This window comes from Gymnogyps californianus, chromosome 16, assembly GCF_018139145.2.
Source record: "Gymnogyps californianus isolate 813 chromosome 16, ASM1813914v2, whole genome shotgun sequence".
NCBI lineage: Eukaryota > Metazoa > Chordata > Aves > Accipitriformes > Cathartidae > Gymnogyps > Gymnogyps californianus.
This window is the reverse complement of record NC_059486.1, coordinates 16,905,751-17,147,506: the sequence shown is the minus strand read 5'-3', so window position 1 is coordinate 17,147,506 and position 241,756 is coordinate 16,905,751. Positions and strand designations below refer to the sequence as shown.

Genomic DNA, 241,756 nt, shown 5'->3' with positions numbered 1-241,756 from the left:
ACAAAGAAAGGAAGCGCTCGGTTAGCATTATGCTGATGGGCTGAGGCACACGAGACCCTCGGTGTGGCTACCAATGTGCTCGCCTAACACAGAAGAACCCAATGGGAACAGCAAGACCTGAGTAACATAGGGTATAGCACACAGAAAACAAGCGACACAAACTACCTCCTCACCTACAAAGCCCCTTAGGGAATAACGGCGGCGGTCGGCCGATGGAAAGGCCACGATGGCGTGACATGGTGACTCAAAAATCTAAAATGGACACCTTACGACTACAGAAACCGGTGCTAAGCACAAGAGAACATAACTGCCATGACTGATACTAGAGCAAAACCTCATTGGACACTTAAGGAAAAAGGCAAAACTGGAATAACAGAAAAAGCTTGCGTGCCCGGGACTGTGATAAAAGACGACCCCTGGCTGCAGATTGTTACAAGCACAAATAATACACACCCTCGTCTCCAAGAAATTCCAGGGAAGATGGCGACACAAACCCACGCTGGAAATAAGTGCCTAGTCAATGCTTCTAAGTAACAATGCCTGTGACATCGGGACGGATGCAAAAATTAAGTCGGGGAACAAAGTAAGTAAAAGGCACGGAGAAGCGGAGACCTCAGAGTTCTGGGGGGTATATTTTTACATACCTAATGCCTTACGAGATGAGACTCATCTGACATTGAGCCCCGCATACTGAGATGCGGAGGCCCAGACTGTTTACGCCGCGTCTCTTGTGACTCTGTTGTACCTCCCGTCAGCTGTGGGGAAGACTAAAACAGAACAGACCTCATCGACGTCCAAATCCAACTGCAAAACCAACTGAGAAAGGCCAATGAACCCTCCTCCCTTTCCCAACCATCCCCAGTCTCAAAACTTTACAAACCCCTTCTCACCTCCTGAACTGTCCGGGAAGGAACCCCACTGCTTCCTGACAGCTCCTGCCCTGTATTTGCACCCCTGAACCCCCCGCATTGGCCACTCCTCAGGAGCTGTTCTGAGCTGCACCCTGCATTCTGCAGCCACCTCCTTCCCACAGATGCTGGGCTCTGCTACAAGCCCACAACACAAGTGAACTCCTGATGCTTATAATCTATGAGGGGCCTGCCGCAAGCTGCAAAGGTTCTAGGGACAACACGGTTCTCTGTGGGCAATGGGGAAAGGCGATGAGCCATCCCATACCCTGAAAGACACTATGCCTTAGGTCCCTGCTGCTTTCCTTGAAAAATGCCAAAACTCCATACACAGGCACATGCAAGATGCTCACCCTAAGCCCTGCTAGATGATCTCACCATCAGTCCTGTTAAGAGAGAGAATATCAGCAGCTCACACAGTATACAGCAAAACCAGGGAAGAAAACAAGGTTCCATCTTCAATAGAGTCAGGAATTCCAGAAAAACACAAGGCACCTAGAACAATAAAAAAAAAAATGCATACTATTAAACTATCTTGCCACCCCTGAACACTCAATACAAAACTACTGACCAGGGGAAAAAAAAAACACAAACCACACCTGCATACAAGCATACTTTCTACTATATATGCTGCTGAACTTTGACTGGTCCCAGTGCTCTTACCTCAAACAGACACCTCCACTTCTCTAAATGCCAACACACATCTGCCCAGACAGCTTAGACAACTCAAAAAACTACCATCAACTGAAGAAACAGCAGAGCACCAACACCAAAGAAACCCTGGAGCAGAATGAGCTCCCTGATGAGCGGCTGTGGCTCATATACCCGGGCCCCGCCCACACCCCCTTCCCACAATCCCCTGGGAAAGGGGAGGGGCCAACCACCAGAAGACATAAAGGCAGCCAGAGGAGCACAGGGAGTTTTCTCATCTGCCTTCAGTTTACAGCGTGCAAAGCGCTGAACAGAGAAAGCGACCCTTACTGGAAATGACGATACCTGCTCTTTTTCTACAACTACATCTACGCTGCATCAGCAACGTGACCGGGTAGGGAATTGAACTTAATTTTTCCGGGGCGTAGATAGACAAAGATAGATGTCCTGCTAAGTTATGTAAGAAAGTAATTTGTTAAACGCAATAACAATATTGTTATCAAAAACGACGTGCTTTACTTTCCTACAAAAATCCCAAAATGCCATGGGGTTACGCTTCATTTCTAGCAAGACCATACGTACTACCTAACTTCTACCAGAACTGCCTTCTGGATAGGACCGAATGACAAAGCAGAATTAGATCCCGTAAGAATCCCTTCCCAAAAATATCTCCGGTTGCAAAGCAAATTATTTATGGTAAATTGCCGATGATTCAGGGTCACCTTGGCGGTCTCTCTGAGCGACTCCCTTAACAGAACTAGATGAGTCCCAAAGAGCAGAAAACGCTAAAAAACCATGGAAATACAAGAAACGTATCAGACACTGTATGAAGCAGCCCAATTAACACCTAAAGAGCTAGAACAAAAATAAGGTGCAAAACAGAACAAAAAACACCACGGGAGATGCATCAATGGCAATAGGTGAAGGCTATTGCCTTGTCTGAAGAACTCAGGAGGAGATCTGAGGTGACGCTCGACACCTTTGGGGTACCAGATAGAAACATACTATAAGACAGAAAACAAAAAGATGGCTCTGGAGCACAAAGATGGCTTCGGAAAAGGTTCGAGGAACAAGAGGCATCGTCACGGGGATCAGAGAGATCCCGAAGGGGCCAGGGAGACCAAAGAAGTCTCGGGGATGCAACGAGCTCAAAAGGGAATCGAACAAAGTACAGGCGTCCTCAGGGGACTGGGGACCGAATGGAGGCGCACCAAACAGACGAGAGGACGGAAAGACCAACCGGCGTAACGGATAGGGTTCCGAGGGGAAGAGGGGGTGCAGAGCATCCTCCCGAGCTAAAACGGGGCTCTAGGGCGTAGGCGATGTCTCACAAGAGCTCGGCAAGGGAGCGGAGGAGTCGCCAGGGGCCCTGAGAGACCAAAGAAGCCTCAGAGGTAACAATGAGGAACTCCAAGGGGATTTCCAAAAGTACAGATGTCATCAGGGGCCGGGGGCTGAATGAAGGCATCCTAAATGGCAAAGAGTAAGATAAGAGCGCTCTGAAGAGCACAAAACAATAAAATCAAAAGGGAGCTAAAGCACTACGAGAGTGCTGTGGAGTACGAGAAAGGACTCGGAAGACATTGTTATAGAGAGGAGAGGAATTGGGAGGGGGCAGGGTAAGAAAAGAAGGCTTGGAGACACCACGAGGGCCTTGGAGTCTCAGGAGGGCATCTAGGCAAACTACGGACGGCCGAATGGGAGAGGAATGAACGGAGACACCCTCGATGGCAGAGAAAAAGATAAAGGAGCGCTGCGTAGCAAAGAAAGAAGGGAGGCTCTGCCGGAACAAGAGAGACAGAAAGGGAGATAAAGTGCTCCAAGGTGCTGTGGAGAACGAGGAAGGCCTCAGGAGGCGGCCTGACCGCGAGGAGAAGGTTGTCGAGGGGGGCCGACAGACAAAAGAAGGCTTAGGGACAACAGGGAGGAACTCGGTTGATCATCCAAGCAGAGTATGCACGGTCTCGGGTGGCCAGGGACTGAACACAGGAATCCTAGACAGCGTAGAGGAACAAATGAGTGTTGTGGCTCAAAGATGGCCCCACCTAAGTGCTACAAGATGGATGGAGCACGAGGAAGGTCTCGGGAGGCATCGTGACTGGGAAAAGAAGAGTCCCGAGGGAGGTAGAGACAGAAAAAGGATTGGAGACACAGCGATTAAATCCAGAAGGGATCTGAACCAAGTAAACATGTCATCGGAGGGCCAGGGAATGAATAGAGGCACAGCTAGAGGGAAGGAGGACAGAATGACTGGGCTGGGTCACAGATATGGACTCGGGAAGTCCTCTGAGGGAACAAGAGGGATGTGAGGTCTGCTACAAAGCTAAAAGTGTGCTAAGGGCAACCTCGAAGGCATCGACAGGCATCGTGACACCATTAGAGGGGTCCCGATTGGGCCAAAGACACCAAAGGCGGCTCAGGGACACAAGGAGGAAGTCCAGAGGGGTCTTGAACAGAGTACAGATGTCGTCGGAGGCCGGGGACCAAATGGAGGCACCCTAGATGCAGAGGGGACGCTCAGAGCGCTCCGAGGCACAAACAAATCTGAGGACGGGTTTCTGAGGGACGCGAGAGGATCAAAGTCCGCTATGGAGCTCAAATGGGGCTGTGGTACACAAAGAAGGCATCTGAGGAGGCACGGTGACTGGAGCAGAGGGGTCAAAGGCTCGGAGGGATAAGAGAGATTGAAAGGGAGGCAAAGCGCTACCAAAATGCTGTGGAGCGCAAGGAAGGTCTCGGGAGGCATCCTAGCTAGCATAGAGAAGAATAAGAATGGTCTTATTGGGAACGGAGATCTTGGGAGAGGCACGATTGCAACAAAACGAGTCCAAAGGGGGCTCACGGAGCCAAAGTGTGCTGCAGGGAACATCGAAGACCTCAGGAGACATCGTGACAGTAGCAGAGGGGTTCTGAGAGGGACAGACAAAGAAGGCTCGAGGACATGATGAAGAAGTCCAGAGGGGATTTGAACAGACTACCGATGTCCTCAGGGGACCAGGGACTGAACAGAGGTATCCTAGCTAGCATAGAGGACAACAAGAGCATCCTGGAGATGAAAGGTGGCATCAGGAAAGGTTCTCAGGGAGGGAGAAGGGCGCAAAGTGCGCTACAGAGCCAAAAGGGGCTGTGGGGCACAAGGATGGCCTCGGGAGGCACGATGATGGCAGCAGAGGGGTGCTGAGAGTGAAAGAGAGAGAGAAGGCGGCTGTGGGACACAATGCAAAACTGAAGAAGGTGTCCCCACAATGTACAGATGTCCTCAGGGGATGAGCGACTGAATGGAGACATCCTAGATGGCAGTGAACAAGGCAAGAGAGCTCTGGGGCACAGAGCAAGCCTGAGGAAGGGTTCTGGTCTGAATAAGAGAGATACAAAGAGGGCGCAGAGCTCCAAGGGTGCCGTGGGGCACAAGCATCAGTCCGAGGAGGCGTAGGTGATGGGAACGAGAGGGCCCCGGGGGGACAGAGACCAACAAAGTATTGGCTGACACAATGAGGTGCTCGGGAAGGGATCTGAACAGAGTACAGATGTCCTCAGGGGACCGGGGACGGGAATGGAGGCATCCGACATGGCAGAGGGGAAGGCAAGAGTGCTCTGGGGCACAATGAAGGCCCGAGGAAGAGTTGTGTCTGATAAGAAAGATACAAAGCCTGCTGCAGAACTAAAGGATGGTCGTGGAACGCAAGGACATTCACAGGAAGCATCGTGACAGAAATAGAGGGGTGCGCGAGGTGGCCGGAGAGACAGATGGTGGCTGGAGGACACAAAGGTACTCGGGAGGGGATTTGAACAGAGCACATGGTGTCGTGAGGGAGTCGCTGACCACTGGAGGCAAGCGAGATGGAGGAGAGGACAAAAAGACTGCTCTGAGGAAGAGGAGATGTTCTGACAAACCGAGAGGGGTACAAATTACGCTCCAGAGATAAAAGCGTGCCGAGGAGACCCTCTAAAGCCTCAGGATGAACCAAGAGAAAAGGAAAAAAAAAAAAAAAGATGTAAAGAAAACTTAAAAAGCAACAGGGTACGTGACAAACAAGAAAGAATTAAAAAAAATAGGGATAGACAGCTTGATAAAAGCCAACATGGAAAGAAAATTTAAAAAGTAAAAGGGTACAAGGCAGAGGAGAAAGAAATTAAAAAACAGGGACAGATAACTACATAAAAGTAGACATAGAAAAAAATTGAAAAATGAAGGCACTGAAGGAGAAAAAAAATTAAAAAATAGGGACAGCAAACTAAAATAAATGGAGACAAAAAGAAAATTGAAAAAATTGAGAGAGTACTCAAGAAGACAAGAAAGAATTAAAAAATAGGGACAGGAACTAGGTAAAAGCAAACATAGGAAAAAAAAAAAAGCAACAAGATTAAGGAAATAAATAAAAAAACCAGGAACATCAAACTCAATAAACAAAGACATAGAAACAAAATTTAAAAAGTGACAGGGTACAGCACAGGCTAGAAAGCAATAAAAAATAAAGGCAGCGAACTGGATAACAGTAGATAGAGAACAAAAATTTAAAAGCAACTTGACACAGGACAGAGGAAATATTAAAAAAATAGAGTTAGGCATCTTGATAAAAGTAGGCATAGAAAGAAAATTTTTCAAGTGACAATGTAGAGGACAGATAGGAAAAAAGTAAATTATAGGGACAGAAAAATACATAAAGTGAACATAGAAACATAAATTAAAAAATGAAGACGTTAAGATGCCTTAAATAATAAAAATTAAACAATAGCAAAAAAACCTAAATAGAGACATAGAAAGACAATTTTAAAAGTGGGTACAGGACAGACTAGAATGAATTAAAAAATAAAGATGGCAAACTGGATAAAAATAGACAAGGAAAGAAATTTAAAAGCAACAGGGTACAGGACAGACAGGAAGAAAAAACAGGGAGAGACATCGTGATAAAAGTAGACAGAAAAAAAATTAAAAGCAACGGGATACAGGAAACAGGAAAAAAATTAGAACACAGGGACAGAAAACAAGATAAAAGTACACCTAGAAAAAAATTTTCAAAATTTAAAAGAATTATGAGAGTAAAAAATTGAAAAATAGGGACAGTGAACTAGACAAAAGTAGACATAGAAAGAAAATTTAAAAAGCAATGCAGTTCATGACAGACAAGAAAGAATTAAAAAATAGAAACAGGAACTGGTTAAAAGAGCCATAGAACATTTTAAAAGCGACAGGATTAAGGAAATAAAGGAAAAAAATTAAAAATAGCAAACTAAAATGGAGATATATAAAGCCAATTTACAAACAAACAGGCTACACAACAGACAAAAAAGAATTAAAAAATAGGGATGGGATCTTGAGAAAAGTAGGCATAGAAAGAAAATCTAAAAAGCGATTCAACTAAGGAAAGGCAAACAATTAAAAACTAAAGACAGTGAATGGGAAAAAAGTAGACATAGAAAAGGCATTTTTAAAAAAAGATTAAAAAAAATAAAGGAAAAAAAAGAAAAATAAGGACAGCGAAATAAAACACAGACAAAGAAAGAAGATTTTAAAAGGTTTAAAGGAGAGATGTCCTGATTTTGGCTGGGTTAAGCCATGACAACAGACAAGAAAAAAATTTAGAAATACAGACAGTGAACTTGATAAAAGGAGACATAAAATATTACAAGCTACAGGGATTAGGAAAATGAACGAAAAAATAAAGAATAAGGACAGCGAACGAAAACATATAGAAAGGACATTTAAAAAGCGACACTAAATCGAAACACAAGAAATTAAAAGAAAAGACAGCGATATAAAGACAGTGAACAGGATAAAAGTGGAAAAATTTAGAAAGCAAGGGGGATTAGGGAAATAAAAGGAAAAACTAAAAAACAGGGACAGCAAAGTAAAACACATTTGGAAAAAAAATTTAAAACACGACGTCACTAAGGAAAGACAAGAGGTATTTAAAAGAAATAACAGCAAAATACAAAAAGTGAATGAGATAAATGTATAAAATTTAAAGACCAACAGTGATTAAGGAAATAAAGGGAAAAAAATAAAAAAATAGGGGCAGCAAACTAAGAGATGGAGAAAATGTTTGAAAAGCGAGGGGACTAAAGAAAGACAAGAAATAATTAAAAAACTAAAGATAGGGAAATAAAGCCAGCGAACGGGGTAAAAGCAGACAAAATTTTAACAGCACTGATGATTAAGGAAATAGGCAAAAATTAAAAACCAGTGACGGTGAACTAAAACAGAGACGTAGAAAGAGAATTTTAAATCGATGGCACTACGGAAAACCAAGTAATAATTCTAAAACAACAGCAAAGGGACTAAAAGCAGACATGGAAGGAACATTTGAAAAGTGATGAGTATTAGGGAAATAGAGGAAAAAATTATGAAAGAGGGTCAGCGAACTACAAGAGATGTAGAAAGAAAATTTAAAAACAGTGGCGGCACTAAGGAAAGCCAAGACAGAAATACAAAAAACCAGCAAAGGGAATCAAAGTCGGCATAGAAACAATCTTTTAAAAAGCAAAAGGCATTACAGAAATAAAGGAAAGAATTCCAAAATAGGGACAGCCAACTAAAACGGAGCCGTAGAAAACAATATCTAAAAAGCGAGGGCACTAAGGAGAGACAAAAAATAAGTCAAAACTAAAGGCAGACAAATAAAGACTGCAAACGTGATAAAAGTCGACGGAACATTTTAAAAGCAACGGTGATTAAGGAAATAAAGAAAAAATTACAAAATAGGGACCGTGAACTAAAACGGAGAGGTAGAAAGAAAACTTAAGCAGCAAGGGCACTACGGAAACACCAGGAATAGTTCTAAAAAAACAGCAAAGGGAATCAAAGTCGGCATAGAAAGAAGATTTTAAACGTGAGGGGGATCAGGGAAAGAAAGGAAGAAATAAAACGTAGGGACAGCCAACTATAACAGAGATGCAGAAAGAAAATTTAAAAAGTGAGGGCACTAAGGAAGCACCAGGAATAATTCTAAAAAAAACACCAAAGGTGATAAAAGTAGGCATAGAAAGAAAATTTTAAAAAGTGAGGGGGGTCAGGGAAAGAAAGGGAAAAATTAAAATGTAGGGACAGCAAACGGAAACAGAGACGTAGAAAGAAAATTTTCAAAACGAGGTCAGTAAGGAAAGACAAGAAATAATTTTTAAAAACAGCAAATGGAAAAAAAGCAGGCGTAGAAAGAAAACTAAACGAGGGAGGAGTTTTAGGGAAATAAAGGAAAACTTAAAATATAGGGACAGCAAACCAAGAGAGATGTACGCACAAAATTTGAAAAGCGAGGGGACTAAAGAAAGACCAGAAATAACTAAAAAAACTAAAGACAGTGAAATAAAGCCAGCGAACGGGGTAAAAAGCAGACAGAAAATCTTAAAAGCACCGATGATTCAGGAAATAGGGAAAAAATTAAAAAACCAGTGACGGTGAGTATTAGGGAAATAGAGGAAAAAATTGTGAAAGAGGGTCAGTGAACTACAAGAGACGTAGAAAGAAAATTTAAAACAGTGACAGCACTAAGGAAAGACAAGAAAGAATCACAAAAAAACAGCAAAGGGAATAAAAGTAGGCATAGAAAGAACATTTAATAAGTGAAGGGGATTAGGGATATAAAGGATGTCGTGGTTTAACCCCAGCCAGCAACTAAGCACCGCACAGCTGCTCACCCCTCCCTGCTCCCAGTGGGATGGGGAGGAGAACCGGAAATAAGTAAGACTCGTGGATTGAGGTAAGAACAGTTGAATATCTTAAGTAAAACAAAATATAATACCAACTAAGAATAATAAAAATATTATAGTAATTGTAACGAAAAGGAATATAACAAAAAAAGAGAGAAATGAAACCCAAGAAAAAAGACAAGTGATGCACAATGCAGTTGCTCACCACCTGCTGACTGATGCCTGAGCAGCAATCCGCCCCTCCCAGCCAACTCCCCCCTATTTATATACTGGGCATGACGTCCTATGGTATGGAATATCCCTTTGGCTAGTTCGGGTCAGCTGCCCCAGCCGTGCTCCCTCCCAGCTTCTTGTAGACCTCCTTGCTGGCAGAGCATAGGAAACTGAAATATCTTTAAGATAAGCGCTACTTAGCAACAACTAAACCATGAGCATGTTATCAACAGTATTCTCACACTAAATCCAAAACACAGCACTGTACCAGCTACTAAGAAGAGAGTTAACTGTGTCCCAGCAGACACCGGGACAATATCCACCCCTTTTTCTATACCATTTACACTTTCTTATACATTTCCAATTAATCACCACCACTTTTCCTGTCTTTTAATATATACACACGGATATCATTCCCGCACTCTATGGGCCATCTGTATCAAATGTCTGTTGAGTTCATTCAGTCCATGACTTTGGGCTCCATCTGTCATAACAGTCTGTCTGGGCAGGAGGGATGATGCAAAGTCCACTCGGTAGAACAGGATTGGGCTTTGGTGTGGTGTGGCAGGCAGGTGACATTGGGCGCAGCAGCAGGATGGTGTGTGGTGTTGGATTGTTGCACGCTGCAGTCAGTCCTGGTTCCATCACTACTGCACTTCACTTGGTTTTATCAAAGTTCATTCTTTATTAATCTAAGTAATTCTTACTGTAATACTATTAATAGCATATAACAATTATAATAATGACAACATACAGTAGCAGGATTATATAGCAATCAACATCATACAATTTAATCTATTGGCTGTTCTCACCTAAGATCAAATCCCCTTGAGGCACACATCAGACTTCCCCATCCTTCCGCATCACCCACCAAGTGCGCCCAGGTCCTTGATCAAAAGCAATCCCACGAATGGGTTTGCCTTTGCCTGAGGCAGGAGTAACCCAGACTGTTTTCCCTAGCATATTTTTTTTATGGGCACTACAGGAACTTTATCCCCTTCTACAGTACGTAAAAGTTCTGATTGGGCAGGGCCAGCTCGACTGGCAGATCCTCTAGTGTTGACTAACTGGGTGGCCTTTGCTAATGTCCTGGTTTCAGCTGGGACAGAGTTAATTTTCTTCTTAGTAGCTGGTACAGTGCTGTGTTTTGGATTTAGTGTGAGAATGATGTTGATAACACTCTGATGTTTTAGTTGTTGCTAAGTAGCGCTTATCTTCAGCCAAGGACTTTTCAGTTTCCCATGCTCTGCCAGCAAGCAGGTGTGCAAGAAGCTGGGAGGGAGCATAGCCGGGGCAGCTGACTTGAACTAGCCAAAGGGGTATTCCATACCATGGAACGTCATGCCCAGTATATAAACAGGGGGGAGTTGGCCGGGCAGCGCATATCGTGGCTCGGGAACTAACTGGGCATCGGTCAGCGGGTGGCGAGCAACTGCATTGTGCATCACTGGTGGGGGTATTTTTTGTTTGGTTGGTTTTTTCCCTTCCTCCCCCTCCTTTTTTGTTATATTCCTTTTCATTACTATTATTATTATATTTCATTATTACTATTGTTAGTATTATATTTTACTTTAGTTATTAAACTGTTCTTATCTCAACCCACGAGTTTTACTTTTTTTTTTTTTCCCCCCTCTTTCCTCCTCCTCACCCCACGGGGAGGGGGAAGGGGGAAGTGGCTGTGTGGTGCTTAGTTGCTGGCTGGGGTTAAACCACGACAGCTAAATGTGTATCCCGATGTTTGAAGGTCCCACCCCCCATTGCTCTCAATGTAGTCTTTAACAATCCACTGTATCACTCGATTTTCCCGGAGGCTGGTGCATGGTAGGGGATGTGATACACCCACTCAGTGCCATGCTCTTTGGCCCAGGTGTCTATGAGGTTGTTTCAGAAATGAGTCCCATTGTCTCACTCGATTCTTTCTGGGGTGCCATGACACCCTAAAATTTGTTTTTCAAGGCCCAGGATAGCATTCCAGGCAGTGGCATGGGGCACAGGATATGTTTCCAGCCAGCCGGTGGTTGCTTCCACCATTGCAAGCACATGCCGCTTGCCTTGGCGGGTTTGTGGGAGTGTGATATAGTCAATCTGCCAGGCCTCCCCATATTTATATTTCAGCCATCGTCCTCCATACCAAAGAGGCTTTAACCACTTGGCTTGCTTAATTGCGGCATGTTTCACATTCATGGATGACCTGTGCGATAGTGTCCATGGTCAGGCCCATCCCTTGATCACAAGCCCATCTATATGTTGCATCTCTTCCCTGATGGCCTGAGGTGTCATGGGCCCACCGAGCTAAAAATAATTCACCCTTATGTTGCCAGTCCAGATCCACCTGAGCTACTTCAATCCTAGCAGCTTTGTCTACCTGTTGATTGTTTTGATGTTCTTCAGTAGCCCAGCTCTTGGGTACGTGGGCGTCTACATGACGTACTTTCACAACCAAGTTCTCTAGTCAGGCAGCAATATCTTGCCACAATGCAGCAGCCCAGATGGGTTTACCTCTGCATTGCCAATTACTCCGCTTCCATTGCTGCAACCACCCCCACAGAGCATTTGCCACCATCCATGAGTCAGTATAGAGATAAAGAATTGGCCATTTTTCTCGTTCTGCAATGTCTAAAGCCAGCTGGATGGCTTTCACCTCTGCAAACTGACTTGATTCACCTTCTCCTTCTGCAGTTTCTGCAACTTGTTGTATAGGACTCCATACAGCCGCCTTCCACCTCCGATGCTTTCCTACAACGCGACAGGACCCATCAGCGAACAGGGCATATTGCCTCTCATTTTCTGGCAGTTTATTATACAGTGGGGCCTCTTCAGCACGCGTTACCTCCTCCTCTGGTGATATTCCAAAATCTTAGCCTTCTGGCCAGTCCGTGATCACTTCCAGAATTCCTGGCTGACTGGGTTTTCCTATTTGAGTTCGTTGTATCATCAGTGTGACCCACTTACTCAATGTAGCATCAGTTGCATGATGTGTAGAGGGGACCTTCCCTTTGAACATCCAGCCCAGCACCAGCAGTCGGGGTGCTAATAGGAGCTGTGTTTCAGTACCAACCACTTTGAGGCAGCTCGAACTCCTTCATATGCTGCTAATATCTCCTCTTCAGTTGGAGTATAGCGGGCCTCAGATCCTCGATATCCCCGACTCCAAAACCCTAGGGGTCGACCTCAGGTCTCCCCAGGTGCTTTCTGCCAGAGGCTCCAGGTAGGGCCATTCTCCCCGGCTGCGGTGTAGAGCACATTTTTAACATCTGGTCCTGCCCGGACCGGCCCAAGGGCTACTGCATGAACTATCTCCCGTTCAATCTGTTCAAAGGCTTGTTGTTGCTCAGGGCCCCATTTAAAATCGTTCCTCTTCCGGGTCACTTGATAAAGAGGGCTTACAATCAGACTATAATTTGGAATATGCATTCTCCAAAAACCTATAACACCTAAGAAAGCTTGCGTTTCCTGTTTACTAGTCGGTGGGGACATAGCTGCTATTTTGTTGATCACATCCATTGGGATATGACGACGTCCGTCTTGCCATTTTATTCCTAAAAACTGCATCTCCTGTGCGGGTCCCTTCACCTTACTTTGTTTTATGGCAAAACCAGCTTTCAGAAGGATTTGGATTATTTTCTCCCCTTTCTCTAAAACTTCTTCTGCTGTGTTGCCCCATACGATGATGTCATCAATGTCCTGCAGGTGTTCTGGAGCTCCCCCTTTTTCCAGTGCATTCTGGATTAGTCCATGGCAAATGGCGGGGCTGTGTTTCCACCCCTGGGGCAGTCGATTCCAGGTGTACTGGACGCCCCTCCAAGTGAAAGCAAACTGTGGCCGGCACTCTGCTGCCAAAGGGATTGAGAAAAATACATTAGCAGTATCAATTGTGGCGTACCACTTGGCTGCCTTTGACTCCAGTTCATATTGAAGTTCTAGCAGGTCTGGCACGGCAGCATTCAGCGGCAGTGTAACTTCATTCAGGCCACGATGGTCTACTGTTAGTCTCCACTCTCCATTACACTTTCGCACTGGCCATATGGGGCTGTTAAAGGGTGAGCGAGTCCTGCTGATCACTCCTTGGCTCTCCAGTCGATGAATCAGCATATGGATGGGAGTCAGGGAGTCTCGGTTGGTGCGATATTGCTGCTGGTGCGCTGCTGTGGTAGCGATTGGCACCTGTTGTTCTTCAACCCTCAGCAACCCCACAACCAAAGGGTCCTCAGAGAGACCGGGCAAGGTGGACAACTGTTCAGTTTCCTCTGTCTCCAAGGCAGCTATACCAAAGGCCCACCGATACCCCTTTGGGTCCTTGAAATACCCTCTCCTGAAATAATCTATGCCAAGGATGCATGGGGCCTCTGGGCCAGTCACAATGGGGTGTTTTTGCCACTCATTCCCAGTTAGGCTTATTTCAGCCTCCAATACAGTTAGCTGTTGAGATCCCCCTGTCACACCAGAGATACAGATGGGTTCTACCCCTTTATAGCTTGATGGCATTAGGGTACACTGTGCACCGGTGTCTACTAGCGCCTTATACTCCTGTGGGTGTGATGTGCCAGGCCATCGAATCCACACAGTCCAATAAACCCGGTTGTCCCTTTCCTCCACCTGGCTGGAGGCAGGGCCCCTCTAGTCCTGGTCATAGGATTCTCCACTAACTTTTTGTAAAAATGGATGAGAATTCCTTCTCATAGGATCAGGAGTAAGATCAGCCTTTCCTGGAAGAACCCTCATTTGTGATTGTTTTTCCTTGCAATTCATTTACCTGTGCATCTAGGACCGAGGTAGGTTTTCCATGCCACTTCATCATATCCTCTCCATGTTCACGCAGGTAAGACCACAGGGTACCCCGTGGTGTGTACCTTCTATCTCCTCTCTCTTGAGCAGAGGTACGCTTACTTCTAACAGCTGAGATATTGGTCCGTGCAGGTGGGAGGCAGAACTTATCTTCAAATCGCTGGAACTCTTGGGACCATTTCTCAGCTAGTAGGTCTGGCAGTTTCTCCACAGCTGAGACGAGGAAGGAAGAGAGATTTTCTTTGTATTGCCAGAGTCAGCCAGCCAATTCATCCACTGTTGGTCCCTCTTCATCTTTCCAGTCCGTTACTGCCAATGAGTTGGCATAGGATGATGATGCGCTCCGTGTAAACTTCTGCCACATGGGTCGTGTGCAGTGGACCATCTGGATCTGTGGGTAACTGCACATTGTCAGGGTCATAATAAACCATCTCCCGCACAGCTAATTCCCTCAGGTACTGGATACCTTTCTTCATGGTAGTCCACTCGCTTGGATAACATACAACATATTCCCTGAAGGGATACCTTGCCCTCACACCTGACAGAAGTTGCCTCTAGAGGCTGAGGGCTTGTGGGTTTTTTTCCAATCGCTTTGTCAATGCCCCCTTCCCTAGAAAGGGATGCCAGCTGCTTGGCTTCCCTACCTTCTAATTCCAAGCTACTGGCCCCATTATCCCAGCATCAGAGCAGCCAGGTGATAATGTGCTCGCCTGGATGACAGCTGAAGTCTTTTTGCATATATCACAGCTCACTCAAGGATAGGGATCAGGTGATTATCTCCAGTTCTGCCTCTTCCTCCTGTTCTCGTGATGACCCTGGTTCACCTTCATCCTTCGCTAAGCGAGCTGGGTTTTTTGAGTATTTCTTCTTTGTACAGGGGCAACTGATACCGGCATGGGTTTGTTCTCTGGTTCAGCTGCAGTGCCCATCACCAGGGTCCGAGTGGCAGTGCCTGTCGTTTTGTCATCAGATCCAGAGACCTTCTCTTCCCCTTGAGGGTACTGAATAGTGTTGAACAGGGCTCGGTAGGCATGGGCCAGGCCCCAGCACATCGCAGTGATTTGCATCTCCCTGGAATTGCCAGGGTGACAGCATACTTTTTCCAAATGTTCTACTAGTTTTTCAGGATTCTGCACTTGTTCAAGGGTGAAGTTCCAAAACACTGGAGGTGCCCACCGTCCTAGGCATTTGCCCATGCTACCCCACACACCCTGCCACTCATAACTCTTCAGCCTTGGGGCAGATCTCTGGGTGATCCTCTTAAATAGTTGTTTAACCCTGAACAAGACCTGAACCACATTCAGGAACATGCTAGTTCCTAGCAATACGACCAGGTTAGTTTCAACATTCCAAGGATATTCAAAATTTTCAAAATTCTCAAACACTACTGTAACTAGGCTGGAGGAGAAGAGGAAGATGGAGGAAGGTGTCTCCCCCATAGATTGGCTCTCTGAGGAGAAAAGGTAAAGGGTGTAATTGTTAATAGTTTCCACTAGATAGCTCTCAAAGTAGAGAGATAACAGCAATGCTGCATACAAATACCGGATTAGTCCCACAACCAATAATTTTATCGTACCATAAACCAGCATTACGTAGTACGGCAAAGCAAAAACCTTAATCCACTTCACTATATATGGACTATATATGGCAAGTGAGGTGAAACATAACACAAATCTACGAACAAGCGCCACAACTCTAAGAGCCAATAAATCAACAATGTGACCAGTGACTATAAAATTAATACAACGAATGCTTATAACAAATTTGTTTTAACACACTCTGGTCAGATCTGTCATTATCTCAACGCTTCATGCCCCACGTTGGGCACCAATAAGGACTGTCGTGGTTTAACCCTAGCCAGCAACTAAGCACCACACAGCCACTTACCCCCTCCCCCCTCCCAGTGGGATGGGGAGGAGAATCAAAAAATAAAACCCCCAACCTTATGGGTTGAGATAAAAACTGTTTAATAACTAAAGTAAAATAAAATATAACACTAAGAATAAAAATATTATAATAATAACTGTAATGAAAAGGAATATAACAAAAAGAGGAAAAAAACCCCAAGAAAAAGACAAGTGATGCACAATGCAGTTGCTCACCACCCGCTGACCGATGCCAGAGCAGCGATCCACCCCTCCCAGCCAACTCCCCCGTTTATATACTGAGCATGACGTTCCATGGTATGGAATAGCCCTTTGGCTAGTTCGGGTCAGCTGTCCTGGCTATGCTCCCTCCCAGCTTCTTGTGCACCTGCTTGCTGGCAGAGCATGGGAAACTGAAAAATCCTTAAGTGCTACTTAGCAACAACTAAAACATCAGGGTGTTATCAACAGTATTCTCACACTAAATCCAAAACACAGCACTGTACCAGCTACTAAGAAGAAAGTCAACTCTATCCCAGCCAAAACCAGGACAAGGGAAAAACTAAAAAAATAGAGAAAGCGAACTAAAACAGACACATAGAAAGAATATCTAAAAAGACAAAAAATAAGCAAAAAGTAAAGGTAGGCAAATAAAGACCACAAAAGGGCTAAAAGTAGACAGAACATTTCAAAAGCAACGGTGATTATGGAAATAAAGAAAAAATTAAAAAATAGAGACAGCGAACTAAAACGGAGACACAGAAAGAAAATTTTAAAAGTGATGGCAGTAAAAAAAACCCAAGACAACATAATTAAAAAATGAAGACAGCGAAAGTTATAAAAGTAGAAATTATTAAAAGCCAAGTGATTAAGAGAAGAAAGAGCTAAAAAATAGAGACAGCAAAATAAAGGGCAGACATCAATAGAAAATATTAAAAGCAACGGCACGAAGGAAAGAGAAGAAAAAATTTTAAAAAGACAAAGGGAAAAAAAGTAGGCATAGGAAGAACATTTAAAAAGCTATAGGCAGTAGAGAAATAAAGGAAATAGTTATAAAATAGGGACAGCAAAATAAGACAGATGCAGAAAGAAAATTAAAGACCAAGGGCACTGAGGAAAGATAAAAAATAATTAAAAAATAAAGACAGTGAAATGAAGACAGCAAATGGGATAAATGTAGACAGAAAATTTTAAAAGCACTGCGGATTAAGTAAATAAGGAAAAAAATTTAAAATAATGACAGTGAACTAAAAAGGGGACATAGAAAGAAAATTTAAATAGCAAGGGCACTAAAGACAAATAATTTAAAAAAAACAGCAAAACGAAATAAAAGCAGGCGTAGAAAAAAAATTTACAAATCAAGGGGGATTAGGGAAATAAAGGGAAAAATTAAAATATAGGGACAGCCAACTCCAAGACATGTAGAAAGAAAATTTAAAACGCAACATCACTAAGGAAAGACAAGAAATAATTAAAAAATTACACTGAAGAGAATTAAAGTAGCCATAGAAAGAACATTTAAATAGGAATAGGAAATATTTGAAATAATTTTTAAGAAATATTATATATATAATATATATAAATATATAATTCTATATATATTATATATATAGAATATGTATAAGAACTAATTTTTAAAAACCAGCAAAGGGAATAAAGAACATTTAAATAATAAAATAGGTGATAGAAAGAACATTTTAAAAGCGAGGGGGATTAAGGGAACAAAGGGGAAAATTATGAAACAGGGACAGTGAACTAGAAGAGACATAGAAAATTTAAAAAGAGAGGGCACTAAGAAAAGACAAGAAATGAAAGGAAAAATTAAAAAGTGATTGGGTACAGGACAGACAGGAGAAATTTAAAAAAGTAGTGACAGTGAACTAAAACTGAGAAATAGAAAGGAAATTTAGAAGCGATGGGGCACAGGACAGAGAGGAAAAAAAAAAAATAAAGACAGTGAACTAGATAAACACGGACATTACTCCCCACAGTAGGATGGGGGGAGAATCGGAAGGGTAAATGTGAGAAACAAACTCATGGGTTGATATAAAAACAGTTTAATAATTAAAAAGAAAATAAAAAAAAGTAAGGGGGGGAACAGACAACAAAGAGAGAGGAAAACAAAACTCAAGAAAAACAAGCGATGCAAATGAAAACAATTGCTCACCACCAACTGACCAATGCCCAGCCAGTCCCAGATAGCACCGCGCCCGCCCCCCCGCCAACCTCCACCCCCAGTTTTATTGCTGAGCATGACGTCCTACAGTCTGGGACATCCCTTTGGGCAGTTGGGGTCAGCTGTCCCAGCTGTGTCCCCTCCCAGCTCCTTGTGCACCCCCAGCCTGCTCACTGGCGGGGCAGAGTGAGGAGCAGAAAAGCCCTTGGCGCTGTGCAAGCGCTGCTCAGCAATAACTAACACATCCCTGCGTTATCAACACTGTTTTCAGCACAAATCCAAAACGTACTGTGAAGAAAACTAATTCTATCCCATCCAAAACCAGCACACACAGAAATAAAATTTTAAAAGTTGTGGTACAGGAAACACAGGAAAAAAAATAAAAAATGGGGACAGAAAACTAGATAAACAGAGACATAGAAAGAAAATTTTAAAAGTGACAGGGTACGGGAGAGACAGGAAAACAATAAAAAATAGGGACAGCAAACATAATAAATGTTGACATAGAAAGAAAATTGAATAAGCGATGGCATTAAGACAAGAAAAATTAAAAAATAAGGATAGTGTAAAAAACAGACACACACATGGAAATATAATTTAAAAAGTGACAGGGTACATGACAGGATGTCGTGGTTTAACCCCAGTCAGCAACTAAGCACCACGCAGCCGTTTCTCCCTCCCCCCTCCCAGTGGGGTGAGGAGGAGGAAAGGAAAAAAAAAGTAAAACTCGTGGGTTGAGATAAGAACAGTTTAATAACTAAAGTAAAATATAATACTAACAATAGTAATAATGAAATATAACAATAATAGTAATGAAAAGGAATACAACAAAAAAAGGGGGGGGGGGGGAACTAGTGATGCACAATGCAATTGCTCACCACCCGCTGACCGATGCCCAGTTAGTTCCCAAGCCATGATCCGCGCCTCCTGGCCAACTCCCCCGTTTGTATACTGGGTGTGACGTTCCATGGTATGGAACACCCCTTTGGCTAGTTGGGGTCAGCTGCCCCGGCTCTGCTCCCTCCCAGCTCCTTGCACACCTGCTTGCTAGCAGAGCATGGGAAACTGAAAAGTCCTTGGCTTAAGATAAGCGCTACTCAGCAACAACTAAACCATGAGCATGTTATCAACAGTATTCTCACACTAAATCCAAAACACAGCACCGTACCAGCTACTAAGAAGAGAGTTAACTTTATCCCAGCCGAAACCAGGACAAGGGAATAAACTAAAATATGGATAGGGAACTCGATAAAAGTAGACATAGAATGAAAACTGAAAAAGCAACAGGGTTCAGGACAGACAGGAAAAAAATTAAAAATATAGACAGTGAATTGGTTAAAGTAGACAGAAAATTTAAAAAGCAACTGGGTAAAGGGCAAGCACAAAAAAAAATTAAAAATGGGGACAGAAAACTGGATAAAAGTTGACAGAAAGAAAATTTAAAGAGCAAAGGCGTTAAGGAAAGACAAGAAAAACATTTGAAAGTAAGGGTAGAGTGATAGAGACATAGGAAGAAAATTATAAAAGCAGAGGCATTAAGGAAAGACAAGGAAAAGTTACAAAATAAGAATAGGGAGAAAAATACAGAGAGACATAGGAAGACAATTTCAAAAGCAAGGGGGTACAGGACAGACAAGAAACAAATAAAAAAGGCAGACAGTGAATTGGTCAAAGTAGACATGGACAGAAAGTTTTAAAAGCGATGAGGTACAGGATAAACAAGAGAACACAAAAAAGAGAGACAGCAAAGTGGATAAACTTTGACATAGAAAGAAAATTTAAAATGCATCAGCTTTGAGGAAAGACAAGAATAAATTAAAAAATAGTAATGGGGAAAAAAAAGACAAACACGTAAAAGTAAATTTTAAAAGCAATGGGGTACACGACACAGGAAAGCAAAAATACGGATAGGGAGCTTGATAAAAGTAGGCATAGAAAGAAAATTGAAGAAGCGACAGGGTAGAGGACAGACAGGAGAGAATTAGAAAATAAAGTCAGTGAACTGGATAAAAGTAGCCATAGAAACAAAATTTAAAATTGACAGGGTATAGTATAGACAGGAAAAAATTGAAAAAGAAGGACAGGAAACTAAAAAAATGGAGACATAGAAAGAAAATTTTTAAAGCAACTGGGTACAGGACAGAGAGAGGAAGTAATAAATAGGGACAGGGAATTGGATAGATGGAGACATAGAAAGAAATTTTAAAAAGGGACAGGCTACAATAAGCACAGGAAAATTAAAAAATAGGAACAGGGATGAGAATAAAAGGAAATACTGAAAGAAAATTTTTAAAGTGACAGGGTATATGGAAGAAAGGGAGGAATTAAAATCTAGGGAAAGGGAGCCACATAAAGGGAATTATTGAAAGAGAAATTAAATAGCGACGGGGTACAAGAAATATAGGGAAGAATTTAAAAAAAAAAAAAAATCAAGAAAGGGAGCCGGATAGAGGGAGACGTAGAAGGAATATTAAAAAGCAACTAAGTACAAGAAACATAGACAAGAATTAAAACACAGGGACAGGGAGGTAGATAGAGAACAGCGTAGAAAGAAAATCTGAACAGTGATTTGGTACAAGAAACACAGGAATATTAAAAAAACAGGGACAGGGAGGTGGATAGAAGGAACCATAATAAGAAAATTATGCAGGGACTGGCCATTCTTTGCTGGAGGCAGCTGCCTGTGGGACCCCCTTGGATTCCCTCCTCAGCCAGTGCCCCTTCCTCAGCTCCCTCAGGCAGGCGTGCCTGGGCAGACCCTTCCCCAGCTAAAGGGAGGAATTAAAAAACAGGGACAGGGAGCCAGATAGAGGGAGACATAGAAATAAAACTTAAAAAGTGAGAGGATACAGGCCAGATAGGAAAACTTTAAGAAATAAAGACAGGGAGATGAATAGGGGGATACATAGAAGGAGAAACTAGAAAGCGGCGGGGTACAAGAAACACAAGAAAGAAATTAAAAATAGGGACAGGGAGGAAGATACAGGAAGAAACAGAAAGAAAATTCAAAATGTAATGGAGTACAATTCACACAGGCAAGAATTAAAAAATAAGGCCAAGGAGATGGAGACATATATATAAAGGAAATTTTAAAACCAATGGGGTACAGGAAAGAGCGAGAAGAAGTAAAAAATAGGAAAGGGGAGCTAGATAGAGGGAGGCACAGAAAGTAATTTTGAAAAGCAATGGGGTACAGAGCAGAAGGAGGTATTAAAAAAATAGGCTCAGGGAGCCACACAGGGGGAGACATAGAAATGAAATTTTTAAAGTAATGGGGTACAAGGCAGTATGGGAAAACTAAAAAATAGGGAGAGGGAGCCAGTTAGAGAGAGACATAGAAAAAAATTAAAAGGCAATGGGGTACTGGGCAGAGTTGGCAGAAGAATAACAAGTTTTCGTGAGCCATACAGGTAGGTGGGCAGGCGGAGAGGGGGACAGAGGAAGGGAGGCAGGCAGACATCTGGAGAAGGGTGGCAGAGATGGGCCAGGACGCAGAGGAGAGGACGTGCAACTCACCGCAGCTCCTGGTGCTGGCAGACCTTCACCACCCCGACGCTTCTCTCTCTGCCTCTGCCCCTTCCTCTTCTGCAGTGCCGCCTGCCCGACCCTCACCCACTCAGCAGCACACAGTAGAGGCCTCAACGCTCCTCATCTGCAAGGCTTCCTCAATACATGGTGGCTCACGCGTGTAGCCGACAGAGGCCAGGCACAGCTCGGAGGGATCCTTCGTCACCACAGGGACTGCCTGTTCCTTGCTGGAGGCAGCTGCCTGTGCAGGACCCCCTTGGATTCCCTCCTCAGCCAGTTCCCCTTCCTCAGCTCCCTCAGGCAGCCATGCCTAGGCAGCCCCCTCTCCAGCTAGAGCCCCTTCCCACAGCAGGGCCAGCCCCATCCTCAGCCTCACTGGCCACACCTGGGGCTGCCCCAGCTCCAGCCCCAGCTGGGGCCCATCGGGGACAGGGGCCATTGCCAAAGCCCCACAGCACATCACCCCCTGCCCTGCTCCTGTCCACAGCCAGGAGCTCTGCACCCAGGGGCTGCAAACACAGCCAGGGGCACAGAGGAGGCAGGAAAAGTTTATGCCTTAAGGCACATAAGAAATCCCGGCAGTGAGCTGGCTACAAGGCTCAGTGCCCAAAGGCAGCAGGACAGAGGGAGAAAAGGGAAGAGAAAAGCAGGAGGAAGGACAGAGGGACATAGAGAAGAGGTATGGGACAGGGAGCCAGAAAACGGGATGCTGCAAACAAGAGAGGGACAGGGAGCAGGACAACAGTGTAGACAGAGGAGAGTGGAGACATTGTGCAAAAAAACAAGGACAGAGAGATGGAGGAATAAATAAGAGACAGGGAGCAGGAGAGGGAGGCAGAAGGGACCGGCAGGACAAGAAGATAGAGACAAGACAAGGGACGGGGAAAAATTCTACAGTGACAGGGGAAAAGAAACATAGGCAAGAAATAAAAGATAGAAACAGGGAGCCCAACAGAGGTAGACGTAGAAAGAAAATTTCAAAAGCAACAGGGTACAAGAAACATACACAAGAACTAACAAATAGGGACAGGGAGATAGAAAAAGGGAGATGGAGAAAGAAAATGTAAAAAGTGACGGGGTACAGGACAGAGAGGGAAGAATTAAGAATTAGAGACAGGGAGATGGATAGAGGGAGACGTGGGAAGAAAATTTTGAAAGTGACAGGATACAAGAATCATACACAACAATTAAAAAACAGGTACAAGGAGCTGCATAGAGGGAGATGTAGGAAGAAAATCTGAAAAGCGACTGGGTTCAAGAAACATATGCAAGAATTACAAAAATAGGGATGGAGAGGTAGAAAGAAAGTTTCAAGAGCAATGGGGTACAAGAAACATAGGCAATAATTAAAAAATAGGGACAGGGAGCCTGATAGAAGGAAACTGTGGTGGGTTAGGATAACAAGAAATAAGAACAAATTGAAAAAACACCTTCCCCCGACCCCTCTCTTTTTTCTGGGCTCATCTTCACTCCTGACTTCTCCACCTCCTCCCCCCGCACAGCGCAGGGGGACAGGGAGCGGGGGTTGCAGTCAGTTCATCACATTGTCTCTGCTGCACCTTCCTCCTCACGCTCTTCTGCTCCAGTGGGGGGTCCCTCCCATGGGGGCACAGGTCCTGCCAGCAAACCTGCTCCAGCATGGGCTCCTCTCCATGGGGCCACAGCTGCTGACGGGAGCCTGCTCCAGCATGGGCTCTCCATGGGGTCACAGCTTCCTTCAGGCACATCCCCCTGCTCCAGCATGGGGTCCTCCACAGGCTGCAGGTGGATGTCTGCTCTGTCATACACCTCCATGGGCTGCAGGGGGACAGCCTGCCTCACCATGGTCTTCACCACGGGCTGCAGGGGAATCTCCGCCTTGGTGCCTGGAGCACCTCATCCCCCCACCACCTTCTTCACTGACCTTGGTGTCTGCAGGGCTGTTTCACACTCCCATTTCCTTTGTCACAGCTTCTGCGCAGCATTTTTCAGCCCTTCTTAAATATGCCATCACAGAGGCGCTACCAGCATTGCTGATGGGCTCAGCTTTGAGCAGCAGCAGATCTGTCTTGGAGCTGGCTGGAACTGGCTGTGCCCAACATGGGGGCAACTCCTGGTGTCTTCTCACAGAAGCCACCCCTGCAGCCCCTGCCCCCCCGCCCCAGCTAACAAAACCTTGCTGCGTAAAGCTGATACAGCAGCGATCGGCTACAGGGCAGAGAGAGGCAGAGGGGAAAAAACCATAGCGATGGGCTACAGGCCAGAGAAGAGGAAGGGACAGGGAACCAGACAGAGAGATGGAGAAAAACAAAGAATAGCGATGGCCCACAGGGCAGAGAGGGAGGAATTAAAAAGGGGGACAGTGAGGTGGGCAGAGAGAGACTAAGGTTTCTGTTTGTTTTTAAATCGATGAGCTAAAGGGGAGAGACAGAGGAATTAAAGAATAGGGACAGGGAGCCAGACAGAGAGAGAACAATAAAGACAAAAATGGGCTATGGGACAGAGGGAAGAAATGAAAACATTGGGACAGGGACCTGGAACAAGAAAATATAAGCAAGAAAAAGCATATCTAGAATACAGGGCAGAGAGAGAGGAATTTAGAAATAGGGACATGGAGCCAGACAGAGAGAATTGGGGTTGAGAATTGTGAAGGGCTAAAGGGCAGACAGGGAGGAATTAAAAAGAATTGGGATAGGAAGACAGACAGATAGATGGAGAAAGACAGAAATAGTGATGGGCTGCAGGACAGAGACAGAGGATGAAAAAAAGAGGGACAGGGAACAGGACAGAAGCATGTAGAGAGAAAAAGAACGTGGAGAGGTACGATGACAGAGAAAGAGGGAGACTTGGGAGAATGAGAGAGGGAGAGGTACAGGGAAGTGAAAAAAAATGACAGCAATGAGAGAAACAGAATGGAGGGGACCGGGATGCTGAAGAGGGGCAACATGGCCCCAAGGGTCCAGGACTCGCCACAGCTGCCACTCCCAAGAGCTGCTGGGAGAATTTGACAGTTCGGATGCGTCTTTGTCTGTCTGTCTCTCTCCCCCACCCCCCTCCCTTCCTCCTCTGTAGCGCCAGTCACTTGACTGTCATCCACCCAAAAGAATAGATTGGTGTCTTTACAGCTCTTACAGTATGAGGCTTCCCAGATACATAGCCTCACGCGAGCACACACTACATGGCTGTAGTGTGCTTTTGGTTGCACATATAGACCCTGCAGTGCACACTGGTGATCGGATCTGCTGAGGACGATACTGAGAGGGATGCTTCCTCACCCGGAGAGGCAGGCTGTCTCCTGTCTGCATCTGGAGGCTGCTGCTGGCTGGATCCCCTTTATTTTAGTCTTCAGCTGCTTTCCTTTTTCTGGCCTCTCCAGCTTCAGCCCCGGCAGCTCCTGTCCACAGCCAGTAAGCGCTCGGAGAACGAGGCCAAAGGCAACCCACCCAAACCTGAGCCAGATGCAGTCCACAACATCCCCGGGAGGAACTGACAACCGAGTCCTCAGCGCTGCCTCTGGGAGAGGGAAAGAGCAAGCAATTGTTATCCACAGGGCTGACTGTAGCTCTCCTCAGGCAGGAACCCCTCCTTCCGCAGGAGCTTCTGGAGGCAGCGCTCTTTCCCCGGACTGATGCTAAAGGCACCTGTATGGATGGAGAATAAAGCCTATTGGAGGGGCAGCTTGCTGCCATGAGGACCGGGTTTGGGAGCAGCCTGTGGCTATGGGCCAGGCTTCAGGAGAGGTGCTGGAGCTGGGGGCAGCTGCATGGGGTGAGCGGGGCTGGAGGAGTTTTGTTGAGCTGGGGAGGCACCCGGCGCCTTTTCCAGGGGGTGGGAAGGCCTCCAGGTCCCCAGAGGGGTGGGGGCATCCATCTCCTGCCCCTCTTCCTGCTTCCTCTCCACCAGCTCTCAGAAAAATCCCTGGGAGCTGCCCTGATGGGGCCTGACTCCAACTGACCACCAGCCTCTCGGTTGGAAACATCCTTGCAGCTCGTTGGCACTCTCAGGCAGGCATGCCCCAGCAGCACCATCCCCTGGGGCTGCAGCCCTGTGATACAGAGGGGCCATCCCCATCAGCCCCACTGGCCCCCCCGGGGCTGTTCCAGCTCCAGCCCACAGCTGCAGCCATGGCCCCTTACACCCACTAGGTAACCTGCTCCCCTGGACTGGGTGACAGCCACTCACCAAGTACAAAGGGCTACAAACACAGCCATGAGTGCAAAGGAGACAACGCGTGTTTATTCGTTAATGTCAATAAGTCCCAGGAATGAGTCTGCTCTGGGGCTCGGTGCCTGTACACTCACCCTTCCTCTGGGACAACTCGGCAGTCGTTACTGGAGCAGCAGCTACAGAGAACGAAAATACAGCGATGGGGAGCAGGAGAAAGGAACAGAAAGAGAAAAATAAAATGAGGTAGAAGGACTGAGGAGCAAAGAAACAAACAGGTACAGGGAAAAGGACAGTGAGATGGAGAAATCAATAAAAAAAGGGATGAGGAGCCCTGCAGGGATATGGCTGAAGAAAAACAGGGTCAGGGAGGAGGACAGAGGGAAAGAGAGAGCAAGTGATGAGCAGGCAGCAGAACAGATGGATGAAGAGAGAAATTGAATGAGAGGAATAAAGAAGGTGGGAGGGAGAGAAAAAGACAGGGAAAAAGCCAGAGGGATTGAGGGGGGGGGGGAAAGAGACACACAGATGAGGACAAAGAGAGGGAGAAAGATTAAACAGTGATGGACTGCAGGATGAGAAAAAAGGCCAGGGAGCAGGACAGAGGGGAATAATGGGACAGCGAGCTGGGCAGGGGGATATAGTGAGAAATGGCGGGACAGGCAGTGGTATGGAGACATACAGACAAGAAGTTAGGGGGAGGATGGAGGACAGAAAAGCTAAGAGAAAATGGACAGGGAGCGGGGCAGAAATGGAGAAAGAAACATTAGAGACAGAGAGAGGAGGAGAGTGACAGGACCGAGGCAGAGAGGGGGAGAAAGAAAAAAAAAGATAGTGATGGGTAGCAGGCCAGAGGGACAAGGAAAGACAGGAGGAAGGACAGAGGGATATAGAAAACAGGTGAGGGACAGGGAGCCAGAAAGCAGGATACTGCAAAAGAGAGAGGGACAGGGAGCAGGATGCTGGGATAGAGACACAATGAGAGCAACAGAGAGAATTACAGAAAGATGGAGCACGAGAGAAAACAGAGACAGAAAGCGGGACAGACAGGTGAAGCAATAAATAATAGGGACAGGGAGCAAGACAGAGGGGGAGAGAGAGAGAGGGACAGGTAAGACAACAGATAATTGGAGAAAGAAAGGAAAGGGAACAGCACAGAGGGTCACAGCGAAAAAGAGAGGGATGGCAGAAAGAGAAAAATAAGACGAGGGAGAAGGACTGAGGGGCAGAGAGAAAAAGGTACAGGGAAAAGGACAGAGATGGAGAAAACAAAGAAAGACCGGAGGCAGAACAAAGGGAAAGATTGACAAGGACAGGGAGCAGGACAAAGGGGTGGAAAAGGAAAAAACAGTGATGGCAGCAGGATAGAGGAAGAGCGAAAAAGAGCAAGAAGAGCAAGAGAAGGAGAATGACAGAAGGATGTAGAGAGAAAGACTGGGACATGTAAAAGGGGGGGGTTGGGGGACACACACATCAGAAGGGCAGAAAGAAAAGAGAGGGATGGGGAGCAAGACAGTGTGACAGAGAGGGAGAAGAGGGAGTGGGTTGCAAGGATACAGAAAAGCAGAGGTACAGCGAAGAGGAAAGAATGACAGAGCGAGAAAGGGGAGGATGGGGAGCAGGAGAGAGAGATGGAGAACGAAAAAATAGCAATGGGCAGAAGAAGAGAAATACACAATAAAAAAAATACTTCTAGGGAGCACGACAGACGGATAGAGCAAGAGGAAAAAAATCAACAGGGAGAAGGACGGGTAACACACAGCAGGACACTGGGGGAGTGAGAGGGAGGGAACACAGAGCAGGACAGAGGGATGAAGAGAGGAAAAAAAATAGGGACAGGAAGAAAAGCAGAGTAACCAAGAGAGGGAAAAAAAAAAGAAAGGGAACTGGACAGAGATGGGCAGCAGGACAAAGAGATGGAGAAAGAAAAAACAGGGACAAGGACAGGGACAGAGGGGTAGAGAGGCAAAGAGAGGGACAGGGACAGGGACCAGGACAGCGGGATATAAACAGAGAGGGACAAGGAGCGGGACACAAGATTTCAGAGAGAGAGGTACAGGGAAGTGACAGAGAGAAAAAGAGCGGGGCAGGGAGCAGGTCAGAGAGCTGGAGAAAGAAAAAATACTGCTGGGGAGAAGGACAGGAGGATAGAGCCGAAAGAGATGAACGGGAAGCAGGCCAGTGGGATGCAGACAGCAAAAATAATGATAGGCAACAGGACAGAGGGACTGACAGAGAAGTAAGGGACAGGGAGCAAGACAGAGGAATGGAAGGAAAAAACACTGATGAGCAACAGGACAAAGGGACGCAGAGAAAAAGGAGGGAAAAGGAAGGAGGGGGAGAGAGAGAGAAAGATGGGGATAGAGCGTGGGAGATGGAGACACAAAAAGCGGGACAAGGAACAGGACTGAGGGACTGGGGGCAGGGCGGGGGAACCAGATGCAGATTAAGACAAAGAGACAGAGAAGGAAAAAAAAAATGACGATGGGCTGATGGACAGAGATGGAGCAAGAAAAAGTAGGGCCAGAGTAGGGAAGAGAGGAAGGAAAAAAGGGACAGCTGGCTGGACAGGGGGATATAACTAGAAACAATGAGACAGGCAGCAGGACAGAGGGATAAAGGCAGAATAACCAGAGAGAGGAAGCAGGACAGATGGACAGTGGGAGGAAAAAAGGGGCAGGGAGCAGGACTGAGAGATGGAGAAAGAAGCGTTAGGGGCAGAGGGATAGAGAGCGGAAAACACAGGTTGGAGGAAGGACAGAGGGACAGAGAGAGAACGAGAGGGACAGAACCCAGAGAGTGGGAGAAAGAAAAACCAGTGACAAGCAGCAGGCCAGAGGCAGGGGGAAGGAAGGACAGGAGGAAGGAAAGAGGAATACAGAAAACAAGTGAGGGACAGGGAGGAAGAAAATGGGATACAGAGAAAAAGAGAGGGATGGAGAGCAGGACACTGGGATAGAAACCAAGCGAAAGCAACAGGGAGAATGAGAGAGAGATGAGGTCAGAGGAAAAACAGGGACTGAAAGCAGGACAGAGAAATGGAAAAGGAAAATTAGGGATGGGGAGAGTGGAGAGACAATGAGGGATGCAAGGATAACGATAGAGAAAGAGGGAGGGAGAGAGGGAAGGAGGGATGGTGAGCAGCACAGCGGGATGGAGAAAGAAAGAGAGAGATGGGGAGCGGGGCAGAGAAATGGAGAAAGAAAATACAGTGATGGAGAGCAGGACAGAGGACTAGAAAGAGAAAAATAAGACAAGGGAGAAGACCAAGGAGCAGAGAGAGAAAGAAAGGTAGAAAGAAAAGGTACAAAAATCAAGAAAAACAGGAATGAGGAGCCCTGCAGGAGATGGAGCAAGAAAATGTAGGGTCAGTGAGCAGCAAAGAGGGATAGAGAGATGGCGGGGGGGAAGGAGAGGAAGAAGAAAGGAGGGTCAAAGACGGTGACAGGGCACAGGGCATACAGAGAGAGAAAAAGGACAGGAAACAGGACAAAGGGATTGAGAAATAAAGAATGGGTCAGATCTGTACAAAGAGACCAAGAAGGGGGGGGTGGGGAGGGGGAAACCAGCAATGGGCTAGAGGACAGAGACAGAGGCAGAGAAAAAAGGGCCAGGGAGCAAGACAGAGGAGGAGAGAAAGGAAAAAAGGGAGAGCCAGCTGGACAGGGAGGTATAGCAAGAAACGACTGGACAGGCAGCGGGACAGAGAAATAAAGACAGAAAAGATAGGACGGAAAGCAGGACAAAGAGACAGTGAGAGGAAACAAGGGGCAGGGAGCAGGACAGAGATCGACAAAGAAGCATTGAGGCAGAAGGATAGAAAGAGAAAAAAGGAAGACAGGAAGAAGCATGGGGGATGATAGAGAGGGGATAAAGATGGACAAGGAGCAGGGGACATTGTCAGAGAAAGACAGGGACAGGGAGCAGGAGAAGGTGATACAGAGAGAGAAAAAAGGGACAGGGAGGCAGGACAGGCAAAAATAAGAGACAGGGGGCAGGACAAAGATGGAGGGGAAAAAGCCTAGGATGGGCAGCAGGACAGATAGATAGAAAAGGAAAAAAAAAAGCACTGGGCTGCAGGACAGAGATGGAGTGAGAAAAAACAGTGACAGGGAGCAGGATGGAGTTACAGAGAACAAAAAAAAAAAAAGACGGAACAGGACAGAGATATGGGGGTAAAGACAAGGAGAAGGACAGAGAAACAGAGAGAGAGTGAGAAGGATAGGGAGCAGGATAGAGAGATGGAGCAAGAAAGGAAAAAAGGACGGGAGGCATAAAAAAGGGAAAGAGAGAAGGACTGGGAGCAGGACAAAGGGATGGAAGAGGAAAAAAACAGTGATGGGCTGCAGGACAGAGATGGAGGAATTAAAAAATAGACACAGGGAGCATGACAGAATGACAGAGAGAGAAAAAAGGGACAGAGAGCAGGACAGCACTGGAGGAAAAAAAAACAACTGCGATGGGCAGTGGGAGAGAGATATGGAGAAAGAAAAAAATACTGAGGAAGAGAGAAAGGAAAGAAGAGCCAGCTAGCTGGACAGGGGGGTACAGTTAGAAAGGATGGGTGAGGGAATGGGAGAGAGACAGACAGACAGAAAATATAGCGAGAGGAAGCAGGGCAGAGGGACAGCAAAAGGGAAAAAAAAAGGGACAGGGATCTGGACAGAGATAAAGAAAAAAGCAGCAGGGACAGAGAAAAGGAGACAGAAAGAGCGACAGGGAGCAGGGCAGAGAAAGAAAAATCAGGGCAGCGGCAGGATGGAGATGGAGAAAAAAACCTGGGATGGTCAACAGGACAGAGAGGAATAAGAATATGGGCAGGGAGCAGGACAAAAGGATATAGTGAGAAACAACGGGACAGGAAGCAAGAGAGTGACAGACAAGAATAATCACACGAAAGAGAGAGAAAGACAGAGACCGTGAGAAGCACAGGGGATTGGAGAAAGAAAGAAAGGTATTAGAAGCCCTGCAGAGAGATGGAGGTGAAAAAAAAAAAAGGGGCAGGCAGCAGCACAAAGGGTCAGAGAAAGTAAGAGATGAACAGGAAGGAGGATGGGGACAGTGAGATACAGAATGAAAAAAAAAAAACCAGTGACAGCGAGCAAGACAAAGGGATAGAGAGAGAAAGAGAAGGAGAGAGAGAGAAAGAGAAGGCAGGGACACAGAGTGGCACGTACAAGCACAGAGAGGAAAAGAACACCAGGGAACAGGCCAGAGAAATTGTGGGAAAAAAAGGAGATGGATGCAGCTCAGGACAAAGAGATGGAAAAGGAAAAAACAGCGATGGGCTGCAGGACAGAGACGAAGGATGACAAAAAGGAAGGAGAGAGAACAGGACAAAAACACAGGCAGAAAAAGAAAAGGGAGCGGTAGAACAAGAGAGAGAAAGGGAGAGAGGAAGAGGGAGCAGGACAGAAGAATACAGAGAAGAGGAGAAGTACAGGGAAGCAAAGAAAATCACAGCAGCGTGGGAAAGAGAGGGGGCCAGGGGAGGGACAGGGAGGGACCGGGACACAGAGGAGGGGCAACAGGGCCTCAAGGGCCCAGAATTCACCACAGCTCTTGCTCTCGGCGCTGCCAGAAGAATTTGTCAGTTCAGACCCTTCTTTCTCCTGCTCTCCTCCCTTCCTCTCCTGTAACTCTGGTCACTTGGCTGTCCTCCACCTAAGAGAATACGTGGGTGTCTCACAGCTCTTATGAGACGAAGCTTCCTAGACACGCAGCCTCGCTCGCTCGCGCACTACATGGCCGTACCACGCTTTGGGTTACGCATACAGACCCCACGGTGCACACTGGCGGTCTGGCCTGCTGTGGACTACGAAGAGGGATCCTTCCTCACCCGGAGAGGCAGGCTTTCTCTTGCCTGCAGCGGGAGGCAGCTGCCGGCCAGATGGCCTTTGATTTCTTCTTCTTTACCTTTCTCTGGCCTCTCCAGCTTCAGCCGCAGCAGCTCCTGTCCACAGCCAGTAAGTGCTCTGCCTGTCCCTTTTCACCCCCACGCCGCGAGGAGAGTGAGGCCAGGCAGAGACAATCCATGCAAGCCTGAGGTGGGTGCAGTCAACGGCATCCCCAGGGGAGGAACGGACAACTGCATCCTCGGTGTGGCCTCTAGGAGAGGGAAAAAAGAAGCAGCGACCGTTATTATCGTAGCTTGCCCCTGGCCAGAGCCCCTCCTTCCACAGGGGCTTCTGGAGACACATCGAGGGCCAGCTTGCCACTGTCATGACAGGGCTTGGGGGTGACTTGGGGCTACAGGACAGGCTTCAGGGGAGGTGCTGGAGCTGGGGGCAGCTGCATGGGGTGACCAGAGCAGGGGGAGGCTTGGGGGAGCTCTGGCAAGTTGGGGAGTGTCCTGGTTTAACCTGGCAGGCAGCTAAACACCACACAGCTGTTTGCTCGCTCTCTCCCCCGCCCCCAGTGGGATGGGGGAAGAGAACTGGAAAAAAAAAAAAAAATTTGTGGGTTGAGATAAAGACAGTTTAATAGGACAGAAAAGGAAGGGAAAATAATAATAATAATGATGATAAAAGAATTAGAGTATACAAAACAAGTGATGCACAATGCAATTGCTCACCACCCACTGACTGATGCCCAGCCAGTTCCCGAGCAGCAGCCCCCAGCCAGCTTTTCCCCTAGTTTATATGCTGAGCATGACGTCACATGGTATGGAATATCCCTTTGGCCAGTTTGGGTCAGGTATCCTGGCTGCGTCTCCTCCCAACTTCTCGTACCCCCCAGCCTACTCGCTGGCAAGGCAGTACGAGAAGCTGAAGAGTCCCTGACCACTGCTTAGCAACAACTAAAACATCAGCATGTTATCAACATTATTCTCATCCTAAATCCAAACACAGCACTATACCAGCTACTCGGATGCAAATTAACTCTGTCCCAGCCGAAACCAGGACAGGGAGGTGCCCAGCATCTGCGCCTGGGGAGTTGTCCTCCTCCTTCCCCGCTTCCCTTCTATCAGCTCCCGGGTAACTCCCTGGGGCTGCCCTGACCCGGCTCGCCTCCAGCACACCGGGAGCCTGCCGCAGCGGGCGGTTTGAAGCTCCCCCTCCCGCCACCCCCGGGCGGCCAGCGGGCAGGAGACACCCCCGCACCTGCCAAAGGGGCTCGCTCGCCTCACCGGTGGCCTCAGCCCTCACCGACTGTCGCTGCCGGGACCCGCGCCGGGCGCGGCGCCATGCTGCTCCCGGGGACCTCGCATGATGCACCGGCTGCCGACGGCGCGCCGGAGGGGCCAGACCCGGCGCGCGAACGCCGGGCTGCAGTACCGCGCTGCGGCCACCAGGCGGCAGCAGCAGCGAGCGCCCGGCGGGCGGCGCTCGCCCCGGGGCGGCACCGGCGCTGCAGTGCCGCGCTTTGCGCGCCGAGCGCCCGCCGGCACGGCGCACGTGGGGCGGCAGCGGCGTTTCCTTACCGGGAGGCAGCAACGAGCGCGGGGGCACCACCCGGCAGGCACCGCAGTATTGCATTGCCGTTACCGGCGGACGGCAGCGTGGAGGATGAGGCACCACCGTGCATGCGCGGCTCCAGAGCTGCAGTACCGAATTTCGGTCGCCTGGAGGCAGTAGCGAGAGCTGCAAAGCGCGCCACCGCGCATGCGCGACGCCTGAGCTGCAGTACCGACTTTTGGTCGCCGGGCGGCAGCAGCGAGCGCTGCAAAACGCTACACCACGCATGCGCGACGCCCGACCCGCAGTACCCAATTTTGGTCGCGTGGAGGCAGCAGCGAGCACGGCAAAGCGCTCCATTGCGCATGAGCAATTCCAGAGCTGCAGTATCCAAATTCGGTCATCGGGCGGCAGCAGCGAGCACGTCAAAGAGCGCCACCGCGCATGCGCGGCCCCCGAGCTGCAGTACCGACTTTTGGTCGCCGGGAGGCAGCAGCGAGCACGGCAGAGAGCGCCACCGCGCATGCGCGGCGCCCGAGCCGCAGTACCCGATTTCGGTCGCCTGGAGGCAGCAGCGAGCGCTGCAGAGAGCGCCACCGCGCATGCGCGGCTCCCGAGCTGCAGTACCCAATTTCGGTCGCCTGGAGGCAGTAGCGAGCGCTGCAGAGAGCGTCACCGCGCATGCGCGGCTCCCGAGCTGCAGTACCCAATTTCGGTCGCCTGGAGGCAGCAGCGAGCGCTGCAAAGAGCGCCACCGCGCACGCGCGGCGCCCGAGCTGCAGTACCGACTTTTGGTCGCCGGGCGGCAGCAGCGAGCGCTGCAGAGCGCACCACCGCGCACACGCGACGCCCGAGCCGCAGTACCCAATTTGGTCGCCGGGCGGCAGCATCAGCTTAACTTTCCTTTTCTGATTCTTCAGTAGGATGAGAAATGACCGCTGCCTCAGCCCAGTTTATACCGTCCAAAGACGGTATCTACTTACTGGGGTTTCAGGGCTTACATTTCTCTGCCCCTTTTCCCATTCGCAGCCCAGGCAGTAATATTCATTGCCTCTGTACCAAAAAGCATCCAAGTGGCTCAAGCATTTCAGTCCTTTGCATTTGACTGCTTTAAGAGTCCGGTGGTTGTTTCTGCCTATGCCCCCCACTCCATTACCTTATGGTGGAGAAGCAGCACAGCACACCTGTGGAACAGGTTTTTTTCCTCCGGCGTAAGCCCTAGGGATTGCTGTATAAGTCTGCATGTGGCATCAGGGTCGTGGGAGTGACAACAGCAAGTTAACAGATGCTGGCAAGAGATTTTAAAAAAAAAAATAAGGCAACACAGATGAGGCAGGTGAGAAGAGACTAAAAGCTGCTTTGTGTGAGAGGGGCAGCTATGTTTAGCAGGAAACAGTGCATCTGAGCAGACCATATGCAAGTGGCTGATCTGCAAATGAGTGATATGCTGGTGATCCTTGGGCTTTGTTGTGTTGTTTGCACCTTTCCTCACCACTGTGCTATCAGTAATCTGCTCTCCTAATCCTGCATGCACACAAGGCTTCCTGTGCAGGCCTTATCACTTAGATAAGAGACACTGCACAATATTACTTACCACCCTGCCCTCCAGCATGCAAAAGACATGAAGCAGAGAAAGCCAAGAGGCATGTTTGTATATTAGATGTCCTTAGCAGATGACCGTAGAGCCCTGGACAGGAGTGTAGCTCTGCACTCTTTGCCACTCCTGCCAGCAAGCATCACAGTTGCTCTTTGCTGCCTGCAACATGCAATACTTGGTAGGCTGGATGGGCTGTTCTGCCACTGTGTCAGGTGAGAAGCTCAGTCCCTTTAGCTGCCTAATTCATTTCCTTAAAACAAACACTTCAACACTTGCTTTCTTTAATTCAGACCCCTCTAAATATCTCCTGGCCTGCAAGCCATTTTCAACTAGCAATACAGCTGAAATACAGTGCTGGTAGAAATCTAGCCCTGACCTTGGATTGATGTCAAAAGGCTTTTGTATCTTGAACCTGATTGTTTTGGCATCAAAACTGCAAGGCAAGAAATATGCCTCCACTTGAGCAAGCAAGACACCTGCCAAATAGCTGTGCACAGTGATACATGGCTGCCTGTGACTGACACCTTCTTCTGCTAAAACCAGAGCACGGTTCCCTTGTGAAGAGCCTTTGGCAGTGCAGAATGTACCTCAGCTTTCCCTGCACCAGGTCCCCAGAGAACAGCGTCTTAGTCTGACTGCAGCGTGCAGCAGTCTGTTGCCATCCCAGCCCCCTGCCGTTGAGAAAGCAGCTGCCTGTAGCAGCAGCAGAACTGCTGCTGCCCAAAAGGAGAAAGAAATGACTTGGCATAAAGCTCTCCAGGCTGCCTGTGTCCCATGCCGAGTCGATGACCTTGGCAGCCTATACATAGGGCCAAGCTAACAACCTGAGAGGGAATCACAGAGTGTAGCAGTTCCTGCAACAACCATACTTTGCAGCCTAGCTAGACAGAGTAAGAGGCAAGAGAAGGGGGCCTGCTGGGTCCCTTGAGAGGCAGAATCGCTGTAGACTGTGCCATCGCTGTTCCGCTCTTCGTCTGTGGCAGAGTTACCAGTCTCCCAGCCTCTGGGAAGTATGTTTGCACAGCATGAGCACTGCTGCTTACAGAGCAAAAGACACTATAAAGCAGCAATGAAGAACAAGGATGGCCTATCAAGGTGGCAGGAATAACATTGAGAGCCTAAAGCATCAGCCAGGCAGGGCTTGCAACTAACCTTGCGTTGTGGTTTAACCCCAGCCGGCAACTAAGCACCACACAACCTCTCACTCACTCTTCCCCCCGGTGGGATGCGGGAGAGAATCAAAAAGGTAAAAGTGAGAAAACTCATGGGCTGAGATAAGAACAGTTTAATAATTAAAAAGAAACAACAGCAACAATAGTGTGGAAGGAAGAGAGGGGGAAAACAATAACAAAGAGAAAGAAAAAGAAAACCCAGAAGGACAAGTGATACAAATGAAAACAATTGCTCACCACCATCCAACCAACGCCCAGCCAGTCCCAAATAGTGCCCCACCACCACCAACCTCCACCCCCAGTTTTATTGCTAAGCATAACATCATATGGTCTGGAATAGCCATTTGGTCAGTTGGGGTCAGCTGTCCCAGCTGTGTCCCCTCCCAGCTCCTTGTGCACCTCCAGCACACTCACTGGTGGGGCAGTGCGAGGAGCAGAACAGCCCCCGATAGCGTGCAAGCGCTGCTCAGCAATAACACACACATCCCTGTGTCATCAACACTGTTTTCAGCACAAATCCAAAACGTAGGAGGAGGGAGAGTGGGGTGGGAGTGGGGTGCAGGGAGGTGGGAGGGGGGTGTCAGAGTTTGGGTGGGGGACACAGGCAGTGCCCCAGGGGTCCAGAGGCAGAGGGGTTGGGGGGGCAGTACAGAATGGGGGGGAGGGTGGAGAAGGGACACAAGATAGGAGGGCAGGGATTGTGGGGGGCATGTTGCGCGGGGGGGGATGGGACACAGATGCGCACACAGGGAAAAGAGACAGATACGGACCCAGGGGAGGGGGGACAAGGCAGGGAGGCAGACACAGGATGGGGGGAGGCAGGGAGGTGGGGAGGCAGGCTCCAGTCATCCCCTCTGCTTCCTCACCAGCTGCAGATACCTACTTGCTCCGAGATGGACTTGTACAGCCTTTGCCTACAAAGTCTAGGCATATCAACATAACCATAGACTCTTATTGCTATTCTTTGCCTGACTCTACCATTGCTATGCCCCCGGGCAGAGCAGCTCCAAACCTGACACACACATCCACAGACCAACACTGCACAAACAATACAAACAACAGAACCCAAAGATGTGAGAAAATTCTTGGCCAGAAGAATGACTCCCAGACTGGAGATGCCGTCAGGCGAGAAGACTTACAGGGCCACGAGAAAGAATCCACAGCAGCCTTGGAAAATTCAAATGCCATGGCCTGTAACAAAAAGATACGGCCCCAGCTGGGACGATGGATGCACCAGAAGCCTGTCTCTAAGACCTAAGAACATAAGGACACAGGGAAGAAGTCCCAGAAGAGGGCTCCATGAAAATGGATGGCTCGAGAGTGGAGATGCTGACACTGCCTGGAACACCACTGCAAAAAAGATGACCATCTGTAAACTTCTGGGAGGCAAGACACACAAGACAGATACATGCATTAAACTTTTAACACAAAAAAGGAAGAGCTCCATTAGCATAATGCCAATGAGTCAAGGCATGCAAGACCCTCTGTATGGCTGCTGATGTGCCTGTGTCATGGTTTAACCCCAGCCAGCAGCTAAGCACCACGCAGCTGCTCACTCACTGCCCCCCCCACCCCTGGGATGGGGGAGACAATCAGGAAAAAAAAAAAAAAAAAAAACTCGTGAGTTGAGATAAAGACAGTTTAATAGGACAGAAAGGAATGAAAAACAATGATAATATGACAATAATAATACTGAAAGAATTAAACTATACAAAGCAAGTGGTGCACAATGCAATTGCTCACTACTCGTTGACCGATGCCCAGTTAGTTCCCAAGCTGCAATCCCCCCGCCCAGCCAACTCCCCCAGTTTATATACTGGGCATGATGTCATATGGTCTGGAACAGCTCTTTGGCCAGTTTGGGTCAGCTGTCCTGGCGGTGTCCCCTCCCAGCTTCTTGTGCCCCTCCAGCCTTCTTGCTGGCTGGGCACGAGAAGCTGAAAAATCCTTGACTTGGTATAAACACTACTTAACACACTGATGTTTTTAGTTGTTGCTATCAACATTATTTCCCTACTAAATCCAAAACACAGCACTATACCAGCTGCTAGGAAGAAAATTAACTCTGTCCTAGCTGAAACCAGGACAGCCTGCCAGGCACAAAGATCAATGGGAACATCAAGACCCGAGTAAGGTATTGCATAGCACACAAAACTGACTACACAAACTACACAACACCACATAGATGGGCTGGAACTGCCCTGCCCAGCAGACGCTTGCATTTTGCACAAAGGAATCCGGACCCTCTCTCTGCCCAAACGTGTCCTATTCAGAACCGCCCTCTCTGCCACGCTGAATTTAAAACCCCTCTCTGCCACCCTGCGCAAAGATAGCATGGGCCCCTCAGCTTAGCTTTGAGAGGGCTGGGGGTCAGAATCCATCCTCAATGAAGACTGGCTAGGCTAACTAAGATGTTGCTGCGATCACCCAGTTCCTCTTCATCATCTGCAAGTGGAGTGCCATCAGTCAGTTTCACACCAGTCAACGCTGACCTCTTCTGCAATGATGGCCTCTTTGGAAGTGCCATGGCATTCTGCTCCGCTCCCAGTCTAACACCAGATGATGTGGCTGGCATCGCCTGTGGCACCTAGAAAACCAGAGAGGTAAAGGAACCATCGTGCCTGGAAGCAGTCACCTGCTCACAAACAACATCATGGCTCAAAAATAACCGCCACTATGTTTTGGTGTTGCACCTTGCCCAACACTCTCAGGGGCAGACATCCCACTTCACACATGGTTTCATGAGTTGTTTCACACCTTCAAAACAGAGCGTTAACCGGTCATATAGGCACTATTCCCTCCATCGTTGCATGCTGACTGACCTTCTTACGGCGCTCCGCTTGCCATCTCCCTTCACTGTCCAACTCCCTGCTCTGCATCTGCAGCAACAAAACAAGTCACCTGGATGCTGACAAACACCCTAACAAACAGAAAACTGTCCCTATTCTGACTTCTTTACTCCCCTAACCTTGTCAACCTGTGCTTTGCGCTCCAGTCCACCATGCTGAGAGTTACATCAGCAAGTCCAAGAAAAACAGTAGTACCCATGAAAAGTACACACCTTTCCCTCTTCTTTCCCCCACCCAGATAGCCACACCCCAGACTCACTCTTTCTACCCGCCTCCCATGCCATGCCTCTGGGGTCAGTCTCCATGTCAGGCACCTGGTTGTATAGTCAGTCCATCTCCAATGTCCCCAAAGTCCATCCAGAACCTTCAATGCCAGGCTTACCTCAGGAAAACGCAGAGGCATGCAGATGTTACATACTGCTTTCTGACAGAGAGAGCCTGCTGTGCAAAACAGACTAACAAATCCCACTGACTGACTTATGCACTCAGGCAATACAAAGAGACCTCAAATGCACAAAATCCAAACTATTGACCTCACGCCCCATGGTGCCACCTGCTCGCCTTCGCTGTCGTGCCTCACTCATCTGTCCTGCTTAGCCCAGACCTATACTTAAACTGCATGAATAAGTCAAACCACTCATCAACACACAAAAATGACAGTCACTGCCAGATGACTCAAATATGGGGGGAGACAGACAGAGCTGAAAAACTCAGGCCAGCAAATGCCAAAACAGGTATGTGTAGCTAGCGTCTGTGGCTGGCATAATGACGGACTTTTCCTTTATGGATAAATAACTCCTAAATGACTCCATAAAGTGCAGTAAGGAGAACCCCTTGCTAGACAGCATTCTCAAACAAGAGTGCCGACATAAATGGGACACGAGACTGGGCTGCCAGAAGCTACCCACATACAGAATGCTATTATTAGATAACACTGTGCTAAAAAGTCTTAGGCCACAACTGTATAGGAGTTAGAGGAGACCTGAGTACAGACAGATGCTGAATGTGACTCAATGGTCACAAAATCTAATGGAAACCAGCACCAAAAATCTAATGGAGATCCCTCAGACCCAAATGCTTGATAAGACCCACTTCTTGCCAAAATACAAGCTCAATGAGGAAGAGCTGAAGGTTATGCAGACTGAGCTATCAAAAACTCGGTACAGAAGTATGCATTACTTCAGATGGCAGGATGGTTCTGCCAGGTCGGTCTGACCCAAGCACCGGGTTCTAACGCCTGTCCAGTGGCGTCTGTGATATCCCTCGCAGCCTCAAATGTAATAGACAGCTCCCCCGTCCAGGACCATGTTTTGCCTGTCCAAGCCCCACCCTCCGGTCGTGACTGGGCCCCTCCATGATGAAAATCAAACAGAACAAAGACTCTGTTTCATCACCTTGGCCTCCAAAAGAAGCTTCCTTCCTCTGCTGATGGTCGACACGGATATCCTCATGCCATTCCTTGAATGCGGGCTGGCCCTTGGGTGCCTGTACTGCCAAAGGAAGAGAAAATTATTATGCTCTGATAACCTGCTCCATCATCCTCTTGTTCAAGAAATCTAAAGAAAGCTACCATCCCAATTGCTACATAACAGAAGAAGTTTGTGCAGGAGATGACTGAGCCCCTACCCGTAAATGGAAAACTCTGCTATGATCCTGCTTTGCCTTTCAGTGACAAAGCCTGCCATTGGGATGCCCCAAACCCCTTCATGAGTCCCTAGGAAAATCAGGTACACTTAGTTCAGAACATCTGGCAAATAAGATATTACCTAAAAAACATACGTGTACCCCACCTTATCCCACAAACAGTCAGATAGCTGGCTTCCTCCCACACAAACCTCACATCTTCAACAAATACACAAAACAGAACAACATTGCACCAAACAGAACAAAAACCTTACCCTCTGACACTCTGAAAGTCATTAGTGCACCCACATGATCAATCCATGTACCAGACTTCCTCAGGGTCAGCCCGGCAAAGACGAGAGGAAGCTCGACACTACCTCCCTGGATGCCCCGGCGCTCTGCTCCCTTCGTGGGAAAATGCTGGTGAGGATATCTGGGATGGGGGGGGGGGAGCAGGAAGGAAAGAGAGCCACAGGGACCTGGATGTCAAAAGAAGACCTGACTTTACCTGCAGGAATAGACAAAAGAAACCCTGCCAAAAAAAATTCTAACCAAAAAAACTGAAAATATGAAAAACTCAAAGCTCAAAAAGACAGTACACCATACCACGCGGCAACCAAGACTGCCTGACACATGAAGCTGGGAGGATGAGAGGTCTGCCGCAAAAGTGGCGCAAGACCCTTGAGTCCGCTTACCTATGAAGCCCCTTAGGGAATTACAGCAGCGGTCAGCCAATGGAAAAACCACAACAATGTGACATGGTGACTCAAAGATCTAAAATGGACACCTTACAACCACAAAAAGTGGTGCTAAAAACACAACAGATAAACAAGAACAAGAGAACATAACTGCCATGACTGATACTAGAGCAAACCTCAGTGGACACTTAAGGAAAAAGGCAAAACTGGAATAACGGGAAAAGCTTGTGTGCCCAGCACTGTGATAAAAGATAGACCCCTGGCTGCAGATTGTTACGAGCACAAATAATACACATCCTCTTCTCCAAGAAATTCCAGGGAAGCCACTGACACAAACCTGCACTGGAAATAAGTGCCTAGTCAATGCCTCTAAGTAATAATGACTGTGACATCCGGATGGACGGTGAAGGGATGGATACAAAAATTGAGTCAGGGAATGAAGTAAGTAAAAGGCACAGAGAAGCAGAGACCTCAGAGTTCTGGGGGGTATTTTTTCCATATAGCTAATGCTTCCCAAGATGAGACTTGTCTGACATGCAGCCCTGCATATTGAGATGCAGAGGCCCAGACGGTTTACGCTGCATCTCCTGTGACCTTGTCACACCTCCTGTCAGCTGGAGAGAGACTAAAACAGAACAGACCTCATCAACATCCAAATCCAACTGCAAAACCAATCTGGGAAAGGCTGACGAACCCTCCTCCCTTTCCCAACCATCCCCCAGTCTCAAAGCTTTACAAACCCCTTCTCACCTCCCGAACTGTCCGGGAAGGAACCCCGCTGCTTCCTGACAGCTCCTGCCCTGTATTTGCACCCCTGAACCCCCCCGCATTGGCCACTCCTCAGGAGCTGTTCTTCTGAGCCGCACCCTGCATTCTGCAGCCACCTCCTATCTTACACCTTCCCACAGACTCCGGGCTCTGCTACAGGCCCACAACATAAGTGAACTCCTGACACTTATAAACTACAAGGGGCCTGCCACAAGCTGCAAAGGTTCTAGGGACAAAAGGATTCTCTGCGGGCAATGGGGAAAGGCGATGAGCCGTCCCATACCCTAAAAGCCACTACGCCTTATGTCCCTGCCATTTTGTTGAGAAATGCCAAAACTCCATATACAGATGCATACAAGATGCTCACCCTAATCCCTGCTAGATAATCTCACCATCAGTCCTGTTAAGAGAGATGATATCAGCAACTCACACAGTATACAGCAAAACTGGTGAAGAAAACAAGGTTCCATCCCCAATAAAGTCAGGAATTCCAGGAAAATGCAATGCACCTAGAATAAAAGAAAAAAAAAGAAAAGCACACTTTTAAACCATCTTGCCACCCCGAACACTCAATACAAAGTTACTGACCTGAAAAAAAAAAAAGCTGCATAGAAGTGTACTTTCTACTATACATGCTGCTGAACCTTGACTGGTCCTGAAGCTCTTACCTCAGACAGACACCTCTGCTTCTCTAAATGTCAAAACACATCTGCCTAAATAGCTTAAACTGCTTGAGAGGTGGGCCCATGCGAGCCTCATGAAGTTCCACAAGGCCAAGTGCAAGGTCCTGCACATGGGTCGGGGCAATCCCAAGCACAAACACAGGCTGGGTGATGAGCAGATTGAGAGCAGCCCTGCAGAGAAGGACTTGGGGGTGTTGGTTGACCAGAAGCTCAACATGACCCAATAATGTGGGTTTGCAGCCCAGAAAGCCAACTGTATCCTGAGCTGCATCAAAAGAAGCATGACCAGCAGGTCGAGGGAGGGGATTCTCCCCCTCTACTCCGCTCTTGTGAGATCCCACCTGGAGTCCTGCATCCAGCTCTGGGGCCCCCAGCATAAGAAAGACATGGACCTGTTGGAGGGAGTCCAGAGGAGGGCCACGAAGACGATCAGGGGGCTGGAGCACCTGTCCTGTGAAGAAAGGCTGAGAGAGCTGGGGTTGTTCACCCTGGAGAAGAAAAGGCTCCGGGGAGACCTTACAGCAGCCTTCCAGGACCTAATGGGGGCCTGCAAGAAAGATGGAGAGGGACTTTTTACAAGGGCATGTAGTGATAGGACAAGGGGTAACGGCTTTAAACTGCAAGAGGGTAGGTTTAGATTGGATGTAAGGAAGAAGTTCTTCACTGTGAGGGTGGTGAGGCACTGGCACAGGTTGTGGATGCCCCATCCCTGGAAGTGTTCAAGGCCAGGCTGGATGGGGCTTTGAGCAACCTGGTCTAGTGGAAGGTGTCCCTGCCCATGGCAGGGGGGTTGGAACTAGATGACCTTTAAGGTCACTTCCAACCCAAACTGTTCTATGATTCTATGTTACTTTTTAAATCCTGACAAATAATGACCCCCCACAAAATAAAGTATAAACTATAACCCCCGAGTAAGAAACCCTCAGCAACAAATTCTCAACAGTAAGCCATAAGTGGAAGACTCTGAACCCGCAGTTTTAAGTAAGAAATACCAAAGCACATATGAGCAGGAAAACAGTAGAGAACCAGAGGAATTTTTGCCCACAGGTTTAAAAGCTGGCCCTGCATTTGGAAGTGCAGCAAAACAGGAAGACATACACCAGAATGCACTTCCGCTGAACCTACCTTCAACACCATAAGCACTAATTTGTCTGCATCAGTGCCAACTACCTTTTTGTTTGTTTGTTTTCTAAGCTCCACAAGCAAACATCCAGAGCCATTGACACTTATTATCACCAAGCACCCTTTCCTTAAGGAAAGCAGAACCTCCTGAGAGAGAGAGAAACATTTGTGATAACCGGTAATATTCCTCCTGCAGTCACTAACAGCACCTCTAAAACCTTTTCCTCTGGCCAGTAAATCCCACCCTGAAGACTAACCAGAAAATGCCTCACAGAACAAAGGTAAAATACTGCAGCTGGGGAAATGTTTCTTACAATGTAAACTAGACATTCTTTTAGTCTGTTACTCACATAATGAACATTTGTAGTTCAAGCTACTGAACCACGTGGCACATCACTCAAATTCCCACTGCTCAGCAAACACACATCCTGCCCAGTGCCCACAGTCATCTTCAGTCTCACAGAAACGAACTCCAGCTCCCTTCACACAGCAGCATGCAGACTGCCACACAGTCCTCCCATCCCCAACTAGGGCACAACCACCTTCCACCTGCCCAGCCTCCCCAGCACGCAGTGCAGCCCCAGGACTTAGCTCTGCCCAAGGTGCAAGTCCGAGCTCGTCCTCCGTGGCCAGCCTGAGCTCCCTGCAGAGCTCCCCGCTGTGACACTCCTTCAACTGCCGGGCTACACCTCAGCACCTGCAAAAGGTTGGAACAGTTGCCAAGCGGCCAGGCAACTGCACAACTCCCCCAGAACTATCCCCTAGTTCAACGACTGTAACTTTTCCTACAACGAAGACTGTCTCTACACTGCTTTGGTCCCCTTGTCCGGCTCTGTTTCATACCCGAAACCCCATCCCAGCCTAATGCTAACCCCTAACCCCGTGCCGAAAGACTACCACTCCCATCGTGCCCCGCAGGCCAACATGGCCGACCTGCAGCTCAGTGCCGGAAGACTACCGCTCCCGGCATGCCGCGCAGACGTGGTGTCGTGGTTTAACCCCAGCCAGCAGCCCAGCACCACGCAGCCGCTTCCCCCTCCCCCTCCCAGTGGGGTGAGGAGGAAAGGAAGGAAAAAAAAGTAAAACTCGTGGGTTGAGATAAGAACAGTTTAATAACTAAAGTAAAATATAATACTAACAATAGTAATAATGAAATATAACAATAATAGTAATGAAAAGGAATACAACAAAAAAGGAAGGGGGGGGGAACCAGTGATGCACAATGCAATTGCTCACCACCGGCTGACCGATGCCCAGTTAGTTCCCGAGCCGCGATCCGCCCTCCTGCCCAACTCCCCCCTGTTTATATACTGGGCATGACGTTCCATGCTATGGAATACCCCTTTGGCTAGTTCGGGTCAGCTCTCCTGGCCGTGCTCCCTCCCAGCTCCTTGCACACCTGCTTGCTGGCAGAGCATGGGAAGCTGAAAAGTCCTTGGCTTAAGATAAGTGCTACTTAGCAACAACTAAAACCTCAGAGTGTTATCAATCAACATTATTCTCACACGAAATCCAAAACACAGCACTGTACCAGCTACTAAAGAGAAAGTTAACTCTGTCCCAGCCGAAACCAGGACACGTGGCCAGCCAGCACCCTGGGGCCAGGAGCCTACAGCTCCCGGCACGCTTCGGCACAGAGGCATGTACGCTTATCGCGGTTGCGCGCCGAGGCGCTTCGTTCCCCCGTGCGGCACCGGAGAGCGGAGCTGCCGGGCCCTGAGCGCTGGCCGGGGCTGCCCAGTGCAGCCGTGATCTGACCCCGGTTCAGCTGCTACCCGCCGCCACCTCAGCTGCCCCTTCGGCTCCGTTTCTCATGGCCCGCCCGCGGCACCCCCACTCTCTCTCCCAGGTTGCCCAGGACGGTGCCGGGCACACAGACCGCTGCCTCAAGCGGGACACGCAGCTCCAAGCACAGACCCCCCTCTTCCACACCCCCCCCAAATTCCTCCACCCTCCCTCCCCTTACTTCCAGCTCACCTCCTCCACGCAGCCCTGTAGCCGCAATAGGCAGGGCTTGGCAGAAGCTCCGCTGTCCGTGCCCGGCCTCAGCTCGCAGTAGCTGCAGGTGGCATAATGTCCCACTCACGGCTTTTACGCAGCCCTAAGGTGGAGTAATGTCCTATAGCTGCAGCCCCTTAGCGAAAAAGGGGCCATTAGTACTAATGGAGCACGTGTGCTTGTTGGCTACACCCAGCCATCATCAGCCTCGTTACCCACAGCTGCAGCCCGTGCCTGCGGGAGTGGGGTGGGGTGGGCACCGCCATCAGACCGTAAGAGATAATTGGGGCCTGCAAGGGCAGCAGAGGTGCGCTCAAGTACTTGAGGGCAGCTTGCCGAAAGCTAACTGGAGAGCCCTGGGCTGCCCAAAAAGGAAGGAGTCGTCATGAGGGCACCAGAGGGCTCAGGGGCACCAAAAAGCAATTTGCGTGCCTTGGGGTAAAAGAGAACAAATGAAGGGGCTTGGGACACTGTTACCTCTGAGGTTTGATGCTCACACTTTTAGATGGGAGACTTAGGAACTAACTGATATAAACTGATTATGATATTTATTGATTAGTGAACACATTACGAGGAATTTGGGAAAGCAAAAAAGAAAATAATAATTAGCTAGATAAATAACACATACTAATTCATAATTACATGATTATGCGAACTATTCCATGCAACTATAAAGCTGTTAATTATTGGCCTTAAATCTAACAAATCACATACGTTGTTTGTGGGTTTTCCCAGGGGTCTTCCTCCACTGTCCCGGTGGACTTGGGATTCACTGATCAGCTTTACTATCACCTGTAGGCACCTTGCATTCCTACCATCATAGAGGTGCCCTCTGTTGTTTTACTAGACCTAGACAGGCTGCAGGAATGGGCCAGCAGGGACCTTAACAAATTCAACAAGGACAAATGTGCCCAAGAAGGAAAAAACCCTCACAACAATACAGACTGGGAACTGACTGAGTGGGGAGCAGCTCTGCAGAAAAGGACCTGAAGGTCCTGGCAGACAGCAGCCCGAACACGAGCCATCACTGTGCCCTGGCAGCAAAAAGGGCCAACAGCATCCTCGGCTGTATTATGAGGAGCACAGCCAGATGTTGAAGGAAGTGATTATCATCTTTATGCAGGACTCATTAGGCCACATCTAGACTACTCCATCCAGCACTGGGCCTCTGCAAATACAAGACCTTGATCAACTAGAGCGAGTTCAACAGAGCGCCACCAAGATGCTGAGAGGGCTGGAACACTTGTGGTGTGAGGAGAGGCTGAGGGAAGGGGAACAGGGCCTTCCCAGCCTGGAGAAAAGGTGGCAGGTGGGACGGGGAGGACGCTAATAGCAGCCTCCCGCTATCTGCATGGTGATTATTGAGAAGACAGAATGAGGCACAGTGGTGCACGGTGGGAGGACAAGGAGCAATGGGTGTAAACTGGAACAAGAGAGGCTCAGATTTGATATAAGAAGCAGCTTTTTCATGATAAGGAGAGCTAAGCATTGGAACAGAGGAACCAGAGAAGTCGTGCAGTCTTCATCTTCATCCTTGGAGGTTTTCAAGGCCAGACTGGATAAAACCCTGAGATACCTGGTCTGACCTCACAGCTACACCTGCTTTGAGCAGGAGGCTGGACAAGAACAACCTCCTGAAGTCCCTTCTGACCTGAATTATTCTGTGATCCTATACCTTATACTCCATTTTTTCTGAAGTTGGGCCCACTGCTACTATTGCACATCCTTTTCTTTACCTGAATGCCTTTCAAATAAACAAAATGTCCCTAACTATTTTTTGACTGCTGGTCCCAGTTTTGCCACATCTATACCAAAATTATAGGCAATTGCAGCTTTACATGATACTACTGACACAGTTATCTAGGTCTGAATAGCCTTGCTTCCCAAAACTCCCCTGTCATTATTCCGGACTCTACTCTGTCCTTGATTCTTCTACCCAGCTATAATCAAGTGCAAGGAAGTTCTTATCGTATGCACTGATGTTTTACATACCAGATCAGTGGAGAATGCCTTGCATTCTTTCAGTGTCCCCTAAAAACCCTCCATCATAAAGTTCCCGTTCTGCTATTGGAACAGACAGTTACACTGCAGCTGTTACCCCACGGCTCTGCCCTACTTCCTTGCCAGAATATCCTTGTGCTTCTGCAGTTCATTTCATTGCTCTAACACCATGCCACTGTTTTCAGTCACACCTTCCTCAGAATCTCTTTCTACCTCTCTCATTTACAACCCTCATGCCAGCACATACTGTGCAGTAAACATGCTTTCTCAATGTCTCATTATCTCCTGAACAAAACTGTACTGTCAGCATCTATTCTTTATCGTTCTTCTTACTGGTAACTGGTTTTAGTTCCTCCAATAAAATTAAAACATACACCGTGTGCCAATGACCCCGCGGTCTTGAACTTTGGAGCAGAAATGCTTGTAAAAACAACACACATCTTCCATTTCAGAAAAATGTAACTATTAAAATAATGTGTAGGAGTTCTACTGACTACCTCCCCCGCCCCCTCCATCTTTCCCTGAATCGGAGATGACCGCTGAAAAGGAGCATCTCCTTTGATTTGTTTTGCTTCAGTAATTTACAACAAACCTTTGAACAGTGAGAATCTTGTTTATTTCTGGGCACGTGTTTCTATAAAAGGCTTTTCCCGGACAGGCACAAAGGCTATCACAATCAGCCATCCTGAATCATCTGGACAAAATATGAAATTCGTTGGCATAGAAGTTTCTTTCTTCATTCTCTTCACCCTCACTGCTCTTTGGAATGCAGGTGAGTGAATTTCAAAAATTTTGCTGCTTTTAACTACAAACTTTTTTGACTTCTGAACTTCAGAATACACACCTCAGTAAGAAATTACTGATAGCATTTGTACAAGCTGAAGCAAAGGCACACAAGCTGGCTTTTGCCGGCACAGTGTCATTTTCAACCCCTTCCTCTGTAATTTCCAGTAGGACAGTGGATCTTTTCTGTAAGTAAACAGACAATCTGGAGAATGCAGTAAATATTTTTAAAGACACAGAACAACTTCCTAGCTCCCTATATTGAACAAACATTTCTACCTCCATCACAGGCAGGTTTTCTGGTATAGAATGAAGGCTGACTTTTACTTCTGACTCGCTACTGTTCCTGTTCTTTCCTGCCACACACCCAAATATTATCCCAGGATGAAGGAGGAAGGCCAGCAGAGAGAGAAAAATAGAGAGAGATTTTACGACCTTTTCCTTTTCTTGATCTCTCCATTCTACTAAAAAAAACAAACAGCCCTCTCTGTCCCCCCACCCCATACACAAAACAACACTCAGTAACATTTTCTCCTCATTTCAACAGAAGCTGACATACCTGGAACTGCAAGCAATTGCTCTTCAGCCCCACGAGGGGTAGCCATAAATTCTTTCTTCCTCTCCTAGTCTTGTTCATACATTGTTAATGACCTTTGAGGAGTAGGTGAATCCAGCAGCTTTTGGGATGCAGTAGATTTCTCCTTCCCAAACCATTAGAGTCAGATCTGCTGTACTCTCAGATTCAGGAAATTCCTCCTGTCTCAGTCCTACAGATGTGGATACTGCTGTTCCTGTTTGTAGGTCCAGCCAGCATGGAGGCTGAGCCTCTATTGCAAAGAAGCAGATACACATACTACACCCACCACATTACCACAGCCAGCCACACAGGCTAACACAGGGCAGTGCTTTTACTGGCATCCAAATAAACACAGACAGCACTCCCATAAACCTGCACACCACCCAGTTCTGTTCCTCCTCTCCAGCTGATCACAATCGAAGGTCACTAGCAAAAACACAAACATACCCTTTCTCTCCAGATTCACAGACCCACCACATTCACAGATACCTTGCATGCTAGCATAGGCTTTAAATTTGCCTATTAGCTAAGCCCACATCCCAAGTCCCCTACATGGTCAACAGCTCAGACCTCAGGTCTTCCCAAGTGTGGGTCTTCTTCTACTGACTGGCTAGTTCATCCTGAAGTTCACTTACGATTACAACATGTGCGCGTGCACGCACACACGAGAGAGCGAGGTGATGCAAAAAATAGCAACAGGATTTAATACAATGGCTATGGTGATCAGGTGCAGGGCTCAGTCAGAGAAATGTACTGACCAGTAGCTTTTTTATGTGTGACTGGCTCCTTTTATGTTCCCTCCTCTCCATTTTCCCATGCTTGTTCTTCACCACCCACCTTGACCCCTCCCTTTCTTTTTGCTTGTGTTCTCCCCAAAAAGCAACCCTCCCCTAATTACTTTTTCATCATTGGTCCCAATTTTGCTACATTCATGTCCAAATTTAGAATTTTGGATACTTACCTAGATCACCTCAGCATTGCATGGTATTATTGATATAGTTACCCAAGCAGTGTTGCCCTTGCAAGATTCCACTCCTCAAAAGGTCCTCAATGCTCCCAGTTGTCTGTGCAGCTTGTCCGTCTCACTTAACTCCCCCTTAACTGTTTGTGAAATGCAGCTGTTCCCCACAGTGTTACTGTAACGGCTGTCAACTTCTCACTGTTTTATTTGTGTTGAGCAATTTTTCATGTCATGTCCAGTAATTACTCATGGTCTGTTCAGCTAGACCTCAGCCAGACCTAAGCCAAGGGCCTAGTCATCTGTTTGTGTACCTAGTCATCTTAACAGCTTCCTTGTTAAGGTTAGACTCAAATAAAATGCACAGAAGAAAGACATTTCAGTAGCTTTTCATAATCTCATGTTGGAGCACACTTTGTCACTAATGTTAGCTTTCCATTCATCCAAGAGCACTAGCCTTCCATTCTCATTGATTCCCGTGTAGGGTTGACAGTGATGGGACCCCATTCTGGTTTGCTTAAGACCTGCTCTCAGAAATAAATACAATTAGTGACACCAAGGGGCTGCTCTGGAGATTTATCTTTCTATTAAATGTAACAATACCCATGGAACTGGTGAAATTATGTACTGGCTGGGAGGTAAATAAGTGTATTTTTCTATTCAAAATGGAGCAACCTTAATACGGAGGTGATTACAGCCTTCACCTAAATACATTCCTAAACTAACATAACCAGCCTACTTCATTTATTTACAGTAGTCTTTTAGATGATGTACTTCTGTTTCAGAGACCATCTAGAAGAGTTCAATAACATTCCTATGTTTTTTTCTTCCTTTAACAAGGAGGTCAAGACTCTTGCTCACACCGATGTGGGGAGCTGCTTGGTACCTGTTCTTGCCAGGTGACGTGCCAGTCCTTGGGGATTTGCTGTCCCGATTATAAAGAATTTTGTCTTCAAATTTCTCCATACTCAGGATCTCTGATGGGAGGCAAAGACTTTTTGATTGAAAATACAGCTTTTAATGCCTCTTCTGTTCTAACATGCAGGTGGGCCATGACTTTATATTCCTTTGCCAAAGGGAGGTGAACCTTCCTAATCTCACTTTCTGACAATAGGTAATTACCACAAAACAAGACTAGTCTATACAGGAGTGAAAACTTACTTTGTAAAGTTGTCAGAATCCTGAAACATGCCAAGGTTCTGCTAACCCTCACCCTCAAGGATACATATTGTCTGTATTTCTACATAGGATCATTTCGTTTAGGTCGAGTTATTGTGTGATACAATCATTACTCTGCTAGTTCTTCCCTTAACATATCAAAACAGTGACTTTCTCAAAAGAGCTTCCTTTCAGGGCTCTTTGTTGTCAATATTTTTTTAGCATTTCCATTTTGTGAAAAAGAAGTATTCACTTCTTAATCTGAATGAGAAAGCAATGAGAAAGAAATGTAGGTAGGACACCTTATCTTTTTCCTGTAAGACAAAGCTGTGGATCCTAAGCATGTCAGCATATATCACACTTAAGTACAAGTCACACATGCAATACATACAGTACACTGAATTTTACTGACCCCAGTGTCCTGACATTCTTTCCACAGAAGGTTCTGAGTGAGATTTTGGAGTCCTTCCCATCTGGATAGCAGCATCTGAAAAGGTTTTTAGTTCTTCATCAGGAAAACCTTTGACCCAGGCATTCATTCTGTAGAACACAACTGTGTACTTTGAATTACCTGCACAGTTGCATTATCATAGCCAATACAAACTTCAGTGCAGACAAGCAAAGGTACTACTTCCTGGCAGGCCCCAACTTCCTATGGTACTTGGAGTCGCTATGCAGTCACCATACATCAACCCTGAAGAGTCACAGGTGGGATTATACTTTAGCACACTGGGCAAGAGCTCTAACTGGAAGCAGATGGTTAAATAACGAGCAATGAGTTCTGAGTTAATCTTTGCAACAGAAATTCTAGAACAACATGAAATTACTTTTGTTGTATTCGCAGGACTTACCAGCAAAAAAACCCCCACAAAACCAGAAATTTGCAATGCCTGCGTATCATGGTCGATGTTAGCCACCCTGTAATCCTATTAATCCTATAACATCACCTTTGTCTTCCTGCTGTCCTTTTGTTATTTATTGCTAATTTATCATGTCCCCCTCCCCCAGTAATTAAATGGTAAGTCTAAGGCTTGCAGATTGCTGCGTATTTGTGCAGTGCACAGCAGAATCCACACTGGTGTAATAAGCACAAAGTACACACGAATTTTTCCAGTTTATATTCACTGCTACAAGCAAAACAGCCACGGGACTTGGAATGATCTACACATGACACAAGGTTGCTTAATGAAACACAACTGAGACATTCAGAATTTTCCTTCTCTCAATGGTGACACTGAAAAGTGTTTTCAACATCAACAGGTTCAAGCAGAAAATCAAAACCAGTGGCTATGTTGCTAAGGATGGAAAAGCCCACTGCATCTCCCCATTGCTTTATGAGACTGGTTTCATCCCTTTTGAAGTTTCTACAGATGACGGGCTGACGTTTCCGTACTCTGGAACTTGGCTGTCAGGTTACTTACTTAAATCTACAGTAGCCCTCTTCTTTCTATATTCTTGCTCCATGGATGCAAGATTATATAAGCCTTTCCCTTTTGATCACTTGTCTTCTTCTGTAACAGGCTGTTTGACCTCAGAAAAGTCATTCTTGCCGCCCTCGTGTTAATTCATATTTTGAGAGATGAACTTTCACAGCAATTGAGTTCTGCTGCTATACAGCAGCAGCAGCATTAACTCATAAAAAGTCCTGCTTAAAAATGAAGTTGACCAAAACAGTTCCCTTTTTGTAGCTACTTCTATCAGAAAATAACTGCATCATGGTGTTGTAATCTAAGGACTACAGACATTAGTAAGGGTTGCATTCTCTCAGCTTCAGCTTACCCTTTTTATATCATGCATCCTGTTAGAAAACATACACAGGGGAAATACTGCTAGATCTTAAATAATATAGTGGCACCTTTTCAGAGCCATGCAAACCAGAAATGTCATTCGTCCTTTTTTTCTGTTCTGTAATGCAGTACATCACAGCAAAGTTTCAGACGGAGAAAAATGCACATTGGTAAATGAGACAAAATGGCAATACTACGGCACCTCCAACACTGATGGAAACTTAACTCTTACCTGGGCACACCAGGCACTTGCAGCAACCCGCATCAACATAGAAGTCTGGGGATACCAGGAAACAGGTAAAATGACACTTTTCCTACCTGCACACAAGCAGTCATCGCATCTGTAACTTACATGCAGAGCTCTGCACAGCATGCGGTCACTTTCACTGAGGCCTCAAGAAAAGATCTGCAAGTATAAATAACTCATGACAATAATGTCAGCTCTTCCTCTTCATTTACGTGTGGGTGGAGACATCTAATTTCAATCTTGTGGTAATTGTTCTTTTCCAGTGTCCAAAATGGTTTTCTTCCTCTATGTGACAGGTGACAGTTACTCGGAAAACTGGGTGGCCGAATGGAGATATCTTTATACTTTGGCAAGAGAAATCCCTAATACTGGGAAATTTTCTTTCATTCCTGTACCTGCTAAAGGAAATTACAGTACGTGGGACTTTGGAATTTTGAGAATTACACCCAGCAGCTATTCTGATGGGCAGAGGCAAGTACATCACAACATTCATTTATCATAGGTACCTTATTATTGCTTCCTCTATTAAAGCTGCTGTCTCCTTTGACCTTTAAAATTGGGACTCAGGCTCCATTTCACATGAAAAAATGGGGAGAGAATTGGAAGGGCAAAAGTGAGAAAAACTCATGGGTCGAGATAAAGACAGTTTACTAAGTAAAGAGGGGCGAGGGCGCAGAGGAAGTACTGCAAAGGCAATTGTTCACCACCTGCCCCGAGCAGACCGATGCCCGGTCAATCACGCAGTAAGGGCTGCTTTGGAAAAGCTCCCCCGGAGTTTTATTGCTGAGCATGATGGTCTATGGCATGGAATATACCTTTGGTCAATTTGGGTCAGCTCTCATGGCTGTGTTCGCTCCTAGCCTCTTGCCAACCCCTATGCTACTCCCTGGGGGCCAGCGTGACAAACAGAGAAGGCCTTGACACTGTGCAAGCACTGTTCGGCAATAGCTAAAATGTTGGTGTGTTATCAGCACTGTTTTGGTCACAAATCTAAAACATGGCACCATACAGGCTGCTATGAAGAAAATTACTCCATCCCAGCCAAACCCAGTGCCCTCGGCAAACTAGGACCTGCTGATTTCTTTGTCACAACTGTGGAGGAGGCCCTAATTGTGGAATTTTTGTGACTGCAGCCACAGGCCTTCCTCTGAATTTAATTTTTTTCTATTTTGTATGCAGCCCTTTGCATTCCTGCAAATTTTATGCCCACTTCCTTTTATTTCATTGTATATTTCCCCATGACTTTTGGTGATTTACCTCTGTAAGTGCTCCATACATATTCTGAGATTGCACAGATGTTCCTTCATAATTCTTCCACGTCTGCAGCTTTTGATGTAGATGGTGTAGCCCCTGTGAATATATAAATGCCACCTCTTCAGTGTTAGAACATATTACTAATACATCAGAACCTTTTTTAGCATTTAGGAGTCACTACCTACAGCAGGGTAACCTTTTCTCTTTCTAGAAGGTTATTTTATTACACTTTGTGTATATTTTTTCATGCGTTGAGAGCAGAGTAGCCTTGGAACATTTCACGGATTCTGAGTGGTTTCTCCCCATCTATTGCCACCGGGCCTGATACTACTGGGGCACTGGGTTAGGTGTTGTTAGAGAATCCAGACATTCTTCACTCTGGCCTAAATGGAACTACGATGTGAAAAGGCATGAATAGAAAACTTGTCTCTAAAAAGATCCATGTAAGCCAGAATCACAAATGCTAAAATGTATTCTCATTATTGCATACTTGCTGCATGCTGTCATGTCACCTTCTAAATCAGGAAAATTTTGATTTGCTGTAACTTTTTGCAGGAAAAAGAAAGCAGTGGCCTTTGTAATGAAATTACAACTCGCAAGTTTAAAGATTCTTCATAATTATAGTTAGTGATTCAGACACAGTGTTACTGTCAAAACAGTGCTTGTTCAGCTATCAGATCTATTTTTTGGCTCTTTTTTTTTTTCCAGCAACATTCCATCAGTCTGGAGCAATGAGCATGCATTGGCTTGGCACCTTGGGAAAGACTTCAGAAATGACCCAAATGCATGGGCAACTGCGAAATGTATAGAATGGGACAGAAAGGAGGAGAAGCTTCCAAGCTTCATGGAAGAAATTATAGATTGCCCTTGCACCTTGGCACAGGCAAGAGCTGACACTGGCAGGTTCCATGTAAGTTATTAATCGATCCCTCTGGCTTATTATGGTTCCAAGTAGAAGCTTAGGGAATGCCATACTCCCCACATATCCCTGTTCCCTCTCTAAAAGTCATTACAAGGAAATGAAATTATATTTAAATTTGCACAAGTAGCATGTCAAATAGCAGAGGCAGATACAGCTTATCCAGGTAGTATGAATAAAAAAAGTGCCTGTGGGACAGCAGATGGAAATCACCTTCAAACAGGGAATTAAGACAGTAGTTCCAGTGGTAGACAAAAAATACTCAGGGAGGGCAGTGAGCTCTGTGGAGCTGGGAGCAGGGATGACTTCTTTGAGATCCTGCAAGATGGCAGCCCGTGTTTGTAGGTAATATCCCATGCCGGAAGAAGCAGGCCACATTTCTGCCTAGTATATCATAATTTGCTGCAAACCTTTCCGCCTTGTACTTCAGAGCTCAACTCCACAGCCGTAATCCATTATTTCCTGTCTCCTGCTTCCTTCCTCCTTCTCAGCTTCACTGTTAACAAGGAACTGAAAAAAGCTAAAAAATCAATTGCCATTGAGTCTATACTTCCACTTACAGCGCTGATCTGAGGACCAGATAGGGTAACTTCCTCTCCTATTTATGATACCAAATGGTGGCAGTGTGTTTATGCATATTAAAAAAAAAAAAGTTAGGTAATTTTTGTTACTATCTTTTCTTGGTTATGAAGCTCCAAACATAATGTGTATTTTAAATGATACAGTTAGAAGCATGTGAAGAAAAAAAATTACATCTACTGCACTGCCTCTGTCTAAGAACACAGGACAAAAGTTAAGTTTAGTCTGCTGTGATCTGTGTTTGTTATGCACTTACAGTTGAATTCCCCATCTAGCTGCATCTGTTCTTCAAGGTCTGTTGTAATAGACTGCAAAATGCTTAGGTTAGACTAACATGTTGCTCCAATCACTTCAGTATTAAATTCACTGTTTTTCCTACCATTCTGTGCTACTCAATACACAGCACAACCAGTTCATTTAGACTTTACACATATGTCAGAGACAAAGGGTGGGGAGAGGACATAAAAGTAGAAAGGACAATGGGGAAAGAACCCCATTAAGTGTGAGCATTGATCTTTTTCAGACAGATTATGGCTGTGACATTGAAAAGGGGAGCGTGTGTACTTACCACCCTGGAGCTGTGCATTGTGTAAGAGCCGTTCAAGCCAGGTAACGAAAATTTTTTAAAACTGCATTTCTTTTATGACTTGTTCCACCTCAGAGATAGCAGCATCACCGAAGTTACAAAGGTCTCTGGGCTCTCAACTCTCAGGTTCATAGCAACCATTGTTTCCCTCTTATTCATGTATTGCCCCTCATTGCTGAGATGAAGTTAAGGCCTTAGATTTAATAAAAAATTAATTGCACTGTGCTAAACCTTAGGATACCTAAACAAGCGCTAATGTCTAAAAGAGATTTCATTAGGTCTAATTCAGCCTTTCCTGTATTGGTCTACTGAAGTTCAACAAGTTATTCTTGGCACTCTTTCTATCAGCACCATTTAAAAAAGTGCTATGTTCGTGTAGCTATAAGGCCTACAGAACTTACTGCCTTCATTAAAAACCCCTCCCTCCCTATCCCTAATCTGGTCTAATTTATAAGAACAGAGCGGGGGCATGGGGGGAAGTCTAACTGGGAGGTGTCATCTCTGGACATCATATAAAGCTTGGCAACCAAAACATTTGGCTATATCCATAAAAAGGCAATAGGTAACCTCTAAATTCAAATGGACTTCACAGAGCTGAACAATTACTTTCTTCTCACTGCTTTTCTCAACTAGTCCCCAGTACGCAGCAGGACAGCAGTGTTGCTATGACTCCACAGGGACCCAAATCCTCACGCATGACTCCACAGGAGGCAGCACACCTGATCGAGGCCATGACTGGGGTTCACCACCTTTCATGAAGCCTCCCCGGATACCTGGCTTTTCCCATTGGCTTTATGATGTCATCAGCTTCTATTACTGCTGCCTGTGGTCTGATAATTGTCACTTCTATATGAAAAAGCGGCCCTCCAGCGACTGCAGGACGTATCGCCCACCTCGAGCTGGTAAGGGCTTCAGAATTCCATTATGGAGTGTAGCTTTTTGATACAGTGTTAGCTTTTAGAATATTTGTGTGTGTATGTATGTATGTCATTCGACAATGGTGAGGGTACAATGTCCTGTGGAAAATTTCCATGGAAGGTTTCTATTGATCTATCAGTGGCAAAATCTGTATGTGGTTTTTAATTGTCCTGCAAGATTTTCTGCTGTTGAGTATATCTCATTAACCCCTGGAACCTAAATAGTCAAAATTTAGTAGTCAATGTCCATGACTTCCTATCATCAGTGGGCACTTTCTCAGAAGATGGTTAGGGATGGTTAATGGCAGCTTGGCAGTAGTTAGAAAAGCTGTCATGCTGAAAAATGCTACTCATATCAAATATGGAAGTTTTACCATTTACAAGTGTGTCTATTGTTCCTGCCCCTTGCTTTTAAGTAGTCCTCAAGTCTTGCCATATCTCTATTGCTGCCACATGTCTTGCCACCTTCTCTGCTGCTGGGGTGCTGAGGTGTCCAGCAGCGTTGTGGCCTCCCGTAAAGAAAGAAAAAAAGTGCAAAGAGGTAGCGGTTTGCTTCAGGCAAAAAGGAGAAAACTACAGAGGGCACTGAAGCAGGTAGCTAGAACGCGATGTGACACAACACGAGACTCACCCAGGACTAGCAATAGCAGAGAGCGAAAGTCTTTCCTGATTTCCCCCATCAAATTTTCCTGTCTGGAAGCAACAACAGAATAGGGAGCTGGGAGCCAAGTGTGATAATAAGGTTGGAAGGGCAAGGTCCTTGCCAGCCCGTGGCCCAGTCCTGAGTGAGGCAAGCAGGGCGGACATGGTGATGGCAGCAGCAGTCAGCTGAGAGTCCAGATCTCCAGATGAGTTTGTGGTGATGAGGCAGGTCCGAAGGAAAGCTGAGAAGTCAGTCTGCCGGACAGGGTCAAAGATCTGGCCCAGTGATGGTAACCAGGGTGAGACACAGTCCAGCGATTGTCGGGCAAGTCCATAGTGACAAGGCATGTCCAAGGACAAGCCAGAAAGTCAGTCGCAGGTCTGTGTGCAGATCAGCAGGGTTCATGGCCAGGCGCAGGTAAGGCTGTGTTGGAGATGGAGACAGAGACACCTATGACATAGCTCAGACAGGGACTGAAGGCCCAGGCCTGAGCTTAGATAGAGCCTATGGACAGAGGGTATAGGTAGAGGGCCCGGTGAGACTGGTCAGTGCAATTAAGGGCTATGAGTGTGCTCAGGACCCTGACAGTTCTACTACGGGAAAGAAAGGCTACAACATGCCTCTCTTAAGCAAAGACATGTTGATGAGGGATGTGAAGCAACATGGTCTTGCAAAACAATTCCCAAACGTACTTATGCCATTACATCCATCTCTCAAACATGACAAAAATCCATCATGCAGCTCTCACTTAGCACTGCAGATGCTCGTCTTTCTCCTAGAAAGTATATGCCAAACCGCCTGTGCTACCGCACAGCCAGGAGAGTGTTCATTAACCTTGCGCAAGCCTAAGCATCTGAGAAAACTAACCCTCAAACGCCACAGAACCCTCTGCAAAGATCTTAATGCTGAAAACTTCTCAAAGCATGCCAAAGATGGATGTGGTGCAAAATCAGCTCAAACAAAAAAAGTCACCTACCTTGGTACTTACAGAACTCTCCTGGAACATGGGATGCTGGGCTTAAACATCTCATCTACCCAATGTGGAGAAATTACTTGAACCTATCACTCAGGGGCAAGCCTTCTTTACTGTGATTTTCTGTTGTAAGTGTTTGTTTGCTACGTGCATTTTGGTCTGAAAATCCCACGTGAATGCGCTAACTGCTGAGGAGGAAAAAAAATGGCCTTCTTTCCCTTGGTCTAATGAACTCCTAAAAGGGGACTCTTTCTCTAGGGAAAGATTGAGAGAGGCAACGATCCCAAATTACTTAACAATCAAGCAGTTAAGGACCTAGCTGTCACATGGATGTCCCTAGTCGTTGAGAGTCATACCTCAGATAAGATGACACAACTTCAACTTTTTTTGCTGGAGGGGAAAAGTGCCTTCTGACCCCTCACTGATCTAAAAGACAAAACCAAGGATATCTGCTGAACTCCAGAGAGGCTTTAGGGCTGAGGATCACTGCCATCTCTCTCTGTTCAGGCCAGATGAGACGTCAAAGCCCCATCCCATTTCTCTGACTGTCACTTCCAGCTACATTTGGAAGCACCCTGGTGAGCTGCTTCTGGAATAGCCCTGTGTTTGTGTCCAAATCTCCCCATACATCGTATGTGAACCAGGCTTCTAGCCTGACAGCAAGGATTCTGGTAGGGGGTCTACCAGGTAAGCATTGCTGCCCATAACAGCCTTTTAGAGTGCAGCCCTAAACGTTGGCTGATGAAGATGAGAGTAACTGGAATGACATTTCTCACTGTTCCCTCAGTGCTGTTCAAGGTTGTCATGGCTGTTCCTCACGTCACATTTACCATCGATCAGCCTTGCATTTTTTCCTTTGTTTAAATGCCGTTCTTTGGATCACCAGAATGAGATTTTTTTTTCTTGTGAACCTAAGGAGAGGCGTAATCGGTTGTGGCTTTTGCTTATTCTTATTTCTCTTTTTGCTTTTAAAAACAGCATCTGCTTTTGGGGATCCTCACTTCCTCACATTTGATGGTCTGAACTTCACCTTCAAAGGCCAAGGAGAATACACGTTGGTAGAGTCTGATCTCACATCCCTAAGAGTGCAAGGGAGGACACAGCAGGCACACTTTCCCAATGGTAAGTTGGTAAGAGAGGAAGCAGTGATGACAAATAATAGCTTCTGAGGTTGCTTGATTTGCACTTTACAGCATTCCTCCTGTCTTCTCCAGTCTTCTCCTTTTTTGGCCATTTGTGAAAGGTCAACGTTTTGAAGGTAATCAGAAGGCAGACAAAACGTTCAGGAAAAAAATAACTTCCTAATCAAAGATTATTTGCTAGTTTTATTGGGTATGAGTAATGGAAGTGTAAGGTTTTCTGTTGTGTTTAAGAGCTCAGGAAAACAATTCTCATTTCTCTCCATGCCCATTCCCATCTGTAAGGAAACATAAGGTCAGTTCTAGGAATCAGTCAACAGACGTAGCTCTCAGCTGATGCATTTTGATAGTATTGTAGCTGAAAATTAATAGAAAGCAGGTAAGTGTATGCCCTGCTTTATTTTCTTTCTGTGTTAGGTGTATATGCATGCATGAGTTGACAGAGCAAAAATGTCCCAGAAGGAGCTAAGAAAACATACTTTGGATGGGGAAAAAATTCCTTCTGAGCACCTCAAGCTAGCAGAAAAGTACAGAATGTCTGGTGAGAAGTCGGTTAAGGGGGTCATTTTTTTATTCAAAGGGCTTGATTGTCCTGTCTTTTGGCTTGTTTGTAAAATGAAACCTAGGGCAGAAGAAGCTTTCTGGAGGGACCTGCGGCCTTCATCATTTGAATGGGCAGATTGCAAACCAGCCTGTAAGAAGGAGATTGTCATATAACTGCATTTTAAAATGAGGGAAAAATAGACTATGAAACAGCAGAATGGGATCATGCTTCTCATGACAACCTGAAAAGCCTTACATCAGATATTTTTGTTTATGCTTTTCCTGTATCTAGTGCTATTTTACAGTGTGTAAAATAGCAGTCTTGCCTCAGGAAAGATTATTCCAGCTGGCCTCAGGGATGCACTTCAAGGATTTGGTACTTCTGGTAGAATTATAAGGATGGTCTAAAAACTGTCTGTGCGTTTCAGCACCCATGTACACATGAATGCTTATACTGAATATCACATTGGATAGGATGGAGATTATCAAGGAAATATTTTGCCCTTGATAGATTTTACTGTGTTTGTGGCAGAAGCAGCATGAGTCACTGAGCAGTTCATTCTGAAGATCAGTTTCTTAAATTTTTGTTCACTCTGTTTCCTTTTTCTGTCATGCCCTCCCTGAAATTATCTTCGATTTTCCCAGGCCTTACTCACAGGACTGAATGTGCAAGAAGGAGATCAACCAGTCTTCTTATATAGCTCAGCCACTGCCATTGGGATGAAGAATTTAGAATTTCCAGACTGTTTTAGCATTAAACATTGTGCTTTCAATATACTATACTAGCAGGAGACTTATACTGTGGGGTTTTATGTGACTTATATGCTTAGCAATTCCCTCAAATATAAATAATTGTATTTAATTATTTTTAGGAAATATCGGGGGGGGGGGTTGCCTGTATCATTATAACCTTCCATATTTATATCATGTTGGGTGTTTTGGGGGGTTGTTTTTTTATTTGGAAGGAACTAGGGCTCAGGTGACAGGCTTGTCTGCAGTGGCCATGCAGGAGAACAACTCTGATGTGATCGAAGTACGTTACTCGGAGGATTTGAATCTGGAGGTCCTGTTGAACCAGAAGGTCATCAGCTTCTCTGAGCAAAGTTGGATGGACCTGAAAGGTTAGTTACAAATATCAGCCTTGTAAGCTGCTGTATTCTGATGGAGCCCACGTGTAAAAATATCTCTAGATGCATGCATTTTGACTTTCTTTTCAGTGTCCTTTTGCGAAACAGGCTGCAGGTCACTCAAAAAATTATATAAGTAGCAAAACAAAGGACAGGCAATGTCCCAGCTCATTAGAATTTATTTTATTATTACATGACTTTCTTCAGTTCAGTTGCTGGCAGATTGAGGCAGAATCAGTGGTAGTGCACAGTTGGCATGGGCCTTGGTGAAAGAAACAAAATTGAGAGCACGGGGGAGAATGCCCTTTCCATCCAATTTGCCTACCTGGCCCTGTGTTTATACTAGCCCAGTGCATGGATTCCTCTGGCCTTTGAGACTGATGACAGCTACAATATGGGCAGGAATATAGCCACCAGAATTATGGGCTACATATCTCCTTCCAAATAGCCATGGATCAAGTGTGCTACAGAGAAGCACACCATCGCTATCTGCGTTCCCACGGAGAGGTGTAGCGGGGAGTCATGGTTCAGGTGAGCACATCAGAACCTGCAACCTTCCTGTTTCTCATCAGCATTACTGGCAGTTAGCCTAGCTGTAACTGGAAGCACCTACGCTATGCTGTGTCCAGGAAGAGGCAGTCATCTGTTTTGCCAGCAGGCGGGACCGTGGCACGTTCTCCGCTCCCAATATATCCAAATAACATAAATGACAACCTTTACCAACATCTAGTGCTTGCCTGAACCTTGGGATGTGAGAGGATTATGAAGGGATGGCACGCAATCCTTGCAATGACAGTGAAGTGTTTCAACAGGTGGCTTCAATGCCCACGTCTTCTATGTCCTCTTTCAGTGGCTTGTAGAGCAATGGTTTTCCTTCTCATCCCGTGGAGGGTGAATGGAATTAAAAACTCCTTACTCCACACTCCGCTTTGAGCTTATTGCATCTGATGCAATGAAACCTACCAAGCAAAATGAAATATAGTGAAATATAACCGAAATATATACTAAAATATAACTGAATTTCACATTCACCTATCGGAGCTCTCTTGATCAGTCAGATGTTATTCCTCTATTCTTCTGCTGAAAAGACTATGAAAAGTTGACTTTTTTTCCTCCAGGGGTGTGATCATTTGATTAGTCTTTATAACAATTTGACAAATACTCTAAACATTACTACAATTTTAACAGTAAGCCTCCTATTCAGCAGAGGAAGTTTTCTGTGGCTAGCAATTAGTATTCGTTGAATGGCTGGAAAATATAATGAAGAGCAGAGGGAAGGCTACATTGACAAGGAGCTGCAGAAGCAGAGAGATGCAGGAAGGAAAAAAATAATGGAAGAGACAGTGATGGGGCTTGGAAGAAGAAGCCATATTAGGGAGGTCTTGACAAGACAATCAAGAAGCGGAGGAAACCTGTGACCACTGAGCGCGGTGCTTCCAGCTCACAGCCACTCTCTGATGTAATCATCTCATATCTTAAAGCTTCTGCTCTGGGACACTGGCAGAAGGCAGTGCAGCTTATATCAGCTGTGGGCCTTTGTTTGCTACTACTCTGTAGTGGCCTCCCTTTAAATGCTTCTCAGAATGTAGCCCAGAGTGGAAGGGAGGAGAAGCTTTGTGAAAAATGGTTAAAACTGATGACACAACAATCTGTTCACTATGGATAATTAGCTGTTTTGTCCTCTTCCTCTCGTTGTTACAGGTCTCTTTCTCCATTCTACAGCTGATCAGAACATCACAGTGATGTTCTCTTCTGGGTCTGGAGTGGAAATAAGGGGAAGCGGAGGATTTCTGACCCTGACAGTTCTGCTCCCAGAGAAGTTTATGAATCACACACTTGGTCTCTTTGGGGTAATGAATGGCAATACAGAGGATGAGTATACCTTCAAGAATAAAACCACCGTGTCAGTTCATGCAAGTCCCCAGCAGTTGTTTGAGTTTGGAGCTAACTGTAAGTCATTTATCTGGTCTATTCTTACATTTTCTTTACCAATTCAAAACAGGGTGTGATTTACAGACTAGCAAATGAAGTCTGTGCTAAGCAATCTCTGCTGGGGGAAGAGGAGGGAGTAAGAGAAGTATGCCCTCCTCTACCCAAGTGGGTAACGTACCTAGCCAAATGATTGAAGCCAGAACCACGATGGAGCATCCTGCACTTTGTTCCATCAAGAGTCAGAGCTCATATTTCACAGCTTACACTTTCAGAATTCCATCTACTATGGTCAGCTGAACGCAGCATCACCAGACTGAAGTGTTACAGAAGTATAGCAATAGCCAGTCAGCTATCTTTTTCCAGAATATTAGCAATGTTCCATCAAGTACCATGCTGACAATTTAAAAAATCAATTATTAAATCACAATTTAATAATTGTCCCTTTAAAAAAGAGGGGGTGTGTGGGTGTGTGTAAAAGAATGGCTGCTTTCATTTAATGAAAGTGATTAGGCTGCTATATCCAGCCTGCAGCATTAGACTGGTCAGCATTCCTCCTGACATCAGGTTAGGAGATGGGGCAGAAACATGATGCAAAATACCCTCTGGCTACCAGTTGATCTCTGTATCAAGCACAGTGTAGCTGTACTCCAGGATTCAGATCATGCTGAAAAGTCTCACTGCTCCTACTTCAGGAAGTTTCTGATTTAACAGAGTGACAACAAAAAGCAGGGCCACGGCAGACATGATAAATATAGGGACACGCAGGATCAGGACTTGTGTTGCTTGTAATGTTTGGTTTAGCTACATCTGTCTGAAGAGCTTCTTTATCATCATTTTGCCAGCAGGCATCTAAAACGATCTTTATGTAAAATCATAGCTACATAATTACTTGGATCTAATTTTAAGTAATTGACCAAACACCAGGTTAACCAAACACTAACTTTAGTGCTAAGTTGAGATGCTGCACATGAAAAGGAAAATAATCTTGAGCTGTAAGGAAGCTGTAGGGCTTTGTAGATCTCTTCCAGCTCTAGCTACATTTACGTAAATAAGCACTTGGATTAGTAGCAGAAGGTGATATAGGTCTGTAGGCAATGTTACATATGAATCTCTCTCTCTTTCTCCATCTCCCAAGGGGCTGTTGAAAACGGAACTTCTCTCTTTACTTATGACACAGAGTTCTTACTGAACAATTTCTTTTATGGGGAAAAGCACAATGCTTCCTTTCTGCCCGTGTTCTTTCCTTATGAAGACCCTGCTGATCCCCTGGTGAAAGAGATGGTCTCGGTCTGTGACTCTGACCCGTTCTGCAGATTCGATGTCCTGACAACAAGAAGCCTTCAAGTGGGAAGTTCCACAAGACTATCTCATCAGAGTCACAAGCTGCTGGTAGAAAATCTAGAGCCAGGTGATACAACATTCCACAAAGCATCCATCACTACAGTTCTTCTACAGGGCATCTAAATAGTTAACACTGTTTGAGGAGGCTTTGCTCAACTGTAGGTTCACGCACCTTTAAATACTCTTATCGGGAGGAATTGTCCTTGTACCAGGAAAACTCTGCACTGGTAGGATACTTAGACAAACACAAAATAAATTTCTTTCCATTTCTTCCACTACTACACCACCGTGTAGAACTCTTATCTTCATTTTCTATGCCTTCACCTCTCTTCCTCAGACTTAAAAATAAAAAATTAAAAAAACCCCAGAAAGTATTGTCTTTCAGTTAGCCTAAAAATCTTTGTCTTTACATGCGTTGCCACTAAAATGCCATTTGAATCATTGTGATGGAGATTTGCTAGTCCAAATCAAAAATACTTTAACCAGATATGTCTCTTCTACTAGTGATCTCTTGTGGCTGGCTGGATCATCCAACCAACGGAAGAAAGAATGGAACTAACTACCTGCTGGGCTCAACCATCACTTTCATGTGCAATCAGGGCTATGAACTCACTGGGTCAAAGGAAAGAATTTGCCAAGTGACAGGGGCCTGGTCTGGAGACACACCCAGTTGCGTCCTGAGAACAGGTCTGTTTCCTTTTAAATGTTACAAATTGACATTAAAAAATCATTATCACAAACAAGGCTATCTCAGTATACAATGATGGCCCTTGACAAAAGCAACTTCTCTTACTTGGGAAGACATTGGACATGAGATCGCTGGGTTTCTAGAAAGACTAATATTCAAGTCTAAATAACAGGTGGTTTATGGTGGGGTTGGTTTTTTTTTTAATTTCATGTATCTACTCTTTCTAAGGGTTAAGGGCTACATGCTTCCCTTTCTCTAGGTTTAGCTGAAAGGAACTCGTAGGCATGCTTCCTGAGTGGGCAACCTAAAATGAATTTCAGACTCAGCCTTAGAAAAATAGGAAAGCATAGTACTTAGCTAAAAATGATTCCATAACACAAAAATACAAAAGCTACAAAAATAATCCTTATTTACAGCATTATTTTCATGTAATTTTCTTATGTAAATGTAATGTTCTTTTAGCAGCTTTATAAATACATAATCTATGCATACATGCATACACGTAGAGAACTAGAGATTATTGAAATCCTTTAGTATCCATATAATTTGAGCTATTTTTCAAGTATAAATGATGGCACGACCCCCAACCATTTGTTGTCATCCTTCATTCCGTCATCACTAATACAGTTTTAACTTTCTTTGCAACTAACTGGGGCAAACGTATGTCCAGTCTGAGCCATCTGAGGGGTGGGCTACGAAGTCACACTTGATAAAATAAGTGCCTTAAGAGAAACTTTGCAGAAAAGGACCTGGGGGTCCTGTGGACACCTAGTTGAACACAAGCCACCAGTGTGCCCTTGTGGCAAAGAAGGTTCATGGTGTCCCAGGCTGCATTAGGCAAAGTGTTACCAGCAGGTCAAGGGAGGTGATCCTTCCCCTCTGCTCAGCACTGGTGAGGCCACACCTGCAGTACTGTGTCCAGTGCTGCGTTCCTCAGCACCACAGAGATGTGGACATGCTGGAGAGGGTCCAACGAAGGGCCACAAAGATGATTAGGGGACCGGTGCATCTCTCCTATGAGGAAAGGCTGAGAGAGCTGGAAGCTGTTCAGCCTGGGGAAGAGAAGGTTGGGATGGGGGGGATCTTATCAATGTGTACAAATACCTGAAGGGAGGGTGCACAGAGGACGGAGCCAGGCTCTTTTCAGTGGTGCCCAGGAACAGGACCAGAGGCAATGGGCACAAACTGGCACACAGGAGGTTCCCTCTGAACATCAGGAAACACTTTTTCACTGTGAGTGTGATTGAGCACTGGCACAGGTTGCCAAGAGAGGTTGTAGAGTCTCTGTCCCTGGAGATACTCAAAAGCCATCAGGAGATGGTCCTGGGCAACTGACTCTGGGTGGCCCTGCTTGAACAGGGGAGTTGGACAAGATGACCTCCAGAGGTGCCTTCCCACCTCAACCATTCTGTGATTCTGTGATTCGAGAGCAGACACAGCCCACGCCTGTTGAAGGCTTCCACTCTTTTGTTCTAAAGGATTACGTTATCTCAAAACATAATGTATTATTCTATAGCAGTAAAATTATTGTGAATGATGTAATAGTATTTATATAAATAACATAAATTTATCACCCCTCTTTTGTCACTACTATTAGATTATCAATCCGCCTGGGATTGTTGAATTTAGTAGCAGTTAGGCTGTCTCTACAATTTACAGGAAACTGCCCAATATTTTCTAACAGTTTCAACTTTGTTTTATTCATATGCCACATACACTCCAAATGTCCTCAAGATGGCAATGTTTCAAAACACCAGGGTGATGCAAGACCACATGGCATGTTGAAGCCCTTTTAATGTTAATTGTTCCTGAAAGTACTCATCAAATAATTCATCTCAACAGATTCTCCATTCTAAGCACCTTCCAAAGAAATGTGGAAAGTGCACAACACATCAGCAATGAATTCTTGGCCAGCTGACACATTTCATCAGCCTCTGCAGGCCTGCACCAATTGCTTGTTCGTTTCCAACTCAGTTCTGCACGTTTAGTGATATTTGTGAGATGAACCACAGTGAGTTTGGGCAGCAACCTGTGCACTTCAGCATAAAAAATAATTATTGAACATTTGCACATCATACAAAACAGGGCATGTTTATGGAATGTTTTCTTCGACCAGCCATTGTTAGTAATCAATATGCAACTGATTGTGTTCACAGGGGCCAACCTCAGTAGTGATGCTATTTTGGAAAGAGTGAAACTAGAGGTATTTCAAAACATTTCTGTTTAATATGATAGGCCAGAGCATATGGAGTACTTTAGTTAACTGTTGAAAACAGAGATTCAGAAGTTTAGCAGATAATTAGCATGCTTCATAGTTCACAGTAATAATAGATCATCTGTCAAAAGTCTGAGAAGAATGAAATCTTTACAAAGTAAGGCCAGATCTTAAAAAGTCAGTGGCAAAACATTTGCCAAGCTGAAACTAAGAACATTTTTCCATTGCTGCCATCAACCACATACATACTGGATAGGAGCCAGTCAGTCTCAATAAGCAAACCGGATGCTGACATTTACACTAGAGAAAGGGGGGCAAAAAGCCAGCCCTGAGAGATCGGAGGGAAGGAGCTGGAAGATACGCAGAGATTAACTGCATTCAGAATGATGGAGACGTGCCGCAGCTTTATGGATAAGCAAACAAAAACCGCAGTGTTTTCCAGCACATGGTTTCCTGAAATATGACAAAGAACAACAAGGTGTGAAAGAATTTCATTGATCTGATTGTAACAAAGACCTTCCTTACTATTTGATATTTCGGGTTGTAGTTCATTTGTAATGTGAGCCAAAAATGATGATTTTTATCAGCCTCAGGAAGTTGGAGTATGGCAATGCTGCCCATAGCTGCAGGATACTGACAGTCCTGACAACTGATTGAGACAATATAAAGTACAAATTGCATACACCGTTCTTCATTCATTTTTTTTACTGCTGCGCCCTAATAGCGGCATTCATATCTAGCCTTGTTCCTCCTTTTGCATCATAAGATATGCTGCTGGATATCAGTCTCTGTCTGAGATGGTTATTTTATTGACAGGTCCAAGTCTCTCCAGAGAAGATAGGCAAAACAGTCCAAAGTTCCTCTCACTTCGACCTCTAAACGTCTAAACCTTTAGTATTTTTATAGCATGGTCAGCTAGTACTTGCTTTCCACTAAATACACTAAATACATTCCTGCCTCCGGTCTAAGACACAGTTGAAATCCAGTGCCAGTTTTCCTTGCGTTGATTCTGAATTCAGCCTAAGTACAGAAAAGGTCTTCATGTTGTCAAAATCTGTTGTTACTGAGGTCAGTTTTCTTCGCTGTTTTCCGTTGTTTCACCAGCATCCATTTTATCAAGCCCTGTGACAGAAGGCCTTCTTGATGCCAGGAAAATGCTAACAAAATTAATGGACAGCACTTCCAAATTTCTGGGCGCCTGAATGGGTGACCACTGACCTAGCCACTGTGATTAGTGGTCACATTTTTACTTCCAGCATGACATATTAAAACACACTTTTTCAAATGATTTCTTTCATGCTGGTCAAGAACACAGGGCCCAGCCCTCTATTAGCTTCCAGGGGTACTTCTTTACAGTGCTGTGCCCATTACACTTGCTCCAGTTTTGTGGCACATCAGATTCAAGCTCTGTATTGCAAATCATCAAGGTATTTTAGTTGCTATATGCTTCTGTTTTTCAAAAGGTAGAACAGTTAAAATAAAGGCATGAGGACTACGAAAACTGGATAGGAAGAGAGACGGAAACAAGAAAACTGAATGCCAGTTACTTTGCAAAATCCATTTCTGTATTTGAAATTTCAAATACAAATTATGCTGTTGGGCCTGCATATTGTTGCTTTTGAGTTCTACTTCCTTGAATTAAAGTTTCCATGGAAATCCTCTGCTAATAATTATTTTGCTATGCTTCTAATTACAATCCCGCTGCAAGTCTTGCCAGTACCACAGCAACCTCCCTTCACAGAATATCACATAGAGGAAGAAAAAGAAACCATTCAGCAAAAGCAAAAAGGAGAATCTAGTAAAATCAGAAGTAAAATGCAGCTAAAAATTATCAAATCTCAGCAATATATACACATATAGTCTGTTTGTGACAGACAATAATTTGGTGTTTTTAAGTGCAATCTGGTTTTGTCTGTCTTTGGTTTTTTTCTTTTTTTTTTTTTCCTCTCCTCTTCTCACTTTTAGGTTTCATTTTTCAGGCTCAGGCTCTGTGTAAATACAGTTCTTTTTGGAAAGTTGTCAGAAATCTCATTAGTCATCTGCGCTTTTTTTCAGATGAGGATGCCAAAAAACATTATGTCTTCTTATTATGGAATTGTCCATCTATTTTTTCCAGGAGACCGGCTGCAAAACATATTAAAATCAAGAAATATAACCTGAAATTATAAATTAAATACAAAGATTTTACAATAGAGGCAAATCACCACTGCACCAAACTATCGAGGCCAATGGTGGGTTCTCATCACTTGGCAGAGACAGGGTACCTGCCTGTAAGGTGTGTGTAAGCCAAACAGAAGTTTTTGAGCCTTGTACAGAAATTACTGGATGAAGGACCAATGCCTGTGAAACAGTTTATGTATCCCACTTCTCTCCTTAAACTTCAGTATAAACCAAAATAGAAACCAAATTATCTATTCTAGGATCATGGAAGCGTCTCTTACATCACTCTGCCATCACTGTGTGCCAGGCTGTAGTTGGGGCAGTTCTTCCTGCAGGCGTGACAAAGCAATGGAAGGAAGGGCTGACAAAAATGCAGCCCAGATGCATTAAAGCTCAGATGCACCACTGCTCACCTATCTCTAGCCTATGTGCTCCCTGATACATGCATATAGTGCTATCACCAGGTGCAGAAAAAGGGCACAGCATTGAATCTACTTTGATCTTAGGGCACCACAGTGTCTCAGAGCCGAGGAACTACACTTCTGTTTGACTCTCTGACACTGAGCCTGGGACAAAGATTGCTCACCCTGGGACTTGCAGTTTTGCAGCAGTGGTACTCCAGCAGGTATTTTCCTTAAAGGATACAAAATTCAGGACGCACTGTTTCTCCCAGACAGTTCACTCCAGATGCTGCTGCATCTCCTAAACTTTTACCAATCCTCTTATGTGTCATGAAAAATTTACCTGCGTGGTATCTTTAGCTTCCGTTGCTCACCACAGCCATACAGCATCCTGCTAACGCTGTCCTACATCAGTAGGAAAGTGACATAACTGGTAACCTGCAACTCTTTAGTAGAATAATAAGAAGAGATTTGTTGTTCAGAATTTGTTTCAGATCTGGTTTCTTTCTATCTTTCATGTCCTTATTATGCAGTCGCAGAATTAAATTGACACTTTTAGCATGTTCATACTGTCTGATGAAGTTCACTGTACCCACATCAGAACAGTCATTTTTGCTCTCTTTTACATAGACCATTAAGCAGCAGAGGCAGTTTCAGAATTTTAATGCCAAAATAGGGGCAATTTTTAAAGCAATCAAACCATATGGAAAAAGGATTGAAAAATTGTCAGCTGTTGGGATTGGCAGTTCTACATAAATACTGTACATTCATGATGTTGACTACATATTAACCACTAGCCATCCTTTCTTTGTGTTAGAACAGCTTTTGCAGCCACCTGCCCTAACTGTCAGATGTAAGAATTATGTGAGTTCCTACTCTTAACCAGTTTGTTCCACAAATACAAAGAACAGTGAAATTAACATTATATGTACAATTTAAAAAATTGTCACGTGACTACATTCAAACAGATATGAAGAAATGTATCAATGTCTTCCTGTTTTGTTGTGGTTGGTCTCTGTTTTTCAGATATCAAACAAGTAATTCTTCTTGGCTGTGTATTTGGAATAGTCGGTCTTGCAGTCCTGGGACGTTTGACTTTCTTATGTAGAAGGGAGAGGTAAGACTCAACTGAACTGAAAACACAAATGAACCTGCTAAAGAAATAGCAAGTGTTATGACCTTTTTAATCATTTTTCTCAATGACAAAGAAATCAAACATGGTATTTTCCTGCTACTATCTTTTATGAAAAACATCAAGTCTGGACAGTCCTTGTGTCCTGCTGGAAAACTATGAAGCAAAGTTGGAATTGTATTATCAGGACACACAAACATATGATTGATTGATTGATTGATTGATTAATTGAGAAGGAACAGGACTTTTTGGTCAAAATAATTTATTTGTTGAGTGATAAGGCTATCTGATTAAAAGTGTTCTGTTTCAGAACAGGTGTGCTCATGATACCAATAGGTAAATTTGATGTATCATCTAAGGAATGCATTGCCTGATACTGTAACTTTCCACACATCTTTGAACATATTCCCACTTTTAGGCATGCATGAATTTGCCTAAAGAATGCTTCTATGTCTCTTGTGCCAAAGAGGTGAACAGAATTTTAAGGATATGTCGGTTTGCTGCCCCTTCTTGGAAGCTTTCTACCACACAGAAATAAACTCGCTATAAAAACTATTACATTTTTTAAAGAAATCTCTACAAAATGTTATGTGGCTAGTAAATTACTTCTTTGAGGTTATAGTCCTTTGTTTTAACAGGTTGTTACGATTTCATACATTCTGTATATAATTCATTCTGTTAGCCAGTGCTAACAAGACACTTAAAAAAATATTTTTGGCTCCGTGCCTTTCTAACAGGTCCATCATTGCAGAGACTCCTGAAACAGAACCCAGTATGAGAGCCATGTCCATCACTGAAAATACAGCCCACTAATTCTGATCTCAATCATCAGTTAACTGTGTCTACCAGAGGGCCAGAGACACTGCCAAATTTTGCCCCTTCCCTTTACATCACATAAGCATTGTTTTCTAGACTTCACAGAGAACACTCATACCCAAAACACTTTTTCTTCCTCCCCTGTACAAAAAAAAAAAGGATACTCAACACAGGGTAGATAACTGCAGCAATTAATGTTTTTTGCATACATAAAAATGCATAGTCAAAGGACACCTCCTATATTTGCCAAATTTTACACACACCAGATTCCCACATATAAAACCAACTGTTTTAAAACACTACTATTACAGCTGCATAGACTTCTCACATTTGGGAGCAGCTTACAGAACTGCTACTCTTAAACTCATCATTGTACGTCAAAAACTAATTAAAAAAAATAGGGTGAAGCCATCAACCCTTCTAAACTCCTGTATATTTTGCAAATCTGTAGCTAATTTTCATATGTTACCAAAAGCTTATCATTTATGAAAAAAATTTTGAGAGAGTTTAATAAAGTCCATAGCACTCAGCAGGGCTGTATATTTGGATAGCAATAGAGGATGCAGTCCTTTGTATAGCAGTAACAAATCTTGATCAGATAAATTTTAACTAGGGAAGGCTTATTAGACAATTATTGAATCACGAAAGTCTGTCATCTACTGCATACTCTTCTGGATCTCAGGGTAAATATAACTCTATGACAAGTCATATGTTTTATATAAGAAGGGACAGAAGTAGTCCTGCACACTGTAGGTCTTTGAAAACTTCTGCCTCTGCACCCAACTCTGACAATCATCCAGAAAAGGAGCTGCTCTCGGTGTTCACAGCTAGGAGCATACTTACATAGTAAGACAGAGTGAAGTATCATAAAAAGCAGCAAGGCCAATAGAAATATACAAAAATCCCAATCATTGAATGCTATATGCTTTTAGATTTCTTTCTCCTTTAACAAACAAATAGAAAAACAAGCAGGGGCTATATTTTCAAGCTTTCCCCAGCCACCTTTCTATCCTAAAAGTGAAAGATAAGTTTCTCAGACAATCACATGATTCTATGAGCAAAGATGGCGGGGGGGGTGGGGGTGGGGGGTGCGGAAATCACAGCATTTAGAATAAAAATTGCGGGAAATCAAAATACCAAGGTGCTCAGTAAATTGGTTTATGCCTTTCCCTCTCAGTTAGTTGTGCGGGTTGCTAGGTAGTCACAAATGTACCTATTAATATTTTGGTGATATGTTTCTCTTAGCAAAAAAAAAAGCCAATGTAAGGTCCAGAATTTACCACTGAATCCTGAGTTCCCTGCTCACTCAGACTTTTTTCCTCTGTCTTTTCTGTCCTCAAAACGCAATCTTCTTTCTAGACCCTTCATTATCAGTGTTTTCAAATCAATGACATTTGCCCAGTTTCTCCTTTTGCTCCTACAATTTAGACCATCATACTAGAAAACAGAAATTGATTGTTCCACAGGGATAACAGCAAACCTTCAGTGTTCTCTAATTTCACCAAATGTTGCTGAAATAGAAGGAGTGCTACATATACTTCACTCACTACTTTTGGTAATTTAAATATTTTGAATCTTCAGTAGTGTATGACAGAGGAGGGATATTGTTCCTTGGGGGAGATATGCACTGGAATTACACAGAACTGGAACTTTAAAAATTGGTGCAACTTTAATATTCCACCTAACCCAATATTCTTCTCACCTTGATCTAAGCAATGACATTATGGTAACTACTTTAACAGTCATTTTGGTTTTTTTTTAAACTTGTTCTTTGTCTTTTCTTCCAAAGACACAAAGGCAACCAGAAACGTGTTTCAGAGGTTCCAGTTGCATCTGAACAAGAAACAATGAAATTCCAGAGGAGTTTTTAATGAAATACAGAAAAAGCATAGCAGAGGATTAAATCGTCCACAGCAACAAAGATAGACTTTCCAAACACAAACAATGGTTTTATATAGTATGCTATCATTTGATTTCTGCTTTCAATATAACGAGTGTTGAATTGTATGGGAAATGCTAACCAACTTCCTGGGATTGTATCATGGCAGGCTCAGCCTACCATCTATCACAAGCAAAGGATAATGCTTCTGAAAGCATCAGTCTCAAAGTTACAGGCATTAGTTTCTTCTAATAGTCACACCTCTGCCAGCAGAACCAGAGTTCTGACAAAATCAAAAGAGTTCATGATTTCTCTGCACTTTTCTTCTTTTACTTGAAAGCTGGTAAAATGAAAAGAATCCTAGCCTACTACGCTAGCCATTATCAGAGAAACATTTGCCTTCTCTGGGGCCATGTAAGGCTGATTTAGATTGATGCGAAAGTGGATGCACAGTCAGATGGACTACTGGCAAGCTGGGTTGACTTTGCAGATTGCTGGGGTTTTTTTAGTAGGGAGGGAGAGATATTGAAGATATTTAAACATTGCATTCTTACATTTTGGCAAGTCTCCAAATACAGACTCAAAGTGTATTTTTGTTTCAGTTCTGACCTAATTTTTAGAAGGCTACAGTTGGGGGGGAGGAAGGGGAAGTACTCAGAAAATGAAACCTTTCCTTCCAGGTTAACTTACAATGATTTTTTTAAAATACATCTTTATTCAACTGTCCAATTAGAGTCCACCTTCAAAACAAAAAAATCTGTTACCTGCACTGGAAATGTTTTGCAAAACTTGCAATGTTTTCCTTGAATAACTGCAACATGCATACTGTTTCTTTTTTAATACCTAGCTGTATTACAGTGTGTTTCATTATCTTCATTAAAAAGTGATTTCTGAACTACTACCTTGTACAGAATCCTTTTACCAAAAAACATCACCATTTGCTTTTGCCTACATCCCAAAGGGTTTGTGAAGTCAGTTCTGTATTGTGCAACTCTTTTCGATAGTGAAAGAATTACTAACTTTTGCAGGTCGTTTGGTCTGGTTTTCTAAGGTCTTTAATTCATAAACTACTGGAAAATCATGGTGGTTTCAAAAAGCAAGGACAAACTGTGTACCAAATGTACAGGAAAACTAAATGAGTGAAACAGTACAGATTTTACATTATAATGGGAACAAGACAAATTGAAATCAATGCCTCAGACCATGTATTATGAAGTATAAAATTATTCATTACTTATTAGCTGCTGTTGCTGTTGCCATTGTTTTTGTTTGTAAACAGAGACCACAAACCACAAGCAGAAAATTACAAAATGAAAATGAGTGATCTTGAATACAGTAAGTTGAAATACAAACAATTGTGTACAACAGAAAGAAAAAATCTTGTAAAAAAAGAACTTTGAAAGAAGACTGGGGAATGATCATTGACAACAAATAGGCTGTCCATTGCCAGTGTGCTACAGTTTAAAAAAAAAAAAAGTGCAACTGATGTACACACATATCAACTGTGTGTGCAACTGATTAGTGGAGAAAGCGGGCAGCAGAATGAACAAAGGTGATTTTGCCTAGGACTGCTGAAAGACTGAACTGGCCTTTTGGAGATATAGAAGGTTGATTTTGTTAACTTCGTTATCACGACAGTGTTAAAAATTTGTAAGACTTCTCTGTTCCAGTGTCCTTAAGGAACAGAATGCCAGATAAAATGTAATCAAAATTGGGTGAACAGGTAACACAGTGGGGTCCCAGTCCTTGGAGAGGAGAATTTTGTGGGTCATTAAATCACAAAGTAGTAATGCCTCATATGCTGTTTTAGACAGCATGTACCACAAGGAAGTGCTGGATGCACACACAATGTCTTGTAAAGGAATGCTAGCAGCACTTGATGTCAGCAGCTCAGACTGGGAAGGGAATATACGGAATGAATTGGAACTCCGGTCGTCCGGAAAAATCTGTATGTTAATCTGAGAACACAGTCGATTTCTATGAATCAGAATTTTTCGGCTTAGCCCATCATAAACAAAGCAGTGGTAAAAACAAACACCCACCACCACCACAAGCTGTTCCTTCTGGTCAGTCTTGGTAACTCTCACATCACAGCGATCTCTAATTCCCTAGTTTATACACACACACACATATACATACACAAACACATACATTCAGTGGCAACAAAATCATGTCTGCTTGCAGTGCTCTTGTGCCACCAAAGTTCAGGATCAGGAACTTTAGCAGAACTTGTGAGCCAATAACTGAACATACTCATATATTGTATGTGTGAGAAGGAACTAAATATTTCCACATTTACCATAAAAAAAAAAAAAGCATAACACCAAGCTAACAGAACACTGCTATTGTTTTTCAGTATTTCATCAGCTTAAAAATTCTACATTCACTAGGAATTCAGCCCAAAGAAATAAGAATGTGGCACATTATTATGCTCTGATATTAAAATATACATGTAAAGCCATGCTAGTACATAATCCTTTTTCTGCTTTATATATACATGTCAAAGGCCAAAAGAAATTTAAGCACATTTTTCTCCTCAAAATCAATTTTACAGCTTTATATGATGGGAGGTTGCTGCACGCTAAAAGTGAGACGTACCATCGTGTGTATTGATACAGTAGTTAAATCCTACAAACTACATTTTGTTGCTTCCTCTTTCAGAGTAGCAAAATTGCTCTCTTTCTTTTAGATGTTTGAAGGTGCCACTCCATTACATAGCAATGGTGTAAAGGTGTTACAAGGACAAGAACGTTTGCCCTCCTTCTGTTCCTGACAAAGCAAGTGTAACTTTCTGTATGTGTTTTTTGCTGCTGGGGGTTTTTTTTTTTCTGTTGGTTATTTTTTTAGCAAAGAACTGCCATTGCTAAAACGTCTCACAGGTCAGCTAATAAGCCTTTGTAGACGTTTAGACAATAGCTTTATAATGTACCACTTGACATTTTTTTTTGTCCTTTGCTGTCTGCATGTAGATGGAAAAAAACCCCAACCTATCTTTCTGCATGTGCATTCACCACTCTGAGAAAGCAACACTGCTCTTCCTTCGGTTCCACGGTCGGTTAGCTGCCGTTTCTGCGTTTGTCCCTTTGCATGCTTCTATCACTGTGGGTATGTCTGTCTCCTTGCGCCCGCCTGCGTGCCCATATGTTTGAATGTGTGCGCACGCGTGTGCTTGTGTACCTGCGTGTCCGTGTCCGTCCGCGAACGCCTTGCGTCTCCGGGTGTGCGTGGGCGCCCCTGCGTCTGCCTGCGTCCGTGCCTCTCCGTGGGCGGCTCCGTGCCGGTACCCGTGCCGCCGCCTGCGGGACGGCGCGAGGCGCGCCCGCCCGGCCGCCAGCTCCGCCCCGCGCCGGGCCGCAGCCCGCGCTGCGGGGGGCGAGGGCGGGTCTCCGCCGCGCGGCCGTGCCTGCGGTGCTTTCTGCCGGCGCGCTCTCTGCGCGGGCCGCCCCGTCCGGTCGCTTCTGTTGCGCGGGAGCTGCCTTCTTCACCGTTTTAGAACGACGCCCTAAACCGCAGCGTGCGGCGCTGGCACCTCGCCGACCGCGGAGCCGCTCACGGCAGCGTCCCTCAGAAAGGCGCTGCTGGGGCGCAGCCCTCCTGCGCGCGCCCGCGCAGAGTGGCCCTGCGCGGGCGGGAGCCGCACGGGACTAGTACCAAATCTGTAGCGTTCTTTTCCTGCTGTTCCTCTCCCCTCCCCGGCCCCCGGTTTAAGGGCTGAGAGACGTGCTGCACCTGCGCGCTCCCACCTGCTGGCAGACAACCCCCGCGGGACCCCCAGCCTGGCGGCGGGCGAGCGCGGGGCGGGGACGGCGGCGGGCTGCAGGCAGAGCCCGCGGCTAGGCCGCGGGGCTGAGGGGCTCCTGCCCGGCCTCTTCCGCGGCCGCGGCGGAGGACTGGGTGCGAGAGGGCAGCGGGGAGCGCCGAGAGCGAGACGTGGGGCGCTGCTGGGGCGGAGGGGGGCGGCGGGGGATCGCCGGGCCGCTGCCTCGCCGGCGGCGGGGCGGCCCTGCCTGCCAGGAGGGCTCCGCGGAGCCCCTGCGCTGGCTCCGGGGCGAGCACCAGCGGCCCAAACCTGTCAGTGTCAAACGTAAAAGCAGCCGTCCTGCGATCCCGCGCGGCAGCAGGTTGGGATGTTGGTCTCTATCCTTTCCTGTCACATGGCTGGTAATAGGATCCCTCATCTGCCACTCGGCACCTCGCCGGGGCGCAGTTACAGGACACATGCTGTAGGGCCTCCGCTTCCCGCACTTCGCGCTCTTCCCGGCCGTCCGCGACCACCTCTGCCCCCGGAGCGCTGGGGCTGCCGCCGGCGAGCGCGGTGCGGCCCGGCGGCCGCTGCCCATGGAGCCCCCCGCCCTCGCCGCCGTCCTGGCCTTCTCAGGGCTGGCGCTGAGCTGCTGCCGCGAGCCCCTTCTCCCCGGTGAGTGACGCGTCGCGGGGAGCCGGGAGGGGGGCGCGCTGGGGGCCGCTCCCCGATCTCCTCGCAGGGCTGAGCGGCGAGGGAGCCGGGCAGTCCTACCGCGCTCCGCAGGCTCGCAGCTGGCGCGCAGCCTCCCGCGGAAGGGCTCTGTCGCCCGGCAGCAGCTCTTCGAGGTCGCGACGACGTCCCTTCCTGCTCGCCAGGTCGGTGCACGGCTCGAAGCTGCTCCTGCAGACATGCAGGGGGTATTTTAGTGCGCTGCTTGCGCCGTGTGGGTGTTTGAGGATCTCCCTGTGCTCGCTGAGCTGGGAGCTCGGAACGCTGTGTGAAAGCGTGAGCTAAGAATAAGAAGAGCAGCACATTTCTCTATCAAGTGGTTCGGTAGCTAGATCTGCAGAACAGAGGCATCTGCAGGGAGAGGGGAGTGTGGGGCGTGGGTACACTTACTGGGAAGCGAAATAACCAGTGGCAGCAGGGCGGAATCGGGGCTGCAGAGCCAGAGGTTGGAGGGTGGCCATCTCGCCTGTCTGCAGCATGCTGCCCCAGCTCGCTGTCAAGCACGGACTCCTCTGGCCGTTCAGGTTCTCGTTCAGCCAAGGAATCTGGGAAGCCTGAAGCTTCGCTACCTGTTAGTGTGACTTTTTACTTAAAATTTCTCTGCACCCTTTTGTCCTCGTCTCGGTTGTTACTGACGATTTTAGGTACCATGGTTCTCCTCTGATAAATGTTGGCCCTGCTTCGCAACATCTGAAGTGGCTGTTCCAGATGATCACAGTGTCACAGCCATCAGATGCATGGTCCTCCTGGATACATTTTGCGTATTCTAATCGTTGTTATTCTTTATAATGTAGAATTTGCTCTACTTCCTTTTGCCATGAACAGATATTTGCTCATCAAGTTTTTGTAGATGCATTTAATTAGATTTGGAAAATACTTACATAGACTTTCTCAGGGAAATAAAAGCCTTTTACCAGAAAGAGAACTCAGAAGGTAAACTTTACAACTTCTCAGAAGTTACCTAAAGTGAGTAAAACGTGAGAGTATTTTCAGATAAGTGTGTAGAGAGCTGCCCAGACAGGGGCATATCTAGACCACGTCTAACAGTCTGTTCCCAGCACCATTAGGACATGCTTGGTGCACACAGTAGGTACTCCTTCGTTTGCTTAAGTTGAAGAATGTCTTCTTGTAAGGTTTCTGAGGAGAACTGCGACCAGAAGACTCCATATATGACCATGTCCCTCACAGCAGGCTGCATGACAGCAAGTGGAGGGTATCTCCCAGTGTGAATGTTTGGTTCACAGGCTATTGAGGGGATTCTACCTGTTTACGCACCTGCACTTCCATACTCTAGCCAACTTCTAACTGCATGCACTGGCAGCCACTAAAGGGGACAGATGCCTGAGCACAAGCAGCTGGGGCGGGGGGAAGAATATATAATGCCCCTGAGTGAAGGGGTAGCAAAGGAGAATGGATCTAGAAAGCACTGCCACCTATGTGTATTCTGCTAAAGAACCTGGAAACAGTGCAAATTACACTTCAACAAGGACCTGTAATTTGTATGGCATATACAAAATCCGCAGAGTTGCTAATCTGCACAAACCATACCTCAGGATCTTCTTCTTGACCCTTAATCCCACAGGACCGAAACGGGATCAGCTGGGTCAGGTTGCACTTGAAGCTAGCAGAATTCTGAAATGACAAACATTAATATTTCTTTTGTAAGGCAGTTTGTCATATGGTATGTTTTTAATGCCTATCCCTTTTTTATCAAATGCATGTCTTAAGTTTATTGTAAAATGCAGTCAAAATACAGACTGCGTCACACCATCGTTTACTAAAATAGGAGAGAAACTTTACCTTCTGGAATTGCTTTACAAAAAATGACTCGCATTGTCAGAAGTTAGATTGAGTTAGCAATTGTTTTTACACATAATACTGTGCTACTTTTCACAGAATGTTTCTGCTTTGCTGTGTGATGTCTAACAGTTTCTATTAATCCAAACACTGACATTTGCAGCATTCAAACTTCAGTCATACCACATTTCTCAAGTGAATCAGAAATAAGAGATGGGTGAATAGATTGCCTAACATTAAAGGACTGTCTAAATTTGGTGAGTTTTGTATTACAAGGCCAAAGAGGTGGAAATGCCTTCGGCAAATGTTCGTTTCAATGAACAAATGTTATTTTAGATACTCGGTGCAGTAAGTTCTCACTTGTAGTTTCTGTATTTATAGTGTTCGTTTAATTTCCCCATCAGAAATGTATATGATTATCAGTCTCTTTTTCCTTTCTCTGTTTTCTTTCCATTTAGCAATACTGGGTCACCATGTCCTCGGTTTCTTCCCAGCTGAGTCTTTCCTTTGCGCTGCTATTTCAGCCTTCTCTCACAGACCTTGTATCTCTTGTCATTGTTTTCTGCCTATGTCTTACTGATTCAGAGAAGCAGTTCTACTTGATATGCCTTGAGCAATCGTCATGGAAATACTCGAAAAAGCATTTCTAACCAGACAGATAGAAAATGAAATAGTTAGTCAGACACTTCAGCATATCATGCTTGTACATGCATAGAGCATAACTCAAAATCCAGAGTTATGTGAATGGATTTAGGCAGGATGGAGCCAAAGAAGTGGGAGGGAGGCAGGGATTACATGCTGCCAGCTGCAAAATTTGCATTCTTTGTCATATCACACCATAATGGTTGTGCAATTGACCACTCCCTCCATCCACACAGTGGCTATGGCCCATCCTGATAAAATTTCCAAAGGGATTCAGTCTGCCACGCTTGACAATGGAACAACAGTTTTAAAACTTCACGAAGAAAGAAAACAAATGGGTGTATTAAGGAACAGAAATTCTTATGGGGCCACATCACGCATTCTTACTTCCAGTGATAAAGAATCACAAGACAAGCAAGTGTGTTTGCATCTTGTGGCTGAGGACCAGCCAGCAGCTGCAAAGCTGTGGCTAATATAGCATGTTTGTATTGTATGAATAAAAAGAAAAAAAGGTACAAAATACATACTTTCAAGCATTAGAAATAATGGTAACTGCCTCTCATGCTCATATCCTAATTTGCCCGCTTCCAACATATTCCAGAAAGGGTCTGGCCAGTCAGATAGCATTTACCTTTTTTTTTTTTTTTTTAAAAGCAAAAAAGGAAAAGGGATGAAAAAGTGATTAGATTGAAGGTTAGTAATCAAAGTTTCACAAGAATAGCAAGTTGACATATATAACAACTCACACACTGCCAGGGAGCACAAGTATGGAACTCCACATGTCTGTACATTCCCAGGAAAGTACATTCTTACAGGACAGACAGATGCTTAAGTCAAGGTTTGATCAAATGTCAGGTGAGTATTCACTGTGGCTACTCTGGTTTGGACCAACGCTAAATAAGACTCTAGTTCTGACCACCAAAAATTATTGCATTTGAGGACTTTAAAAAATTACACGAGTATGTCTGTGTGTGTGTTTGTGTGTCTCTGTGGATATGTAGAATGAGAGAGAGATGATTTTTAAACTACCGGTAGAGTGCCCCTGCACTGCAAAGGAGAAATGATGTGCTAACCAAGTGTCCTCATAGCATCACATCAGAATTTAACTGGCTGATTTACCAAATGGGGAGTTATTTTCTAGCAATTTTTAAAATTGCAATTTAAAAAAAAGATTATTCTTTCCTGAGGTTTTTTCTTTAGCTCGTATCAACTGTTGCGTTGTGGGTTTTTTTACTGTTATGGTATAGGCACCCAAGCCAGATAGTTTTGCTAAGGGCTTTTGTTACATTAGTATTAATTGGAATAGTAAAGTATTTAAATGTAAAAATACTACACTATTTTTTCACTTGGGTAGGTCTAAGACAGCCTTATACTTCCCAAAAGCATTTATTTTGCATCATAACATAATACGGAATGAGATTACTTTTTTCCTGACCAATCATGTGACAGTATGCAAATGAACGCTTGGTTCAATCGATAAAACTGCGTCTTCAAAGAAAACCATTGCGCTGCTAAAAATATTTTTAATAATGACCACAGAAGCCATATTTGTCTCTTTGATCTCCTGAAGCTTCTTCTGGTTTTAATCAGTGTTCCCACATGAAGAACTGTGGCAACCTATGATAATAGAATCCCTATTCGCATCCGTAGGGAAACAAAAATGTTCTCATCTGAAGAAGGTAATTTGGTGTTCTGCCCCTTCCATCCGTGGGCCCCTGCCTCTGTTACTGCTGGGGTATCTTGGCATCAGTTAAGTGGTTTCTGTCCTTTCCTCTGTGCATTACTCTCTCATTGAAGTGTTTCTGCTGTCTAATTATACCCTTTCAATCAAATTAGAGACTGCAGCATCTGGTTAGTGCCTGTAACTGTTGCCATCTGCACCTAGATACAGTGCTTTCATTTAAGGAGGAGTGCTTAAATTGCAATCCCTAGCAAGAACTAGGAGAACAGTTTAGGTAGAATGGAAATGACTTAAAACTCTTCTTAGAACACTATGCAAGCACATGCATCAAGCAGCTGACACCTAGTCATTACCAGACCTGGCACCTTTGGTTCCATATCCTTATATTCTGCTTAAGGATTTTTCTGACTCTTCTGAAAGGCTGTAAGAAAAACAAGTGAGAACGGAGCAGGCAGCTATAGCATATAAATTCAAGGAACCTTTATTTCTTGCGCCAGCCTTACAGAACATTTAATGTTCTGGCTATCACACCACTGTAATGAAACCCAAGATTTAAATAGCAGCCACTTTCATTTACCTTTCATTAATCTGAAGATTTTTAAAAGAAAACCTTGCTTCTTGTTGGGCAGTAGCTGGTAGGATATTTTCTTGGCCTGGGTAGGCTAGTTTCTGGTTGATAATTGTTGTCAACCTTTAATCTCTCTGGCCACTAGTCAGCACTCCAAGTAGCTTCTAGAACTTAAAGCAAACAAATAAAGCAAGTAACTTTAATTTTTTTTGGTGAAAGAGTAACAAGTTTGTCATTCTGAATTCTCAGTCTCAAAAGCTAAGTACATGCCCCAAACTTAGAGAGTACTCTAAGAAGTCATTTAAGCCACCCTGAATCCTCCATCTCTTCAGTCTGCAATTTGTAATGTCACTAAATATATGTCTTTGAGAAAATACGGACTTTGAAGAATGCTCAGAAGATTTATAAGATTTCCCACTTGTCAGCCAGAAGAGTGTTTGAGAAGTAGATAGCTGTTTTCTTTGCTTTTCATCTCATTTGTAAAGAAAAGACTGCAGATGAAATTCAAATGTTTGTATTATTTCTGTCTGTGGTAATGTGGCATGAAATGAGAGTTTCTCAGGTAACTGGGCCTCTTGCCATTAAGGAGTTCAGAGATTAAAACCAGTATTTGGAAGTCCATCTTAGAAAATCATTGGAAGCCAATGCAGACTCTGAAATGCCAGTGTTTTATCATCAGTGCTTCATTCAGTAAAAAAGTCAGGCTGTTATATTCTGCACTACCTTAATTTTTCAAATGATGGTGAAGTGGCGCCCATGTGGAGTGCAGGCAGCCGTACAGTCCCAAAGTAACAAAGGCATAAATGATCATTGTAAGGTCCCTACATCGAAGAAGAAACTGAGACAGATGGAAAAAATTTCTACTACAGCTGCTGTTTGATCTTCCAAATGTTGATCTGGCTCTAATAAAACTAATTGTGAACCTGTATCACACACTGAGCATTCACTCAGTGGACAACCACCCCCAGGCTTATTTTCTGCTTTGTCTTTCTAGCAGTTGCCACTCAATACATACTTATCTAGTCTCAGTATTCATTTAAAAAAAGTTATTTTTCTGTCAACCATGGCACCTGATGTGTTGAAAACAAAACAGCCCTGACAACACACTGCTGTCCATGTTTTCTCACTAAGGCTCATAAGCATTATCCTGAACAGGACCTGTTGGAACCTTCCAGCTTTTCATGACTAGAACCACTGCAATGGTTCTATCTCTGATTAATTCTGTTTGGAGACATCCCCACAAAACAGTAGAAGCAGCAGGGTCATTAGGCAGTTAATAGACTGAAATCATCACAGACATTGATTTGACACAAGCCTCTACTTCAGACTATGTCTGAAACCCAGCTGACTAAGATCTTAGAAGTATGAGAAGGTTGGAGACTTCAAGATTTGAATGGTCACAGCTTTCTCCATGTCCTGTCTAAAACCCGAGTGATTTAATATAGGTTTATGGTTGACAGAATAGTTTACACTGAGCCTTGGGTGCATGAACAGAAACCATGTGACAAATCTATCAAGCACAGTGGCACTCTGATGCCTTCTAGGAAGCTGTCAGCTTTAGTCTCCAAAAAGTGCCTGTTCTTCCCTTGCTGTCTGTGCCACCCAGAGAGGACTTGGATACAGTGCAAGTTCTGTCATAGTATACCATAGTCTTACAAAACTTTAAGGAATAAGGCTTGCTGAAATAGAATGGTTTGGGTTGGAAGGGACCTTAAAGATCATCTCGTTCCAACCCCCCTGCCATGGGCAGGGACACCTTCCACTAGACCAGGTCGCTCAAAGTCTCATCCGACCTGGCCTTGAACACTTCCAGGGAGGGGGCATCCACAACCTGTTCCAGTGTCTCACCACCTTCACAGTAAAGAATTTCTAATCTAAATCTCCCCTCTTTCAGCTTAAAACCGTTACCCCTTGTCCTGTCACTACACTCCCTGATAAAAGAGTCCCTCCCCATCTTTCTTGCAGGCCCCCATTAGGTCCTGGAAGGCTGCTGTAAGGTCTCCCCGGAGCCTTCTCTTCTCCAGGGTGAACAACGCCAGCTCTCTCAGCCTTTCTTCACAGGACAGGTGCTCCAGCCCCCTGATCATCTTCGTGGCCCTCCTCTGGACTCCCTCCAACAGGTCCATGTCCTTCTTATGCTGGGGGCCCCAGAGCTGGATGCAGGACTCCAGGTGGGGTCTCACGAGAGCGGAGTAGAGGGGGAGAATCACCTCCCTTGACCTGCTGGCCACGCTTCTTTTGATGCAGCCCAGGATGCGATCGGCTTTGTGGGCTGCAAACGCACCTTGCCGGCTCATATTCGGTTTTTCATCCACCGGTACCCCCAAGTCCTTCTCTGCAGGGCTGCTCTCAGTCCACTCGTCACCCACCGATCCCAATGTTTGGGATTGCCCCGACCCATGTGCAGGACCTTGCACTTGGCCTTGTGGAACTTCATGAGGTTCGCACAGGCCCACCTCTCAAGCCTGTCAAGGTCCCTCTGGATGGCGTCCCTTCCCTCCAGCATGTCAGCCGCACCGCACAGCTTGGTGTTGTCAGCAGACTTGCTGAGGATACACTCGATCCCACTGTCCATGTCTCCGACAAAGATATTGAACAGCGCCGGTCCCCGTACCGACCCCTGAGGAACACCACTCGTCACTGGTCTCTACTTGCACATCGAGCCATTGACCACAACTCTTGGAGTGCGACCATCCAGCCAATTCCTTATCCACCAAGGGGTCCATCCGTGAAATCCATGTCTCTCCAATTTAGAGACAAGGATGTCATGTGGGACAGTGTCAAATGCTTTGCACAAGTCCAGGTAGATGACATTGGTTGCTCTCCCCTTATCCACCAACGCCGTCGTAGAAAGCCACCAAATTTGTCAGGCACGATTTGCCCTTAGTGAAGCCATGTTGGCTGTCACCAATCACCTCCTTATTTTCCATGTACCTTAGCGTAGTTTCCAGGAGGATCTCCTCCATGATCTTGCTGGGCACAGAGGTGAGACTGACCGGCCTGTAGTTCCCTGGGTCTTCCTTTTTTCCTTTTTTAAAAATGGGGGTTATGTTTCCCCTTTTCCAGTCAGTGGGAACTTCACTGGACTGCCACGACTTCTCAAATAAATTGATAGAACTGGTATTAATTTCCTTGAGTCACTGTTCTGATGTTAGTTAGATTCCAAGCGAAGGGCTTCATAGCCTAAAGTAACACGGAAGTATCAACCAACATAACGAACCAACAGCTGGATCCCATGGGTGCCAGAACAGTAAAGGAAAGGTGGTTGTTGTTGGTTGTTTTATTTTTTTTCCCCTCCCTTCTACATGATCATAATCTACCAAAGAGAAATCAGGTAATTTGAGTAAGCCCAAGAGTTTTACCAATAGTGTTCAGTTCACTCTTTTTTGACGGTTTTATTTAGATGACCTCTTCTGAATTAGTTTTGTGCAAATGAATCTGGCTGACCTTTTTTAAGCTCATCTTTTCACAGAATTATTGCACCAGTGGTGCAAGATGAAAAGAAGGATGGAGGTTCTAACCGCCTCTTCTCCAGAATCTCTTAGGACTTCTGTCTTTAAAGTGCAGCCTATGGATTTGAAATGGAGAGGACAGTGGTCTGTCTGCAGATGAAACATTCACTTTGCACCTTCAACACATTGGGAATATTAATTTCATAGTGAGATTGCTAAGGTAGCGTCTTGGCTGTTGTGCAGCAAAATATGGTGAAATCACTATGTGTGATAAATAGAAGAATTCAGCTGTTTACTGCCAAGATATTGAATATGCTGAGAGATCTGTATCCATGTTACTAGGAATTTTATAGAAAACTGTACAAAATATATCTCAGCAGATCTCAAAGCTGACTGTTCAAGGTAAAAGAATGTAGGACTGAGGACCTGATTTTTAAATGCCAATATTTACTTGAAAAGATTGCACTCCAATGGTATGGCAAAATTATTATAAATCATTAACAAAATGAAAGTTTCCTAGCAAATTCCCTGTAACACAAAAAGGTATGTATTTATTTGATAACAGCTGCTAAATTCCGTAACTTAAAGTTTTCATTTCAGTTTTTCTGGGACAATCAATGATTTTACATGGTATCTCACTGCCTCCCCCTTCCACATCTAGATGCTAACAAAGCCAGGGGAACTTCACTACAGCTCAGCTGGCACATTTTTCCCAAATCTTTTGGTAGTGCAAAAGAACACAGGAAGCACTGTTACAGCTACCTATTGTCTTGGGAACAAAAAACTACAGCTAAGAGGAACGAAGAGAGCTCTGACTTCCTTTCATGCAATGTCCTTAAAGTACTAGTGCAATGAAGTTTGAAGAAAATCTATTAAAAAAAAAGCTGACATGAAAATGGAAGGCAGTCACTACTGCAAGTTAAAGCACGGGCCAGTCTTAGCAGATCCTAAAATGGGCTGATGTTAACTTCAGTTTAGTCTGTGTGCCAGATTACATTCAGGTATTGTAGCATTCCTTGCATTTCTGAGTAGATGTTAGTACATACTGCTTCTCATTTAGAAGTGAGAAGCAAAAAAAGTAATAGCACTAAGCTGAAGTAGACATCTTTTCTGGATGTGTTTATCACTTCTCACAACTGCTTCTTTATACTGTACGTTATTTTGTTTATCCAGTTTGATTATGTTTTCCTCTCTTTTCTGCCAAATTCATCAGCTTATGTTTTTCAGCTATGACATAGAAAAACTTTTACATTAACTGCAAAGCAAGAGAGGTATTGAAGAAAGTTGCAACACTGTGGTGACTTTAAAGTGGTTTTTTTTTCATATGTTTATGCAAATATCTGTGGTGGCCCGAATACTGGAAACTCAGATTTGCATTTTCAAGTAAGTGTATGTAGCTCACCTGCATGGCTAGGCAGTCAGGTAAATTACAGTAAGGAGGAGTATTGACTTGAAGCTTGTTTTTGTTAAATTAGATAGCTTTCTGTCCACGGATGATAGCAGTATACATTAATAGTTGTGCAGACACCTCTTCTGTGTGCCTTCAGCAATAAAATTCCATTTAATAGAAACCCTAACTTGCCTAGGCATGAAAATACGCAGCGAAGGCACAAAAACATCACCTTTCATGTGCTCTGTAATACAACTGTGAAATAATCATTATAATTGCACCATTCTGATATTTGTGGGCCCTGACTAAACTAATTTCAAAGGCATGATTTTAATAATACATTTTCCCTTCTCCCACAGTATTTCTAAACACAAAAAAGGTACTGCTAAGATCAGGACTAAGCTGGGGGTGTTTTTTTTCCCTCTTCCAACTGCAGCCACACAGGTCTTTCTAGCCTTGCTTTGTAAGGTGTGTCTCATGAGGGACACCTGAGATCAGCATACTCCACTTCAGAGCACTCTCCCTTTCCCTCAGGGCAGTAGAACATCTCTGCAGCTGTTACATGGTTTCTACAGAGAATACTACCCGATAAAACAGAAGGCTTCACAACCTGCAGTTAGTAGGAAGCATTTGTGACTTTCCCCAGTAATGCTACTCAGTACAAAGAAATGTTTACAGCAGTGTAACGCAGCAGTTTTGATTCTGTCATGTACTGTTGTATTTTAATACTATTTTTAAATAAATGCATGGATGATAAATGTTACCAAGTATTAATTATAAACAGAGTGGGCTTATTTATCGTACACTAATTATAATGACTGTTTCTGGAAGATGATCACAGAATCACAGAATGGTTGAGGTTGGAAGTGACCTCTGGAGGTCATCTTGTTCAACCCCTCTGCTCAAGCACGGTCACCTAAAGCAGGTTGCCAAGGACCATGTCCAGATGGCTTTTGAATATCTCCAAGGATGGAGATTCTACAGCCTCTCTGGGCAAACTGTTCCTGTGCTCTGTCACCCTTACAGTGCATAATTTAATAAAAAATGTTTTGCATTTTTAGTAAAGGTAAAATTGTTCTTGCATATGAATATTTATTTGATCAGAAGATGTCATTAATAAGACACAGCAAAGCCAGGCAGCATGAGATTTGTAGTTCAGCTGAGAAGGGGACAGTGTATTTAATGACTAGAGAAATCATTCTCTGCTTTGATTTCTAACTTGCTGAGTATTAGGAAGCTAGGAAAACAAACATAAATGAGAGAAAATATGAGCGAGGCAGAAGAATACTAACCTGTAAGTTTTAATCTGAAAGCATAAATGCTTTAGTAGCAAATCACACTATCATGATTATACTCTGCCGAAGGAGGTCCCTTTCTGAGGCAATTCAGTCCAGAGGAAAAAATGCCTAAGAATTTTTCTAAATCAGGATGTAAATGTTTGCAAGATCCATGCCTACAAAATCTTTCACTTTATAAAGTACAGATACTCACAACTTTAGTTAAACTGGCATGAGATTTTGGGTAGTATGCTGATAAGTGGCAGACTGATAACATCATCTACTTTCATTTTTGGAAATTTAACAAGTTACAGATTCATCCTAATGAGTAAAACATGGGGAAAACAGTAAAAAATATAGTATGCTTATTCAGAAAATGCATGTTAATTGTATTAACCACTCTTCAGACCTAACTCTCTTATACATTGTTTAGTAAAGTAATGAAATACTAAAGTAATGAAATACTCTTCAATAGATGTTTGACTCTGAGAGAAAACTTAAATCCCAGACAGCATCTTCAGTTGCCTGAACAATACAGGAAACATGTTAGTGAAAGGAGACATGTTAGTGTCTTGGGGATGGGGTGGAGGGCAAGGGAAGAACAACCAAACACTAAACCTATATACATTCTTTCTCTTTTTCCATTTCCATTTCTTCCCAGAATGTTATACAGCAAATGGGGCTGACTATCGTGGCACTCAGAACCAGACCTCCCAATATGCAGGGAAACCTTGTCTTTTTTGGAATGAGACCTTTGAGCATCCTTATAATACTTTGAAATATCCCAATGGGGAGGGAGGGCTTGGAGAGCATAACTACTGCAGGTAAGAAATATCTCATTGCTACTAACATTGCCTGTATACCCAGTGTTACTTTAAACAGTTGACACAAAATTAGGAAACTTCCTGTCATACAGTGAAGAATGTCAGAACCATGGATATCTAACAGGTTTTGGTTTATCCTGTAATCAGTACCCTGGATCTACAAGCACCATTAGTAGAATAGCTTTTTCAGCCCAGCTCTCACGCAAAGTCCGCATCATATATCCAATCTATAATTTGACATGACGGAGAAAGACTAGAGATTACTTAAATGAAAAGGTGGATATAGTAAAAAAATTGATCCAAGTCAGAAATACAGAAGCACTAGTGAATGTCTGCAGGAGTCTCTGGAACATTATGGTTTTTATCCTCACCCACAAGCCTGGTTCTGTTATACACTATGTTTCTGAGTTTTGTGCTAATGAAAGTTACGTAGTCACTAAAAATTCTCAGTGAGCTTAAGCTGTTCAGTGACTTAGAGTTGTTATTTGAATTCAGAAGCTCAACTGTCAGTGGTTACAATACCAGCTTAAACCATGGCAGATCCACTTTCATTTCCTTGCCTTCTAGAGAAGTCCTCCATAACTATGGATAGAACCAGAAGGAAACTTAAGAACTTCAGAATTTAGCAGCCAAATAAGAACCTAAGTTCAGAGATGTTTAGGCTCTGCAGGCTCTTTTCAGCCTGCAACATTTAACTTCCCGATGTTGTGCATCAGGAAGTTACATGCACTTCTGCCTTTGCAGGACTGTCCAGCTAAGTTTTTATGCCCATCTATACTTGCTATGGAAATAGGTAGGGAGTAACCTAATAGATACGTTCCTTAAACAGTGATAATCATCAGCTCATCTAGGATGCATACAAAGTTGAGTGGTGTCTCTTACTCACTGGGTAATGGGGACAGAGATGTTTAAACCAAGACATTAAGAACTGAGTTACCTGGGGCATAGCAAGAAAAGCTCTAATGTCTCCTTTGTGAGAAGGTTCAAACCACACCTCAGTTCTCCTGGACGATGCTTTTACTTAGCAGGTTGTAGGCTTTCTAGGGTAGAGCCTATACACTTGCCACCTTCATGTTGAAATCATTTCACTGTAAGAAATATCAATCAGGATAAATGAGGCAAAATTAATATGCAGGAGTTCAGCACACTTGCTATGTCACAAACATAGGTTCCTGGTTCTTGATCCAAGAACTTCTCCATATTTAATCAGAAATAGACATTCAAGAAAATATGACAGAGACAGAGACAGCCAGTTAATGGAGAGTTAAGTAAGAAAGCACAGAAAAGAGGTCTTGTGACATGCAGCAGACAGATGAGCACATTGATGAAAAGTGTCAGTGGCATTTACAGAGTATTTGATGCCTCAGGAGGATATTTCTCATTGAAGAACATTGGTGAAGGACAGGGAAGAAAAAGACTTACTCAGGATCTCTTCCAGTGGCTGGAGCAGTGCTTCAAAATAACGCTGTTCAATGTGTTGCACCAGTGGACTCTGTTTTCAGCCATAGAAGGAGAAAGCATTATTGCCAAGTTCTGAATTCACTCTCTTTTGAATCAGTTCAGCATCTTACAGGAGCAAAGAAAAATACACCACCTACAAGAGAAACTCCATAGAAGTTGGGCATTCCCTTTAGAAAATGGGCTGGAAACCAAATAAACCCATCAAGCTTTCTAGTATCAGATCAGCATGTGAGCACTGGAAGGATTGTCTTCCCATCAAAAACATTTCACACCAACTTCACAGCCTCCCTCAGCCCAACACCACCAAATGCATAACAATTTTCATGACATGTAGAGAGCTGTGTCTCTCAGTATGCATACTAATACGGAGCTATAAAAAGGCTAGTGGCCACTGAATTATCTGATACAAATAGCAGAATCAAGAATGTAATTTTGATTGTTGCTGTGTGGCAATATCCTAGATAGACTGTATCTACAGCATCTTACTTTTGGCAGTCATCTCTGGCTAATACTTAGGTTAGTACAAAGCAAAACATGTACAAGCTATGCAAAAATGTGCATAACGAGCTGAATGTTTATCCAGGTATTCAAGTAATCCTTACTAGAGTCTCACTTTACTTAGCAAATGAGAACTTGGTGTTACAAGGAGCAAGAAGCCTATAATCTGGTATGTAAGCCTGAGAAATGACTTAATTATCAAATACAGCTTTTTAACCTCAACCTGCTAGGTGTTAGATTATCCTCTTTGAGATGGAGTTTGACTGGAAGGTTAGCCATTTCCTTCCTTATGCTATATCGCTTGGCCCAGGAATATTCTCATAGGTGCATGGAATGATGATCCTAACTAATTGATGCTTTTTAACTTCATGTTCTGTTGAAAAAAAGCTTGGAAAGTCACTGTTTTAAGAGTGTCAGAGGATATCTTTAGCATGCAAATCTTGTCGAGGCCTTGTGAGTGAAGATACTGCTGTTTTAGCTCTTTCTCTGCCATTCATTTGCTTAGTGGCAATGAACAAGTTCATATTCCCTTCTCTGAGGCAACACATATCTCACAAGGCTTTTTTAAGGCATAATACATTGCTTTCAGGCTCAATTTTAGGGATAACATTTGAATAATCTAATTTTACACTTAAAGCATTAATCAGAAGCATGTTATCTCTCCATGGGTGGTCCTTACTTGGAATACTTTGTTTACTGCAAAACACCCTGTTAAGATGGAAATGCCTCATAATGTTCCACTAAACCTCATTTCAGCCATAACAAAATTATGGAGACTGAAGTTTTTGGAGATTTTGAAAGACATTCAGTTGTTTCCTAACTGTATGCACTTTTGAGGTTCAAGGCAAAGATTTCTAAAGACATTCATCACATTTCTCTGCAATTTCCTTGCATTTTAAGGCATTTATATGTGGAGTGCCGTTACCATGATTCAATTACAGACATCTGATTTCTGTCACGCAGGTGTAAACCCAAAATTTCCTGTAACTGTGAAAACAAGGAAAATTGTGTTATTTTGAGTACAAGCTTTCCTTGATTTTAGTCTTCTACTTTCTTTAGCCACTGGAAGCTCTGCCATTACACCTAAATTTCTAGCATGCTAGTCTTAGGCTTTCCTCATCCACTACTTTTACTAGTCTGTTTGAAAGCCTAACTAGCAGCAGTTTAGTCAGCTAAATTGAACTCAACTCACCAATTGTCTTCAGCATTCTGTTATTTGACCAAAAAACATCCCCAACAGTTCTAAAATTGGATCTCCCACAAAGAGTTGTTAATATGCCCAAATGACAACGTGCAGTTGAACTGACACTTCAGTGTAGAGGGGTCTCATTAATAGAGTTCATGCCAAAGTGCATGATAAAAAGATTGCAGTTGGCCCTAGTTACAGGAAAAGGTCATATTTCAACCTGACTGTCCAAAATAACAATTTATTCTCTTAAATTGATCTTTTTAATGTGAATAGTTTTTCAAAGTGTACATAGAAAAAACTTTAAATAACCTAATGACTAATTAGGTATGCATTTGTAAATGATGCTACACAACAGGAAGGAATAATCATGGACACGTAAGGAATTATCTCATTCCTCAATATATCAGATCACTGGAACAGATTTATTCAGCTTTACTGAAGGGGAAGAAAAGACCTCAGTCTTTCACAGAAGACTTTATCAGATAAATGTTTTTGTCATCATACATAGAGAAAGTTGGAGTCTGGACTATTTTGTACCAAGGCAAAAATCAAGTTTAGGAGTCTAAGGAACCTGTGTGCAGGATGTGGGGCTGAAAATCTTCCTCTCTCTCAGTACTGTCCAAAAATAGCTCTGCACCTTTTAGACTTAAAGAAAAAAGAAGTTAGTTATGTTTTAGACATTACTAGCATTTTATGCTTGCTGTGTACTGTAATAACCAAAGTTATCTGAACTTCCTGACTACTTTTGCATTTTTCTTGGTATATAAGGGTTAAATATTCAACAGGTATTAGAGCAAAAATAGTGATGACACGGAAGCTTAATAAGATTCATTTTTATGTGTTTTTTGAAAATATTTGATGACTTTTCACTCACTCTCTCTATTTTTCTCTTTCAGGAACCCTGATGGAGATGTCAGCCCATGGTGCTACATTGCAGAGCATGAAGATGGAATATATTGGAAATACTGTGAGATTCCATCCTGCCGAAGTAAGAGCACCATGCAATTTTTTTAGGCCTGCATCTCTGTTGAACAGAGATTGGCAGTTATACAACAGTGGGTAGTGATTTTCAAACAGAAGCTAGGCTAAGGCCAATCAGCTTATTTTCATTTGCAGACTAAGCAATATTTTAAACGAGTCTCTAGAGTTAATGACAAGCTTACTGAATCGTTCCTCCATTGGTATCCTTTTCATCTCATCTCAGAATTACTGGATTATATTATTTACAAATAATACCAGACAGAGAATCACCAAAACTTATGAAATACTGCTAGTTTTTTGAATCCATAGAAATGTCATTCACTTATTAAAATCTAGAGGACAAAAATTAATAGGAAATTATTAATTAATTTTTTTAGAAGGTACATATGTGTCCATCATTTGCAATTATCTTGTAAAATGGATGGCGTTATTTTAGTGTGTATAACACATCATACACAGAATTGCTTGGAAGAAATAAAGACGGTATGAGAGGACATAGGGAAAAGGTGGCTATTTGTTTGGTATATGGGAGGTCTGGGCTAGAATTCTATTCCTTGCAGGTGCATATGCTTAGCATTGCTGTGAAACCACAAACTGGACTTTGTTTGATTTTTTTTATAACAGATAATTCACAAGCTATTCAGCTGAAGCTTCCTTCCAGTATTTAATATTTTTAATGTATTATATTATTTACCTTGTCCAAAATGTGGAGGTTTTGTCATGATTCATGTCAATATGTTCCAAAATCTTCATTCCTGAATGCTCCAGGATAAACTCCTAAGAATCACATTCTTTAAATATGCCTAAATATTAAAAAGTGATTCCAGTTTTGCATGTTAACAAGCAACCATAACTACACATTTTATTAAGTCTAATAATTAATGCCTTTACTTGCTTTCCTAACTTCTTCTGTGCAAGTACTCTCTATTTCTAAGGGATAACTTATGCGTATACTGTTAAGCATCAGAGCAGTTGTCCTTACATAGGCATACTTTTGATTGGAAGAAGTACATTTCTTACTTGAAGTTAAGAAAACAAAACCAAACAAGGAAAAATGGATCTAAAGTGATTTTTTACTTTGTCCACAGTTTTCTTTTTTTATGAACGTGAGCAAGTGGTTCACATCTTCAGGCTAGGCAAACAAATACGTAAGTGTGACGTTAAGTCAGGTGACTTTTACCTAGACTTAAATACAGATTAAGGAGTCTAATTTAAATAACACAAAATCGTTCAACACTCCGATACTCATTGTTCAGAGGACATCTTACTCTTACTTTTCTAATATACCAGGTCCTATTTAGGAAACATGACCCTCCTAATTAAGAAATTTATCTTGGTCTAAAATGAAAGAATTTGCATTTTCTTTAAAGACCACAGATGTTAACAAATTCTCTGGATATGGCACCAGTAAAAAAGCTGAAAGGCAAATTCTCTCCACTCCATTTGTTCTACACAAAGGATCCTTTTAAAACTAGCCTCACTTATTTTCTCTGTGGTGGGGAGCAGAGGATTTAATCTTGGACACTTACTTGCACAGATAATCCAGACTTACATTTACAAAATGTCCTTTTGACCAGTAGCAGCTGCTTCAAGCATTGCACTGAAACTGGATACTAGAAAAAGGAATTGCAGCAATTTAGAACAAACTGTACATTGCAAGCCCATCCAAGTCTTAATACAAACCTCATGGTTTATGAAGCTGTGTAAGTAAAAAAAAACTTCTATTCTTTACCAGATTTTCTGTTTTCAGTAAGCATGATGCTAAATCATAGGACCATCAAAACTGACTTGTGAAGTGCATAATACAAAACTGAGTTTTGTCATGGAGCAAGAAAGCAATTATGTAAAGAAATCCTATTTGAAATTTTTAAAGAAGTAAAAAAATTGTCTTATATAAGCTTCCTTTCCATAATTATATTTATTACTAGAAAAGACAAGTATCTGGAGCATAATTTGCCTATAAACTATACCCGCATAATACCACTACAGTGCCAACATCATGAAGCGTCTTGATTGCCTAGAGAGATTTGCATGCAATGATTCACTGTAACAATAATTAAGAATCTACAGTTAAGAATTTTTCATTATGATGATGATTTCACATGATTATATCATGTGTCTTGTTCACTAATATTTATACGTAACACTGTTTCATTCAGAAATGTGTTCTGGCATTCTGCATGTGTAAACATGCTGTACAGAATTTAGCAATGTTAGATGACTATGGATGGGCATAATCACAGAAGACAGTGGTAGTTACCCCAGTAGGAACTTAGTCTTTCCTTTTCTTCCTTTCCTCTTCTTAATGGCTTGTCTGCTAAGCAGACTGGAACGGACATAAACAAAATAAAAGGCAAGAAGGCAGCACTGAGTCCTAAGAGAACATGTGCATCTCACATGGAGAATTCAGAACTGAATGCTTTAGATGGTTTGTTTGCAATGTTGCAGCTATTCCTGACATTTTTAGTCTCTTTGTTAATGAGGTTAGGTTGAAATTCAAAGGAAATAACAACTTACGCTCCCAAAAGGTACAAGAAAGAAAGGCTTGCTGTCTCATTTAATTGCATCTCCATGTTTATGGCCCGCATGAGTCTCTTACCATAAACAGATTTCATTACTGGAATCATATTTCCTGTGTGCATGTATGTCATGTAATAAATTTGACTGAAATATTGATAAAGTGTTAAATGGCAGAGCCAGGTAAGTTATACAGAGCTGTATTGATCACTCTATAAGATTGACCTGTATACTTTTTAACACAAGAACAAAGAGAGTAACTCACACAATTTGAGACAGTATACTGGTGCATACTACCATTGCAAAAAGCTAGGAGGCTCTTGAAAGACAGCTAGATGAGCATAGCTGGAACATGGTTTTGAGCTCAAAAGGATGAATTCCATGTTTTAGTACATGTGCCTTAACATGTAATATGCAGAAGCTCTGGTGTTTGCCAGGACCTCATTATATCAGATGCTGCTTAAAAGAAAAATAGCATGCTTGCATAAAAGAGGTGACCTTTTAAGCATAAGAGAACAAATAGATATACAAGCGTTGAAGACAACGTAACAGTAAGACATCACTGATCAGCATGAACAGTAATCGCAGAACATCGACTACCTCATTTTTGCCAAGCTTCTTTAGTAGGCTAAACATTAAGAGCAAATTAAGGCAAAAGAATTTTTTGGAAATTTTTAAAGGTCAGAGTAACTAAACAGTCACCACCTATCTAGAAATACTTTTGATTCTCCATTGCTTTATATATATGTGTGTGTGTGTGTATATATATATATCTATAGTTTTATACATACACATAGGGTTGTAGGATACCCTAGGCTGGAAGGGACCTCAGGCCATCATCTAGTCCAACCTCCTGCTCAAAGCAGGGCCAGCTCTGAGATCAGACCAAGTTACTCAGTTTGTCAGATTAGACCAAGTTTATCCAGTCAGGCCATGACAACCTCCAGGGACGCAGAGTGCTCTCCCTCTCTGGGCCCTTGTTCCCGTGCTTGACTGCCAGCACGGTGAAAAGATTTTCCTTATATCCAGTTTGAACATCTCATGTTTCAACTTAAGCTCCTTACCTCTTGTCCAAAATGCATCCCTGTGAAGACCCTGGCTCCATCGTTGTGACAACCTCCATGTAGGTATTGCAAAGCTGCTAGGGGGTGCCCCCGAAGCCTTCTCTTCTGCAGGCTGAACAAGCCCCAATCCCTCAGCCTCTTCTCACAGGGTGAGTGCTCCAGCCCTCTGAGCATCTTGGCTCTCTGCTGAACTTTCTTCAGACAATTAATGTCTTTCTTGCACTGGTGGGCCCAAAACTGGACATAATAATCTCTATGTGGTCCTTCAAGTGCTGAGTAGAGGAACAATCAGTGCCCTTGATCTCTGGCTGTGCTCATCTTAATACAGGCCTGTTGGCCGCCTTTGCTGCCCGGCACACTCCTGGCTCGTGTTCAGCTCCCTGTCTGTGAGGACCTCCAGGGCCTTTTCTGCAGAGCTGCTCCACATACATGAATGTACACTATCTTGTTTTAGATTTATGTTGAGTGGCTCCCTATGCATACATCCTGATTCAATTTAATATAGTATGAATGAGGAGCATATTATTCTAATATAGTAAAAATATTCTGAAAAAGCAGTAGTTTGTGATCACTGTGGATCTGATATAAAAGCAATGTTTGCCAATTAGATCTTCTGCAACTCAGATTACAAATGATCTCCCCTCTACTATTATGCTTATACTATGTACTCTGATTCCCTTCAGTAGCAACTCAGGTGTCTCAGGTTTAGGACCAGCCCATCAGTAGCCATAGGAAGAATTGGCGTATCAAAATCATATATGCTTGTACAGGAGTAATTTTTTTTGTGTGTTGTCCCAGTTCAGAAGGCCGTTTAATCATATTCAACGTCGGACTACTAAAGTGCTTTTAGCTGAGCATACATCCTTGGGCTCACGTAGTTTGTTGATTTGATATCAAAGTAATTTGAAGAGCTGGGCACTGGCATGGGAATTACTGTTCACTGTTGGGCTAGATTGATGCTTCTCCTGTTTATTCCCAGTCACATGACACTAATTTTGTTTGCTAGATACGAGAAAGTTAAAATACTGCTGGGACACCAAAGAGACTAATTAGCTTTAGGATGTACCCAAATGGTACGTTTGATTTAGCTACAAAATGTAAGAAGTTTTCAAATTACTCAGTCTGGTTTCTTAGCATGGAACATATTGAAGTACTAATCCTCTGGAGACAAGGTTGAAGGGTCTCACCAATAAAGCTACTTATATACATATAATATGTGTTTTTAGGAAGTCCCAGGTCTCCTAGGAAAATGAACTAGGTTGGTTAAATAGGGAGCTTTTTCAGGGCAGTGAAATCATGCACTGTACAAAAAACTGAGCTCCCTGAGAGTTATCTGCCCAGCTGTACTCAGCTGGGGTGGGGCTGCAAATGGGGATTTCCAAAGGTATGTTAAATCAGGCTGTAACTTGAAGTCTCAGTACTTATATGCATGTTGCTGCAGGGCATATCAAAGCCATAACTCCATGCAAGCATGTATAATTGAAATTGTATCATTCCTAGAAAACAGAATTATTTTATGAACAATATTTGAAGCAACATTATCTAATTATTCAAAAAATATACATACTTGAATTTTCTTCCCAACTTCATTAATTCTTCTTTATAATACTATAATCATCCTCCATAAGAGTATAATCATATACATGCCAGTATATTTGCTGGTCACTAATAGATATGCTAACCCTTTTCCTCAAAATAAGGAAGCTGCCGTAGGTAACACAGCCTAAGTCTGGGAGCAAGTTCTCAGACAGACCTGTTAACCGTTCCAGATATCAGGATGATTCAGATTTTAACAGTAACCTGACATCAGTTTACAAGCTCAGAATATAATATTCCAAAAGAATAGGGACGAGACCATCTGTTAGATAAATAGAAGTTCTGAATTCAAGGCATTATTTCAATGGCTGCTGCACGTGGACATGTATATGAAATCCCAGAAATGGGCCTTCCAGAATCCAATGAAGAGATACTTTCAGGACTACTGTACAAGACTGCTCAGTACAAAAAGCATCATTGCATTCCTATTGTATTTATATGAAAGTACAATAATATAGAAGCAGTTTACTAACACACAGGTTATCTGATTGATAGAGAAAAGGGCCACCTGTACAAGAGATGGCTAGTTCAAAAGGAGCCTCAAAACAGCTAATCCACGTGCTATCAGGCATCAGAGGCTGCAAAACCCCAAACCCAGCATTTCCCCCCCCCCCAAAAAACTATTGGTAAGTCAAAAACCTGAAACAGTGCTGTGCCACAAGATGTTAGCAAGAGAGAGTTCAGAGTTGACTGGGTACTGAAATAACAAATGACTGAAAAGTAAAACTCTCATACAGTTCTCTGACCACATCACATGTTATACAGAGCTGTGGAGGTTAGGTGGACAAAAAATAATCCCTGTCGATCTGGCACAGGGATAAAAATTATCTGACCACAGAGCTGGTAATAGATTTAATTCCAAGTATGTGAGCAGATATGACAGGTAGGCAAGGGATAATTTTCTGCCATTAGCACAGCACTGTATTGTACGCCACATGCTCTCTCTGGTAGTCATGGCTAAATTCCAGTGCTTTGATGAAAAGTGTGAAAACAAAACAAAATGAAAACAGGACAAATTATGCACTGAAGGAGGTCTTTCTGACCTCCCATAGTGACCAAGGAGCCTTGAAATGTTGTATTAATACAGTATAAATAGATGTTTCTTTTAAAAAAGTAATATTGCTCATTTTGAATCTCTTTGTACATACCATAAAATATGATACTTTGAGTTCATATCAGAATTCGAGTTTTAAATATTAGGAAATTCCCCTATATAAGTATATAGTCCCTCCCATAAAACTTGCCAAACTCCATCCCAAAACAGTTTAGATTCCCTTCCTCAAATATCCTGTTTAGAAAACTTCCAGAACATCATTGTTTTGAAGATAAGACAGAAATCACATTGTTTAATTTACATTGTTAGAATATGCATGATCATTGTCAAAAAAAACCACAAAACCTCTGAACCCACGTAATGCCTTTTTTTAAAAATTGTCTCTATCAGGAGAAATGAACCAGGTATTTATCTTGTCTGTATTACTGCAGCTTACAGAAACCAACTAGAGAGTATTGCAGGTATATTGCTAAGAAGATATGATGCTATTTCACCACCTGTCATTTATCCCTGGGCACGTTTGGAAAATATGACAGGGATCTAGCATAGAGTAACATTTCCCATACTGCAAAATCAAGAACATATAGAGAGCTGCTTAGTAACCAGGTAGTGCATAAAGTGGTCTCTGTCTTGGGTGTTTCCAGGCACACCTTTAGAATGACTGTTGTCTGTTATTCTTGCCAGTGCCGGGGAATCTAGGGTGTTACAAGGACCATGGAGAGCCACCACCTTTGACTGGCACCAGCGAGACCTCCAATAAACTTACTATCCAAACATGCATCAGTTCCTGCCGAAGTCAACAATTTAAGGTGATTTCTTTGACATGCATTTACAAAAGTATTTCAAAGACGAAAGATGGCAATATGCCTAGACCTCTCTATCATATTTCTGCCCGCCCCCCTCCCCTTTTTTTTTTTACCTGTAGGAAGTCTAAGGTCTCACTCCCACTCCAGGGGATCTAGCCCCCTCTCTGCATCCAGAGCAACCTGGACAAACGACCAATTAATAATGCCAGGATGCCAGGAGAAAGTATGCTTGCTTACTGCAGTTATGAGTGATAGGGTGCCCTAATTGCCCTCCATTCCATCTTTCTCACTAGTCTTAAGTAACATCCTGACAGCTCAAACCAAAACAGTTTGTGGTGAGACCTCTAACCTCTGACTAATCATACTTCTCCAAAACATGCATATTCTGCTGCCAGCTTTCTTGCTCATACAACCTCCTGCTGTCGCTCCTTCAAATATTATCCCTCCCTTCCTTATGCATCTTTGTTGTCAAAGTTTGCAGGCATGGAATCAGGTTATGCTTGTTTCTGTGGAAATAATCCTGACTACTGGAGATACGGGGAGGCAGCCAGTACGGAATGCAACAGTGTTTGCTTTGGAGACCATACTCAGCCTTGCGGTGGGGATGGCAGAGTCATTCTTTTTGACAGTAAGTATTGAAACAGGCTCAGTTTTTCCCAAAGGAGAGGCCTCAAATGTTCAGCAAATTAGGGAAAAGGGTTTAAAGGCAATGAGAACTGTTGCACACAAAACAGCAAAACACCTAAATTCAGTATAAAATAAAGCTGCTTTCCATTTCAGCATAAAATTCACATCCGTTAATAATGTGAAATAGCTCTTCCAAGAAATGATGCCTGCTCAGGCAACTGACTCATGCTCCAGAGATTGTCTCCTACTTCCCCACAAATGGTACTAACTCAGCTATCACAAACAGCATGTCATGGAAAGACTTCTTCAGCACTGATCTTACCAGAGAGTAGATACATGATTAAGTGAGGCACTTCAAATAAAATTTCAATCTACACCAACTTGTTTTTTTTTATTAAACCAGACAAGACTTGCTATAACCCAGTTAACACAACACAAAGTGGTGTAGTAGAATTGAGACAGAGGAGTGTACTGCAAAAGTACAAACAAGTTAGGCTGCTATTATGACGATCACTGATTTCATAATTTCTTATACATAAAAATCCCCCTTTCTGCTTTGCAGTATACATACCAGTGCCAGCTGTGTAACTTCACAGGTTGACAGTATGAGTACCCAGTTGTCTGGCTGCAGTACCGGCTCCCAGTATAGCCGGGAGTACTGGAAAAGTTCACAGCATGCACCAATATATCGTTGCTTCTCAGATCTCAACTGCTTCTGATGTAGAAGCTACCTTTTAAGTCGAGTTATAAACTTTCTGGAACTACAGGCGGCATCACTTTCCACCTTCTGAACACACAACCAAACTCCCAATCTCCTTACTCTAAAACTCTGGTTCCCGGCTAGCGAGACAGAAAGACATTTCAGTTGAAACAGGAAGTAGTCAGTCTGCTCACTTCCAAATTCTCCCCGAGATACGAAAAGAAGCCCTGGAGTTGCATGTTGCTTTCAGTGTTGAGATAGCATGTAGCTTCACACTGCAGCATCCTCTGTTTCCTTCTGCTCTTAGCCTCCCAAATCCTCGATGGGTAAAGGCTTCCTTTGTAGCTTTCCTTTTCTGGAATGACCGAGGGCTTAGCAAGATGTTACCCTGAGGACCGGCACTGTCTTTTCTGGTAAACAGCAAGGGACAGAGCTATGGCCAGGTAAGAGCGGTCATCCTGGTAACTGCCACCTATTTTCTTTTGCTGATGAGCAACGCCTGCTCATCTCATCATTGCTCTTTTCCAGATTATGTCATATCCCCAGAACCTTCACCTCGATCTCTCTGTACACACACACCCCCACCAACACACCCATTAACCTTATGTGTTTATGTGCTACTATCATGGCCTGAAGCTGTAACATTCAGACCCACAACACAGAACTCTGCCAGCTCTAGAAAGAAATGAGAGAGGGAAAGCATTTCCATTCCATATGGGGCAGTGCTGTACTTTGTTAGGCATCTCTGGAGCACTAGTCATTGGCATTCTTAGTTAATATTGCTGGTTTGAAGAACATCTTGCGATTCAGTAATTCCAAACAGCACAGCCAAATGTAACAATACCTATAAGCCATTTGCAAAGACGAAATCTAATATCTCAATGACAAATTTCAATTCTATCAATTCAATCTATTCTATCTATTCAAACAATTCTATCTATTGGATTAAATCATCAGCTCTGTTAGCATGGAGTAAGTGCCAAACACAAATTCCTCTATGGGCCTTAGTGCCTCTGTGGGGTCTTTCACGTTCTTTCTACTTCTTTCATATTCTTTCACTTCCTCTACAAGGTCTTTCATAGTGCAGCACTGAAGTGTGAGGTTTGCTCAGGCTATGATCAGGCCTTGCTCCAGAAGAAGAGATGTTTTCATGTGATTTTTCTGGCAAACATATGCTGCTACTTGTTTTCATTCCCCCAGTTCCCTTTTAATTTGTATTTATTAAAGCTTGTTCTCAGAGGCCTGTGAAAACTGAGACATTTCAAAACACTTCGCTTCCTTTATTTCCATTCTCACAGGCCTCTATTACAGGGCTTTAATTAAGCTTTCAGAGAAAATAATTCTACTTTGATTCTTCAGTCCTTCAGCCTATGATATGGGGGAGTGATAACTCTGATCCAAACAGTTTTGTCATGAAATACATTATTATATAATATATTAAAAATATTGTGTATTTAGGGGATATATAAAAATACATATGTATGCATATATACCTATATACAATACATTTTAAGAATTATATATGTGTATATGTAGATACGCATCAAGTCAGTTGGCTGACATTTGAGTTTCTCTCTGGATTCACTGGTAAATAAGTTTGCACTGGGAATCTGGATAGTTGTCAAGGAATATAAAGATTTACTGGGCGTGTACTTGTTTTGAATATAAAAGGTAGCAACAAATCTAAAAGATTTTCTTTAGACTTCATAACAGGACCTTTTTCAAGTTACTTAGTGAAGGTAAGGTCAAACATTATTTGGACGAGATCAAAAGACAGGATGCTTAAAAAGCACATATAAATGGCCACAAAGGTGATTAAGGGATTACAGCATCATTCATACAAGGAGAGGCTGAGAGATCTTGGATTGTTTAGCCTTGAGAAAAGAAGGCTCAGGGGGGATCTTTTCAATTTGTATAAATAACTGATGGAAGGGTGTAAAGATGAAGCCAGACTCTCCTCAGTGTTATCTAGTGAATAGACAAGAGGCAACAGGCACAAACTGAAATACAGGAAAATCCATTTAAACATAAGGAAAAACTTTTTTTATGGTGAGGGTGACACTGGAACAGGTTGCCCAGAGAGGTTGTGGAGTCTCCATCCTTGGAGACTCCAAACACAACTAGACAATGTCTCCTGCTTTGAGCAGGGGGATTAGACTAGACAATCTCCAGGAGGCCCTTCCAACCTCAGCTATTCTGTGAAGATTTGTTTTTTTCAATTTGATAAGGCTGTGAAGGAATTTCAATAATTCAACAGTGAGAGTTACAGTCACTAATCCACTTGCCTGCCTGCCTGCCTGCCTGATAGGGATGGAGTAGAAGTCCCTGAATCAGTGATTTAGCTTTCATCCTGTTCTGCAGGGATGTGGGAAAGCGTACATGGTTACATACAAGGACAAAGGATAGTTGGAATTTTCAAGATTGATACATAGGTCTCAGAGTAATGAGAGGGAATGAGTGTATCCCAAGCAAATGCAACATAATAGCTGTGCTCCCAGTGTTGTGGAAGGTAAAGAATACCAATCTGAGAGACCATGCATCCTGCTGCGGTAGCAAGTCTGTACCTTCAAGTCACATTTGAGTATTAGAAGCTACAGAGTGCTAAAGCTGTGCATAATGAATGTATAACCTCTTTTTTTCATTTTTCTCGCTCTCCTTTTCACAGCCCTTATTGGTGCCTGTGGAGGGAATTACACTTCTGCTACAGCTGTGATCTATTCCCCAGATTTTCCCGACACATATGGCACAGGCAAAGTCTGTTACTGGACCATACAAGTTCCAGGAGCATCTCGAATCCACTTCAGCTTTGCCCTTTTTGAAATCAAAGATGCTACAGATATGGTGGAATTGCTGGATGGCTATACCTATCATGTTCTAGCTCGTTTTAACGGCAAGAACCGGCCTCCCCACACCTTTAACATCTCTTTGGATTTTGTCATTTTGTACTTTTTCTCAGATGAAATCAATCAGGCCCAGGGATTTGCTATCAGATATAGAGGTAAGAGGCTAACTTTGCTGTTTCTACCTTTCAATGAGCCGTTAAAGCATTTAATTCACAAAGGAGATTTCTGAAGTGGCAAAAAAAGAGCAAATATTTTAACTCTCATGTCTACAGGTGTTTCATCTATCTTGTTGCCACTGCTCAGTGGGTAAAAGCTTTGCTATAATTTCTCTCAACTGGGAACACTCCAGTCAGCTATGTCATAAATAACAAAATTTAAATTTTCAAAAATTCATTCCTATACATACCTGCCTGTCAAAACAGATTGGAAAATGACAAAGCTGAAACAAACAAACAAAAAAACCAGTAGTCCATCTGCATCCTGGTTCATCTGGGCTCTGTCCAACACTCTATACCTCTCAGATCAAAAGTCATCAGGAGAAAACATTTTAGTCCTTGAGTTGTACCTACTGTTATGATGAACAATTAGCTTCCAGAAAAATTCTGAGAACCCCAGCTTGGTGAAGTACAGGTTTTTTCTGGCATCAGACATAACTTGATTATTGGAGTTCTCTGAAGTAAACCAGAGAGCAGCACATGTCTGTGTACAAGCACAAAGTAAAGTCCAATTACACCTGTTAAGAAATTGTTACTGTAATCATACTCTTGTGTTTTCAGCTGTGAAGGACAATGTGCATCAAAACAAGATTCCAATGAATCAGACCCTTTCAGAGAAGATAAATGAACAAGCAAATCTCAGCATCAATGCAGCCCGGTCATCAAAGATACTTTATGTCATCACAACCAGCCCAAGTCATCCTAGTAGCTCCATGCCTGGTAATATTACAAGAAAATGTGGAAATAGGAAAAACATTTTGCTAAGGCACAATCTAGACTCATTCTTTCCTTTGCTTCCTCCTCCACATTATCTTATCCACTGTGCCTCTTACTAATAGATGAATTTTCATTTAGTCTAATTACCACTAACTGTGCTGCTCTCATTATTTTTCAAAACTCACTTCTCAGCATAAATCAGTTAGAAATAGTGTGAAGATGGTGAGTCCTTGAGAATGAAAGCGCATCAGACTAAGATGTGAGTCAGAGCAGCCTCCCTGCTAGAATCAGCTTCACTGACCAGTGCATGCCGCAGAGGTGGCAAAAGGTGCTGAAAAAAGAGCAAGCTTTCGTAGAGTCTGGAAGAGCCTGAATGCTGGATGCATCCCAGTTATCCCAGTTCACAAAAGCTACAGCAATAATACAAAGAGGGCTAGACAAGGATGAAGCAAGTTAATGGGTGCAGGGGAGATGCCACTGAGAACTGTCATGTGTCTAGAACTCACCTTCAAGACATCACTTCTTTCAGGAAATTGTTGAGTTGTAAATAATCGAAGACGGGAAATGCACTCTTGGTGAATATCACTATTGGTCTCTCTCATCTTTAAACGACCCTGGGCATCTGCTTTTACATATCGTTGAAGCTGGGCCTCGATCACGCTATGGACACTAATAGTTCTGTAGTCCTGAAGCTGTCTGCATTCCAAACCTGAAGCATAAGGACATGACCGCACATGAGCTGCATATACCCAAACTAGCCAGGCTGCAGAACACGCCTAGGATTCTGGGCAGATACTCTGGCACTAGGGCCAGGCTAGTGCCTGAGTTACCACAGCTGCATTTAAGCTGCCTAGTGTTAAACTAGCTTGGGCATACCGACCTAAGATGAAACTGCACCTTTGGATTTTATGCAGTTATGAAAATACTATTAAAATCATCATGAACAGTCAATGCTGAGGAAGGGGCGTTGGGTGGGAGGGAACTTACGCTTCCTTTTTTTGCTCCTTTGAGCTTCAGGACTTCTGAAGGTGACGGCCTTTATTCAGTTGTTCTAATAATTGAAGGTCCTGGCAAGGCTGTGCAGTGTGCTAAGTATGTCAGAGTTACATTCTAGTGCCATGCCTTTTCCCATCTCGACATGCTGTAGCCTCCCACTGCAACATTACAGAAGTCCAAATGAAAAGGTGATCCAACAATTTAGAAATCAGTTCCCTTCGAGCCCCAATCTCTTAAATATTTCAAATGTTACAACGTGTAAAGCTGTTCTTTTAAGTCCTGCTTGACTTGCTGGTACAACCAGAACTAAATTGAAATGTCAAATACAATGACCAAGAGCCTTCAGCATAAGGTAATAAAATAGCAGACCACAAAGACTGATCCCCTGTCTCAGTAGACTCTAGAAAGGAAAAAGACCCTTATACTTCGTGATTACTTACATAATTACTGATATAAAACTAAGCCATCTCCGTGCAAACATAGAGTTACTACTGGTAGCATATATTCTAGTATGTTGTTTAGTCTGCTTTTAAATTTTCCTCTGAGTGAGTTTTGATTCCTTTCCTAGATACTAGGTAGATAACTTTACTGGTATATGCTTTGGATTTTCCCAACTTTCAATTTTAAAGGGAGCAGTCCTGCATGGCAAAAACCAGTTCTGCCTGAGAATTACACAGTTTCTGCCAGTCTTTGCAGAAAATACTTAATGGTTTAAGGCATCTTCAAATTACAGTTTTGAATAAAGCATCAGAAGGCTATGTGTTTCTTTTGTGCAATATTCTTACTTTAAAAACTGTAAGTAAATGAACGTACTGAGAGCTCCTCTCCTCTCTCCCCTCCCCTCCCCTCCCCTCCCCTCTCTCCCTTCTCCCTTTTCCCTCTCTCCTCCCTCTCCTCTCCCCCTCCCCCTCGCTCTCCTCTTCTCTTTTACAGAGTGGACAATATATAGTCTCACAGCACTGCTCATCCTAAGTGTTACAGCCATAATAGCAAAGATACTTCTCCACATTACCGTGAGGTGAGTATGGAGCAAAACTGTCCCTGGAGAACTGACATCTCAGCTCTGCAGCAAACCTGGTACACTTCATTTCTCTGCTTTCTGATACCGTCAGATTGGTCATATTCAAAACCAAGTTATATTTTACATATTTGTATCCTCATAAAAGATACTAAATAAGCACATTTTTAAACTTTCCAGTCTGTTAGGATAGCATTTGCTGCTAGAATATCTCTTTTGGTCTTGTTTTGACAAGATTTGTATTTTAAGGAATAAAAACATTTCTCATACTGCGTGATGTTATATAGCAAAGAGGAAAATGTAATCAGACATCTAGCAGTGATGGGAAGAGGCCAAATTATGGTAATACTTTGTGGGAAAAAAATTAAAACCTCATCCCAGATCGAGGAACTGGGGAAAAAAGTTAGATATAGGCTAGTTAATACTTACTTTCTTTTACTGAAATATTGAAAATGGTTCAAAAAAGAATCACAAAAATTAAAATCTGTGTTATGGTGTGACACTTAGCCAGTATAAATTTTTTTTGCCTATTAAAAACAACATAATTTTATTCCTATATTTCTCTACACTTACACCAAGTAATTTTTGTGTCCTCTAGATGGACACTCATTGAATGAAATGATGGGTGAGTTATCAACAAATCATAAATATTGAATATTGTATTTACATACCACAAACAGGCTTACATATACAAGGAAATTAATTTATATTAATAGCAATTAGTAATAGAATATGTACAGACTTCTTAGCTTAATGTCACTGCTTTCATTAGGGTAGCAACAGAATGCCTAACTTTTCATTTCGTCAAGAAACAACCAACAAATGCTCCAAAAACCTACAAAACTGTGCAGCAGGTAGAAAGAAAAGGTGTCACTGATGTAGTGGAAGCTGCTAGCATTACCAGTGTAGCAGTAATGCAGACATAACAGCAGCTTCCCAAGCACCTTAACACTTACAGTGAATTAACACTTGTTTCCTAGATCCCATCAGATACCATCTGCAACTGAAACAGAAGATTCCAGTGAGGTTACTACTGCTGGCGAGATCTGGAGTATATCTTACCAGCCATCCACATCGATATCCATCTTCAAGAAAAAGCTTCGAAGTCAACAAGATGACTGCAACCCACTAGTGGGAAACTGAAGTGTCTTTTATTTTACAAGGACCAATCTTCTTAAAATCCAGGTGACTTGGGAATCATCCTTTTTTTTTCTCCCGATCTCATACGTGTTTTCCAAAAAGTCCATTTCCAAAGGCCTTTGAGTGACTTTGCCTATCTGCTGTTCTCTTGGGTGTACTAGTGACAACAGATTTAATTGCGGCAAAAGTTTTGAAATATCTGGTGCTCATCAAAGCTGTAGTGCTGTTAATTACTGCCTTTAAACCCATGCACTTAAAATACGTGTAAAAACCTGTAAAATTCAAAATGTCCTGTACCCCTGCCAAAAGTAACTCAATGAGTATCTGCAGGTTGAGGACTTCTTGTGTCCTGCTTTCCTGTACCACTGTATTATATGAGGCTACTTTAGCCCCTTTATTCTCAAGGCTGAAGACAGGTAGATACTGATAACCTGTTCAGCTGCCACAGCAACCAGAGCTTATTGGCCTTAATGTAAACATGTCTAAATGGTACTATACAGTAAAATGGGAGTCAAAGACTTTGAGAAACTATCAGCCTGGTTGCCCAGTGCTCTGCTGTTTCTACATTTTCTGTTTCTACAAGCAGAGGTGTACAAATAAAAAATCAAATTTAGGAGACAAACACTCTATGGAGTTTCAGCTGCCAATGTGAGTTTTGATGGAGTAGTGCTCACCAGGTCAAGGTCTGCAGGAGCAATGAAGACTTTTAAACGACTATGTCTGACCCATCATTCACCAATGATTACGACAAGTTTGCTCCTATTCACAGTGATCCTTTAGAAAACTATTGTACTCCAGTCTGAAGTCCTGCATTCATTCTGGATGTAAGCTTAGGACTTCTTAAAGGATTGTCCAAAGAAATTGTAAATCCACTGAATTTTTAAACAGTGAGGCCAACTAACACAAATTCTTACTCTGAAATTAAAGATATTGATCTCAGCAGCCTAAACTATTTACAAAGTTGTAGCCTGCTATCAACAACTCACCTATGCCAGGCTGTGCATCTGAACACATATGCAACAGTTGCCTTGATACTTACCTGCGAGAAGAAAAAGCGTCTCCCTGCCTGCAAAGTTAAAACCGAACTGCATTTTTAAGATTAATGCTCTTAATTGTCAAAGAACTAAAACATCAGTGGGGATCTAATCTGTGAAATAATTTCTCTTTGATAGCAACAGACAGCACTAACTATTTTTTCTCTTTGGTAGAATATCTGTCCACCCACAGTGCTCAGACTTCTCCCATCCCACCAGCGGGGATCAACAGTGAGTCTTTCAGCCTCAGCAAGTCCAGACCAGCAAGATATTTAGGAAAAACTGACAATACAGAAGTCAGATAAATTGACTGGAAAAGTTTACTGAGTGAGCAGCTCCTCAGACTAAGTTAGAGGAAATTCAGTGAGAGCCATTAAAGTACAGTAATTCTGGTTAAAACAAAAGGAATAAATACCAGTTTAAACATATACCAATGGTCTGTGTATACCAGACCTGCAGTCAGAGAACAACTATTAAATGCATCTGCAAAAGATGACTAAGAAAAGTAAGAAAATGGTCACTGAGTTTAAATTCATTATAGTATTTGCCCTTCTGTTTTTAACATATAACCCCCTCCCCTTCATGAGGTCTATAGATTTCCTTGAAAAAACAGGGCATCTAAGAATTAAACAATGAAATATTGTGCCTTACTTGCCATTGCAGATCTAGTCTTTTACCTGAATTGAATTCATTCCAGCTCCATTTATGTACTACAGATGAGCGCCAGAGACAGCTGAACAATACCACAATAAATGCTTAATAGAAACAAGACTTTACTAAGCCAGCAATTATGGAATTGTTTATATCAAAAATGGGATATCATGGGAACATCTAGTACTTTCTTGCATGAGCTGCTGGAAAGAATACAGGAAAAGATAATTACAGTATCGCCTAAAATCAGGACAGGATGAGTTGTAAAATACGCTGGTTATCTCTTACGTGTCATCAGGTTGGACCAAAAAACATTATCTGTTTCAGACCCAACAAAAATTTTTAAATTGCCTTTTTAACAGGCAGGGTTTCCATTATGCTGTGTAGGGAAAGAGTCCACCTGACAGATTTGTAGCAAAACAAATTAGTTTGCTTCCTAAGCATGCTTAATATGGTTCACTAACGGAAAACCAGGAGGAGAGAGTCAAGAGTGTAAAGCTAGATCCTTAAGAGTTAAGTTATGAGCACATTGTGATGAAGCTTTGTTTGCTCGCCTTATCAAATGTTCTTGAGCAGTTAAACATATACAGTCAAAAGGACATTCATAAAGCAGTTAGCTAATGCTGCTAAACTGAAAAAACATCAGGAGCACCCCATGACTGATTTCTGCCTACTGCAGAAGGAAAAAATACAGAACTGTTAAGCTTCTCTTCTTCAGTAAAGAATTTAATTTTACTATAAAATTAGAGACAGCCCATTACAAACAACAACAAAGACTGATGCTACTAACGCAAAATCTAGAGAATTTAGAGACTGAGACTTTGCATCAGTCCCTTAGCTCCTCAACTATTTTTTAAATAATAAAATTGTATTTCATGGGCCTTTCTTAGGGAATGTTTATGCAATTTCTGTACGAAAGACCCATAAAAACAGCAGTTATAGCAGATTAACTGTCCATGGCAACAATGAACATGACTAAGCATAAGGTATTGGACAGTGCACAGGTAAACACACTGATAAAAGTGTAGAGGCAATTGTTATGTTCCCCCCAAATCTTTCAGATTGTCTGATTCTAGATACCTCTAATTCTAGGAAACAGAGCAATAGATAGAAACGCATGGACAGGGTCCATTAAATAGCTCTTCTTACAATACAGGCCTGAGACCATAAAGAGCAGGTATATCTCTGCTGTGGATTTTTTCAAAATGTGGTATGGTCACTCGCGCTCCTAGTACAAACACTTTAGTGGTATGGTGGTATATGGCCAACATATAAGGTATCCATTAACATAGCACTTTATGATCTTTGCTATAACGGTTTGGGGAGAGAAAGAAGGAAAGTCTGACATGCACAACTGTTGTAATCCCACGATTCAGCATACAGAAACGCCCCTACGGCACTAGCAGCTGAGTGCTGACAGCTGGAGGGCACGGACACCTCAGGATGTGTTTACAGCATTTTCTTCGACAAATTGAAAATAACTGCAGAAGAAGAATCTGTTTGGATTTGTATCTGAATGGCCGCCTGACCTCCCACCTAGCAGTTCCCTCAACAGGCTGGACAGGCTGCAAATGTGACACTGGCCACAATTTCAAAAGCAACTGTTTTGACAACAAAAGCGTCATGAGGAGCTGTCTCCTCATACACACGCATTCCAGCCCCTGCTCTGGCCCCCTCCTCGCTCTGTTGTGTTGGTATGACCGGCTGTGTGGTGGTGCAATAAACTGATCAGGTTAAAAATTACCATCGCTTTTTCTTCCCTGAGTTACTTTTAACAGAGGTGAGTTCTCTGATCTTGTTTATTGGGTGGTTGCACAGAGAGGTGAGCTAACACAGCTAAGTGGACAATAAGCCGTAGGAAAAAGACAGTTGTCTGCCCCAGCAGCAGGGGCAGCAAGTACTTATGCGGGCACTGCCACTGTAGCAGTTTGTGAGACTGCCTCCTTACTTGATGCAGCGTGTTGGTGACAAGAGCCTACAGCATATGTGGACCTCAGGTGGAAGGGAGCCAGCTGGACAAGTGGCCTCCCCAATTCAAAATCTGTGTTTAAAACTAGTTTAGTTTGTTGACTAAATGATTTTATATGTACTTTTGTCTTAATATTGTTATGTTGGGGGGAATAGAGACTGTGTTATTTAAAAATGTGTGATATGTTATCATAGTAATATATATATTTATATATGTATAGGAAATGCATTATTTAATACAGCATATTATGCTTGTATCTTGCTAACATTTTATAGGAAGAAAAGATGTTAGTTTACACTCTGGGAAAAATAAATTTTCTATACACTGTAACCATAGAAAAAAAATCAAAGATAATTCTTTGGTATATATGATAGAAGAGGGTAACTCAGACTCAGTTTCATGGCAGAATAGATGCTGATGAAACAATTGCTTTAAGACACACTGTCCTCCTTTATATCTCATTTCTAGCTTGTAATTGTATTAGGCTGTTCATCAGATTCTGCAAATTCATGTGCATATACTCTCAGGACCATTTTAACATCAAACATGTCATCTGCTTTTTCAATCAAGCATTAACATTGTCTTTTTTAGGGCTTGCTTCTGCCAGATTTTCTACAGCCAGTACAATGTTGAGGAGGTTTATCACATTGCTCATGCAGACAACCCAGTGGTATTGCAGAATTATAGTCTCTGTATTCCAAGCTCCCCTGGCAATTGTATAAATGGGAGATTTTTACTGCTAGCCCTGGAAACTGTACTGAATCTGCAGCCTGTATGACTACAGGCCAAACTCATCAGCAGACACTTGGCTGCCACTGAATGAGCATAACTAGCTATTCCAGTTTCATCTTCTGCTTAATAAGCCTTCTCAGGCAGTGGGAAGGCCTGCCAACAGATTTTTCTAGTGCACCCCTTTGCCTAAAGGACGGGTGAACTACAAAAACAACTGACAAATACTTGTCCAACTAGTTCTTAATACCTTGCAGCAATGATATTTCACAATCTTCCAATGAAATACAGTCCAGCGATAGTTTCACCTGAATATTATTCTAGACATTTATGAACAACCTTATTCTGCTACCTTGAGATCTTGAGAGTGAAAAATATAATTGCCTTCAGACCATACCATTTTTTCTATAACAACATACCCCTTGACACACATACATTTCATGCAACTCATACTTTCTCAACTTTACTGAGCACCTGTGCTTTGGGATGAAATTTGGCATTCTGAATTACAGGCTCAAGACAACTTACTGTAAATCCAAAGGCTATCACATGAACCAAATAAGACTGACAAGAAAACACAATAAATCAAACTTGAAATGACTCACTGCTGAAATATGTGCTGTGTTTATACGTGGTCATCCTGCATTCAGCAAATGGCTGTAAGTAATAATTATAAAAAAATAAATACAGTGAATTTCTGTAGGAGGAGTTCAGTTAGTATCACTGAAGTGTAGACAAGCATTGAATAAAGGAGGCAGAAACTGCTGCAGTTCACCAGCGGATTACAGCAGGATTGTCTGCTGTGGAGGTTAGAAGAGAATATTTGAGCTGAAAATGCTGAGAATGATTACATACAGAAAATATGTTATCGCTCTGAGAAGCAATTTCTGAGGTAACAGCAAACTGAAGTTTTCGGTTTACATGTTTTCAAACTGTTAGAAGTAACTAGAACAATTCTTTCAGTGTTTTCTCTACAAATTGCAGGAACATGTAATGCTGTTTCCGCTTTCTTGTGAGATTCATCTTTTCTTTCATGACTTCCTCCTTCTGACCAAAATAATGCTACACTTGCTCAAAGAAATCTTCAGCCACATTTTATGTAAACGTCTGAATACCAGTGTCAGATACCAAAACTCTCTCCAGCTTTTCATGTCAGGACTCAAACGCTCATTTTCTTTTAGAAACACTACTGTCACAGGGGATCGGCCTCCTCTTGCACAGGGGAGGTTACTCTGCTCTCCTTTCTTGCCATTCAGGTTACGAGACTCCTCTTAACACTTCTGTTTATTCTGGGAACTGTTGCTTTTTGTTGTTGTTTCCTAAGCAACAGTTTCATTCCCCATGAGGGAAATGTATTCTTTCTTCTGAAAGAGACACTTTTCTATGAAGTCACAGGAGCACGGCGCTTCCATTGCAAGGTAAAATATCTGGTTTCAGGTATGCTGTTTTCTCCCTGGCCAAAGACTCAGGCCAGGCTGGCTCCACACAGTATGAACACGGCCATCCTTTTAAGGACACTTTTCTCTTCACACTACCCAAGCAACAACCAATGTTGCCTAACAGCTGTCACAGGATTTGACAGATGCATCCAATACTGCTACAGCAAAAATGAGATAGTGTTACAGAAACACCAAGTGTTACCATAATGCACAATCTCATTAAGAATAGTCTGCTCCTGCTTTTCTTGTTTTACTATATGAAGGTTCCATGCAGGTTTATGGTGCCCACAGAACTCTCATTTTGCCACAAATTTGTGCCTTAAATATTGAACCTCAACACTGAAAAGAACCTCCTCCTGCCAAATATCAAAATATTCATTTTTGATAGAAAATGTTTACATTTAGTCATTAAAAAAAAGCCAAAGAAGAGACAGAATACCACACACACACAAACAAAACTAAGCACCACATTCAAGTTCAGCCAACAGCCCACAACCGTCTTTCTCAAAGAGACAGAGTATGGGCTCACTGATTATTTTGTGGGACAGCAAGGGTAAAGGTATGTCCTGTTCTTAAAAGCACAATCACCTCACAGTTTTCTTCAGAACAAGAAATGAGAAAACAAAACACTAGTCGGCAATAGCAAACTGGGGGGGTGGAGGGAGGGAAGAGGAAGGAGACTCAGATGTGACCCGTCAACATAGGCATATCAGCCAAACACATATGGCAAGTTTTGTGCTATTTTTAAGAACAATTGTTTAATGAACTAATTTGCAAATAAAATGCATATCTATAATCATCAACAATTGCCAAGATTCTGTTCACCATGCAAAAAAGGGGCATGTACTTTGATGGGAAAGCACTTGCTGGTGCTGCCTAACTCCCTCCTGCCTGTTGCTCTTCCATTATTGTGCCTGTCTTCCCATGCAGACCAGGCTTTCCCACAGTACCTGACATGAGGATGATAACTGATCCTCATGCTAGAGAGAGTCCCATGCAAAATGATACTCTTCAGTTCAGCAGTCTGTCATCCCAAACATGGAGTCTTCACCTATGAAACAGGGGGTTGGAGAGAAGTAAGGCTCGTTTCTTGGCTGAATTCTGAGGTGACTGAATTACAGTGCACTTGAACATGTATGAGAGGAGGGGAAAGTCCAGGGGATTACCAGGTGAGAATATCTGGGAGAAGGAAGAAACTGGAGGAGGCGACTGGGAAGGATTTTTTGTGTGTGTGTATCACTGGACGGCAAATAAATAATGTATGGAGGTAAACTGTTTACACAATAACATATAAACATATATTACATAAATACATACGTACACACACACACGCAGGTTGCTATCCACATACCTCCAAGCCCCTCTTGCTGCCTGCATAAACATCTTGGGTCAAGTTCTGCCCTCTGCCGACACAAGGAGAGTAGCACAGCACCGATTTCAGCGGGACCAGTGATTTCATGATCTAGGGTAAGGACTGGGATCTAGCTTGACTATTCAAGCTATGATTTATCCAGCTGTGGCCACCTGCACCACGCTGGCTCAGGTCTCTAAACAGTTTTATTTCAGGACAATAATTTTTTTTTACCTGAAATTAAGCCAGGATTAAGTTCCCCTGCTACAAGGGACAGGCAGGTTCCAAACATGAGTGAGTCTGCCTTCCAGCAGACGTGTCACTCCTCATGTGCCTGGAGGCTTCAAGGGCTTGTAAGACACCCCCCACCCCCAATAACCTGCATACTATATAAAGGCCCACGTGCTGTCCTGTTAGTTATGGACTGCCACACTGCAGTCGCAGCTTCATTGCATTTCCTTCCCTGTTTCCCCTGGCAGAGCTCTTCACCTCAGCTCTTCCACAGCATTCACTCTGTTCATTCCCTCAGTGCATTCTCTGGTGCACTACTTTCCTAACCCTTCACTTTTCTTTCTGTGCCCCACATCTTCTTTGCCTTCCTTCCTATGTAGTCCTTGTTCTCCTGCAACGAATATACCTAGCTCCCCCCTCCTCAACAGCAACATCAGCCAGGTGTGACCAGGGACGCTGAAGCAACAGGCAGCCCCCATGTAACACAGATACTGGGTGAGACGACCTGGGGACGGTATTAGGAAGGCAGCTAAAACTGTCAAGTACTGGACTTACACTGCGCACAATACCAGGTAAAAAAAAGCTAATTTCTGATGGATATTCAGCTGTGGCACTTGCTCAAAATTGAACGGTCCTGAGACAGAACATCATGGGTTGCCTCCAGAGCAAACTTCTGAACTTTTTATCATGATCATTTTTGTTAGGATATGTGTGTATGTATCTCTCTCTCTCTCTCTCTCTCTCTCCGCCTATCTATTATTTAAAAAAAGGAAAAAAATATTGTTGTTTATCTCAGTATATCTAGGACTATACTTTGAGGAGCACAGCTATCCATGTCCTTTCCCCCAAAACAAGAAGGACAACTTCCACATGTATATGCAATAAAACTGTATTTTTGTGTGGTTTTGCCTTTTTTTTTTAATACAGACATTTGTACACTTTCTTACAAAACTGCAGGTAACTACAACTTTTCTTAAATCATTTTTGGTCGGCAAGTACTGTAAAATCTTTGTGTGCAATTATCATGTATTTACAGGGCCTCATGTTAGTGATTTTCAATGATTATTACAATAATGTCACACACTCTCAACATAAGACATGGCTTAAGATAAATATATTAGTAAATAAATATTCTGAGAACATATTTCCATAAATGAAATGTGCTGCTATACATATACAGAATATATACAAGATGTTTTCTAGCTTTTAAAACATAAAAAAAAAATGGTAATGAAGGAGAAAGAGCCCTTTGACCATATTACAAATCTTTACAGCAAATTTTATACAAAACAATTTTAAGTGCTATAACTTTAATTAAAAACATTTTAAATAGTGCCTCATGAGCCAAACACAATGACAACCGTTCATGTAAGTAGTAGAAAGGCATTTTGTTATAAAAACCATCTATCACGGCCAGCTAGCCTGTAAGCCTGTACGGACATACAGGTAGCAGGGAATTAACTAAATGCTGAATATAAAACCAAACACAGAAACCAGGTGTAGGGTACCTCTGTGGTAAGGCTTGCAGAGACTGTTGTACTGGCAGAGGTTTCCACAACATGTGAATGAGACCAGTACATCCAGGAACACCGTGAGCCAGAATATTCAAATTTCTTTTTTATAACCACATTTTACCACAACATGCTGTGTAGTTATAGAGTAGAACGCCTCTTAGGTGGCCTTAGACAGTGCCTCACAAAACACCAAGCAGAATAACCAAGGTAATATACCATAGCTTCTACAATGCATTTCTTTTGAGTGGAGGAAGGAGAAAGGTTAAGACTTAAAAAACCAACCAAACAAACAAAAAACCCAAACCTTTAGAGTTTATTCTCCCAACGCATACCACTTACTTCAGTCATTCAGAGAATGAATAAGTTTTCAATAAGCTTTATACACAGAAAATGTGTTCATTGGAATTTTTCTTTTCATCTTATACACAGATATTGCCTTGTATTAATTCTCTGAACAGCTGGATTTTGGTGTTTGTTCATTTAAAAAGATTGAATGTTAATTCCTTTAAATAGAATTATTTTTTCCTAACTTACTGGGTACAGAAAGTAAAAGTAAACAGATGAATGTATTTGTCATTTCTTAGATGTTTGCTTCTTTTAAAATATTTCATTTGGGACTATAAAGCAAACAAGTTAACTTTGCTGGTTCTCACAATTAGCCCAGTGCTGTCGAGGACATTACTTTGGCAGAAAATGTAACATGAAGCATACATCTCTTTTTCATGTCTTTTAAGTATCTCCAAAGTGTACTGAACTTCGGACAAATCTATTCAGAAGACTGGCACTGTGGGCATTAAATAATTAGTTTCCCTTTAGGAGAATTCCTGCTGTGAATACACCAGACAGGATGACACTGTGTCCTCAGGCACATGCAGCATGACAGGCAATTTAAACCATGCTATGGTAGCCTCTTACTCAGAAGCCGCTGTTTCCACAGGAAACAATTGCTATCAGAAGTGACGACGTATATTATCTCATGATAACAAACATCCCCACTAGTACAAGAACAAGAACAAAAGTATGTGCCCAGGCTAATGGGGTACAGAGAGCACTCTGTACACAAGACAAAAATGAAGCACTGCTGGCTGGGCCCAAGAAACCTTTAAAACAGATCGATCTATGGAAGCTACATCAACCACAGCAAAGAAGAAAACAATGATTAAACCAAGTCCCTCACTTTCCCACATGCACAAAAGGTGACAAGCACTGCTTCCCTTAGGCATGCCTGCAGTCTATAAGGAAACAAGACACCTTCTGACCTGTTTCCAAAATGAGCCAGCCAAGCTGGAAGCAGCCTGCAAGCTCTGTTTTCCTGCATATGCCAGCATTCCTCACAGCCGTAACAGCGGCTACAGGTGCCTGAAAAACTTCCTATGGAAGGCAAGGTTCATTACCTACAAAGGTATTTCTACGCACTTTCTAAGCACTTTCTTCTAGCATCTGTTTGAGGGAGGGGTCCCCAGCATTCTTCACCAGTCAGAAGATACAATGAGGTCCATGGGTTAGCAGGAAGTGAGGATGAGAACGTTCTGAGCTACCAGTCTCCCTACCCCCACTCTGTTAAAACTAATCGTAATGGCAGGAGACCCTTCCTCGCCAAATCATCAGAGCAGCATGAAAGGGGGAGCAGGGGAGAGGAGAAAGGAGACGGTCCAATGCTTCACCTCCCTCAAAATCACTCATATTTACTTGCTGGCTACTAGGATTTGCTACTAGGATTAGTCGGTATCTGAGCATCCATTCAGCAGCTGTATCCCTCTGGACTACTATATTTCAAGGTGCTATCTGGTTTCTAAGGCAGGTGTAGCCCTGAGCTTATCGAAGGCTGGACTCCTTTAAGTAGGAGATAACAGCATCTACACATAGCCTGGCTTATTTAACACACCGTGTTACCTCTCAGCCAGAGCTGACACGGTCACTTCTAAAAAGAAAATATAAATAACACTTTGTCATTAATATAGAAATGGCACTAGAGCTCAGAAATGCTCCACACCATGTCCCACATGGGCTTTGCACACAACTGGAGGCCTGAAGGCTTCAGGCAAGAGGGAGAAAGGAGGCAATCAAGCTGATGTGGACACAGAGGAAGAAGAAGTGGGGGAGGGACTTCTCCACATTACCACTTTCACGTGTTTGTCAAAGCTTAAAAAAACTTAAGTCCATGAGAATTTGGAGTCTCTGATAAGCTCTGCTTCTCCATCCGGGATCATCTGGACAGGTCTAGTCACCGATTTGGCTTCTCTCCAAGGGATGAGATCCAGCACCTGAAGGACAAAGAAAACTAAGGAACATTGCATCTAGAATATTCCGTCCAGTTTTGGGGCTCCCAGAACAAGACATTGACTGACTGGAGAGAGTTCAGCAGAGAGCCAAGATGCTCAGAGGGCTGGAGCACTCACCCTGTGAGAAGAGGCTGAGGGATTGGGGCTTGTTCAGCCTGCAGAAGGGAAGGCTTCGGGGGCACCCCCTAGCAGCTTTGCAATACCTACATGGAGGTTGTCACAACGATGGAGCCAGGGTCTTCACAGGGATGCATTTTGGACAAGAGGTAAGGAGCTTAAGTTGAAACATGAGATGTTCAAACTGGATATAAGGAAAATCTTTTCACCGTGCTGGCAGTCAAGCACGGGAACAAGGGCCCAGAGAGGGAGAGCACTCTGCGTCCCTGGAGGTTGTCATGGCCTGACTGGATAAACTTGGTCTAATCTGACAAACTGAGTAACTTGGTCTGATCTCAGAGCTGGCCCTGCTTTGAGCAGGAGGTTGGACTAGATGATGGCCTGAGGTCCCTTCCAACCTACGGTACCCTATGATTCTACGAACACCCTTAAAAACAGCCCTGGCAAGGCAGGTAAGGAATACCCCCTTCATTCTGCAAGTGGTTCTTTTTTCCCCTTGCGTATGTCCACAGCAGAGACTTTCCCACATATTCTTCTACAGCAATTCCAAGTTTTTCACTCATTTTTTTAATCCTTCAGCTTGTCTGCCCCCTCCCAGCACTGTGGCCTTGCCTACTTAGGCAGCTCACCACTGCTGCCATGACTGGCACAGTGTCCCTGGCTGTAGGAGCTCTAATGGGGGCCTGGTACTAGCAGTCGCTTTTCCCCCTTCCCACAAAGGATGAGTATGAAAGCTCTTACAGGGTTAGATAGTAAACTACCATCTTCTATTCCTCTATGACCAAATGAGCATAGGTAACAAGAGAATAACACTTTTGGGCGAAGGATTAGTCAATAACCTGCTCTTATGCAAAGGATGGCAGTAACCTTTATGGCTGCAGGTACCTAGGAAGCTGGCAGCATTTCATACGCTAGGACAGAAAAGTAGCGAGTAAACAAAAAAAGCACACATATTACCTGCGGCCTTTGTGGTCGTCATCAGCTTCTGGGAGTTCAGAGTGGGACTGGGAAAGAGCATTCCAGCTTCCTCCTCCTGAGAGTAGTTCTGCTGCAGGAATGACGTTGCCTCGTAGCACACCTCCCTCTCGTCCCGTACCTCTCCTATACCTTGGCAGTGCAGGTAAGTATCTAGCTCAGGTGTTCCATCCCAGGAACTACAGCCTCCTGTGTGGGTCCCTTGGCACTCTGTAGGTAGGATCAGCTCACAGTCTCTGTCCTCAGGAATTATGGGAATGCGTTGACCTAGATCACATACACCCTTACAGCAGCTTGGCAAGGTGTCATCAGGAAGCGTGTACTGCACATTCACTGCATAGTCTTCTGTATAGCAGCCACCACCTCCACTGCCACTGTTGCTACTACAGGCTACCTGCTTCTCTTCATAGAAGCAGCAGGGCAACCCCTCATATTTTACCCCATCTGTCCTATGCAAGTGGTCTGAGTTAATACTGTACAAGCCCGGGGTGTTCCCTGACTGTGGTTCTATTCCTGGGCCACACGTCCCCCACAGCGGAGAGCTAAGGAAGAGTGCACTACAGTCAGCTGTCCCATTGCTAGGCTCCAGGGCAGAGTGCTGGAGTTCAAAGCAGCATGCGCATGCTTGCTCCATAAGCGGCCCTGCTATCTCTGGATTCTTCCAGTTCCTTTTAACATCCAAGGCAGCACCAGGAGTGGCCTCATGTCCTCCCTCTGAGGTAGTGCCATTTGGATCCCTGTGCTCTAGTGAGGAATTACTGCTATAGTTCATATCCATGCTGCAATTAGACAGTTGGTCCCCTGAGGAAGAAGCTGGCACAGGCCGGCAGTCAGCACCCACCAGACTGTGACCATGAGCTGGAAGCTCATCCTGGTGGGGGCCCTCCAAGAGAACAATTGCACCCCTATTTGCACCACCAACCTCACCCACTCGGCAAGGGCTTTTACTGCGGTAAACGTATGGGTCATAGTCACTGCTCAAAGAGCTGCGAAAGGTGGAGCAGCTCCCATAAACCCCTTGGTTGCTGACCTCAGTGCAGTCAACCATGGAATCACTAGAGGAGCAGTGGCACTGACCAGAGCTGCTGCTGCTGCTGTCACTCCCAGGGCAGTCAGCCAAATACCCACTGCACACTGAACGATGACCATGATAGCAGCTAAAGCTGGAGGTACTGCCACTCTCCAAGCGGGATGAGGGCACTACATGTACCACAGGAGGGAAAAGCATGCTGCTACCAGGCTGAAAGGCACGGGAAGGACCCTTTGAGGAAATGCCAGCTGGAAGCTGTCCATCTTGCTCAGGGTAACTAAGGCCTTGGAAGTAGTAGTGCTGATACATGGTCTCATATTGGGAAAAGCACGCTGCTTTGGAAAAGTTGCGTCCACCAAACTTGGGTCTTCGGAAGTTGTGAGCTGGAGAGTAAGCCCTATGTTCCAGGCTACAGTGATGCGTGTTCAAAGCATGGTCCAAATGAATAGGCTGGTAACTTCGGATATAGGCTGGGGACGGGGCTTGGTAGAGGCTCTGTTCACCGTGTCGCTCAACCGTAAGTACTGTGATAGGGTTTCCATGAGGGTCCATGCTTGTCCGAGTGGGATATGCTGTTATCTGGTTTGTTCTGTGCACCCGGCCTGGGTAATGGACAGGCAGAATCACCCTCTGCTGCCGGCTGCGTGCTGGGTTGATGGATTCCAGACAGACTGGACCTGCATTTCCCTTCTTCTGTTCTGAATGAGAGAAATAAGAGTGGAGAAGTAGGAGGGAATAAAAAGGAATATACTTTATGCAAGAAAGAAGGAAATTTTGTTCTGAATTTCGTTACATTACACACACAACAGAGTTTAAAAAAAAAAAGCACCAACTTTTTACACAGAAGGAAAAATAACAAAACAAAGAAAGTTAGTCAAGAGCATCTGCCTGGAAGCCTTTGAAACACTCAGTTGTATTTGCTTAAAAAGGAAAAGAAGTGAAGTAATTTCAGATACTGTTCTCACATATGCAAAACCTTCTGCTTACACAGTATTCCTGATCTTGCAGGTTAAGAGCAAGGCTGGCAGTCATTGCCCAAGTTTTCACTTTACACATTACTTTACATAAATGTGTATTAATAGAAAACTTTTTCAAGATAGAGGAAATGGAAGGGGAGAGGGCAAGTAAAGGAAACCACATTCCAAGTTACAACACCACGGAAAAATAAAAACAATACATCGTCTCTTCTTTATAATTACCAAGAGAAAACATACCCATCTATTATATCCATTTGTCCTCCTTGCCTTCAGAAGCTGACCAACGCTGCCCTCTGCTGGGCATCGCACCCAGAACGAGGGAAAACCAGGAATGTGACCTGTTATTCCAGGGCACGCAGTCATTTTCAAAGAACTTAGTCCTAACTGTATTTCTAGGGTTGCCTTACAATAAAGGCTATGAGCTCTATGGAGATTTACAAACATGCACAATTTCTGTTTCATCTTGTAAGCTGTTAAGTCCGAAATGGACGACACAACAGAGCATCCATACTGCAGCACTTACCGATGATGTTATGGCGGCAGTGAGGGCAGGTATGGTGCTGCAGTAGCCAAGGATCCACACATTTCTTGTGAAATCGGTGAGTGCAGGGAATGACACGCAGTTCCTACAGGAACAGGTAAAGGAACATGAAAAAGTACTCTTTCCTAATGAGTGAATTGGCCAGGCTGGATGGAGTTTTGAGCAACCTGGTCTAGTGGAAGGTATCCCTGCCCATGGCAGGGGGGTTGGAACTGCATGATCTTTAAGGTCCCTTCCAACCCAAACCATTCTGTGATTCTATGATTCTAATTTTTCACAGCTTATTCCTAGATTGTTCAACCTAGCTACTAAATGGATCAACTCCTAGTCTCGAAGTGATAAGAAGGAGAAAAATGCCATCTGTTCCAACACAGCCAAAAGCACAACAGCTAGTGATCAGCTGTCACTGAAAGAATAGTCTGCAGGCACATTAGAACTCCATGCAGATATACCACATTTCTTCAGGACACTTTCTACTGTGTGTCCCTATGACCTAACACCTTGAAGGAGCCCATCATTAAAGTTTTTCTTAATATATTAAATGAACTTTAAAAAAAAAAAAATCAATAAAGTCCATTTAATGATGCGTCTTGCCTACAACTATTAGCAATGGAAAACACTCAGGGAAAAGCAAAAACAACACAGCATATATGATACTCTTTTCCTTGCCCAGCAATCTCATCTTTCAGCTATTATCTATTTACAGGGTTTCCTGAGTCTGCTGGATTACCAGTTCAGAAACCCACAACAGATCTTTCTTCCAAGCACTGCTCAAGCCTCCCCATGAGCTCAGGTTTTGAATTTGTAATATGCCTTTGGCAAGAAGTTCCACAGGGCTACTACCTGCTGGCGGAGAAACACCATATTTTGACTCACATTGGGTCCTAGCAGTTTCATTTAATTGCACCCAATCTTGTATTGGAAAAAAATGAATGTCTGATTCCTGTTCATGCTCTCCATTCATGATTTTGTACTCCCTCCGCCCCCACGTAATCTAGGACTAAACAGTCCTAGCCCACTCAGTCATTTTTTTGTACAGAAACCATTCCAAATCTTTGATCACTTTGTGACCGCCCTTTTCTGAAGCACCTTCATTTCCAGCAGATCTTTTGTGAAATGAGATTGGAAGTACACACAGTACTCAATGGGAGAGCATGACTGAACTTACACAGTGGTGTAATTATGTTTTTTGTTCAGTTCTCCAGACCTCCCTCTCTCATTTCTAATATCCGATTTGCCTTTTTGACTGCCACAAAGCACTGATCTGCTTTCACAAAGCTATCTAAACCAGCTTCAAGATCTTGCTTCTGAACAGTAATGCTCACCTCACAACCCATCACCAATACATGCGAAGCTCTTCGCTATGTATATCACTTCGTGCTGGAGTTCATGCATGAACTTCCTGTCCAGTCAGTTTTGTACAGCCCTTCTGAAGTTCTTGTCTGCCTTCATCCATCCTTGGTACTCTGAATAATTTCCCATCAGCTAACTTCATTAACTTCCTGTTTGTAGCTTGTAGCACTCAAATACTGCAGCTGGTATTTTCTATTGCCTTAAAAATGATTAATCTTTTATGAACCATTTCAAAATAAAATGTCCTCAAATAATTTTGTATATGGAAATTTAAAGCTGTGATTATTGACTGCCTTTATTCTAAGAAGCCTATTTTCTATTTCATCCTTTCATTGCTTCCTCTGGGTAGAACTGTGTCACAGAAGGCAAGCACTGACATCAATGCAGCAATGGTAACTGAGGAGTCAAAAACGTTTCCTGAACCTTCTGCCATCTCCTCCTTCTCCTCCTCTGGTTTCCCAGCAGTGCTGTGTACCTGACATTTTAAAGACCAGGTGCCATCAAAGCTTGAGAAGCAAAACACAAAATGTATCCCTTATGTCCAACAGAGCTTGCATGCACCATCACCTTAGCACACAATTTGTTAAATATACCCAGAGAACTAAATGCTGAGGTAACCCTGACTTCTTTACGAGTTCTTCCTCAGAAAAGCAACTTGACGGAGGTAGCAACTTGCAGAATGAGATCCCTCACCTCTCGCTTTGTAGTATGGGGAAAAGCCCTTAAGATTTCCTTGGGAGCTGCAGAATGCAGTTGAGACTGAGTTGGCTACTCAATGCAATCAGTCTGGCAAGCGGCACCACCTCAGTACACAATGTACCCAACAGCTAACCACGTACCACAGTGCTAAAATAAACCAGCTACATTGTCAGCCCATGTTGAAGAAACCATTTATCCTTTACCTCCCCATCAATGTACTTCTCCAAGCAGATGGCACAGTCAGAGGTGGAGCTGCTACTGAGTGTGTCCAGTGCTCCACAGCTACCTTCCCGGTGTCCCTTACTTTTCGACTTAAACTTCCTGGTCTCCATTTTTTCCAGTGCTTGCACTGCAAGCCTGTTCATGGAATTCTACAACAGAAGAAAGAAAAAAAAAGAAAAAAGAAAAAAAAGGCAACGCTGCTGCATAGAGGACTATAGTGTAGCAGCAGAGAAACACCACCACATCAAATTAATGTATCTTACCAAATCACGTCAGGCCCAGACTAATGTACAATTTCATAAATTAAGCAGAGAGAAGGCCAATTAGAATTTAGATCAGAAGCCTCATGAAAAGAACGTATGCCACATGCAGTAGTGAGAATGATAAGGTACTTTGAATTGAAACAGGGTGAAGGTGCTGACAATTGGGATACACTGCAACTGCTCAATTGACAGGCAGCGACGATTCAAGGCAACATGTAAGACTTGGCCAGGAACTTTTTTTGAACTGTCAATATTGACTGTAATGACCCATTATGCTGTTACCACCATATTACCAGAAGCAATACTTGAGAGAGGGATTAAAATGAAGTGTTACTAAATTAGCTGTATCATTTCCCCCTCCCCCAAATTTAATCCATAGTAGAAGTTTAGGAAGGCAGTAGACTGTTTTCATTTTACTGTAGAATTTATCATCCCCCTTTTTAACACTGTTTTTTAACACTGCTGTTGGCCCATAACATCTTTGGATTCCTACTCAATATGTCCAAAGCAAGAGCCCTAAGCATATACAGTGCTTTGCATTCCTTTTACATGTATATACTGGACAGTTTACAACTACAAACTTCAGAGTCCATTAGCTTCCATTTGCTTTCCCTTTCATGTTTGACAGAACAAATTCAAAGTATCTCACCTAGAATTTCTCCTAACCAAACTTTTCACCTTGCAAACCTCTCCCATTAAGAATCAACAGAAGTTATTCTATTGAAAAGAGTTGCAATTTATTTTCAATCCTGATATTCTCTCCACAATACAGCAACAAGAGCTTGGACTTCTTTAGAAGTACGCCAATGCTACTGATAATCAACCTCAGAACGACCAGAAATGTTCTTCCTTCCCAATGGCTAAATGGACTACTTCTGTACTCTTTTCATTTCAGGATTTAACAGAATGAACATCACAGGTCAATGTAGATCTCCTTGAAAGACATTTCCAAATTTTTCCAAAGGCCTACATCCATGGATAAAACCCTTTCCACAAAGATGGCTATTGTAAGTCAGTGTCCAGCATTTCCAAAAGTAGCGAGCAAGTTCTAGGACAAAGTAAGAGAAGCTAACTTTCAGCATTCAGTGAATATCCCATTACTGCTCTTACCTGACTACGTCGCTGTTTCAGTTTGATCTTGACAAGAAGAATGAGGCAAACAAGAGACACAACCACAAAGAAGGCCAGGAAAATTCCCATATCAAAGTACTCAGTGGGTTGCTTAAAAATTAAAACAAAAATATTATTTTTCCTTCCTTTAGATCATACTCAAACCTATTGTTCCTTTCTCTTCTCTACTTTCTCAGTGGTCATTGTCAAATGTACACAGTCACAATGGCAAACGTCAAAGTACACATTGTTCTGTTCATTAACTAGGATTCTATCAGACAAAACCTGGGTTTCATATGTCACTGCAAGTGAATGAAATACATAGAATGCCAGCCACGAGATGTCAGATTTACAGTGTCTCTGAACTGATCCCACAAAACCCAGGTTTTTTAACTGAGTGAATCACACTAACACAAATTTTCATGATTTATTGGTTTGCTTGTATACCTAAGTGAGCGGAAATCAACATTTGAATTTTCAGTGAATGGCCCACTTCTCAAATACGTTTCTTAACAGAAGAATTCCATAAAAATACCACAAAACCAAAGTGGTAACTGAGACATGGATGACCTCTAGCTTTGTTCTTCTTCTGTAAACTACATGTAGAGAGTGTTCAAAAAAACTCTAGAAAACTATTTTACGTTACAATTACAAATATCAGATATCAAATAATTAACCCATGTTTAAAATACCACACAGAATTATTAGTTAACATAGGGCAGACTACCCTACAAATCTGAACTACCAGGAGTGTGCAATAATGAACTTAATTAATTAATAAAAAGGAAAACTTCTATTATATAAAATTTTTAGCCATTTATATATTCAAAAGAATCCTCATGAAAGACAGCAGGTGCTACATTGCGGATTCTATACTTACATCAAGTGTAGCTGCTTGTCCACAGTGCAGCTGCTCAATTTATTTAGGTCAACAGAATTTCACATGTATTAATGCTCATGGGGAGCATCAAAACATCTTCACACTCAGTGCAGTTAGCAAGCACTGCATGAAGTAACAGCAGTGTAATACCTAGATAAAGTTTCTTAAAGTCTCACCCGTGGGGGGCGATGCTGAATCCTTGCTCGTGCCACTTTCTGTTTGTTAACTATGTTCATTAGCTTGACAGCATCAGCACCCTTCACATACACCACTGGTCTCTTCAGAGGGTCCTCTGAGCCCTGGTTCAGCTAGAACAAAAAAATAATCTACTCAAAAGGCACGTTTCAGGAAAACTACCTCTCTTTTGGACAATGGAGAGAAGAGTAAAGGAATATGAATGTGGAATTGATTCAAGCACTAATTGTTCTCTTCTGGCATAGACCTTCACTTAAGTATTCCACAGAGTTAAACCTGAATTAAACTTTTGACTTAAGCTGCTTTTTTTTTACTGACCAAAACTAAGATTATGGATAAGCAAATGTTATTTCCGAACAGTACCTTTAACTTAACCGCATTATGTGCCAGTGCATATATTACACTGTAGTAAGTTAAACCTCATAATGAAGAAGAATAAAAACCTGGCATTCCAAAAAAATTGACCTTGCTACATTTTCTGAACCTTTTGTTGTTTCAACTTTGTAGTTACATTATTCACATACAAATTTCTTCGGCTTTCTGAACAATCTCATGTCAGAGTCCTGTCTTTCAGGCTCTTTGTACCTAGCCAATTTATTAACATCTGTAATTTCTTATGTTTAACTCAGCAAACTCATTCAAACAGTTACTTGTGTTCTAGCAACCACTACAGCTATTGATTGCAGGATGGGGGCCTCAAAGACTAAAGCATATGAGTAGACAGCTTAATTCACCCTGAAACCTCCTTCCAGGTCCAGCTAAGTTTTTTTGAAAGGCCAAATCATGGAATCGGAAAATAATATGGGTGGGAAGGCACCCCACGAGTCCAACCTCCTGGTCAAGGCAGGGTCAACCATGACACCAGACCAGGCTGCTCAGGGCTTTATACAGTCAGATGTTGAAAACCTTCAAGTGTGGAGACTGCGTAACTTCTCTGGCCAACAAATCCAGAAAAACAATCTGCCAAACCAGAGGGGGGGATAACAAGACGAGAATTGTTCTGTTACAAAATGGCACCATCATGATAAATTCATATAGCTTATTCTGACCCACGAGAAAAATCCTAGTATAGAGGCTGGTTGATACAAAACAAGCAAGGCACTGACAAGCAGATGGAAATGGTACAGGGGAAAGGAATGAGACGACAGGAGTGTGAGCAAATTGAACAAGAGTAGCATATGGCAGAGATACCAGATCTACATTGTTGATATCTACCTGTTACTTCTAGCTAAAACATGTAGAAATTACCAACTGACCAGTCTATCATCCTGCTTACAAAGTACTCTACTTAATCTGTCCAGATGATGGTGACAGATTTCACTGAGACTTTAAAACAGATTCTTCCTAGTATTTGACTGGGATTCTGAGAACACTGGTCAAACTATTCTTAAGACAGATGTCTTTTGAAGAGCTAAAAACTAGCTGAAGTACTTAAATCCAAGCCAGGGATCCTATGTGTCTACAAGGCTTGCTGGCCTAAGGCCAAATTCAATCACTGTCCGTACGCTCCCAGACACATATTCTCTCTCAAGCTTTCCTAAGAAAGAATTCACCTGATTCCTCAGTAGCATTTGCACACTGCCAGACTCTTGCTAAACGTGATGCTCTGCATGCTGTTACTCCTCTTCAAACTATGCAAAAGTAAAACTAAGAAACAAATCAGACTTCACGGAGCATTTCTGAAAGTTTCATTCTTAGTCTACGGCAGAAGACAGATCAATGGCAATAAACCCCACAAAATCTGTATGTAAAGCCCTTTCATTTAGTAGCAATTCTGCTACCAAATTGTCCGAGGACAATTCTTCTCCTGATCAGGCCTGCTTCCTATTTCTGTTCATTGACTGGCAGGAAGGATCGCCTTCCATAATACTCCACTCCTCCCCTTCGAAGCACTCTCCCTTAGTTGTTCTGTTGCTTGGTAACAAGCATACCTAGGAAAGCTTCCTAAACAGCTCCCCTCAGTGTCTTAGGATACCTCCATTTGAATCAGAGATACTCCAGATTAACTCATGTCAGTTTTTCCTCCATTGTTATCCATCTGTTGTTTTCCACAATTCCATTGTGAGTGCCAAAATGGTATTTATTTTAAAGACAAATTAATTAGTATCCCCTGATGCCAAGGGTTCTGAAGACTTTGCCTGAGAATCACAATGCACGAAACACAAGTGTCCAGAGCAGCATGAGAAGGGAGCCAATCAAGTAACTCTTATGCTTAGAGTATGAAAGCTAGGTCTAGTCATTCCTCTCCTGTTTGTGAGTGTTTGCATAGGCTGCTGCTCTGTCCTCTAGCAGAGCCTACTTTGTCAGCTGCTGCACTAAGCAAGCCACTAACCTCCTTCCATTTTATTGGTACACCCAAAATATTCAATCATCCACTAGACTAGTTTCCCAGCTATTGGGGACAGTTGCACCCAGTCTATTATCAAGAATCAAGGAAGGACAGCTGTTGCTGGTAGAGGGAAGAGGGCAAGAGGCAGTAACTCAGCTTTGCAAGTTCAGAGCAGGGTGGCTGAAAGTAACTGGAAGCTGTAATACAGAGAAAAAATTGGAAAAAGACAGATTACATCTTTGTGCAGATAACTTTTCTGTGTATAAAAGGGGAAAAATATCCCTGAGAATGTTTGCAAGATCAAGGCTGCAGCCTTGATGTACACGCAGAGCACAGTTCTCAAAGCATCCATTGCACACGGTCTGCATTCCTTTGTCCAACAGATGCTCATTTCAGAATTAAAGCCAGCCTTTTTAATGTAAACATTGATGGTCTCTCTTTTCCCCAAGAAATTCAGGCTGCACTTAAAAACATTCAGCTTCACTTGTTTCTGCTGTAGCAGAAACAGCAGTTTTGTTTCAAGACAAAACAAAACTAAACCAAATGCAGGCTATTTTCGTGCTTGTTATGTTTCTTCTCTCTACTCAAATAACTCAGAATTCGCTGAAAGGATCTTGTCAAAGCATTTCACAGAGCTATTACCTCACCCACTTCAAATGAAAAGATGGAAGTTGTACCGAGACCCCAAAAAAATAAAAACCCTGCTTGTCCACAGAATACATAGGCCAGAAATCATCAGCTGTGAACAAGAAAGAAATGTTTATAAGTTTTGTAAGAATCTTGTTTAGAACCAGGTTTGAAAGCTATTTTGCAACCTCAAAAATAGCAGCTGCTCAACAATACTATCGATCACAAGCTGGGTAGGGCGAAACACCCTGTGTTTTGCACACAGAGCTGGGCAAAGAAAACCTCCTTGACTAGATAATGGGCCACAAAAAATTTGCCTCCATCCCTTCTCAAAACCTCAATCCCAGACCTGGCTTCTGGATTCTAGCAAAGGCTAGAAGAAAAATATAACTCCCCAAACTCTTCTCTTTCTACCACATTCTCAACACCTCCATTGCTTCTTGTCTGCCAGATGAGCAGGAAAACCACAGCACCATGTTACCCAGGGTCAGTAGCTGCATGTCTTAAGGCAGGTGTGCTCTGAGACCTGTATGGTCTCAAGTCTTGCCTCAGCAACCCTAGAAGAACCCAACAGAGACTGTAATAAAACTAGGCTCCCTTCTTCATACCTGATCAATGGCATCTGGGTTTTCAGAAACATCAAAGATGACCGCTGTGGCTCCTCGCTGTACTGCTCGTTTTGCCTGCAATAAGAAAGACAGCATCCTCAGTCCCACCCCAAAAGATGACTTCTTACCTCAAAAATGACTCCCTCTCCTCACCTCCAGATAACAAACTTAACATTTTGTGTTTCTGTGTAGTTAAAACAAATGACAGAGTAATTACAAACACGGGAGTTCCTGAACCAGCATGGAATGTAGTTAAACTTCACTACAGCTTCTACAATCTCTCTGCCCCTTCCTTCTCAAACTCCTCCTTCAACAAGCTTTTAAAGGAATTCAAATGTGATTTAGACCCTCTAAAGACTTTAAATATAAGAATTTTCTTAAACTAAATTATGTTCTTTTTCTCCATGTTACTTGGAAGCACCTTTAAGAACAATCTTCCCGGTGATTTGGGGTGGAGAGACAAGCTCACTAGTGTAGAAAGTAAAGGTGGACCACGTTCTTTACACCTTTTCAGTGTCAATCTCACAGTCATGACAAACTCCAGCATATCACAATCCTTGCAAAAACTGCCTCAGAGAATACTGCTCTTTCTGACCATTAGAGGTCAGAACTGTTGCATACACCACTTCTTATGCAGATAAGATCAGACCTATTTAAGTGCACCTATTTAAGGCTTTTCATCAAATACGCAGTCCAAGCCTGGAGTTACCAACAGCACAGGGGAGATTACTAGAACATAGTAAAACCCTCTGGGATAGAGGAAACAGTGTTTTAACCACCGAGGCTACGACAGGGTATTTTTACCCGTTTCTGCCACTGTGCCTCTGTACGTTCTGTTCAAATGTTGCTCAATGGCTCCACAGAGCAAACATTCCCAGTTAACTTTTCAAAGCTGTTACTGCCTTTGTTGGATGCAGAATGCAAGTAACTATTTCTCCAAGCGATGACAGCTATCACCATCACAGTACTAAACAAGAGGACACTGGCTGTTCGTAGAGACTAGCAGAACCTGAACTTAAATTGAGATATAAAAGAAACATGAATGTGATAAATTATGAAATATCAGTGTTTTCCAAGAAGAATGAATGCTGGCCAGTACAGAGATGTTAGTTTGAACACCTACAGGTCACTTTCTTTGCTCTATTCTTTTATTTTGTTTTTTAAATCAACGAAGCTCATCAGACAGTGCATGAGGAAAACCAACTCCCAAATGGGGTCTCTCTCAGCCTAGCAGGTATTTGTCCCCTTTGAAGTCAGCACACCTGGCTAATCACTAATAGCTGTTAGGGGGGAAAAGTTAAAAGGAATCTATGAGACATTCTCCATTGCAGTGGTCCTGAGGTGAAAGCTCATCCAGGTTTTCCTAGAAGGCACCTTTTACAGGCATGCAGCACTTGTAGAACTGTTCAGGCCATTTAGATTGTTCTTTCAGGATGGTCAGTCAACAAGCAAGGCACTTTGATCTCTGAAGATATTTTAAGAGAGATTTTGCAGGCTGGTTCAGAAAAAAACCCTTGATTTTGTGAACACACTGAATGAGCAGTACATAGTGCAGCAATTCAGTAAGTTTCCACCAGCAAGATGTAACCTGTATTCCTTACTTTGTCTTGCAAAATCAGATGCTAAGGGATGAAAAGTACCAATTGAGTTAAAAAATCGTGCTGGAGAAGATAACCGTCTGCCACCTCCCGCCTCCCGCCAACTTGCTGAGCTAGGTTAACTCTGGCCAACTGCAACCAGCGCTCTGTGCCCGGCCCCAAGCAAGGGCAGGCTCCCGCCGCCTTTCACCAGTAGTCCTCACTCGCCGCTCGCGGCCGCTCCGCACCCTCGCCACTCGCCCTCCCGTGCTGCCGGCCACCCCAGCACGAGGCTCGCCGGGCCCACAACCGCGCAGCGCAGCGCAGCGCAGCGCAGCCGCCGAGCCGCAGCCCCAGCGCCACCGCGCGCACACCGCCCCCGCGGGGCGCGCAGCCCCTGCCCGCACACGCTGCCCCCATCCCCGGAAGTGACGTCCTGCCCAGGGGCGCGAGGGGTGCTCGGCAGCCGTTGGGAGAACTGGGAAACACGGATTTTTTTTTTTCCCCTGGCTCGGGTGTAAATCCCGATCCCAAGGAGAGAGATGACGTGCTCGCTCTCGGAACGCGTACCCGTCCCTCGCCGGAGCCACTGGGGAGCCCGGCCCTGCGCAAGGCCCCGGGTGCCGGAGAGACCTGTTGGCAGAACGGGGCCGCCGCAGCGGAGGCCGGTTAGGAGGCGACCCTCCAGCTCCCGAGCACCCTGCGCGGGAACGACCAGGCCGCCCGCGGCGACGCGGGAGCGACAGGCGGCGGGGAAGGTGCGTGCCGCGGCGGCGCGCTGCGCGGCGCCCGCTCCAGCGCTCCCGGGCCTCCGGCTCCGCGGCTTGGCGGCAGCCCGCCTGACCTTCCAGGTTTCGCTGGCAAGAGATCAGAGAGCAGCCGCGAACACACCACAGGCTGCCGCTCCTCGCCGCTCCCCCCTTCCTCCTCCTCCTCTCCTCGAGCTCGTTTCTAAAACCACTGCACTTTGTTGAGGAGCGAACGAGTGCGAGCAAGCTGGGGCCTGAGCGCAGACACTCTTTTTCCCTCTGGTATTCGCCTCCTTCCCTTCAGCTCAAGATGGCAGCCGGGGGCCCGCCGCGCACCTGGGGCTGGCGGCCCCGCTGCCCGCCTCAGGAAGCCGGTCGGCTCTGGGGAGGCAGCCTGGGCAGCCTGGCTGCCACTACGCCCCTCCTTCTGTAGGGTAATTAAAGCCAAAACGTCTTTGAGAAGACCCCGTCCACGACTCAGTAATCGGGACAGCTCAAAATAACCCAGCAATGTTAAGTCCCACTTAAAATAATGCCAGTCTATAATAGGCACGTGACTTTCTCATTTTGGGCTATTCAGCATTTAAAGGCTGCCCCTCAATCATTTTTCTAAGAAAAGTGGCCAAAACCTAGATCAAAAATAAAGACACAAGTTGGATGAGGAGGAAGAAAAAAAAAGTTGTAGTGGGACATGCTTTACCTTCACAATACCCATGGCAAACAAACGCATTTCCTCAATTCAATTCCCATGCAATTGACAGAAAGCAGTAAAGGTGCCAGGCATCCCTTTCTGAGATTATTTGTCTTCTGTGGTTTAAAATAAATGACTATCACTACATAGCAGTATTCTTCCTTTTCTGTAAAGGGGTAATAAAAAAACAAAAAAAAAATTGATAACTGCACTTGTAGTAATTCAAATGATCACTCTGTTGATAGTGACAACCACCTCCCAGTCTTTCTTTGCGTCCAGAGTCTGAAAGCCTTTACTACTACAGAGCAATGGACTCTGACCTGTTCCCTCTACATGGCCACTATATGCAAGCACCACCACCGTAACTTTTACTTTTTCTGTAAAGTGCTCCCACATCCCGACTGGAGCTCCATGCTCTGTGTAGATCAGCAGCTAACTAACTGCCTGACATGTAGAAACACAGGGCTCAATTGTGCAAAAACACTGACGTAGAGAGTACTAAGCATGCCTTGGTCCTAGAAGCAGGACTGGAAATGACAACAATCTTCAGCAAGCCTTGTATTGGCAATTCAAAAATTCTTTTGTCCTTAAGTACAAACATAATAAAACACAAAATATAGGTCAGATATAAGTAGGTCTTTATAGGATAGAGACAAGTCACCTGGCATCTTATTTGACAAGCACAACCTTAACTCACTGTGTGAAATTACTGTACTTTTTGCGGAAGGGAGATACGTTTTTTTACAGGGGGCAACTGACTGTTACTGGCATTTCCCCCTTGTGTTATATGTAATGGTGGTGTAAAAATAACGATGGTTTGTACTTCCAACCTATGCTACTATGTCTAAGTGCTGTGGTTGGGAACTGCCTTACTTAAAAAAAAAAAAAAACTCTTAAATTATTTCTGGTAAACGCAGCTGGTCAGCAAGGGAGACCTAACAAAAATCTGGGATTATGCAGCTCAGAAAAAGAGAAATCTCCTCAGTTTCTTCTTTCATTTTTAGGAATGAAGTTCCAGATATGGAAATTTGTTACAAAACCAAGGAGTCCTCCTCTGTGCATCTCTTGTCATGATCATATGTGGTAATCCCTGCAACATGAAGAAGGTTCATGCTGTTCACACGGCTGCCCTCTTTTCCTATATGACCTCTAACCAGCTCCCTGACTGTGTGCTCCCCAGATGAGGACACTGTTTAAGACAATCCCAGCCTGAATCTCATAGTGCTCATTGTATGAACTCAGAGATAGCTCTGATTAAGTTTCCTTTTCCATGTATTAGCCCCACCTTTAGGCCCCGTCGATACTGATTACAATGCAGTGGGAAGGCCCTCACAGGTCTGGACACTTACAGAAGGAGGAAAAAAATCTCCAGTTCTGGTTTTCAGATCTTCTGAGCAGTAGTAACTTTTGCAAATTCCTTTCACAGACCGGTTTCCGAGTGCCCCAATAAATACAGCTACAGTATTGCCAGAAGCACAGGGGCCAAAGAGAAGACAGAGCAACAACAAGCATTTTCAGTGGATGTAGATAACAGACTGGCCATGCAGAAGTAGCCTATACTGCACAACTGGAGGGGAAGAACAAATCTTTAGAATTGCTGAAAGGGCAAAGAAACAGGAAGAGGTCCATTTACAGCATGATAACATCATGGAGTGGTGATATGGGCAGAGCAAACCACCTGATGAGGAATAATATTTGTATTTAAAATTTATCCTAGCAATCTGGAGTAACAAAAGCAGTAAATGAAGTGCAGAGAATTTCAGTCCGTAACTGCACTGAACATTTTGCAGCAATGTATTGCAACCATCAGAGCAGCAAATGCTAGAAGCTGTATTCCAATATCCATTCTAACCTCTTCTTGTGTACTGATTTTACTTGTATATGGATTCAGACTCCATTTGAACTAATGTTTTTGTGTGTTGGTTTCAAGTTCTGTGATTTTTTACCCCCTGAAAGTACATGGAAAATCAGCTTAGCTCACAACTGCATATAAATCCCTATTCTTGTTGGTAACAGAATTAAAAGTAACTACCAGATTTTTTTTTTTTAATATTAGTGCCATTTAAAATTAGTATTTTCAAGTCCTCACAGCAGTTTCTATTGGATTTTTTCTTCTTTGTCTCTGACATGGTACTCAACAGCTTAAAAGTGGTTCAAAGACATTTCAGTTAATCATAAGCCAGGCATGGAACAATCAAGCAAGTTAGTAGTGTTTCCCCTTAGAAAGCAAAAAAACCCAAGCTTCAAAAATCTCCTCTCTTGTGCATTAATGATACTACAAAACTAAACATAATATCTAGTGTGAATAGGCTGAAAATAAAAAAGACAAGAAAGACAAGTGTCTAGGGGTTCTATTTAAACCTATTAGACCTCATATTGCAGCATGTCCAGAAGAATAAAAATCATTGCCTTGTCAATCTCACAGACCTTGTTCAATCTACAGATTTGATGAAAACAAGTAGACCAGAACAAAATGCAAGAAAGCAATGAATGATTCTGCCCTAAATGCACCAAGTCCAGGGCTGTATAATGGAACTGAATCTCTTAGGATGAAATAGGACCATCAAAGGATTGACAAAAGGTATCCCTGGTGCAGAGAGAAAGGAATATGTACCCGGAAACATATCCCCAGCTTCCTAGGTACATGCAAGTTGGGCCTGACGGGAGTCTAGTAATGCTTACTGACACCAGTCATGACTAAGGGACTGCAGAGAAAATGCAAAAAGGATTGTTTCTTTTGGACTGTTTATTTTGCTAACCCTTTACAGTAAACTTTAAGATTATCACTTGGATTAAGTCATCTGTTCAGTAGGGGAGAAGATGACAACAGCAGATGAAGGCAATCAAGCTCATGAAGAATGCTGTTGAAATAACCAGCAAACATTTGTACTTGTCTATATCATAAAATATAGAGAGTATGTACCTTGACTGTAACTGTTGTTAAGAGTTTCGGCCACTTCAGGAATCTTTTCAAATGACACCTTAAATTTTTCTTTGTAAATGAGCATTAAAAAGAGATCCGCCATTTGCTAGACTTCATTCAAACACCTGGTAGACATGTGACTATCTTCTCTAGTTGAATGCTGGATTTAGGTACCTCTAAAGTAACTAAAATGATCAGGGATACAAAACCCACCTTTGAATTTGCCCTTCCTCAATTCCTTAAACATCACCAGCCTAGGTCTTTATCTGCTGAAGAATACATTTGGCTACTTTATACTCGAAGAAAAATGTAAACAGACACAGTGTGTTTATTATGCATTTTAAAAGGATTTTTATTGCAAATACATAATATTGGCTTCATCTATGTTTCTGTAGTGTTTTAATTGGCACAGAGATTGTCATAGCTCATGGAGAACGCTGATGAAAAGTTATTTTAGAGTGTATTTTAGACACCTACTTGCTATGAACTCACTGTTGATTACCATTATCAATAAGATGCACATTAAATACTGTCTCACATTAAAATGTGTAAGAATTTACTAGACCCTGTAATCTAGGGAGGATGAGAGGAAACGCATATGACAGAAGTGTGACGAAAGTATCTTTTCCCATCTCCAGGCCTGAGGAAATTTGTTACTACCTCAAAGAACACCAGACAGATTTGAAGAGCTCTGCACTCCCTTCCTGTGGGCCAGACTAATACAATAAGGAAGCAACAACTTCCTTGATGAGACAAACTTTCAACCCGAGGGACCAGATGATTATTAAACAGGTGCACTGCTTCCTCTCATTTACTCAAATCAGGTAGGACAGCAACAATCAAAACAGTAAGGAGGTCAGCCACTTGCTGACATCTAGAAGGACCTTACACACTTGCACATACACACATTGCAAGTGCCTCCTCCTCCGCCTTCTAGTATGGCCCCATTCCAATTAATATGTCAGTTATTATGCAACAGTGGAGAAACCAACCTAAGAAGAAAAGCTGCTTAACAAGGTCCCCGTTTAAGAGAAGAATCATACCAACAACATTAGCCTTTATTAACTACATTTACTTCTTTGCCAGAGTTAGAATTCCCTCACAATATACAGCTGTATTTACATATGATGACATGACACTAATCTAATGGGTTGCAGAGAGTGAACAAATTACAGATGAGAGAAGGACCGAGGCTTGGAACCATAGGTGCGGAAATCAAAGTTCATTAATCACTTTTCGCTCTGCCATTTACATCAACATAGTAATGCATTACACATTTATTAAGATAGTAACTCCATACCTTCTGTTGAAAATGGCTATTGATAGAGCCAGATTACTACTTATAAAGACACTTTCTTTTTTTTTTTTTTGGTAAGTTAACATCCTAGATAAAACTGATGGACTAAAGCGAGAAAAAGATGCTTTAAAAGTATTGGCTGCCTGTGTAAGCCCACAGATATATTCTGCTGTTCTAACACTATGTTCTCACAAATGCTCTTACATTAAGAACTACGTATCTGTCTTCCTGGATTAGCCTCCTGGATTAGTTGGATCGTTCATCCAACTCTAGGAATTCTCTTCTTGGAACTTAGTGCGCTGTAAATAACAAATATTAATTATAACTATAGTATGTGGTACATGAGGGAGTTGATTTATTCTCTGGGTTAAGAAAATTATAAAGATGGGGAGGGGGAGACTGGGCAATGTAAATGCCAGTAAATGCCAGATGCCAGTAAACTGCTTTTAGCAAACTTTCGCAACTCCATTCCATCAGGTGCCAGCATGTACTATTAGCTGGTCCTCCAAAGTGAACAAGACAGGAAGCAGAAGAGTAAGGATATAGTATGCAGAAGACAGTCCTATGGATCCCAAAAGCAAAACATTGCTCTCAGTCAGAACTGAGGGAAACAGCACAGCTCCAACAGGTATAACCGTGGCTTTTTCCTCTTCCCTTTCCTTCTCCTTTTCCTTTTTCTTTTTTTCAATACATCTCATGCTTTTGGGGGCAGAAAATACAATAATTGGGTTGCTCTAACTCTGTGCAGAGATTGTTGAACAGAGTAGTCAAGAAAATTGGTTTATACATCCTTATTTCGCTGAGAACTGAGCCAGCCTGACCAAACTTGCATTCCCTCTGTCAGTTTTTGAGGTTTTCCCCCTCAATTTCTCTATGAACTAAAAATCATTGAACTTGAGGCATATTTTCTGTTTAACCCAGCCCATCAGATCCAATATTCCATGTCAGAACTCTCCACATTGTGGAGTTAGTGGTCATTAATCTGCCAAAAGAGTGGGATTATGCAAGCAGCGTGAAGTGGAATCTTTTTTATAGCCAATCCTTTCATCAGCTGTCTTTGGTCCTCTGAAGTAAGTGGTCAGCCTCTCACATAGCGTATTGGTAACATGTAAGCAACACTCAGTAGCAAGCAACTTGCATACTCTGTGACTCCAAGGAACATGATTTTCAATGAAAAGGTCCAGTGTCTTGCTTTATTGCTCTGGAAAGGTAGGTCAAGGATTTCAACAATCTTGACTGCTAGGGAATACAGCTGAAGGGATGAGGTTTCCATCTGCAATATTTCTCCAAAATAAATTATGGATATAGCAATTCAGTAGTCATGGTCTTCTCTTGAGCAGACTCAAGAGCAGCAAAATCTGTTCCAATAATTTTTAGCGCTCACAAACCAACTGATTTGCACCTGTTTTCTCCATATCAAGATCAAGTGAAACCACAAAGATGTAGACAATATTACCAGAGCTATGATACAGAAAATGCAGTACCAGGTTCTAGAATATTGGCTTTTCTAGTTGCCTTCTGCAGACATGTCCTCATTTGATTTTGTTCTATTAGCAGAGGACAACTTTGATGCTGAAATAAGCATCAGGAGCCTACATCATCAGGGTTTAACTTCTGCAGAGACTCTTGAGTTTTAAGCAGTCTTCGGTTAAGTATGGACAAACCCAGGAAGTTCTATACATGAGTGTCCTGGGTTCAGCTGGCATAGAGTTAATTTTCACAAGAAGCTGGGAGGGGGCACAGCCAGGACAGCTGACCTGAACTAGCCAAGGGGATATTCAATACCATATGACATCATGCTCAGTATATAACTGGGGGAGCTGGCCAGGGGAAGGAGGGATCGCGGCTCGGGAATGGGCTGAGCATCAGGTTCCGGGTGGTGAGCAACTGCATTGTGCATCACTTGCTTTATACATTCTTTTATTAGTATTATTGTTATTATTACTTCTTCTCTCCTTGTGTTGTCCTATTAAACTGTCCTTATCTCAGCCCACGAGGTTTTACCATTTTCTTCTGATTCTCCTCCCCATCCCACGAGGGGGGGAGGAGTAAGCGAGCAGCCGCGTGGTGCTTAGTTGCTGGCTGGGCTTAAACCATGACAGTGAGAAAGAGACCACTGGTTCTTACATAAAATGCATGATGAATCTGCAGGTCTGGACAAGCAGACGTTGCCACCGCCAGTTTGACACTTCAGTCAGCTGAACGGCGTTCTGACCCTGATGTTCTGAAAGCCCTTAACTTCTTCAGAAGAGAGGTATACCTTAAAGAACCCTATTAAACTGAGCAGTGGGTATGAACTGCACCCCCATTCTATGGATGGCAGCGTTAGATTTTCAATATGACAGAAATGGCATCACATGAAGCTAGGCAATAAAATCCAAACCTGTTTTTGGATATGATTGTGACTTGTGCTTGGGATAAAGGTTCTTTCTTCAAGCCAAGTGTAATCTCCTATCAGGACCAAGACACACATGGATTTCAGAAAGTTCTTTCCACCTTGATTCCATATCACAGCACAGCAGGCTTTATACCACTATACTTAGTACTGCAAAAAGGAAAGTACTCTTCACTGGACTACTTCAGATGCTCCTCCCCATAATGGGGCACAAAAGAGACATTCCATTAAGGAGGAGGAAAAAAAAACCCCCAAAACAGCTCAGCAAAATCTGTCAGTATGTTTAAGAACACCACTATATTGGCTGCTAAAACGTCAACTACAGTGGATATTACTATTCAGATGATTTTGAAAATACATCTGGAACACTGTCTCCTAAAGTAAGCAAGGATGTGTGTTTCCTATTGACATTTGACTATCCATAATATATTCAGTTAGCAGCAGCTACTGTTGGGGAAAAGAAAATACAATGCTATCTCATTAGCAGATTAAAACCCATTTCTAGCGCGGACTCACAATTGTACTTGCAAAAGCATGGAACATCAGCCACAGGCAAAGACACTCCAGTGAAACAGTCTGCTGCACTCTGCTTACCATCGAGAATCTTGCACAAAGATTCTGTTCATTCCTAATGCAAGGAATACACCTTTTCATTACAACGGTCAAACTGCAAAACCTCTTTTTCTCTCAGAGCTACAGAGAATACAGACAACAACATCTGAACAATACAGGCATCCCCTGTCTCTCTCCTACATTGCTATCAGGCTCAGTCAATCACCAAAAATACCTTGCCCCTTGAACCACCACTGGAGCTAGAAAGCCAGGCCACAGGCCAATTCTGCAGGGCAGAGGAGGAAGGAGAAAAGGACATCATCTACTTTGCAAACAGCAGAAGTTACAAATTAACCAACTGATGCCTCAGCCCTGTTAATGTACAATTCCCACTCATTCCAGAAATTAAGTTAAGCCAAGCATAAGCAGGATGCAGGATGCCATTTCAAACCCCTTCTGAGATAACGAAAAAGGAACTTTCAGATTTCTGTCTCAATGCAAAGGCAGAATATCACAACAAGATAGTCAAATCCCTGAGTATCACACCAGCATAAAACCCCTTCCTGACTGGAATACTCAACTTCTCTGGCACTTTGGGATATGTTTTATACGTGTGCCCTATAGATGCTGCATTATATGGCATTATGACAGTTGCTTTATCAATTAAGAAGTATAGAAATAGAAAGTGTGAAGCAGTATTTTTAAATTTAAAAATATCATCACAATTAAAAAACAATGTACTTCTCTGTAAAAAATTTTAAAAACTTAAAAAACTATGTACCTCTAGTTTAAGAAAAATACCACCTCATGCAGTACGTAATCGCATCAACAATATATACCAATGTGATCCATACTACTCGGTACTGAGAGGCTCTCAGTTAAAATGAGGAAGAAAAAACCACAAGTATCTCTCTTTTCTGGGGTTACGGAGAAACATTGTGATCAGTTCTGAGTCTAGACCAAGTAAAAACAACATGAAAAAGACGTTTATTTAATCCTGAACACAGGGAAGTCTGCTGATAGGAGCTGTGTTTCAGTACCAACCACTTCTGAGGCAGCTCAAACTCCTTCATATGCTGCTAATATCTCCTTTTCAGTTGGAGTATAGCGGGCCTCAGATCCTCGATATCCCCGACTCCAAAACCCTAGGGGTCGACCTCAGGTCTCCCCAGGTGCTTTCTGCCAGAGACTCCAGGTAGGGCCATTCTCCCCGGCTGCGGTGTAGAGCACATTTTTAACATCTGGTCCTGCCCGGACCGGCCCAAGGGCTACTGCATGAACTATCTCCCGTTTAATCTGTTCAAAGGCTTGTTGTTGCTCAGGGCCCCATTTAAAATCATTCCTCTTCCGGGTCACTTGATAAAGAGGGCTTACAATCAGACTATAATTTGGAATATGCATTCTCCAAAAACCTACAACACCTAAGAAAGCTTGCGTTTCCTGTTTACTAGTCGGTGGGGACATAGCTGCTATTTTGTTGATCACATCCATTGGGATACGACGACGTCCGTCTTGCCATTTTATTCCTAAAAACTGCATCTCCTGTGCAGGTCCCTTCACCTTACTTTGTTTTATGGCAAAACCAGCTTTCAGAAGGATTTGGATTATTTTCTCCCCTTTCTCTAAAACTTCTTCTGCTGTGTTGCCCCATACGATGATGTCATCAATGTCCTGCAGGTGTTCTGGAGCTCCCCCTTTTTCCAGTGCATTCTGGATTAGTCCATGGCAAATGGCGGGGCTGTGTTTCCACCCCTGGGGCAGTCGATTCCAGGTGTACTGGACGCCCCTCCAAGCGAAAGCACACTGTGGCCGGCACTCTGCTGCCAAAGGGATTGAGAAAAATGCATTAGTGATATCAATTGTGGCGTACCACTTGGCTGCCTTTGACTCCAGTTCATATTGAAGTTCTAGCAGGTCTGGCACAGCAGCACTCAGCAGCAGTGTGACTTCATTCAGGCCACAATAGCCTACTGTTAGTCTCCACTCTCCATTACACTTTTGCACTGGCCATATGGGGCTGTTAAAGGGTGAGCGAGTCCTGCTGATCACTCCTTGGCTCTCCAGTCGATGAATCAGCATATGGATGGGAGTCAGGGAGTCTCGGTTGGTGCGATATTGCCGCCGGTGCACCGTTGTGGTAGCGATCGGCACCTGTTGTTCTTCAACCCTCAGCAACCCCACAACCGAAGGGTCCTCAGAGAGACCAGGTAAGGTGGACAACTGTTCAATTCCCTCTGTCTCCAAGGCAGCTATACCAAAGGCCCACTGATACCCCTTTGGGTCCTTGAAATACCCTCTCCTGAAATAATCTATGCCAAGGATGCATGGGGCCTGCGGGCCAGTCACAACGGGGTGTTTTTGCCACTCATTCCCAGTTAGGTTTACTTCAGCCTCCAATTCAGTTAGCTGTTGAGATCCCCCTGTCACACCAAAGATACAGATGGGTTCTGCCCCTTTATAACTTGATGGCATTAGGGTACACTGTGCACCGGTATCCACTAGCGCCTTATACTCCTGTGGGTGTGATGTGCCAGGCCATCGAATCCACACAGTCCAATAAACCCAGTTGTCCCTTTCCTCCACCTGGCTGGAGGAAGGGCCCCTCTAGTGCTGGTCAGAGTATTTGTTACTCACTTCTTGTAAAAATGACTTAGAGGTCCCTTCAAGAGGGTCAGAAGCCCTTCTACTTTGTCTGGCAACCGGAGCGGCATCTTTCCTGGAAGAATCCCCTTTTCTGGTTGTTTTTCCTTTCAATTCACGTACCCGTGCATCTAGGACCGAGGTAGGTTTTCTATCCCACTTCCTCATGTCCTCTCCGTGGCCACGCAGGTAAAACCACAGGGTACCCCATGGTGTATACCTTCTATATTCTCTCTCTTGATCTGAGGAATGCTCACTCCTAATAGCCGAGATATTGGTCTGTACAGGTGGGGAGTAGGACTTTTCGATCAGTTTTTTGGACTTTTCGGACAATTTTTCCACAGCCGAGACACAGGCTCGTAGGGACGAAGAGAGATTTTCTTCATATTGCCAGAGCTGGCGAGCCATTTCATCTGCTGTCGGTGCCTCTTCGTCTTTCCAAGTTAGTACTGCCAATGGGTTGGCATACGATGATGGTGCGCTCCGTACAAACTTCTGCCACATGGGTCGTGTGCATTGAACTTCATCTGGATCTCTGGGTAATTGTAAACTGTCCGGGTCATAATAAATCATCTCTAGCACAGCTAATTCCCTCAGGTACTGAATACCTCTTTCCACGGTGGTCCACTTGCCTGGTTGACATATAACATCTTCCTTGAAGGGATACCTTTCCTTCACACTTGACAGGAGTCACCTCCAGAGGCTGAGGGCTTGTGTCCCTTTTCCAATTGCCTTATCAATGCCACCTTCCCTAACAAGTGATCCCAGCTGCTTGGCTTCCCTACCCTCTAATTCCAGGCTACTAGCCCCATTGTCCCAGCATCGGAGCAGCCAGGTGATAATGTGCTCACCTGGACGACGGCTGAAATCTTTTCGCATATCCCGCAGCTCACTCAGGGATAGAGATCGGGTGATTACTTCTGGTTCTGCCTCTTCCTCCTGTTCTCATGATGACCCTGGTTCATCTTCATCCTTCGCTAAACGCACTGATTTTTTTGTATATTTCTTCTTCTGTACAGGGGCGACTGATACTGGCACAGGTTGGTTCTCTGGTTCAGCCACAGCGCCTGTCGCAGGGGTCGGAGTAACTGCAGTATCTGTCGGTCTGTTTTCCCTCCCTTCCCCCTGAGGGTGCTGCACAGTATCAAGCAGTGTTTGGTAGATACTAGCCAGGGCCCAGCACAGTGCGATAAGTTGTGCCTCTTTGGCATCGCCACAGCATTTTCCTTTCAGATAGTCTATCACTTTATCAGGGTCCTGTAGTTGTTCGGGAGTGAAGTTCCAAACCATTGGAGGTGAGAAGTTCTCTAGATACCTGCCCATATTCTCCCACATGCCATGCCACCCATGGCTACTAAGCCTCAGGGCAGATTTCTGAAAGGTATTCTTAAACAGTTGTTTAACCTTAAACAAGACCTGGAACACATTCAGGAGACATAACAACAGGAACATGCTGGTTTGAACATCCCAAGGATATTCAAAATTCTCAAGAGCTACTGTAATTTGCCTGGAGGAGAAGGGGAAGCTGAAGAAATGTGTCTCCCCCGTGGACTGGCTCTCCGATAAGAAAAGGTACAAGGTGTAATTATTAACAGTTTTTGATAGATGGCTCCCAAAGTACGGAGGTGACGGCAATGCTGAGTACAAATACCGGATCAGTTTCATGACCAGCAATTCTATCGTATCATAAGCCAGTGTTACAAAGTAGAACAACATGATAACTCTGGCCCAGTTCCCACGGGTGATAAACAGCACAACAGGGAGCATATACTGCAAGTAAGGTATTACATAACGCACCCTTAAGAACAAGTGCACCAACTTTGAGAGCAAATACATCAACATTGTGACCACCAACTATTGAACTAATATAATGTATGTTCATAACAAATTTGTTCTAACACATTCCAGTCAGATTTGTCGTTATCTCAGCCCGTCGAGCCCCACGTTGGGCGCCAAGAAGGACTGTCGTGGTTTAACCGCAGCCGGCAGCTAAGCACCACGCAGCCGCTTGCTCACTGCCCCCCCACCCCTGGGATGGGGGAGAGAATCACGGAAAAAAAAACCTCGTGAGTTGAGATAAAGACAGTTTAATAGGACAGAAAGGAATGAAAACCAATGATAATGGTAATAATAATATGACAATAGTAACACTAAAAGAATTAAACTATACAAAGCAAGTGATGCACAATGCATTTGCTCACCACTCGTTGACCGATGCCCAGTTACTTCCCGAGCCATGATCTGCCCCTCCCAGCCAGCTCCCCCAGTTTATATACTGGGCATGATGTCATATGGTATGGAATAGCTCTTTGGCCAGTTTGGGTCAGCTGTCCTGGCAGTGTCCCCTCCCAACTCCTTGTGCCCCCTCCAGCCTTCTTGCTGGCTGGGCACGAGAAGCTGAAAAATCCTTGACTTAGTATAAACACTACTTAGCAACAACTAAAAACATCAGTGCGTTATCGACATTATTTTCCTACTAAATCCAAAACACAGCACTATACCAGCTACTAGGAAGAAAATTAACTCTATCCCAGCCGAAACCAGGACACTCAGATACACAAGGCATGTGCTGTAATAGAATACTATCTTAAAACTATAAATTGGTATGTATATACATCAAAAGGGAAAACAAAGAATTATAAGAATTATGTCTTGCATTTAGAACGGGAGATGGCAAAACTTTCAAAAATTGTAGGTCCTGCAGGAATTCCATCCAATCTCAGTCAATTCAATGGGGAAGTTCAATCCTCCTGAGAAACAAGCCTCACCTTATTGCAGAAAGTTTTTTTCAGCAAAACAAGAGTTTTGGGCTGTGGTTCCCAACCCACAGCTTTAGATAAATATTTAAGTATTTTAGGAAGGAGGAGAAATTTCAAACACATTCAGCCTGTGTGAAGTTATGTAAAGAGTATAGAACAGGTCTGAGGCATTTACAGTAGTCTATCCAAGATATACTCACACATCTAAATTAACCAAAAATTATTTGAAAGGCTGAAGAGCTTTGTGCTCATTAATATCATACGGCTATCCTCTATCTGGAAGGTAAGACAAGATATGAATATGACCACAGCCCACCAAAAGTGCTGAGAAGAAATGAAAGCAAGCATAACTAAGCATGAAAAATCAGGAGTGATTCAGGCCAATTTTGGGTATATACCTATTTTCAAATGTAAGAAACTGATAGGAATTCACAGTGTCTTCTGCTTAGTATCATCTGTCTCGCTTAGCCTCATCCTCAAGTAGCTGGCCTATCATCCATAGGGTGATATCTACTGTAAACAAGGACATCTTAGAGATAACACAATCATCATCTGAGGTGATGAAACAGTAGATCCAAGTCTCAATAGTGACAGAAAATGCAGTGCTCTTTGCAGGGTCATTAAGTGCCTGCGTGCAGCCTGTGAGAGTATGTTCAGACAGACATCATATTTACCAAGGTGAGTTGTCAAGCAGCAAATGTATTTTCACTTCTACACATATAAGAGTTAAAATGCTTATATTCCCCTGGAGGTTCTGTCAGGGATGAGCATCTGCATCCAAGACTACAGAATATGCATGTAACCCCCAGTTAGGGACTTCAATCTTAACAAACGCGTATAAAATTCCCTTGGTATCCAGTAGAATACTACCGATTCAGTAAGATTCTCCCTCCCTCTCTCTCCCCCCCTCCACTGAAGAATCAGCTTGGGTAATAAGTTCAGCAGTAAAAAGATGCATGGTGGGCCAGCATTCCAGTTTATCTAGCAACTTTCCATGGGCTGGCTAATGTAAGATGACATGGACTTTCCTTCAAACAGTGATCCGTGGTTTTGGATTAGATTAGTTTCAAGGTCCCAAACTGTGGTGGGCCCTTGTTGTTAGTTTGTTGATTCTTTAACAACAACAAAAAAAAAAAAAAAAAAAAAAAGGAAAAAAAGAAAAAGAAGGGGGAAAAAAGAATAAAAAAGGTGGAGGATTTTTGTTACAAAGGGAAACTGGAAACTTCTCTCCACACAAGCAGAGACATGGCTGTATTGCAGAGGCCTCAGGGTAAGGATTAAAGAAAAACAAAATAGAAACCCTTCCATCTCTAATTAGGGTCTTCATTTGCCAAAGAGCCATTCCACAGCAGGAGGAATTACATTCAGGCCGTTGCTTGGATAACGTCTCCCAGCAGGTTGGCTCCTCAGAGCAGGCTACTCTGAGCCAACAGTTTCTGGTTACTTGGAGGCAAGCAGCCTGCATATTGTTTTAACTGGCCTGGCTTTTGCAGCCAGTTTTGCTGAAGAACAATCTTCTATTCAGAATGCAGAGATAAAAGCTTCACTTGGTTTGAATTTGTCCCCAGTTTCTTTCTCCCTTTCTTTTTTTAAACATGGGAATTATAGGTTCTGGAGTTTGCATTATTTCTCTTGTAGACATCAATGTTTTTCCCCCTCTAGCCACTTGATTCCTTGCCAGTGAAGGCTGCTGTCTGGAGTCCAGCCATTCATCAGCCCCTACCTCATCATTAACACTGTGGTGCTGGCGGTCACAGCTCATTGCTGGTGACAGGAAATCCTAACTTGCAAGAGGTTAACCACAGCCCATAAACAGCCAGGCTGGCTCATTAGTCCCTTACAGTCAGCTGAAGGGACCCTCTGGGAATTTCAACACTGTTCATGGACTCAAGAGTCTATGCATTCTGTGCTCTTCGCAAATGCCCTCCCCCCTCCACCTCTTAAAAGCTCACTATTTGGATCCTCGGGCCGAAGGGCCATCTTTTCTCCTACCCAAAGCTGACGAACTTCTTTGAGCATTTTGAAAAATTAAATGTCTGTGATGTATTCTCTTGGCTTACCAATTGAACAAAACACCAATGGGCCAACAACTGAGACATTAATGCACTAGAATACATACATGCTTTTGATATTTTTAATAGTTTTGGTAAGAGTTTCATATCCATATTGAGCAATTCTAAGGCAACAGCTATGCAAATGTTGATAATAGATACCTGATCTGTCTAGAGAATTTATACCACAAGTATGTCCAGCTCTAATCTTCAAGAAATAACCTGCTAGAATTGCAAATGGCTTGGTCAGTGCTCCCTACATTGACCAAAAAGCCCACTTCATACTCGTTTTGAGTTCACAGTATGATCACTTGATTCATTTGGAGTTGATTCCTTGAACTTAGTACAAACGTTAAATCATCATGTCATCCAAACAGGCACCTCTAGATAATATCCACCTGGCCATCATGAAGACAAAATGTTTAGAACAGAAAAACAGCTTCTGGCAAATTATCTCAAAGGAGTAGGAGATGAAGCACAATTTGTGTTATACTAAGTTTTTCTCTTTTCTCCCTTTCAATCCCGTGAAAATCATTGCAAAACATTCCCACTTTATGTCTGCAATTTCTTATGATCCACTATTTTCTACCGCTGCTGATTGGATCTGCCCATCTTTTACTCTGAATATTGGAGTCCCTCTGATGCAGCTCTGGTTACATTCCCCAGTTCTCCAATTTCTTTCAAAGCCTTCTGTCTCTTAGCGCACCAAAATTAGGCATGTCACTCATCTGTGAAGTCCTAAATAATTCCATTCCCTGCCTCCATATCTGCTCCTTATTTTCTTCACTTTCTGATCTATTTATCTGATTCTCCTTGCCAGCCTTCTTTTGTGCTCATTTCTATACTCCAACATAGCTGCACTTACTTGCCCACTCACTTTTGTGCTTCAAACTCCATTTCTGTAGTTCTTCCAACATGTCTGCCATTGTGCATTTCTCCAGTCAGAGAAATAGGTAGATTCTGCGTGTAAAATAAAAATCTCTCTCAATGTTTGAGAGGCTCACAAGGCACATAGAATCATGAGGGTCCAAAAACTTAAGAGACATAAAACATTTACATATTATTATTATTTGTATGTGGGGCATATCTTAAAAAATTGTTCCTTAGTCTTTACTCAGCCTGGACTTCCATTTTCACTGGGAGTTCTGACTGAGCAAAGACTCCAGTAACACATGTTGTGCAACAACAGCTGCTTCTTTAGCTTAAGGGAGAAGCAGCTGTGTTCCACAGTTGGTTGGAAAGGAGTGAAGATGGTGGTGGGGACTGCTAAGGACTCAACTCTAAAAGTGGACATTTATTTAAAGTAATCAATCCAACAATAGCAAATCTAAGGAGTGCCCAGGGGGAGAAACATAAGAGATAGCCTTTCTTCATGAATAGCTGTTGTTTTTCGTAACTACGCAGTGAACACAAAAAGGAAGTTAGTAAAATAATACAGTAACAGATTGCTGGCACTAGTTGCCAATGGAAAGGGCCCACCACCACCCATGAATTAAAACCCGACAGATCTACTTCTGAACTGCATAACCTGATTCAGCCCTTGTTTGTCCATTCCTTTGAGCACTCCCCTCTTTGCCTTCGATCCAGCTCTTTTCTTTCCTTTTACATCTTTCACCGTATGATCCATACACAACACAAACCCTTCCTCTATCTCCAGAATTTAATTGGCTTGCTTGTTAGTTCTCTTACCTGTGCTCAACCTTTTCCTTCTCTCCTCAAAGAGACTGCTGAAATTAAGGTGGAAAGTAGTCATGGAATGAGAGGATTTAAAGAGGAAAGACATGAGAAAGGTACATATGAACTCAAGACTTCAACTATAGTGATGAGACTGCTGCTTCATGCCGTGCCTGCATGTTCTCTGCAGCCAAACACTCTTACATGCAACATTTCTTCCTTTTTCCTTCCCATTCAAATCCCTTTTTTAATCTGTTAAAATAAGCTTGTTGTTAGAGTGTGGTCTGGGGGTGATGGAAGAAGAGGCAAGGAGACGGGAAGCAGAAATACACTGAGCTCTTGGTAAAAGCATTTCGCTTTATGTGATTGGTTTTTTTTTTTGGTTCACAAATACACACTTGTCCCTATCAGGAAGATTATAAGGACTGACAATTTCTGTCTGTCATTATGAAAATCCAGCTTCCTCCTGAAAAACCATATATTATCCCCTCTTCTGACCTCATCTATGCAATTTTGTTAGAACTCCAGAAATCGTTATGCCTACATGCTGTAGAGGTCTGATCACACTGCTAGCACTGGAGAAGTAAGAAACAAGAATGTCAGAAGATAAATGACACCAAAAATATTTGCACAAGTAACAGTATCACTTCAAATATCATTTTTTAAAGACGTTTTATGGTTGTTTAAAATGGACACGTTTCAGGTGTCCTCAACATTATAAATGATAATGAAGTAGGGAATAACAAGAATCAATCAGTACGATATTACAGCACTTATGTTCTTCTTTGGTGCTTCAGAAAAATGGTAATTCTCGCTCTCTGTTTCTCAATATATTCTTTAGAACAAATACAGTAAGAAAAACACATGCATGGCAGGGATTACAATTATATATACTACTACTTTTTGCAGTTAACTCTAATTTTAGGCAGTGCTAAGACAACAGACCATGGAAATGAAAAATTTAAATGCAAAGTTAATGGAGACTCTTAAAGAACATGACTGAGTCAGAAGGTCAGTCTTTACCACTAGCCAGGATGCTATTTTTCCCCCTCAAAACGCATACTCTTTTTTCATTACAAAACAATGGGACTGATAAACAACGTAGTTTGTGTTTTGATCAGAGTTTTGGCATATTTGGCATGTGCAATGTAGATCTACCAACTAGTCCACAGCCAAAGGAGTCTAGTCTCATTCAAGAAACTGGCCAGCACTGCCATCAGAAAGAGCAGTCCCTTTTACTCTCCTCCTCTTACTTGTTCCTACCTCCACTGGACACTACACTGCCAACACAAACCTTCATGTAGCCACAGTGAAACAAACAAACAAACCAAGAAACAAACCAACCAGCTGAAAAGTCACCCATACTATCACTTTTCAGCCAGACCAATTAAATTTTGCTGTAAATTTTGAGACTACTGCCTCGAAATGAATTCCAAATGCTTTTTAGATGCTGTTTACAAAGAAGAAACATGGGCTGACAAACAGAAGGCAGCAAAGGCCCCCAAATTGTGGAACAGATACCACAAGTGGAATGTCAACTACTTCAATGGATGTAACAAGTTTTCCTAAAGTGACAGTATCTTCTACTGCATGTGGCACAGGACCCATCATAGGGTGGGTTACTGCAGCTGTCACTAGCAGTTGAAAGTATCTCAACAAGCAAAGTTTTGGAAACATTGATCAATGATTTTAGACATATGTCTCATTAATTTTAGATCTTAATGTACTGCATAGCTCAGTCCTAATTTCTGAATAAGTTTAGCATGGAAAAGTGTTTGCCTAAATTCCATATGCATTTCTACAACTGAACTGAATCAATTTCTACAGGAAATTATCCAAACTCTATATAAAACTATTAATGTTATACAGAAACAAATGCTTACATAGTCACTGCAATTCTAATTTGTACATATAACTGTATACTTAATTTAGGCTATTAATATAAAGGTGTAAGTTGATTTTGTTTAACTTGCCTTTCTTTTTTTATTACTTTCAGTAACTCCAAAAGAAAAGGATTAAAATTGACTCTCCACAGGCCCCGTTTTTGCTCAAGTCTTAGAACAGATCACTCACTATTCAGGAACTAAACTACCAACATAGCCCCATGATTTCTTGTTTGACTACCTTGTAAGAATCTTTATATTTAAACTAAATTGTTAGACAAAAGGTTAGGAATCACAGTTAGACTGTTTAATGCAGACTCAAGTTATGATGATTTTGGCCCCAACCTAAGCAGTATAATCATCATGATGACGTGGCAAAACAAGAGATTCTTCTAGTTAGTATTTGTCTAAATGGTTTTGTAAATAAACTCTTAAGAGACAGAAAAGAAGTGAATGGATACTGGAAGAACTGTTAGGAATTTCCTCATATTACAGATTCCTTTGATCTGAAGAAAACAGGAAGCTGTAGTAGCAGGGACATCCTCTCTTTGTTAGGTTCTACTCAGATGCACATCCTCAAATACACACATCCTATTAATACAGAAGAAGAGTCCCTTCAGCAGTCCCTGGAAGAGAAACAAGAAGAAAATCCTTCCCTGTGGACTTTCAAGCCTGCAGAAAGGGAAGAAGTGCTACTTTTAAGCAAATCTTCAGCATTTTCTCTCTATCCTGTACTGAAATAAAAAAACAATGGCATTGCTGGGTTGTATTTCGCTGTCTTGACAGATGTCATTTGCTTCAAAAATGACTGGGGCGGGGGAAGAACAGCAGGGCTGCATATTGGAATGTGCAGGACACATGCAGGTACTGCCATCACAATACAGTGGATGCAGGCGTGCAACAGGTATTGTAGGCAACACTGCTCTTCCCTTCCTCCAGAGCAAAGTTGCACTGCTGGAGCGCGTGCGCTGGCAGGCAAAGGAGAAGGAGTCTCATTGTGCTGTATGCAGAGAAGGCAGGAATTCCAGGAGGGGAAAGGTTCCCTTTGAAGCACATGGCACGGAGAGCTTCCCAGTGACCATGGCAACAGCTCAGTGGGTTCCCAGCCTGAGAACCAAGTTACTACAGCCATGCCTCAAAAACAAAAAAAGCCTGAAAGAAGGAAAGAGAGAGGGGGAGGTGGGGTCGGGGGTGTCGGGGAGAGAAGTTGGAGCAGAATTAGCCTGGCAGAAACTGAGCGGCTCCCTGGTAGGCAAATCCAGCCAATAATGCTGGTTGGGTTCACGGGGTTTCCTTTTCATTTCCAAAGCTTTCTTCTTCCTCTGTCATTCCCCTTCTAGCCCTATTCAGGAGCTCATGAGATCAGTAAAACCCAGGCCTTTGCTTTGCCTGCATGCAGCATTGCCTCAAACAGGGCTGCACTGTGATCAAAGGCAATGTTAAATCACAGCTGCCACACACACCCCTTTCCCAATCAGGGTCCAGTTTTCACGGGCACTCTAACAGGAGATACATTTTTTTAAACTCTTTCATTTCCATTGCACCATATAAATCTGACTAAGAAGGATGAGCAATTAAAAAATCTATATGGAAATGGACACATTAAATCCTGTACAGCTACCAATCCCATTTAGCACATGGATAAACAAGTGGAGTGAACCTTCTGAAAACACAGACCAGGGTTTTACTAAAAGCAAAACAAAACAAAACAAAAAAACCCAAAAACCAAAACACCCCAAATCAAAAAAGACCACAACGACCAAAAGCAACAATAAGAATAAAACCATACATCTTTGTACCAGATTTGTGTGTCACGGAATTTAGCTCTACAAACAGTTTTAAGTAGTCTCTACGTTCTGCTTCACAATATTCCAAACTTTCCACGATATCATCTCTATTTTCTTTCTTTTCTTTTACTATTAAACTAAACAAAACCTCATCATTTATTCCTTCATATATGCATGCATTTCACCATACAGACACGAGCAATAACCTTTTTGCTTCTACTACTACATTACTCAACACAATGTTCACCAGTTTTAGTGAAACGAGTTTAAATTGGCTCCCTTAAAACAGGACTTAAAAATCCTTTTATGGTTTGAGTTAGTCTGAGCTTTTAAACACATTCATTTATGATAGGCTTAAGCTGACAAGGTTATCCATTCCTTATGTACATAAGAAAGACGGACAAAGTAATCGTCAGCTGAGCCAGGATAACTCTCCATATGTATCCTCTTAGTTCACAGCAAAGATGAGGATATTCAAACTAGCCTTCTCAGTGAAAAGTGTCCACATGAAACAGAATTGCCCACATGTGCCATAAGCTGGAAAGGGAAGTGCATACACAGACAACTGCCCTGGCAGAGTCTTTTTATTTTGCCCTAAATTGTTGAGACAGACTTTCAATTATGCCCATGACAGTTTTAAAAGAAACCAAGTCCTTAACTTCTCTCACCTTCCTGGCACCAACTTTATTCCTACTATCAAATCAATAGGTCAAACGGATTCAACCACATCACTTTCTCAACATATAAGATTTGGCTTTCATTTCACAGAATGGCTTCTAATGGCATTAAGATCTAAAAACAGATACTAGAAGACCCCAATGGCAGTTCCAGCATTAGGAAATAAACAGGAACTGAAAAGGAGAGATATATCTGCTTCCAGCAGAAGGTATAATTGATCACACAGTCAGACTTCACTAGACAAAGCAGAATTCCTGTGGTCTAGAAGTTCAAATGCCCTATATACTCAATTTTATGCACTTTACTACATTGTTTAAGGAGGTAAGAATATTCGCATTCAGTGAAGCCTTACTGTTACCCGCCTGAGTCATTCATGCAGATGTGTATGTAACAAGGGGTTGCTTTGCCATTTATCTCACTTGCATAATATCTGGATTTCAGCAACACCAGTAAAGCTGAAATGCAACACTTCATATATCCAAGAGGCCAGTACGTTTCTGAAATGTTGCATCAGCCCTGCACCTCGTAACATCCACATTATCTCCGCAATAGATGTTGCAGTTGGGCAGGCCTACTTTACAGAATTTTGGAAAAGCAAGAGCTTACCACAACTCTACTGAAAGGCAAACATAGCATTTGTCTGGAAGATCAAGTAGTGCACGACAAGCTACCTTGGGGGCAGGATAAATCAAACTAAATAAGGAACAAACAGTAGGCTTGCACTACTTGATTTCTTCCTCTTTTTTCTAAATGGAAGAAGTTCCGTTTCCCTTCCCTGTTCAAGGCCACCCCTCCCCCATTTTATTTTCTTTTTCCTTTCCTTTCCTTTTTCCTTTCCTTTCTCTTTTCCTTTCCCCGCCTTTCTCCTTTCCTTGCCTTGCCTTTTCTTTTTCCCATTCCATTTTTCCTCTCCCCTCCCTCCCTCTCTCCCTCCCTTGTCCTCTCTCCTCTCCTCTTCCCTCCCCTCCCTCCCCCTCTCCCCTCTCTTTCTCTTTGCCTTTCCTCTTCCCTTTCAAGTCAAACAGCTGCCAAATCCTAAAAACAACCAGGAGAAGACACATACACACATGCAGCAGGTTTGATACTTAGGCAAGCAAAACAGTTTACAGGCCAAGCTGAATACTCATGGAACCATTTGCACCAAATTGCACGGAAACGGAACTTTTCAGAGACTCAGACAATTGCAATGCAATTTGTTCCCACTGGTAAGATAACCAGGCTGGCTTAATTGACAGACCTGCAAGAAGCTCATGGCTGATGCTCCTGCTGCTATCTGCACTCAACAATATTTCAAGAATTCTGAGATGTCTTTCTAAATCAGGACATAACTTGAGCAGAAGGGTTCCAGAGAAAAGACGGAAAGGAGAAACTACAGCAGCAAGCAGGAAATAGGGAACAAATATTTCAGGAAGAGAAGGATAAATGGCGACATGAAAATACAGAACAAGCAGCTGCATTACAGTTACTGAGAAGCAATTATTGCCTAGAACCTTGCCCACTCTTTTTTCACCTGTTAAAATTACTGCACATAAACTGACACACAGGAAACATTGTGCCCAAACTCTCTGGACATGCCCTATGCAGGATGCAGGAGTCACATCACCATCATTATGCATCAGAGTAGATGCTACAGACCTCCTGAAGCAAAGCCAGGGTCTGCTGCTCAGCAGGCCAAGCTTCAGGAAGCTAGGATCAGCAGATACTGAAGTGTACTCATTCTAGAGATCGGTGTGGCTTCAGGCACATGGGTCGTAGAGAGGACATAGCAGGATTTGGGTACATAGTAGTGCGTCAGGCGAGCAACGTCACTATGTCAGAAAACATTTATAACATTGTGCAGGACATCTATGGTTTCCACTTTCTTCATCCATTTCACACTCCACTTTCTTCATCCATTTCACACCTCTACTTCCTCACATGCTTTTCAAGAGCCTGACAGATGGGACTGAACAGATTCCTTCCTTAAATGGCTTTCCCCAACACTCAACTTACTCCTGGAGTTTACTTATGGATTACTATGCATCTTTCAGTACCCAATCCTCTCTAATTCCCATCCTCACGAGACCTTATCCTCAGATTTTATCCTCCTAAAAGCAAAGAAGCATCAGCTGGAATTTCTGTGAAACAAAAACAGTATTCCAAGTTAGAAGAAAAGGTTGTATTATGCTGAAATTCAATAGAAAGGGCAGTCACTTCTTAAAGAGATGTTTCTCACCATGTACCACAAGCTAAACCTGCAGCAAATTTTAGACGAGCAGATGGTTTCCCATTTCCTCTGAAATGTGAGGTTTTTAGAAGTTTTGTTTATAAATATACAGAGACAAGTTTTACCTACAAAACGTCAACCTAGGATTTTATTTTCTGCCTGACATACTACATTTTCACTGCTCACCTGAAGTCACCAACACTATCCTACCAAAGTCTCAGCAACTTGAGCCAGCTGGATTTTAGGATGAACCCGAGAGATTTTATGCGTTTTCAACTACTCAGTTACTGGTAGAACTTGTGGCCTATACTCTTTCACACACTTCCAACTACTCTAGACTTCAAATGTCAACATATAATAACCTCAATACTCACAAATTCTAAGCTGAGAACAAAAAAAGGACAGCTTTCTGCTTTCCTTTTTACCATATCTGGCAGCAGTAACGGTATCTTACTGACTTCACCCCATAAAACAAAGGGAAATGTTTTGCAAGGAATTTACATTCCAGAGGCTGTATTCCACAGGGAGATTCCAGCAAGATGAAAATTTTATTTCTTTGACCAATACAATAAGATTCATTTGTTGTTAGAGATATCTATCCTGCAATTAAAGCAAAGAAATCTCTTCTAGGGTTGAAGACTCCTCTTCCCCCAAAAAAGGAAATTAATGCATGTCTTCTGAGAAAATTGTACCTAAGGAAAACGAATAAAATGCTTTCATTTTGACTGCTTTTGATAAGAAGCTTCCTTTGATCCGAGTTAGCATCACACTTGCAGTTCACCCTATTTCTACTCCAATACTGCTTCTGCTAAACAGCCATTTTTGCAGAAGTCTTTGTTAGGTTCCTACAGAGCTCAAAAAGGGAATGTGTGCACTCAGCTCCCCATCACCATCTCTATCAACTGAGTTATGACATTATCTCTCCCTGAAGCATCTAGTGTGAAAACAGGCAAAATGTGAATGTTTCGTGGAGTAAAGGGAGTTTTCTCTTGTTTTATTTCTTGCTGATTTTTCTCAGAAAGGAACTAACCCTTCCAAGAAACAGTTACATGCAGCATTTACCCCCAACTACCCCCTTACCTTTCCTAAGACAGTGAGGCATGGCTTAGGCTCCAACTCCGGCTGTTCCAGTTTCACCACTCCTACCCAGCCATATTCATATAGGTCTTCCTCATCATTGCTATTACACAGTCCAAGTGGATGCATCTGAAATAGAATCAGAAAGAAACCTTTAGCCAATCAGTAAAATTAAAAAACCATACAGATTGCTTTTGAACACCTTAGTTTATAACAAATACACTTTTATTTATTAAGGTACAACAGAAGAACTGAAACATAAGGCTGCATGTATGAAGAATTCAGTATGTTTCTGAAGCATGCCATGAGTACAAAATCTTGGAATGTTATGTGAGCTCACTGTCATCTTGCTTATGAAAAATCATTTAAGGCTCTCAATTTATGTGATTGTAAGTCCTTTTCTCAGATATAAAATAATTAAATACAAGGCTCCACTTTGTATTGCAAACCACCTTTCCTTGCAAACTGACAGAAACAATACAAACCGTTTTGCACAGTCACTCATAAAAGCTTTACATGTCATAAGATCCAGAACCAATATTTGAAAGGCATTATCACTTTTTTTTTTTTTTTTTTTAATATTTGCGCAATATTAACTGTCTGTCATCCTTTGGAACATGCCTATCATGTAGTTCAAAGTAAGGTACAAGAAACTTCCTAACTATTGTGGAACAGTCTCTAGTTTTTTCTGAACCCGAATGAGGGGGAGGTACCATGAAGTGAGAAACTTCAGTCTCCTTTTAGATACCTTATGCAAGGCAACAATACGTATTTGCTTTAATTTCAGATATTCAATCTCTTCCTCCTCCTTCCAACACTATGCAGTTACTCTAACTTTATTATGGCAAGAAGCCTCCTATGCATCAATTTTTTTAACTTTGTCTTTTCCAAGTTTGCTGTCCTTCATTAGGATAATATCTTTGTGTATAAACTAGGGTGTAAAACATTTAACTTCTTACAGTATTTACTATGTTCTCCTTGTTCTCTTTTCCCCTCAACTAAAATCTCAGATTTTTCACAAACCCTTGCCTAAGAGTTGCCCAGGCTTTAACATCTATGCAGAAAAAGTTCTTTGCAAAAAAAGTCTGTACTTTATCCAGCTTCATGCCTTTACTTAGATCTCACCTTTGCCAAACTAGCTGAAGAAAACCACAAACTGATATCAAGACTATGACAATTTTGTTTTGTGGTAGCTGATTATAATTGGAGGAGATTACACTGCTCAATAATTTACATATATATATCTCACTAATCTATGCAAAGTAGTGCCATGTAATGGTCACTAATCCTGCCATCTCTTCTGCATCACCAGCTTGTCATTTTGTCCTTTTCTCCCGTGTCTTGTACCTTGACTTTCACTTTGCAAGTGATTCAATACAAGGAGAGCTATTTGTATTATCTTGTGGGGCCCTGACTTTCTGAATAACTTGAGTGATTACTGCGAAATATGGGAAACATGATGGTGATCTGACACCATACAGAGGTTTTCCTACTACTCATTTTTTTTCAAAATTCATCACCAATCCACCTGTATTTTGAGAAAAAAACAAGCCACCACAATACTAGTCAGACAGAGTAGAATCCTCTGCCCAACTCTTAATTCATCCTTCCTCTTTTTTTTGTTATGAGTTACTATTACACACTACTGAGCTGTCTACGGTCTCACATGGATGACCAGTTCAACTTTGTTTAAAAGCTTGGGACAGCTACTATCACTGGAATATGAAACACTCCTTAAACTCAGCATCTGATGGATAAACTATTCAGCACAGACAAAAAAACAGGGAAGGGAGTCAGACAGAGAGTGCTCTCTCCAAAATTGCCAGGGCATATATTCCAGCATAATTAACCCCAAAAGGAGTCCTTGGGACCCTTTAAGTAAACACAAAGCTTTAATCTATATTAAATATCTAAAGAAACAGAGAACCATTCCCGTGATGTAATTCCCTTGACGTACGCTGTATCAATGGAGCTTTGAAACCATAACCCATATCTAAGAAGTTTCTAGTTCAAAATCCTTGAAATGTGCTGGGGCACTTTCCACATGCCTGAAAGGGCAAAACTGAAACCACGACTCAGGTGCTTTTATCCAAGGTTACAAAATCTGTATACATTGCTGAGGGTTTAAAATAACTTCAAAAAGAGCCGCACAAATTTTAAGTGGGTTAGTGTTACAGAGCAGACAAACAGTAAACCAACAGAGGAGGAACATTTTACTCTGTAACTCTATCACCTCAAAAAAGTCCTGATGATTAAAAGAAAACTTCCACCCTTTTGTCCTTTTTTTTCTGCCTGCCAGGATAAGGCATTATAGTGTTACAAACCACCACAGGAACAGCTCAGGATCTTTCTATACACTGTCATGAGATGAAAAGTCTTGGTCTTTTTTTCCCAACCATACAAAAAATACTGTCTCTACCCACTCTAGTCCAGAAAACATCTTGGAAGAAGGCCAAGAGGAACAGAAAATTCTTTCCGCAGCCACTTTCCTCCAGAATACTGTTATTCCGGAACAGCTTCCAAGTGTGAGTAGCCCTTTAGATCATAGTCACCAAGCACGTTCTGCAGTTATGTCCCTGGAAATCAGGATAAGCCCAAAGTTGAAAGAGGCTCTTCTCTTCCTTTATAAAGCCTGTGCTTCCTTACCTTTAAAAAAAAATCAGTGATTTTGTCCCCCCCTCAATGACAACACTGGCCAACACCCTGTCTCCAACAACGCCTCAAACACCTGAGAAGACAGCCTTCCTATTTAGGCGCAAAAAAGCTGCAAATTACACACAATTCCAAAGACAGTTAAATATTTGCAGTGTAGAATATTAAGGGCTCTGAATAGGGTTTTCAAGACAGTCAGGAATTTGCAACAGTCACGCACTTCACATACCCTAGCTCAAGCATCTCACCTTCATACACAGGGTATGTATTCTATGTGGCGCAGAGTGCCCAGGCATTTAGCAAAATCAAAGTTGCATTTCTGAACACTCCTGTCTTCTTCACAAAGCTAGGTAGCCTGGAAAAGGAGCTGTGCACAGTTTAGTAGACAAAAATCATAGGCCTGGAAGCAGCAGAGCCCTCAAAACTCAAATAACCTCCATACTTCTATCAAGAACCGACAAATCACTTAAACAAAAAGCTTTGCTAGACCTTTGAGGTGCCACAACTAACAATTCCTTATGATTTTAGACTTTACTAAATAGAAAAAAAAAAAAGCTTTTCAACCATGATACAAATATTAACTTGATGCATTTTGGGAGGGGAAGGGCAAGGCACAGAATTTAGCACTCCAAAGTAGTTATCAGCAAACTAATGTTTATGGGGATCAGGTGAGCTTCATGGTTAGACCCCCACGGAAAGAGTGTAACTGTCCAGAATAAATTCTCTTTCCTGTAATAAGAGGCATGACCAGAAGAAACAAACATGAGAACTAGTTAGAGAGGAAGATGGGGAAACATAACATGCAGGAAACATAACCCCCATTTTTAAAAAGGGAAAAAAGGAAGACCCAGGGAACTACAGGCCAGTCAGTCTCACCTCTGTGCCCAGCACGATCATGGCACTGATCCTCCTCAAAACTATGCTAAGGCACATGGAAAATAAGGAGGTGATTGGTGACAGCCAACATGGCTTCACGAAGGGCAAATCGTACCTGACAAATTTGGTGGCCTTCTACGACGGGGTTACAGCGTTGGTGGATAAGGGGAGAGCAACCGATGTCATCTACCTGGACTTGTGCAAAGCATTTGACACTGTCCCGCATGACATCCTTGTCTCTAAATTGGAGAGACATGGATTTCACGGATGGACCACTCAGTGGATAAGGAATTGGCTGGATGGTCGCGCTCCAAGAGTTGTGGTCAATGGCTCGATGTCCAAGTGGAGACCAGTGACGAGTGGTGTTCCTCAGGGGTCGGTACGGGGACCAGTACTATCTAACATCTTTGTCGGGGACATGGACAGTGGGATCGAGTGTATCCTCAGCAAGTCTGCTGACAACACCAAGCTGTGCGGTGCGGCTGACATGCTGGAGGGAAGGGACGCCATCCAGAGGGACCTTGACAGGCTTGAGAGGTGGGCCTGTGCGAACCTCATGAAGTTCCACAAGGCCAAGTGCAAGGTCCTGCACATGGGTCGGGGCAATCCCAAACATTGGGATCGGTGGGTGACGAGTGGACTGAGAGCAGCCCTGCAGAGAAGGACTTGGGGGTACCGGTGGATGAAAAACCGAATATGAGCCGGCAAGGTGCGTTTGCAGCCCACAAAGCCGATCGCATCCTGGGCTGCATCAAAAGAAGCGTGGCCAGCAGGTCAAGGGAGGTGATTCTCCCCCTCTACTCCGCTCTCGTGAGACCCCACCTGGAGTCCTGCATCCAGCTCTGGGGCCCCCAGCATAAGAAGGACATGGACCTGTTGGAGGGAGTCCAGAGGAGGGCCACGAAGATGATCAGGGGGCTGGAGCACCTGTCCTGTGAAGAAAGGCTGAGAGAGCTGGGGTTGTTCAGCCTGGAGAAGAAAAGGCTCCAGGGAGACCTTACAGCAGCCTTCCAGGACCTAATGGGGCCTGCAAGAAAGATGGGGAGGGACTCTTTGTCAGGGAGTGTAGTGACACGACGAGGGGTAATGGTTTTAAACTGAAAGAGGGGAGATCTAGATTAGAAATTCTTTACTGTGAAGGTGGTGAGACACTGGAACAGGTTGTGGATGCCCCCTCCCTGGAAGCGTTCAAGGCCAGGCTGGACGGGGCTTTGAGCGACCTGGTCTAGTGGAAGGTGTCCCTGCCCATGGCAGGGGGGTTGGAACGAGATGATCTTTAAGGTCCCTTCCAACCCAAACCATTCTATGATTCTATGAATGGCAGCAAAAATACGGAGCAATCAGGGACACAACAAGGTACCAACCAGCCTATGGCTCCTGTATGTCTCATTCCAGGTTAATATCATACACCAACAGCAGAGTTTTGCTGAAATGGAGACTGCCACATCATTTGATTCCTGCCTTCAGCAGACCATAAGCCAGCAGAAGCTGCCGAGGCTGAAATTACCAGACCATTTTGACTCTAGCTTCAACCCAAATGGAATAATGAGACCCCTAAAAAGGCACTCATCTCTTTCTGACAAACCACTAACCACATTCATTGTCTCTATGGTTCTCCATGATAGAACTGCAGGACTCTGTCTCCTGTTCTATGAAAAAATTGATATGCTGCTTCCAAGATCATAAAGGATGGCTACTCCTGTAGTGTAGCTTTGCAGAGCTCCTACCTTCCAATCAGAAGAAGGTAGGAACAGACTTCATATCCAGTACTTTCTCCCTTCCAGCAGAGGTATATGTTGTCCAAAGACTAGAGGAAAATCTTAGAGGAAAACCCTCTCATCTCACTTCACCAGATCAGCCAAGAAATAAGACTCTGAGAAACTGCACTCATTAAGAAGGATTCAAAGACCGTCATGTGCTTACAGCTGCCTTGGACAAAATACACATGACAATATTAGCTAGTATCATCTGAGGCATGTGTATCATGCAGTAGGCACCAGGCACTAAGTCTGAAATCCAGAGACTGAATTTTGGAACACACACTAAACCCAAGACCAATATGTGTAACTAAATGAGCCGTCTCTTTGAAAAGCTGCACAAGACTTCAAATTGAAGGTGGAATACGAAGATGGACTGGAGAAAAGGTAAGAATGAAGAACTGTATGAGATCTGAGAAATATCAATTATTTTTCTGGCAAGAGGTTAGCTTCTGCTCAGCATTTACTGACCGCTATATGGCATTCTGAAACTCCTTTTCCAAATACCAACAGCCCCTGCTTCTTGAACCTAATCCAAAGAACCATGTTTCCTAGGAAGTTTCTGAACTCTATCCCTGATGCAAGAACCTAAAAAAGGGATCCCTGGCAAGCTTGTCAATAAAGGGAAGAAAATTAAGCAGGAACTCATCTCCTCAGTGCAGGACTCATGCCATTCACACAGTTGTATTCACCCTGATGGAAAGAAATTTTCAAATTCTTGTCCAAACCCATGAATTGAACCCACTTAGAACACACACTTTTACTCACAAACTATAGCAAGCTTGTACTATGAACTAGTTACCAGAAGAAAGCTGTGCTCTGGCTAGCAAACAAAAACAAACAGCTGTCACAAAAGAATTCTCCTCCAACATGGCCATGCTGGCTACTGCCATCGCTGTGCAAGGTCAAACATGACCACAGCAAGTGGATTCCATTTTGTAGTCCATCGACCCAGGCACAGAATGTCTACCTTACATTTCCTACCAGTGCATAGAAGACCGAAGCAGGGAGAGGACTGAAATTTATTAAACCACCACACAATGGCAAAATGATCTTGCACATGAGAAACCTCAAAGCCAAATGCAAAACCCAGTGTAAGCAGTAAGCAAAACTAATAGGGTGCCGCAGGCTCTGTCCTGGCAAATGTAGAGAACTTACTAGGTACATCTGCAGGCTACAAACTCCCAAGGATTTTGTTGCATCACACTGGAATCTCACCAGAGTAATTAACGAAACAAATTATATTATGCCAGCAGTACTCCCTCAAAGTCTGTATGTTTCAGGAAGGGACAACTGACAAAAACATTGCACTCTTCAACTAAAAACGTGTGCATTGCAAAGCCGAACTGTTCCTAGACTATTTGTTCCAGTGAATCTGAAGATCTACAGGACCAACACAAATACTCAGCTAAGGGATAAGTAAGTCAGACACATTATTCATCAGCTCTGTGTAACCATTAACACATCGAGGGAACTCATATTCAAGTACCCAGTGTCAGTTCTTTTAAAAAAATGGCATTATGAAGTCAATGACAGTTTGTACAATCTACCAATTTACTAATGTTATCATGACCAGAACTTGGGAGCACGACCTCTGTCCCCACCCTCCAGCACCTCTTCCTCTGGTCTCCTCATGGATTTCTGTGACAGGACCCTTCTCATCTTCTCTCTAGGTGCTCTCATCTGTTCACATTGTTCAGATTTCAGGTTTTTAATGCAGATTATTTAAACCTCCACTCAAACCAGCTTCTCCATCAACCTCGTCCTGATCTCATACCTCAGGGATAAATTACCAATGACAATGTGATCACCTTCCTCAAAATTCTGTCCCTACCCCACCTGCCAAGAGAAGACATTCACTTCCCCCACCTCAAAAAAACATTTGGGTTTTTGCATCACATTTTTACACCACTTCCAAAAATCCCTTATTGTGTTTGTTTCCGTAGGGAATGCACATCTCTTAGTTATACATCAACTCATCAATTTCTACCTTACCTACTGCAACTTCCTTCTCCCTGAACACACCAAGCCCTATAGTAACCTTTCTGACCAGCATTGTCAGAATTATGTTTGTGGTGCATCACTCTGAGCATGCAATTTCCACCCAGGAATCTCTTCTCTGCATAAATTTCTCTCTGGCTTCACATCCCAGCCAAAAGTATTTCATTCACACTTCATATTGAGACTCCAATGGCTAACAGGAAAGCCAGCTTCAGCCGTCCATTCATAAGGTTGTTTTTTTTTTAATTCACACTACAATTAAGGATCCCAAAGGGCCTAAACAAAAAAAAAAAAAAAAAAAAAGACAAAGGGTACATTCACACCATGTGAAGATCACAAGTGAGCTTCAACCTTCAAGCCATTAAATCCACATGGTATATCATGCCACCAAATATTTATTGGCCTGGGTGTGGAAGCAAGACAGTCATGTCCACACACATCAGGGTGATCCCATTATATTGCTTTGGGGCCCGCACTAGCTTGAATAAAACCAGGCTGGCATTTCTGTGTCTTACATAGTTCTAGTAGTTTGCAGAGAGACAGAACATGTCACCACTGTAAACAGATTCCCTAATTTCAGTTCCACTGAAAACAAAACAACACAACCCTAACAGATCCCAAATCTTCCCCTTTCCTGCCAAGACATCAGTTCTAATAAATACAAGCCAGGTCTGGATAACGAGACCTGGGACAGTCTTAAAAACTTCAATAACATGCCTTTGAGACTCAGCATTACCTTCTCAAACTTTCTTCTGGTTGAATTCTTCATTATAAATTCATTTCTTTAAATCCCACAAGCCACAAAACATCGTTCTTTCTCCTCCACCCTTTGGGCAAAAAACAGCTGAAAGATTGCCCATGTTATATGCATGCCTTCGCTGAACAGCTGTGTAGCTTTAGTGGCATGACCTCTGCTCCCCTCTTGAAAGGCTTCCTGCGATATGGCAGTACGGAAACATAGCAAGGCACATACAAAGTTTAGAATGTGTGCTCTAGTCACAGCAACACGAGATCAGTAACAATCAAATTTAAAAAGAAACTCTTCGCTAAAATTACCTATTTATTCTTCCCATTCTTTTCTTAGTTAAATTTTAGTCTTCCTCCAAATTGAGCTGCCAATGTCTCCCTCTGTGCTTAATCCCCTACAACTAATCAGGTGTTTTATTTCCTGACAAATAATAAGGGAAGAAATACAAGGCGTAGATATTTTTAATTCATTTTTGGGTTTTGACCCCGTATTTGAGGTTGACCTGATTTTTTTTTTTAAAAAAAAAACAAAGCATCTCTCAGATTTAGTAAGTCTCCTAGATACCCATTCACCTTTTGCTTATTCTCATTGTTCCATTGAGCGTATCACAAAAGGCAGTCATATCTACTCACACGCAATGGGCACCAACAGAATCTGTGGCTTATTTTTATTAGTAATTCAGGATACAATGAATAAACATATCTCTGTGAAGCCAAGTAAAGATTTACATATATGTCAGAGGGCCCTAAGTAACTCTCTGCATCGATCTGGAACTTCAGTTGGTAACACTACCATAAAGACTTTCATACTTTCTGTGGCAGAGGATTAATGTGCAAAGAAGCGTTACGTATAGTTCCCAGTTCATGAAACAAAGGCCAGGGTACCAAGGCATCCTTTTCCAAAAAACTGAATTATGACTTCCTCATGGCCATGAGGGAGTGAAGTATATGCTAGCAGAACCAGACTCGATATTGCCTGTCCAAACTAAAGTTACATCCCACCCCGGTAAGCATCTCTATTCTTTTCAGGTGCTCTCTTGCCTCTGACGTACCAGCACATTTTGAAACACAAAATTGAAGCATTTTCCCCTTTGTTTAGCTATGTATTTGACAGAAAGATTTGGATAACCCACGTATAACAAAATCTCATGGTTTTGCAACAGTAACCAGAAATGACACTGCTGCAGGGGCAGGGACTGGGTGAGGGACTGACATCACCCTGAGCACCCACATCCCATCCTCTAGGCAACTACCATCCCGCCAAGCATACAAAACTGATTTACTCACAGAAGTGAAAATTTACCAGACAGGAGAAGAAAGGGCAAAAGTAACAAAACAGATATTTAAAAATGGCTCACAGATCCATGCTGGGAGCAGAGAACAGTGAAATACACTTTTGTATAGCATTGACAGTTCAAGTGTCAATCTTGCCGAAAGAAATTATTAAAAATCTCTCCCTTCCAGTTTAAACGCTTCCCTGTCCCCTCACATACAAGAGGTCAGAGAATCCCCTCCCCTGCACTGTCCATAGGTGGCTGTTGTGGTTTAACCCCAGCCAGCAAACAAGCCCCACCCAGCCGCTCGCTCACTCCCCCTCTGCGGGATGGGGGAGAGAACTGCAAGAGTGTGAAAACTCATGGGTTGAGATAAAGACAGTTTATATAGGTAAAGCAAAAGCTGTGTGCGCAAGCAAAGCAAAACAAGGAATTCATTCGCCGCTTCCCATGGGCAGGCAGGTGTTCAGCCATCTCCAGGAAAGCAGGGCTCCATCACACGTAACGGTTACTTGGGAAGGCAAACGCCATCACTCTGAACGTGTCCCCCCCTTCCTCCTTCTTCCCCCAGCTTTCTATGCTGAGCATGACGTCCTATGGTCTGGAATATCCCTTTGGTCAGTTGGGGTCAGCTGTCCCGGCTGTGTCCCCTCCCAACTTCTCGTGCACCCCCAGCCTGCTCGCTGGTGGGGGGCGGTGAGAAGCAGAAAAGGCCCTGACTCTGTGTAAGCCCTGCTCAGCAGTAACGAAAACATCCCTGTGTTACCAACACTGTTTCCAGCACAATTCCAAAACACAGCCCCATACTAGCTACTATGAATAAAATTAACTCTATCCCAGCCAAAACCAGCACGGTGGCTATGGTGTGACAGATAGGGACAGCATGGTAACACAGTCCTTCTCATCAAGGGAGAAATCTGCTACAGAGAAATGGGACAGTGCCTTCTCTGAACTCCTGCAGCAGATACATGCTGGAGGCACCACTTTACAAATCACGACAAAGTTGAAAGAAAAGGCATCGACTTCGTTTTCTCTTTTGGAAGACAAACAAAATGAAGGTACACTGACTTTTTCAAAAAAGCTGGGTAAGCACCTTCCATCCTTGCTGAAGCACCTCGGCTGCAGACATCTTGCTTTGCCCTTTAGAAGAGAAAGCCAAGGGTCTGGGGCATGAGGGCCAGGATGTGACACAGGTTAAGGCCTCTTTCTGCTTTAAAGCCTAAACAGATCACAGGACACGAAAGGGTAAGGCTGAATGAAATTACCTAGACAAAAATTCAGGCCCAGGGAGGATCCAGGGTGTTTCTGGATCACAGACATGTTTCACTTTAGACACACTAAACAAAAAATATCATGGACAAACTACAAAGGCAACAATAAAACTAACTATTTTCTATGAGACGGAAAATTATCAGTAGTTTCAAATAGTTGCAAGTAGAAAGCAAATTCAAAACACTACACTGCACAAGCCTCTAAAATGGAGCAGAACTATTCAGTCTGTTTGTGAAGACTTGAATTCCTTATTGCTCTAGGGCCCGAAACAACAGATACACCATATAGCTTTCCCACCCGGAATGTACTTGGCGTGGATTCATCTCCCTCCACATGAATTCACATTCCTTCACCAGAGAGGCTTTTGAAATAAATTTATGAGGTTTTGTAGTGTTAAACCCCCCCCAAAAAACAAAAACCAAACCAACCTGAATGGGAAGTCTATCATCAGGGAAATGCAGTTTCTTCTCACAGCTTTCCCCCAAACCAGGTGTATGTGGAAGCAGCATCTGGCAACTGAAGGGAAGTGAGCTCCCTTCCTACCTTCCCCCAGGTGTAGAGCAGCAGAGCCAGGTAACTCAGTGCAGACTTCGGATACTTTTAGTTACCCAGCCCCTCGGTGTCCAGCCACCATTTCCAAGCTCTAGGTCTCATTTCCTTCCTCCAACTCCATCCCCCACGGAAACTTCTTCTAACGGACCGATCCAAAGTCTGGAGTATATCATGGCTCAAGTGAAATAAGGGAACCAAACAATGTAAGTGTTTTATAGGGAGGAGGAAAAAACATTAGTGCACTTCTGCTGGGACTTCTGTAGTACGTATCTCCCCTGTCAAAGCACTCTTACTAAACACAAAAAGTGGACTGAGTGTACATGTTTTCTTCAAAATGCAATAAAAAGAAGTCACCAAACAGATTTCGAACGAACAACAACTTCTTCATTCACCATTAAAGTACTAGAGGATGCAGAGTGTCTGATTCAGAGACAATCCAGTATTTTGTTCCTAGAATCTCCAGAAGTTGGATGGAAAGGAGAGATGGAAAAAAGAGCACACTCCCAAAGACGGATATAGAAATATTGCTCGGAAATGCAGAGATTTAGTTAGGAAAGCATTAAGTTCAGCTGGAGCTCAAACTGGCAACAGATGTCAAGACTATTAAGTATATTAACAGCAAGAAGAATTACAAGCAATACATGTCTGCTACTGAATGGGGTTGGCACAAAGCAGTAACAAAGGAAGCAACAAACAGATGATAGTAAAGGAGGGTCGAGTTAGGGATCATCAATGCAAACCAGACATATAGGTGTCTATTGTATCTGAGAGGATGTGTCCAGGTGTCCTATGAGAGTTGACTGTCATAACTGTAGAGCCATTCTCTATTACCTTTCAAAGGTCACGGAGATCAGGGGAAGGCCCCTGATGACTAGAAAAGGGCAAATACTACACTTATCTGCAGAAATGCAAAAAGACAGGTCTAGGAAACCCCAAAGCAGTCAGCCTCACTTCAGTGCCTGAGAAAATTATGGAACAGATCCTTATGGAAGCTATTTCCAGGTACATGAAGGACAAGACAGTGACTGAAAAAGCCAGTTTGGATTTACCAAGGATAAATCATGCTTGACCAATCTCAATACCTTTTCTGATGAAGCAGCTTGCTCCGTGGATGAGAGGAGAGCTGTGGATGTCATCTACCTTGACTTTAGCAAAGCGTTTGACATTGGTCTCCTTCAACATCCTTGCTGACAAGCTGCTAAGATATGGACTAGACAGCTGGACCACAAGATGGTGGAAAACTGGCTAAACTGTCTCAAAGTCTGCAGTTATCTCAAAGAGTGGTGGGTAATGGCTCATAGTTGAAGTGGCAGCTGGTCACAAGTGGAGTTCCTCCAGAGTCGATACTAGGTCTGACACTATTCAATATCATTATGAACAACCCAGATGAGAGGACCGAATGCACTCTCAGTGAAGTTTGCAGATGACAACAAACTGGGAGGAGTGGTAGATATGCCAGGAGAAAGGGCCGCAAGACACAGTCACTGTGGCAGGCTGGAAGACTGGGCCACTAAGAATTGCATTAGGTTTAATGAAGATAAATTTTAAGTCCTACCTGTGGGATAGAGTAATATTGAGCAGCAGTACAGGCTGCATATGGTCTGACTGGCTGCAGTGTAGCTCTGCTGAAAAAGACATGGGGCTTCTGATGGACAGCAAAGCAAATGTGAGTCAACAACTGAGGCTGCACCTGGAGCATGTGTATAGCCAGCAGATCAAGGAATGTGATTATTCCACTGTACTTGGCACTTGTTATACCACACCTGGAATAATGTGTCCAGTTTTGGTTGGAGGAGGTCCAGCAAAAGGCCACCAAGATGATAAAAGGGTTGGAGAACTTGACATACAAAAAAGGTTGAAAGAATTCCATTCATTCAGCCTAGAGAAGTGAAGGCTCAGGGAGATCTAATCAGTCTTACAGGTAGCTATAGAGAAGACAGAGGTAGTCTTTTCATGAGGGCGCATGATGACCAGACAAGAGGAAACAGGCACAAGGATACTTGAGGGAAAATTCTGTTTTGATATATGGAAACAATTCTTCGCCGTAAGAACAATTAAACAGTGGAACAGGTTGCCCTGAGAAGTGGTGGAACATTCCCTACTGGAAATATTCAAGATTCGGCTTGACAAGGCCCTGGATAACAAGGATGCTAAGGATGTGCTTTCAATGGAAAGCTGGATCAGATATCTCCAGAAATCCCTTTCAGCCGAGACTTTTCTATCGTTCTTTGATTCTAAGTTCCATCCTCCAAATCAAGGTAAAAATAATTTGCAAAAGCTACAGACTTGCCATGCTGCAACTTCAGCAAGCTATTGTCGGGTACCTAAAATGGTTCAATACATAGCCCATCAGACATGCAACTGTTTTATGAATAAGCATCCCATTAAATAAAATTTTATTTGTATTAAAGTTGGACTTGTTGAACTATCAGACTAAACAGCATACAGAAGGAAAACTCAGTAGGGTAAAAATTTCAAATTCTCTGCAGAGCTTCAATCCTCATTCACTGTCAATGGAAGGAGTAAATAAAGAATCATAAAAGTGACAGGGGTAGGAGCAAGAGTGAGTAAGAAAGTTTTAAATATTAAATTCAGCTTCAACAACAACCAAATTGTAAAGGCAGGGAAAAGAAAATCTCGGAGAACAGAACTGCCACTATCTGGTGTCTGCACCTTCCTCCGAGCTGGCTGGTGCTAGCCCATTTCAGACCACATACTGGACTGCAAACCAATTGTCCAACTCCGTACAGCTGTTCGCATGCATTGCAGGTGGGGGGTGGGAGAACAATAGGGTTGGTTCATTCACCCTATTGATACAGCTGTCACAATGAACTGAAATAGCATACACTCAGATTTGGAAAGTTATCTGCAAAGCTTGCTTCCACAGGACACATACAAGAATTCTGGAAAGAAAGTGATAGATTTCAAGTTTCCTTGGAAGATTCTGCTCTAGATTTTACCTTTCACTGGAATGATAATCTTTTCTTAGCATCAACAGCAAATTACTGTGCTGGGTATAATACTGCTAAGACAGCTTCTTTCTACACCTAACAGAACAGCTCATCTCTGCTCTAATTTTCCTCATCTATAGTCTTGGAGGCACAAGATGTGTGTTTAAGATTGCCAGCAGTTTCCGATAGCCCAAAAGCAAGGTCTAACCCTAACAGAACCAGACACATCAGTAAAGGCAAATATATACAGACTCTGGAATACTGGCTTGCCAAAACCACAGACTTTATGAAACTGTATGAAAAACAATTGCCTGAGCAAACAAAGTTTTGACAATGCATTCACTTTGTCCTTGTTCCTATTCCTACAGAACTAGACCTCTTCCGAAGAAGACCTTTCTTCCAAATCAGGTTGCCCCAAACTACTTGGTTTTACATAACATTTTTTGTTTAGTACTTGGCTCTAATCTGAATCTTTCAGTGCCCTCAGATGAGGAATCTGTGGGATATCATGCATGTAGTGATGCTTGAAGTAGAAATGAAGTAGGAACTTGTGGCAAGTTACCAGTTTCCCACTCAAAAAACATTAGAAAACAAATTAAGGATGTTAAGTGAAATGTATTCTCACTATAGCGGTACAGGTCAGAACAAAGCTATTGGTTCTTCCACTCATAAGTGACAATTAACCAAAGGAAAAAAAAACCACAGAGTAGTAGCTCATATTCAGTGAGAAATGTGGAAAATTTCTGTCAGAGCAATGATGAGAGCTCAGCTCATCACATACACTGCCTTGCACCAAGACAGCCTAGAAACTGGCCCAGTCCTGTGCAATAAAGTCTGTGCTTTGTCCCAGCAGGAACTACAGACTCAATAGCTCTATGACATGGAACAATTACCCATGCATTCATTAACTCCACTGAAAAACACCTAACCTGTCCATTGTCTCTCAAGCCTACTTTCCACCAGCATCAGAACACAGAAAGAATGTAGGAATTTGGAATTTACCCAATGGAGCCCAAATCACGTAAGATGAGCACCTAATGGAAGAAAACCTAGAGCTCACTAGAACTGCTTCTGTCTTCAATCTGCTTCAGTGACAAGATCAAACCTAACTGAGCCTTTGCTACATACTGCCATTACTTTAAAAAAAAAAAAGTCTCCACTTTATTCGTGTGAGAAGAAATTCAACTGTGACAAGGAACAGAGCACAGGGCCAAAAAGTGGCACCAGGTAGAGAGGAAAAAAGTAGTAATCTAGAGAGGTTTCCATCATGGCACAAAGTAAGCCCTTTTAGAGCAAAGGCAACATACCTGGCTAACACTCTCTAGTGAGAACAGTGACTGGACCAATTGTATGAAGTATTCCAGTAGAGCTTATATATCAAAATAATCAATGCGAGACCCAGAAGGCTGCAAAAAAGTCAAGTTAGTGTTAGCAACACTCATTTTTTTGCATTTCCTCTGAAATCTTACCTTCTTACCTATTAAAAGAGAAACTGCTTCTTAAGGACTACAAAAATTACTTTGCACTCATTCTCCAGGACAGACTTGAGTCATCTCAGCTGACAGATGTCCCACTGATTGTTGCCACTGCTGTGATTTTGATCTTCAACATAATGCAGCTACTAATACAACTGCATCACCACAAGACTGTATTTGTTCCTACTACTTACAAATACAGTGGAATGAAGAACTTAACTCTTCCATCTCCATTTACTCTTCTGTATTGGCAGAGCAAGCTGTTGCCAAAAAAGTCATTTAAGGTTCTTGACTGCAATATTTCAACCCAGCATTACTAAGACCCCACCAGAAAGAAAAGGTTCAGGCTGTAGCTTCTCTGTATCAGTGCTTTTTGAAAAAGGCATCAGTAGAATGTGCCATTACAGATGAGCAATCCAAAACTGTACAAATGGGGAAAAAAAAGTCTTTCAAGAACTAAAGAGTAGGTTTTTTTAAAAAAGTTAGGAGTTGCTATTGTCTCTGCAGCCTGATAAAACATGAGGGTTTTATGCTGGCTGCAGCTGCAACATAGCAGCCTCTTCAAAAAAGGTGAAAGCCGGAAGCATTTCCTCACTACCCTGTTCTCCTCTAGACCATGCAGCTTTGCTGCGCAGAGAGAAACATTCAGCCTCCAGCATAAGTACAAAACTCCATTAAAACACAGTTTCTTTTCACTTTCAGACTTTTTTTTTTTTCTGTTTTGAAGAAGAACATCCTGCCAAAAACCAAATCACCACAAAATGTAACATTATAGGACCTGAGCATTTCAGCAGTGCGCTTTTCTTGGCTATCAGTTGTGACCGTGCGGTTCGACCCAGCGGTTAGCATTGAACCCACAAGTGGCTTCCACCGAACTTTCTCTATAGCAAGAGCATCAAGCATTCCTGAAATCCTCTCACAGTCCACTTTACTCCAGGAAGTATGCCAAAAGGGATGATGAGAAATCCAGTCTACGGTGTAATTAAATGTAAAAACAGAGATATGCAGTTGAACACATCCACCATGCAGAAAAGGCCAGTAAAATTCTACAACACAGACACGCCAGTACTACTCACAGTCCACCAGATCCTGTGAAAAGGAGTGGTAAACTTTGAAGAGCAGCCAGAGTAGATTTTGTTAACTAGGGAACCAGACCTTGCCACTGATCTAGTTGACCAGCACACTCATCACCCGAAGCAAGAAGCAGCATCGCTCCCTTACTCCTTTGACACAGGGATACCCAACCTGTGACTCTCAGAGTATCTGAAGTGCTTGTGAGCAATTCACCTGTGCCATGGCCCAGCTTCAAATCCCTCGGGAGAGGAAGAAAACTGCCAGCTGAAAGACATACCTGGCAGTAGCAGCACGCTCTCAGACACCCTCCTGCTAGGATTGCCCCAAGTCAGAGAGATGCTACAGATACCCACAGCACATGCACAGTAACAGATGTGTACAAAACTATAAATTCACCACATCTGCATCAGATTTACTGCACAGGCAGAGATCAAGTGTACTGTCCACGCTATGCAGCTGAGTGGTCTACTGCAACAAAGCAGCTGGACACTAATTATTCCAAACACTTTGCAAGGGAAGTTCCCGGCCCATTCAAACAGAAAGCTGGCCTCTCCTTCCTTCAAAGGGTCTCAAAAGCAAAACTCCATGAAAAGATGTGCATATCTGAGATAATTTGAGGGCAGATTTCTTCTCTCAAGAATTTAAGTGCTTTGATTACACTGAATTCTCCTACCACAGTATTGACAGAGCAAAGGGGAACAAAGTCATGTTTATAGTTGTGTTTTTTTCCTCTTTAAATGGGTGGAAAGATGCTGGCAAAAGATGCAGGCACAGTGCCACTAAGGATGGGGGAAACTGGAGGGAAAATTAGGAGTAAAATGATACCTTCATAGATTACTTTGGCAGAAGAAGGCTGCCAGTAGCTATACAGTAAAACAAAAGAGTTCTGGCCCTATATAGAACAAGACAGGCCCCAAAAATGTACTAATGGCCAGAACTTTAGACATAATCATAACTGGCTGGGAAAAATAGGATTACCTTACATCCCACGACCAACTACATTTGTCCCATAGCACTCAAGTGGGGACTTAAAACTGCAAGTATCAGGTCAGTAGCATATAATCTCCTCGGCTTAAGTTAAAGGCCTCATATGGAGTTACAAACACTTTGCAAGTAAGTTTTCCAGGAGAAAATGGAGTAGGAAGTATGAAGAGACCCTGACAAACATTGTACAACATAATGGTGTCTATTTGTTCAACCCCAGGGAGTGTTTGGGGCCCAGAAAGAATGAATGTAACTATTCAACAGCCAAAAAAAACCCCAATTGATTGAAACTGTTCATATAAGGAACCCTAAAAGAAATTTCCATTTGCATTCCCTTGCCAAAAGCACACGACGCACACTTAGAAAAGGAATGAATTTGGCTGGGATGAGAATTCCAAGAGTGTTAGGAGGGAATTAAAAGACAATACACACATTTGCGCGCACCAGAGAAGGTAGTATTTTATTTTACAAAAGCACACAGCTCTGTGAAAAATCTCTGAGCTACTCATTTGCAGATTGTATTTTAGCAAGAAAGTTTAGCAAGCAGATTGACAGATCTCATGCTGACCCAAAATTTCACAGTACTGTAAGTCTCCAGACCAATAGTAACTGTTCTTTATATGTGTAGACTAATTTGTGACTGATTTCCAAACTCAGTACAGTTCATTTTTCTGACACGTAATCTGGTCTAGACCCTGGCTTTCCAGGAAGTTCTTGATGTTACATGGAGTTTAAGAGTTGACTTGCTTCTCCAGAGTCCTCTAGGACCCCTGGCAAGAGAAGATACTATTCTGTGTATTTTGCAGTAAGCTGCTAACAAGCATGGCTGGTTTGCTTGCATTCAGAGCTGTGCAGAACTGTGCTAGATGAATGGAAAAGGGTAGGGAAGAAGAAGAGAAAGACAAGTTAAAAATAACACAAATTATTTCTGAGGCGTCCTTTAAATTTTAAAGAAAGAAACAAAGTAACCTCCATAGATGCCATGCATCAAAACAACATGCATACAACAGGACTTGCAGAACTACTACATGTGACGGACATCATCTACCTGGACTTGTGCAAAGCATTTGACACTGTCCCGCATGACATCCTTGTCTCTAAATTGGAGAGACATGGATTTCACGGATGGACCCCTTGGTGGATAAGGAATTGGCTGGATGGTCACGCTCCAAGAGTTGTGGTCAATGGCTCGATGTGCAAGTGGAGACCAGTGACGAGTGGTGTCCCTCAGGGGTCCGTATTGGGACCAGTACTATCTAACATCTTTGTCGGAGACATGGACAGTGGGATCGAGTGTATCCTCAGCAAGTCTGCTGACAACACCAAGCTGTGCGGTGCGGCTGACATGCTGGAGGGAAGGGACGCCATCCAGAGGGACCTTGACAGGCTTGAGAGGTGGGCCTGTGCGAACCTCATGAAGTTCCACAAGGCCAAGTGCAAGGTCCTGCACATGGGTCGGGGCAATCCCAAACATTGGGATCGGTGGGTGACGAGTGGACTGAGAGCAGCCCTGCAGAGAAGGACTTGGGGGTACCGGTGGATGAAAAACCGAATATGAGCCGGCAAGGTGCGTTTGCAGCCCACAAAGCCGATCGCATCCTGGGCTGCATCAAAAGAAGCGTGGCCAGCAGGTCGAGGGAGGGGATTCTCCCCCTCTACTCCGCTCTCGTGAGACCCCACCTGGAGTCCTGCATCCAGCTCTGGGGCCCCCAGCATAAGAAGGACATGGACCTGTTGGAGGGAGTCCAGAGGAGGGCCACGAAGATGATCAGGGGGCTGGAGCACCTGTCCTGTGAAGAAAGGCTGAGAGAGCTGGGGTTGTTCAGCCTGGAGAAGAGAAGGCTCCGGGGAGACCTTACAGCAGCCTTCCAGGACCTAATGGGGCCTGCAAGAAAGATGGGGAGGGACTCTTTGTCAGGGAGTGTAGTGACACGACGAGGGGTAATGGTTTTAAACTGAAAGAGGGGAGATCTAGATTAGAAATTCTTTACTGTGAAGGCGGTGAGACACTGGAACAGGTTGTGGATGCCCCCTCCCTGGAAGCATTCAAGGCCAGGTTGGACGGGGCTTTGAGCAACCTGGTCTAGTGGAAGGTGTCCCTGCCCATGGCAGGGGAGTTGGAACGAGATGATTTTTAAGGTCCCTTCCAACCCAAACCATTCTATGATTCTATGCCTAGACAAAAATCAGCTCACTTAAAATAGACAAGTTATACTAGGAAATGAATGAAAACGATTTGTGTGAAATTTCAGTCTACCATAGCTTTTGCCAGCCAGACTTCTGGGGAATAGGGAAAGGCGAAATGGAGAGTTTGGTGGGGGTAAAACCTAAAAGGAAAAATCTTTTGTATTTTCTTATCCATTTGTGACCTGCACTGTTTGGTAGTGAAATCTTGCATTATCCAGCAATCTTATCTTCCGTGACTTCTGTTTCTGGTGATATGTGCCGACAGAGGTAAACACTGAAGTCAGCTCCAAGAATTACATCTTCTCCAGACATGTGGAATAAGGCAAGTTAATTGCCACAAAGGCAAAGAACTTGCGGAAAATATACATGATGATGTGATCTAAAGATGCTAAGAATTTCTTTAGAAGCTTCGGTTGTCTTGATTCAGGAGAGGCTTTCAGCTCATCTATGGACTAGAAAGGTAACTGGAACAAAAGCGTGTGCTGTTTCACTAGTCGTTAATAGTTCATTATATTTACAGCAGCAGTTTAAGTGTCATTCATACAAGGAGAGCTGCTTCAAAGTCTGCATTTTAGCAGCGAAGAGACTGCTCCAGAGGAATACTCCATGTACATCTGAAAATGCACTAGCGCAACAGTTGTTACATAAGCTCCATTTTGATCATGGTACTGTCTACAAAGCCAGAACATAGCCATAATCGTCCTCTAAAACAGAATGTAGGGGATTGCTTATGCTGCAAAACACCTCAATAAACATTTCAGTCTGCACAATCCCTCCTTTCCTTCTCTCTCCTTTTCCAGTCTGTCCATGTGACGAGAGAGGCGAAAGCTAGACATGCTTGTTCAGGTAGTCCTGGCTTTTCTACAGCAAGCCTGCTGGTTCGTTTCATCCTGCTTCAGTCAAAAAAACATTAGTTAAACTCCAACATTATTTAGTTATTCATCTGCACATTCTAACTGCCTGCCCAGAAGCAACATCCTTCTGCATATCAATCTATATTCTGGTCAAAACACTTGGAAAGGCTTTGCAAGCATCACAGTCTCCCTTACTACACACTTCATACCCAAGACCAGTTATACTATCTGCAACCCAAGGTCCAAGCGCATCTGTCCGGACAGAAAGACAAATGTAATTTTCAGTCCCGATGCAACAGATGTAGCTACAGTAAGCTGGCCCACACAAGGAGGGGTAGGGAAATGTTCTCGCATGGGCTGAAGGAAGACCACAAAATGAAATCCAGTAAATGTCATACTTTTACTTCAGAGGAACAGTTAGGTATACAGCAATTGCCAAAATGGATTAGACCACACCACCCACATTAGTAGCTCCTAGAATACAAAGCACAGAGTTATAATCTGCATGGCCTACTTTTGCTCAGGTTGTATATGAATAAACAAATTACATGAAGAAGGTAGGTACTGAAAAGACACATCGATGTTGGATTTCCTTTAGAATAGCAGCAGAGGGAACACAAACTTATCCCTGCCCTTGTGCCATGAAGTCTCTTATTTCCAAGGGAACAATCTATTACTTTTACTAGCTTACATCTTCATTTACTGTTTCTAGCTGGGGTGAAAGGAGAGAGGCTGGGTTTGCCAGTTGTTTTCTGAAGAGAAGATAATACTAGGAGATCCAATTAAAAAGCAATATTCCAGATAAGGATGAACTAATTACATGCAGAGATCACAGATACCTCTCACATCCTATTCTTCTCATTTTGGGTGGTATGCTGCACTGAGGTGTTCCAACTGCATACACAGGCACATCCAAGTTATTTTCTTCATGTTTGCTGTAAAATACCCTGTAACGTGTAACTCCTGAGTTTATTCATCAATATTCAACGGCAATGTCAACTGCCATTCTGCTCTCCACACCCAGACTTTAATAAAGCCTGAAGAAACCTCAGACAGATTGAGTGCTGACACAGGTAGATTAAAGTGATTTCATCACTGAGAAAAAAAGTGAGAAAGGACATGGTAAAATTTCTAAAAGCGTGTAAACACTGTTAGTTACAATGCTCTGTACTAAAACACCTCACCTGTTCACCTTTCACTGTAGTGAAAATTGGACATTTATTCCTATGCTTTGTTTGATCCTTGATAATACCTTACTTCTTACCCTACAGCTACTGTTTCACTATAAGACTCTCATGAAGGATTTTGGCAGTATTTAGCAAAGCCTGGTTGTTTGGATTTCCAAAAGTAGTCAGTGTCCGCGCAAAATGCAACCCAGCCTCAGGGCTCTAGTGTGTCCCTTTCCACTTCACACCATAGCCTTCATTAACAAGGTGATAAACTTTGTGCTGTCTCAGAGGGTGGGTTCACTGGGGCCAGAGGGAGGGAAGAGGGACACAGAACATGCACACAGAGGGAGGCTGCCCTATAACTAAGAACAATATTGTCCTTAAAAAGAGGGATGGGGGAAGGGAACTAATGCGAGTAGATTGTTACAGGAAGAATGCAATGTCCTCACCACAAAACTAATCAAACTTCCTTTGTCCTATATACAAATGCCAAGCAGAAACTGTGCGTTTCTGCCAGAAACCATTTTCCATACGCATTTTATCCATATAGAGAGGTAAAAGCCACAGGGAAAAAAAAAAAAGTTGAGCATGCAGAAAGAAATGAGGCTTAAAACGCACAACACTCCGTCCCATCCCCCTCCCCTCATGCCAACCTCTCATCTATAATCCAACACAAGAGAGACAACAGGCAAACAGCAAGAGGTCATCTTCAAAGGGCTGGTTGCCAAGGGAGGCCAGCGGAAAGAGCGCAGGCATGTCCCCATCAAAGTCCAGCAGCTGTGAGAGAGCCACAGAGGTGCAGCTTCCCCTGAGGCTGCAATGAAATGCAGAGATGGAGGGTAGTGCTGGAGCTGCTCTAGCCGGCAATATAAAATGGGCAGCTTTGCACTTTGCAACAGTGAAGGCACCAGAGAGAAGGCTTATGATATTTTAATCCTTCTCTCCACCCACTTTTGCACTTCAGATACTTGAACTACTGTTTAAACTCATCAAGATACATCCTGTAGCATCACTGCAGCAGTAGGCAGAAGGCAGCACCGAGGACCAACTTTCTGCTCGGTTCAAAATTAAAACTTTGCCTCAGTGACTACATGCAGAACAGAGATGGAAAAGGTACAGCAGATAACGTGCAGCCAGCTGTAGTTTCATTACCTCTCACAGAAGATACAAATACATCTTCAGAGTTGGAGCCTGGGAGACTGTCCCACAATAAAAACTGCCTGCAAAAATTACCCAATAAAGCACGTATCATTTTTCTTGGAGAAAGTACGAGGTAATAACACAAACTCCTAGCTACCTGCAACATTTGCATAAAAAAAATTAGAGGCCAACGTATGAACAACCACAGATTCCGGCTCTCAGAATTCTCAGAACTCTCAGAACTTCAGCTCTTTGTATTAAATGAACACATGATGATTGCATGTAAAAATTAAACTCCTAGTCCTCAAATACAGGAAAAGAAGCTGCAAATGCAAGCAGTGAAATGTAACCGATTAAGTAAAATCAGAAAGCAAAGAGGAATCAAAATTGCTCTATTATGAACAAAAAATTAAAAACTAAAATTCTGGCTTGTGTAGTTCCCAGAAGCTAGGGGCTACTCTGTTTTAGAAAAATGATTGTCAACCTCCTCTGGTAAGTGGCTTAATTAGCTAACAGAACTTCAAAATACAGTTGTTGAATTATCAGGTAATGGTAGGATAGAAATAATTTCATTATATTTACCTCCCACCTCATGCCTAGAATCTTCCCCAAAACATACAAAGAAGGAAAGCAGCTGGCACTTGCTAAGGATAAACAGACACACTTCCTTAGCATGCATTTTGCAGCATGACATCTCAGCTGACGTCAGCAGACAACGGTAGCTTGAGTGAAAATTCAAATGGCACAGAGTTACATGGTCTGAACAAATCCTCTGGGTTGCAATACAAAGGTCTACAGGAAGGAAGGTTTTAATATTTAGAAAGTTCTTGATTACCACCTTGACTGAAAGTCAGTCTGGAAGCACCACCAAGGAAGCAAAAGACACATCAGTGATACAGTATTAGACCTGCATTCCTGTTAGTCAGCACGAAAAAGTTTTTCAAGGCTGAAACATAATAGTTCATACCCTAAAGATGTTTCCTATTTCTTAGGTCAGCATGTGAACTAATTTTTGAATATTTACACAAAGACTCTTTCAAGATTCTTTAAACCATACAATCTCTGGCTAACAGAAGCTCCTTCAGTCTGTGCCTCAGAAGATGCTCTCGAAAGTTTTTGAATATGACGAAAATACTGATGCCCTCCACTGTGGCAAGGCACGTTAAACAGCCTAAAACAGAATACTGATTTTGTGTCTTTCAAAGTGATGTGCTAAAGCTGATTAAAAAAAGAAAGCATGTTGTCAGCAGACTTAAATTCAGTACGGAAGTGTCTGCATCACCACCAGAGGGTTTTAAGAGACTGAAATCAAGGACACTTTGAAAACCCTACATACTGGACATTTATTCAGAGTTTTATATTTCTAAGAGCAGAGCAGCGAGTAAGGACTTTGTGAGCACACACAGCAGAACTGACCTCCACCTATCCCACACAATGCGATGACCAAAGGTGGAGTTGTGGTGCTTACCTGGATATTTGTCACCATGTCTTCAACATACTGAGTACCCCAGAGAAGAACTTCCTTGAGAACTGAAGCACTGTATACCAGCTTTGTTTCCTTCTGTGAGCACTCCTAGCATGGCTTACTCTCTGGAAAAAAAAATCACCATCTCTTTGGGACTGTGCTTTGGAGACATGCTCTCAGCTTGGTGGTGGGAGTAATGAGTAGCACATCCCTGAAGCACAGGCCCAACAGAGGTCAGATTCTTGCATCTGCTCCTCTCCAGACTAGACTTTACAGCACCCAATCTTCTCCTTCACATTGTCTCTCAGTTGCTCCCCCTACATTGCATTATTTCTAAGGAATCTTATGTATTCCTCTGTCTTGACATGAAACTACCTGCGCTGCATACTCTGTCCAGTCTTCCCTCACTCCTCTGCCACAAATCACTCCCTAGCCCCCTGTTCAGACCCAGTCTACTGCAAATCCCTTCACACATCTCTCTGATGAGATAAGAGGAAGAAAAATATTAAGATCAGCTACGGGTATTACAGGTCTTAACTACACATTTTCCTTTGTTATGCTGCTACAGAGTTAGACTATTTTGGACACCTCCCCTTACTTCTTACCTTTGCATGCATTTCTCTGAAGCTTAACCTTTAAGTTTTCTAGATTTATAAAAAGGTGACTTGAAGATAACTATCATATTCTTGCATTGAATTTTATCATAAACTACAAAGCACTCCCCTGCTCTCTACATTTAACTTTAGCTTACATTGCAGCAACCAAAAAATGCTCAAGAAAATACCTGTGACATTTTTTACAATCTGAAGATAGAGAGTTCCATCTTAAATCGTTTTTCACAGTTTACCTTTTGGTCAGATTTGTGTTTACGTTTTATAAGCCATCCTGGAGCAATACACCAACAAGTAAAGTTTACAGAAGTTCTGTTTCAAACTCCAGCTGCCACATACCTTCTCATATCCCAGTTTCCCAACTTTGTGCTCCAAATTTTCCTTGACTCTCCTCTCCAAGACCTATCACTTGACCCCTTTTTCAGTTTGACAACCTAGTATACTTGAATGGATTTGTTTCCAATTTATGACTTCTGTCCATGTGAAAACATTTTAAGGTGTTAGGGAAATTTCAGAGGGAAAGGAGCCAACTGATTCTGAAAGCGCAGGTCTCCAAACAGGTACAGCCTCCGGTTTGTTTCTAGACTGTCTCCTCTTCCTTCAACATCAAGTTCTCAAGAAATTACCTCCACAGCCTCCTTCACGCTCTGCCCCTGCTTTGCACTCACATTCAGTAGGCAAAGTCCAAACATCACATCTAGTTTTACATACACTTCTTTTGTTGGGTCCAACGTCATAACAGATACCAGCACAATCTCTCCAGCCTACTTAAAATGGAAATACAGGTGAAGCAACAGCCTCTGCTGCAACTACACAAGATGAGGCTCTAGAATAGGCTGTATGCAAAGGAACACGATCTCCTTTATTGGAAGGCAAGGTGACCTTCTCATCGTACTTCAGCTTGTCTCACAGCAGGAACTGGATGCATTCCCCCGTTTCCTCTGACATCCCCACCAGCCCCACAGGTCCAGGATTCCCCCAAGGCCACTCACTACACTTCTGAGTCCCCGGTGTAAGCAACGCGGCTCTTAGGGAGACACCGGCCATCCTCTGTGATGTCCAGTCTCCTCTCTTGATGGCTCCTGAGCCCGGGCGCACCCAGGAACACACAGGCAGACTTGTGCTACGTTGCAGCATTGTGCCATGGTGGAGAGAACAGACCAGCCTGCTTGCCGGATCTCACCCTAACGGAGGACGGAGGTGGCTGGATTTCTGTTCCAGCGAAGTCATTTCCCTTTATGACTGTATGGAAATCGTTCCTTTCTCCCTCTGCGTAACTTCCTCATTCACAGTATAGGGAAAAAATGCCCCTGCCCAGAGAGGAATTAAGTACTTTTAAAAAAAAAGTAGTGGCCAGTATTATGGCATATAAATCAGGTGCAAAGAGTTGTTCCTGAAAACAGATTAAGGCTTAATGGGTCTTTTTCCATAAAAGAAAATATCTGGTGCACTGGGTTCTCCGTTTCAGATAAAGTGATGAGTAACTGCACTGTTTTCAAAGTCTTCTATTACAAGAATTCAGTGAATATTGAGACCTTCTATGTTATCAGATGGGAAGAAACACTCAAATCCACTGGGGAAAAAATGCCCTTCTTAAAAACAGCCACCTGATGGCAGCCTGTGGCTTCAGTCCTATTGTTCCAAGTGGCAACTGGCAACCATTTTGAGTGAGATTAGCTCTACACTGAGTCACCACTGAAGAATGTTCTGTAGTAAGGAGAATGACTTCAAAATAAAAAGCTATTCTTAATTCTAACGTAGCACATTGCTGAAACAGTCACTGCAAATATTCCCATTTCACACACTGTGAAATTCTTCTTCCCTCTTTCAGCCTCAATTTGTTTTACTTTGCACAGCAAATAACCAACTTAGATGTAAACCAGTCTCCACAGCTCAGTCCAGTGCACCATTCAAAACACTCTGTCAGCATACAAGGCTGACTGATGTACAGTTTCACTCACTGCTCACAGTCTGTGCTTTGACATCTTGAACCAGAACGCTATTCTGCACTGAAGAAATTATCAGTCCTTCCTTCTTTTCCATCTTTCAAAGGCATTTGTAGAAACTTAGCACTTGGCGCCTGAAGGATTCATTTTATATTATTTAAAGTCAAACTAACAAAAACGAAAGTTTCTGAAGTTCTGGAGACCTGATGCACTCCGCTTTCATTACAAATACATTAATTCCCTGATGTAAGAGCAAAATTCAACTTCACTTTGAGTACAGAACTGCAAAACTGAACTGTTTTACAGAACTGTAAAACAAAACAGCTTTCCTCAGCTTCTTCTCTGACACCATATTAATGTACATGCTTATCATACTCAGCACCCCATATATGGGGGGAAAAAAACCAAGGTACCAGAAGTTTCTAAAATTTAAAATTTACCTAAGCTTTTTTGTCCAAATAATTTTCCCTGACATTGCTGTTCTACATGTTCATTTTTATCTAAATTGTACAGGAATGCTAAGGCTGGAGTAGCAAGTGTTTCACACTTTAAGTGCGAGATTTAAGATAGCCCAATTCAGCCTTAATTTTAGATGCTTGTGCTGTATTTCAGGATACAACAGTCTTCCCTCCTTCTTTCCCCATCTCTTTCTGGATTCCTCCTTCCTGCAGCCACTAATCTATCGCCTCATCTCTCTTCTCTTCCAGACTACCCCTCCACTTCTCTTCCACCCCACCCGCCTTTCCCCCCCCCCCCCCTTTTTTTTTTAAACCAACTCCTGTAGCACTGGCACAGCCCATGCTAATAAGTCCAGCAAAGCTTATTGGCTTGGGTTTAGTGCTGTGTATCTACTGTTGGCACACCTCACCACTGAGGTATGCCTCACTGATTGGGAAATTAATGGTGTAAACTGTACTCCAAGAATGCAGCAGTGTGGGGCAAATGAGTGCTGTCTGCAGGACATTTCCCTCACATGTTAGAAAAATTGGACAGTGCAGCGAATGAGGTAAGATACTATGAGAAAAGAAAATATAGCATTGTGGTTAAAGCAGCTGAATGCTTCCCAAGGGACTGGATTGCTTCCTCTGCCACAGAGTTCCTATGCAATGTTGGGCAAGTCATAAAAACAACCATACAGGGTGTGACCAAAAATCCAACCAGCACAGTATCCTATCTCCAACAGTGGCCAACTGCAGAAGTTTGGAGAATAGGAAAAGCAGAACAGATACAGAATGATTCTTCTTTTGATACAGCCTCTTAATTAAGGCTATCAGTGATTAAAAGACTTCCAGAGCTGAGACTTCACCCAGAGCATTGTGTTTAAGAGTAAGCAATGCATCTATAATCCATGATTTTGCCTAATCCCTTTTGGATGACACCCATACTTTTGGCTTTTACACCATCCTACAGCAAGTAACACAACTTACTGTTTTAAAAATATACATTCTTTTGCTAACTTTAAAGCTGTTATGTGAATTTCACTGAGTACGCTCTGACAGTCCTTGTATTGCAAGCAATGGCCAATAATTGTTCCTTAGTCACTGTCTCTACATTAGACTTTACTGAAGGTCTCTTGTCAACAGCCTCTTTTCCAAGCTGACAAAATTCAGTCTTTTTCAGTGAGCGTCACTCCACTACACGATGAGGCTGATCCACAGCTTGTGATCTACCTGTTCCTTTTTCTAGTCTCCCTTTCCAGTTTTACAATGCACTGACTTGAACTGCACACAACATTCAAGCTCTTGGAGCCCAGTGATGCCCATGAGGTCTTCTGCTTTGCTCTCTGGTCCTTTCCTAGCAATTGCAACACTCTCATGAAATTCTCGGTCTTACTTCTACCAGGGTAAGGTTTTCAGAATACACTTTATTCTTAAGAAGGAATATAAATCTTAGCCACAACTTTGAGAAGACTTTTACGATCCCTCTTTGTTCTTCCTGGTGCATGCCTCCAGCTTGCGTTACAATTAACCAAGATCCTTCCCAAGATCAGCACTGATACATAACCCCCTGTATATACAGCTGTGATGACTTGGGGAGAATCCCTTTAACCAAGGTCCTTACATGGAACATTCAGTCAGAGACAAACACAAAGCAGGGTCTGCAGAAAATGTGACATATGCAAAAATAAAAACAAAGTCAATGGAATCTGTGCCCAATCACAAAAATAAACAGAAAAGGCTATGCATTGTGAAAAGAACAACCACACTCACAAACACATCTCTGTACTCCTTTGCTAGGGAACTGCTAATTCTGTCTGTAATATTTAAATAACTGTTGGTGCTCACTTTTAAAAATACATGTAAGAGTCCCTTCATTTCATCAGGCATTTTGAAAACAGATTAGTTATATATCTATAGAAAGCTAATATATATTGCGAGCACCAAAGGCCACATGAAAAAACCAGCTGTGTTAGAAGAGCTGTGGTTCGGATGCTTCGGTGACTGTCATACCCGTATATGGCCTCTGTCAGGTAGCTAATAGTAGACAAAAGTATTTATCATCAGTCTTCAGGCAGACAATCTGGCTCAAACATCCTCTACCATATTTTGGCTTCTTTCTAGTACCTAATATCACAAGATAGCATTGCCTTTTTTTTCAGAGCGCCTCAAACCATCATAGCTACTACACTACTAAAATAATGTATTACTGACTTCAAATCTGCCTCTTACTGCCAGAACAGGGAGTAATTTCAGGCCCAGGAGCCTCAACTGAGTAAAGTTTTCTTGACATTAAGGAGTCAGCCCCTTACCTCTGCCATTCTTCTTGGAGGGACGTCAGCCCAGCACTAGCATTCAACTCCCTGTTTAATGCATTCACCCAGATTAACAAAAGTTTTCTGTGCAAGATCACACCACCTTTCAGTAACTAACTTTATAAACTAGTTTGCTATGCTGGAAATTAATACTGTGCACTGTGGACACGTTTGCTGGTGTCCTAGTCCAGAAGAAAAAGGCCAAGACCTCCCCCACATCTACTGCTGTTCATGTTAGGCTTTAAGGACGCGTTTTGTCATCAGCCTAAAGTAGTATGCTTTAAAACACGTGTGTGGAGGAAGAGCTGGGGGGAAGAAGTTCTCCCTCTCTTCCTCCCCACCCATCACTGTCACCTGAGGCACCGTAATTTATCTTCCCCAGCATCTTCAGGACATGTTTGAATCTGGTTTGTCACAAACAGGACAACAAATGAGAGACCACCACCTCTAATCAAACACAACAGAACTCACGATCCCTAAAATAAAAATACAGCCACTCAAGTAAACTTCTCTTTGCATGAAGAGGTGACAGACAGAATTCCTGGATTTGTATCTACAATATTGTTGTTCAATAAAAAAAGTTAGCACATTTTCTCCTAGATGAATAATCTTTTCCAGTTTCCTTAAACAAAAGAAAATTTGAACGAACAAATCAGACGTTATAGTTGACAGTGGTACAGCTCAGTTCCTAGATAAACTCCCTCAAGCTGGAGTCTGAGTAAAACCTGTTCAAGATCAAACTCATCTGCTCACTATCATCATCAGCTTCCTGTTCATTCATCAGTATATGAATGGTTACAATAGGGCCATCGAGACAAAAGATGGCTTCAGAGGGAATGTCTGACAGAGGAAGAAGTTACATCAGCCTAACACTCCTTTGTTCAAAGAGCTCTGAACATTAATAGCAGCTAAAGACAGGCAGCTGCTGCACAGAATTAGAAAGAGACAGAAAGAACAATTACTTCCTGGCAACATTTTTTCCCCTGCAGCTCAGAAAAAACTCTACAGAACTTATGCTGAACAGTAAGAGAATGAGAAAAATTCTGGAGATTTAGTCGTCTTCCCTCCATTCCTGTTAGTGAGCAATTTAACTAGGTACCTACCAGACATGCCAACAAAACTGTTGTTCTAGACCTCCTGCACTACACGCACCAACTCTGACTCCTTTGCTCTCCAAAAATAAGGATAAGTACAATGTCACAGTATGCAGTAACCCTCACAAGGCCCTTAAAACCAAAACAGATCTTCCCTGTGCTCTCTCAAATTCAGACAAGAAAGCTCCAGGCGAAGTAACAGACTGGAAAAAAATGTGGAGGAAAAAGCCATCAAGGGCTCTCATGTATTAGCTGATGTTAATAGGAAGTCCTAAGCCACAAGCTGGTAGAGCCTGGAAGCATGTACTGCAGAATTCTCACCCTGTGCTTGCTCTAATCTTCCATTCCTTCACAAGTATCGGCTACTGGCTTCTGCCAGAGAGAATCACTGGAGCAGAGGAACTATTTTGGTTAACTTGGCATGGCAGTTGTGTTAATTCACTTGGTTGCATGAATGAAACGGCCATGGATACTGCTGACAGAAGTGGCCGCACAAACTCAGTAGAGCATACAGCACATCAGTTAAAAGCTCTTTTTTCATTCTGTTGCTCACTAGAAGCAAAAGCATGGGGATGCCATACTGATGGCAGAACCCTCCAATTCATCTTCTTCTATAGGTAGAGAAACCTCTGCTTTATTAACTGTTGTCTACTACAACAGACTGGAACAGCCTGTCCCCCACATATCTGGGTGGGATTCCCAAAAAGGAAATATGTTAAACCAGATGCTTAAGTTCCCAGAAAGTCATGGTAACTGCTAGGATTCCCACCCCAGAATTTTTCTCTAGCCTCTCCCTATCGTGAGGGGAAAGTGCCTGCAGCAGTAACAAAAGTACAAGTCAGAGCCCATCTCAGAGCTCTGTAAGATGTGCAAATTTCCTGGTGCCTGAAGGTTTGGTAACTAGAAACCAAAATCGAAGTATTTCAAGTGTACTGAAGCTCTTTCTACTAGTGTCAAGTATCAAATCAGACACATCTGTGGAAGGAGCATGGCAGAAGAGAGATTCAGGGGGGTGGAGAGAAGGTTTGATGCCGACCAGCAAAATGGAGAGATTTCCACATGAGACAACGTAGGAATGCCAGTATCATCCCACATACTCCACAATAAAGAGGATGCATCTCTTTTTAAGCAGGGACCTCTTATTAAGGTAATAAACTGATTTAGCAGACTACAAATGTACCTTCAACCCCAGAATGAAGCATGGAAGTTAACAATATACGCAGTCACCTTTCCCTCATGATAGATTTTCAGACTTCAGAGTGCCACAATTTTGGGTACTAATCTGAACTGCACTGCAGTAGTCTCATGGCTATGCGGGAAGGAAAGCTGAAGATTTTGCCAGATAGAAATAACCACTGTGGTTTCTGGCATCCTGGAATACATTTTGGGACTGAGATAATCCCATTAGATCTTTCTTCTAAAACAATCAGTAAATGAAACAATGCAGAATGGTTAAGTCGTTTTTCAGTTTCAGAGTTAACAACTTCCCAGGGACTAATGGGCGCAGCTCTCCCTCCCGCAGGGACTGGTTCAGGCCGTCTGTCACACAGACATACCCTAAGTCTATACCAAGAGCAGATGCATGCAGACTTTGCTCACCATCCAAGCAGAAGAGCTTGTTCTGCCTGAGCTCCAAACATGTACAAAATCAATGCAACTACATTAACTAATATATGCTGCCTCTCTGGTAATACTTATTCATTCAGGCTTTGCGTCATGCCAACAAGGTCACATCGGTTTTGGATATCGGACTGTACTAGCTCAGGTCATTTGCCATACACTGTACAGATACACCTTTGGGTGGAAAAGCTGCACTACCATGCTCTAGCTTACAGTTTCACAAGGTTCCCTTTGAAAAGCTGTTTTCTGTCCCTTACTTTTATAATCAGAACGGAGGTTCAGAAACACACCTGCAGCTGCAGCATATAAAGAGAAGTGAGGTTCATAAAGGAGAAGACTGGAAACTCCTTCCATCCCTGCACATCTGTTCCAGAAAAGTCACACCTCTCCTTCCTCCTTTCCACATGCACAAAGGGGGAGAACAACTGTTTCTTTCCCATTCACAGTTTGTGCCTGAACAAGCCTGCATTTCTTGACTATGGGTAAGGTTTATCACTTCCCCTCTAACTCCACCTTGCCTGTGCTCAACTTCTTTTCGTACAAATCCCAGAGATGTTTAACTGGAGTTCTCAAGAGAAAACAAAATAGTTTCCATTTTAATAAGGAAGGCAGCCTGAAAACAAGCATTCCTTCCTTTGCCATTTTCCTACTTCATCCCACATGGACACCACAAGTGAGAGAATACCACATGCGGAAGTTGTGCAAAGTAAAATAAGGAGAACTGCAAGTTTGCAGTTACTTCAAAATGCTTGAGCTCCACGCTGTCCATGAACACCTTCTATATACTCAGGTATCCCTGCTCTATCTCTGTGGCACACGCTTCACCTCTCTAAACAAACAAGGACTGTCTTTGTGTCTTTGTTTCAATTAAGAAAAAGAAAAAAAAACCAACCTGTCTCACAGGCTGTGATTACATCAGCAAGAGCGCTCTCCTTTTCTCTATCAATCCTGCCTTACTCAGGCTTTGAAGAGCCTCTGTGTGCTGCTGCCATGTGCTTTGATCTTTCCATTTTATGCCCCAGGGCCAGTGCTGATAATATCTGCTTTGCCTGCACAGTTTTGGGAAAGGCAGTAGCACCCATTCCTGTCCAAGAGCAGCTTTGTTAACACACTGAAACGGCATGTGCGCCCCTGTGACCCCAGAGAGGCAGACACATAAAAACACACAGTCAATGCACATACGCCACTATAACAACATTTGGACAGACTACATTTTTCCTCCTGTTAAAAAGTAGTTAAGTGTGACAACTTATTGTTAGTCTTTCAGCTATGCAAAACAAAGTCACTGTATGCCAGCCACACAACCTAGACACTCAGAGTTCTGCGTTCTTGTTTCTCTAGACTCCATTTTGTTAAGGATATTTAGTAATAACACGAAGGCCCATCAGCTTATGTCTCTTGTCACACAGAAGTGGGAAACATCCTCGGCATCAAACTGAAGCGTGTCAATTATCACGAACATCCAACATGGCAAATGGACTTGCAAAGCCATGCAAAAAGACCTGCACAGCCAACACATAAGGAGCCCGGCAACTCCCCTTTGCAACCAGGGATCTAACACAGGTAGCAGCTTCTTGAAAAAATAAAATAAAACAAAATACAATATCCCAAAAATCCTCTTCTAGGGCCTTTTACTTTCACTTCTACCACGGCACTAACCCTCACTTTCTAGAAAATGAATGTGTTGGGTATAGATTATAAGTGAAGATTTTCAGCGACAGTTCTGGGATGAAAGCAGATGATCTTGTCTGAGATTCTTAGGCCTATATTACTATACATTTTCTCTGGCACTTGAATCGTTAAATGGGAAAGCAAGGTACTTCAAGTATTAATAAACAAGCATTTCAAGGACAGAACCCTCTATATAACTCGTACAACAGCAGAAACCCTAAAGGAAAATTCTGCTTATTCTAGCAACTAAATTCTTGACACTTTCTGTGTTCACAAAAAAGGCAAAAGTAGAAAGCTAAAGAGCGAATGGCAGAGCAGCAGGGAAATAAACTTGGAGATCCCACCAACAGCTAAGTATCAGATCCTTAAATGAGTAAAGACGAAAGGACAGGATTATTAAGGGCAGTTAAGATAAATTTAACTTGAAATTTGGAGATCTGACACACAGCACTATCATAATCTATTCAACAGATACAGCCAGGCATTTTAATGTTACCCCTCATTAGCTGGTGGGTAAACTGCTTTTGATTGTCCCTTCAGTGGCACTGATTGCTAAAAGTTTCTTTTCCTCAGTTTCATATAATGACAACAACGGTATCTCTCAGATTCAGACCTTCCCCAAAAACGCACACCAATACTGTCAAGAAATTATTACCAAGAGGCAAAGTACTACCCTAGAAAACCAGAGAGCAACTTCAGTTATTCTAGTTCCACTGCTGGCGGTGGCAGGAAACAGCAAGTGCACTGGAGCCCAGCCTGCATCAGGTTTCATCTATGAAAAGATTTGCTTTTAAGAAGCCGTATCAAGCAATGTCATTCATAGTTATGTAGCACGCTGTATACAATAGAGAAGGCGGCTTCCTGCTGTACAGCACTATAAACCTAGTGGCTTTTCTTACAAACATGATGTCTTCCAATTTGGTTTCAGCCATCTGGGGCAAGTGCCAGAACTGCCATCAGCTGTTTTATTGCTAAACTGAGAGTTCAGCATGTCTAAGGTATGGCATCAGGTCGGAGATTTCGCAGGTTCTAGCAAATTGGGAAAAAAAGGACTTCTGAAAGCTCTTTCCAGAACATGCAGTGTTCAAAAGAGTTTGACCTCCTTCCCACCACCCAGTGGAGGTGAATCTTTCTCATCCCAGACAGCAGCAGTGTGTACTTCACTACCAGATCAAATCAGAAGCAGCCAAGGAACTTCCAATAGGACCCCTATATTTGGCCTGCCTTTATGGGAAAGGATATTTTTAATCTATATTTCTTGCAACCTGTCCCAATCCAAGAATTTTCCAAGAACTAAATAGCATTTGAAGAATTTCAAAGAGAAAGCCTTCACGCTGAGACAGTGAAGGCAAGAGTGAAAGAAACCCTGACCTTCTCTGCCATCTCATACTGCAGTTGCAGGCAGCTGCCTGTTGCAAGCTAAGCCCACTGCAAACTGTTAGCTGCAACCCCATTCCAGGTTTTACCCTTAGCCGCTCCTCCCAGTACTTCAAAGGAAAAGTATTTTTGTACAGCCCAGCAAGGAGTGTAAACTGCCCAGCTGCTTCCAAAGCAAGATGATTTAACCCTTAAGTACCCAATATGCTATGCCCTCAGCAGGGGATGTGTGTGTAAAGAAAAAAAATTCACTAGGAGCCTAAAAATTAAGTTTGTTGTGTTAATGACTTAACTGAAAAGTGACATACCAATAGTCATCTTCCCATTTCCCCTCCCTCTTTTTTTGGAGGGGAGGAAGAGGGTAGAGAAACTAGAACTTCTAGAACAAATTTATGAGAGTCACACAGATACTTTCCATAAGACATCATAATTTTGCTTAAATGGCTAGAAGACCCCATTTCTCTCAATAATGTAGAGTCAGCTATAAATATCTAAATACCTTCTCAAGCTGGACCAAAGGATCCCACAAATTCAGCACTTTGCTGCAAACTCCAGTAAATTAACTGCCCTCCTTGGCCTCCCACTCATTCTCACAGTAGTGACAAGCTGGAGGACAAGATTCCTCACAAATGAAACCTCAAATAACTCTTTGCAGAAAACATTAAAGTGGCCTGGATGTCTTTATGCTGGGAGACAACTGGAAAGGTAGACACTAAATGATTCTCCTCTTACTGGAAAATGGGATCAATAAAACATCTTTTGTTCTGAGGTTCCTCCTGAAGTTTGAGTTTCTGTGCTCTGCAGTTATTTCCCCACCACCTGGAGCATACTAGCAGACCACAGCCCACCACTTCTTGTGTTCCCTTGGTTCTCAGTTTTGTTTCAGGCCAAGATGGTTCACAGCCAATTGTATACAAACACTTATAACTAGCCTTCCACCAACACAGAGACCCAGGGAAAGACACTCATGTTTATGTTAACTGGTGATGGGTAAACTTTCATCTCAAACAAGCCACTTCATTTCATCTGACATCGGCATATATGCTCAGGTATTTCAATTACAGGATCTGCAAAACCCATTAGGATTTACTGGATCCAAGCTTCTTTTTGCTTGGTTATTAAACAACAGAGGTTGTCTATTACTTACACACAAAATTTTTGCTTACAGTGAGGCTGTCCATGACATTTTTCCAGTTATGCTTCAATTCTACACATTATTTTTTGTACTGGAGCTTGACTTTTCTATTTGTACAATGTTACACTCAAACTGAAGCAGCATCTTCTTTACTAAGGCACATCTGTACTCAAAACACTCAAAACCTGGGTAGATATGCTGCCAAAGCCTTCATCCAGAGTACAATACAGGGTAGGATATCTCTGCATTTTTAGTTTGGACGTTTTAGTTCTGAAATCAGTTTTTTCTCTCATACACCTAGCTGATACTTCAAATAACTGCATCTCTGTTAACAAAACATAGAATTAGAGCTCGGATACATTTAACTCCTCCTTGCTTTGTCAGTTGTTCCCCCATATCTGCAGCATGGCAAAGGGGTTCATTTGGAGAGTGCTGTGGGTACATAAAGCAGGTAAGTCCCTTCCTCCAAAGGATAAAATGAATACCGCGTGCTGCAGCACGAGCCCTGGTGGTGCATCGCCATGGCTGCACCATCGCCAGGGAAGGGACTGATAAGTGGTCAGAGCACAGCGTTCATTTCTTATCACCCTCCAGACTGAATGCTATTTATCCAGAATGTATTATGAATAGTTTTAATAATAAGGATTCAGAATTTGCCACAGTAAATAACAGCATGCCAGTTAGCTTCCCACATTGCCTTCTGTCTGGTGGCATTAAAATTTCTCTTTTCCTCTCCCTCCTTTTCAGCAGCCTCACCTACTTGGAGTATAGTCCCAAAGCTCTAAGAGCAGGACAGAACGATCATTAGGGAAGTCAGGGCCACATGTGTGGAAAGCACAAGCAATAAAACACCAAGGGGTGTGTGCATGTTAAATGCACATACTTTGGGTGTGCTAAGCAATGAAGTATAGCTGAGTGCTTTTGCCCCAGACCTGAATTTGCTGAATGGAAGCACAGTCTGGAGTTGTGCTCCTAAAACTATTAGAATCTTTAACATTCAGTTCACGAGCTGCCTCTTCCGATTTCTCTGGGTATGGAGTTAGTCTCCAATAACACTTCAGTAGCTAGTTCAGGTGCTTGCTGTAGGGAGACTGATGTTCTGGCACTGTTCTCTCTGGGGGTCCTTGTGTCTTACGAGTTCAGAGAATGTCTTTAGACTCCCCTCCCTGTGGGTTATCACTCTCCTTCCCACACTCCAGAGGTACAAGCAGCGATATTTGCTGCGGGAGCACTGAACTCTGAGCAACATCCCCATCTCTCCTGCTTCCCAAGCAGAATGTTGAGCACAGACAACTCTCAAACTCACTAATTTACAACTGAAAGGATTAACTAAGCACTGTAAGAAGCCTGTTCAGGAATCACTACCAGTAGTAAAAGTTCCTTTTTTGTTTGGTTTTTTTTTTTCTTCTAGTTGTCCATAGATTTAGCCCACAGTCTACTGAGATGCAAAAGACTTCATGACAGGATAGTTGCTAGATCCATATCAAAATGGATTTTAATGTAAGGAAAAAAAACATGGTTTCAAAGTTAAGAACAGTCAGAACTGAAGATAACCTGTAAAATTCTGACCCTCTGTGAACGTTTAATGTGATAAAGTCATTAACTTCATTATAATATTTTTCTACAAGACCTATCTCAGTACACAAGATGGACAGACAAATGAAATAAGGGTTAGAAATTTACAGACGTTTCTGCCTATAAGAACTCCTTATTTGACTGCAAGTTGGAAAGTTACGTGTCAAACAATCCTATGCAAACCTGAAACCGGCTAAAGAGTATCCCTAATATATGTGAATCACACGGCTGTCTAAACAGCTCCTTCATCGATCTTCTCAACAAAAGGTGGGTAAGCAACTCACACCAGAACATACAGCCACTTCTACACTATTCAGGTTTTTGAATCCCAACTCAAAATATTCAATGTGCCAGGTGCTGCATTACTTCACAACTACTGGCTAAAATTTGCAACAGCTGCACCACTCACTCCCTGGCAGAGTCTGAAGAGCCAGCACAAACTCAGCCGTTAGGAGACCCTAAAATTTTACTTCTTTCTTCCAAAGACTACCAGAACAGCTTTGGGCGAATCACTGCAGCAGGTTTCCCATACAGATAAACCAGAGAGAACTCAGCTGAGCTGTACCGTGAAAACACAGTTGTGGCTGTTTGCGAAACTTTGGTGCTAGGACTGAGAGCTACAAAAGAAAGTCACAGGGAATTTGGATGTCATGCAGTAATGGCTGTGGCTGAATGTCCAACACAGTGCTGAAGACAGGTTCTCATGCTCCAAGCCTTACCAGTGCTGAATTAGCAGACAGGACAGAATCCAAAATATTTGATAAGATAACAGGAGATCACCATCACCTGGAAGCCGTATTAAGTTTACACACGCAGTCTTTATGAACAGAATAATTATTGGGGGGGGGGGGGAATACAGATTAACAGTTTTGCATGGGTGACTGAAGCAAGAGGATTAGTCAGGCCCAAAAGAGCCATTAAGTCACATTTTGAAACTTAAAAGATTGTTTTAATATTTAATTGTGGGAAAATGAAGCACTGGCTTTATCAATTTCATTCTAGAAATGTCTTCAAGCAGCAGCTTAAAATCTCCTACTACAATTTCAGAAACTTGGTTTGGGCAAATAGGCCGGGGAACACTTCATATTACAACATTTCCAATGAAACGAAAGCTGATGACAAAATTTCAGCACAGGATTCTATGATATGGACTACAAAAGTAGTATATGAACCTAACAGACTAGCACACTGATGCAACTATTTATGCATAAGACCCCCCCTTTGTGCAATACTAGAGCAAAAAAAGTAAATCCTGCTGTAACTTTGAGACATGCATGCCCAAGTAGCTAACTTTTGGATCTGCTTTATTTGAACTTTAATTCTCTCTGTCAAATCCCTAATTTTGACTTTATGAAGGGCACAGAACTCATTTCCAAAGCACTACTAATTAGCTTTAATGAAGAAAGGCAAGGTCTCTCGATATGAGAAATATCAACCCTAGTTTCTCTGCCTGCAACCCATCTGGAAGTAACTTCATCATGAAATATCGAAACATGACACAAATAGTCCCACCTATAAAATCATCATGAAGGATAACCATGACTCAGGCACCAGTGATTATTCTAACAGGCCCTGCAGGGCTGGGCTGAGAATGTCAAGATTCTACACCACCTTGGCATTTCCCTTCAATGTCCTTTTAGACCCGGTCCATATCAAAGGACCAGAGATAAGACATTATACTAAAAATCCCACTGAAGGAGCATCACATATAAGAAATTCTCTCTTTTCTTAATTCTTTCACTGCACATCTGTGCCTAGATATAACAAGGGCAACTAGCTTTTATCAGATACCTCCAACTGCATAGGACTAAAAGCATCACATTTCAAAACAAACCAAAGCTTCCTTCTCTACCCTCAAAAACAAAGGGGAAGAGAAATTCAACTATGTTAAGATTAACTCTGAATTAGTTAGAGGTTATTACATTTTTTCCTGTCTTCTACTCCACTGTTCAAGGGAAACACTTGCAAATATTGCTCTACAGAAACACAAATTTAAATGAAGAGTATAAGGTATTTGACTCCTTGATACTCTTCCTTGCTCTAGAACTATTGCCTGCTCTAATACATCTTTGTATCAAGAACTTAAGTGATTTACAGCTTAGATTCTTTCAAGTAAACAGAACCTTCTCTATAAAAATATCCACATGTATATGGAAGATTGTCAACACTGAAGAAATAAGACATTTATGCTGCCTGCTTACTCTTTCACACAGGTGGAACATACAAAAACTGTCATCTTACATCAGAAATGAATCTTATCTCAGATCTGCAAAAATTTGATGCACTATTTCAGTGCTATGGCTCCAAGGGAACACAAAAGACAGACACCCAGTACTTATTCACCCTCTGGAAAGCTGGGCACCAGACCATTCCTTCAGAACACTCCCCTACATACCACAGCACCTACTAGTCTGTAATCATTACTGCGTGACAGATACTGAAACCATAGAGTCCTCTTCAAATTAGGGCAAAGACCTCCACCACGGACCTGTTCAAAAAACACCTCCAACATGGACTTTCTCCTCCATATAGTCCATTTTAAAGTGTATTTTTAGAAGCAGATTGCTTGAAAACTCCAAGTTTCCATCTTCTCCAGCTTTCCACACAGGTGTAGATTGTAAGACAAATCATTTGGAAGGGTTTTGATTTATTACTACAAGCTTTATTTTCACACCATGTCACAATCACAAGAAGCCTAGAGTACTCCCACAATCTAAACAAACAATGCACCATGTATTTAGGAAGTTATGTTCCTCCCTTATACGACAGGATTTAGTTCTGCATACTGCTGTCATACCAAGCTTGCTGTTTTTCACTTGGACACACTCTAACAACCCCTTGAAAATGGGAAAAATTAAGATAAATTTGAGGACATACCAACAGCATTTGCTGCCCTGTGGAGAAGCTGCTTCAGAAACAGTGCATGCAAGTTCAGACAGTTTTTCAAGAGCAGCAACAGTCCCATCTCTTATCTGAGCATGACTCACGGAGGACCAAACATGGCTCAGAACAAACCACGGCATAGTTCTAGTGCAGAAGACCACATCACTCTCACTTCTTCTTCACCATCTACTGATCACTACAAGCTTCCCATCTCCCATTTCTCAGCATCCTGTACAATTTTCAGCTTTATCAGTTTTCCTTTCTTTTCAAACCTCTCTCACCTCTCGTCCACTTTGTGTTGCATACCCACTCACTGCTTCCTTCCACACTGTCACATCCCTTTTGAATCTCACCTATTTTAAGTCCACCCTGCTAACTTTCAGTACAGGCCCATCCCACCACGAGAAGCACAGAAGGCAAGCCTTTACGTGGACCTTTCCCACTCCATGCCCATCCCTTCTCCTAAAAGTCTACCATCGTCTCTTGATGGCACCTACAGCTCTAGGACTCCACAGGAGAGAGCATCATCTGCCTTCTCAACCTTTAGCATCTCTTCAAAAACCTTTGTTCCAGTCCAACAATCCTGGCACTGCACTCCCTGCCAAATACTTCAAAGCACTGCTTACCAGCACAGCTTGCCTCAACCTTTTCTCTAGCTTTTCTCTATGCTCCAGTCCTCTCCAAGCAAACATATCACCATTATAATCTCTTGCTAGTTTCTCTCCACATGTGTAAAATCTGCAAGATGCAAGGTTACTTCCCCAGATTAAAGCTAGAGGAGCTTTAGAAAAGCTAGACAAACCTTTCTTCACATGCTACCCAGCCAACAAATCCTAGAGCCCTTCTGTTCATTCTTCATCATCCTTCAGTTTCCCCGTATTTTTCCCCGGTTCCCTTCAAGCTGCTCATCATGCATGTATAGTTCACAGAACACAGCGCAAGGACCCATTAAGTCACTTTATCACCGTAAGGCCCATCCTTGCGAGCATATCTACCTCACGCATGTATTAAGAACGGTGGCTGAAAGAAGGCAAGTCAGGGCACAATTCTTGTACTTACCCCACGTCTTCAGCTAAGGTAACACTCTTCCTCATACCCAATGGTCTACTGACATCCAGCAGTTGCCATGTCAGAGTCAGTCTTGTATCCCTTTCTAACATGTAAGCTAAGAGAAAACTTTGGTCTTAATACTTTCACGTCAGATACAGAAACTTATATCTCCTTCTTTGTTCCTCAAGCATTCTCCATTGTTCCACATTCAGTATCACCATCCTTTCTGGACAGCAAGAGAAGATCCTCATTTAGTCTAAGAACTACTGGATTTCTCAGCCCGTTTTCACTGCACAGTGGTGCCAATTTCCACTCCTTAACTTACATGGCTGAAGAGCTTTTGTTATTTGTTCCTAGTTCTTCAGCAATGTCTACATCAGACACAGGATGAAAAACTCTAGGAGTCAAGCTACAGCAGAGCTCATCCTATACACCGTTGCTTATCCTCCCCCTCCTCTTTACCACATTCCTTCTAAGGGCAGTTTTGGCTCTTAATTCCTTCGCTTAGTTAGTTATTCAACTAACTGAGACTAGTGCAAAGGCAGAATAGCAATCTGTATTATAGAAGTGCAGGGTCGAAACGTTAGGATCATGAACTTTTAATTAATTTTCTACCTTGCAAATCAGTTTTACCCTGGAGTTCAAAGACAGTAGCATGTGTCCATGCTAATGCACTGAGAATTCACACAGGAATGAGAAGGAATCAGAAAGTGAGAAATCAAAGGCAAGAATAAGACACCAGGAAAGAAATCAGAGGTCGAGCCTAGATTTTTTAATCCTTTGCTTACCCATCCACATCTAACATCGTTCACTCCTTATCCATCAGGGCTCTTGTAACCATGCTGCCAGCTGCAGAAACAAGGCACCCCAGCCTATAATCAGCAATGGAGCCCCTCTTCGGAAAGCTGCTCCCTCCTCCCTCTCCCCAGGCAGTGCTGCCACTTCCACCCCAGAGAGCAGGAACGTGGGCTCGGAAAAGCAATCTGGATCTCTGGAGGACAGCAGGGGAGCACTGCTGCTTTGCCAAGATTAGCTGCCAAGTTTTAAACAGCGTGAATGAAGTTTATTCACCCACTACCTGCCTCAGTAATAGAAATGTGATCCTAGAGTCTTAACATCAGAGATGCAATTCCCTACCACCTAATGAGAGACAGGAACAGGCCAACATCAGAAGACATATTATAAATATTTTCCTAAAACATGTATGATTTAAAAGCTATCCTTTCCAGCACTTCAGATAGGCAGCATATGCTCACCTGTAGCAAAGCAGAGCATATGTTTTGTTCTAACCCATTTTGTTCATCCTTCCAATAATTCACCTCGTTCACTGTTAACAGTCATCCCTCAGCATCTGCAAGGACATTTCACTGACAGGTTTCTAAAGGGACAGTAAAAAAACCAAAACCAAAACAAAACCACAGGTGCCCATAAAGTCCCAGTCAAACAGCACGTTCTTAACTGTTTTCAAAATGACTATATGCTTATAAAGGTATTCTGTATTCTTAAGAAGTAAGAAGCTGAAGGAGAAGCAGTGAAAATGCCTGCAATTGTTCTGAAAAATAACTACATTTTTAATGCAAATGTAAGTTACTTTCTTTCTAAAGAGCTCTTTTTTAAAAAAATTACTATATTCTTCTAGCAGCAGTCTCAGTTTGAAAAGGTAAATAAAACCAACTCCTCCTCTCAGAGGCACAGTTTGTGGTGTTAATTCCATATAATACAAACAGCAAAAATCTGTGAATTCACTTGAAGATTATCTTTCAGACTAAGAAACACTACTCTGCGCTGAGAAACGGAGCACTACAGTTGGGCATGGATATGCCACATTATCATACTGATACAAAGATTAAATTCCTCTATCATACAGTTCATGAACCATTCCTTAAAGCAGGGTAGCCATAACTACCACGCCTCTGAAGGCAGAAAAAGTGCTAAAGGGTATTCTCCAGCTGTTCAGTTTTTACAGTTTGTTATACGCTCAGTGACTGCTTTAGGACTGCTCTCTTCTAAGGCTTGTTCAACTGCTCTCTGTTCTTCTGAGCATCTTTTATTATTTTCTTTCTGGCAAGAATGCTATAACATAGTGAAGTTCCCTACCCCACAACCTTCCCTTGACAGATATTCAGGACTCCTACTACTTTTCTCAGCCTTTCCTAACTGAACTAGTCCTAAGCTAGGTTAGAATTCTGCTGCCTTAAGAATATGTTCGGCATTAATCTCCAGAACAGACTGCATCAGTTTGTGTATTCTGTTTTAAAGACTGCAGTGTTCATTTTATCTGGAATATGTTTATAAAGACGAGATTTCAAGATTCAGCAGCACTTGGGTAGTACAACTGCTAAAAAATATAATTCAGCTTCCTAGGCAGTGCAACCTAGTCTGACAAAGATCTTTATCTAGGAGGTTATTTGCTAGCAATATCCTTATCAGCAACAGTATGTTGTATCGCTTACACAGGGAACAAATACTTTCCTAGCTTCACCAATTCTAATTTGAAGACACCAACTGCAACTTAAGGGTTGAAAATAATTTGTATTTGATTTGCAAAAATTCTCTTTTCAATAGGACTGAATTAGATGTATGCTACTCTCTGCTACTTCCTCCTAACACAAAAGCACAATGAGAGATGGAAAGTGTTTGCAGAGCCTACTTAAAAGTGGTTTAGAATACTAGCATCTACACCATCAGTCCTGACCCACAACATCTCAAAATATTCTAGTTTTGGGTCCTCACAGGGCCACAACACCACACGTCAGTGCTGGCATAAGCATTTCTAAAATCCTAGCCGGACCCAGAAATAGGTATCAGTGTTGTCCCCTCTCACGCAGGTGGCACATGACATCCTCAAGGGAAAGCGTGAACCTGCAGATTGTGGATTACTTAAAAAGGATATATAAAAATTAATTAATAAAAGGAGGCCTATTGTAGATAAGCTTAAGATTGACACACTGGATTCCATACCCTCACTGGAAAAAATGTTAGGGAATCTGTAAATGTAAAGGAAAAAAAAAAAAAAAGAGTTTTAAGTCTCTAATCTAAGGTAACAAGTTAGAAGACACCAAGGCAGCAAGTGTTTGATAGCCTTTTGACCTATGCATGACAATGACACAGCAGGGAAAAAGGTGGAAGGAGATAATGTTATGTGAAAATAAAATCACACTAAGTATGAAGAGAATAGTCTAAGCAGAGCTGACGAAATGCATTGGGTCAGAAAACACGCAATTCTGTCACATAAGTCAAAAGCCCCATACAATCATACTTCAAAACAGTTTAAAGTTTAATAAGTTTAAAGCCCAGCAAAAAAAAAATCTCAAAAACCATCCTTTACATATGTAAACATTATGCTTTCCAAACTAACTTTTCTCTAATCATAGGAGATGCTCCATAGCCTTCATCAGATGGAAGTAACCCCTTCCAAAGCAGAAGAATTTTCCAAAGTCCATTCTTTCTCTAAACATAAGGCAGAACAACACTTGTCAAGCACAGTGCACGCCATTTAGTTCACTTAAAGGGTACAAGCACGTGAGTAACCTGAGAGGAAGAAGACTACAAAGCTGTAGACTCAACCACAATGGCTCCAGCTACTGCTTGCATATGTCTTTATCAATGACTTCAGACCACTAAATGTCACTGAAAAACATATTCACTAGAGAAACAGATTTGGAAACTGTAAGAACAATTAAAGGGCAAGAACACAAAGTTCTCATTTGTGCCAGTAACTAAACATGGATGCCGATGGGACCAAGGTCTCTGCTACTAGCACAAAAATGATTCTTCCCCAACGTAACTCTGCACCATGAAAGCTGCACCTTGAGACAATATGGGCACAATCACAACACTCCTCTACAGAACATCCTGTTAGTGCATGAGTTCATTTAAGCCCATCCAACCCTTGAACACTTGATACTATTTCAAACCACTTTCGAAAAGGGCAGGAAAGGAGCAAGGAAAAACAGATCTTCTACACACAGAAACCCATTCCTTCTCCCCTCCTTTGTATCGTGGGATATCACCTGCCAGAAGCCCTAAAGAGTATTTTGGTCCTTTTAGCAACTTTCCCGTTGGTTTTGATGACTTCAGGCAAGATTGCTCAGCAGCAAGGAGGGACCAGCACGCACCTGAGCAAGGATGAGGAGACATCCGTCTCAGTTACAGAGCATTAACAATGATGCTGCTGTCACACATGACCACGCGCAGAGGAAGCAACCTCTATGAGAAGGGGCTCACTCATTTGCAGAAGACGTGTCAGTGCAATCAGAGTTACTGCCACAAAACCACGTTTTACACTCCCAAAGCCCCTTCCAGAGATGTGAGCTCAAGTAACCAAGTAAATACTAGGAAAAAAAAAAATGCGGTGGCTTCAAGATGACATTTTACTTTGCAGCTGGGGAAGAGCGAACATGTGACATGCTAACTTCCCAGTTCATGGATGGCAACTTAGTGCACAGTAGCTCACACTCTTTCATTTAGGTGGTTGTAATGCAACAGTTTATCCACAGGAAAGCCTGCAAAGTAGAAGCAGCTTTTAAGTGCAGGGACATGTCAACAGCAGCCACCAGGCCTGTAAAACTGATCTTAAACCAGCAACAGTAAAGAAATTATAGAAATTAAAACCCTTGCTTTACAAAGCCAAAAAATCGGTAAGTTGGGGTGGTTTTTTGTTGGTTTGGGTTTTTTTTTAATTTGACTTGCAATTTCATCTTAGTATTGGATACTGAGTGTTGTTAACTTCCATGTCAAGCAGTGATAAGGAACAAAACAATTCTCTCCTTTCTGTCTGCTATGCTTGTAACTGAAATTTCAGTACTGGGTAATTTGGAATGGGAAAGGGCATACTTCAAAGCTTCTCGAGGACCCTATTTCAAAGGAAGCTCTACTCACAGCCTTCAAGAGGTATACCAGTTTTCAAATTACAACACACTTCCTGTTGACTAAGATATTTGAAAGTTAAACTTCAGATTGCGATGATGTTCCCATTTCAGCCACAACCGTGGTACTACTTACTGCTTACTCCTAAGTGACAAGTTCAGAGCTGGTTCTTTAATCTTAGTAAGAGGTTTTGCTGATATACTTTCTATCTAGGTTGTGCAAACATCCCAAAATGTTTCCAGAAGTTACTGAATCTAAACTCAAAGATGTGAATTCTACATGAACGGTAAAGCCTGAAAAAAACCCAAACACTCAGGGGAATTCCGCGCCCCCCCCTCCCCCAGGAAAAGGTTGCAGAACTGGTTAAAAATCTCACGCGTGTACCACACACTGCTTGTATTTTGTTTCTTTCGGTTTCTGTAACTCTTTTGGACTAGCAATAGTACCACATGTCAGAGGCGGGACAGAGGGAAATTTAGTAAAGCACCGCCTTAGATCATTAGGACCAGCTTTCTACTACAGCTCGACCAAAGCTCTACCAAACCCAAACAAAAACTAAACTGTGATTGTTGGATAAATCATTCCCAGAAACAGAAGCATTAATTATTTCCATACTTCATAAATTTTCCTGTCTCACAAGGATATTGCAGGGTATCTAGGGAGAAGGAAAACTACCTTTGTTAACAACAATTTGGAGGAGGGAACTAAAGAAAAATGAAGTCACAACCACATCCACCCATCCCTAGATGCAAGCACTGAAATTGCAGTCCAGCAGCTACACAGTTCAGACGATGACTTCACATCAGCATTAGCAGAATGCGTACCAACACCAAATTCCTGAAGAGACTACACAGCTGCTTCACTTTCTAAATAGGTCTCCCCTCAAAATTAACTTTGAAAAAGTGATGTTTAGATGCCACAGACAGATTTTTTTTTTCTTCTGGAGGAAGCAGTATCAAGATCTTTCCCTACTTTTGTATGTTAGTAAAGTTCTGTTTACTGGCATATTTTAGAAACTCTCACTGCTACCTTAGTAAGTTACAGGTCTCTATTTCCCTGCTGAATTTCCATAGCAAGAGAAGCCTTACTCTTTGAGCAAACTATTTACATTAAATAGACAATCAAGCACTTTCCTCCTGTGGCTGCTTCCCGGCGCTATTTAGCTATGTAGGCAGTGACATAATTGATTTCACTTGCTGAACTAGAAAAGGCTGTACCAACAAAGAAGTGCATCTATAGCAGGAATGTCTAAACCCACAAACCTTTTCCACTGTAGGCCATGCATTATAACAAATTATCATCACTGAAAGACAGAATTTTTTACAAAGTGAAACCATTCAAATTAATACACGAAAAATCTGCTACTTCGATAACGGAGTTCCAAATAAGCCTACGAGAAGAGAATTCTAGTTAGGAGATCATCACGTAACACAAAGCGGGTTTCTCTGGGATGGAACATCAGCGATAAGGTAGTCCATGTGAGATCCACAACAGAGAGCTGAGAGGATAAAGCAGAAGAGAAACATGGCAGAGAAAGGAGGAAAAGAGAAGTCTACTGCAAAGGCTAGTCTGAGGAAACACTTCCATACGACATATACACTTCCTCCTCTGGCACAATCAAGGCAAAGATTCAGACCACAACGAGGCCTTTCTAAGACACCAAAACTAGTGAATTTGAAGTGGCAAAAAAACACGCATCTCTGTTTTTGAAAGGTCATGCAGCACCGGCTCTGAGACAGCCCACCTCCTGGGCTGCAGGCGCCCGAGAGGGCCTGGAGTCAAAGACGGTGTGTGGGGCAAGCTGCCGAGGCAAAGAAAGCTGAGACAAGGTTAAAAACTTAGCTGATAGCTGACCCATCAGGTATCTTTTTTAAGATTCCGGCCCAATTTTGGTCAGAGTTTCATGCAAGTGAAACCATCCAAGTGGAACAATTCATTTTAATAAATTGACAAATTCCAACCAAAGCTTTTTTCTGTAACTTCTGATCAGCTCCCACTGAGAGCCTTACCTCAAGTTTTCAGCTCCTCTTAAAACCACAAACCATGACTATAACCTGCTCTTTCTCTAGGGTGTCTGAGAGACTTCTGCCCTGAGGGGGCCCATGACAGCTCCGACCTAGGCAGACCTCAGGTCTGATCCACCGCGGGCACCCCTGAGCGCCCAGCGGCAGCGGGAGAAGGCTTCACGGTAACTGCATTTTGCTCAAATTCTACCTCACTGCATCTGTCTCTTCTACAATGTAAGTGTCCGTCGTGAGGCTCAAACAAGGAGCCAAGATGCAGTAACTGGACTAGCCCCAAGCTGCAGAAACTAGAAAGGAAATCAAGTGGTTCCTCCCGCAAGTAAGTATTTAAGCAGTATTTTTGTAACATAAAACCACTCTGATGACTGCAAATCCAAAAGGGACCCAAGAGTAAACAAAGGGAAAGAAATTTTGTCGTGTGAGGAGGAACTTCTGCTCCAGTTAAAAAGAATACATACTGGAGTGATCTGAAGCTGCCTATAAATATTCGAGAACATCAAAGCCGGTCCTGTTAAATTAAAAATGCTGTCACACAGATAGGAACTAGCCTCTAGCACTGCCAGCTTCAACATGTGAGCCTCTGATCTGAGAGGCAGAGGCTCAGCTCTTCAAGAAATTTTATTCACCATAAGAAGGGGAAAAAAAAAGCAAACCAGCAGTTAAGTTTAATAAGGATATTAAATACCTTACGAGTGAGCTAATTAGAACTTAACTCTTTCAGGACACTTCAGCCCTTTTACTGACAAGGACAGGAGTTTCTTCCCATACTACTTCCACAGCTGGCATGTCTCCAGGCTCTAGGAACCTTCCTATCCAAGCCCCTGAAACAAACGCGTACGCGGTCTTCAGAAACAGAGAAGATTTTGTTGGTTTCATCTTAGTGTAACTTTAATTTAATCCTACTGCATACATCATACATACACACATGTGTGTGCATACATTTTGGCTGACTATTCCACATCAGGGATCTGTGTTTAATACTAAAGCTGTCCCGAGAGATTTCAAATCTTCTTCATCTTCCCCTAGCTGCCTGAAGATAACAAGAGGGTAGACAAAAGGAGACCAGATCACTTTGTTTGACTTCTGTTATTCGAGGAGATTCAGCTCCCAGTGGCAACTGAATATAAACAAAATACGCATGGTTGAGAAATTTATCCCCATCTGCAACTACAACCCTGTTATTTCACTACAGAAAAATCTCCGTAAATTCCCAGTATCAAAACCTACAAAGATTATCACTGAAAGTTACAAATGTGGCGGGGGAGGAGGAACTCCGGCAGCACAGCTTTCTGAAGTAAAATAGCGAAAAACCCAAATAAGATCACACCTTGGGAATTCTTTTGCATTAACTACTCTGCAATGTCTCTTCCTCAGACACAGTTTTGGGATGCAAAAGATAGTATCTTTTAAACAGGCAAACCACTGCCAGCTAGCAGACTGGGGATACCTTGCCTCTGAGCAAAAAGAGGTCTCCAGCCCTTGGTTCCTATTAAATACTGAACTCAGTAGCATCTCCTGGCTCTGTTTCATGGGTTCATTTCTTGCTCCCAGCCTTGCTACACATCATTCAGGACATCTGCCAGCTTGGCATCCAGACCATAAAGCGTTCATCTCCCCTTTATCCTCACAGCATGCAAGACAGTATCTGCTCTAAAGGGCTTCTAAACAAATACAAACAGCTATGAGAAAGTATGCTGGACCCTTGTAAAATACAACACTGCAATGGGAACGAATACATTTTCCTGTTATAGCACATACACCCTTTAGAGACTGCCTTAGGAGAAATCCCAGTCTGTCCAAGAAAAAGGCAGCAACTGCTACACTGCATATCCTAACCTCTATCCTTATCTCCAGCAAGGACAGGTAAAACTTCAGTGCAGCAAGAACAGACAGCATTAGTGTGCACAACTGGCATGCTCTCTACATAATACTGATGTTTTTTCTATGAGATACAGGTATTATTGTTGTTGCTGTTACTAAGGTAAAACCTATTAAGGCTCAATTGCGAGTGCCACCATTTAGCCAGGCCCAAACAAGAAGTCAAGTCTATAAATCTTCAGGGGTAGTCTCTGCGGGGGGGGGGGTAAATCACAGCCTTTAAAAGAGGTTCTTCTCCACGAACAACAAAGTTTTGGAACTGACCCATCAATGTACAAAAACGAACAGAATACATTCTACAATTCCAAGTCAGTCCTCCAAATCCACTCTTCTTAATCTGTCATCAAAGTCGACTGTTTAAGGCTGGAAACTTTCAGTTCCAAAGGTGAACTCAATGGAAAGTTTGGTTAGAGTCTCTTCTGCTGGGGGGGGGGGGGGGGAGGCGGGTGCGGAATGGATAAAGAGAGAAATAGAGGAGAAGGATTTTTCCCACCCACACTTAATACACTTTTTATTGGTTTTTTTTTAAAGCAGGCAAGCATCAAAAGCCTCAAAGTAGGAAAACAGATCTTGGCACAAACTAGGGTCTTTCCTGAATTAAAAGCAGTTTTTCAAACACTACAATCAGAAGCATTTGAAAGCTGCTTACCAAGCACATGCAATAAATTCACAGTAGGAGGCACGTACTTGCAACATGCATGCCTGTACAGCTAATTAAACAGTTGTACTCGAACCATGACTGCAGACTCTGAAATATGCCCCTTAGTTCTTTGTCAGGCCAGTCACCTCCTCACTGATTCTTCAGTTTGCTTTACTACTGAAAATGATGCAAAATAATAAAACAGCTTAAGCTCAAGAAAACCAACAGAAAGCTTAAGCTGGCCAGCAGCTTTAGAAAACAACTAAAATCCTTACATTAATGCACAGTGTAACATGGGTCTGGGAAGCCTAGAGAGTCTGCATATATTAAGCTACATATTTAAGGGTGTACTTGTGTCTGGAACATAACAGGCACCTAATCAACCTTTGTAAACTGGCTTTTCATCTTAAAGCCAAGTGCAACAACAAAAGTCTTTTAAAGCAGCATGAAAAGGAAATTTAAAAAAAAAAAGAATGAAAGCAATTCGTCACTGTGAAGAGGACACCCTAAGCCACCAGAACCCTATTTTCCTGAGCACTACTACTCAATCCCAACATAAGCACAGCTCCACCAATGGGATAAGTGCAGTAAAGTGCAATTTTTGGCAGTCTCTACTGGGTATCCACAAGATCACACTCCCCTGGTTACCTCTTGTTCAAGTGTCAAGCAGTCAAGAAAAACGCAGAAAATTTTTTTTTTTTTTTACATGAATCTTCTGTTGCTGTTGTAACAATTTCAAAATATGTCTTTGTTTAAAAACAATCTCTTTTTCATTTGCCAATCTCCTTTAATGTGAAGGGCTCTCCCTTCAAGCCAGGAAACATGAGAAATAAGGCCAAGCATTCAACTTGCATTCATTCTGTTTTCGTATGTAGGCACCACAAGCTCTGGTCTGACCACATTTGAATACTGAAGTGCAGATGCCCAAAAGAAGAGATAGTATGTACGAGTTAATATTTAACACTTCCTAAATTGAGCACTTCTAAGGTACTAAGTGTATTAAAGCAAATACATGTACCACTCACACAACTGGGTAGAACATACAGCAGATTACTGCCTCCAAATCTTACCTTTCCTTAACCAGTAAGATGCTGGCCTCTTGAAAGCATTCACACTTTGAGAAACTATGTTTATGAAAGTTATTTTGGTCCAGAAGGGCCTCACTTTGAATTTCCAAAACAAGGACTAGAAGACTGTAATAAAAAAAAGGGAGCATTCTTAAATACACGCTCCACCACAAGATGGTATAAACTGGAAGAAAATTACTATGTATACTAATCAATGGTTTTATACAACTACTCAAGACTTTCCTGTAAGATCTGCTTGCAACAAAGCTGCCTGCGTTTCTTTCTCACCAAGTTATGCCACACCAAATCATGACCTCTACATGCTTCACCTGGAGCCATTTCAGAAGCCCTTCACTAGGCAAGGCAATTAAAACTAAGTTACCCTGTCCCATAATCACATCCACCAGTGGAGTGCTCAGGGAGAGCAAGTGCCAATTCTATCCGTGGGGCACAGCTGGCCACAAGTGCTGGTAACACTATGAAGCAGGCTGTAATTATATCTAAACCATTATAGTCACATAGATCCAGTCTCAACATAAATACATATAAATGAAAAAAAGTTTTCCAAATGGCTCCATGTTTAACAATTTTTGAGCGCCACTCCTCTCTGGGATTTTTTCCTAGTTCCACCTCCCGAACAAGCAATAGGACTACATGGAAAAGGAAGTGGTCAGCATCCTGCCAGCAAGGGCAAGGTTTTCAACAGTACAGACCTTAAACGTCTGTGCAGATGTTTAACTAAACTTATGGACTACGCGGAAAAGTTACCTGAACTGCCACAAACTATTTTTTCCCCACTTGATTCCCCACCTTTATTTGGAAGTGAACAGAAATTGCACTGGTTGGCCTGAGTACAACACCCAGTGCTGTAAGCTTTCTGCTTCTATTCACTTTCTTAACCTACTTTATTCTTATTCCTCTAAAGAGGTCACATTAGCGTTTTTTGCTCTTTCCATTGTACCTTCTCCTCCATACTTAGATATCTTTTACCTCATTTTCTTATGCTGTGCCTCCCACCTTCTCCTCAAGGGACTGTCTCAGTCTTGTGTGCTGACAAGGCTCTGGTAGAAGGATTCTGGTGCTGCTGCAACTCTGTGCAAATACCACAGATGTTGGAGCTTCCTCCAAAACCAGTAACTCATCACTGAATTTGGTACCTTACCTTTTGAACTGCCCTCTCCCCTCTAGTAATGCCTAGAAACATTTATTTATTATTGCCTTAGACTCATCTAGAAACAGTTTGCACAGGTGCCTTTAACTCTCCATTAATACATTATAATGTATTGTAATAGTCTAAAGCTTGAAAGTCCAAAGTTTTTAACTAGGCAAATATGATTTACTAGCCCTTAAAATTCCATGATAATTTTGGGTTTATATTAACTATTTTCATAAGGTGTTTCTTTTTCCAGAAGATATGAAAGAAGACATGAAACTGTCCAACCGAAGGAGAGAGAAGGATGTTCTGGCAGAAGGTTTAAGCAGCCAAGTGCCCCTTCTCACCACGATCTTTGACCCTGCCCTCTTAAATTCTCTTACAGCGTTGCAGTGCACCTGAACAGGGTGGCACAAGTACAGGATTCTCAAAGCAGAGCACTACAGCTGCAAATAGACATCACACAACAGCCGGTAGCTACCACAGGAGGAGTTACCAAGTCCTTCCACCACCATTCTAAGAGACATCTTGGATATTGCAATATTGAGGAATTAATAAAAAATAAGGATCCTTATTTACGATGCTGCATTCGGAAGCCAACGAGAACAGGCAACTTCTTGTGAACTAAAGCAGCAATGATGTGACTGGGCTGGAGCTCACAGTGTGAAGACAGTGCCCAGTGTCAAGACAAAACAGTACAAGAGGATGAACGACCCATGCAAAACGCTTTGATGGGCTGTCTTCAACTCTCCCCGTGTACTGCCCCACACCACAGTACACAATGGACTAAAGCATGACTGAAACTTAAAAAAAAGGAGAGGAGGAACAGAGGGAGGGATGGAAACTGGGAAACAGCTAAATTAATCTAATCTGAGACCAAGCCCAGGACAACACCTCTGCTGCAAGCAAGCTGCTTGTGCATTACATGCTCCACAAAGGCTGTCCAGGTACAATAACTGTGTAAGTCTTCACCTCAACAATCTCTTACTTTAAATGTGAATTACACTTCCTTTATTAGCTTGGCCTTCTCTTGTAGAGGACCCAGACCTGTAGTCACCTGTTGCAGCCCCAAGAAAAATGCCTTCCTTTCACAGCACAAAAAACTCAACCGGGAGCGACAGAGTAGGGGACCCCAGCCCTGAAAGAAGCCAGGCAACTCTGGGCATGGGCAACCTTCATTCTTCTGTCAGAAACTCCTGAAGAATCAGCACTGATCAAGCTCAGATCAGGCACAGCACACCGCAGAAACTACAGAAGAGGAGCCTGCTGTCCACAGGACTAAACCTGCATTTTTCATCTTTTTTTCATCTATCAACTCTCTCCCATAACAGAGAGGATTGATGAGCACTGCCAACTCACGGAACAAACAGAAACCTCCAGTTCAGGTTTCAAAACCGGCACATAGGCTTTAAAGAACTGAGATTTCAGAAAATGCACAACCCAAACTTGCAAAATATTTTGCTATTCCATGCATATATCACGGCTGTAGTATGGAAGAGTCTTGTTCCCACCAGCTGGATAGTCAAGTCTTAACAGAATGATAACCAGAAAACAAAAGAAAAACTGAAGCTTAGATTAGACAAGGTTTCTGATCCACAAAGCAGCCAAGCAACAAGCATAGAAATTACTCACTGCTCTGACCACATAACAACAGACACACACCTGATGCTGTTATAACCAAAAAGGAGCCGTCAGTGACTTGCCCTTGTTAAAATAAATAAATAAATAAATTTTAAAAATAAATTAAAACGGGAAATAAGCACTGTGAAAGCTCGGAACTTTTTTTTTTTTAGACAGCAGCAATTAAGTCTCTTCCATTTATAATTCAGCCTTGTTATCTGTTTAACACAAACTTCTCAACTTTCAGCAGGCCTTCAGAATGGGGATGGGACTCACGGTTCTGTCTGACACAAGTACAGATGAGAGGCTCAAGCAGGACAGTACTTAGATTCAACAGCTGAAGATGGACATCTCAAAGACAACTATTCTCACTTGCCTCACAACATTTGCCAATTGTGAGCATCTGTTCATAACATCAAAGACTGAAGATCAGAGAGGACAAAACCTATGACCTAGTCCCACTTCTCATACAAGACACAACAGATACGTTCCAGGTCTCCTGTCTTTGTATCAAAACAGAGAAACTCAGTAAATGCTGAACAGCCCTTCTCCTCGTCCCATTCTCAGCATCCACAGGGTGTCAGCTCTTTGTTTTCCGTCAGAATGAAAGTGCCCCGTTCCAATGACAGCTCAAACTCCAAGATACTTCACTCCAAGGACACGATGACACAGCAAACCTGAGGCCCCAAAAACTGGTACTAGGAACTTAAGTTTTACCAGAGAAATGTATTATCCCTGATGTCCTCAGGATCATTACTGTAAGCCACAGCTTTACAGTTAAGGTATGGAAAATAACACAAACCCAATCACAGGTGTCTTCATATTCTAAGAGGATAACTAGCAAAGAAAACATCCAACAAGACAGTGACTCAAAGCCACAAATAATTCCACTTCCTCAATTTGAATGGCCTTCAGGCACTCAACTCAAGCAAGAAGAAACTTAACCTGCCTGTTCACAAAACAACAACAACAACAAAAAATGAAAATACACATTTTTGTTTTCCATCCTCAAAGGACACAAACATTCCCTTGACTCAGCCTCCTCTGATCACTGCCAGACATCTATATATCTGCACAGTTATTTCAAGTCACTGCTTTCAATGCCGTTAAACACTCTGCCAGCGCTTCAGGGTGCGAAGCCTACCTGACAGAAGTTTACAGTCTTTAGCAACTTTTGCATTTTGAGAAAAGGGAGGAAAGGTTCAAAGCTATTCAAGTAAATAAGGGGTGGGAGGGAGACAGAAGGAAGGAACACACAGGCACACGGTCTTGCACTCCAGTTCTAAGCCTCCCCATCTTCTGCAAGAGAAAGCAGATGGGCAACAGCATTGCTGCAAGGAACTGCCGTGAAAGAAGTTGGGAAGTGTCCCACTTCTGTTTTCTTCCTGGAGCTTAAAGCACTGAGTTATGCTTGTTCTCCCCAAACTGTCACCTTTTGAGCACAAAAAATACGTGCAACTGGAGATTATTATGTAATCTACACATCACTCCAGTTCAATGGCTACATAAAGTTCCTTAGTCCCCTGCTGAGGCTTCCAAGCAGAAACAAACCAACCAAAACCCAAACTTTTATCGCACAAGAAAAAACAGGCATAATATTCCTAAATCTCTCCTCCATGCCGCTTCTCTTCAAAATTGTATATATTGGTAACCCACCTATGTTACTGTATTCAGCAGTGTATCTAAGGCAGGAGTAGTAAAAAGAAAGACTGAGAGAGAGAATCGACAATGATGAATGCGTACGATTTAAAGTTTTTGACACGTCAGAGTTTTTAATGCAATCTAAAACAAACGCTAAATTTGATCCTCTTTTCCCAGGACCTCACCTGAGTGGTACCATCACCACCACCACTTTATAAGAAACACAGCATTTGATGCTCCACACCTTAGCTATCAAGCAGAATAAGCAACTGGAACAGAATCTTGCCAACTGCAAGTAGAATGAAGATACGTAATCCCACTCTGAGCAGAAAAGCCACTGCTCATCAAATCAGCGATGCCTGTTGTCCTAGCACTGTAAGTCTGTGGCCGTGTAGCATCTAGTTTGACACAGAACTACATCCGAGCTTTTGGCCTGAATGCTACAAGAAGTTTCAACCATAAGGAGTTCACCAGTCATAATTTGTTTTAAAGTAAAATAGCATTTTAGAGGTTTCAACAAAGTCTTGTTTCCACAATCACTCTCTAATCAGACGTCTTCAATTTCCAGTCTCAACCATACTAATGCCCAGGATATTGCCCCAAGAAACACATAATATTCCAGTATGCCAGACACCACCAAGATGGTTAGACCTTTGAGCAGTTTAAGGACCAGCTGACACAGCAACCTAAGGATGAGTTTGCTGAATACAAACTGTGGCCACATGAAAGACGACATACGAACATTTCATCTCTCTGAAGAGTTATTCTGGTAGACACTTGACCCTAATAAGACTTGTTCACAATAACATGAGAAACAATATAATAGCATACCACTACTGGATAGGAATCTGACCAATAACCAGTTTAGGAGTGAATGTATGACCTATCAAAAGCTGAAAGTACATTGTTTCTTAAGGTTTTTTTTTTGTTCAGACTTTCAAGACCAATGAGTAATTGATGCTATTAACATAAACAAAAGTAAGTCTTTGTGTAGTCCCAAAACCACAATTCCTTTGATCCATTCTTTAATGTGTGCCTGATTTTCAAGAATTTCTAATATTTCATTGTAAAGAAAAATGCATCTTAATCTTGAAAGAGCCGTGTGCACTGACAAAGTGGTTGGGGCCAAGAAAATCTTGCTCCACTAACTGATGTACCACTAGCTACTGTTGAACAGGTTCTTAGTGGCATTAGCTTGATGATCCTTTTCTAAATCTCACAGTGAGCTTTAAATGAGGATCCAGAATGGCAGATTCATATAGTTCCATAAATACACAGCCTAGCTGAAAAAGGAAGGCAAGACAATGCTGTGAAAATCTTTATAAATTTTGGCTCTGAAAAAACTCACTTTCAGGAGGAGATGAAGGAAGCATGACACTGACAAGAGATGCCATATGTAATCTAAAATCCATACAGTGAAAATATGACTGACAGCATTCAGTCTAGCTGCTCTGGAACAACCTCTGCCATATTCTCTTCTCTGAAAAAAAGATTAGCATACACGGTGGCTCAGGAAAAACAAATAGCCTGTTCATGATGTATGTTATCTAGAATACGTACAGATGAACAAGCAAAACAGTTTTTGAGCGACAAACGACTGTAAAAGATTTGCCACATAATTTGGCTTTCACTGTAGTCTTTCCTATTTGGAGGGCTGTCTATTCAGATATTAAGAGGAAGCAGACAGTTGACGTTATACATAATAAGGCCTACAAAAGTCCATTTAATACAATTGTTTCAAGTTATGCAAATCTGAGTCTTAACAAAACAGTATGTTTTTTCTCCACTTTCACTTACAATCTCAAGGAAAGTATGACCTCGGTAAATGGCCTCTGTTCTGTTCTTAACACCAACACCTGACACAAAACAGAACTTCAGTCTCTTGCTATCCCCAAAGACAGTGTTAAGTCTTACACGTGTTGTTTGATAATGCACCAAAAGGTTAGAAAACGTCAGTGTCTGTTTCGGCCCCTACTAGCACCACCTTTTTCAAAAATGTCAGAAACATAAATTAATTGGTCTATCCCTCTTTTCTCTGCAAGAATAAATAAAAACCCTTATATCAGCAGCTTGTCCTCACAACTCTGCCACCTGCAAGAGAACTTTTATAAGAAATCCTCCCAGCTGAAACTGTTTTGAAATAACAAGCACTCAAAAGCAGTATTCTTTACTTTAAAAGAAGAGGGGAAAAAAAGGTTATTTTGATAGAAATGTATTCGTGCTTGTAGAGCTTTACCACTTGTTTTTAGAGCTTACTCACCACCATTTAGCTTTTTTAAACGTTTATATATATATTTATGTGTGTATGCATGTGTACATACACGGAAATCAAGCAAACTCCACAGCTGTTGATGAGATAGAAGGATTGCTATTGGCAATTGCTTAACAGTCAAACTTATTAAAACACCATTTAAGTAATTTTTCTTTACTTAGCCAAAGGGGGAAAAAAATAAAGTCAACAATTACAAGCGACTACAAAGGAATTAGATAAGCGCTTCAAGAGTTCCAAACAGAGTAAAGAATAGCTGCGTTCAGATAAATGCAAAAATTATTTCTCTGGTGAGAAACTCAAGAGCAGCTGTGTGAGAAATTTTACGCTGTGAAAGAACCACTGAAAACCAGCTCCAAGAGCAGGAGTAACAGGCGTGCAGAAGGCAGCAGTCCACACAAAACCAGATGTCCAAAAGGATGCGAGGACGAAAAGCAAGGACCAGCAGCAGCCCAAGCGCGCACCGCAGCGAATTACTTCCACGGTACTTGTGCACGGGGCTCCCCCCGCGGGCGCGCCGCGCCGACGGCCGCCCGGGGGAGCGGGGGAGCCCCGCGACCGACACGGCAGCGCACCGCACCTCCGCCTGCGGCCCGCAGCAGCGCCGGCACAGCGAGGGGCCGCCCCCGCGCACCGCTCCGCACCGCACCGCGGCCCCGCCCCCGCGGAGCGCGCGGCGGGCACGGTCCCGCTCCCGGTCCCGGCCCCCGCCCCGCGCCCGACGGCCGCCGGAGGGGCGAGGGCGCGTGCGGAGCGGAGCCCGCCGCGCCGCGCGCGGAAGGCGGCCCTGGGCTCCGCGCCGCTCCGCGCCTCGGCCCGCTCCCGCCGCGGAGGGCGGCGGCGCCGCGCGCCCGGCTGTCAAACGGGGCGAGCGCGGCGCCGCCGCCGCCCGCCGTCCGCGGGGCTCCGCGCCGGTCGCGGCCCCGGCCCCGGCCCGGCAAGGTGAGGCCAGGGCTCGGCGGCCGCGCCGCCGGCGCGGGGCGCCCCGCGGCCTTTGTGCGCGGGCGCGCATCTGTCACCGCGGCCGCGGCGCCCCGCGCCCCCAGGCCGCGCGGCGCACGTGGGGCGGCGGGCCCGGCCCGGCCCGGCCCGGCGCGGGCTTTGTGCCGCCAGGTGACGGGCGGCCGGGCCCGCGGAGCCATCTTGGGGCAGGCGGCGCCCCCCGGCCGGCGCTCACCTGCACGATCTCGCCCTCGGCGCTCAGCGTGGCCCCCGCGCGGGAGAAGCGGCCCTGCAGCCCCGTGGTGTAGGTGGTGTAGTCGCCGCTGGGGCTGGACTCGAAGAGCACCACCTCCACGAACGCCGTCTCCTTGCCCAGCGCCGCGCCCGGCGCCGCGGCCAGCAGCAGCCCGAGCAGCAGCGGCGGCGGCACGGCCAGCCCCGCGCCGGCCCCGCAGCCCCTCATCGCGCGGCGGGGGGGAGCGGCGCCCCGCCGCCGCGCATCGCTCCCGAGCGGCTCCAGCTCCGGGGCCGGGGTCCCGGGCGGGTCAGCGCCCCATGGCAGCAGCGCTCCCGCCGCGCTGCGCCCCGCTCCTCGCCGCCGCCTGCCCCGCGCTCCCCGTCCCTCGCCCCGGCTCCTCTCCGCCCTGCCAAGCCGCTTCCCTTTCATCTGCTCCACGTGACGGCCACCACGGGGTTATCCCCGCCCTCCGCGCGGCTCTGACCCGCTCCGTCCCTCCCTCGGCGCACACACGGCCCGCAGCCCCCGCCGCGCCCGGCCGAGCGCCGCGGCCGCGGGCGGCCCGGCCCGGCTCCGCGCCCGGCCCGAGCTCCGCCGGAGCCCCCCGACAGCGGGCGGGGGAGACCCGCGCGGCGCCCGGGAAGGCCCTGCCGGGAGTCGGCCTCCCACGCGGCCGGGCCTGCAGGGCCGGGCCGGGACGCGAGCGGCCGCCGCGGCGGCCTGTGGCGCACGCCCGGGCCCGCGTCCGTCGGGGCCCTTCCCGCCGGTGGCGGGGCCGGCGGCCTGCCCGGCCCGCGGCCTGGCAGCCGGCGCGGCGCGGCGGCGGCGGTCTGCGGGCCGGGGGGGCTGGAGCGGGCGGGCCGGGGCCGCCTCCCGGCGCTGCCGCGGCTCGCAGCCCGCAGCCGCCCCTCGCCGGCGCCGGGGAATGCCCGAGCGCGTTAGGCACGAAGCCCCGGGCGCGATCGCGGCGCGGCTGCGGCCGCGGCCCGGCCGGTGGTACGCGACCCCGGGTGGACGCGCCCCGAGCGGGCAGGAGCCGTGCCTCGGTAACCACACGCACCAAAGTCACCGGTTCTCTCTGGAGAGACGCTGCTCTGCTGCGGCGTGTGCGCGGTATTCCGTTAACGCTTGCCCTCCGCAGCAGGCTGCCAGCATCCAACAGGCTCCTGATGTGTGCGTAGGGCAGGAACGGCTGATCCGGCTCCTTGAACTCAGTGTTCCGCGATTGCGTCTGTTAGAGGAGACTGGGTAGCCCGGGCTCTTTGGCTTGTCTGCTAATGCAAGTCTACGAAACCTCCATGAATGATGTGGAAAAGGTGTATGGGTAACGATTTTTATTTCAGTCTCGCGCCACAAGAACTGGATGGCAGCCAATGACAGTTTTCCTTTAAAAGTACGTACAACTAAGTTGTGGAACTCATTAACACAAGATGTTACGGAGCCTAAAAGTATAAATCAGTTACAAGGGGGATTAGACAAACTGATGCAAGATCCCTTGTTGGTTATGAAGCACGATGTTTGGAAGCAAACTCCAGCCCTGGGGTGAATCCCTAACCCACTGGCAGAAGCAATAATACCACGGTCTACAAATTGCCAGCTCTTTCCCTAAATACACTTTGTTACAACTGAAGACAAGATAGTGGCATCCTTAGCATGACACAGTGGGCAATATTAGCTTAAATCATTGAAGATTTCTTCAGTGAAGAAGTGTCAAGAAGGGATCACAGGAGCGTACGCTCTGGGCTTCTACCACAAGCCACAAAATACCCCCACAAACCTAAGACTTCAGTACAATGGATCAAAGGCCGCAAAACAGCACGCATAGAAAGAGAGCTGGAAGGGTCATCACTGTGGTGCTCCAGCCTGGTAACAACAGAGAATGCGCTATGCAAACTTAGATGTGGTCAACATGTGCGCATTTTAGATTATAGGTATGTTTCAGTAGGATTTCAGAAATGCATAGCATTTAGTGTACTAAATAGAAGCATTTTAATCCCTTAGTGCAAACTACCTCTACTTGATTTTCCTTCACCTGTGAGGCAAATGGCTGATGCTTAGACAACACAGTTGTCACAATTACATCGTAATCAACATAGGAACAGGTTAAACATGGAGAACTCTAGGAGATTTTCTCCCTGCTGAGTCAGCTGAATCATTTCACAACCTGTAGCAAAAGCAGAGATGCATGGAGGGCTTGCTGTCACGATGATGAGAGGGTCACTGTTAACCTGGACTGTGCATGTGTCATGAGGAGAAAGTCTCCTGACATTCAGCTAATTCTTTCTTCACTAACTTCAGTGGTTTAGGCAAATGATATCCAGACTTTTTAACTCACTGTCTTCTCATCCCTTCCAGAAGAGGCAACAGCAAGTCGTTTCCAGCCATTGGCAGGCTTTTATGCCCTGCATGTCAGATTCAGGATGTCTTTTTTCACCGAGTATTTTTCTTCTTGCAAAGGTCCTTATACCACTGTAATCAAGTTTTTTCAATGTTCTATTAGTAAAGGTAAACAGCTTATGTCACAAGTTGTTGTAGGTCAAGGCCTCCCAACTGTTCTACGCTCAATGGGTATGTCATCAGGTTATCAGCCGTAAGAAGAGTTGGAATTTCAGTGTCGGAGGACAACGGGGTGTGGGCAGGTAGTCACACAAAAGGTAATGAATGAACGGTGCCCCTTACAGAATGTCTTCCAGCAGGACACCGTCGCGTAGGTTGGAGGAACCGCCCAGCATCGTGGTGTTTGTCCCACTCTGTCCCAGGCACAGTCGCAGCCTGAGGACAGCCATAGCACTGGATGTGCCGATTGATGAGTTTTTTGCTGAGTATGACTTGCCCTATTTGGCAGAGGTTTGCCTGTTTCGGGAGAAGTATTTACTTTAAACAGCTCTTCCCTTGCCACTTGTTTCATTTCTATGATTTCTCCATAATCATTGCAATGTAACTTGTGGAGCTGTGTGGCTGACTGGATCAGGGAAGAGACCAGGGCTAAAGGCAGCCTGGGGCGGAGGCAGGGACGGAGCAGAGAAGGTTATTTTTAAACTGTATCAGCAAGCTAAAATAGTATTGGGAAGAGTATCTTTAGGAGTGGAGATAGGAATTGGAAATCTAGGAGTTCTCAGAGACCACGACAAGAGCTCAGTGCGTGTGGAACGCACAGTTTTAGTCCTACAAAAACTGGGAAGAACCTGAGATTCCTGATTCTTAGCTGTGCCACTGAAAAGTCAAGAATGCCGTGTCCTTCCCTACTGGTCAACAAAGTGGATGTCAATTTACTTCAGCAGTATAGGGGCTCAGGTGTCAGGCAACTGTCTAAGATTCATTGCATCAAACTTAAATGCCCCTCACAAGGCATCCGTGAACACTACGTATTTAATTTTTCCTCTTTTTTTCTATTTAATCTTTAAAAATTACATAAACATCATACCTTGAGACATTATTAGATTTCAAATTTAAATATCAAGAAAATGGCGATTATCCAGAGTAGACAATTCAACAGCAATCTTGTCCCCTGTCCACATGTACTGTGAAATTCTTGTTACATGGGTACATTTTTCCCACAGGGTCTTGCTTCACAGGAGAATCCCACTGTAGATAAAAATCAATGAAGTATAGTGAAAAAATGTTATAGATAAGACCCCTGCCTCTGTTGTTAATGAAATGGAATCACCAGTACTTTTTGGATATTCCCTAGGAAATGGCTTAGAAGTAGGGCCTCTCCAGGTTAGGCTGAGAGTTAGGAATGCAGAAATGGCAGGCCAAATAAATCTGGAAACTAACTAGTGAAAAATACGGGAATGGGGCTCTATATAACAAGTGGACAGCATCCTACCCCTAAAGTAAAAGTTCCTGAAGATCTGACCCACCCCACTAATCTATCCATATCACTGGACTACAGACACAGCAAAACTGCCTTTGCAGCAGCCTCACAGTCGAATACTGAGGAGTGACATGAGGCACTAGGTCTCGGGTCACCAAGTTCCCTCTACTTGGGCAGAAATCCAAGCAGGAGGTTGCAGGAAGAGAATGGACTGTCTATCATTAAAGCAATCAAATATTTCTAATTGGCTTCCTTCCCAGCTGGCAGCATACAGTTCACAATTCAGTTATGCCATAATACTTCATATATGTTTTCTTTTTTTTCCCTGCATAACAAACTGAGGCCCAGGGTCTGAAATACAGAATTCTCAAGCATTTATAACTGCAACTGAGGACAGTAAGAGCTGTGATTTGAACATAAGGAAATGGTGTATAATGCCAAATGGTCTGAGAAAGCATGCCCTAGGCACTCAGTCTCTTCTCCCAAGTAACAAGTGATAAGACGAGAGGAAATGGCCTCAGGTTGCACCGGGGCAGGTTTAGATTGGATCTCAGGAAAGTTTCTTCACCAAAAGGGTTGTCAAGCACCAGAACAGGCTGCCCAGGGAAGCGGTTGGGTCACCATCCCAGGAGGTATTTAAAAGACATGTAGATGTGGCACTTAGGGACATGGTTTAGTGGTGGACTTGGCAGTGTTAGGTTAACAGTTGGACTCGATGATCTTAAAGGTCTTTTCCAACCTAAACAATTCTATGATTCTACCTCAGAAGAGGGCAATCAATGCTAGAGGATGCTTTTGACACGAAACTTCCTACATCTCATTTCCCTTGCAAAGAAATGGATATTATAGAACCCTCCTCCCCCCACGCTGCTCTTGAGAGAAAACAGTGTTAGTGAAGTACCCACACGCTACTGTGATGAATGTTATAGAAAAAGCCCAAAACAAAATTATTTTGTGCTGAGAGCAGAGCTGGAATATTGCACGGGAAGTATAGCTCTGCACATCAGGCAAGAAGAAAACAACATGTCTGTCAGCCATTCTCACCATTAAATGAGGCAGGAACCCAGCTTTCCTGGTCTTGCCATCCCTGTAATTGAAAATACATTTGGCTGAAGACGTCTGAAAGCTGCTTTCTGTCACATCTGTGCAGTCAACGACAAATACAGCACACTGGAGAATCCCTTCTAGAGCCTCTTTTAGCCTCATTTCGTAATGAAATTAAACATATGCTATCTGCCTGTCAGCCTTGTCGCTCTTCTGAACCTATTAGCTAATTTTAATCAAGCTTAAGGGCAGAACAGAGGTCTTAAGATAGTACATTCTTGCAAATTTTGTGAAAATCAGAGTCTTTGGACTCTGGGTACTGCAGCAGTATCCAAAAAGGACATGGGGGAATCTAGGGCAGCAGGAAAACATCTAAGAAACTGAGCTTTTTCAATTCCACTGTCCAAAGAACAGTCTGTTGTTGACTTTACATTTTTTAAATAAAAGAATCCATTCTAATTGTATCCCATTTAATTAACATGACGCTTTTGTAACTATATTTACATTTTAAGGGGTTACCGCTAGGAAAGGACATAAAGTAAATGTGTGTGCCTGTAAATGTTTGGTACAGAATAGTGTCCCTCAGCGGGCGGGGGGCAGAGGTTGGTGGAGTTCAGCTGTTACACATTCTGCATGGCAGTAGCCAGAAAAAACGTATGTGCACAGCAGCAGATTAGTCACAGCATATGTTGTCTTTTGCTTGATGAGGATGCTTAAGGAATGCGAAAGGAAGGGAAGAAGAACTCAGGTTATTGAAGGGAGGTGATAAGGGCAGGGGCCCAGACATATTAAGAACAAATATCTTGGAAACAAAGCATCTTGAGCTCTGCTGTTTTGCCACTAACTTGTTTGTCCTCCAGTACTGAGGGACCCTCCCCGTAAACCTGGTATCAGTTATTCGTATAGCAAAGAGCAGATGACATTTTCGATTAAGTGTTTTCTTAAGACATGTTACCAAAACCCAGCCTCCTGACAATCTACAATGCTGTTAGTCGCTGATGATCCAGTTTGCGGTAAGTATGGCAATATAAGAACTCAAAAGACGTACAAAACTTTCAGCCAGTAATACTGTGAATTTTTAAATAAACTTTTTTCCTCATATATTGTCTAGATTCTAGCATAACAAAGGAAAATATGACCCTTTTTCAAAGAAATAAAGAAACTAACCAATGAGCATGGATTAAAAGTATTTCAGTTACTGTGAATTTTTAATTTCCATTTGACTGAGATTGTTTCCAGTATCAGCCAGACCTTGTTTGGAGCACAGTTCGTCTCTCATCCTCTTTGTAAAGAAAAAAGAAAATCTCTTAAAAGGGGCTGCTCAGATATGTTAAATAGTAAGAAAAGGTGTTTCTCACTGCAATGATTTATCATCAGAAGTGATGCGATAACACTAGATAATCCCGCGTGGCTACATTTCAATGGGAAACCCATTTACAAAGGTGAGGGCAACCTGTCGCTGCAGAGCCCAGTGACGAACTCCCCCCCCACCGGTGAGCAACGACCGTGTCATATGTAGGCTGTGAGTATTTGCAGGTAGTGCTGTACCGACAGAGAGTCCTGAGATTGTTTTTCCCTTTAACTACCAGGTATTCAATGTAAGTTTCACAAGCTGCCACTTAAAAAAACAAACCAAATCAAACAACCCCCCCCAAAATAAAACAAAAAACAACAACAACAACAAAAAAAACCCACACCCCCCACACCACACCCCCCAAACCACCACTGCTGTCTCCAATTAGTAAGTGTTCTGAACATACAGTGGCCAATGGGAACTGTGGCTGAGAATAAGCTCTATGGGAAAAAATGGATTATATTTCAGTAGAACAACCCGGTCCTCATTTCCTTCTTTTCTTGACAATGACAACCGATGAACAGAAATTTTATTCCTGGAAAAACTGGTTTCCATCAGTTCTCACCACTGTAGAAGTGCTGATGGGAAAGACAGCAGTTTATCCCTCCAATACTTCACAGATTAATTCAGACCATACACAACTGCTTCTCATCCTCCTACCTATTTATTCTATAAAGGCAATTAAAGAATCGGTGATGACTACAAAACACCTCATGTCTTCCTCTCATCTTTGATAGTCACAAAAGCATCATCAAGCTTTTATATGCAGTAGAAAGGCTATGATCGTACCCAGTATGGATGGTCGGTAGGTGAACAGGCATAATGTCCTGGGAGGACTGTCATCCGACGCAGAGGACCAAGTGACAAGTCACCAAGGAATTCCAGCTAAAGTGTTGAGCTACCGATGGAACTAAATAAGATGCTGAAAGAGCTGAGCACAGACATAATGAACATAAAAAGGATTATATACAAGTGGATACCTCTTCAAGTTAAGTTAGACAATAATCAGGGTTCCAGGCTGCTGCTGTAACTATGACAAAGTAAACAACTTGCAAAGGCAGCCCAGTTATCTCATTTAAAACACTAGTTAAAGTGTTGAGAGCATTTCCTGAAAGCTGGGGCATATTATTAGTTTCCATGGCAATGCTGTGATGATACAGGAGAGATGCACTCTGTAAGGAAATTCAGTGATTCCAAAACGGAAGACTCGAAGTTTCTGCAGGATAGTGGGCTGGAGTGAGATGGTATTTTGACCCAACTCTGAACAATGCAAATTGACTATGTTTGATAAATAACTGCTTTCATGACTTAAGAAAATTTATTCTTGATGCAATTTTATGAAGTACCCACATACTCTGTCGAGTCAATAAGATCAATGATTCCCGCAGTCACACCAAGGAACACAAGGTGCAATCTGAAAGAAGTCACTGTAGTGGCAGTGTAAATAAGAAAAACAAAACTAAAACAAAATCCAGACTTTTGATTCATACCAGGAACTGCTTTAGTCTTGACTTAGTAATAAGTAATCTAATCCATGATATTATAGTGCTAGTCAATACTGCATAAAAATAACCATGTTTAGAAATGCAAACCTCATGAAATGTAATCATCACACTTGTCACAATATTCATTTAAACAATAAAAAGACTTACTTTGCAGAATTGCAAGGTAAGGAAAAGATCCCTAGAAAAGAGCATGTAGTCAAACCATTCCAGGGATACTGAAGTAGTTGTATTTAACAGAAGACCAAGGGGCATTTTAGTTCTGTGGCCTGCGGAACAGCTGAGTCTCGGAAGCTCAACCTACTCAGCTTATTCAAGTAAAACTAAAGTAGTAATCTGATCATGGTCCCATGGATTGTCTGTCCAGATAGAAAGTTTCATACAGGAAAAGCAGCTAAATGAATTTGGCTAAAAACTAAAGCTTTATAAATTCAAGCTGCAGATAGGGTCCATTTTCAACAAGGCAACAGGTTACTACTGCAGCTTAGCTAGCAATTATGGTAATTTTTTTATCACTTGAGTTTTTAATAAACAAGCAAGACTATACTTTCTTTTAGTTCAAGCCATGACATTTAGGCTTGATGAAAAAATCCTTTTTATAAAACTATATGTACCTGTATTATAAGAAACTCAGATTAGATCGTGACAGCAAATTCCTTCTGGCCTCATTCTGTGAGCAAAAGCCTTGCTCCGCTAACTTTGAAACAATCAGAATTTCATCCCATTATTTCTATTAACCTTCTGTTCTCCTATTTACGGCACTTCCTCATTAAACAGACATGCGTCACTGAAGCGTTCTGTGGTATTTGAGACTAGGCAAGGAATTAGAGAAAGAAGAAGTGTATAGAAATCTTAGTTCCTTATGTTAATACAGTTACTTTTAATCAACCAAACGAAAAGACTCATTAAAACACACTGTTTGACTAAGATGTATTTTCCATAAAAGTGCTTGTCATATCCCTGTGAAGCAAAAGAACATAAGCAGTGAAAAACAGTTCTGTAATCTCAGAGAGCAGTGGAATAAAATGAAAACTTTATTTACATATGAACAGATTACAACCAGTGGCCAAAAGAAGGCCGGAAAGGCTACAGCATTAAATATCTTATACTGCAGTCAATAATGTTTTGCAACCTGTGAAAAACTGCTTTTAAGCACACAATTCGGAGTCGCTCTGGGGTTGAAGAGCCAGGCGTGACCACCCCACAGGCAGGTCTGTGGGTGGTGGGAGTGCCATCCAGCCCATCGCAGAGCTGCCTGCCCTGGCCCTCCGGACAAAGTCGGGGGGAGATCTTCCCTTTGCTCTTTACACTTACCACAGAATGTGAGGGCTTCCTCGAACGGAGGTGTGCTGCTCTGTGTTCACATAATGCCCGAGTTATAATGCAGTGTTTGAGTACTGGGGAGAAAGTCTGTGAGAAGGAGGCTTAGGCCTGGTAAGAACCTGGGTCAATAAACACAGGTTTCTGTTATTATGGACACAAAATTTCAATCCTGTTCCTAAAGTGATCAAATTCTCGCTTAAAAGGGATTGCCTTCACTACTGTGATTATTGAGGAACTTTACTGCTCTGACAGTTAGAAACAGTCGTGTAAGTGCCAGCTTGCACCTATCAGTAACCCAGGTAATGCATTCGTTTTATACTAACAAAGTCCGTTAAAGAATCACCTCTTTCCTCCCCCAGTTAAGAACAATAATATCTCACTTTTGCATTAGACTCCAAATACTAATTCTGAAACACATTTAATTGGAAAAATCAGGCTGTACACGATGACTGCAGATAGGCGTGCTAATTCCTAAATTATTGCTCCAAAGCACTTGGGGAAGGATTGAGAATGTGGGCACATGAGCAAGTTACCATGAAATAACTGTGGGCATGAGATTACTTCACATTAACTAGAGGATGGAAACATACACACAGTTACCTCAAACACTTCTAGGTTATAAATTCACATGCCAGCTTGATCATAGTGATTAATTTGTTCACCCATGCTTAAGACACTGTCTTTCCTTTCAAAGTCCAGATGAGACACAAGAGAAACTGAGAAAAACATCACTGACTAATCAAGAAGAAACATGCCACTACACCTGGATTAAAATGAAGAATTATGATAAACCATTACATTTTAAACACCACCAAAATAAGACAGTCTGGATAGTACCAGTGGATTTGTTGATAACTCCTGTTTAAAAATTAGCCAAAGTATTCTAAGTATTCTTTATAATGGTTTATGAGTGTTATAAATGTTTGTTTTAACTGAGACTAGCAATTTCCCTTTGAAGCCAATTTGTGTTGAGATACAGTTCTACTTATATCTGTTCCACCTAAAGGAAGAAGTGTCTGCCTTTTGTTTCCATCAAACTGGTAAACTGAAGTGAAGGAGAAAGGGTCCCATTGTGTAATTGTAAACTACTTGACTCAATATCTGCCTCCTATGTTACAGATATTTATTTAGCATTTACCTTGGAATTCTGGGCTGTTATGACACTCGCGTTTAAGAAGCAGGTGGTGTGTCAGAGATCCCCTTGTGCAGATGAAAGAACATCATGGAGGGATTCAGGACATGCCTTCATCGCATGGTGCAGTGTGGTGACATCTACGCTAGTTTCAAATGGGTACCAGAAGCAACCTCATACCAGAGAGTTCTGCACAACGAGAATGAGGTTTTGATGAACAGAGAGTTTTTCATTAAAGCATTTCTTAAATCAAACTTGAGGTCCTTCTTTTCACAGCAAACTGTATCTGAGAAGTCCTCATAGCAGACCAAGCATCCATAGGAAGAATAAGGAGAGCTGTTTGTCTTATTCACACTCCCACATCCGCCTTTCCAGATGATTTCAGTAACTGATAACTCTGACTACTGTCCACGTTCCCTACAGGTTTTAACATCCTGCTCTGCAGAGGCCAATACTACTACAGCTCATTTCATAAGCAAATGAAATCGCTGTACCTTCTAATAAGCAAGAGACACAAGAGCTGTCCTTCTTCCAGTAAATTCAAGGCCATGTACGTGCCTGCCCTTTTTCGTCACCACGCAAAATTGTTATGCTACGCCTCTGGAGACATGATTGCACAGCACAAGCAAAGGCTTAGGACTGACTGAAAGCTTTACTCAAACATATCCGAGTGCTTGATGCGTTTCCACTCCTGAAGCAGCATCTACAGTTTCATCTTTTGATACATGCCGATGCGTCTCCAGCCCTCCTTAGGTCATTTCTCATGTTGCACTTCAGGACGAGGTGCCGGGATGCACTGAGGCAGAGCAACCAGCAGGTGACCTCCTAGACTCAAAAAGCCAGGCGAGTTCCTTTGCCCTTTGGCGAAACACACCAAGGATGTGTAAAACGTGCCAAAACATCTCCAGAAACAGTTTGAATTAAAGATGTCTCCCATAGCCTTTCATTTTCATGCAGTCGAACTTCACTATTGCAATTTGGAACAGAAAGCCAATTGTAATGGACAAAATGTTTTTATATTTATGAAACCCGTGTTTTCATCGTTATCATCAATTATTCTAAATTAAAGTAACAAACTATTGTAACTTGTCAGCTCAATTAAAGATCAAAAAAGAAAAAACAGTGGAGATTTATGTTAAGAAAAAGTGCCATGCAGCTGTGGCTTTGCCTCTTGCTAGTTAAACTTTGGAAACACAATTTATCCAAGTAAACCAGCATTGAAGCAATCCAAATTAACCAACAGACTAGCCATGACAACTTTAATTACAAAAATTATTTGTGAACAAAATTCCCTGTTAATGTTTGAAAAGTTAAGGTTTCCAATGTCTTAAACAATGTGTAGTCTTTTAAATCTGTATGAAGGGGAAACATTCTGATTTGGGAACCCTTCACTCTCCATGTACATGTGATTGTCTACTGAAGGGAAAAGATAATAATGAATCAGGCCTGTAAAACTGAAATATGTTAAATTGCACTAAAAATACCCTTATTTAGATAACTGCAGCCTTTTCTTTTTGCAAACTATTCTCCAATATACAGTACAAGTTTACATGAGAGTTGCAACACAGTACAGACATGCATGATGCATTCCTTCAGGGTCCTCACCAAGCATGCAGGCACAGCAGATCATGTTACCAAAGAAAGAAAAAAGAATACTAAGAAATAAGCTTAGGAAATTGTTGCTATATGCTGTTTGATCATCTAAACTCTCTGCAAGGACAGATGGGAACAGAATGAGTTTGGAAAAAATTTGGAGCCATATTTTCCAAGATTCTCAATTCATTCTGCAAGAAGTACCCTCAAATGCATCCACACAAATGTCTTTCACTGTGCTCTTGCCCCCCTGAGATTGCTCTATATCATAGAATCATAGAATCATAGAATGGTTTGGGTTGGAAGGGACTGTAAAGATCATCTAGTCCAAGCCCCCTGCCATGGGCAGGGACACCTTCCACTAGACCAGGTTGCTCAAAGCCCTGTCCAGCCTGGCCTTGAGCACTTCCAGGGATGGGGCATCCACAGCCTCTCTGGGCAACCTGTGCCAGTGCCTCACCACCCTCACAGTGAAGAACTTCTTCCTTACATCCAATCTAAACCTACCCTCTTGCAGTTTAAAACCATTACCCCTTGTCCTATCACTACATGCCCGTGTAAAAAGTCCCTCTCCAGCTTTCTTGCAGGCCCCCATTAGGTCCTGGAAGGCTGCTGTAAGGTCTCCCCGGAGCCTTCTCTTCTCCAGGGTGAACAACCCCAGCTCTCTCAGCCTTTCTTCACAGGACAGGTGCTCCAGCCCCCTGATCGTCTTCGTGGCCCTCCTCTGGACTCCCTCCAACAGGTCCATGTCCTTCTTATGCTGGGGGCCCCAGAGCTGGATGCAGGACTCCAGGTGGGATCTCACGAGAGCAGAGTAGAGGGGGAGAATCCCCTCCCTCGACCTGCTGGCCACGCTTCTTTTGATGCAGCCCAGGATGCGATCGGCTTTGTGGGCTGCAAACGCACCTTGCTGGCTCATATTCGGTTTTTCATCCACCGGTACCCCCAAGTCCTTCTCTGCAGGGCTGCTCTCAGTCCACTCGTCACCCACCGATCCCAATGTTTGGGATTGCCCCGACCCATGTGCAGGACCTTGCACTTGGCCTTGTGGAACTTCATGAGGTTCGCACAGGCCCACCTCTCAAGCCTGTCAAGGTCCCTCTGGATGGCGTCCCTTCCCTCCAGCATGTCAGCCGCACCGCACAGCTTGGTGTTGTCAGCAGACTTGCTGAGGATACACTCGATCCCACTGTCCATGTCTCCGACAAAGATATTGAACAGCGCCGGTCCCCGTACCGACCCCTGAGGAACACCACTCGTCACTGGTCTCCACTTGGACATCGAGCCATTGACCACAACTCTTGGAGCGCGACCATCCAGCCAATTCCTTATCCACTGAGTGGTCCATCCGTGAAATCCATGTCTCTCCAATTTAGAGACAAGGATGTCATGCGGGACAGTGTCAAATGCTTTGCACAAGTCCAGGTAGATGAGACATCGGTTGCTCTCCCCTTATCCACCAACGCTGTAACCCCATCGTAGAAGGCCACCAAATTTGTCAGGTACGATTTGCCCTTCGTGAAGCCATGTTGGCTGTCACCAATCACCTCCTTATTTTCCATGTGCCTTAGCATAGTTTTGAGGAGGATCCGCTCCATGATCTTGCTGGGCACAGAGGTGAGACTGACCGGCCTGTAGTTCCCTCGGTCTTCCTTTTTTCCCTTTTTAAAAATGGGGGTTATGTTTCCCCTTTTCCAGTCAGTGGGAACTTCCCCAGACTGCCACTACTTCTCAAATATGATGGATAGTGGCTTAGCCACTTCATCTGCCAGTTCCCTCAGGACCTGTGGATCCATCTCATCAGGTCCCATGGACTTGTGCACCTTCAGGTTCCTTAGATGGTCTCGAACCTGATCTTCTCCTACAGTGGGCAGTTCATGATCATCTCTATTCAATTCCAGTTACAACCCCACTAAATCCTAGATTTCTGTTAATTTTATGTATTCATTATGTCAGCGCTTAGCAGTTTCTTCTCTCATAATATTGAAGAAGCATCCAATGTAAATAACATGTAAATAACATAACCTGCATATTTCTGGAAATCATATTTACATACAATCTAAATATTGACATTTCTGTATTTAATTCAACATGGTTATTAGTGTTTCTGGAGTAAATATATGGTACAATTTGCTGTTCACGTGGCCCTACTTCAAGCAATACACTATGTAAAGTGAACAACATGTAAACAACACAAAATAAATTTGAAGCACATGATTAAAGTATATAACGTATCAGCTACTAATACTAATTGCAATGGATAAACCCTGCAATATGAAGAACTCCTATGATTAAAGCCAACAAATAGATTTCACCACTTCTGACTACCAAAAGCAAAAAGCCTTCTTAAAATGTGACTGGCTAAAATGAAGGAATTACTACATTAACAACTGATTCATTCATGTGAAGGTGAGTTAAGCAACTTTTTACTTTATTTCATCTTAGGTTATCTATTCTATTAAAGACTCGTCTAAGTTACAAGGTCTGACTGGCACTTTTAATTAATCACCTTAAAGCACTGCGTTTTCCACATTCAAGTACTAGCATATTTAATTAGTATATAAAGGACTTCAGCTGTCCCTGGCCATTTACATAAGAGTTATCATTAAAGTCAAGTGCTAGCAGAGCAAATAAATGAGGCTACCAGAAAGGAAGCGTAACAGACTCTTTCCTCTGTGAACACCAGCTGTTACCCTGCACCCTCAGAGCATTCAGCAAATCAGAAATGTATGGGGCAGGAGACAGACAATTCTGACAATACCCCTCACATTTTGGGTCATGCTGAACCTATGTTGAGACAGAACTGATTCCTAACTTGACATTTCCTGATAACTTTCCCTGCCTCTTTTCACACAGGGTCTGTTACGACAGCTGGAGGCAGGCTTCTGCGTACAAAAGGCAGAACTAGGTGAAGGCACCCAAATGGAAGAATATAAGGAAATGATTTCAAAATTACAAAACAAGAAAGCTGCCAGCACTCTCAGGGGCTCTGAACTTCTAAAGGAATTTCAAAGCTTAGGGAATGACTAAGTAATAAGAGAAGGTATTTCCTTTCGAAAGCTGGCACTGCTCCAAAGAAGAGCTAGCTTCTGCCAATAGGAAGGAGTCATCAAGTTTTCCTAAGCACAGTTGTTTACCTCCCAGAGTATTTTCCAGGAGGAGGTTCCAGTTCTGAACCAGGATGTGCAAACAGAAAAACTTACTGGAACAGGAGCTTTTAGGCATGTGAGATTTCAACAGTTGGCTGTTTTCCTCAGAGAGCTTGCTCAACTTGTTAAATACTTACACAGAATCCAGAACACAGGCTGTCAGTTCACTGGGACAGCACAACAGCAAGCTCAGTCTCTCTTGTATTGCCCAAACACATTCTGCAACATCACCCCCACTGATGCACTCAGTGCATCATCTCAACTAAGTGTAGTACCTTCACCTTTCTTCTTTCACATGTGACTACCACCACCAATGTATCACCATGCATCAATGTACGAAGGTGGACACACCACCTCTCAAGTAACATCACATCTAAAGACAGAACTCACAGCGCACGACTCTATCCTCTAGTTTAGCCAAGACCTTAATCACATTTGGAAATTGTGTTAAAATGTGGCATTTTCCAGAACCTCCAAATCCTGCATAATCTGCACAACTCTCTGGTCCACATTTTCCCACCAGCACTATGAAGAGAACTTTGCAGGGGAACACTGTGCTTGGGACCAAGCTAGAAAGAAAATAGCCAAAGAGCTAAAGTAGGACTACAGCATGGAAACAGGTACTACAATCAGACAAACCACAGCCAAGCACCAGAGATGCCAACAGCTAGACCTTTTAAAGGGAAAGGGAATCCAGGCAACAAAGTAGAGTCAAGGATAGAGGAATGGTGTGGGAAGGGGATGTGCTCAACTTTAAGCAAGTTGGTTGGAAACAGAAGCCAGAACAACAAAGCAAAGCCCCAAAGTAAGACACTGAACAACTACAACCTCCCCTTGACCTGTGGGATTCCTTCACATATCAGCTAGCTGGGGCGCCCACCAAACAGATTCCCTGCCCTGAGCCTGCTTCCCCGGCCAGCTGACCGAATGCTGTTTGATTCCCAGGTGGAGTCTCTCAGGGGCTGGCAGATGGCACAAGTCTTCCCAAGGGCATCCAGTCGCTATGTATAGAGATCTGTTTACATGACCAATGTTTGCAAAGCTCTCCAGTAATGTTTCAGTTTTACAGAACTAGTAGCACAGGGTTGCTGGGAAGCAAGCCTTTCTGTTTACTGTGGCGTGGATATCGTGTCTTCTTTTAAATTCCTGTGAGTGGTGTGCTCCAGTCTCTGAATGTGCAAGAGAAATTTGGTTCTCAGTCTGACAGAGCAAATCAAATCAAGAGATCTTTATCTCAAAATACTGGAATGTCCTTGTAAACAGGTAGGCTTTCCCTTTATAGTCAGTGTTCTGTGACAGTGGGAGGGGGAGATCAACTTTCAGATGAGAGTGGGGACTAGCAGGCTGCCTCTACACTGAGACCTCTGCTGTTTAATAAGCATGTCAGTTTTCTGGAAAAAGTAGTAAATTGGCAAAAAAATTGCAACTGCTACAAAATTGTATAGGTTAGTTAATTTCTGGTCTTGCCTGAGACCAGAAAATTCCTGAGTTTCAGAGGAGTCTAACAAAATGAAGCAAATGGGAATTACAGAAAAGAAGATACTATGTAGATGTAAGGAACATTCTGAGCTCTTCATATAGGTTGCTTGATCTTAAATTTACTGTTATCACTCCAAAAGGAGATGATATATCATTAGGCCTTGTTAAGAAAAATCTGCCATCTTGTATTCTGTAACATTAAAAAAAGGAATTACACACACACAAAATGTTAGAAGCCATGAAGCGTGAGATGATTTTGCTGCAAAAAAATCTGTGATGCAGAAAGGTTATTACAGGAGAAGGCAACAATGGAGGTTCATATTTTTTTAGAAATTAAGTTAATTAGTTGCTATACATGCATCTACAACTGGTCTTTGGGAAGTGTGCTTCCCACCTGTCTTTTTTATGAGGTACTGCAGGAAATTTATTGCTACTAAGCTACCACTAGACCTGGAATAGGGCACAACCTCTTTGAATGTAGGCAATGCTACTAAGCTGCCTAGAGGAGCTCCAAGGTGAGCTTCAGTGCCTATGGCTGCTGGGAACTCCAATGACAGTGAAGGGAGACCCTCTTTTCCTGAAGAAAGGCCTTGTAAAAGGCCCAACCTCTAGCCAACTTTCAGAATATCTTTGTTCCAGAAACACTAACAGCATTGTCTGAGCTAACTCAGACTTCTCTTGTGAATCAGAAGCAAGGCTTCATTGCCTATGGTGACGAGAGAACTAATTCTGTTGGGATGGGGAGACAGAGAAGCCTACTATGAGGGCATGTGACGTCTGTCACAAGATATATGCTGCCCACGTCAACTGATGCTGCCTGTAGTGGCTAGGACACCACTGCGGGAAAAATACAGACAGAACTCCAGCATGAAGTTCTGAAGGTATTGCAAGAAGAGTTGTAACAGGAGGCACTCAAGGTACAAGTGTGATGGGATCTCTCCCTCACCACAAAATCAGCTAGGTCAGAGGACTGAGCCATAAAGACGGTCAAAGTAAGAATCTCCAGCCTATGCCTGTGGCCCACTACACAGATCTAAGATGGAACTGAGGCAGAGCTACCCACTGCTCCTTGTAATTCTGGGTAGTAACAGGTACCAGTAATGTATGTGGGTGGAACACGAGGACAAGGAACTGGAATGCAAGGTACACGTTTATAAGATGCTTGCAGGAGAGTCAGGGTTTAAAGTTGGACTCACTGGCTCTTTTCCACACTTTTCTGGTGGTACACTGGAAACAATCATAGAGGCCAATGAGGCAGAGTCTCAATAGTAAGTATTAATGGAGAAGACATGATAGCTGAGCAAAAAATCACCTTTCTGCAGGACTTGCTTGCGGCAGTGTTAAGAGAAGGCAAAGCCAACGTCGCTTCCTACAGCATGTGGATAGGTCAGCAGCTCCATGTGGTAGGCAAAGGATACAGATTCTGCCTAATTCCTCGTACTATAGGAGTATCACCTTTTTGCTGAAGAAAAGGTATGTCATTGTTCCTACTAGGCTTGCCAGACTGCTGAAGAGTGCTATATCCTTTATTATCATGTTGTCTGTAAGTTGTCCCCACCCACCACAACAATTAAGAGCAACCCTTCCACTCAGAGCAAGAGGAGCAGCACGAACCTCATGTATGTTTCCAAAAAGCCTGAACTGTTAAGACTAGAAGGAAGTGTTGCCAGTACCCCAGACAACTGACTAATGTGGCTGAAGTGAAACTCTTCCCCTGCTCCAGCTGACGATGAACTCAGCAACTAGGTTAGTAAAGTCTGTTATAGAAAGGCAATGGTTACTTTCCACCTTAAGACTGAGAGCACTAGAATTTTGAGATGCACTCTTGAATCCCAATGTGTAATGATGAAATTTAAGAATAAGTAAAATGAATACAAAGTTCATTACAAACATTACAGGTTTGGAATAACCTCACTTCAGGCTGCAGAACAGTTCCCTTGCTCATTTAATCAGCTGGTGATACAGATCTGGGAATACTCCAGCTGCTGATACGAGCTTGGGGCCCTGGGCCACTTTCCAACTGTTTTCAGACGCACATTGGGCAAACAAGCTCTTTCCCAGACTACGCTTGTTAGTTCAACTATCTTTTCTCTACATCCTCTTCTTCCATTTTCTTTCCCTCCTCTATTCCCCCTTTATTCATACATAGATAACATTCAACTCATATTTCTTTCTCTGTATCTGATAGTACACAAGGGCAAAGCCTCTCCACCTTTGTTAAACAAAACTATTTCCTTTGGTGGGTTGGCCACCTGGAACATACAATGTAAAGCTACGCTCGCAGGAACAAATGTTGTTTCTGGCAGGACAGCCAACAGTATCCTTATTGGCACATCCTTTAGGTAGATGGTGGTGCTGAACTGAAAGGCAGGGTGAGAAGCATTCTTGAGTAACTAGAGCACTGTCATGTGGATCACAGGCTTGAATCCAATGACTGAAAAAAAATACAAAAACCAGAATGTCTAAACAGTGAGTTTGGGGGAAAAAAAAGGTGGAAATCAGAATTAAACTTGAAGTCTTTTAATTAAAGCTCTCTGAAAGGGCGTCTCAGTGCGAGACCAGCTTTATTGAACTTTTCTTTGCCACTCTTTTACCCAGTGACTTAACCATATATATAATAAAAGACTTTATGTACCCTAATGGTGGTAACGTATTTGTGAGCCTAAATGTACTCTCAGTAACTACATCACAGCTAGTCTTAGCAATGCTACTAAAATTATTCAACAGGACTAGATTGCAGGGTATCATGCCCTTCTTTTGCCAGCTATTACTGCCAACACTAGACATTGTAATGGATGCCATGATTATATGCAGTAAGAGTGGACACCACCAGTGCCAAGGGCAGCTTCCCGTTTTGTGCCTGGTCACAAATCCCTGTGAAGTGGCTCATGTACCACTACTAGTACATACGTCTCTGCACTTCTGAAGTTTATTCATGATCACAATTGTTTGTTGCAAAAGTAAAAAGATGCTTTTGCTCTGGTTCCATATAAAACTAAATAGGAAAATTGAATCACATATAGACAGAAAATTAGGATTTTTCTTCAGCCATAATGCTAAGAAATCTGGATATCTATATGATAAATCACATCATGGCTAGTCTCAGCAGTACAGCTATAAATATCACAAAGCAGCACAAGCAGGGGCAGCCTGTTCAACATTTTTGTTTGTTGTAAAAAAGGGCAACTTACTTGAAATGAATGTCTGAAATCAGAAAAAGATATTAATACTGGACCTGCATTTTGTTAGAAAACAGTAAAGTTTTTAATTGAGCATTAGAATTACAGAAGAAATGTGAGTCCAAACCCAGAAGAGACATACAAAGGAGAAGCAGATAGTTTTCAATGACGGGTATCTGAGGGGCTTAGCAGGACCAGAACAAACAACTTTTTTGCACTCAGACTAAAAGGCTTATCGAAAAGTCGCCGTATTTTTCACAAAGGTGTCAAAGTAGAAAGGTGAACTCTCAGCCTTAACTAAATGTCATGCTGCAGTAAGTAAGGAAAGAACAAACACAAACTTAGAACTGCAGAGTTTGTTCTTTGTATCATGAAAGCCTGGCAGAACTCCAATAGCGGAGTAATGCCAAACCAGCCCACCAGTGCCTTTGAACTTTTAAACCTCATGTTTTTCCTTTACTGTTTAACATCTTAACTAATTTAAAATGAATGTGCAAATGAATTTCAGAAATGAACGTAAGTAGCCAAAGTTTCAGCATTTCATAACTACTCGGGTCGTGGGCAACTGCCACGAGCAAGGCAGGGAAAGCTTTGGGCACTGAGCTAAGGTCGACATTACAAAACAAACCCGTGCCCTAGGCGGCTGTGTACCGCTGCCTGCACGCTGCTCAACAGCTGCATTCCCATTCGCACAGTATTCTGAGGCTTTCTACCTGCAAGGGGCCCAAGGTACCTCAGCCCTGACACCAACCCACCACGGCACTGTCATGTCCTTCGTCAGCCGCCACAGAAAGCACGCGTTTAACGCACCACACAGTACTGCCGCTTCTAAGAAACAGGCTGGATTCACAGGACAACCCCTGAGGTATTTCTGTATGCTCTCCTGCAACTTCTACTCATCAATCACTAACCTCCTCTCTGCCTTTTTGTTCTTTTTAGCCTATTTTTTTAGCCCGCTCTCATGCATCTGTTATCGCTCCATTCTCGGCACTTGTGTCCCCACGGAAGTTGTCCCCTTCCCTCGGATTCCGCTCGTGACCGCGCTGGGGCAGATCGCCTTGGGGCGGGTGGCCACAGAAAAGCTTTAACTGCGCCGCCACCGCTGACCGGGCTTGCTCCCGCCTCGAGACGCTCCTCAACTTCAGCGAACCCCCCCGCGCCCCGGCGACGCCATCGCGCCCCAGCAGCGCGGCTCGGCCCGGCCGGGCATGGCCCGGCAGCCGGCCCGGGCAGCGGCAGGCCCGCGCCACCACACGGGCCGGACCGGGCCGGGCCGGGCCGAGCCGAGCCGGGCCGGGCCGGGCCGAGCCGAGCCGGGCCCGGCCGGGCCGAGCCGGGCCGAGCCGAGCCGGGCCGGGCCGAGCCGAGCCGAGCCGGGCCGGGCCGGGCCGAGCCGGGCCGGGCCGAGCCGGGCCGGGCCGGGCCGAGCCGAGCCGGGCCGAGCCGAGCCCGGCCGAGCCGGGGGACCCGGGCTCCCAGGCGCCCCGCGAGCTCCAGCGACCCCGCCCCTCCGCCACGCACTGACAGCT

General features: G+C 43.3%; 3 protein-coding genes and 1 long non-coding RNA gene across 6 annotated transcripts; 2 read left to right on the top strand and 2 right to left on the bottom strand.

The window, feature by feature from the left end:
* Positions 1–300: 300 nt before the first annotated feature.
* Positions 301–1,656, bottom strand: LOC127023091 (uncharacterized). 2 transcript variants are annotated; one of them, XR_007767400.1, is made up of 4 exons: positions 1,508–1,525; positions 1,262–1,403; positions 645–767; positions 301–540 (listed from the first exon to the last, which is right to left on the bottom strand). It is a non-coding gene; the product is annotated as an uncharacterized LOC127023091 (long non-coding RNA). The 2 variants fall into 2 exon arrangements; XR_007767399.1 differs by lacking the exon at positions 1,508–1,525 and adding an exon at positions 1,572–1,656 and having other exon boundaries at positions 303–540.
* A 46,789-nt stretch (positions 1,657–48,445) lies between these two features.
* Positions 48,446–75,476, top strand: SUSD2 (sushi domain containing 2). Of its 2 annotated transcripts, XM_050906701.1 has the most exons (15): positions 48,446–48,596; positions 50,983–51,187; positions 52,561–52,712; positions 53,217–53,384; positions 53,631–53,805; positions 55,297–55,498; positions 56,610–56,695; positions 57,306–57,574; positions 60,184–60,327; positions 61,853–62,008; positions 63,716–63,964; positions 65,082–65,354; positions 65,792–65,974; positions 71,778–71,868; positions 74,489–75,476. In XM_050906701.1, exons 1-15 carry the CDS (start codon positions 48,530–48,532, stop codon positions 74,568–74,570), a joined length of 2,502 nt encoding a protein of 833 aa, XP_050762658.1. In that variant the 5' UTR covers positions 48,446–48,529; the 3' UTR covers positions 74,571–75,476. The 2 variants fall into 2 exon arrangements, with proteins under 2 accessions (XP_050762658.1, XP_050762659.1); XM_050906702.1 differs by lacking the exon at positions 65,082–65,354.
* Positions 75,477–78,916: 3,440 nt separating this feature from the next.
* KREMEN1 (kringle containing transmembrane protein 1) lies at positions 78,917–111,517 on the top strand. Its single transcript, XM_050906740.1, has 10 exons — positions 78,917–78,995; positions 90,521–90,683; positions 94,728–94,819; positions 101,728–101,852; positions 102,324–102,477; positions 105,842–106,174; positions 106,796–106,954; positions 108,881–108,965; positions 109,946–110,150; positions 111,314–111,517. The coding sequence occupies exons 1-9, from the start codon at positions 78,917–78,919 to the stop codon at positions 110,106–110,108; spliced, it is 1,353 nt and encodes a 450-aa protein (XP_050762697.1). The 3' UTR covers positions 110,109–110,150; positions 111,314–111,517.
* A 6,865-nt stretch (positions 111,518–118,382) lies between these two features.
* ZNRF3 (zinc and ring finger 3) lies at positions 118,383–220,806 on the bottom strand. Its single transcript, XM_050906869.1, has 9 exons — positions 220,653–220,806; positions 160,174–160,299; positions 133,232–133,306; positions 129,649–129,780; positions 128,593–128,703; positions 127,201–127,368; positions 124,928–125,030; positions 122,380–124,125; positions 118,383–121,287 (listed from the first exon to the last, which is right to left on the bottom strand). Exons 2-9 carry the CDS (start codon positions 160,297–160,299, stop codon positions 121,244–121,246), a joined length of 2,505 nt encoding a protein of 834 aa, XP_050762826.1. The 5' UTR covers positions 220,653–220,806; the 3' UTR covers positions 118,383–121,243.
* Positions 220,807–241,756: the final 20,950 nt, after the last annotated feature.

Bases quoted from the DNA above. Each gene is read 5' to 3' on its own strand.
- SUSD2 (XM_050906701.1), top strand. From the start codon at position 48,530: ATGAAATTCGTTGGCATAGAAGTTTCTTTCTTCATTCTCTTCACCCTC. The intron at 51,188-52,560 runs GTGGGCCATGAC...CAACATCAACAG, and splicing joins TCTTCTGTTCTAACATGCAG to GTTCAAGCAGAAAATCAAAA. The intron at 62,009-63,715 runs GTTAGTTACAAA...TCGTTGTTACAG, and splicing joins AAGTTGGATGGACCTGAAAG to GTCTCTTTCTCCATTCTACA.
- ZNRF3 (XM_050906869.1), bottom strand. From the start codon at position 160,299: ATGCATCCACTTGGACTGTGTAATAGCAATGATGAGGAAGACCTATAT. The intron at 133,307-160,173 runs GTAAGGGGGTAG...TTCTTATTGCAG, and splicing joins GCCTCACTGTCTTAGGAAAG to GCAAAACGAGCAGTACAGCG. The intron at 129,781-133,231 runs GTATGAAGAAGG...TTTTTGTTCTAG, and splicing joins ACCCAGATGCCATTGATCAG to CTGAACCAGGGCTCAGAGGA.
- KREMEN1 (XM_050906740.1), top strand. From the start codon at position 78,917: ATGGAGCCCCCCGCCCTCGCCGCCGTCCTGGCCTTCTCAGGGCTGGCG. The intron at 90,684-94,727 runs GTAAGAAATATC...TTTCTCTTTCAG, and splicing joins GGAGAGCATAACTACTGCAG to GAACCCTGATGGAGATGTCA. The intron at 106,175-106,795 runs GTAAGAGGCTAA...TTGTGTTTTCAG, and splicing joins ATTTGCTATCAGATATAGAG to CTGTGAAGGACAATGTGCAT.